This window comes from Phyllostomus discolor, chromosome 1 (genome assembly GCF_004126475.2).
Source record: "Phyllostomus discolor isolate MPI-MPIP mPhyDis1 chromosome 1, mPhyDis1.pri.v3, whole genome shotgun sequence".
NCBI classification, from domain to species: Eukaryota; Metazoa; Chordata; class Mammalia; order Chiroptera; family Phyllostomidae; genus Phyllostomus; species Phyllostomus discolor.
Window position 1 is genome coordinate 210,146,085 of NC_040903.2, and position 283,088 is coordinate 210,429,172.

The window sequence follows — 283,088 nt, forward strand, 5'->3', positions numbered from 1 at the left end:
CTCGCTTCGCCGGGACACAGGCAACCACACTCTTTCACCAGCTTTGGGTCTTTGGTGAAATGTCCCCTCCCAGGCGAGGCCTCTTCAGATCCATCTTATTGAACATATAGCACCACCTCCCCCAGACCACCACTTCCCTGATTTTCATCCACAGCACCCCACACACTGTGCATTTTACCTCTTTACTTATTCGCTGTCTGTCTCACCCTTTAGAATGTAAACTCAAGGACCGGCTTTTTAAAAAAGATTTTATTTATTTAATTTTAGAGAGGGAAGGGAGGGAGAAAGAGAGAGAGAGAGACATCAATGTGCAGTTGCTGGGGGTCATGGCCTGCAACCCAGGCATGTACCCTGACTGGGAATTGAACCTGCGACACTTTGGTTTGCAGCCCGAGCTCAATCCACTGAGCTATGCCAGCCAGGGCAGGACCGGCTTTTTTGTTTGTGTTGTTCACTGCTGTACCCTCAGCACCCAGAACAGGTGAGTGCTTTTCTAAGGGGTTCTAAGCATACAGCAGGCGCCTAACCAAACAGTCGGCGATGACTAAATGCATGAGCAAGACCATTCCATCTCCTCTGGGCTCCTGCCAGCCTCTTTTTTAGGGGCTGAGGGGGCTCAGGTGGGGGGCAGGATATAGGGAACAGCCACAGGAAATGGGGGGGTCCCCGGGAAGGAGGGGCTCTGGACAATGCCAGCCAGTGCCAGACAGCAGCTCAGATACCAGGTTCACTATGACATTGGGGTCAGGTGGCAAAGGATTTCCGATGTGGCCCCCCGGGTTGAAAGTAGCAACGTGGCCAAGTGTGAGAGCCCCAGGGCAGAGAGAAACACGCAGGGAACCAACCAACCGCACACACAAAACACCCGGGTTTTGAGAACACGCAAGGGAATTGTTCTCAAGCACACGAGGAGTTACCAATAGCAAGAAGGTGGTCCTAAGGGGTTGGACTAGGGTTAGTGAGTAGAAGTTACAAGACACCTATTTTGGTTTGATATGAACAGCTGTCCCCCACTGTCCCCTCACCATCCCCCATGACAGCTGTCCAGCAATGGCTGAGCCCAGGATTCACTTAGGCATGGGCTGCGCTTCCCCTGGGGATATTCAACAACCATCTATTAAGTGCATTTACTCCGTGCCAGGTGCTGTGCTGGGCAGTGCGAAAGCCAAGGAGACTACATCTGTATTATTCAAATAAATAAATACATATACGGTGCAGTTACTACTCGCGAAGACGCAAAATTAAGTTGCCAGAGGGAGGGGCTTTACTTCAGACAGGGTTCGTTAGCCTCTCTAGGGCCTCCTGGACAGGTGACAGGTGACAGGGCCTCCTGGACAGGTGAGAGAGCCCTGAATGGCACGCACACTTCAGCGGGTGAGATCAGGGATGCGCGCCCCGGGGCAGAGGAAGAGAGGAGCGGCGTGCTAGGGTGGGCAGGGTCCTCAGCGCGCGCACACTGGAGGAACACGAGGCCGGAGGCCCGGAGACCCGGAGGCCTTGCCCAAGGATGCACAGCAAGTCGGCGGAGCCATCGAGTGGTGGAGGGTCAGCTGGGTCCCCGTGCCACCACCTGGAAGCCGGATGCCTACCTCGTTGCCGGACCCAGGAGCTGTGAGCCGCGGGGAACCAGGGGCAAGTGGGGTGAGGCTGGAAGGTGGAGCGAACTGCGGCCGGACCCCCACTGGGGTGGGGAGAGGAGACAGGGGGAGGCCCGATGACGTCATTTCCGGGGTCGGGGTATATAAGCGGGCGCGCCGCGAGTGCAGCTGCCACTGCTGCCTCTACTGCAGCGTCCCGACCGAGTACAGTGAGGCTGGTGGGCGGACCGACAGACGGACGGACACCGAGACGCTGAGGCCACCCCACCTACCGCCAGTGCCACGGTAGCCCGCTCCGCACCGCCCGCCCAGCCACCCCTCGCTCGGGTGCCCGCCGTGCCCGGGCCCCAGACCTCCGGCTGCTTGGCGCCCCGGGTTCGCCATGCGCTCCGCCGCTGTCCTGGCGCTTCTGCTCTGCGCGGGGCAAGGTGAGCGAGCGCGGGGTCTCGGGGAAGAGTGTCCTGGGCGCCCTGCCTCCTCCCGCCCTGTCCGCTCCGACGCCCAGGCACCGCGCGGCACCACACGACCCTCCATACCTGCCCCACCGTGCGGGGAGTTTTCAGCACCGCGGACAGCGCCTCCGCCTCCCTCCTGGCCCCGCGAAGTGGCCTCGGCCCAGAAGCCCCAGACCGGACGCTTTGGGCGCGACTCCTGACTCGGCCAGGCAGGGCCCCCCGGCGCCTCCACCCGCTGTCTGGGCTGCAGTCCGGGCTGCATCAGGGCCAGCTCCGGCTCCGTGCCTTGGCTGGCCAAGGTCACAGGGGGAGGAGATGGGAGGTCTGAGGCTGGCTCCAACTCTCGCGGCTCTCCCTCTTCATCCTCTCGCTCTCCCCGTGCTCCTGCCCTTGACTTTTACCTCTCAGTATCATGTCGCACAGCCCTCCTTCTCCCTCTCTTCCCCCTCACCCCCGGGTCTCTCTGCCTCTCCCCCCATTCTCCTCCCGCCCCAACCCCATCCAGCCCTTGGCCTTGTTTTCACACTTGCCGTCAGCTCCCACACTCCCTCCAGAGCAGAAGCTGCCCCAAAGGGCAGGGTGTCAGGCTTCAGGGCAGCCTCTGGGAGACTCCCCCTTGGGGCAGCAGCCAGGGAAGGGAAACAAAATCAGCCCCAGCATGTCATTTGGGTAGAGGCCAGTTTTGAGCGGGAGCCCTGAGGTGGATGGGCCCCCAGTGAACCCCGTCAGGAAGGACTGGGCTCTCCCCTCAGAGCGGAGGGGTGACCCCAGCTCTCTCTTTTTGTTCCCAGTCAGCGCCCTCCCTGTGAGCAGCCCTGCGAATATAAGGGACACCGAGGTAAGAAGGGGTGCAGGGGTGCCCAGGAGGGGATAGGAGGGCCCCAGGGGACGCCGAACAGCCAGTCCTTGGGCAGCCGCAGAAGTGAGTCTGGCATAAAGCCAACAGCCGGCACTGCGGCTGCCGAGCCCGGGGACAGCTTGCAAAAGAACACATCAAGGCTGCCCGATTGCCCCGCCATCCTGCTGGGGGGACTTCCCCAGCATCCTCTGAGCGGAGTCTGCAGCCCATGGGGGCCTGCTGTGTCTCTCTCTCCTGCGGGACTGAGGTGCCGGACCCACTGTCTTGAACATGCCGAGTCTGGCAGACCCACTGAGGCCAGTGGGGGTGGCTGCTCCGCTCTGTGGCCATGGCCGTCCACACACTCCAGGACCAGGTCTTCACCTCCCCCTTTACTTTTACCCTCCCCCACCCCCAAGGCTCCTCCAGCAACACGCCCCACCCTCCAGGCACTCAAGCCGGGGTTCTCCCAAAGGGCTGCCATGAAAACCTTTGTCATGGCTTCTGCGCCCAGGGTCCCGGTCATCTAGGGCTGATGGTGGGCGTCACCCAGGAGAGGGACTTAGGAGACACTGGCAGGGGGTTCTGTGGCCAGCAGGAGACACTGCACGTCGGGCGTATACTGGAAATTTGTTCCTGTCTGAGCTGGGGCCATTTTTCCGGTCTCTGGTGTTCACAGACTCTTTCGCTGAGAGTCAGATAAATCTCTGCCCCTACTGTTTCCAGCAGCTGTCTCTTCCATCCCAGAGAGGCTGTGGTTAAAGCCCAAAGCATCAATTTGCTCAATTATGTTTCCTCTCCTTTAGTGGCAGACAAGGCTGTATTTAAAGTTCTACCACTCATTGTAGCTGTGTGGTCTTGGGGAAATCCCTTAACTTCTCTGAGCTTCCCCTTTTCCCATCTGTAATAATATTCTCCTGGAGGAGAGTTGTGAGTAGGAATCAGGTGTGAGGTGCCTGGCACATAGTAGGTCCTCAGTAAATAGGCACTGTTACTCCTAGAGGTTCCCTTCTCAATCTCCACACTGTTCTTGGGGTCCATACCCAGTTTCTCCCTCTCAGAATCTGTCCTCCTGGACTGTTGGTCATCTGCTATCCCCAGTGCAAGGTCTGGGGTTGCAGGGAGAAACGAGGTACAGGCTGAGGGGCCCTCCTCGCCAGGTCCCTTCTGGGAGACATTTAGTCACCACATTGTACTCAGGAGCCTGGGTCAGGGGCACCAGGACGGCTGGGTAAGACCTGAACGTTCCATCCTCGGATGCTATGACAACTGCACAAGCCGTTTGCCAGTTTGCCATCCTGGATCCTTGGATGGGTTGCCTTGGCGCCCGTACACACAGCCTTCCACCCCCTCACTCCCGACCAGCATCGCCTGACGCGCGTCTGACACCTCCTGCCCCTCCGCCTGGCTCTAGACAGCTGAAGCGGGCTGGGGGGGGTGTGGCACTTCCCGCTTTCCAGAGTGCTTGTTCTCCTCAGTCCCGTCTTACAAAGGAAGACACTGAGGCTCAGAGCGGCTGAGTCACACACCCCAGACAACACAGCCGAGATTCCACACCCACTGCAGTTGGCACTGTCTTCGAATGTCCATTTACCAGGTGCCTGATTATCCACAGCACCTTGCTAGGCACCTGGCTAGGCCTGGGTGGGCGCCCAGGTGTAACTGGTGCACGCCCACCTCCAGCAGCGGGCCCATCCCGTGGAGCCAGACGGTGATTCCCTGCGGGTGACGGCGCCATGGCTGTCGGGAGGGAGACAGCGATCCAACAACTGTTTCCAGACAGGGCAGAGCCAGGGAAGGCCTTTGCTCTCCCCTGGGCAGTCGAGGGAGGCTTTCTGGAGATGGCTGACTGTTGTTTTTTTTTTTTTAAGATTTTATGTATTTATTTTTAGAGAGAGGGGAGGGGAGGGAGAGAGGTAGAAAGTTAGAGAAACATCAATATTCGAGAGAAACATCCATCAGCTTCCTCTCACATGCCTCCAACAGGGGACCTGGTCTGCAACCCAAACATGTACCCCGACCTGGAATCAAACTGGTGACCTTTCCATTTGCAGGATGACACAACACCCGCTGAGCCACCCCAGGCAGGGCAGTGGCTGACCTTCCGGGCATCTGCAAGACTAGAGCACTCTGATAAGACGTGTCTGATGCCCAAGGGCAGCGTCCCCATCTTTGGAGAAACCCTTGGGGGTGAGAGGGTACCAGGGAGCCACCCCCACCGGAGAGGGGCACCTGCTGGCCCAAGTGACGGGGTCGCCTGGCACATGATAAGAAGCGTAAAAGGTTTCCCTTGCCATTGCTCTTGTCTGGCTGAGAAGGCAGAGCCGTGCCCCTGAGCTAGACGCGCACGGGCTGCCGAAGACAAAAGCCAGTGCCCTAATGTCAGGGGTGTTAGACTCATTTTCACCGGAGGCCACATCAGCCTCGCAGTTGCCTTCAAAAGGCCAAATGTAATTCTAGGACCGTACAAGTGTAACTACTCCTTAACAGTTCAGTGAGAGCCCGGTGCTGCCGCCGGATAGAAACAAGGTGGAGGGCCGGATTCGGGCCGCTGGCCCTGTGTTTGCCGCCTGTGCCCTATGTCCTCATCTGAAACTTGCCCTGGAGCTCCCAGGGGCTGAGTCCCATGCCCAAACCCACCCCCGCCTGCCCTGCTCTCTCCCCAGGTAATGAAGTGCATCATTGAGGTCATCTCCGACACGCTCTCCAAGCCCAGCCCCGTTCCTGTGAGCCAGGAGTGTTTGGAGACACTCCGAGGAGGTAGGGGCCAGGCCGGTGAGGTGAGGGTGGGGCTGCTGCCTGCCGGGCTGGGGGGCTAGGACATGGGTGGGTGGCTTGTGATGGAATTCAGCGATCTAATGCAACGGGCACTGACCTCGTGCGTGCCTGTCTGAGTGGTGCGGGGAGAGGAAGGTACCCTGGAGCTTACCGGCTAGCAGGGGGGCAAAAATGAGCTCAGATCGTTAGGATTCTGGGCAGAATGCAACCAGGGCTGCCAGGGAGTGTGAGCCCCCTGCGGACAAGGATTCGGGTGCCACAGTCCCAGTGCCGGCCACACCTACGGCTGCGTGATGCATAAAGGACCACCCACGATGGGCATGAGGAGGAAGAGGAAGCTTTGCCAAGCTGGCAGTCACGTTTGGACCCGCCCTTGGTTAGAGCTGTCATTAGCACTGGGGTTGGGGGTAAGAGAAAAGTGGGACACCAACAGGTGGCGAGAGGGAGAAAGGGAATCCCAGAGGATCAGGCGGCCCAAGCGAAGGCACGGAAACGGGCAGACAGGTCGTGCTGGAGGACGCCCCTGCCTCTCCTCAGGTGGGCTGCTGTCCCTCGGCCAAGGTCCGAGTGCTGGGACAGGGGCTGCCCTTGCTGTCACAGTAGAAAACTGCCTCCTGCCGCCTCAGAGACTGGATCATTTCAAAAGTGTTATCTCAAGCCCCGGCCTTGCTGCCACCTCCCAGGCTCTGAACCCCCAGGATCCCGCTCTTGTGCTCAGAGGAAACTGCTGATGGCCGCGTCTTTCTCGACTGTTCTCTGGCCATGGCCCATGACGACTCTCCCTCATTGCAGATGAGCGGATCCTCTCAATCCTGCGACATCAGAATTTGCTGAAAGTGCTCCAAGACTTCGCTCTCCAAGGTATTTGCAGCCACTGCACCTGCATCTGGGTATATTCCAGGGACGGAGAGTCGGGGAATCAAGGTGGAAGGTCCGGCAGGTCCGGATCTTCCTGACCCGCAGTTACCTGCTTTCGACTGGAGAGGGGGACGGCGGGGTCCTCCACGTCCCCGGTCTGGCCTGCCGTCGATGTAGTTCAAGAGATCAAGGCCCAGGGAGGTTGAGGGTCTTGCCCAAGGTCAGGCAGTGAGTCAGGGCCTCGCCAGGGCCTGAGGCAGCTCTCCGATTACCCACAGCCCCAAGTTCAGCTGCTGCAGCAGGGTCGCTTTCTTGACTGGGGGGCAGAAAGGGTCTGTTTCCTCTGGCCATTCCAGAGACTCCCACCGTGGGGGCAAGTCATCGCCAGCTGCAGAGGGCAGGGAGCCCTCATCAGGAACAGGCCCAGGTGGGGACAGTCCCAGGTGGTGGCCGCAGCGGCAGCCTCAGGCTGACGCAGGGGGAGGGGTCTCTGGATCACAGCAGCAGATGACAGCTCGGGGCTTGGACGCAGGCATGGGACTGGCTTTCTCCCAGGGGCCTGCACTTATGGGGTCCAGGGTGAGCGGCATTTGCCTGAATCAAGAGCCCCCAGGAGGTAGTGGCCACTGTCATGTAAACTCCTGCTGCAGGGCCCCGCAGCTACCAGGAGGGTCCTGAGAGGGCCCCAGTCTCCGCTTCCGCCCCGGGACCCTCTGCTCCATCTGAGTCTTTGTCGCTCTGTGGGGCAGCAGGTGGGGCTTGTTCTCATTTCCGAGGTGAGGAACTGAGCCTGGAGGTGACGTGGCCACCGATGGGCTCCAGCTCGGTGGGGGGGAACCGTGGCAGCCAGCCCTTCCCCGCTCCTTGAGCTCTCGCCGGGCACGCCTGGAGCCTGACACATGAGGAAACGGAGGGGGCCTTCCCTTCTGGAGACAAACGTGCCGGCTCAGACCAAAGGGGGCTTTCTCCTCCTTTTCTCACACCAGGTGCCAAGGAGAGGGCGCAGCAGCAGGAGAAAACACAGCAGCTTTGAGGAGGAGCTCTCAGAGGTTCTTGAGCAGCAGAGCGACCAGGACGGCCCGAAGGGTGCGTGCTGGCCCGCCTGGCCAGGGCGGGGGAGAGAGGGAGGGGATGCTAACAGCCGCTGGTGTAGATGGAGGCCTGCTGGGAGGCAGGAGCCCCTCCCTGACAGCCTGTCACGTGGCTGTTACTCCCTCCCATCTACAAGTGAGGCCCAGAGAGGGCAAGCCCCTGGTCCAAGGCATCACTGGAGACACGGCTCTGGGTCTGTCTTGCTCCCAAGCCCTCCTTCTGTCCCATCTGCTCACCCCAGAGCGCAGGGAGTGTCTGGCCTGGCTTTTCCTGTCAGGGCTCCTGCCCCGAGCACCCACCCTCCCCGGGGCTGGGTGGTCCCTCGGCCTAGCCAAGTTGCAGGAGGGTCCCAGAGGAGCAGGCACGAAACACTAGACGAGCTGGATCATCTTTCTCAAAGCCAGAGAGCATTTAGGGGTCGAAGAGATCATGGCTTAGGTCAAGGGGATTCTGTGACTCATCTTTCTACCTGCAAATACCCCCAAAGCACCCCCGCAGGCCCTGCCCTTTGCACTGGAAGGTGGTGAAGAAGGCGAGCCTGCAGGAGCCGGGGTCTTGGTGGTCTTCCGTCCGGAGGCCTGCCTGCTGGTGTGGCCCGGGGGCGCTCACATGGGCCGGGGCCGTCTCCCCAGGGGTGGCTGGGGCAGGGCGTGGGCTCCCACATGCTGGTTCCATGGCAACGAGTGTCTGCCAGGAGCGTGACCGAGGATGTGTGCCAGGGGCTGCGGGAGCGGGTGCAGTGAGTGTGCGTGCGTGTGTACGTGTGCACACCTGGAAGCTTCACCAGGGGAAGTGGCCAGTGTCCATGCAAAGAGCACCCTGTGCTCGGCATTCGGCAGCTTGGGCCCAGGGCTCAGCCCGGCAGCCCACGGGCTTCACAGGCACGGGCAGGCCTCCGCGCCTTCCTCGGGGTCCGTCTGAGCCTCTGGGAGCGGACGGCGGCGGCACTGTCGGCGGGAGCCCTGGGGTCGCGTGGTGGACGCACGCTGCTCTGTGAGACCGTAACCGTTTCTGGCGCTGGGAGGGGCTTCTGCTAGTTCACAGGCTGTCTCCAAACAGCCCCAAGGAGATGCCTTTTAATGAAAACTGCAAATACTGGGGAGCCGAGCACTTTTCCAGGATGCTCGAGACCGAGAACCCCACTCGGAGGGGAGAAGGGAGTCACAGTACTGGCGCCCCTCACACAGGGAGGCTGGGGGCCCCTCCCCCAAGATCACACAGTAGTTCGGCTGATGTCCTAACTTTCTACTCAGGACTCTATCTTCTGGGGACACTTTAAAGGCCTTTTTTTAAAAAAAAAATCGCCCTTCTTCTTTAAGAGGTGGACTTACAAAGAAACTCAACCCATTTGTGCCCAGGTCGAACGGAGACGTGGAGAGGGGAGCTCTGGTCCTTAGGTCTGAACCTGGGCTCTGGGGAGACCGAGTGCAGCCTGGTCCTCAGGGCCTGACTCGGCTCCGTTCTCTCTGCAGACGGGCCGGACGAGATGCCCCCCAACGAGTCCTCGGAGGTAACGTGGGAGTCCACAGAGGAAGCGAGGGACTCGAGCGAGGCGGAGAGGAATGGCGGAGACACGGACGGAGCCGGGCCCCAGGCCTCCTCAGAGCCTGGGCAGGGGTCCACGGTTGAGGAGGACCACCAAACCTCAAGGGAGGAGGAGGCTGCCAACACCCACCCCCCGGCCAGCCTCCCCAGCCAGAAACACCCAGGCCCTGAGGCCGAGGGGGACAGCGAGGGCCCCTCCCAGGGCCCAGTGGACAGAGAAAGGGGCTTGGGTGCAGAGCAAGGGCAGCAGGCAAAGAGAGAGGAGGAGGACCCAGAGGCTGGCGAGAAGGTCGTCTCTGAAGAGGAAGGCCCCACCGCAGCGTCCGACCCCCACCCCAGCCTCGGCTACAAGGCGGCACCTCCAGGTGAGTGTATGTATGCCGTCCCAGACCTCAGTGATGTGTAGGGGAGGGGGCGGGAGGGAGGGGGGCCGCACTCATAATCTCACTCCACCTGCAAGACCACCCTGACAGCAGGTACAATCTCCACTTTCCGGATGGAAACTAAGACTCAGAGAGGTTAAGTAATTTGCCCAAGGTCACGCAGCTAATTTGTTAGTAAAACCGGAGATTCCAACCCAGGTTTGTCTGACTCCAAAAACCGTGCATCTCCACTCTTCCACAGAGATCCCCACCCCCAACCCACCCAGGAGGCCACAGGGGCTCTGCAGGCTGGGTGGGTAGGCTTTGGAACAGAGGGTCAGCATGACAGGGGGGACCAGGCTTCTCTGGGGACTGTTGTTGGCTTCAGCTGGGTTCGGGAAAGACTCCAGCTTCTCCATGGGGCCTCGTCAAGGTCCTTCCTCCCTGAGTAGCCAGGTGCCTCGAGTTGAGGGCTGCTGGACTGAGAGAGCTAAAGAAAGAGGCAGGCTCCCGCCAGCCACCACCCCCCTGGACGCTGAGAGGGTCTTGCAAAGCATGGGGGCAAGATGGCTTTTTCCAAGTAGAATTCCAAGTAGAATCTTGAGGCGAGGCTGAGCCGGCCCTGCCTGTGGGTCCCCCGGGGAGTGGCTGGGCTGGGGAAGGTGGTGACCCCACCCTCATCTCCTGCTCTTGTCCACCAGCTGCTCCAGGTCGATCCGAGGCTCTGGCTGTGGACGGAGGCGGGAAGACTGGGGCTGAGGAAGCTCAGAAGGGGGAGCAGGAACAGTCCTTGCAGGAGGAGGAGGAGGAGATGGCAGGGGCCCTCCTAGGCCCCTTCCGGGGCGGGAAGAGCAGGGAGCAGCAGCAGCAGCAGGAGCAGGAGCAGGAGGAGCAGCTCTCCAAGGAGTGGGAGGAAGCCAAGCGGTGGAGCAAGATGGACCAGCTGGCCAGGGAGCTGACGGCTGAGAAGCGGCTGGCGGGGGAGGCCGTGGAGGACGATGACCCGGACCACTCCATGCAGCTCTCCTACCAGGCCCGGGGCTATGGCTTCAGGGGCCCCAGGCTGCGAGGCTGGAGGCCGGACCCCCAGGAGGACACGGTGGAGGCGGGCCCGCCCCTCCGGGGGCACCGCTACCCGGAGGAGAAAAAGGAGGAGGAAGGCAGTGCCAACCGCAGGCCAGAGGTTGGTATGGGCCGAAGCCAGCCCCAGGCCAGGGCCCTCGGGTGTGGGCCCGGCTGAGGGGCAGGGGCCCCCAGATGTGTGTGTGGCTGACACTCCACGAGGGGACGCGGTCCCCTGGGAGTCTGGGATGGAGAGGGGCTCACACAGGGAGCTCCTGCAGACCCAGCAGAGACCTGGGAAGGGGCAGCAGAGAGGGCGCGTCAGGCGGGAAGGCGGGTGACCCTGGCTCGCAGCGGGCACCGGGTGAGGCCGGTGGGCAGGCAGGCAGCAGAGGGGGAATGTTCGGATCAGCATGTGGAGGCGGGAGAGGCGGTAAGTCGAGCTGGTCTCCGGAGACACTGCGTGGCAACTGTCCTGAGGACAAGGGAGTCAGGGAGTGACGGTGGGTGGAGCCTGGAGCTTCGGACGGAGAGAGATTGGAAACTGGAGGACCTGAGGGGACCGGCCTGAGGAGGGCCATGTGCTGCCCAGGGGATCCAAGGCCAGGGCACGATGGGCCCCCAGAGCTGGGAGGGCATGAGAGGACAGGACACTAAAGGGACAGCTGGCACTCTGGGAAGACCCTGCAGGTGGTCCAGCCAGCCCCCCGCCCCCACCCCCGCAACCCCACATAGCCCAGGCACACCCTTCTCTCCCACCCTGAATAGCAGAGGGGGCGGGGAGGGCCAGTTGACCTTCCGCCTGGTGGTGAGTGGGGGAAGCATGCGGGTGCCCGAAAACCTGGGTTCTGCCTCCTCCTGCTGTGGGACCTGGGGCAGGTCACTCTCCTCCGAACCTCATCGGTCACCACATTGTCATGACCAGGCCACACGTGAGCTTTGGAACCCAGCCGTGCCCAGGGCTGCGTGAGCAGCTCAGTGGGGTAGAAAGATGCAGCCCCACAGGAGGGGGGGCGGGGGAGCCAGGGCCCCTGGCAGGCTGGCCACACAGCCGTGGGGCTGCAGGGGGCGGGGCAGGGGTCAGCGGTTCAAGCCTCAGGGCCCAGGTGGGAATCAGGACCTATCTTATGGGGGCTGAGGCCTGCACACCCAGGGGAGGACTCGGCCCTCCCTCAGGTCTCCGACCCTCTCTCTGGGCCTGGCAGCCCAAGAGGAAGAAGGCACCTGACTGTGTCCCCAGGAGACCAAGAGGATGGGGCTACAGGCAATAGCAGCTTGTCCCCCACTCCTCTTTGGACCCAGGGCAAGGCTGGGCACCTTTGAGCAGCCCCTGCCCCACCCCCACAGGGGCCCCGAGTGCCTGCCAGCTCACGTCTCCATGGGCAGAGCGGGGCCCTGCGCTGCAGGGAGCAGCAGCGGGGACCATGCCGCCCAGGCCAAGGGTCTTCTTAGAAATGGCCCCAGCATGGCAGAGCTCTGGGGCCCCCGTTTCCATAGCAACCGAGTGGGTCCCTGGTAGGGTTGTCTGTGCTGTCCCAGTGCGGGGTGGGGGAGGGTACCCTCTGTAGCCTGGCATCCAGCAGGGGCCCCAAGACCATCCCTCCTGGGTCAAGGCCAGAGGTGGCCTCCCCTGACTCCTGCTCCGAGTTCGAGGGCCTGGAAGCTCCCCAAAGGGGGGGCACCCAGCCAGGCTCACAGAATGTCCCTTGAACCAGCCGGTCAACCAGGGCTCAGGGCACCTCACTGGGGCAGGTTGACCAGGGACAGCTGGCACCTGTGTCTCAGGCCCATGGCCACTTAGGTCAGGAGGCCTGGCCTCACTCCAGGAGCCACCGCCATGGTCTAGGCCTGGCGTGGGGGACCGGAGGCTTTGTTTCCCACGGGCCCCTGGAGCTGTTTGGGAGGCAGCAGGCCTGAATTAAGGGGCCACCAGGACGGGGTGGGGTCAGGGCCCGCTTCCCCGAGTCCTGTGCACAGTACTCCTCAGAGCAGCCCTGTGGGGTGGCATCCCTGTCCCCGTGGTACACAGGCCGCCGAGGCTCAGAGAGGCAAAGCCACGTGGCCAAGGCCACACAGCCAGCCAGCGGCACAGCCTGTCCGGCTGACGGCACACTCCGCCGTGCTGGCTGGCGTACAGTCCCTGTATGACCCCCGGTCTTCTCTCCCAGGACCAGGAGCTGGAGAGCCTGTCGGCCATCGAGGCAGAGCTGGAGAAGGTGGCCCACCAGCTGCAGGCGCTGCGGCGGGGGTGAGGCGCCGGCCGGCCGCCCCGGCCCGGACCCCGAGGCTCCTGCGGTCCTCCTGGCTCTGCTGTCCCCTTTACAGGGCCGGGCCGGCCGCCCTGCGCGCCGCTTCCGGTAGGGAGGTGGCCCCAGCCCGCCCTCGCCCAGGCCACCCCGCTGCCCCCATTGTCCTTTCCTCCCACTCTGGACCCCAGTGCACCCCTCTGCGGGGCGGACCCCTACAACTTTAAACGAGGACCCTCTCTGTGAACACAGGAAGCTTTCTAGAAGTTTCCCTTCCACATCAGAGCCACTGGGCACAACTGCAATAACTCCCGACCTGTGGGTGAAAGCTGAGGACCCCGACTGTAAACCTTCTGTGCACACTTTATCGAAGGAAAAATAAATCTTCTCTGGGCTCTCCTGTTTCTCTGAACGTCCCCCCCTTGACTCAGAGTGTGGTGGGATGGACTGGATTCTGGCAATGGGACAGGAGGAGGCTCGGTGTGCCCGGGGCGACTCTTTCCCGGACAACTTCCCAGCCATGAGGTCGTGGGCAGGGACTTGGCACCTCTGAGCACCAGTTGTCTCGTCTTCTGTGCAAGAGGGGGTTGACATCTGCCTCCAAGTGTGCAGGGATTAATAAGTAACACATGCAAAGGGCCCCTGGTTCCTCCCTGTCCCCGGTGTGCCAGCCACACACGAGCTGGGCCATGCACAGGCAGGTCGGTTTGGGAAACAGCCTCCACTCTCAGTGGTGCTGGGGAGAGGCCCTGGCAGCCCCAGGGGAGTGCCCGCTGCCAAGGCCACAGGGCCCCTGGGCGTGAGTCTGTCACCCCCTCTGACTCGGCACATACACAGGACTCAGGGCATTGGAAGGTCTTGCACATTTGACGGTTCACGGGAGGGTGGCAGGTCTCCGTCTCTGCTTTGCGGGTTTACACGACTGAGGCTGACAAGGAGAAACGACTCACTGACGTCACGGGCAGGGCGACACCCCAAACATGGAGCTGTGGGGACGGCGGGGCTGCACATCAGCGTGGGCTGGGCTTGCATGCCGGACCTGCCGAATACCAGGGCCGCTCAGTCGTTCAGCAGACATTTGTGAGTGGCTGCTTTGGGCCCGGCAGACCTGGGCACACAGGTACACAGGACAAGCCCCGACTTCACGAAGCCACTGCCCAGACATGCGGGGTTTGACGTCAGACGGGAGCTGGGACCCCTTGCCCAGCTGGGGAGCCTGGCAGGTGTTCCTGGCTCTCTCGGAGCCTCTGTTCCCTCCGCTGTGAAGTGGGGTTAACACTCACTGTCTTCTTGCCAGATTGTGGAGGGGGTTCTCGAGGCCCCGACAGGCCAGAGCAGAAAACCATTATGATGACAACGCGAGTCATTTGAGGGGGGTCTCAGCAAGTCACAGGGTGGTGTCTGCTGCTGCTGATGCCCGTCCTCTCCAGCACAGGGGACAGCCTCCGAGGAGCTCATGCTTTAGGTGTTTATTTCTTCACGTTGCAAGGAGACAGGCTTGCCCCGGTCCCTAACAGTGACAGAAACAGGCATGACGCCATTTTCCACTGGTCAGTCAGGTACCAAACGTTCACTGCCAAGTCTAGTGAGCCAGTGGGTCACCTTGTCCTAGAAACAACCCATCCCTCAGATGGCCACCTGTGCCGCCATAGTCCCAACCCCGTGGAAGACATGCAGCCAATTCAAAGGAGCCGGCGCAACTGATGACTCAACAGAAGCATTCCAGGCCAGCAGGGAGTGGCGTGGAATTTTCAAGGTGATAAAAAGCAAGGACCTACAGCCAAGGCTACTTTACCCAGCAGGGCTATCATTGAAAATCAAAGGAGAAATAAGGAGCTTCCCAGACAAGAAAAAGCTAAAGGATTTTGTTAACACCAAAACCGCAGTGCCGTTAACAGCACTGCAACAGATGTTAAAGGGCTTACTTTAAGGAGAAAGAAATTAAAAAAAAAAAGACAGAGGAAAACAGTCTGACAATAAAACGGCACTAAGTACGTATCTGTCAATAATCACCTTCCATGTAAATGGCTTAAATGCTCTAACAGAAAGAGGGTAGCTCAATGGACAAGAAAACAAGACCCATATATATGCTGCCTCCCAGAGACCCATCTCAGATCAGAAGATACACACAGACCAAAAGTAAAGGGTTGGGAAAAGGTATTTCATACAAATGGAAAATGAAAAAAAGCTGGGGTAACAGTACTTATAGCTGACAAAACAGACTTTAAGCCAAGGCCACAGTGAGAGACAAAGAAGGACACTCCCTAACGATAAAGGGAACCATCCAACAGGAGGACACAACCTTAGTAAACGTTTACACACCCAACACAGGGAGCACCCACATATGTAAAGCAAATCTTGAGGGACACAAAGGGAGAGATTGACACAAACACAGTCACAGTTGGGGATGTTAACACCCCACTGACTTCCATGGACAGATCTTCCAGGCAGAAAATCAACAAGGAGATAGTGGCCTTAAACGGCACACTAGATCAAATGGATTTAGTTGATATCTGCAGAGCATTTCACGTCAAACCTGCAGAATATACATACTTTTCAGGTGCATGTAGAATGTTGTCCAGCATAGACCACATGTTGGGACACGAAACAAGGCTCAGTAAATTTAAGAAGACAGAAATCACATCAAGCGTCTTCTCTGACCACAACACCATGAAACTAGAAATCAATCACAAGAAGAACAATGGAAAATATGCAAAGATGTGGAAGCTAAATAACATATTAAACAATGATTGGGTCAACGAGATCAAGGAAGAAATCAAAAGATACCTTGAAACAAATGGAAATGAGGACACGACAATCCCAAATCTGTGGGACACGAGCAAAGCAGTCCGAAGAGGGAAATTCGTAGCATTCCAGGCCTATCTCAATAAACAAGAAAAAGCTCAAATGAACAATCTAACTTCACACTTAAAGAGCTTGAAAAAGAATAACAAAGTCCAAAGTGAGTGGAAGGAAGGAAATAAAGATCACAGCAGATACAAATGAAATAGAACCTTAAAAAATGATATAAAAGATCAACGAATCCAAGAGCTGGTTCTTTGAGAAGATAAACAAGATTGACCAGACTCATCAGGAGAAGAGAAAGAGCCCAAATAAATAAAATATGAGAGGAAAGAGGAGAAATAACAACTGACACCAAAGAAATACAAAGGACTGTAAGAAAATATTATGAACAACTCTATGTCAACAAACCGGACAACCTGGATGAAATGAATAAACTCCTAGAAACATAAAATCTTCCAAAAATAAATCAGGAAGAATCAGAGAATCTGAATAGACAGATTACACATAATGACACTGAAGCAGTGATCAAAAACCTCCCAACTAACAAAGGCCCTGGACCAGGTGGCTTCACAGGTGAGTTTTACCAAACATTCTGAGAAATAACACCCCCTCCTTCTCAAACTGTTTCATTAAACTCAAGAGGAGGGAAGGCTCCCCGACTCATTTGACGAGGCCGGCATTATCCTAATTCCAACACCAGATAAAGACATCACAAAGAAAGAACATTATAGGCCAATATCCCTGATGAGCACAGATGCTAAAATCTTCAACAAAATATTAGCAAACCAAATACAGCAATACATCGAAAAGGTCATATACCATGATCAAGTGAGATTTATTCCAGGAATGCAAGGTTGGTATAACATTTGTAAACCAATAAATGTAATTAGTTCACCACATAAGCAAAATGAAGGACAAAAACCGTATGATTATATCAACAGATACAGAAAAAGCTTTTGATAAAATCTAGCACCCACTTATGATCAACACTCTCAACAAAGCAGAACTAGGAGGAACATACCTGAACATAATAAAGGCCATATATGACAAACCCGCTGGCAGCATCATATTCAACAGGCAAAAAAACAAACAAACAAAAAACACAAAGCTACAAGCATTGCCCTTAAGACCAGGAATAAAACAGGAATGCCCACGTTCACCTCTCCTACTTAACAGACTACTGGAAGTCCCAGCCACAGCAATCAGACAAGAAGAAATAAAAGGCACTCGAATTGGAAAGGAAGAACTAAAACTCTCTTTATTTGCAGATGACATGATGCTGTACGTGAACCCCAAAGATTCCACCAAGAAACTACCAGAACTGATAAATGAATTCAATAAAGTAGTAGGATACTAAATTAATATTCAGAAATCAGTTGCATTTTTGTATGCCTATAATGAACTAACAGGGAAATTAAGAAAAACAATCCCATTCACAATTACTTCAAAAATAATAAAATACCTAGGCATGAACCTAACCAAGGATGTAAAAGACCTGTACTCAGAAAATTACAAGACAATGAAGAAACTGAAGAAGACACAAGTAAGTGGAGGCACACACTGTGTCCATGGATAGGAGTAATTAACAACATTGAAATGTCCACACAGCCCAAAGCAATCTACAGATTCAATGCAATTCCTGTCTAGATTTCAATGATGTATTTCACAGATCTAGAACTAATATTGTAAAAATTCATATGGAACAAAAAGCCCACATAGCAACAGTGACCCTGGGAAAGAAGAACAAAGCTGGAGGAACCACGTTACCTAAAGTCAAACTATCCTACAAGGCCACAGTGACCAACACAGCCGGGTGCTGGCATAAGAATACACGTCAATCAATGGAACAGAACAGAGAGCCCAGAAATCAGCCCCCACATTTATAGTCAATTAATATTCGACAGAGGAAGCAAGTGCATACAATGGGCTACAATTGTTTATTCAGTAAGTGGTGCTGAGAAAATTGGACAGGTACGTGCAGAAAAATGAAACTAGACCACATTCTTACACCACACACGAGAATAAATTCAAAACGGATCAAAGACTTAACTGTTAGACCCGAAACCACAAAAATCCTAGAAGAAAACATAGGCAGATATTGCTCATAGAAATTTTTTATCAGCTGTATCTCCTCAGGCAAGGGAAACAGAAGAAAAAATAAACAAATGGGACTACATCAAACTAACAAGCATTTGCACAGCCAAGGAAAACATCAACGAAATGAAAAGACAACCCACAGAGCGGGAGAACATATTCGCTGATACATCTGATGAGGGGTTAATATCCAAAATGTATAAAGTACTTACAAAACTCAACACCATCAAAACAAACGACACAATTAAAAAATGGGCAAAGGACCTGAACAGATACTTCTCCAAAGAGGACATACAGATGGCCAACAGACATATGAAAAGATGTTCAATGTCACTAATCATCAGAGGAATACAAATTAAAACCACAGTGAGGTACCATCTCACACCCATCAGAATGGCCATCATCAATAAATCAACAAACAACAAGTGCTGGCGAGGATGTGGAGAAAGGGGAACGCTTTTGCTCTGTTGGTGGGAATGCAGACTGGTGCAGCCACTGTGGAAAACAATGTGGAGGTACCTCAAACAATTAAAAATGGGTCTGCCTTTTGACCCAGCGATCCCACTTCCAGGAATATATCCAAAGGAACCCAAAACACGAATTCAGAAGAACATAGTCACCCCTATGTTCATTGCAGTGTTATTTACAGTAGCCAAGATACGGAAGCAGCCCAAGTGTCCATCAGTATATGAGTGGATAAAACCACCATGGTACATTGACACAATGGAATTCTACTCGGCCGTAAAAAAGAAGAAAATTTTACCCTTTGCAACAGCATGGACACACCTGGAGAGCATTATGCTGAGTGAAGTAAGACAGTCAGAGAAAGACAAATACCATAGGATTCCACTCACATTGGAATCTAATGAGCAAACTGAACTAACAAGCAAAAGAGAGAGACTCGTAGACGGAGGACAGATGATGGCTATCGTTGGGGGGAGTTAGGGGTGGACGGACTGAGCAAAAAAAGAAAAAGGACCCGTGGGCACGGACAGCAGCGTGGTGACTACTGGGCAGCAGAGAAGAGAAGGGGACTAAATGGTAATGGACGAAAACACAGTCAGATGAAATTAAAAAAGAGCCAGTGGTCAGAGGTTCTCGGTTTGTACAGGAGCGGTGCTTTCCTAGGTAGTATATTCACATAAGCATGTACACGCATGTACACAGGTCAAGTCTGGTCGGCGCTGCTTGCGAGCGGGGCGGCAGCATCTGTCACGAAGCACAGGCGTCGGCACGACAACCAGGACCACCGAAGGGGAGGGAAAGTGCCATGCACACAGCCTTCTGAGAGGGAGCAAGCTTCAGGGGGCCTGACCCCTGGAAGAGGTCAGGCTGCGGCCGAGGGACAGTCCCTCCAAGCCAGCAGGTCATGGACGACTCTGGAGGAAGAGCAAAAATGCCACCATTCCTGGAAGAAGCCCCCGCTGGTCTGGTGGGGCCCAGCGGTCAGGGCCAGGCCTCAGGTTGTTCTGCGAGTCAGCTCTTGTGTCAACAGCGTGTGTGCTCTCACACACACACACACACACACACACACACACACACACACACAGTGTGTTCAGGGGCGTTCCAGAACCTTAATGGCAATGCTGTGCAGAGAAGGGACACAGGCAGGGGCCTGTAGTCATGGGGGGGAGGACCCACGTGAGAACTGCCTGCCTGAAGGCCCCGCCATCTTAGACTCAGACTCGGGGTGTGGCCACATGACCCGGGAGGGAGAAGCCAAGATCTTCGGTCAAGGACCGATGCCCTTCTCTGCCCGGTGGCGCCGCGGAGCAGGGGCAAGGCTCCCGCAGGGCAGTCCACTCTCAGCCCAAGGCCTCTGCAGCTCCGGGCCCTGGGGCCGTGACCCTGGCTGGGATCTCACCAGGCCGAGGATCAGTTGCTAGGGGACGGAGGAGAGAGCAGACGCAAACCCCAGGGTCACGAGTGAAGCCATGCAGTGGCTCTCGGGGCAGCGGCCAGGGGGCATGCCAGAGCGGAGGAGGGCCAGGCTCCCTGGCTAGGACAAGGACAGGTGACAGCTGCTCTTCCCAGGTGGCCTGAGAACTGCGGCTTGCTGCCAGGGTTCTCCCACCGCCCACAGAGCCCGGTCCTCTGGGGAAAGAGGTTCTCTCCTTCAACGACAGGATCCGAGACGCAGGCAGGTCCACCACAAGGGCCCCCCGCTGACTCCTCAGGGACATGCGCAGGGTCGGCCTTGCGCAGCCCGCCCCACCCCATGCTGCAAACCCAGACACCCCGTGACGCCAACGGCAAGGACCGCCCCCCACCCCCACCCAGGTGCGGATGGCCAGCCAGCGCCTGCACCCGGCGGGGGCTGTCATGGAACCACATCATCCGCAAGCAGAACTTGGCCCGGGGCCTCTGCTCCAGGCAACCCAAGCCAGGGACCCAGCACGTGACCCTCTGAACCTACCCAAGGCCCCAGCCAAAGTGTGGCCCTGCCGATCGCCACCGGATGCTGCAGGGCCAGATGCCAACGTGCCCACCAACTGGTAGAGGCCAGTGACAATGAGGCCTAAGGGGAAGCCACTCTGGATTGTGCCAGCGCGCACCTGGGTGGCATGGGGGTGGGGGAGTGGTTGTCACCACTGCTCAGTCTGGTCCCCAAACCCCTTCAGAGATGGCCACTGTTTGCTGCATGGGGCAGGTGGCGGGGTGGGGGGGGGGGGGGGGACCTGCACACACCTGGCAGCTCCCCTGCCTTTACAAAGCTGAACCACCCCCTCAGTTTCCACTCTCGGAAAAATTGATCACGGTGTTCGGGCTGAGGCGATGTTACGGGAAAAGTGACTTGCTCTCCGGGGCCCGGATGCTAACAAGAGTAACACCGAAGGTGACACAGACTATACAGGAATGTGACACAGCCAGGGGTCCCGGCCTGGCGCCAGGGGGCCCACCGCATTCCCCACCTGCTCGAGGCAAACTGGGATTGGAGTTTTATTCGAAAAGGCAAAGCCACTTTATTAAAAGACTGGGAGAGTGACGAGCTTTCAGAAACGTCGTGTAAACACAGGTGGACCGCAGTTTGATTTCAGTAGTTTATTTCGGAGACAAGCAGTGCAAGAGGCCGGCCACGCATCCCCGCTTCCCCGGGGCTCGGGGTCCGCCGGGGAAAGGTGGCACACAGACATTACAGTCGGGGTTCCACACCGGAGTCGTGCACAAGTGGGCCCTCGGTGTCCGGGTTGGCTGGGCAGTCCTGGTGGCACCCGCCCCTTACCCCAAGCCCAAATGCAGCCCCCCCACCCCCCCGGAGCCCAGCCTGAATGCTCCTCCAGGCGTCTGGCTCAGCAGCCTCTCAGGGCCGGCCTCCCGGGACCACCCTCCCAGGGCCACAAAGCCTTTCCCTCCGTGTGGAAGTGCCCTGGCATCTAAGACACCAGGGCACACTCGGGGCCCTAGACTCGGCCCCCAGCGCTCACACTGTCTGTCCCAGGACGGCAGGGTCCCGCACTGGCCCTTCTAAGGAAGGGCCTCCGGCCTGCCTGGACCATGGCTGCGACAGCCAGCTGGTGCTCTGTCTGCTGCCTCCAGGGGCTGGGGGGATTCTGCGTGGGCGGGGGCACCGTGCTCTCTCACCCCGGGGGCTGCCCTCCATCACCCCTGGCTGGCTCAGTGCTCGGGGCTCGCAGTGAGTACGGGAAAGGATGCTGGGCCCGCTGGGGGGGGGGGGGGGCCCAACAGGCAGGCTGCACAGCAGGGGCGGGGCGTCAGGCCCGCCCTTCGGCGCTCTGGTCTCGACCGAGGACACGGAGGCCTGGCCACTCTCAGAACGGCCTGCCCACAGTCACGGCACAAACCCGGGGCACGGGTGGGATCAGCCCGGGTGCCCCCAGCCAGGCAGCCCTCCCCCCAGGTGCCAACGAGCCGCGGTGTGCTTGGTCACACGAGGAGGCTCGCTCTCTCTCGGGGCTGCGTGGGGTGCGTGGCGAGGGGCTGTGTGGACGCCAGGGAGCTGGGCGGGACGTGGGGAGAGGACTCAGGGAGAGGGCCTGGGCCTCCCGGGGAAGCTTCCTTCCCCTTCCCTTCTTGGGAGGGACCAGGCGGCAGCCGCCCAGACCCCCCACATGGGACCCCCCAAGGAAAGGGCGGCCGGGGCCTCTCCAGCCTGGGCTCCTGCTCCTGGGCAGGGCGGCTGCACACCGGGTGGGGCCTCAGGCCCCGCTCCTCCCACAGCCGGGGAGGAGGCCAGCAGAGGGGGCGTCCTTGCAGGGGCGGCCTGGGGGGCAGCCTGGGACAGAAGACAGGAAAGGGGAACCGTCCATTTGCCCTGCTGAGCGCCAGCAACCTCCCTCCCCAGGTCCCCCGGGCCCGGTCCGCAGCAGCCATCAAGACCGAGACGTGGATGTGCACACACACTCTCACGCACACCGCAACCACACTCGCACACACACCCCTCCTCACACTCAGACCTAGTGTTGAAACACAAGCGTGTGTAAACTCAGTGAGGGATCTGCACAGCAGGAATGAGGCAGGAGCCCCTTCTCCCCGAGGCTGGACCACTGACTGGGGTTCTCCTCCACTGTCCCCCCGATTCCTCATTCAGATAGCGACATCGGAAAATCAGGTTAAAAATTAAAATTAAAAAAAAATCAGACCGTTGGGAATTCCTAGTCAGACGTCACCACTGGGTGCTGCCTGCCCAGTGGCTGTGCTGTGGCCCACGCCGCCCTCCGGGTCCTGGGCTCCGCGGCTACTGGGAGGAGGCCTTGGTGGCCAGGGAGGCCACGCAGTGCTGCTGGAAGCTGGGCGACACGGCGGCCGTGCAGCCGAGTCTCTGGTGCGGCAGCTTGGAGGCGCCGCCCGAGCCCACGCCGCCCGCATCGGCCCCCGCCGTCCAGGGCGGGTCCTGGCCCACCATGCTGCCGCAGCAGCCGGGGCCGGCGCTGCATGTCCGCTCGCCCGCCGGGCTGCCCGCCTGCTCCGCCAGGAGCCTGCTGTGCCTCAGTGGGGCCGCGTCCCCCGCGGCCGCGGTGGCCGCGCTCTGGCCCTGTAGCACGGTGGCGATGTGGTTCAGGAGGTCCGTGAAGAACTCGCTCACGCCCTCGTAGCCTGGGGGTGGGAGAGAGAGACAGCGCTCAGCCACGGGGAATGGGGGACAGGCGGCCGGCGCGTAGGGAGAGGGGGCGCAGCAGGTCGGGGGGCCGACCGGAGCTGCATGGTCTGACTTGGAGCCAGGTGTGCGCGGCCCCAGGGGGCTGGTCCTTGACTCTGCCGCCCCGGAGTGCGAGACCCGGCAGAACCGGAGCCGGCGAGAAAGCGCCTTCCCGGGCACAGCTTCAGAAGCTCACGCAGTCACACGGAACAGCTGGAGGTGGCAGACCGGAGGCCCGCTCCCCCTCGAGTTCTGAGCCACAAACACCCCTTTCCACCACGTGGCCCCTGGCCTCAGCTTCCTCACGTGTGGGCTGAGAACTCTCGGGAGGCTGCTGTGGGCACAGCTGAGGGGGTGGGCGGTGCCTGGCCCAGGGCTGCTGCTCCCGGAATTGAGTCCTCGCCCCCCACGTCTGCGGGCTACTGCGTGTGCCATATGCTCTGGGCCTCCGGGCCCAGGGGCAAAGACTGAGCACCCCAATGGACACCCAACAGAGTGGGGTCCCAGTCACCCCGGAAACAGCTGGAGCCTGCCGTCCCCACGCACATGCGAGTGTGCATGTCAGCACGTGAGTCCTGGAGAGCCACCCGGAGCAGAATGAGGATCTGGGTTGAGGGTCTTGCAGACTCCTAAAAACTGCTTCGCAAGACATACGACGCAGGGTGGGCGCCCCCGCCTCCCTAAGCCCATCTGGCAGGGTGAGAACCAGGCACACGGCTGCAAGCACAAGGGTCAGGACGGGCGGGAGGTGCGTCCCTGAAGGCCAGTGTGCCCGCTTGGAGGGGCCCCGGGCGTGGTCCACACCCCGCCCCACCCGGCTGCGAGCCCTCCACCACGGTGAGCGCTCAAGCGCGGGGACAGGCAGGGTGCGTGGACTTCTGCAGGAGAGCCTGCCCAGCAGCACCCAGAGGGCGGGGTGCTCAGCAGACAGCTGCCGAGGTTTGCGGGGAGCCTGTGCTGTGAGGGGGCAGCAGAGGCACCCGAGGAGAGAGAAAAGTGGGCGAAGGGTTGGCCCACGCAGTGCCTCCATGGGCAGAATGCCCCCGCACTTAACCTTTATAGTTCAGAGAGTTAAGTGACCGGCCCCAAAGGAGGAAAGCACCGGTGAGAGGTGCACTTGCGACAGTTCACCACGAGGGTGAGGCCGGTGAGGGCGTGCTGGGCCGGAGTTCACCCAGGCTCAAAGCGCCACCTGGGCCCAGGGTCACCCTGCTTTACAGAGGGGGACACAGCGCCCCTAAGCGGCAGAGCCAGGATCTGAGCCAGGCCCTTGGTTCCCCTGTGCCCTGAGTACCACGTGGTGCTGGGCGTCCACCCCAGGCCCGGGCTTCTTTCCACCCTGGGGCTCGGGGAGAAGGGGAGGGCGGACCCGGGCCCCTGGGGAGCCACCAGCAGGCACGCTGCTGGGTTTCCAGGGAAGGGACACAGCACGGGAGGTGAGCTGGAGCCACGCCGGGCCCACACCAGGTAACTGAAGCCGTGCCCTCGGCAACCGCTCGGCTGTCCCCAGAAGAGGCCTGGAAGCCCGGGTGGGGTCTGCGCACTTCCTGGCAGGGGACAGGGGCCTCAGGATGGACAGGAGGCCACTCTGGGCCCACAGCTCCTCAGCTGAAAGGCGAACCAGCACCTCGGAGCCCCAGCTCAGGGCCGGGCTGTGCAAACGCCATCTCCTGTTTCTGCCAGATGGGAATGTGGGAGATAGCCCCCCAGGAGCTCAGGGGCAGGAAGCCTTGTGGTCAGGAGTGCGGGGTGACCCTACGGGCTGACCTGGTTGCCAGGTGACTCTGGATGAGTCACCCAGACCCCCCCACCCCACGCCTCCACGCCCCTATCAGTAAACAAAGCTCTCAGGGCAGGCCTGGGGAGGTGAGACCTGACAGGCAGTCAGAGGTCACAGGGCCCAGCCCATGTGGCCCCCTGCCCCCAGGGCTCCTGCCGCCAGCAGGGCCTGCACCCCAGCTGCATGGAGCACTCTCTGCTCTCTGGGGGCTCAGTGCCCCACACGTGACCTGCGAGTCCTGTGCTCCCTCCAGAGTCCCTCCAGCTCTTCACATCCACATGGGCCCACGGCACCGGCTAGGACTTGGCCTCCGGGGCTGACGCCGACGCCCAGCAGAGGAGGGTGGGAACTCGAGTTTGTGCAGGCCCACTATGTGTACCCCCTGGCTGGGTGTGCACGCCTGACCCTGCCGCCCTGTCCGCAGGTGGGGCTGGGGCTCACCGGGGGCCGCCCTGTCGCCCGCCGCGGACACTGGGCCCCGCCGCTCACCTGGGAAGGCGTTGATGTCGATGACGGCGTGCTGCCCCGTCTGGTTGTTGATGATGATGTCGATCCCGAACAGCGACACGCCCAGCGCCTGCCGCAGGGCGCGGGACAGCTTCCGGATGACCTCGTCGCTCGGCCGCTCGAACACGCCCTCGATCTTGTCCAGCTGCCGGCACAGCACACACGGGGGTCAGGACTCGGGTGGGAGGTCACACCGCATCGCGCAGACCTCAGCCGGGGCGGCAGGATGGGTGCCCCCGGCAGGTAGGGCCAGCGTGGCCGCTTCTGAGGTCCTGCCAGCTGGGCAGGCCCCGGGTGCCTGGTGCCCGCGTCACCTGCCTAGCCCTTGGAAGCCCAAGGAGGGGGGTCCTCACCAGCACTTCCCGCGCCGGGGAGCTGACGCGCAGCAAGGGCCCGGGCCACACAGCACGAGCGCCCAGGGCCGGGTTTGTGAGCCCCTGAAACCCAACCGTCTGCGCAGGAAGGAGGAGACGGTCTGCCGTGGACCCAGGCGGCCTGCAGGGCACGCACCCGTGAGCGGGACCCCCACGGTGGGGAGGGTTTGGGGGACGGAGGGAGGCACCAGGTGAGGCCCACTGGGGGCAGAGAAGAACCCCACACTCGGGCAGCGGCTGTGCTTCGGCATGACCCACCCCCCACACTGGCTCCGCACAAAGGCGAGAGGGACCCTTTGTGCCCCGACCCTGCTGCCTCGGCATGTTACGGGGAAACACTCTCTGAGGGGCTGTGACGGCTGCCCATCACTCAGCACCTGCCCACCTCCCGGTCCCTCACACCAGTGAGGAGCCAGAGGCTCAGCCCACGTGGCAGCTTGGCCACTGGTCCTGCCTGTTGCGGGCTCTGAGCCGCCAGGGACCCTCCTGGGTCTCGCTTTCTCACCCCGGTAAGCGGGGTGACACAGACACCTACACGCTGTGGGGCCGCGGGGCTGTGGGACTGTGGGACCATGGGGCCGTGGGGCCATGGCGAGGGTCCAGGAGGCTGAGGTCTAAGGCTCACCGCCCAGGCCCGGCTGCAATGGGGCTCCGGCCGGGGCATCAGTACCGAGTCTCCCGACACACTGTTTACAAAAACACTTTCTCGGCTCAGCTGAGGAATCTCAGAAATCCTTGGGAAGCCCCTCGCTTGTCTGAAATCAGACCCACCCAGGGCAAGATGAAGGCCTGGAAACCCTGCCTGTGGGCAGGATCAGCAAGGAGACGTTCTGGAAAACAGGGCTGTGATGGCGGAAGTGAGTATTGTCAGGTAGCTCGCCCATCCCAGCTACGCCGCCCACCTGGCGCTGTGCCGGGAGCTCCCTGGGCCCACAGCCACCCTGCCGGGCAGGGTGGACACACCGAGGCTCAGAGAGGACACACAGCCAGGGTGCAGTGGAGCTGGGGCCGCATCCCAGCACCCACACTCTTAGCCAACACCCTTCACCAGTGTTTGGGGCCTGCGAGCTGGGCGTGGGAGCGGGGTCCCCCTTTGAGGTACCCAGCTATGGATGGGGGGCAGCTTCCAGGCCAGGGCAGGGCTCCCTGCAGGAGACTGAGAAGGGACACAGGGACCCCCGACCCCCCCAACCCCAGGGGCGGGGGGATAAGGGGTGTGTTGGGAATGGAGCGCTCCGTGCCTGGGCAGCCTGCAAGGAGCCGGAGAGGCTTACATCCTAAACGGAAAGGGGACAGCCGGCTGCATTTCCCTTTTCAGTCCTGGGGGTTCCTGCACAGCAGCCGTGAGCTGGGGCAGGGGAGACAGAGGCAGACAGGCCCCAGAACACCCCCGGGCTGACTCTCCCATCTTACAGATAAACGGGCTGAGTGGGAGACAGGTGACTATTGACGAATGTCGTTTTGGGTGAGTCACTGCTTGTGGCCCTCACAGGGACCTTCTGGCTTCTTGAGAGGTCTGCAGGACACTGACTGCGCTCTGCCCTCCGCCCTGGCCGAGTGATGTCTGACACCCTGGCAGGGAAGAGCCCTGCGGAGCTGGGCTCGCCTCAAGTGTCTGAAGCTTAGGAGACCAAGAAGCCCTTTAAAAAAAAGACAAACGCCTCTCTCTTGCACGGACTAACATCTTGTAATGCGCACACCCAGGCACCGAGGGCAACGTGCTGTGCAACACCTGCTTGTCCCCCAGACCTCCCTGACTGGGACACTCACCGCTGAGAAGTGTCTGGCCCCGCCTCAAGGGACGCTCGTGCTCCCCCCAGGCCCCTGCCCACACCTGCGCTCTGTCAAACCCTCAGTACACAGCTGGCTCCTCCGAGGAGGCAGAAACTCGCGAGAAAGGGACCAGACTCCCTGACATGGAACAGGAGGGTGCGGGGCCCGAGGTCCAGGCTACGCTGGACCTCATTGGTGAGCCAGCCCAGGACAGCGAAGGGGACACAGGTGAGTCCTTCCAGAACAGCTGGGACGGCTGGGCCTCGGGGGAGAAGGAGACCCGGCAGAGGGTGGCCCTGTGGCAGCTTTCCCGTGTCTGCGTCAGAGTCCCCAGGGACATAAACAGTCCTGAACCCCTGGAAGGCCCAGCTGTGGCACGGGACCGACCTGGGTCCGGCCTAGCTCCGCCCGTGGTCAACAGCCCCGTGAGCTTGGGGAGGCCGCTCAGCCTCCACCCTGGGGAAAGGGGCGTCGCCCTGCCCGCCCACCCCTTCGAGGCCAGGTCCGGGCCTGGCTGCGAGGACACAGGGCGTCCGAGCGGGACTGGACACACAGCAACATCCTCTGACCAGCAGCCCCGCGCTCACCACCCCAGGAACCGGCCCGGCACCCACGGAGTAACGGCGGGCTCCTCACACGTGCGGGACTCCCACGGACCAGCAGAAGGAGGTGGCAGCGCCTCCTCCCGCCCCTTTCACCAGATGCCTCCTGACTGGGGGCTCCTCACGCAGGGAGACGGGTTAGAGAGCCTCCCACCCGCAGTAGCCCGGGGGTGTGCAGGCACGGCACGGAAGCCAGCGGTACGGAGGCCGGAAGCGAGCAAGAGGGGCCCTCGCGACCTCCTCGGGTCCCAACCACCCAGCTCCACTGGAGAGCCCCGCCCTGGCACCCACAGCCGGGAACACGCCCACAGCAGGCCCATAGAGCAGGCAGCCACAGCGGGAGGGGCATACCTCGGTCAGGACCGAGGACGACTCTGGCTTGGACACGTTGTGGCTGTTGAAGAAGATGGACTCACGGTCTGGAAAAGCAAACACAGGGGGAAGCCGGTTAGTAGCTGAAAGGGACGGCAGCTGCCCTGCCCGACACCAGGGGGCAGCACCACCCCAGCCACCAGGGCCAGTGGCCACAATGGCCTTCAGCCTGAGTGTCCAGCAGCAGCCACCTGGGGCCCCAGAGAGCCGGACACCCCCACCCCGAGGAGACACCACACCACGGACAGACACGCACCCACCTGGGGTTCCTGTTTACATTTTCTTCCCACACGTACTGGAAATGACTGGCTCGTTAGAGCCCACCAAGGCTACCGCCGTACAAGGTCAGATCTGTTGACCCCAACACCTAAGCCCCTTCCCAAAGAGCCGTGTGTCTTCCGGACATGGCGTCAGGAAGGGGGCCGGGGCGCGTGGCTCTGTGCGTGGGAAACACCGCGTGTATGAACATCGGAGGCCCGGGGTGAGGAGGTCCAGGAACGCTGCTTCGCCCGGGCCCCCCAGCCCCCCCAGCCCCCGCTAGCCCCTGCCGGGGTCTGCCCACGGAGCTCCTTCTCCGGTGGCACCTGAGAAACAGCCAGGCTGCCATCGGCACGGGAATGTCTCAACCACAGAGAATTCTGCTGCTTCCCAACTACTCAGGAGAAAACAGAGACTCGGAACGTGGATTTCCGCAGGAAACGGACCCAAGAAGCACCCTGTTTGGCTTGGGAAGCCGGCACAACCCCCGGCAATGCCCTCCCTGCCCCCCTGGTCTGCGCCCGTCTCCACTGCGCCCCGTCCGTCAGTCCCACGGGGGCGCCGAGACAGGCAGGCTGACCCCGAGGACAGTGGGCGCGGCGAGGCCACTCATCTGTCTGTCCCTCAGCGAGGAAGGGAAGGCTGCTGGCCCGGTGCACGTGTGTCCTCACCCGGAGTACCCAGGGGAGCAGGCACGTGAACGCCAGGACTGCACAACCATGAGCCTCGGGCAGGTCCCGGGAAAGGCTGCCTGTCACCACGCTGCCACCCTCCAAGCATGGCAGGGGCCACGAGCCACCATCTGGCCCCCGTGCCCCAGGACGCCTGGCTTATCTCTGGGACCCAGGCCCCGGACGCGGGACGTAAGGCCGAGCAGCGTCCTCTACCAGGGCCCCAGCTGAAGGGCACCTTCTCTGGCTGCCACCGGCTCCCACGGGCTCCGGCACCACGGCGACCCCACAGTCACACTCGAGGGAGCGATCGGGGCGGAGGCCGAGCAGCAGCAGGCACTGGGCTGTACCTGGCGTCCTTCCCGCTAGCGAGGGACACAGGCCCCTGGCCGCCCCGGCGTGCCCGGCAGTCCTCCCGCTGCTCCGCCCAGAGCTGGTCCAGACCGGGGGCACGAGAGACGGTCCCGGGGAGGAGCCTGGGGAGGATAAACACCCTGCAGGACGCACGTCAAGCAGCTCCCCGACCTCTACTCCCTAAGCACTGACCACCAAGAAGAGCAGACCTTGGGTGGGGAAAGCCGTGAGGGCCAGAGGCCAGAGCTGCTGGGATGGGCGCTCCAGCCTTCTGCAGGCCCTGCCCACCTCCTCGCCCTGCACCCCAGCCTGGCCCAGCCCCATTGAGCTCAGGGCACCTCCCACCCACCCATGGGTGCCCAAGGTCAGTACGCAGGATGGCAGAGCAGGACGAGGAAGGGTAGGAGGGCCACCCAGAGCAGGCAGACACAAGCTCAGGGAGGCTGGAAAGCCCGCCAGAGCCCCAGGGTGCACTGCGGGGGCTAGCCGGGTCCTGGCAGGGAGGAGAGGAGCTCTCGGAGGGCTGTCTGGTGCCCGACAAGCCGGACAGACCACGCCACCCAACAGCTCCCTGTGGCTTGAAGATCAATCCAAAGTGCGGCCCATTTCATGGGGGACCCGTTCCTCTCCTGGCTGACCCTGCCTGGGCCCTGGCCTGAGAACGGCCCTCGGCTGGAGCAGGGGTGGAGGGAGTGCAGACGCTGGAAGCTGCTGATCAATGGGGAGCTGAGACAGGTCGGAAGGGGTCGGAGTGACCCTCAGTGCCACTTCCTCGGGCAGTGGAGGGATGCCCAGTCCCTCCAAAGGTGGCCCAGTCCACTCTGTTCCCGCCACAGAGCCCTATGAGGCACCATCACTGTCTCCCTGCGGGAGGGAGCAATGAAAGGAACATGGGTTGTCTCCAGTTTACAAAATAAGAGGAGTGGATGACAAGATTAGTCTCCAAATGCCCAGTAGCTCAACAGTGTGGCCAGGGGCTACGGCCACGTTTTCTTCAGGGCCTTTTGCTTCATCTTCGTGTCTCTCCCTGGGGGAGAGGGGAGGGGCTTGTCACAGAGCTGCAGATGGTGGACCAGGTCCCGCTCCAGTTCCCGTGTCCTTGTCACCTCTGCAAGGGACCAGCCCTGACTGCCCTGTCCAAGGAGCTCCCCTCATGCAGTGGTGCCCCAGGACCCCCGCATCTGGTGCCAAACGAGTCCGTCTATTGTCTCTCTCCTGGTGTGCAGTCTCTCCACTAAAGCGTCAGCACACGACCACCAGACGTGTCGCTGACCGGTTCCCTGTGGGGCCCCTCGCCCAGGGCTGGGTACACCGCAGGTGCAAGGAAATCGGGCGTTTATCGAACCCGAGGCTCTGGGTGAGAGGCCAGCAAACTGCAGGCTGTGGGCCACATCTGGCCTGCCACCTCTGTGTATAAATAAAGTTTTATTGGAACACAACCACGCCCATTCATTTACATAGCGCCTACAGTGCCTGCACAGTTCAGTGGCAGCATCGGATAACCGCGATGGAGCGGGAAACACTCCCTCTCTGGCCTTCTGCAGAAAAAGGCCTGCTGACCCCTCCATGTGTCAGGTGGTACCGTTCTTTCACAGCGCTGTTTCTGCTATCCTTTTACTACTCTTTCCCCCAACCGAGGGAAAAAGGCCCGAGGGTTGCCAGGGCGCCATGTCCGCAGAGTAAAGGGAACAAGTGCAGGGAGGAGAGCAGAGGAGGGGGAGAGGGGGCGCGGTCTCCCCGAGACTGGGAACCACAGGCAGAGAAGGGAGGAGTCCCTGGTGCCTGGCACTGTCCAGCGCCGCTCCCTGCGTGGGAGCCTGACTTCGGCTCCAGCCGACACAGCCTGCCGGGAGCCACGGGCTGCGGACACGCCGGACCCCGGAGACATTGGGGCGGAAAGTCCGAAGTGCGCCTGAGACTCCCAAGCTCGGGGCGGCTGTGGAGGGTAGGACCTGCCCCCCCCCACCCCGCGTCCTGGAGAACCCTGCTCAACTGCTCTCAGCATCTGGCATCACGGTGGGGCCGGGGGCCACCACGCTGGGCAAAGGGGACCAGAGACTGGGGGTGGGGGCTGGGAAGGGCCCGGACCCCCGGGCCCCCACCAACTGGTCCAGCTCAAAGGGCCGCCGTCGGGCTGCACTGCTCATTCGGAAAGACAGTGCACTTGGGAGACGGACGAAGCCGCGCCGGCCCCTGGGCCACGTCCCGAAGACGGCGGACACGGGGTCGGCTGTGGGGACGGACGGTGGACACGGAGGAGGTTACTCGTCTTGCCTCAGCACAAGCAACGTCTCTCCAGCAGCCCGGGGGTCTATCTGCTCGCTCCTCTGGCCCGGTCTGCATCTTACGGCGAACTGGCCGCTCGGGAACGGCCACGGGAGGGCACCCTGACCTGGAGCCCGCTGCTCACTGGCCCAGGGTCCCCCCTTTGCAACCAGGAGGAAAGGGGGACACTTTTTGTGTGGAAAGGAAGGCAACTGTGGTAAATTTCTTTGAGAGGTGGAGTGATTACGTTTTGAAAAAGGAAAAAGAAAGGACGCTACTTAAGGTACAACTACTCTCAATCTAACGCATTTTGCAAAGATCTAAAGCATGTATTTTTTTAAAAATCTGAAAAATAATAAAGAGGACTTTGAAAAATACCAGCCCCCGGCGGCCCACTATTTACAAGCACGCCCCTTGTTCCTCCGCGGTCACGGAGAAAAGGCCCCCGCAGACAGACGTCTGTGGGCCCGGCTCCAGGTCAGCCCACCCCAGAGGGGGGGCGGGGGGCGGGCTGAGATGGGACGCGGCCTGGGCTGTGCTGAACCCCGACAGTCGCCTCGAACCCCGGAGCCCAGGCCGGGCTGGGAAGCGCCTGCACCGGGACAGACACTCCCCACGTGTCTGCGCTCACGGGAAGAATGACTGAGAGGAAGACAAAACCAGCTGGGCCTCAGTCCAGGGAGCGGCCCGGAGCCACAGGGCTGTGACAGGCAGTCCCGGCAGAGGGACTTCAGGGAGACCTGTCTGTCTGCTGGGGGGCAGGGCGGGGAGCGCAGCCGGGACGCCCCACCGAGTGGTGGCGGGCTCCCCTCGCTGAGGCCGGGCACAGCGTGCCTGAGCCACCAGGCCAGGGCCAGCCGCCGCCCTCTGAGGGGCCTCTGGGGAAGCCAGGCTCACTCCCCGGATGCTGCTCCGTTCCAGAGGTTTCCAGAACTTGCCTTGGAGACGCCTTCAGAACCACTGGGGTGTTCTTTCGAGCAGCCCCAGTACCCGCAAACCTGCACCCTAGTGTCCGTTTTGGAAATGGCCACGGGTCAGTGGGTGTCAGGTGAGCTGCTGAAGAAAGGCTGAGCCCGTGGAGCCCCCGGCCTCCCTGGAAGACCCCTCAGGTGTCCCCAATGGCGGCAGCATCCGCCAACGCCACTGCTGCATGACCTCTGAGGTGCACTCGGCGGGTCGCCAATCGCCCCACCTTCGGATCATTGCTGCCCCTCCAGAGACAGCGCGGGGGCAGGGCGAGTGCCCAGGGCAGCCCGAGAGGGTGGGGTGGGGGTGGGAGTGGGGGGCGGTTACCTGACATGCCCGCGGAGAAGTTCTTGAGTGAGGGCCGCTGCACCACCGTGTAGGACTCGCCGACCACGAACACTTTGTACAGCACGGCGTTGTGGTTGATGAAGTTCTGGACCACGCAGGGCGGCTGGACGGCGCTCAGGCCCTCCCGGTTGAACACGATGGCCATCTGGGGGGACAGGGCTCTGTCGGCGCACCACCCAGCGCGCCACCCCGCGGCCTCGCACCCAGCGGCGCGTCCACCCCCGCCGCCACCTCGGGGCCGTCCCTGTCCTGCGGCGGGAGGACTCGGGAAGTGCGGGGAGACTGTGGGAACCCCACACCATCCGACTCGCCATGTCAGCCGAGCTGGCTGCACTGGGCAGCACTCCGCTGTCCACACCACAGTCCAGGGACGGGACCCCCGGGCGTGTGCCACTCAACCCTCAGGGCACCCTGCGAGGACCCTCCTCGAAGGCCCAGGAAACGGAAGGCTGGGGAACAGGGGCCGGGAGGCCCGGGGTCGGAGCCCGCGGGGCGACCAGGGCTGCCTCTCACTGGGCGCCCACGACACGCCCGTTCTCCCTGCTGCGTGAGTCACCGGGCGGTGTCCCCCGAAGGCACCTCCGAGGCGGGCAGCGTCGCCGTGCCCCGCAGTGACCGTCTCCTCGGCCTTCGGGTGCGAGCAGAGGCAGCAGGAGGGCCGGGCGCGGGTCCCGCCGCAGCTCCCGCACCCGCCGCGCAGGTGCAGGCAGGGGCCTGCCCTGTTTCGCTCCAGTCCTGTCACCTGTCCGGCAGCACCAGCCACCACAGGACGGGCTCGGGTGGGGCACTCCGGGCTTTGGCTGGCTCGGGGGGTTAAAAACCAGTGGGGGGACGCCCCACTGTGGAGCACACCCGTGTGCTTGCCTTGGCTTGAAGACGAAGCACGGAGCCGAACCGCCCTGTGAACACACCAGGCATGCACGCAGCACGCAGCCGGGGGTCCTCCCCACTGCCCTCAGCGTGCCCGGCACCCCTGCTTAGGTGGGCTGTGGAGACCCACGAGAGGGGGTGCCCGTCTCAGGCTAAGAACTGCCCAGGAGGCAGGGAGCCCACAGCGCCAAGGCCCTGGGAGTCTGCACACTCCAGGCCATCCGCCTGGGGGGAAACAGCACACTGTGGGTTGGAGCGGGGGCGGGGGGGGGGGGGGGGGGTGGGTGCGTGTATGGGTTGCAGCCAGACTGAGAGGCTGAGAGGTGAAACGGCCTCCCCTGCGGGCACTGGCCCCGGGCCTGAGGGCCGACCCAGCACCACGGCCCCTCCGGCAATGACCCGGCAGGTGCAGGGAGCACTTCTTGGGCTGGGCCGGGCCCCACAGCAGCTCATGCAGCCGCTCCCCGATGCTTCACAGCCGCCATCAGGGCCCCGGTTGCAAGCCTGGGCCAGACGCTCAGGGAGCCGGCCGAGCACAGGGCCGGGCCTGGCCCAGGTCCATGTGGCGGCCTGCCTGCCTCCCTCCCCGCAGGCCGGGCTGTGCTGACTGGGCCGGTCCAATCACATCACCCTGGGACTGTGGGCGCCCTTCCATCCCGACACCCCCGACGCACAGAGGAGCTGCTTGGGGGAACAGGGCAGGCAAGAGGCTGGCAGGCAGGGGCTGTTGCATGTGAGGACAGTGTGGGCTCTGGGGACACAGTCTGGCTACTCTGAGCCTCCTTCCTGCCCCCTCCTGGGGCCTGGCACAGAGTCCGGGCAGGCCAGGACAGGAGGGGGCGAGGCCGGGACGGGAAAGGCTCCGCAAGGGCTCCCCATCTCCAGGGACGGCTGACCTCTGCAGCAGGCCACGGCCCCACCCCCACGTTCCTTCCCACAAGCAGAGGTGCCCGTGGCCTCGTGGCCCCCACCACGGCATGTGCCACATCACGGCATGTACCGCAGCATGCTGCCGAGGTCAGTTCGGAGACACTTCCCCACAAGTGCAGGCCAGGGGCACCGCTGCCAGGGTCACCACTGCCGGGGTCACCCGTGGTCAGTCGTTGGGTCTCGGGGAACATCTCCACGGTGGGCTCCCAGGGCCAGACTCTCCCAGGGGGTCTGCTCTGTGGCTCAAATGTCTGCTTCCTGGCGCGCCCGCCCCTGCACCTAACAGGGAGGCCCCCAGCCCGGGCCGTGTGGGCGCCAGATGCAAGGGGGCGTGGGGGGCTGGAGGCTACACCCCAGGTGTGGCTCCCGAGGGAGGTGAGGGCAATGAAGATCCATTGGAGTCCTCGCTCCTCTGGCCCCCAAAAGGCCTCCTCATGTGACATGGGCACCGCAGCTCCGGGTGCCGTCTGTCTCCCACCGGGGTCGGGACGCACATCTTCAGCACCCGCCCCTGGCCCCTGAGGTGGGGTCGGAACGGCCGCTGGGGGAATGAAGACGGGACGAGAGGGTGCAGGGAGGACGCCCCGCCCTCCTCCAGGAGCAGGACGGGGGTGGGACGCAGCCTCCAGCGGGGCCCGGGGAGGCCGTGTCAGTCCCTGGACCCCCACTCACCTCGTGCGAGTTGGTGCCGTGGGCCACTCTGGTCTTGCAAACTGTGTGGGTGGGGAGAGAGAAGCGGAGAGGAATCAGCGAGGTCACTCATCCACGAAGTCCGGCCTGGCAGGGCCAGTGGGAAACGCAGACCTCTCGGGGCCCCTGGGGGGGGGGGGTAGGTGGGGTGGGGAGACATGGGCGGGACAGCGGCCGGCACCTGCACTCAGGGTGAGCTGGGCCGCAGAGCACCTTCCATCCACACCACCCAAGGACCCATTTCCACAGTGTGTGTGTGTGGGGGGGGGGTTGGGGTATGGCGGGGGAGACCCAAGGCCAGGCCCTCCCTGGCAGAGAAGTCCTTTATCCACCCTCCAAAAGTTTAAAGCCAGGGGCCACAACAGCCCCCCGGGCCATGGCCCGCCCGCCCGCCCACCCAGTGGGACCCCGGGCGGCACGCACTGAACGGGAAGGCCAGGCCGTTCTTCTCCAGGAGCTGCATGGTGTCGTCCCCGCACAGGCTCGTGAGCTCCATGAAGGGCGGCGAGCAGATCCGGTCGTCTGCGGACAGAGGAGACTCGAGTCAGCATGCCTGCCTGCCGGCCACCCAGGGCCCGCTTCCTGGGACAGACCCACCCCTCGGGGGCCACCCTCAATGCCCCTGCTCCCCCAGTCTGGTGCCCCAAACTCCACCGTTGTGTGGGAACACACACACAACAGCATATTTTAAAATGACACCGTCTGCCCTGGCCGGTGCCGCTCAGGGGGCTGAGTGCTGCTGGCCTACGAACCAAAGGATCACGGGTTCGATTCCCAGTCAGGGCACATGCCTGGGTTGTGGGCCAGGTCCCCAGTAGGGGGCGTGTGAGAGGCAACCACACACTGATGTTTCTCTCCCTCTCTTCCTCCTTCCCCTCTCTCTAAAAATAATCTTTAAAAAAATCACACCGCCTAATAACATTTCTGTAATTATAAAACCAACGTATAATTATATAACCAGAGATCAAAGAAAAGTGAAAACCACACACATCCCCACCACCTCCTTCGCCTTAATTGAGGCGCACGCGCATTAATACACACAGAGCTTTACAACTGAATACTGTTGCATAACCCGAATTTTCACTCAATAAACTGAGAACATTTTCTGGCTCGTTAAAGACCGCCCCCCCCGCCACACGCTGTGTCGGCTTAACAACAAGCACAGGACCCAGCCTGCACCCTGAGCCCTCGGCGCCGTCCAGCTCTGTGCCGAGGCTTTGCCCGAGTCCTGTCTGCAGTCTGCAAAACCACCCCTGGAGGAAACTGGGGCCGGGAGAGATTACGGGGCGCGCCAGCGGTGGCTGCACGGTCACGCCTGCCCTTGGCAGGGCCAGCGGGGCTCCCGCCCGTCGGATCAGCCAGGGCCTGCTGCTCTGTGCCGCTGGCTAACTCCTCCAAGCACGCCCCCCACCCCCCTCCAGCCCCCGCCCAGTGCTGCCCCTTCCGTGCCTTCCTCCTCATCACCTGGGCCACCTGGGTCACCTGGGCCTCCTGGGCCGGACGCCCACCCAGGGGATTCTAGGTATGTGGTTTTTGGAAAAGCTCTAGGAGCTGAGCCCGCCCTGTTCACTGGACACCTCCGGCCAGTGCCAGGCCCTGAGCGAGGGCAAATTCGTGGCATAACAAGTGCATTCCGACGCTGCCTACTGAGTGTTAAGTTACACGACTGGTTTATTATTCCTGCTTCTTGTCTAGTGCCCTTCCCTCATCAGACCACCGGCTCCTCGGGGGGCAGGACCACCCTGTATTTCTGGGCACAGGGTCCGGGAAGGCTGAGCATTAGTGGGGTGGGGGTACCCCCCCCCACACACAAACTTGGAAACTGAACCAAAGCAAACAAGCAAAACGGCTGGTCTCCCATGGCTTTCAGCCACTCGGCTGGCTGGGAGGCCAGTGTGTTGGCCCAAGCTGAGGCCCAGCCTCACATACCTCACAGAGACGGAGGCCAAGAACCACACAGCGTGCATTAAAGGTGCTTCAACGTCCCTCCTTGTCCCCTCACCCCAGAAAGTCCGAACTCCAAGTGGGCGAGAGTGTGTGCCAGTTTTGGGGTTGCAGAGCTCCCGAGGGACCCGGGAGGGTGGTCTGGAGCCAGAGCTGGCCAGGCCCTGGCAGACAGCGCCGCAGCCCCCCACGGAGCGTTTACCACGCCGTGATAGTGCGCCCGTGCCGAAACAGAGGCCCAGGAGGCAGTCTTTGCCAAGGTCATGTGAAGGTCAGCGCCAGAGCCAGGATGAAGGGCCAGGCTCCCCTGGCAGGCCAGGCAAAGGTAAGCCAGGGCAATCAGGGCGGGGATATGCCCTGGCTCTTCGCTGGAGGCCATTACGCAGACCAGCCCATTTCTGCACCCTAGCCTGGATTCGAGGTGGGGTGCGGGCTCTGGGGAGGGGCTGGCAGATCTTCTACCACTGCGGAGGGGCAGGGAGCAGGGTGCAAAGGCTCAGCGCTGCAGACACACGCCCTGCAGTCCAGCCCCCACGGATGGACGGACGGGCATGGCTCAGGCCCAAACAGGCGAGGGTGCTGCAGGGCGGGCTTAGCACAGGCGCTCACCCGGGCTGGCAGCGCCCCGCCTCGGCCCACCCTCTCCTCTGGGGGGAGACTCAGGGACCGTCCTGGGCCGACAGGTTGCCTCCTGTCAGAGTTCCCAGGCTCCCCGCCACCCGACTTTTCGGAGCAGGTGACTCAGCCTGGCTTTTAGGTTTGCCTGGCAATGACCTCCTCGACTTCTCCCACCCCAGCCCATGTGAACTTTCACACAGTGCGAGTGCTAATGGCCCGCACCTCGGTGAGCCGCACTTGCACTTGCCATGTGCCAGACGCCGCCCCACCCAGTCTGGGAAGCACCTTGGGTGCTCCCACAAGAACCCCGTGCAGAAGCAGTCACCCCGGGTGACACAGGGGCACAGAGAGGTGGCGTCCCTCACACGGCCAGTGCTGTAGCCACGTGGCTCACACTGGGGCAGCTGGCTCCCGAGTCCGTGCCACTGACCATGGCCTCCCCAGCAGAAAAAGCACCGTCTGCACGTGGACAGAAGGGAAGAAACCCCCACAATCCTGCCAATACAATAGATGCAGAAAAAGCACCTGACAAAGTCTAACACCCCCCGCCCCCCCACCACCATGATACAAACATTCAACAAACTGTGAACTGAAGGGAACGTTCTGGACCTGGCCGAAGGGCATCGACAAAAACCCACAGAAACACCCTCCTCGTGGTGAAAGACGGGACCCTGCCCAAGACCAGGAGCGAGACGAGGACTCCACTCCCGGCGTGTTCGACGCTGCACCAGAGGCGGCGGCCGGGCAATTAGGTAAGTAAAGGAAGTAAGAGGCACCCAAGCTGGAAAGGAAGGAGCGAAACCACCTCATTTGCAGACAACACGATCTTGCGTAAGTAAAATCCCAAGGAACCCACACACAAAACCCCAAAAATGGTAAGAATTAGTGAATAAGTTCAGCAGAACTGCAGGACATAAGATCAATATTCAAAAAAGCCATTGTATTTCTATAACCTAGCAATAAACGATTCAAATGTGAAATTAAGAAAAAAAATTACACTTTAGTTGTATCCAAAGATACTGAGAAATAAACTTAACAAAGATTTAAACATTAAAACCACCAAACTGTTGAAAGAAATTAAAGAAAATAACGAAACAACAAAACAAACTATGTTCATGGACAGAAAAATTTAAGATCACGAAGCTGGCATTTTGCACAGGGCCACCGGCACCAGAATCCCAGCTTTCTTTGAGTGGGAACTGACAAGGTGACCCTAAAATCCACGTGAAATGCAGTGAACCCCGACAGCCACAATAACCCTGAGGAAGAGGAGCGAAGGTGGAGGAGGACTCACACATGCCAATTCCAATGCTCTTTGTACTGCAAAGCCGTGCAGCCCAGAGAGTGTGACGGCGGTGTGACGACAGACAGTTCATCAGGACCGGCTTGCGAGTGCAAACCCAGACCGCACAGCCCCAGACGGCACAGCTGCCGTTGCATGGGGCGCCAAGACAAGGGGACAAATTCTCAGCTGACGGTGCTGGGACGAGTGGGCATCCGCGTGTAGAAAACACAGTAACGGTCGGTAAAGAAGAGTGGGGGCCCCCGCCTCCCACCAGACACACTGACCGGTCCGCCGGGACCGGGCTCAGTACCTGCTCCACGACCGGATGCTCTCCGCGAAAACGCCGGTCTGATCATCACAGCCATGGGGCAGGTGGGGGTTCTTTAGACACGGAGGGCACAAGCAGCCAAAGTAAAAACAGGTAAGTTTGACACTCTCAAAATCAAAAACTTCTGTGCTTCGCAGCACACTGTCAAGAAAACGAAGAGAGAACCCACGGAATGGGGGGAGTATCTGCAAGTTGCTTGTCTGTTCAGTGTCCAGAACATAGAAAGAACTATTAATACACCAGTAACGAGAAGACAACCCAAACTGAAAGTGGGCAAAGGACTTCAATAGTTCTCAAAAGCAGGACCTGTGAAAGGCCAAGAAAAACACGTGAGAAGACGCGCAGAACCACTCGCCACCCGGGAATCCGGGAATCCGGGAGGGGCACGGGAAACGCACAGCGAGACGCTGCCCTGTGCCCGCAGGGACAGCTCCGGTCGGAAAGACGGAAAGACGGACGGCAGACCCATGTGCCGGTGCTGCCGGCACGGGTGGAGAGCGGTGCGGCTGCCTGGGGACCAGGCTGGCAGCTCCTCAGTCAAACACGGTGACACCGTGACCCGCCCTTTCCCCTTCTAGACACGGACCCCAGAGAACGGGAACAGGTGTCCACACGAACACCTGTCCAGGGGCTGGACAGGCGTAACCGTGGCTCGCAGCTGTCAGACAGTGGCGGCGGCCCGAACGTTGGCCAGCCGATGAGTGGACACACGATGCGTGGTGTGTGCGCACAGGGGTGCTGGGAGGAAGTCAGGCACAAAGGCCCCGTGCTGTGACCTCGACGACCCGCAGCGTCCAGAAGGGGCAAATCCCTGGAGACTGCTGGCCGCCAGGGCCTGGGGGCGTGGGGGTGGGGAGGGGAGTGACTGCTGATGGGTGCGTGTCTTTTTGGGCTGATGAAAATGTTCGCAACGAGACACTGGCTGTACCACTTTGCAAATATATTGAACGCTAACGCATCGTATGTACGCTTTTAAAAGGTGGGTTTTATGGTAAGTGAGTTACGTCAATAATAAAAAGGAAGAAGAAACGTTCCGTGGGACACCGGGCTGAGCGAATGCTTTACACGAAGTGCCCCCTTAAATCCACCGGCAGACCCGCAGGACCCCGCCCCCGCGCCCACCATCCCGCCAGATCTGGGGTGAGGTCAGAGAAGGACAGGGGAGTGTGCCCCTAGAGGTGCCGGGGGTCAGATGAAATGCAGAGATAAGACACGGCCAATGAGTGAGCCACGTCCAGCATTAGGTCGGACGCTCCCACCGTCCGGAAATTCCAGGTTCTGATCCACGAGGTTGCAGCCCGGGAGGTGCAGGGCCCAGGAGAGGTGGCAAAGGACCGAGGGCACCGAGGGCGAGGGGCACACGCACACCACCACGGTCTTCTGTCATCCTCAATGTGGAGCCTGCTGCAGACCCCACTGCCGCTCCAGGGGTGGGCCTGAGACTGAGACCACCGCCCACTCACACCGCCGGGAAGGGCCCGCAGCCCGAGCTCAGCCAACCACCCTTGGGTGAAGGCGTCCCGAACCTTCACTCAGTCCTACCCCCCCCCCCCCCCCCCCCCGCAAACCATGACGGGTCCACCGTTTGCGCCGCCTTCTGGTGACCTGCAGCCCAAACCACCTGACCTGCCTGTGAGGCCACGGTCCATCAGAAATGTCGATGGCTCCGACTGTGGTTCCAGCAACCGCCCAACAAAGGAGTGTGTCGGGACTCAACGGACCCTGGGAGCTGGAGACACGGTCATGGTCATGGTCACGACCGAGCACAGGCGCCCCTGCCCTCGAGGTGTCTGCCTTCTGGTGAGGGGGCCAGACGACAAACCAGACTGATCTCCTGACAGGTAAGACGGACGGCCAGGCAGGGTGGCCAGTGAGCGCAAAGCACCAGGGGTGCAGGGGAAGTGGGGGCATGATGGGGAAGCCCCTCGCTGAGCAAGGACATGGAGCACGAGGACATGGGCCATGCACCTGGGCCGACGAGAGCACCGGGCCCTGCAGCGCCCTGGGGGCAGCAGACGCGCCAGCCCACCCCGTGGGGCACACTGTGGCAGCAGAGGTCCCCCCCCCCCCGCGCCACCATGGGGAACGCGCCATGCCGCCGGCAGCCCCTGGCCCCAGAGACGGAACAGAGCCCCTTCCGCAGGCAGCGCTGGGAGCCCGGGAGGCTATTTCTGGCTGCCCGAGAAGGGCTGCCGTTGCTTGTTTACGCACCGTCTTTATTTCTGGATGGGATCTGGGAAGAGGCTTTTTTTGGTGAGATGGTGGGTCGTGTTCTGTCAAGAGCCGAAACAGAAGCCCCTGGGAACGGAACCACCCCCGCCTCCCTTCTCTACCCCATTGGCCGAGTGCAAAGCTGGAGGACCCTGGAGATGGGACGTGGTGGACCCACGGCCACAAGTCCGGGGGAGGACAGTTTAGGGCCACACGCCAGTGACGGGCAGGCCCCAGGTGAGACACACCACCGCCCTGCACACTCTGCCAGTGGCCACACTCTCATCCAACTGGTGGCACCTGCCACAGGGCCAGCAAGAATGCAAATGACCGATGACAAACAGGGCTGCCAGAGGGACAGCTGGGGTGGCTGCGTGGGCAGGCGGCACTGTGAGGGAGCCGCCCGACTCTGCGTCCGGGCCAGCTGCTCACTGGCCACCAGCTTTGGAAATGACTGGACGCTGCTGGGCCTTACTCCCCCGTCTGTGAAGCGGGAGCCCGGCCTCCCTAGGGGCCGCTGGGAGGCCTGGCACCCAACAGGCACCCAGCAGCGGCACCAGGTCTAGGCCACCTGGGGACACCCACAGGAGAGCAGGGGGTTCTGAGTCGGGGCCGTGGTCCCCCTCGCTGGCAGGGCTGGCCCTGGGCCTGGGGACAGCTGTGATGAGGCTCTCAGTCCCTTCTCTTGGACAGGTTGAGCTTCTCCGCCCAGACAGCACCTGGTGCCAACCAGACCCAGGTCGGGGACAGCCCCCGAGGGCTGGGATCCTCTGAGGCGTCTGTGACGGGCAGGGCCGCAGCAGCGAGGATGACAGCCTGAGTCAGGGCTGTGCTGAGCGGCGAGGAGCTGGATGACGGCCCAGGCGGCCAGGGGCGGGCCGCGTGGTCCTGGCAGCCGGGCGATATCAGCTCACCCGGAACGTGCCTCGGGGAGGACTGAGTACACGGTGGGCTGTCTACCTCGCTAGGACGTTCCTTCCACGAGGGCAAGGCCCTGTGGGTTCAGCCTCCACTACAGGCCCAGTGCCCACAACCCTGCCTGGCCCGGGGCAGGGGCCGACCTGCTGAGCAAAGGGGTGGGCAGCGCCCTACAGCACAGGGCCGGCTCCTCTGGCACTCGGGCCCCGTCGGAACAGACGCAGGGCCTGTGGTCGGCCTGCCTCGAGGCCCGCAAAGCACCGTCTGTCCTCTCCCCCCTCCCCCGAGGCCTGCCCCGGCCTGCCCCGGCCAGGGTTTGCTCCATTTCAAAGCGGCACAGCAGCCGCAGCCACTGCCCACCTGGCCCGTCCCGGCTCCTGCCCTCCTGGGCACAAGCAGCCTGTTTCTCTTCCCCGCTGCCACTGCAACGGAACTTCGCTCTTGAACTGTTTGGACTGAGCGCTGCCACCAGTGTTTTCCCAGGACTTTGCATGTCCGAGTCACCCGACCGGTGACATTTCCCCCGGAGTCCAACATTCACGTCCGTGCCCGCCTCCCGCCCCCACGGGCAGGGCCGCGGTGACCGCCTGTCGCGCCGAGTCCGGTGCTTGAGCCGGGTCACTCCCAGGACCGGGCTCCCAGAGGCGGGTTCCCGAGTCCGTGGGAACCGACGTTTCTACGGTTCTCGCCACGCTGTGCCGTGACGTGCCCCAGAGGGACCGCGGGACTTTGCCGGGCACCAGCCGTGGAGGGTGCTCACCCCCCCCACCCCCACAGCCCAGGGGCAGTGTCGTGGGGGAGGATGACAGCTGGCGTGGCAAGTGAGCCCACTCAGCGCGTGAGGCCGCTCTGCCGCCAGCGGCCCCCCGACGGAGCGAGCCGAGGCCTTGCGGCCCCCGGCCCCTGTGACATGGTTGGCTGAAGGCCTGGACTCGGGCCCGAGGCCGCCGTGCACTCCCAGCAGCCCCCCAGGCCGTCCGGGCGGCCTTTCGGGTCTTGGGCTCCTGACCAGCAGAACGGGGTCCTGTTATGCCCAGCCTGTCTGCTTGCTGGAGGCGCAGTAAGAATCACAGACGAGAAAGAAGTGCTGCAGAACCTGCAGAATGCCAGATAAAGAAGCCGGCTCCTCCCGGGGGTGCAGGCAAGGGCCTGGTGCTGCCATCTGCACGCACACACTGTCCTCCCAAGGTGAGGGCGGCTCTGGGGCCAGTGCCACCACGAGCCGGGCAGTGGCGAGGGGCGCTCTGCCATCCCCAGCTCCTAGCAGGGGCAGAAGCAGAGACAAGGGGAGCACCCCGGCCCCGGGCGTGCTGGAGGAGGGCCAGGAGAGAGCGGGCGACCGTGGGAGGGCCCACAGATGGGGGCTCGAGACCCCAGGAGAGCTGGGGCACGGGTGGCAGCAGCCCCAGCCTGGCACTAGGGAGCGTGTGCCTAGGGGGACAGCCTTCTCGCTGCGTCCCGGAAAGGCCAGGGAGGGCTCCTCGGAGGAGGCGACATCCCAGTGGGCGTTGGTGGGGGTGGGAAATTCAATCCATTCCAACCCACAGAGCTGCTGCGCCAACCGGGGTCCCCTCCTTCCGGGCAGGCTGTGGGCCCCGTGAGGCAGGGGCCTCGCCCACCACGTTCACAGCCAGACCCCCGCCGCGCCAGCGAGTGAAACAAACACTGGGGCTCCCGCCTCTCCTGGCCCCAGGCACCCAGATGCTGCCTCCCAGAGCTGGCCTGGGCCTGTTTTCCTGGGCTCCTCCCGGTTCCCAAGGTCCACGGTTGTATGGCAGGAAACAGCCTTATGCAGGAGGGGCGAGGAGATCCATTGTGTCACTGAATGGGGGGCGGGGGGAAGAATGGGACTCAGGGAAAAACAAATGCCCTGATTCGCAAGACCTGAGCCTCTGCACGAGCTGGTCCCCCGGGCCAGCAAGCCCTTTCTTCCAGCCCTGTCTTGGCCTGGGAAACCCCTGCTTCCCTCCACACCTTGGGTCAGGCCGCTCCTTCCCCTACACACCCCCTTCCTGCACGTCTAGGAGGAGGCCCCTTCTGCTGGGCTCGCTCCGGGCCCTATGTGCTCCGGGCCCTACGTGCTAACGAGGACGGGCCCCTCTGTGCACGCTGGGCACCCTGGAGGGTCTGCAGGGGCCTCGGGCTGCCTGGGTTTGAGTCCCAGCTCCACCTCGTATAAGCTGCGTGACCCTGGCCAAGTAGCTTCGCCTGCCTCCGTGTCCTCGCCAGAAAAGGAGGGCAACAGTAGCTGCTTCACAGGGTCGTCCCCTCCCCCACATTTGAAACAGTTCCTATACACAGCCCCACCCCAGGGTCTGGGCAGCTGCCGTAGGCCCAGCCTGGCCCGGCCCGTCCTCCTGGGAGGTGGACGGGACAGGCACGTGGCCAGGCACCAGGTGGGGCTTCCTCCCAGCGGCCTTACTCCGTGTTCCTGGAGTTGGAGCAAACATGCCCCTCTGGAACCAGCACCCCATAATTGTCATCTCCCCACTAGCCACCAGGGCCCTGGTGTCCTGCCCACCTCGCCCACCACCTGACCCTGACCACGCGCAGCTGCAGGACCCAGACCACCTGTACGGTGAGTCCGCTCCGTTCAAGACCTGCCCACGGACACTCGGGTGAAAGCTTTTCCAGGCCTCTGTGGCCCGACTGGATTGCCTTCCTGTTACGAGCTGCGCTTTGTCCCCCCCAATTCATGCGCTGAAGCCCCAAGCCCCGGCCCCCTCACGATGTGACTGTGGTTGGAGGCAGGGCCCTTTAAAGTGGTGACTACATTGCGTGCTTTAGAGTGGACCCGAATGCCTAGGTCCCAGTCCGAGCAGGGTCCTCATGAGAAGAGACGAGACCACCGATATATATGAACATAGGAGCAACCATGAGAAGACGCAGGGAGGGGACAACCACTTACCAGCCAGGCAGAGAGGCCTTGGAAGAAACAAGCCCTGCCTTGACCTTGGACTGCCAGCCTCCACAAGTGCGAGAACATGGGCATCTGTCGTTCAAGCCACCAGTCTGTGGCACTCTGTCACGGCGGCCCGAGCAGACTCACACACTTCCCAGCTCCACTCGGACTGCAGAGCCCAAGGAAGCGCCCAGCCTCACCCGGGCTCCACGTGGAGGGGTCTCCTCCCCAATCGCCACTTGCACCTCTGGGACTCGCCTCCCCCACGGCGACATCCCACTCGTCCCTGCATCCCCGAGCTCCCTGGAGTCTCCGAGGACAGCTGTCTCACGGCACTGCCCCTCCCAACGGCGCCGGGCCAGGCCCCTGCTACCAGCAGCCGCCGTCGGTCCCAGCACCCCCTTTCTCGCTCGCTGCTGCCTTATTTGGCGTCCCAGCTCCTGTACCCTATTAAATTTCCTTGACCTTATTAAATTGACTTGGGTCCCGAGTCAGTAACCAGACAGTCCATTCCTTGGGGTCAGGGCTGCCTGGCCCCTGGTGCCACACTGCTCAGAGGAGGCAGGCCTCAGCGAGAACTGTCACATGTGGGATGAAACGGAAGTGAGCCGTGAGCACCGGAAGCAAGAGGAGAGGGGGAAGCATGGAGCTGTGCAACCAACCAGCACAGGAAACGAAAGGGGGCCCGCAACTTCCCGGCTGGCCACTGTGGGGCGCTGTTGGCCTGGCACAGCCCTGTGCCTGGCTGTAAGCTTGAGGGAACAAAGCTGGGAGAGCCCAGCCCACCAATCGCAGGTTCCAGTGACTCAGCATCTGACTGTCCAAAGTCACCTTCCCTCCTCTGTTACACTGTTGGAGGCAGGAGCCCTGTGCTCTTGAGTCCTAGACAGGAGAAGACCTCCTGCGTGCTCTGGGTGAACCAAGTTTCAGCAGCTTTGAAGACAACCCCAGCAGCTCTCTGGCTCACATGATACGGCAGCCGCCCAGTCGGCTGGAATTATTGAGGCCGGGTGGGAACACAGGCACCGGCCTGGGCCAGGAGGACGAGGCCAGGAAGGACCCGGGCGGCAGGCCCATGGAGGAGAGGAAATGGAGCTGGTCTCCAACCTACGGCCGGGCCTGAGACTGCAGGGGGCAGCCCCTGTCCTCCTGGAGACTCCCTGTGCCCACTGCCCGGTCCACTCCCCGGCCGCTGACCTGGCCAGGGAGGGGCCCCACATCCCATCCCAGCACACCGCACGCCAGCCCCACGCGGTGCTCCACCCTCACCTTCTCTCTCGGGGGTGGCGAGGGGCTCTCCTGGGAGACCCTCCCTGCCCAGGTCTCCCTCCACCCTTCCTCGGCCTCCTTCAGATATGTGGGAATAGCTGACCTTAGTTGCTAACTCCCCCAGTTACACTGAAAATTGCCCCCTGCTCTGTCCCCACCTGTCTCCTAATACCTCCTTCCAGTCATGCTGCATTCCCTTCAGAGCAGGTGACACACGTCTCCCTGGAGCCCGAGGGCCCCTGGAGGCTGGGTGGGTGGATTGGCGTGGGGGGGGGGGGGTAGTCGGGCTTCAGAAGGTGAAATCGACGGAATGACGGGTCGCAGGGACCTTCACGCCCATACCCAGCCCCGGTGGGATCTGACTGAAACAGCAAGTTCCGTTGTGTTTAGGACGTGAAGCTTCGTGGCTGGCGCCCGCAAGCCGGCACACCCTGGGGAGGTGGGGCCGGGGGAGCTGGGCTCACGGAAACCACGCGGAAACCTGCCAGGGTTCTGTGTCCGTCCCAGGAGAAGCAGGTCCTCCCCCTCCCCCTCCCAGCCCCTGGTAGGCCACTATGGACGGCCTGGGCGTGTGTGACCTTGAGAGTCACTTCACCTCTCCGTGCGTGCCTTAGTCCGCTGGTCTGTAAGACGGGAGAAGAGCAGGCCTGCCGGGCGGGAGGGTCAAACGCGTTGATACAGGAACCGGCCGGAGCAGGTACCAGGCGCAGGTCCCGCCGCCCCCTCCGTATCATTACTCGAAGCCCCACTGTTTCAAGAAGTCCAGGGCCATCTCCGAGAGCCCAGCGGCTCTGCGTGGAGACGGGAGGGGGGAAGAGTGCTGCTTCCTGCCCAGACACTGCTGAGTTATACAAGGCTGATCAACCCAGGGAGAGGCACTCGATTCTGCCAGTAAGGGGAGAAAAGCACATGGGGTGGGTGCCGATTCCCTGGCCTGGTCAGACCTTGCGGAGAACCACGGAGTACAGCCTGCCAACTCGAGAAGTGTTTGCAATGACCTCTGACCCAGAAATTCCACTTCTCGGGATTCATCTTGCAGAAACACGCAGAGAGCTATGTTTATGGCAGCCGGTTTATGTTTTTTCAAAAACCCCAGTCAAACCGGAGCGACCCCACAAGCCCAGTGTAAGCGAGCGAGGGGCGAGGCCGCAGTTCACACACTGAGCTGTGTCGCCTCGGAGGGGACAGGCACCCCCGGCCTCCGGCGGCGTCCCCACGTGAGAAAAGACTACTGTGAGAACGCCCGTGACGTGGCCCTGTTTCTGCTTATTTCCACGGCACCAGCGTGCGTGTCTGTGCACGAGACGGGTCCAGAGGTCGGATCCCACGCTGTGAGGGGTGGCTGCCTCGGGGAGGTTAGCCCGTCTGAGGTTAGCCCATCTGAGTCGCCGGCGATTGGGGCGCTGTGGGTGCTGTGGGCACTGTGGGCGCTGTGGGTGCTGTGGGTGCTGTGGGCACTGTGGGTGCTGTGAGCCCCGGAGGTGAGCGGCCCGCGGGAGGCCTGCAGCCCAGGGATTCCCCAAGTGTGCTGGGTGGGGGCGGCCTCTCCCAGGAGCCCTGAGAGGGGGGGAGGGAGGGGACCCAAAACCAGCGCCGTGGGAGCGGCTACATGCCCCGCCACCCCCACGGACTCTTGCACGCGGGCGTTCTTCACTGTCCGTCGCCGAGGCCGAGAGGCTCCATCCAGCCGGCGCCCCACCTGCTCCGGGGTGGGGGCGGTTCACCGTGGAGCCCGGCACGGTCCTCCACTGCGGACCCTCCACCTGCCCCGAACATGGGGTCTGGGTGGCTGCAAGCGGCTGACGTGAAACTGAGGACAGGGTTTCTCCCGCACGCCCCAAAGTCTGGCAGAGAGACCGGGAGCCAAGCACCCACCCCCCACTCCAGGTCACCTCACGGGCCCTGCACCCCCTCCAGGGCCACCTGCTCCAGGAGCCTGACCTGGCCTGGAGCCCTGTCCTCCCTCCCACCAGGCCCCCGGATGGGGCACGAACCCCTCAGCCTCGCCTCATAGGCAGGGCAGGCAGGCATCACCGGGGCCAGCTCCCCAGCTGACCCGCTGGGCTTCTGACCCGCAGCTCCAGCCTCCTTCGCAAAACCAAGGCCAGACGCTGGCCCGGACTGGGGAGAGGCGGTCCTCAGGGACGCACAGCCCACCGTCTCCGTCCTTCTGGACTCTGCCCACCAGCTCCTGCCACACGCCTCCCACCCAACACCAGGCTCCCAGCAGGACCACGGAGAGGGAGCCGACAGCACCCCACTGGGGGCCGCATGCGCTGCAGGGGATGGGACCCGGCCTTCCGCACACCTTCCCCCCGGAGGCAGGCAGTGACCTCCTCGTCCCGCAGCGAGCAGACAATTGGGGGGGGGGGGGCGGTGGCGGCCCAGGCCCCAACAGGGGCTGGGATTCAAGCCCAGGCCTGCAGGCACCAAAGCCCTGTCCTCCCCCCCATGTGTGTTGCTGCCCTCAAAAAGAACAGGCAGGATCCCTGCTTCCTCCGTAACCATGCAGGGCAGAGACACGGTGACCGAGGCGGAGCTGCCAAGTGTCCAGTGGACACCAGGGACCTCCTCTGGTCAGTGCCACTGTCTGGACACCAGAGGGCGCCCAGGAGCGGTGCCAGGTGCCAGTGTGGAAGGCTCCAGGAGGCTCCGGGGATCCCTCGCCCCAGGCAGAAGGGCCCACAACTGTACCCACCGTATCCCTCAAGGCCTCGGGTCCCCCCACACCCCGCCTGGGAGCCGCATTCAGGCAGGCGCACAGCCAGCGGTGTGGCATTAAATCCCAGCTCGGCACCCCCAACAGCTCTGTGGCCTCGGCCAACCTAAGCTCAGTGCACTTGAGTGTCCTCCCGGCCACGGGGTGACAGCAGAGCCTTTCCCACAGGGTCACCGTGAGAGTGAAGTCAGCTGATATGCAGAAAGGGGCTCTAACAATGCCCCCACCTGCACGCGCTGACGAAGCAGACTCAGAGAGGAGCGGTGACCAGCCCGGGCCACACCACGCAGAGGACACGGGTGGGTGTGCGCCCAGGCCTCGACTCGGAGCCCCCCATCCCTGCCCTCACCTCCCCCCACCCAGAGCCCCCTGCAGCTCACCAAGGGTGGGCAGGAGTGCCGACCCCCACCTCTGAGTGGGAAGGCCCCCAACTCACCACACCCTGCACCCCAGCAGCCCTCCCCACCCCCACGGCAGATGCTCCATGGGGAATTGTTTCTCCCAGGCCGAAAGGAATGTTATTTTCTCTCCACCTGGTGCCTAGATTGCTCCACTGCAGTCCAGCCCCCAAGATGAGCCCTGATTAAATTCCTGTGAAACCACAGGCAGCTCCGCTCAGTCTGTGCCGTGCACAGCCCTCCCCGGAGAGGCCTGGCGCCTGATGCCCATCTGTCACCCCCAGAGCCCGTGCGTGGGAGGCTCCAGGGAAAGGGGGCCGGGAAAGCCAGCCCTCACCCACAGCTGTCATCGGCTGTGTCACCCACAGCTCGAAAGGGCCTCTTGAGCCCTGTGCCCTGTGGTCTGAGACACTTCCCCCAGCCGCCGCCCCCAGGTCCCAGGGGACAACCGTGTCATCCAATCACAGCCCAAGTGCTTTCTCACAAGTCGGCTCAGCAGCTGGCTACAGCCGGGCTGGGAATTGCTTGGTTTGAGGTGGCAGAGCCATGCTTTGGTCTTGGGGATTCCATCTCGAAGTCCCAGGCCCACGTGGCAAAGCGGGGGCCACTTGGGGAAAAACCCTGCAAAGGTATGCACCCGGCAATCCTGCCTTGATGGCGAGGCTCCCCCCCTCCACCCTCAGGCCCGCCCCCGCCAGTGTCTGACTTCCCCTAGGCCCTGCCCGTGATCGGACAGCAGGCCAGGTTTGGTGCGCCCAGGCCTCTGGCTGGGGGTGCGGGTGGGGTCTGTCACAGAAACCTGGGCAGCACTCTGCGGGGAGCCCCTCTGCAAGCCTGTGGCCTCGTGCTGTTTCCAGCTGCTTTGTGGAAGGGCTCAGTGCTGAGGCCAGAGGCGGGGCCACACCCCCCCAAGCCAGCAGGAGGGGAAAGGTCATTCTGAGCGAGCACCCACGGATCCCTCAGAAGGCGGCACACACACTGCCGGTTGACCCCAACGCTCGCTCTCCCCCTTCCTCCAGGTGGCAAAACTAAACGTCAGCTGGGCACACTGCTGCCCGGAATCAAGGCCACACTCCCCCCCACCACTGCCTTGCAGCCCAGCACCTAATTCAGGCTCTGGCCAGTGATGTGGCTCTGGCCAGCGATGTGTGAGCAGAGCATCATGCAGCTTCCAGACCTTCCCTGGGGAGAACCAGGGCTGCTTCCCACCGCTCCCCTTTTCCTAGTTCCTGTCCCCACCCTGACGTCCGGCCCGCGGGTGGGATGGCAGGAGTCTGAGCACCGCCTTGGACGAGCAGGGCCGCCCCGCCACACAGGGGCCCGGAGAAGCCCCGTCGCTGCTGCCCTGCACGGCCCCAGGCGACCTTCCTCTGGGCTTGTCCGGGGGAGGGGAGGAAGCTCCATCTCGCTGAAGTCACCCCGACGGCAGGGCTGCAGCACCCTGAGCATTACCCGGACGGGCGGGCCCGAGGCCGGCAGGCCTGGGGCGGAGGAAGGACCTGCTTCCCCGGCAGACTGGGAGCCAGGAAACGTGCAATGAGATGGCACCGGCCACCCCGAGGCCTCGGGGCCTCTGACAGGTACGGCTGGGAGCTCCAGGCAGCAGGCCCACCTGCCTGCCAGCGCCGATGCTCTGCAGGAAGAAAGCTGGCCGCTGAGCGTGGACCCCGCCCAAGCGCTCTGCTGCTCTGTGAGGAAGGGCTGCCCCCCAGGCCTCGGCCCCCGCCCACCCCATTCAGAGCAGCCTCCTCCCTGCCCCGTCTGCTCTGCAGCCGCCTGAGCTCCCGAGGACAGAGCCAGCTGCCTCAGCATGGGGGGCTGGTGGGCTCTGCGAGGCCCCTGCTCCCGGCACCAAGGCGGCACCAAGGCGGGCCACTCGGAGCCTGGGGAACCTGAAGGGGTGGCTGTGGCCATCGGCAGCACCCCTAACGGGCCACGCCCCTCCAGGAGCAGGGGGAGCGGGGTGGAGGGGCGCCAGGGGTGCGCTTCCCACGGAGGGTTCTCGCCTGCACAGAGGAGGAGCCGGCCTCTCTGGGGTGGGGGCGGGCAGGCCTCCCGTGAACGGCCCCAGGAAAAGGCTCTGGGAAGTCCCAGCCTCTGACTGCCCTCCTGGAAGAATACCGGCCCCGCGTGGCGCGCGCGATAAGGAAAACCCAGGGTGCAGCGGTCACGGCCCACCCACCCACACAGTTCCTGCTGGCCTCAGACCAAGCCGGTCTTTCGGGTTCCGTCCACAAGCTCCTGCTGGGCCAGGGGTGGAGTCCCCCTGCAGGCAGCTCCAAGGCTGAGGACGCCTGAGTTTGAGGTTGCAGGGACCCGGCAGAGCGGGGCCTGATTCTCGGCCCACTGGGAGCCGGTCACCAGTGACTCAGGCCTGTGGCCAGGTGTGTGGCGCCCCCACAACAGGACACAGGTTGTGGGCATTCGACCTGTCTCCAGGCCCTGCCTGTACGTGTCTGAGACGCCCTCTCATCTGCTCGCTCACCAGCTTGCATGCCTTCAACAGCTGCCTGCAAATAAAGTCCCCCACAACCGCGTGAGGTGTTCCGAGCCCCCCACCCTGACTCAATGTTCTGCAAGTCCCTCGCCAGCACCCCACACTTCAGCTCTTCCCCTGCTTTGACCGCACCCCTGCCCCGTCGGGGAGGTGCAAGCTGTCACTCCCTCACCACGGTCCACCAGGGACGGTCCCACATCCCGTGCACGCTGTAGTCCAGCCCACCAAGGCCCCGCTCCCCCGACGGCGCACACCTGTACTCCAAGCCCAGGCTCGCCCTTGATCCCCGGCCCTGACTGCCCCTAAAACCAAGACGGACTCCAAGACCCAGTCCAGCTAGTTGTCTCACCCCTCCCGTTGTGAGGGAGCGGCAACAGCAGCTGCCATTCCTGGGTGACTCCAGTGGGCCGGGACCCGTCTGAGTGTCTGTCAGACATGAACCCAGTTACTCCAACCCCCGAGGCCATGGACTAACCCCTTACCGCCTACATCTTACGGAAAACCGGCCAGGACCTGGCCTGGGGCACAGAGCGGCAAAGACCCAGCCTCGGGAACAGCCTTGGTCCATCCCCTGCAGAACCCCGTGCCCCCGGCTCTGGGAAAGCCTGCCTCAGGGTGCCTGCCGCCCTTGCCCCATCGCACCGGCACTCTGCCCACGGGCGCGCCGAGGACATGGGCCACAGCCATGACCTGCACCTCCTCACTCATCGGGACTACAGCCCTTTAACACCATCTCCCGTCCATCTACACGGTCAGTGCCCGACACCCACGTCCCGGGAAGAGACAGGGTTCCGCCCCAGAACCCGCACACAGCCAGAGCATCGCTCCAGAGCTTCCTCGTCACCTGGGGACCCCAGACGGACCCAGGAGGGGAACACAGAGGGGAGAGGGCAGTTGACCTCGTCGCCGCCGACCACCCCAGGGAGGAAGGGACGCTGGTGTGCTCGAGAAGCCCGCCCACTTGCCCCCCACCCTCTGGTGGTCGGGTCCGTGCTCTGCCCCACCTGACCAATGCCAGGCACCCAGGGAACAAGCCTCGAGACGCCCTGTGGGACAGCCAGGTCAAGCACCCAGGTCTTCCTCAGGGCGCGCTCCTTGAAGAGACGAGAACCCACCAACCCTCTTCGCCTGGGCCCGTGGCTGCACCTACGCCAGGTGCTCGCTGGACCCGGGGCGCTTTGGCCCTGGGCGTGCAAGTCAAGCTCAGGGGTTAGGAGGCTGGAGACCTGGCCGAGCACTGGCTGACACTCACAGGCTGTGGGACGTCGCTGTGCCCGCTAACCTCACCGGGCCTCCAGCGCCCGTCCACAAAGTTAGAGAGGGGACGGGGCCCCCTTTACGAGCACAGGAAGACAGAACAGGAGGAGGAGGCCTCACCCAACACCAGGCGCTTGGCGCACCCCCAGTAGATGCCGCTCTCAGTATTCCAGGACGGTCCTGCGAGCCCAGCCGCCCACCGGTCCCGCCATCACACGGAACAACGCCAGGGCCAAGTTGTCACCCAGGTCAGGGTTGCAGGCAGCATGCGCGGCCACACTCACGGTCTGGATGGCAGGCCAGGGGCTGCCGCTCCCAGCCCTGAGATGAACCTCCACGAGGCCCCAGCGCTCGGGCAAAGCCTCTCCCCCTAACACTAGACAAGGGCTCTCGGCGGGGAGTGCTTGACCGGGCAAAGGGAACCAGGGTTACTGTTAACGTGAATCTCTCCAAAACTCATAAGCAGACACCGTGGAAAGGCAGCTGAGCTGCCCTGCCCCAGAGGTGGGGAGGGTGAGCCCCCGCGGACAGAGGCTGCAGCTGGAGCAGAAGCTCCTGCAGCGAAGAGGGGGCTCCTGCCATGAGAACACGGTATGTGCCCCATGAGCTCCAGCCGCCACGCTACACGTCTCCATGCATTTGAGTAAAGGCCCTGTAACTTCTGCTTGTCTCCTTCACCCGGCTACACAGCGGCGCCCGCCCTCCCGCCCGCCCGCCCACCGCTGAGCTCCTCTGCACACTCCTGCTCTCCAGCCGCCGTGTTGCCGAGACGCTCCGACGCCACTCCGGGGCCTCACGACAACAGAACAGAACCGTCCTGAGGTGGCGGGGACACTCTCCCTAAGAGCACCCTGGGGCTTTTATTTCCCAGCCCTGCTGGTCACAGAGGGAGAAGGAAGGGCCCTCCCCAGAACGTGTGGCCCCTGGAGGTCAACTGCTTCCTGTCCGATGTGCTTAAAACGACCAGCGCCCCCTCCTCCTGCCCCAGGCGATGACTGCCCGCTGGCCCCCGCGGCGGGCCACCTGCCACGGGCGCAGAGCCGCCTGCGTCCATACCTTGCATGTAGGCCTCGATCTTCCGGATGAGCTCGTAGGACTTGGAGCGGTCGAGCAGGGTCCTGATGGCAGGCAGGGGGTCCAGGACAATGGTCTCAGGGTGGGCGTCGATGTACTCCTGGAAGGAAAACACACCCCTTCTGGTCAGAGAGGGGGCTGCCACTGGAAGGTGGTGACAGGCAGGACCCCACCACGCGTGCCCCACCACCCCTGACCCTCTTCTCCCTAGCCTTCCCTCCTGCCCCGCCCCCCACCCCAGCCCTCACTCCTGTCTGGGGCCCCCAACCACTCAGCCCCACAGATCACATGACTTTGGTTAGACCAATCGGGGCATTCTGCCACCCAGGGCCATTGGCTCAGGACAGGACCTGTGACCCGAGTCGGCCCAATCAGAGGCAGGTGGTTCAGAGCTCTTGCTGCGACTCCTGGGAAAAGAGCTGTCCTCACTGAGAAGAGGATGCGCAGCAGCGGGCGGCCGGGGGCAGTTACCTTTGGGTCAGAGGGAGAGGCGTGATGGGGCCCAGAGTGAGGAAACAGAGCCAAGAGAGGCAGAGCAACCAGGTTCCGGTCGGCTCGCGTGACCCCTGGGTAAAGCCGCGCCTGAAACCAGCCCTGCTCCCCGTGGGACTGCACCCTGCCCAGGAAGGACTCGGCAGCAGGGCCAGCGGGGACTAAATGCCAGGATTCGTGGGAAGGTCTGCGGGAAGGCCTGGCAACGAGACCCCTGCCCCGAGCCACCGCCTGGCCCTCGAGTGCCCACGCCAGTAAGTGCTTCATTATCACCTGCTGGCTCTGTGGTAGACTTGTGGGGGAAAATGGAGGAACCAGCACAAAGCTGGTCCTTAATGAAGCGGCATGCTTCCTGGGGAAGAACGCTCGTGCACAAGGGGAACCAGAAACTACTACCTGCAGCAGAATCCAAAAAAGGAAGCACAAAATGTTTCCAGGGAAAGAACCCGGGGGCCCTGGCTCTGCCGCCCGTCACCTCCGGACGGCAGGAGCCCCAGGCCGCATCGGGGGGCGGGAGCAGGCCTGGCAGGCAGACTCAGGGAATGCAACCACCTCTCTGGCTCTAAAGCCGTGCAGTTCTAAGGATGAAGACGTGGAACGCCGGAGAAACCAGAGAGAAGACTGGGCGTGAGGCGGGCCGTCCGGCAGCTGCTGTGCCTGTGGGCTGAAGTGTGTCCATGCCCCCAAACCCCCAACAGATCTGTTCTGCCCTAAACCCGGTCCCTGTGAACGTGACCTTATTTGGAAACAGCGTCTTCAGATGTGCAATCAGGCTCAGATGACTCCCTACTGGACTAGGACGGGTGCTAATCCGCTGACTGGTGGCTCTGAGACCAGGGGAACTGGGGCACAGACACGCAGGGAGACGGCCGCGGGAAGACGGCAAGGGAAGCCGTGCAGCTGCGAGGCGGGGACAGGCGGGGACAGGCGGGGACCGCCGGCTGCCACTGGACGCTGGCAGAGGCACAGACGTGTCTGAGGGCCTCTGAAGGGCCCCCACCCTGCAAGCAGCTTGGTTTCAGATGTCTAGCCCCCTTAACTGAGGGAGGAGACATTCCCACCCCTTAAAGACCCCCCAGTCCATGCTACTGTGTAAGGGCCACCCCGAGGAATGGACATCCCGGCTTAGTGCGCCTGCCCGCCGCCCCGCCTACACGGTCAGCCTGGGAGGTCGGCAAAGGCAAGGAGGAAAAGCCACACGGCTTCTTCTCTGGTAACCTTAGCAGCAAAACAAAGCTCCGTGTACAATTGCTCTTCTTTTCAGAGAACCTATTTTGGTTCCCAGTAATCATTTTTAAGAGCTCTCAGACCTAAAAGCCAGAGATTCCTATCTCTTCCTCTGAAATCTGCTCCCCGGTGCATCATACTAGAGGATCTGGTTATGGGTTCATGGGTGACTTTTTCTCTTGAGTGTTTCAAAAAAGTCTCCGTCCCCAGAGGGTGGCCAGTGTGCACACGTGGGGAGGCCTGCGCCCCATCCCGACCCCGGAACTCCACGGGGAGACACGCTCCTTCAGGGAGGGTCCAGGGACCTTTAGGAGGCCCTCTCCCCGAAGGCCTTCTGGAGGTCTGAGTGCAGGGCAGAAGCCACCTTCACAGCTCCCTCCACCCCCTCCCTGGGGGACGTGACCGAAGGCAAGTCAGCTCAGCGCTGGCCCGCTGCCCTGATCTGACCGAACGAGCCGGCGGCTGATGCAAGCTAGCCCACATCTGCCGCCCATGGGGCCTCGAGGACAAGCCGTGCGTGAGGTGTCCTCAAGGAAGGTTTATTTCTCAGGTCAGGGGGCCGTGCCTGGTTCCTCCAGCCCGCACCGCAGCCTCACCTGAGCGCCTGCCTGCACCGCCCTGCTGCGGGCGCCCCGTCGGGAGCTGCCCTGGGCACCGTCCCTGCACCAGACCCCGCTCCTGCGAACCAGGCCTACGCTGCCGCAGGAGCACGTCCTTCTGGAGACACCAGGTCACACGTACGCATGGAATCCCATTAACGTCATCAGGTTGCGAGGCCGTCCTCTGGACCAACGTCACAGCGGCGCCAGTGCGTCTCGTATGGCACAGCAGACTCGTGGCTGAGCACAGCCTCCGTGGCTTAGCTCTGATGACCCGTAATCCTGGCCAGCGAGCTCACGTTCCAGGGTACGCACCAAGAGCACTGAGCCACCCCCGCCCCCAACACACAGGAAGCAGCTGGTGCAGAGGGACGAGGAAGGCACCAGGCGTGGCAAGACCAGCCTCCTCCCACTGCTGTCACCTCCTGGTGGCACCCTGGGCGAGCCCTGGGTGCATCTGGGCCTCGGGTTCTCACCCCGGACTGGAGTCCGAGCTGGAGGAAGAGCGAGGACCGTGTCTGTGGGCAGACCGCGAGGCCGCGCGCGGGGGCTGCTCCGGACAGGACGGGCGGTCGCCCGTAGAGGCGCCCCCGTGCGGGTGTAGATGCCCAGTGTCCTTACGGCCCTCCTCGAACAGGAGGTGGCATCGGACGCTCATTCCAATGGGCTGGCCAGGTCTCCCCCAGCCCTCCCACTGCCTCCCCTCCAACCCCCCCACCCCCAACAGGGCATCTGTGCAGTTGCCGGTCTGGTTCCGCTTTCGGGCGTCGGGACAGCGACCTTTAAAGAGGGAGCTCGGAGTCATGGAGACAGGAACTTCAGCCAAACTCACCAGGGGAGGAAGCGAGAAGGAAAGGGAAAATCTCTGACAGGCAGGCGGCAACAAGCTTTTGACCCGGGATGAAAGCATCAACATTCATAGGGGAATTATTCCCGAACTTGATCCCTTGTGGGACAAGGACAGGGAGGACAAAGAACGAGTTTTCCCAACCGACCCGCAATCCACAAGTGGGTTTTTTCCAAGCCTTGCAGCTTCTCTATTGTACCCCGGCCTCATGCATTTTTTCACAAGTCTCTCAGGATCACCAAACAAACCGGGGGGGGGGGGGGGGGGGCGCCCCGCACCATGTCAGCACCACTCAGGAAAAAGGCCCACACGGCAGCCAGCCGGGCGGCAGGCAGACCAGAAAGAGTTTGGAAAGGCAGAGGTGCACAGCCCTGGGTCGGCAGGGCCGGGGGAGAGCCCCGACTGGCTGCGGAGGGGGCAGAGGGGTGGCGGCCGGCCAGATGCCCGCCCAGCCCCCCCTCCGAGCCCTCAGGACACTGCAGGAGGACGGGGCCGGGAGGCAGACCGGGCCCTCTGCGGGATGAGGGGGAGTCCAGGCTTCCCCGCCGAGAACCGGAGCCAGACGAGAGGGCTGGGATGGACATCGGAGACACTCCCTCCTCTGCAGTTCCATTTATGGACAGGAAACGCGAGGGGCTGGGACGCGAGGATTCGCTCTCATCTAACAGAAAATGCAAGCAGAGGGCGGCACGAGTTCAAATCCTCTTCTGCCACTTACTCTTTGTCCGCGGAACAGAAACTGCTGTGAATCTCTGAGAATGTTCCCTTGTGTATAAAACGTGCGAATCTCAGGGAGGTGCTGTGGGTGGCGAGGAGATCTCAGGTATGGAAGGGTTCTCGTGATCCTGAGACACACGGCTCTCGGGGCCAAGCCCACCCCGAGGGCTCTGAGCGCGTCCTGCCCAGGCCCACGCAGCAGACAGCGAGGGGCGGGCCAGCTCGGCACCTGGGACGAGCAGCTGGGCCGTCCTGGCCGGGCCAACCCTCCTGCGGACGCCTGGAGCAGGGCACAGCCCCCCACCCCGCAGCAGCACAGGCTCCAGGCAGCGCCCCTCTGCAGACAGCTCAGGTCCTGACAGCGCCCCCACGCCAGCTGCAGCCTGCCAACCGGCTCCTCACACAGAAAGGGAGGTGCCCACTCACAGCTCCTGCCCCCTGTTCTCAGGAGGTAACAGAGGCTCTGGCCCACTCCCCCAGAACAGACGGACGGACAGCCAGTGGGCCCCAGTCAGGGACAGACACCTGCTCGCCAGCAAAGCCACACTGCCTTCCCGCGCAGGCACGGAGGTGGCCCTGGCTGTCCCGCAGACTGAGCCCTGGCCCGGAGAGGGCGCGTCCCCGCCGCCGCTTCTCTGACTTCCCTAAAAACCGCTCCTGGGAGAGCAGGCTTCCCCACCGCGCACACCTTGGCCTCAGCCGGCCCATCTGTCTTCCAGAGAGAGCTCCAGCGGCCGAGCCCGCAGCCCGAGGCCTCCAGCCCGAGGCCTCCAGCCCGAGGGCAGGACGAGCGAGAGAGCTCCAAGAAGTGTGCATGCGTGGGCGCCGCAGCCCCACCTGCAGAGCAGCCCCCCTCTGCCCCCCGCTCCCTGGGGGCTCCTGGGCAGGGAGAGACGGGGGAGGGGCGAAAGAGTGGGGAGTGTGGCCACAGGGGAACGCGCAGAGGGCTTCGGGGGACCAGTGCCACTGAGCCACCAAGGGTCACAGGCGCAGGCCAAGGGGGAAGGCATTCTACCGAGGGGACAGCAGAAGCAAAGGCGGGGGAGGGAGCCCAGGGTGGCTGGGTGGACACGGGTCTCACAGGAAGTTTACCTCCAGGCAGAGGGCAGAGAGACAGCTGGAGACAGACCAGCCACGGCGTTTGGGTTTGACCCTAAGGCAACAGGGTCCTGAGCCGGGGAGTGACAGGGTCAGCTCTGAGCTCTGCAGGGGCCCGTCCAGCTGTGGGCAGGGCCCAGGGGCTGAGCGTGGAAGGGCCCCGGCCTGAGCAGCGTGTTGGACGCAGGGCTGGCCTCGGAGGCTCGCGCGCAGGACTCCCCCGGTTGGGAAGGACCGAGACGCTGACAGACTTCGGCAGGACACCGTCTCCCTGGCTTCGCAGGGCCCGTGTGAGGGGACTCACACACTCTCTCCGACCCCACAAGCCCCAGCTGGGGGTCAGGGCCTCACGGCACAGGGCCCAGAAAAGGTAAAGGGGAGCACGGGCACTCGGGCGCCGGGCAGAAGCGGGGGTGCAGGCCCAAGGTCCGGAGAGGCCGTGTGCACCGGGCACGGACCGCCCCTCCCAGGACGAAGGGGCGATCGCTGGGGCCGCGGCACTGCCCCACACCCGGCGGCTGGTGCAGAAGGCAACCAGCGGGAAACACCTCCCGAAGCGGCGGGACGAGGACCGGCACCTGGTCGGTGGTCTTCTCCTCTCTGGTAGCACTTCCACACAGAGGAACCGGGCAACGGCCGGAATTAATGTGCACGAACTCGGCGTGTCTCTTTCTGGGTGTTCATGTCACTGAGTTCCCCGTGTGCGCACACAGAGACACACATGCCAGGGCCTTCCGTCACCAGCAAGTCTGTAAGAGGCGTGATGAGCAATGCCCCGCGTGTCTGGCTGCGGGGAAGCCCGGCCAATGTGGAGTCTGTGCCAGGAGGCAGCACGCGGGGCCACGGCTCTGTGCGGGGACTCCCGGGAGGCCATCTCTGCGCGCACACGGGGCCCTCCGAAAAGGTTCAAGGCCACGGGAACCCACGGCCGGCCCAAGGGGGGACCGTTCTTGAGTTTGTTCTACACGCACATGTTACCTGTGACCAAAACAGGCCACTTGGGACGGCCGGGCGCCACAGAGACCACACAGGGAGAGCCACGCCGGAGGCACAGGCCACAGGCAGACGGGTAAAATGCACCCCGGCTGCCAGAGGTGGGGGAGGGCAGAGGAAGCTTCCTCGGGGCAGGCCCCAGCGGTGACCCTGCCACCCATCGCCGCTGGTGAGCAGGAGGGTCACAGAAGAGGGGCTCTGAAAGGACGAAGCGAGGTCGCAGCACCCTGGCCCCAGCCTCCGGAGTGAACTGCATGGGACACGTACCACCAGTGGCACAACGGCGACCCCTTTCCAGATGCGGGGAGGTGCGGAGAGCAAGCCGGGGTGGGGCAGGGCTGGGCCTGGGCACCCGGGAGGACCACAGGCTCTCCAGGGTGTGTGACTCTGCACGCACGCCCCAGGGTGCCTTTGGCGGCCTCTGGGTCAGAGGCACCCCTACCTGAAGATGGACACCGCCCCCAACTATCCCTCTCCCTGGATCATCCTCTGAGACCACCTGCGGTGTCCCCTGCCTTGCTCAGCCATCTGGCAAGGAGCACGAGCAGGACTGGGAGAAACCCCAGTCCTGAGAGGGGAGGTGCTCTCGCTCACAGAGGTGACAGGCAAGTCCAGGGGAAAATGATGCAGCTTCTGCAGAACACGACCCAGAACGCTGCAGAAGAGAGGGCGGGAAGGAGGCTGAGCACTCTGTTACTTGAGACAGCAAATGCTTTCTCCCTCCCCTGTGCCAGGGCCCCCACCGACAACAATGCCTCCCTTTGACTCCAGCAGCAAACTGACCAGCGTGTCTACCCCCCATGAACAGGAGGCTGGCGAGGTGCCCATCAGGCTGTTCATCTGACACATGTCACATGCCCTGTTACAATACCACACCGCCATTCAGGTCCCCGGGCAGACAGAGAGAGACCAAGGCCACACACACACAGCCTCCTGAGCTGGGGAAGGGACGTGCGGGGCCAGGGGCCGGCCGAGAGAAGGTGTCTCCTCCCAGGCTGCCGCCAAACCAGGCCAGCCTGGCATTTCCACCCAGGGGTCACTGGCGGGGCTGCGGGGGTCTCGGTGGTCAGCTGGGCAAAGTGGGCACCAGAAAGGGGCTGCCTGGTCCCAGGTCCCAAAGCCCAGTTCGACTCCAGCTCAGCAGCAGCGCCCTCACTCCTAAAGCACCGTCTTAACCCTGACGCACCCCACACACCTGCTCGGGTGGGCCCGTGGAGCAGCCCCCGCCTCGGATCGCTTCCCAGTATCCAGGCAACAGGCCTGCTCTGCCTGCTCCGGCCCCACCCTGCAGCCAGAGACCCACTCTGGGTCCCCAGAGCCAGCTGCGACCCCCCCCCCGAAGGCGCACAGGCCCCCCGCCTGCTTCAAGGGGGTGCAAGCGCCACAGCCAGAGCTCAGGGAGCCTGCCCTGAGAGGCGCTGCCTGGAAGCACAGCTGACCTCTGCAACAGCCAAGGGTCGCTCTGGTCAGAGGCCGCCTGGGCCCCTCACCCCCGCACTCAGCCACCCCGGCCTCCGGCTGCACGAGAACAGAGGGAGCTGCCACTGTCGGAGGCGACCCTGGCGGTGACTCCCAGCACCGCAGACCACTGTCGCCCCCCTTCCCGGAGGCCACGGGGCACGCTCGTTCACAGACGCCCGCCGGCCGCTGTCCTCCAGCCACACCAGTGTCCTCCGGGCCCTCAGGCCTCTGTGCCCACCCTGCCCAGCAGCCTGGACAGATGCTGTCCCCTCAGCCAGCACCACAGTCCCCCTGGCTCACCGGGACTTTTAGTCTCTGAGGTCAAGAGCCAACTTCTCGGGGAGCGGCTGCAGGACAAGGGGACAAGAACCTCCCAGCTGGCTCACAACCACAGACGGCAACCTCCTCCTCAGGTGAACCTGAGCCCCCGGCCCTCACCCCTCAGGGGTCCACCCGCTGCCGGCCAAAGCCCCTCTGAGGCAGAGTTGAAAAAAGCAGGGGTGGAGTACTAACTGAGCGAACCCAAGCAAGTGGCTTAACACCCTTGGGCCTCGGTTTCCTCGCCTGAAAAATGGGGAAGTAACCCCCCTCTCCCAAGCCTGGGTTTTCCCCCTTCCTAGAGCTCACCGTAACTGGAGACCGTGGCCCCTCTTGCTCCGTTTACTCGGGTTCCGTGAGCATCGCCCCGCCCCTCCCCCTCAAGTCAGGCGGTCTCGGGCCCCCGGGCAGGGTGACCGCTCTGCCGCACGCAGGTGTGACTGAAGCGAAGGCCCCTCAAGAACACGGGCCTCTCGGCCGGCGCACCAATCCCCAGACCCCAAACCCCAGGCGCCGCGCTGCCCAGGGAGGCCTCGCTGTCCACAGGCTGAAATGGCAAGGCAGACCCTGAAGCTCGCAGAGCTGCTGTGCTCGGAGAAATCTGGGGGGGTCTCAACGAGAAGCGAGCTGCCCCCCCACCCCGGGGCCATCCGGCAACAGGACAGGGCTTGGTTGTCCCAGTGGGGGCGGAGCTACTGGCATCAAGCGCGTGGAGGCCGGGTTGTGGCTAAACATCCCACTACCCACAGGGTGGCCCCCCCGCACTACGGACTGATCCGGCCCACGTGTCAACAGCGCCAGGGACAAGGAACCGTAAAATAAGGTGTACACACATTCTTCCTACAACTCCGGACAACTGTTTGGTTAATAAACATGAGTGTTTCTGAAACCCAGCATGCTCACGCCCTGCGCTGTAAAACCTGGACCGTCTACACACACACTGAGGGACCAGCCGGTGGGCTGGGTCAGCGCTCGGGCTTCCCCGGCGGCTGTGCACCCCGCTGCCCCCCACCCCCGCACCCAGTGCTGTACAAAGTCCAGCTCCGCTCCAGGCTGGTGACAGGGCCATAAAGTCGTGGGTCTACCTGGGGCGAGGCGGGCAGGGCGGCCTCCCATGCACATGGGAAAGGCCCTGTGGACGGCTCGTTGCCCAGTGGCACCCACCTCCCGAGGCAGAAAGGAGGGTTCACGGCCGCCGCCCGGCCATGGGTGCACAACGCACAGACTGTGCACTGCCCCCTCCGAGGGAGGAGTGGCCTTGCGACCCCGGGCAGCGTCACGGGATCTGTCCCCGGGGGCCAGGACCACCAGACGTGCCACCTCTGCCTCCCGGCATCTGCCAGCCAGTGCTTCGTCCTGGGGCGCCAGCCAGTGCTTTGTGTTGGAGGCTGTGCCAGACAGTGACCTCCTCCTCAGGTGACCCCGAGTCACCGGCCCGCAGCCCCCAGGGGTCCGTCAGCTGCCGGCCGAAGCCCCTGAGGCGTGTTTGGCAGACGCACCAGCAGGCCTCGGTTTCCTCCCCTGGAAAACAGGGAAGAGACTCGGTCTTCCCAGAGGCTGGTCTGCTCGCACCACACGGGGTACGGACTCGAGTGCCCAGAGCAGAGAGGGCCTGCGGGGCACGCTCGGGAAGCAGCGGCCTCTCCGCGGCTCCGTGGGGACCTGTGTTCTTTGCTGGCACCCCAGGGCCTTACTCTGGCCACACCGACCAGGAGGCCCCCATGCCACCAGGCCCTGCCCCCACACGGGACAGAAAGTCACAGCTTTTGCCAGGCTCAGACGTCACCTTCCTAATCAGAAGACCTGCCACAAGAAAAGCTGCTGTTTTTCCTGCTTCTCCACCCCGACAGCATCCGCTCGGGCTGGCGCCCGCTCAGTGGACCTCTGAGGATGGCCGGGGTCGATTCGGCACAGCGGTGAGGCCACCTCTGAGCCCCAGAGGTCAGGAGCAAAGCGGGGCTGGGACCCTGAGGGCGCTCACCGCAGCACCCGGCGGCTGCCGCTGGCGTCGAACGCCACAGCTCCCGACACCACGGCCCTACAGGGCCACCTGTAGGGCGAGCTCCTGTAGGGTGTGGTAGGGTGTGGCAGGCGGGGCAGGCCAGGCCTGTGGAGGGGTGCCTGGGGACCCCGACACCTGCCATGTCCTGCCTCTTCAGCTAAAGCCAGTCCCCACTTCCTCTCCCCTGTCACAGAGGACAGCTCCCACTTGGGGACACTTCTATGATCACTGCCTCACTGACTCCAGTGACCACTGAGAACCTCTCGTGCCCGGGGGCGGGGAGGCCTGCGACCCCTGGCCCTGCCTCTCCCCTGGCCCCGCCTCTCCCCTAGCCCCTCCCCCGGCGCCCCTGGGCCCTTCCCCGCACCGTCCTCCACCTGCCTCCTCGCTTCCTGGGTCCTCTGGGAAGTGCCTGTCACCCTTTTCCCCAAAGGACTGTTCTCTCCACAAAGCAGGACACATCCTGGCCTTATCAGATGTCCGGCTTCATGCAGCAGAACAGACTGCGTGAAAGCTTACCCCAGGACTCCCGGGGCTGGCGGCTGTCCTGAGGTCACCTCAGTCACCGGAGGGCGGGCTGGGTGTGTGTGCCCGGGGAGGGGTGGCGGGGCGGACCCCAGGGACCCAACAAGACCTCCCCAGGAAACCACGCGGTGCTGAAACCCTTAGGCTGCACTTCCCCACGTCCCCCTGCCGTGCTCTCCCTGTGACCTTCTCTCTGTCAAGACTAGGGACACAAGGCAGCCTGTGCTCCTGTCGGTGAGCGCCTGCCCTGGGCCACGGGGTGCACGTGTGTGGGGAGCAGGGGGTGAGGCCCCGGGGCAGGGGGCTGTCCTCCAAAGCCCAGGGCAGGGGGCAGGCTGCAGGTCGCAGTCCTTTACCTCGGGGGACAGCAGGGACACGAGCAACAGTGGATGCACTCAGCCAACATTAGGAACTTTAACGTCCATGGACATAACTCCTCGCAGCGACCCGCCCACCTGGGGGAGCAGGGATGCCCCGCATCCCTGTTCACATAAGAGGAACCTACAGCTCGGGGTGGTCACGTGATCAACATGAGGCCGAGCTGCACGCGCTGGGGCCTGAGCCCTGTGTGAAGCTCCTCTTGTGCGCTGTGCCACTTACTCGTACCAACACCACGTGACACGTCCTGGTACTGACACCCTTTCGAGAGAAGGAAGCAGGCTCAGCGAGGGCGTGGAGGAGCCCGGACACGCCTTTCCCACGGCCTCCCGCCCTGGGGACACATTTCAGACCCCAGGCGAGGCAACGGCCCTGGAGAGCACCACACTGGGGACAGCACAGCGCCACCTCCCCCAGGCAGGGGGCCACCGGCAGGGTCACAACCGGGCCATGACTGCATCTGGGGCCACTTGCAGAGGAAGCAGGAATCTGTGGCTGAGTCAGCCAGGGAGGGGGTGAGAGCCTCGGGGAGGGGAGGGGCGGGGGAGGCTGAGTTCACAGACCCTGAACCCTGGGGAGGGAGAACATGCTATCAGCAGGGGGTGGGGGGCCGGCTACTGGGTGGCAGTGAGAGTCCCCTTTGTCCTGATAAAGACAGACAGGAGGCTGGGGCTCTGACGGTCACGCACTGGAAAGTGCTAGCTCAGGCGTCCCTCCCACCCCCGGGGGAGGCCCTCTGTTTCAGCTGCGCTTTCGCTGATAATATGACCTTGTTTTCCACGGCCCCCAGGGCCGCTCTCCAGAGGAATGAGTCACGTTCTTGTCTGCCACAGAAAATGGGGGGACAAGCCCGTGGGGGTGCAGGCAGCACCTCCCCAGGTGGTGGGCAGATCACGGTGGGGCCAGGCCCCAGGCTGCTGGGGAAATGGGGCAGGGCGGCGGGGGCGGCCGGGAGAAGGTATGGTCCACGTTCGGGGACCAGCGCTCGGGGTCGAGGCACCGAGCACGGAGAGGGGGTTTCCACCAGGGCAGGACCCAGGGCCAAGTGTGACTGCTTCAGTCCTGAGGCCCCCGGGGCCCCTTTCTTCAAGCAGGGGGAGAGGTTCCACACCGCGTGCCGACTCGGGCCCCAGCCCGTGGCTGTGTGTGCGCGTGAGGGCGTGTGCTCGAGGGCGTGTGCTCGAGGGCGTGTGTTCGAGGGCGTGTGCGGGCGTGCCTGGATGCTGTGGGGGACTCTGATCGGTAAACCAGGTCTGTGAAGGCCGAGGGCGGAGGGGCTGCCAGCCACGTCCGGTTCAACCCCATTTCACACCCAGCCAGATGGAGGCCCCGGCGGGGAGGTGCCAGACCACAAGCCTAAGTCCTGGCAGCGGCAAAGCCGCCTCTGGGGAGCGCGCAGCCAGAGAGCTGCGGGAGCTCTCCGAGCGCCCAGCCCTTCCCTCCGCACCACCCTCTCTCACCTGGAACCTGTGCACCAGCTCCAGGGACTGGCTGTCATTCTGGTCGGCTTCGATGATGACGTCCGTCAGCTTGTGGATGATGACATCCAGGGGGCCCTGCTCCTCGATCGGCCGGCTGAGGTTCAGCTGTGAGGGAGGACACAGAGAAGAACTTCAGCCCTGGAGCCCTCTGCACGTCCCCGCCCTCTGCACGTCCCCGCCCTCTGCACGTCCCCGCGGCACTGAGCACGTGCGGGGGCTGGGGGGCCGGCACTCCTGGGAAACGGGACCAACGGGACAACCCCGCTTAAGATCCTAGAACTCCCTGGCTGGCATAGCTCAGTGGATTGAGCTCGGGCTGTGAACCAAAGTGTTGCAGGTTCGATTCCCAGTCAGGGCACATGCCTGGGTTGCAGGCCACGGCCCCCAGCAACCGCACATTGATGTTTCTCTCTCTCTTTCTCCCTCCCTTCCCTCTCTGAAAATAAATAAATAAAATCTTTAAAAAAAAAAAAAGATCCCTAGAACTCCCCCAGGTCAGGCCCCGCATGTGTCCTGTCCCCGAGCCCCACAGTACCCAGGTACCCAGGGCATAGAAACACACACGCGTGGAATCCGGGTGACGAGGAATCCACAGGTCAAGCGGGCACCTCTGTGGAACCCCTTCACTGACAGGGAGTGCTCTGAGCACGTCCCACCTGCCCAGCAACCTGGTGTTTCGGGAAGAGCTCAGTGAGGTGAAGCCGCACGGCTGAAGTCACCGGGCGGGATGTGTGCTGAGGTCCAAGAGGACACTGCACGCATCGACACGCAGTCTCAGCAAAGCCGTGATCTTCGCACACCCAAGAGGCCCGCCACGGACACGCCACACCGGCGCCGGGGCCGATCACGACACGTGGACGCCGTGAAGAAGCGCGGGCTGCCTGTGACCCTCGGGGCCCCGTGTGCCCTGACCCACTGGCGACACATTTACTTTTCCAAGAGCATGAGGTTACGAAGACGGGCCCCCGGGGAGCACAGACGCCGGCGGACAGAGCGTCGGCATCACCCGACCCCAGGCCGGCGCACCTGCCAACAGCCAGGCAGCCCGACACCATGCTACCTGACCCGCCAGATGTCTGCTGCCCGGCACTCGGGCACCACCGCCTGCAGCCGGCCCGGCACCTGGCTGGCCCCTGGGTGGCCTCAGGAGAAGCCAGGTGAGGCCACCGGCCCCAGCCCCGACCTCAGCCCCACCCCCAGGGGCCCCTCTGGGATTCCAAGCCGACCGTTTCACAGTCCCTGGTAAAGAAACCACAACGACAGCAACAAATGACAGCTCCAGGAGGCGCCGTGCTGGAAACTTCACGTGCGTTCATCCTTTTCCAACCACGTGAGGAGGGGCGATGTCACAGACGGGTGGGGAGCATGGCCTTCTTACACCTGCCCGGGGTCTCGGTGGGAAGGGACGGGGCTGCCGTGCAGACCTGTGCTCGTTGTGCGGGGCCCCCAACCTGCACCCACATAGCACCCTGGGAAGCGGTCCTCCAGAGCCACAACCACCTGGCTCCCTTGTCCTCCGGCTCTGGCCAAGTCTGGCCGATCGGAGGCACCAACAGGAGACGGGAAGGAGAAAGGGAGAGAGATCTGGGTGTTTGGTAACCGTCCTCCCAGCCCCGGTCCCTGTGGGCTGGGCAGCCCCTCCCCAAGACCACTGCTGTTGCTACCAGGGCTCCCACACCACCCTCCCCGCACAGTCCCCGCAGGCCTGGGGTGCTGCCAGCCCACTGCTCCAGGAGCCTCAGCACCTCCGGGTGGTCCCCGAGACCCTGCCCGGACCTGGCCGTCCCCCCTTGTGGAAACTCCTTTCTGGTCAAAGCTCCAGGCCGCGCCAGCTCTTCCCTGCCGACAGCCCCGCTCCTCTTTCTCACTGTCTGCCAGGGAAGCTGGTGAGGGACTTCCCCTATTTAAAAAAAAAAAAAAAAAAAAGCCATGCGGCTGCAGCTGACGTAGCTCAGTAGATTAAGCACAGGCCTGCGAATCAGAGGGTTGCAGGTTTGATTCCCAGTCAGGGCACAGGACTGGGTTGCTGGCCAGGTCCCCAGCAGGGGGTGTGCAAGAGGCAACCACACATTGATGTCTCTCTCCTTCTTTCTCCCTCCCTCCCCCTCTCTCTAAAATAAATAAAATATTAAAAAAAGAAAAGCCCACGGACCTCGCAATAAGAAAATAGCGAAGGCTCTCCTCCCCACGGTGAGGAGCACGCGTGCAAAACAAAACAAAACGCAGACCAGCTGAGAAGCCGGCCCCCTCGTCGGGGCTCTGGGGTGGGGGGAGGCGCTCATCCTCACGGCAAGCCCAGACACGGGGGTTGGGGGGGGTGGCTTTCCCCCTTCACGTCCCCGGACACCACGGGCCCAGAAGGAGGAACGGCCGGGCAAGGCCGCACAGTTGGGAAGTGGCCCAGTTGGGGCCTGGACAAGAGCCAGAGAGCGACACCCATGGGCTCCGGCCCCAGCCGGGCTGCCAGGCCACCATGGGCCTCAGTTTCCCCCCAACCACAACAGGAAACGGCCAGGAAACTGCCCCTCTTTGGTACTGCGGCAGGTTCGAGCCTCCACTCCCGCTCGGCCCCACTTCCCAGAGAAGCAGCAGCGGACTTGGGAGGGAGACGGAGAAGGCGGGGGAAGTGGTAACAAGGGTGGAGACAGCAACTTCTCCAACGGCGCCGCGGACACGAGCCCACTGTTGCTGCGCCCCGTGGCCCCACCGAGATAGGCCCCCCAGAACTGGGTCTGTCCCCACACGGAACAGACCCGGGTCCCCGGAGGGGTGCTGGGCAGTGCTCCCTGGGGCCAGTCGGAAACCCCATCCCCACGAGGCCCTCCCAGGTCTCCGTGCAGCAGCACGAGGGGCAGCAAGCAGCCCGGGGGGAGCCGTGGGTCCCTGTGGGGTCCCCGTGGGGTGTGGGGAAGGAGGTGGCGGGCGAGATGCCCCTGGCTCGTCCTCGCCTGGCAGCGGCCAGGCCCGCAGGCAGGCCTGACAACCACGGCTGTTTGGGAAACAAGCTCTCCGCGTTCCCGGCCACTCCGCGGAAGGTAAACAGTTGAGCTCTGGACGCCGGCCACCTTCCTTTGTGTATTTTCTGAGCATTTTTATGCCAGTTTTTATGCCTTTCACGATAACGGCAACTTGGGACGCGCATCAGGCCTGCTCCGGCCCCTGCTCGGCCGCCTCTGGCCGCAGCGTCTCTGCTGAGGCCGCAGCGAAGCTGCCGGGGTTTCTTAGCAACTCTCTCTCCGGCCCCGCGTCAGTCACTCAGGTGGCTGGGCAAGCCTCGGTCCCCCTGCACACACCTCCAGGGGGCTGTGGTCTCCCCACTGGCTGGGAAGGGGGAGACAAGGCTGCCCCCTCAGGAGGGGGACCCTCAGAGGACAGGACGCATCTGAGGAGGGCACCCTCGGGGGAAGGGAGGTGCCACAGGAGAGGGGGACACACCTCAGAGGCTCTGCCCGTTCCCCAGACGGGGTGGTGTAGGGGCTCGGGCGGAAGCCAGCTCGTCCCAGTTGTGTCGTTCTGTCTCTGGGACCCCAGCCTGCCCCCAGAGGAGGGGGCTGTCCCAGGGGTGTGTTGTTCTGCGCAGGGGAAGGGGTCTGCCTGGTGCCCCTCAGCCAGTAACGAGGCATCTCAATGGCAGGGCCGCCCGCGTGGCCAGAGGAGGTCCGCAGGCACCGCGCTTCCCCGTCACGCCACCCGGGAGGCCAATGGCGGGCGCTGTCTGCGCAGCGCTCAGCATCCGGGGAAACAAGGGCCCAGTGTTCCCTCCGGGGGACGGGGCGGCCTGCAGCGGGGGAGGGCCGGCGGCGTGAAACAAAGGCCTGCAAACCCCCGTGGCTGGGAAGGCCCCCTGACTTCACACAGGCAGCCCAATCACGCCCAGCGCAGCAGCCACGGCAGCCGGGCTCTGGCTCCCCACCGTCCCCCCACTGCACGCCCCCCCACTGTACGCCCCCCTGGGACCTGGCCGGGGGGGGGGGGGGGGGGCGGGGACGGTGGGCACAGCAGGTGCCAGGAAACCCATCTCGGCTCAGCTGCGCCCAGGCTGGAGCACGCCACTTAACTGCCCTGTGCCTCGGTTTCCCCACTGAAAAAACGAGGATGCTGTTATGTTTTCCCTAGGACCACACAGGGCGGCTCCGGTGCATTAGAATAGCCTGTTTATGTATGCGGCACTGGGTGGTGGGCGGCCCATGCAGGGCGTGACCGCCGCTCGGGGCTCAGGACAACACTCCTGCTCGCTCACTCACTGCTCTGACAGGCATTTCCTGGGCGCCTCCTGCGTGCCGGGCCCCTGCCCTCTCCTCTCAGGGCTCCCAGGCAGCCGCAGGGGCGTGCGGGTTCACGCTGGAAGCAGACTCAGGGGAAGGACACGGCCACACGCTGCTCCACTGCCTGCGATGCCCAGCCCCCGCCCCGCCGAGCCCTCTGCCCACATGGTGAGTGCTGACTTGTTTTCCAAGTCCCAGCTCAAAAGTTCAATGCTTGTCCAGACTTTTCAACTCACCCCGCCCCAAGCAGGAAGAACCAGTGAGTGGCTCCCTGGTTTCTCCCACGTCCCCCCGGGACTGTGCCATTACTTCCAATTATAAAGTCACTTCTGTAACACTGACTCCTCTACCAGACGCTGAGATCCCCGGTGACCTTAGCTGCGATCTGTCTTACACAGCCCCCAAGGGGAGACCATGGGGGGAGGTCAAAATGAGATCAAAGGCAAGGGGTTCTCCAGGCTGTATGCCCAGCTCCCCCCTCCTCCCACACTTCCCCACGTGCTTCTCTGACCTGATCGATAACCAGCTAGACATGAAAGAAACAGACAACCAGGCCCGGGTGCATCGGGGATGCTGAGGACTCAGGAACCTGGCTGCGGCCCCCGTGCCCGGGCTGCGCATCCTCTCGGGATGTGAAGCTCAATGCGGTGTATGACCTGAAGACACTCTACACTCCTCTGAGCAGCCCCAGCCAGCTCCCACTGACGGCCCAGCTCAGGCGGCCGCAAGGGAAGCCAGGGCGGGCGTCGGGCAGGTGTGAGGCCAGGCCCGTGGGGTCTCTCTCAGAGCCTCGATTTTAACCCCAGCCCTACTGCTCCGCTCTCACGCACTCGCACGGAGCTGGGCTCTGCTCTGAACACCTTTACACGCATCAGCTTGCTGCCGTCTCACAGCGGCCTGAGCTGGGGACCCACGAGAGGGGTACAGAGGTTCAATGACCTGCCAAGGTCTCCCTGCTCACGTCCACTCTCAGTGGGAACAGCTGTGAAATAACCGCCCCTTGGAGTTTCCTGGTGACGGGAGACAGGGGAGTCTTCTGTTCTGATGAAGCAGAGCTGGATGGGCCCCTGGGTGAAGGCTGGACTCCAGAAAGAACAGGCCATGATGAGAAGCTTTCTGCCCCATCCCCCATTCTCCAGGAAGGGGAAAGGGGCCAGAAATTAAGATAACTGATGGATCATGGCCATGTGATGAAACTTCCTTAAAAATCCCAAGGGTAAGGCGGGTAGTTGGGGGGAACTTCTGGGCTACTGAACACATGGGGGTGCTGGTAAGTGGCTGCGCCCCCAGAGAGCATGGAGGCCACGCCCCCTTCCCTCACCCCTCACCCCACACACCGCTGCCATCTGGATGTTCAGCTGTGTCCTTCCCCACGTCCCTCTGCAACAGGCCGGTGAACACTACGTGAACTGGTTCCTGAGTTCCTCGTGCCGCTCTGGCAAATCAATCAAACCAGGGGTGGGGCTGTGGGAACCTCCACTTTTTAGCCAACTGATCAGGAGCACAGATAACATAACCTGAACTTGAGGCCGGCATCTGAGGGAGGCGGGTGGGGCCGGGGGGGGGAGCAGTGTCGCGGGACTGAGCCTTCTAACCTCGGCGACCGGATGCTGGCTCCAGGGGGGCGGTGTCACCACTGAGTCACGCTGCAGGACACCCAGCTGGCCCGGCAGAATGGCCTGGCACGGAGAAAACCCCCACCGGCTGGCGTCAGAGGCACTGACGGCGCAGAAGAGCGGGGAGGGGGGGCGCACAGGCGGTGTGCGTTGCTCCCTCAGTGTGTTCAGCGAGCCCTCAACAAACGCCGGCTCCCGTGTTTCGCCTGTCGAGCCGCTCACGTTTTACTGCCCGGTGGGCCTTTTCCCGACTCTGTCGAGAGCTCGAGCACAGGCCAGACTCTGACCTTCGCAAAGCTAGGTCACTTGAACTACCTCACGCGAGACTCCTCAGAAGTGTCTGTTGCCACAATAAAATTTATCATCATTGTTAATGGTGTCTGACATCTTAAAACTCTTAGCTCGGGCTGCCTTCGACTCTACCAAGCACCTGAGGCGCAGATGGGGACACTGAGTCACAGGGAGGCTCAGTGGCTTGCCCAGGGCCACAGAGAGTCCCGCTTGGGAACCCAGGCCCCTCTCCTGCCAAAGCCATAAAATTAACCTCTAAACCAAAAGGGGTCCCCGGTGCCTGGGGCTTTCTTTCCATCCCCTTCTCGCTCAATTCGCACCCGCAGAGTGGCGTGTTTTCAGCTGTGACTTCAAGTGGAAGTCGCTAGATCAGAAGTTCTGTCTCAGCCAAGGTCCAGACAAAACAGCCCGGATGAAAGGCGAGTGGCGTGGGTCTGATTTATTCCCCTGCACTCTCTGAGGATCTGAGGATCGGGGACAGAACTGACACCTCCAATGTTTAAAGGCCTCCCCAAGCAGAAGCAGGTCTCTTTGGAAAAGTGGGGGCTGGTGCCTCAGGGGCAGACTTCAAAGGGGAGCTTGGCCTCGCAGGGGGCAGCAGGCAGTGTGTGCTGGGGGCAGTTTTGCCCTGGGCAAGAGTGACACTCACCCTGGAAGGACTTTAAAGTGGCCAGGAGCTGAGGGTCCCATGCGGCTGTCCACCAGCAGCCTCTGCCCCAGGCCGGGGAGGGGAACTGTGGCCAGTGCTCCCTCACCCAGTTCCCCAATTTCTCAGTAACCCGTGTGTAATAACCAGGGTAACACGAGTCAACAGCAATCGGGGGTAGGCAGAAGAGTGAGTGACCTTTGTCCCCCAGAAGATCGGAGCCAAGTGGACTAGACGGTCGGTCTCATGATGAAGGTACCCAAGTTCTGACAGTTTGCAAGCCGACTTGGTTTCAAAGACTCAAAATAGTTACGCCCGCTCCACAAGCACAGCTCCTGAAGAACAGGGTACACCCTCAATCTCGAGGAGCTAAGCAACCCTGGGCTGCACCCAGTGCTCCAGAGCCAGGTTCAAGAGCAGATTAAAAGGAGAAACAGTCCACGCGCTTTGACCCAGTAAGCCCCCTCCTGGGATACCGGCCTGAGAAAACGGTCAACAGGCGAAAGCCATTCCCAGCCCAGCAGGTTCATGGAAGCCCATCACCAAGAGGAAAGTCACAGAGCACATGTCCCACAGCAGCGCTGGCCACGCAATGATGGGTACGCCCCCAACGGAGGACCGTAGGGAGCTGCTGGGACGTCGGCAGGGAGTCCCGCGGAGACGAGCGTGGGCGCGTGCCCCGCAGCCCCGTGAAACCGCATCGGCTGCGGACAGCACTGCAAAGGGGCCGCAGACCTGAGGACAGGCGGGTGCTGGGCACCGCAGTCATTAGCGGGGCCGGGGGGCCTTTCGGGACACATGGCAGGACTCTCTTCCCGACTCCCCCGTAACTGGGCGCCATCACGTGACTAGCTCCGGCCAATGAGCTGTGAGGAACAGCGGGACACCTCACTTCCTGGGCGGAGCACCTAGCTGCCAGCGCCAGGACCCCGGAGACCGCGCCGCGCAGCGCCATGCCACCGTGCTGCGCCTGGCCCGCTGGTGGGGACCTGCCAACACCTGGACAGGCCGCTGAGCAACTGCGAGGGACTGGGGCCCCAGCGGGCCCACGATGGACACGCGGCACCAGTGAGACGTTAACAACGCGGTTTCGATCTGCTCCGATTTGGGGCTGTGAACCCAGCACCGCCTAGCCCGGCCTAACAGGGTCCGGTAGGTCCCCCTTTTCCCATGCTCAAACACGGGAAGTAAAGCCGGGATGGCGGTGGGGGGTGGGTAGTAAACGGGCCTCATCAGGTAACTGACCAGGTTACGGCTAGACTTCCGTTGGGATTATGTTTTAAAGCTGAAATTTAGTATTTGGGTGATGACAGGGGTTTACCCTGTAAGGGAAAGATTGTCCAGTCCCTTAAGATCAGAAGACAGAAACCTTGAACAGAAAGCCACACCGTCCACGTGGCTGCTCCCCAGCACCCCAGAAAAGACCACCCCTAAACCTGTCAGATGAGTCCCCCAACCCCGTGCAGCTCAGCTGCTGGGCTACTTCCGCAGTTCAGAGCGGAGTCCCAGCTGGAGCCAGGTGCTGGGCCCCAGAGCCTCCTGCTACGTGCCAGGCACCGGCTGGGCCGTGTCCTGAGGGGAAAGGACCAATCACAGACTTGGAAAAAAGAAAAAGAAAAAGAGAACGCCCCGAGTTCCGCTGGGACGCGGAAAGGGCCTGTGAACCCAGACCACGTGGAGGGGAGCCCAAGACCGCGGAAGGGAGGGTGGCGCGTCCTCCCCGTGCTGTCACTGTCCTGTCTCCAGCCTGCAGGCAGGAAAACCCGTGAGTCCCCCTGCCCAGTGCCCCCCCCCCTTTCCCCGAGCTACCCCAGACACAGCGCGCTACCCTAGGCAGAAGGTCAAAGGGCAGGGCGCCTCCCTCACCTCCCCCAGCCTGTGTCCTCGCCTGCAGTAAGGGCAGTGGGACAGCCTCCCTACAGCCGTGCCTGGCCCACAGGCAGGGACAGCACCAGGCGCCCCGAGGGCGCAGCTGTGCACACTGCACAGACGTCAGCCATGTGGGTTTTCTTCCTTTGGGTTTGGGAGAGGCTGGTCGTCTCCGAACACAAGCCTCTCTGCCCTGTCCGGCTCCTCGCCAGCATGATCCTAACCACCATCTCCACCCGGACAACCAAGATGGGTAGGGCGTCCCCAGGCACGGTGCTGGGCACATTACATAACTTGTTTCATCTAATCCGCATAATGCCCCTGGGAGGCAAAACAACAGGGGAGCAGCAGGGGGCGGGGCAGGGAGGGGGTGGCAACAGTAAGCTAGAGTGGAAACAGTAAGCTGGAGAGGCCAGCAGGCTCCATCAGAACGTGGCAGGAACAAGAAATACAGCCTCTGAGGTATCAGGGTTGTTTGCTCCAGAGGCTTAGCTTAGCGTGTGCTGACGAACACCCCAGCCGGGAGACTCTGCCCAGGGCCTCTGTCCCTGCGTGCCCAACGCCAGGCCCCCAGGACTGGCACAGAGGGAGGAAGGCGGCGCTGAGGGCAGAGCCTGGGCCCGCAGGCAGAGGCCTCTGTCCTTGTCTGTAAAACGGGGGAGCCAAGGATGCGGCCTCCACACTTGACGAGATGGTGCGGGTAGAGCTCCAGCTCCAGCGGGACCCCCAGCAGGGGCCAGTCTGAGGGGCGGGGCGTCAGCCCTCTGTTCCTGGAGGCTGCTCTGCTCTTGGTCCCCCCAGATCCTCCTCACCCATCCCGTTCTTGCTGGACCCCCCACCTCCCCTGGCCACCTAGTTACTGCCGTCTGGGTTCAGACTGGGTCCTAGGCATGATGCATGCACCGTGAGGGAGTCGCAGGAGAGTTCTCCTTGGCCTGTGCACCCCCACCGAGACTGGTGACTGTGCCCTGTCCCTCCCTGTGACCAACGCAGGCCTGGCGCGGTGCCAGCTGTGCCAGGGAGCGGCAAACGTGCGCTGAATTCATTCCCCAAAGCTGGATGGAGACTCATACATACCATCCAGCCACCCACTCGCACACACAGTACTTACCGCGCACTCACACCCCCCCCCCCCACCTTCCACCAAGTGTTACCCACATCCTCCATTAAGAAAACAAAGACAGATTCGGTAACTCAGCCAAGGTCATTGCCAGTAGGGGGCAGGCCCAAGGAATTTCTGACCAAACTCTCACCCGGTCCTTTCCCCGCCACCTCATTCATCCTCAGCAAACTGCCCCACTCACCCACCCGGGGGCTCAGCTGTACCCCCAAGCAAGCTTAGCGCGCTGACGTTCAGCTCGGAGTGGGAGTACTCCACAGGGCCCGCCGGAGAAGCCCCAGCCAAAGACTTCAGCACAAGTTCCCACTGGCCCTGGGAGGAAGCTGCAGACACTCTGAGCCCGACAGGGTGAGAAAGTTGAGGGGCCGCGGAGCCACAAGGACACGCACGCCCACAGGCAGGGCGAGGCGGTGTGGCTGCCCTTGCTCCCACCCAGGACAGGCCCCGTGAGAGGGGCCTGGAGGCTTCTGCGTGCGCAGCCAGCCGGGCAGGCTCCATCAGAATGCAACAGGAACGAGAAACACAGCCTCCTGGGGAGAGGGGCCGGGTTCTCCCTCACAGCCACGGAAGGAGCCGGCCCTGCTGACACCTTCACCCTGGACTTCGGCCCCCACAGCAGCGAGGGAAGGAATCTCCGAAGGCCCCGGTCTGCGGAGACGTGCCACGGCAGCCCAGGGAACTCGCGCAAGGCCTCCCTAAGGAAGCACTGCCCCAACTGACACCTGAGGAAGGGGCCCCGAGATGAGGTGGCACTTAGTGGGTGCCAGGGCGAGGGGGACACGGCGCACGACGGGGGTGCAGAGCCTCCAAGGGCCGGGTCAGGAGCTAGGAACGCACCCCCGGCCACAGGAGGGTGCCGGGCAGGGCATTAGGCTTCGGTCCCTTTGAAGAGGTCACTTGGGACGGGACACGGGTGAGGCAGCCACCCCCTGCCTAGTTCATGCTGCAAACACTTAACGCCTGGCAGCTGCCATGTTTGCAGCCCCCAAAACGGGGCTTAGGCAAGGACTTTGAAACAATGGTGCTCTGAAGAGAGCAAAGGGCAGTGGGTCAGGGGCCTGGCGCTGCCACCCTGTGACTCGGGGCCATCCTCCTCGTGTGCAGCCTGGGGGTCTATCCCATCTGTCACGTGAGGACTACAGACCGCCAAGGTCCCGGGGTCTGGCACGGAGAGCACCTGGTATTTGACTAGAGCCCACCCCCCGCTGAGATGCCCACTTCAGGTCCGGAGCCAGGCTCCCCCCATACCCCCCTGCCCTGGCTCCCGGCCCAGGATGGCTCTTCTCCGCTGACAACGGAAAACACATCTCGCATCTCCGTGTTAATCCTTTATCTCCGCATTGCTGCCAGAAAGGCAACTGGCAGCCCGGGCCACAAGTGGCTAAGAATTCTCCAAGCCAAAAATACACACCCCCTGTGCATCCTCCTTAACAATAAGGAAGGGAAACTTCTGAGTCAAACGTTCACAGAGCCTGCACAGATTATTTTTTAAGCCCCAGAGCCGCACTCAAAGCGGTATTCATTTCTTTCCAGTCCAGAGACAGCCTTCCTTGGGGCGGTTTCCAAAGTGGGATTGGATCTGAAGGAGGTAGGTTTGTTTTTAATCAAATACATTCCAGGAAAAAGAGAACTTTGGTACTCAAAATCCCCTGAAAAAGCCGTGGGTTGTGTGAAATGGAGTAGGCGTCTTCAGGGTAGGGCCTCTCGGGTACTTTACAATGCACGTGTGCGGTGGAGACGGACCAAGTCATTAGAAGTTGTTTTATTTAATTATATATTGGGTGCCCGCCACCCCAAGTCAGGTCTCCTTCCATCACCATTCATCCTCCCTTCACCCTCCTCTCCCTCCCCCAAAGGTGCCAGGACTTGGACATTGAAACCCTTCCCAGCTGGACTGGGAGGATCGAGAGACTAATGCCAGGCCCCAGAAATGTGGGGACTTGACAGAATCAGCATGGGTGACCCTAGAAAGCATGTGTGACCCACCTCTGCCTGCGGCAGGAGGAAGTCCCCAGGGATCACGCACACAGAGCACCGGGAAGGGGCCTGCTGAGGCCCCTGGACACCTGCAGGTCGGCAAGGCCCCGGGGCAGCACACGGTGACCCTGGCGACGGGGAGACTGGATGCTGCCAACTGCGGTGTGCCCTGCGCCTCCGAGCAGCTGCCTTTAGGCCCAGCTTCTCGGTCGCGTCAGTGGGCGGCGGCGTCCGAGGCAGCTCACGGGCCCGGGCAGGCCAGCCCCTGGCAGCGCTGGGCCTTCTGCGGAACCCTGGTCCGTCTCAGGGTCACGGGGGCAGCAGCTGCTCGGACTCGGAAGCCGCCTGGAAGCCTGGACACAGAGACGCCCCGGAGACTCAGAGCGAAAGCAGACACGTGAAACCCCGCCCGGCACGTGTGGGGGCCGCATGGGAAAGCAGGGTTGGGGCCAAAACCGGTGCCGGGTTTTCCCAGCTCTGCAGATGACACCCCCAAGTTCAAATTCGTGACCGGGCTTAATTGGGGCTTCGCTGCAGCCTGACAGGCGAGAGGAGGGCCGGGGTCTCGGACAGTCCCCGGAGTGGGTGCTGTCGAGTGTAACCCCACTGGGCCTGCAGTGCCCTTGCAGGACTGAGGAACTCAAAAGAACAGCCACTGTGTCCACTGGCAGGGGCGGCCTGGCCTGACACAGTCCCTTTCTGTCATCTCCGCAGGAGCCTTTCCCCATGGCTGTGGCCCGTCCTACTCTGCCCCATCAAATGCCCCCAGGCCCTGGGCTGGACACAGAGAGAAGCCGGCCAGTCATCAGCAAACAGTGACCACTGGGGTGGCCAGGGCAGGAGGGGGAGGGGTCCACATGTGAAGAGGTCCCGAGTCGGGTCGGACCAGAGGCAGCAGTCCGCCTGGAAGGGGTGGGGGGCGGGGTGTGAGGGGGAGAAGAGGAGCTGGGAGCAGGGTCTCCGGGGTCCGCAGGGGCCTCCAGAGCCAGCAGGGAGCTCGTGACGCGGGAGTGAACAGCCTGGACTGTGTGGTGGGGTGGGCCCGGGGCTCAGGAGGGCTCCTACACAACACAGGGATAAGCGGTACACAGACAAGTCTAAAGCTAGGGCAGGAGGGCAGGGAGGGAAAGAGGCAGGGACCACAGATGGGGTGGGCCATGCACACAGGACAGAATCCCGTCATGGGTGGGGTAAGGGTGCTGGCTGGTCTCCTTCCCCGAAGCCAGGAGTGGGGAGCAAGGAGCGCCAGGAACTGTCCCCTGTTCTCCAGACAGGGCTCTCCTGACCCTGTCTCAGCAGAGTCCCCACAGGCTGGCTGATTTAAGAGGTAGCTTCCCACACAAGGGCACAAGCAACAGCCAGTGGTTCCCATGGCAACCACCCAGCCCTCTCTCTGCGGGAGAGGGAAGCCGGGAAAACCCACACCAACCCCAGGCAAAACCACTGGGTGTATTATTGGTATGCAAAGAGGCGCTTGAGTTCCCCGATTCTGACCCAGAAAACTCTCCTTCCCTCTTGGGATCCTATAGGCCTCCTCAGAAGGTGATTCCAGACCCTCTGCCCAGTTATGCCTTGACTCATTTATTTGTGTGCCTTTCTAGAACCTTCCACAAGGAATGGAAATGGGAGGGGGGTTCTGCCACAGCTCTGACCAGCAGTGGTTGAGACGGTCTGTCTGCTGTGCTCCCCCTGGCAGAGGGCAGGGAGCATCCTGGTGACCTTGAGACCTTGAGCCAGTGTGAGGTGGGGACTCGGCCAACATGTGTGGCCGGGGGGGGAGGCCTCCCTGAGGGCAGGGAGGAGGCTGGCATGGCTCCCACGCACGGGGCAGCGCCCGCACCCAAGGGTCCGAGACCTGCACACCTTCTTCACCTTGGGCCCGGTCATCAGTGTTTGTACCTCCCTGTCCTGGCCCTCCTGCGGTCCCCCTGGGCTCTCCAGCCTGGCGGCCCCTGGGCGGCCCTCTCCCCCTGCCCGGCTCCAGGCGGCATGGACACTCATGCTCCGGGCACCCACAGCCTACAAGCCCGCCCCTGGGCGAGCACAGTCCTCTCTCCTGGGTCCTCCTCTCTCCACGGGGCTCTGCAGCCTCCCAGGACAGTGCCTGTCCTCCCCAATCACCGCCCCTTTCACACACACACCTTGGCTCTGCGGCTGACGGTCCCTGGGGCCCCGGTCACCCCACTTCACAGTCCTTCATTCAACACACAACCCCCGCCGGTGGGGCCCCCTGGAGGCAGACACGACCACCACCACCTGAGGCAAAGGACAACAGGGGCTCTTCTAGAATGGCCAAAAAACGTGCGGTGGGGGCACAAAGGAGCCCCGGAGTCGTGGGACCAGGCCGACATGGGGTCAGGAGGTGGGCTGACACAGAGGCGGGGCCGGTGAGCCGAGCCGTAAAGACGGCGGCGGGTGTGCCTTCCTGCAAAATGTACACCAGGACGTCCCAGGTCAACCTCGCAGACCACAGCGCTGCGGAGGTTCTGCCCCTCAAGTCCGGGGGACAGACGGCCTAGGAGGCAGCGCTGCCTCGGAAACAAGGTTTGGAGGCAGGACTCTTGGAAGAGGGGGGCGACTCGGGGCAGCAGAAACCTACTGGCAGATGGGGAGCGGTGGTCTCCAGGGACTGCAGACCGCCCACGGGGACCAGGGACTGGTGCTCTAGAGGCGCCTCCCTACACCTCAGCTGGAGGGGAGAGCAGAGCCGGCATTCAACCAACTGCGGGTCGGCCCGGGGCCGGAAAGCCCGGGGTCCGTGTGCGGCTTGGCCAGGGTTCCGCAAAAGGGTCTGAGGCCCAGGGCTTTGGACCTCAGGCCTAGATGATCCAGACGAGACTCGGTGGGAGGGGTGCCCCACCCCAGCCGTGATGTGAGCACTCACGGCTAATGCCTGGCTTTCTTACTCTTAAGGGGTGTCCTCAGAGAGGAAGGGGACAGGTGGGAGGGGTGCTCATCAAGGCCACGCCCTCCCAAGGGACAGGCGTGGCCAAAAGTGGCAATTAGTGAGATCAGCGAAACCTGCCCCCTCCTGCAGGAGCCCACCATCGACAACACGGAGGGCCAAGGAGAGCGGGGACAGGCGGATGCACGCCGCTACTGCCACCATCCTGCTGGGAGCGCTCCTTGTAGCTGGAGCCAGCCCCAGGGCCCCGCAGAGGCGCAGGGGACTGACATGTCCAAAGGGCACACGGTCAAGGCCACAGTGGTGAGCTTCTGTGTCAATATGAGAAACCCCGCAAACGCCCCGGGGAGGGTTAAGGCAAAACCAGGCACCGAGAGAACAAAGGGAACTGTGACTTAAGCCTCCCGACACGCACAGCTGACCTTCACATCCTGCTGGCACCGACGACAAACAGCGTAGCTCCCTCTGAGTGGCAGGGGGACATGTGGCCCGTGGGACCCTCCAGGGTTCTGTGTGCTGGCAGCACCCTCCCCACCGCTCCCCAACGAGCCTGGCAGCCTTCTGAGCCCCCACCCACCGGGAGGGGGAGAAGTGTGACCGACTCCTGGTTTCGGCCCCCAGGCCGGGCTGCCCCATCCAGCTCTGGTAATTACGTCCAGGGGTGCAGCCCAGGGCCCGGGAACACTGACCCTATTCTCTCAGCGCCGGGATCAGGACCAAATCCACGCGCTGCCTCCTCTCCCACTCATCTCGATACCTGGGGCAGGGGGAGGCCGCAGCTCCAAGAACCGGGGAACTCGAAGACAAATCTCTCAGAAGCAGAGCGAGGAGGAGCTAGGGGAGGCTGGCAGCCGCCCCTGAAAGGTGACCGTGAGGGAAGAACAGGGACCTACCTGCCTGGCGGGGGCAGGGTGCAGCCCCGGATCACAGTGTCCCACAGTCACTGGGGAGCTGGGAAAGCCACAGGACAGGGGCTCCCTGCCAGCGTGGCCCCCTCTGCTCTCCCCACCCCCACCCACTGGACAATGCCCCTTTTCTCTTGGACACTGACCCCACTTGTCAGGGCTGTTTTGAGACAAGGCCGGCCCTGAGGGCTGTTCCCCGCTCCCTGGCTGAACTCCTGCTCGGGGGCACAGCCCAGCGGGGACAGTGCCAATCCCTGGGAGCCCCCTGACCTGAGCAAACCTCCCCGCCTTTCCCCTGACCCCAGGGCAAGGCCACCTCTGGGTCCCTCGCATGGTCAGCAGGAAGGGGCCTCTGCCTGCATTTCAGACGTGGCCATGGGTCACGTTCACGCTGACCTCAAACAGGAATTCAAGCTCTAGTAAGGACTACCAGGCGTCTCAGGGAAGGGGGGGGGGCGTGTCTCCTGCTGCAGTGAGGGGGCACTGCTGGTGAGGCCCGCCAGGTTGGGACCTTCACCCAGGTCAGGGCGGCCAATCCCACAGCCAGCTGCAGGCCCCACTTCACAGAGGGGGACCCGGCGGGGGCTCAAGAACATCCAGCTCACGACCGCCGGCTGGGACAGGCACCTGCTTCCGCGCGTGCTGTCTGAAGGCCCCCGACAGCGGGGCTCTACTTGACGCCCCGTGACGCCCCGACGCACACAGCTGCCTCCGCTCACCAGGAGCTCACCCACGGTGCGGACACTGGACGTCAGGCCACACAGAACGATGCCAGATGTAGCTGTGAAGTAACGCAGCCTAAAACAAAATCCCAGTCAAACCAGTATCGGCTCATTCACTGTGAGAGCTGTCCACACCCCTGTTACTTATGCACAGCGCGAATGCTCCTCTGACCCCGGAGAGAACAGTGCCCTTTTGCCACACGCCTCTCCAGTGTCCAGGTATATTGCTCCCAAAACCGAAACCACACCGAGCAGATTTGGATCCTACTTTCTAACCAAACGCGCCACAACAAAAACGTTTTCCTGCAGCGTTGTCCACTCTTCCAGACCACCGCCACTGGCAGATCGATAAGGCATAATTCATCTCACCAGCTTCCTGGCATTTAATGCCTGGTTGCTTCCAATGGTTCAACGACACACAGAAAGGGGTTAAATTGCATCCCATCTACTCTGTTTTAAAGGGGAAGGAAGGGGGGGATAAACGGTGACGGAAGGAGACTTGACTTTGGTCGTGAACACGCAATGTAACATACAGGTGACGTGTTGCAGAGTGTACTCTTGAAACCCATGTCATTTTAGTGACCGATGTAACCCCAATGAATTCAATGAAGTTTTTTAAAAAATAAAAGAGAAAAGGGAAAGAAGAGGAGATATATGGTTATTCTGAACACAAAGAAGGTCCGAACAACTCCCCAGACATGCATTTAGCGGAGAACTTTTCTGGTCCTGCCAGGAAAGAAGATGCTCAGTAACTATTCCCAAACCTGTGACCTGTTTCTTGCTCAATTCCTCTCTGAGCTGAGCCCCCAAAGATGATGCCCCCAAGGTCAGGGGTACGTTCCCTGTGCTACCGCCACTGCTCTGCAGGCGCCCGCTGTGCCCAGCGACCGTGGGGCACCGCCATAGCGGAGCTCGACCCCGGCCCCCCCATTCTAGCAAAGGAAGCCCAGAGTTCCTGGGGGCCACCTCTCAGGGGGGTCTTAGAAACGTCTGAGCGGTGGCACAAAACACCGACCGGGGTCGGTCCCTGGGCCCCAGGTGGGTTCACCGCACACACAGAGATGTGACGCTGGCGGCTTGGACAGGTAAAGCAACCTGCTGGGGATCGCACAGCTGAGGGACGCCAGGTGGACTCGCGTCCACCCTGTGTGTGTGGGAGAGAGAGGCAAGAGTTCCCCGGGGGGGGCAGGTGAACCGGCGAGTTGGGGGGGCTTCCTGCAGCAGGAAGAGAGTGAAGAGAAATGCGGATGGAACCACAAAAACCCACGTGCCCTCCAGGGTCACTGCAGTAGTGCGGGCACGGGCCAACCCACTAACCATTACTTCCTTCGGGGCTGTTACCAACAGGAAATTCCGTGCAGGGAAATGCCAGGCTGGGTCGAGACGAGCAGGGCACCCCGCCCCACCCAGCCCCGCCGGCTCCCGAGAACAAAGTGCGCCCGTCAGGAATGTGTGCCTGGGCCTCAGCCGGCCCAGCCTTGCTGGGGGGGGGGGGGGGGGGGGGTCGAGTGCTTATCTGGGGCCTGATTAGAGCCAGGCTCGATTACCAAGGCTGGGCCCGTGGTGACCGGACACCTGTCCCCGGAGCACATCAGGGTTCTAGAAGCCACACTCCAACCACACTCTCTTCTTGATCTGTCAGCAGGCTCCAGCCCGCCCCACCCCATGCGCCCCAACACCTGACGGCCACCCACACCTTTCTGCAGCTCTGGTTTCAACTTGGTCCCCAAGACATTTATAGCCTCAAAGTCCACTAGTTGAGCACCATCCCCACCCTGACTTCTGAGCACAAGGAAAAGCTTCTCCCTGCCCCAAACCCTCAATTCCTGTCATTCTAGAATCCAGCCCGTGCAATGACCAGCCCCTGGCCTCGCTCCTCTTCCACCAGTCACCCAGGGGGGCCAGAGACAGTGGCTGCTGGGGAGCTCCTGTGGGGAGGGGCTAGGGACAACTGGAAAGCACAGAAGCAATGCCCACGGAGGAAATGTAACATTGAGGAGGCCAGTGTGGGGCAATAGGGCATGGTGGGGACTGTGGCAACTGGTTTAAAGATCAGCAACAACTCAAAGGGAAGAATGCAGAAGCCCTGTGTGGGCCAAGCGAGGCACTTGCAGGCCAGCTCTGGTCCAAGTCACCAGTCTGTGATGGGGTCCACGCCCCTCCGCACAGGGGGGCAGCAGAGGCCCAGCCAGGAGGAAGAGGAACGTGACGCAGGTCTCACTGGGAACTACTGAGGGAGTCCAGGACACAATTCAGCCCGTGCTAATTAATCCCTTTCCAGCACCTACCGAGCTGAGGCCCTGGCGAGTGCCACGGCATGAGGCTACCAGCAGATGGACACTTGGACGTGAACTCGGGACATGGATGACCCACTGGGCCCTCCAAATGAAGGGCTGAGAGCTGTCCACGCACGAGCCGGGGCCTGGTTCAGGGGCAGTAACTGAACCAAGCCCACTGCCCCCCCAACTCCTGGGGCGGGGACACATTCTCAGACCCTGGAGGCGGGGGTCCACAACACTGGTAGGGGAGTGGTCTCTAGGTACACGCCCAGTGGGAGGGGCCGCCTCAAGCACCCACATTGGTTATGGAGGAAGAAGCAAGAAAATGCAATGACGTTGTGACCGACCAGGGACCATGGTCGGGGTGGGCTCCAGGACCAGGACCAGTCTGGCTCTGGAGCCAGGGCACTGGCGGGGAAGAGGAGCAGGTAAGGCCCTCCACCCCATAAGATGTAAACTAAGGAACCAGAACCAGAACCCCGACTTCAGCCCTTCCAGCCTGAAATGAAAGCCTGTGTCTCAGGCTCCAGGTCTGATGATCATTCACCAGCCACCACTGTCCTCGCCGGTACATGATGTACGGCGTTTCAAGATCAAATGAAGCCTCCGAGCCTCACCTCTCAGAAACGAGCAGAGGCCAGCACCCTTGGGGCAAATAACCAGGCTGCCGTGCCGGTCCGGGCTGTGCCCTCGGCCAGCAGGAAACTACAGGGGAGCGGGTCAGTGCGACCTTTCCATTCAACCCCCGTAATGGCCCCAAAGGGCACGGCTGAGGACCAGGAGGCCTGGAGGGCGCCTGCCTCCCCCACAGCCACGGCTCCCAAAGGGGGGGAGGGCAGAGGGAAGAGACGGTGCGCCTGCCGGGGAGACATGACGGCACCCAGAAGCCAGCTAGAGACCTCGGTCTGCATGCGAATCAGAGAGCCGACTGCAAGGACCAGTAATGGAAGTTAATCTGTATTGTCGCTGCTTCAAACTTCTCATTCAGACTCCTCACCGCTCCAGCACTAACTTCCGAGTCCCGTCCCCAGCCATCCCGAGCCGGAACTGCCAGAGGACTGTCCTCAAAACGCGCTCTCACCCACTCAAAAGCCTCGGGGGGCTCCCCACTGCCCCTCGACAAGGACACTCGCTGTTCACTGCCTCCCACAGCAGCCCCCTGCTCTGGCTGAACGGCCCCCTCCTGGTCGGGGGAAGGGGGCCTGGCCCTTGGCCCCACCCCCACTGGGCCCCTGCGTGCTGCAGACGCCCCGTGTGTGGCCTGAAGCTGCCACTCTCCTCTATCTTAACTCTCAGAGCATCTTCATCTCGCCACCCCACCCCCCGCCCCCCGCAGCCGACTGTAAGCTCAGCTGAAGACAGCTCTGTGGGCTGTGCTCAGGGCCTCAGACACACACACGAAGTCGCTCATAGGAACTCATGGACAGGAAAGCCACGCCGGGTCCCAGGCTGGTTCCACTTTCTATCTCACAAAGGAGGGAACCACAGCCCCAGGAACCAGTGCTGCCCCGGGGCCCCGGGGACCCGTGCGGCGTCTGTCTGGCCAAATCTCCTCTCCCGCGTGTCCCCCACGAGCTCCAGATAAACGGAAGCCGTGAACCGTGTCCCCGCCGTAGCAGAGATAAGACGGACACACAGGAAATGGTGGAGCAGCAGCTGTGCCAACTCAGCGCCCGGGGGCCCCCCGAGTGCTCGGGGCTTCAGGACACACGGGGACACTCGGGGACGGCCCGGGGAAGGGCCCGGCGGGGGAGACAGCACAGACAAAAGTCTCCAAATGAGTGGTCACCTGGAAGGCAAGGGGAGGCACCAGGGAACTGGTATTTTTCCACTTCTCTAAGGACTGAAAACTCCACAACAAGCTCCCGCCACCCTGACGATGACCACGGCTTCCCAGAGCAGCGGGGACACCCTCCAAGGAACGAGACAGCCAAGCTCGGCTACTGAATAACCTCTTGTCAGTGGAACCACCTGCAGGATGACCAGGCCAGGGCGGTACACGCAACCTGGTGTCAAGGCCACTGTCAGCCTCGGCCCAGGTGAGGGGTGGGCAGGTGAATCACAAAGGCCTCCATGCTCAGCCTGCTCCCCACCCACCCCCCAGCTGGACTAACAGCGCCTCCCCGACGCTGAAGAATGGAAGGGGGGAAGTGGGGAAGGGGGGCTAAGCTGGGAGGGAAGAGTCAGGCAGACGGACCCCTCAAAAAGCCGGGGCCTCACAGCAACTTTGGGCTGCTGGCGGCCACCACTGCCTGCCCGTCCCAGCTCTGCAGCCAGGGCCTGCACTTCTAAGGCACATCGGTCCAGAGGACTGACCCCCTGCTGACTTCTGGGGCGGGCAAGTGACTCAGGCCTGGCCAGCTACACCGTCTCGTCCTCCAGACCCTAGGGACCGGTGCGAGAACAGTTGTTACGGGTTGAACTGCGACCTCCAACACGACAGGCTGGAGTCCCAACGCCCCTCCCTGTGGACGCAGCCTCATCTGTCGGGGAGCTGTGAGGTGAGGTCGTCGGGGCGGCCCTGGTCCGATAGGACCGGTGCTCTCCCGGGAGGAGGGGCACGCCCTACAAACCGGCAGGCGCAGAGCACGGCCCCGGGGAGATGCAGGCAGAGACTGGCACCCGCTGCCACCGACAGGGAACACCGGGGCCGCCGGACGCCGGAAGAAGGATCGGGGAGAGCGTGGCCCTGCCGACACCCTGCTTTCCGACTCCACCTCCAGGGCTGAGCACGCGTGTCTGCTGGCCCACGTTGTGGGGCAGCCTCGAAAACCCCTGCACCGGGCCCACGGCCCAAGCCAGGCCGACCGGAGCCAGCGAGCACCAGCCGGGACTTCTGCTGCCTGGTGGAGCTCGGGGCAAACGGAGAGCCACGGGGGCTTCCTGTGAGACACTCAGGCTGGCGGGAGGGGGGTGCTGGCGGCGTGCCGACCCGTGCCGACATGAGCCGCGCCGACGTGACCTGCACCTGGGTGCCTGGAAAGCGAAGTGGTTCCGACGACAGGAAGTGGAGGCCTTGACGGCCTGACGCTGTCCCACCTTGGACTCTTTGAGACATGCAGACTCGTGAATTCGGTTTATTCTTACCTCCTTAAGTCTTCTTTCCCCACGTGGAAAATCTGTTGCTTACAACCTGAAGAGCCTTTAGGCTTTATCGTACACAGGCACAATTTGGTATTTTAACCTAACACACGTCCAAATGAGCACGATCCCCAGCAGCACCCCCGCCCCGCCATCATCTAACCTTTCAGCACCGACGACAACGACCCCAGAGCACGGGCACTCGCCTCCCGGGCACACGCCTGCAGCCTCCAGAGTGAGGGCTCCATGGTGGCCGGGCGGCCGTGTCCCAAAGGCGCACTTGATCTTGAATAACACAAACAGGTCGGCCAAGCTCACAGTAGCAGCGGAGATGTGTCTGATTATAAGAAACCCTGACTACAACGGCTCCAATCGATCAGGTGGGGAGGAGGTGGGCCCCTGGGGAGTTCCAGCAGCCCCGAGTCCGCAAGAGCCCAGGGGCTCTCAGGTTGTCCTTCTTCTGTGCGTATTGCGACAGGTGTCTGTCCTCGTCCTGGTCACGACGCGGCTGCCACGGGCCCAGGTGCCACGCCCTCAGAGGGCAGAGGCGGACGGCTGCCCCTTCGCAGGAGAGGAAATGCTGGCTCCGTGCAGGTTACTGATCGGCGCTGCACGACGCAGGCGCCACAGCCACGAGGGAGCCTGGGGACGCCAGCCTCGGCCCAGGGCACGGCTTTCAGGGCGGGCCTGGGGCCACCAGCAACGCCACTCAGAGCAAAATGCAGACTGTCTGCTGAGAGGCGGCTCTCCAGGTGTTAAAGAATTAGGGAGCCCCCCGCCCCCACAAGCCCTAAAAAACCACTCCTGTGGCTTACACTGCTGACCTGCAGGGTAAAGTCAGCAAATACAGAAGAACCATTTACCAAGGGCCTCTCTTGTGCCAAGTTCTTTGCTCGGCACTGATATGGGGGCCCTGGAGGACCCCAGAGGTAACGGTGAGGGAGAAGGGTCCGCCCAAGACAGCCAAGGACCATAAGGGAGAGCCAGGGGCCCGCGCACAGCCTGGAGGCAGCGGCGAGGCCGGAGCCTTTCCTCAAAGAGGACGGGGCAGGAGGGGAGCAGGGAATGCTCCCCGGGGGAAGCTGGTGTCTGCAGGACGAAGGCAGCTGTGCCAGGGCGGGTCACAAAGGGCGTGTGCAAAAGCACAGGGATGGGGCAGCTGGGAGTCTGCTGGTGCTTGGCTTGGGGCGGGGCAGCGACCAGATAGGCAGGTTGGCAGGACCAAACTGGGAAGAGCATGGCAAACCGCTCAGAAGGGCTAAGACTTTCACCCACAGACAACGGAAAGCAAGGGAGGGACTCACGGGGCAGGGGTGCCAGCCCAAGGACTGGCAACACTAGGGAAGGCAGGACAGGGGACCTAAGACAAAGGATGCAGGTGGGAACTGTCAGGGCCACATCCACAGGGACAGCCAGCAGGACCCAGACACCGATGACAAATGGGTGTGGAGGGACAGGGGCACCGAGCTGGTTGCCGGGGTAGAGATGGGGGCAGGACCTTCATTCTGACCCAGGAAACCAGGAACAGAAGCGGTCTGCAAGGGAGGGTGGTGAGGCAAGTTACAGAACACAGGGAGCCATCGTAGGCCTGTGGCGGGTGGGGGGTGCAAGCAAACCCTCCCACTGGGGAGTGCACCTCCAGTTCTGTGCCGCCGGGCTGCAGAAGGCCACGTGCGGAACGGTCTTGCTGGGGCAAACCCAGGGTTCAGGGCAGGGGGCTGGGGGAGACCGTGTCACTCGTCGCCTTAAACAGAAGTGCACCACTCCGGTGGTCTGCAGGAGTTTACACAGGGGGGACGCACCGCCCGGCCGGCTACCGGAGGCCCAGCGGTCATGCTCATGCTCCCACCCGTGCTGGCAGCCTGCAAAACCAGAACTCCCTCCTACTCGTCCCACTCTCGTCTTCCCGGAGCCTCAGGTGGGCAGGACACGGCCCCTCTGAGCTCAACCACCTCCGCGCAGGGGGTGGGAGGCGGGGCACGCCTGCGCCCCGTGAGCCATCAGGACTCCCTGTCCTGCACGTGGACGCCTTGGCTTTGGAGCTCCGAGCACTCCAGACGGTCAGCGGCAACTTCGGCCCTGTGAGCCCAATGGGAGAGGAACAAAGGCGGACGCCGGAGGTCGGGGGTGCATGCAAGGGGGCAGTGCCCTGCACCTGGCCTTGAGAGCGCCCCAGCCACGCTGGGGGGTCCCACCTGGCTCCTGCGCCTCTCCTCGCATGAGTGACACTTCGACCTTCATTCCCCTCGCCCACTCAGAGAGGTGGTCAATTAAAGACCCGGAGGGCGAGAGGTTCGGCAAGCATAATTCTTGAAAGATGGAGTCAGATGGGGACAGGTCAGAGACCCGGGGAGCCACAGGGCCCTGCTGCAGAGCCTGCCATGACTGGCACTGTCCAGCAGGGGGCACACTCTCCAGGTCTTGGGAGGGATTGAAAGACGCTGACGGGTCAGCAGAAATAAGACCTGGGGAAGCGCCTGTGCAGACGGGTGTGCTGGGTGGGCTCACTGACAATGGGGCCCACTGGGGACTGGGGCAGTTTTGCCCTCGGCACAGGACCCGGCTGGCCCAGCACACAGCCCAGTGCCTGATGAGCAAACAGCCTGTGAATCTAGCGAGCCCATGGTGGCCGGATGCCGCTCCCCGGGGCTACCCAGCTCACCCGGAGCTCCCCAGCACTCTGCACACACAGCACCTCAAGGCCAGAGGCCCAGGGGTGGGGGCGGCCCAGGCTCCGGGCCCCGGCTCTGCCCCCCACACCAGTGGTTTTCAAACACGCTCTGGCCTCTGATGTCGCGCTTAGAAGGAAATCTTACAGGGAGACGCCCAAAATCAACAACAGATAAAGCTGCTGCTATAGCCCATTGTGTGGAGGGCTCAGCAGCCACCCCCGAAACACCAGAACCCCCCCCCCACAAACAAAGACCCCTAGCTCCCTCACAGAGCCCCGTCTGCACACCGTGCTAGAGCTTCTGGCCAGCGCCCATCCAGTGAGCCTGGAGGGCAGCCTGAGCCTTAGCGTGGGGGAGGGGAAACCCCAGATGGGGAGTCTTTTGCTCTGAAAGCAGAGCGACCCGCCAGTCCCCATCGCTGCCACGGACATGCTGCGCTCACTCCCCACCTCTGGCTGAGGAGTGGCAGAAACTACCACCTGTTTCAGGAACGGCTCTGTTAGGAGAAATTCCAGCACATTCCACCCCGGAGGGCACCGGCTGGAGCTTGCCTGGGAGGAGCCACCGTCTCTGCCTAGGGGTTGACTGAGCAGAAGCGCCTGGGTTCGAATCCCAGCCTTGCTCATGAGTGGCCCCGTGCTGCTAACATTCCTGCAGCTGAGAGGCAGAAAAATCAGTCACCCCCACAGCCCACAGCATTGTCTGGGGGTTTATCCGAGGGATCTTTTCACGGCTTGGTAAACCACTCCCAAGTGTTGGCTGTGTGTACACTGATTGTATTACTGGGTTTCTAGAAGGCCAAACACAGCACGCTTAGTGTCCACCGAAGGTCCTTTATTACAGGTGCCAGGACTTGCAGGGCCACTGCTCCTCCCACCAGGGCCCCAGGATTCTGGGCTCTACACAGGGTCCTAGTCCCCACCTTCCAGCAGGTGAGCCTGAGCAAGTCACTGCGTGGACCTGTTTCGACCTCCGTTCCCCCACCTGTGACCGGAGGGCACTGAGCGTCTTGGCTGGGACACAGGCCCTGGCGTGGGGTGAGCCCGTGGCAAACGCGGGCCGCTGTGAGCTGGCCAGCGCAGCCTGGAGCCCACGCCTGTCTGCTGCGTGGAGGGCGGCCCCCAGACAGGGGGCGCTCACGCATCCTGCGGGCCCCGCGTCTGCAGCTGGGAGGTCAGAGCTGGAGAACAGAGCACCAGAGGGGACCCTCCGTGCCCCCCATTCCCACAGGCAGGCTGGGGCCGCCACACGGAAGCCCCCTTCGTCCCACGAATGTCGACCGAGTGCTGTCCCAGGCCAGGGCCCGGGGGTGCAGAGCTCGCACACAGTGGGTTACGGGAGGCCGCAGCCCCATGAGGGGTAAGGAGGACGTCCGTGGGCGCGGGCTTCCTGCCGGGGTGGCCCCTCCAAGCAGCCTGAGTCGCCCACAGCGAGGGGGGCCTCACCCCAGGGGAGCCGCACGTGGGAGTGCAGGAGGGGACACTGTGTCCCGGCAGGGGCTGCTGCTCGAGCACCAGCGTTCTGGCGAGAACCCAAACACACACACACCACAGGAAACAGCACCCCCTCCGCCTCCCACGGCTTTTTTTTTTTTTGCCTTTTGTTTTTGTTTTACAAGCCTTTGCCTGGAGCAGAATGCACAACAAGAGAAAAAGCACAAGTCCTGAGCGAGCAGCTCGGTGAATGTGCACAAACTGACACCCGAGAGCAAGACTGAGAGCGCACCCCGCAGGACCCCCCAGGACCCCCCAGGACCCCGCAGGCGGCAGCAGGCCTGCCCGGCACCCGCTCCCCGGGGACAAGCCACTGGCCTCCTGAGCCACCGCGTCTTCAAGGGCTCCCCGAGGCCCGACCTCAGTGCAGCCACCGCAGCTCTGCCTCACACCAGCAGCCGTTCCAGAACCTTCCACAGCGCCTCGGACAAGGGCCTCTCCTCCAGAGCCCCAGCCGCCTGCGTCGCTGCGGCAACAGCCCACAAACACGGGGGCCAGGCCTCCGTGCCATAAACAGCCCTGACAGGTTCAACAAATACAAATGTACGACAGCAATTTGTGGGGAATTTATGAGAAATTAAAATTTCAACTTGGACGGTAAACAAACACATTTCAGGATCTGCCCCACTTAAAGTTAAATAAACCATATGCGAGCATTTTTCCAGCGTGATGCCGCAAGGCTGCAACCCGGGGCTCGTGGGGACTTGGGCTGAGGCTCTGAGGCCGGGGCCGCTGGGGCACGCACCCCTGCACGTCTGCCCGCCTCACAGCGTGCACCCGGTTTACGAAGCACCCGCACCTGCGTTCACCCACCCGGTCCCCCCAAATGCCGCTGGGGAGAGAGCGTGGTTAGCCCGCTGTGACGGCCAGCCTTGATGCAAAGCGAAGCCGCCAGGAGACAGTGACGGCGAGAAGGCTGGGGGATCCCCCTCCGCTTGCTGACGAGTCCGTGATTCGCAGGAAGGGAGGTGGGACGGGACCCCAGAGACCCCAGCAGGGCCGTCAGCCCACCTCACAGAGAGGGAGCCAGGACCGGGCCCAGAGGCCCCCAGGGCCAGCGGCCTTGACGGAGGCCACCCCCTCCCGGGGGAGCCCCCCACTAGGGAACGCCGCCAGTGCCCACAGGCTCCCCGACCAGAATGTCCCGCTGAGCAGCAAGCAGACAGTCTCTCACACGGCGACGAGCAGGCGGGAGAGCGGCCCCAGCTCTGGGCACATTGTGCCAGCCGGGGCCCCACCCAGTTTCCCGGTGGGCAGCCCCCTGCCCCCAGCTCTTCCGAGGCGGACCTAGGGTGGTCTGTTGGCCTGGACAGGGCACCAAGGTGGTTGGCAGCCCGGTCGCCTCAGTGTCCCCAGAGGGCAGGGGAGGGCCTGCTGCCGGGGTCCTGGACGAACACCAGTGATGGAAGGAATGGAGGAGCCAGCCTCCAGCGGGCCCCGGTCCTGCGAGCATTGCAGCCCCTCCAAGAATCAGTGACACCCGGAAAGCGGGCCCGGGCAATGATGCCCAAGGGGGCAGGGCACCTGGGAGGGCCACTCGGGAGAGGCGGAGCGGGCTGCGGTGGGCTGGAGTCTGCGTGGGGACAGAGAACCGTGGGTCTCCCTCCCAGCTGCCCAAGGATGGCACCTCGGGGCGCACAGGACCCAAGGCTGCTCTGCCCTGAGGTCCAGAGTCACAAAGCAGAGGGGAGAGGGGTGCCGGTCACTGTCTGCTGACCTCCACCCCTGCCCCACTGTGCCCTGTGTCTGTGAGGCTGACCTCTGGGGACTGGGTCACTCGGGATCCGACACTTCCAGCTCCATTCAGCCAACGGGGCCCCCCTGGATGAGATCAGACGGCAGTAGGATGGGGGGGGGGCTGGTATATTTATTCCCCCTCCCCCGCTTCAGTAAGACACCTCTGGCAGGGGCTGGGAGCAGCCCGGGCCGGCCCCTGCCCCACTCACCCCCCGGGGCGGGAACAGCCGCTCACAGCTCGGCTCTCCGGCCCCACCCGGTCCTTTCCCGCCTGCCCACACCTGCGGGAGCAGCGCCACATTCAAGTCACTTCACCCGCGCCACCTGGGGGGGGGGGGTCCTGCCTGCCGCCAGGCCCCTGGCTGAGGGGGCCGGGGCGGGTCCAGCCCTGCCCCGTGACGGGCAGAGCACCTGGAAGGAGCCTGAGCGGGGCGGCAGGGGCAGAGCGCTGCGCGGCACGGGCCGGGGGCGGGCCTCCTCACCCGCGGGGAGGGTCACTGGGCTGAAGTGGGGGAGCAGCAGCTCGGGGGGGAGCAGCGGACTGAGCTTGGGAGCAGGGGGTGGCCCTGCTGTGCTGCAAAGGCCCACACAGAACAGCGGGGCGAGCTGCTGTGGGGACCTCAGAGAACTCAGGAGGGGACAGCGGGCTTTCAGGGGAGGCCAGCGAGGCCCGGTCAGCGCCAGTAGAGAGGGCCCTCCCACCACCCCCACCGTCTGGGTTCGAAGACCACAGCGGCTGCCGCTGGCTAGCTCTGTGCCCTTATGGATGTTGCTTAGCCAAGTGATATAGGGGAGCCTCAGCTTCCCCATCTGCAAAATGGGAAAAACAAGAAAGAGTTCTCACACAGAACTAGCAAGATAAACGTAAAAACGGCCAAGAAGGATGGGGACACAGGTTCAGCAATGACACGAGTTGGCCATGTGGTCAGAGTTCACTGGGACAGGGACGCATGTCCACCCGGGAGACTCTCCCCCACGGCCGGGCGGTGCCCAGCACCCCTACCCACAGCCGGTGTCTGGTGCCAGAACCGAACTCTCCAGCCCCCGGCTCCCTGAGTACAAACCGGCGACCAGAGGGCAGCGGTGACCCTCCCACACCACTGAGCCCCGGTTCTGGGACGGGCTCAGCAGGAGTGCCCTGATGCCCTATCCCGGCGGTCGTCCCGGCCTCCGAGGTCGGGGCCCTGACAAGCTCCCTCCAGGGGAGGGGGCTGCAGCCCGGGGGGCAAGTCCCTGGCCCGGCTTGTGAACAGGCCACCGACACTCTCGGGCAGATGAGGCTGGCCCCATGGCCACCACGTGATGGCTGCCGCCTCGGAGGGAGACACGGTCGGGTGGCACCTCCCCAGCCCCTCCGGCGGCTCATGAAGCCTGAGTTTCCCCTCGGCTCGCCGAGCACAGCGGGGACCCGCACAGAGCGGACGCAGGGCCGCTGCGCAGACGGCTAGGCCCAGGTGGCCACCCACGCCCGCCCAGCGGTGCCGGGAAGCAGCCGGACTGGGGAGCCCCGGGGGCCAGCCCGTCCACACTCCCAACCCTTCCCCAGGGTCAGGCACACACCCAGGGCCAGCGCCCACGGGTGGGCGGGGTGGCAGGCAGGCCCCGGCGCCTGGCCACAAAGAGCAGAGAGAGGGGCCCCGGGGCAAGAGTCGGACGGAACAGAGGGGCGACGGGGCACGGGAGGGAGAAACGATGCCGCTCGTGTCCGGGGACACGGTCAAGACCAGAAGGCAAAACTCCACAGCGACGGCCCCGTCCCACAGTTCCCTGTAACATGTGGGGTTCTCCCCCACAAAAGCACATACTCCTTTTGTAAACTGCAAAAACGATAAATAGGCCTCATCATTTACACAACTCAACGACGTGATGGCGGGCTTGCCCCAGGGGCAGCGGAGCCGACGGTCATCACAACACCGCCTCCAGCCGTGACACACCAGAGCTGCCGCCAGCGTCCTCCGAGGGGACGCACCGACTCCGGCTGCCGGGGGGCTGCCCACTCCACAGCCACACAGAACACCAGCCCAACAGGGTGTCTCCCCAAAGGGTGTTTGTGCGGAATGGGCTACAAAGGGATAACAATTCTGTTTAAAAACCCATAACCCGTGTTGTATTTCTACAAACAGAGGGAAACCCAAGGGACACGGCGAGGCGTGCCTGCCGGTTCCCCTGGGCTGCGGGCAATAGGCCCGGCCCCCACCAGCGGCACCGTCTGGGAAGACGTCTTTAACACCCCCCGGGAGGGCCAGAGAGTCGCACGGCCCGAGGTCTGGCTGCTGGCTGCTGGGCAGCTCCATGCTGTCTGCCGCAGTGCGCGGCCCCTGCTGGCCCCGCTGGAGGGTCCCTGGGCCATGTTGGGAACGGACTGGCTCACGGTCAAGGCCGAGGCCACACTGCCGTCACACCTCAGGGATCTTCATCCCCTCCCCGGGGGCCACTGTCCCCATCAGACAAGTGGGGGCACTGAGACCGGGGACAACAGGGTAGGGAGACAGGAGAGGCCCAGGCTGGCCTAGGGACGGCCATGCTCCTAACGCGGTGAGAGCCAGAAACAGTGGCCCTGGAACATTCCGTCAGCATGGACTCTCGTCAGGCCCTGCGCTTAGGGGAGGGCCGGGCCTCCCTCTGTGAAGCTCAGTAAACGCGCCCCAGCCCCCGCCTGTTAGGTCCCCCCTCTCTCCCGTGCCAGGCTCCCCTGCCCCCGGCCTAGGCCATCAGCTGAGACCCGAAGACATCCTTTCCCATCTAGGCTTTTGAAGATCCTGTCAAAACACTGCGGATAACTTACATCCACTTGGCAGGGCCTGCAGCGAAAATACTGCCCAGGCAGGAGAAGGGAGTGAGCCAGGCAGGAGAAGGGAGTGAGCCAAGCGAGGGCTGCTCCATGCCAGGAAACCCACCTCCTGCCCAGGGGCCAGGGGCCCTGCCCACCAGGGATGGGAGGGGCTCGGGGGCCAGATTTCTGCCAAATTAGTCAAAGGGGTGGGCTTCCCGAGACCCCTCAGGAGATCTCAGGAGCTGCTGGGAGGGCCTTCCCATCCATACTCGGCCTCCAGGGCAGCCTCCTCTCCTACTCACACAGCACCTCATCTCACCCCACCTCACTCCCCAGTCCCACCCCTTTCGGGTGCAGGAGCCCGGGGGAGGTTTTGCTGTGTGCCCAGGGTTGCACAGCGACAAAGGGGCCGGGTCACCAGACTCAGTCCAGGAAGGCAGCCTCCGGAGCGGGGAAGGCCCTGGCTTCGCCACTGCACACCCTGGAGCCAGCCCTGGCTCTGCAGCTGCTGGCTGGGCGGCGCGGGGCAAAGACGCCCACCTGCATGAACCTCGGTGACCCCGGCCGACAGAGCGGTGCAGGTGAGGCCCACACAGAGTCACCCGGGCCGGTTCACAGAGGCCCAGCCCAGACACCACAGCGTGCCGGACGGTCACCTGGGCATTTCGGGGCTCTGCCGCAGTCTCACTAGGTGATCAGAGCCCAGACAGTATTCTTGAGAACCCGGGAGCCCTAAGGATCCCCCGGGACACCTAACCAAAGCCCCCCCCCACCCCCGCTCCCGTCCACCACCGAGCACCTCTCAAGTGGCTTTTGTACAAGCAATGGCTAAGCCCTGCTCCACGGCCAAGTTCCCGGACGTGGGGCGAGCCGGGATCTCCTTATAGGGCGTGCTCTGAGGCTGCCGGAGACAGTTGGGAAAGGGAACACTCAGGCGGACAGTTGTGCTGGGAGACGGGCCTGCGTGGGTGCGGAGCCTCGGGGCCCCTGAGAGGCTGCCCCCGCCTGCCACGCGTACAGGCCATCAGAGAGCTTGGAGAAAGGTGGGGCCACGGTGGCTTCTCAAGGTCAGGGTTGCTAAACGGGGAGAAAGACGGAGCCAAGTTACAGTTCTGGTTTCACAAACTTCTGGAAAAGCCAAGACACCGCAGCTGCGCACAGGCCTCCCGGGGGCCCCCCAACCCCCAGCCAATGGTGAGCCAGCAGAGCCTTCTGCGCCTGGGGTCGGGAGTCGGCACCCCTCAGAGGTGATGCCCTGACCCAATCCTGCCCGGACCCAGGGAGACCCAGAAAGAGGGGAGGATGTCGACCAGCCTGTGGCCTCAAATGCACCCAGCCAGGGCCAACTCTGTTCCAGTCCCAGCGGGCACGGCCTTGGGGCGCCAAGTTCAGGAGGGGACACCCGGGGACACCGGAGCTGGGACCTCACTGCGCCAGTGGGAAAGGCGGCCCTGCCCTCAGCAAACCGGGCGGGTGGAGTCTGCCCGGGGGTGGCCTGGCTCCTGGACTCTCTCTCTACTCGTGACAACCAGTCAAACAAGACAGACCCTTCCTTCTGGCTCAGCTCCCTGCCCAATCACTTGGCTGCACGGCACCCCATTTAGACTCATGCAATTGGTCCAAATCCAAGTCCAGGGCCCAAGTGTGCTGGACACGGCTGGCCAAGGCCCAGAACCCACTCCCCATCCTCTCCTTCCGTACAGAACCCCAGGTTCGTGTGAGGTGACAGTGTGTCCAGCAAAGAGACCACATGTGCCAGCTTGCTGGCCACCAGATGTCAGAACGCTCGGTTCCGACTGAGGCGAAGCAGGCAGCAGTGCAAGCTGGGACATCCCGGGAGGCCGCCCAATGAGAGGGGGCGTGGGGGTGCCCTCCTCCCTCGCCGCCTCCCTCCCACCTAGAATGTAAACACGATGGCTGACGCCTCAGCAGCCACCTCGGCACGGAGGTGGCCTTGAGCCCAGCCGCCGCGTGGAGGACAGAGCGGCACAAGCATGGAGAAGAGGTGCGGCACCATGTCCCAGAGCCCCCGCACCGGCCCCAGGCTGCCTGCGCTGGCTTCTCGAACACAGTCAGACACACGCGTACTGTCTCATTCAGGCTGCTGGCAGCTGAACGCAGGTCCTGATGGCCCCAGAGCAAAGGCTACGGGTGTCCCACGGGGTGCTGCAGTCTAGGAGCTGGCCAGGCAGAGGGGGCTGGGGTGGGGGTCCAGGAGCGGCCCCTGCAAAGTACAATGTCCTCGCATAAGAGACTCGTGGCCGCCATGGCTCTGCTTCTTATCATTCGCCCTCCTCGTTCAGGTCAAGACAAAGATCTCCTGTCTGTGACACCGACAAGGTTCTTCAACATTTTCGGAAAAAAGGTTCAATCCCCTTCACATTTTTACTCCCCTTCCTGAGAGCTTGAGAGTTCTCCTCTGTGGCAGCCAGTCTCATTTCCCCTTAGGCACTGGCTACCGGGAAGCTCAGAAGCACCCGGGGTTCCGTCGCAGTGGCAGGCCTGTCGGTCAGTTTTACATCCTCCTCTGCGGCTCGGCCTGGGCGTATTTTTACTTTTTGGTTCTATTTTACGAACCTTTCCTTTGGGGAAGGAGAGTATAAAAAAGCACGGACAAATCTAAAAGCCAGGAACATGTCTAGACTATAAAGTTAATGAAAGCAAGTCGTTTATCTCTTTGGAGAATAGTCACAATGGCAAATTATCTAACAACTTCGCACTTGATAAGAACAAGGAAAACTCTCCGGTTCGTGTGTTCTCTCTGATCTTTCCAAGTGGTGCCGAAAACACCGCCGAGACCCCCCCTCGCCCAGCCCCCACCTGCAGCCACCATCAAGGGCGGGTTAGGAACCTTCCCCAATATTCAAATGTGTTACTCTATTCCCTAAGTTCAAAGGCACCACCCGTCAGAACTATCACATTAAGTGTTCACATTTCAATCTCAAAAGGATTAAAAGGTTTTTAAAAAGGTGTTAGAGCACAGGCCAGAGGGGAGGGGAGGGGAGGAAAGGGGAGGGGAGGGGAGGGGAGGGGAGGGGAGGGGGAGGGGAGGGGAACTACAGGTGATGGGGGGGGGGAACAATGGAGAAATTAACCGCAGTCACTTCTGAAGAAGGAGATGACTGGGAACTTTTCCAATTCACACGTGTCTGTAACGTTTCCTTATTTCCCACTATTTCCAGGGATCTCTCGGCCAGACACACCTGTGGGGCAGAATGCACCCGTGGTGGGCACAGCCCCCAGAAGAGCGAAACGTGGCCCTAAGGAGCTTGGGCGGGAGCGGGGGAACGGGGGGGGGGGGGGGTGGGGGGGGGGGCACCACAGGACATGTAACTGCAGCAGGAACTGGCAACCCCTGTGCCCACAAGGTGGGGGCCCAGACAAGGGAGGGGCCCTCTGGGGCAGGAGGTCCAGGCCTTGAGGGGTCACGAGCCTGGTTAGACAGGCCGCTGGGCATCCAGACGGACAGGAAGTGGGGCAGGCTGTGCAGCGGGGCAGGCCGGGGCTCTCTCTTTGCAGGGGGCTCTGAGGGTGTGGCCGGGCTGGGGTCTCCACAGCAGGAGCCCCGTTTCACAGGGGCTTTGCCCTGCACCCCGACACTGCGGCCAAACTGAGACAAGAGGAGGCTCACTTGAGAAAGAGCACTCAGCAGCTGGGCCACCCACGGGCCCGGTCGAGGACACGCGCCGAGACCCCCAGCACGGGACGCACTGGCTTCAGAAACGACGCAGCATCAGGAGTGGGTGAGGGGTCGAGAGAGGGACCCCGGAGGAGCCAGCACACTGGGCTCGCACACCAGCTCTGCCCCCCACTGCCAACTGCCAAACCACAGTGAGCCCCTTCTGACTCAGTGTCCTCATCTGTAAAGTGGGGAGAATAAAAGTTTGTCTATTAACTAGAGCTATTGAGAGTGCTGATAATAGTACTTCCCTGGATTGTGCTGAGGAATAAATTAGTTAACACATGGGAGGTGCTTAGAAATATCCCCCAACACAGAAAGGCTGAACTCGAACCCCTCTGACCACCTCCCACCCCGACACCGTGACGCTGGCCACTCCTGCGGGGGCTCCAACACGAACCTCAGCCCCAGCCAATGCACGCACGCCTCGGCTTCTGACCAGCCACCCCGAGACCCTGAGGCTGACAGGATGACAGACGCCCCCCCCTCCAGCAGTGCCCCGTCCGCCCCACAAACGGCCCCCCTGGAGGTCAGGAACGGGGGCCAGCGCTCACTTTGCAGAGGCGCATGCTGGGGTGTGCACGGACGACATGGGAGGTCGGGGGCCTGCCCGGAAGCCCTCCAGGACAGGGACAGGGCCTCCGGGACACGGGAATGACCGCGAGCTACTGGGCATCGTATCGTGCTGAGGGAGGGGCGCACGGGGACGCATCACGCTGCGTCCTCTAGTTCGGTGTGCCCTGAGATTTCTTCCGCACCAGAAAGTAAAAATAGCCGCCATAAATAATAAATAAGCCTTCTGGAGCCGAGCCGCCTCCATCCACCCCCAGCCCCTCCTCTCGGGAACTGCGTGCCTCTGGGCAAACCACCGAGCTTTCTCTGTTTCGGGGTCCTTGTTCCCAGTACGGGGGCACCCACACTGCCCCCGTCACAGGCTGCCGTTGGGGGCAAGCGACTTGATCCACATACGTCCTGTGACCTTGGCTGGCACAAAGCGAGTGTCGATCCATGTCCAAATCAGTCAAGTTATTGGTGAAAATGAAAAATGTCTTTTATTTCACGGAAAAAACTAAACGAGCTTTTTGGCCAACCTAGTGACTATGAGCCAAATGGCAGAGTGGTGGCCGCCCCATCACCTCTACGGGTGACAGGTGTCAGCGGAGCCACCGCTGCTTGGACATCCTAGCCCCCACATCTAGCACAGGACCAGGTCCGGGGACACCGCAGTAAGCAGCCACCGAGAACCCGGCCCGGGACAGGTCTGTGCACTTACAGCAGGTGGCAGGTGGGAGAGAGACAGCCTTCCAGCCGGGGGCACCACCACCGCGCTGCGAGACCCTGGTGCCTCGGGCTCGGTGACGTCACTTCCGCAGGTCACCCCAGAGAGGGAGCCGAGGCGCGACCCGACCCTGACGCCCGGAGTCACCCGGGGCAGCGCCGTGCGGAACGGGAGACCAGAAACCTCCCAGAGCTCGAGGTGCCGGAGCAGACACGGTCCGGACCCTGAGACGCGTGGACGGCGGGAACGCAGCCGTTTCAGAGGCGACGGCACAGCGCGAGCAAAGGGCCGCCCTAAATGCAGGCCGCAGAGCTGTGGACACAGAGCAGCCCGCCCTGGGTTCCGCACAGTACGTGACAAACAGTAGCCTGCTTTTGGTCAACTTGTGAGAGAAAAACTGAGAAAAATATACCACGGTAATTGTTCTTAATGATTACCTCCGGGTTTTCATTTTCAGTCCTGTCTCTATCCCCAAGATTCCAGCCAGGAGCACATCTCATTCAGCGAGGAAAGGGTAATCACGGTTTCAACGCAAGCAGGCCCTCCGCGCCCGCCCCGCCCTGCCCTGCCCTGCCCTGCGTGGAACAGCTCAGCGCTGGGTGCGCTCACCCGGCAGACCCGGAGCACGCACCAGAGCCGGGCCCTGCCCCCTCCGACAGAAGAGAAGCTTAGGGGGCGGGGGCTGCTGGGGGAGCAGGGACGCCTGAGCAGGTCCAGCAGCCCACACGGGAACATGACAACGAAGAGGGGCTGGGGAGAGGGCTGCCAGCTTCTCCACCAACGGAACGATGCAAGGAGGCTTCCCGGTCCGCGACACTGAGCTGGAGGCAGCGCCTGTCCCCACCTGCGTCCCGCAGTGCCACCCGTGCGCCCAGCAGGGCTGGGAATATGGCCCTCAGCCTTCCCATCCATTTGCCATCTCGCTCCAGAGCCTCCGTCCCTGGGCCTGAGCAGGCCCCCCCCCACTGTGTGGCCTCCAACTCAAATGAGCACCCGCTCTGCACCAGAGCCTCTGCTACTGTAACGTGCACCCATAACGTGCACCCAGCTTAACTGGGGGTCTGGATGCAGTGGCTGGGGGCCGGCCCTTCACCGGGCACGCGGCTGAGGGCTCTGGCCCTGCCGACGCCTGCGGGCCACTCTGAGCAGCTCCGCGCAATCCTGCAGGCCCACGTTCCTCCTCCCGTTCCTCGGCACTGACGTGAGCGCTCACTGGCTTTGCTCCAGAGAGGCCGCTGACATCAGGGAGTCACGGCCCCAACTCCCAGCACGGTCTGAACAGGCTGGGTCTGAACAGGCTGGGGTCGGGCGCCCGGAGTCCTGGGGCAGGAGCGCTCTTTCCTTTGTAAGGATTTGCTCAAGGTGACTCAGCCCGTCAGAGCCAGGGAAAGAACTCCCAGAACGGGGCACCGAGGGCCCCCAGGGCACTGGGGGGGCTGGCGCTGACACCAGGGACAGCGTGTGTCTGCAGCAGCCAGCCCGCAGGGCTCGGGGACAAAAATAAAACTGACGGAGCGGGAACCGCTCCATGACGTCGACAGCGCTCACCCTCTCACGGGCACGTCCCCGTGTGTATCCCCACGTGCGTCCCCCGAAACACCATCCGTGTCCACAGCTGCCACAAACGCGTCAGTGAGCAGACCCCAGTGCACGCGGCTCCTCCTGCCACTCCACGCGGCACTGTAAACACTGCCACACGCACACACAAATTTCTGTTTGCCAAACGTGCACATATCCTAAGGAAGTGAGGATAAAAATAGCTTCCAATTTTTAAAAAAAAAAATCTGTGCTTCAAATTTTAAACAAAATAAACCCTCCCTAAAAAAAGGAATGAGCTAAAACCCACAGCAGAAGCCCACCGTGGTGCTGGGAGGGGGGACCACGGTCTGCACACCGGTGGTGATTCTCCCCACGGCACAGGTTCACCTGCAGCTGCATCTGCCCCGCTCCCCGCCCCGCTCCCCGCCCCCGCTCGTGAGCCAGGCCGTTCGTAACGAGAGATGCAGAAAAACAAACGCGTTCCTTCAGCTTCCAGCAGGTGTCTCGGGTCCTGCGTGGTGAGCGTCACCCCATTTTAAAGGCGAGGAAAGTGAGGTCTCCCACAGCCAGTGGCCCGGACCTCGCCCATGGCCCCAAATAACCCCGTGGGGAAGTGGTGTGCACAGTCAACTTCTCCGCCCTGAGGTTGCCCTGCCGGACGGGCTGGGTCTGCTGTCAGGGGTCAGGGTCACAGTCACACTTGGGTGCCCAAGAGAAGGGGCCACTGGCTCTCTCAGCGGCAAGGATGCCAGACCACCCCCCCCCCCCCGGCCCCGATGAACACCAAAGCAACTAATATTCCCAAAGCCCCTCCACCTGGCTCTGGAGCAGCCGACAGAGGCAGCAGGTGGAGGTGAGACGTGCTCACCGGCGCCCAGCTCCACCTGGACCTCATGACCTGGAAGTAGTCACATCCAGTGAGGACGCTGAGGCCGGTCAGCTGGACGCCCTGAAGGGCGTGGGGGGGACAGAGGGCAGCCAGCTGGAGATAATCACTTCTCGCCTTTAGCTGCATAACTTAGAAAACAACTTTTGAACCATGTGAAATATTACCTAAGTAACAAATTCCTTTCTCGAAGCCTAACAGAGAAAACAGCCTCTACCATCAATCCCTGGAAAGACGCGCACGTGTTGGCCCCGTGACTCGCCCTCTGGCCCCAAGGATGGAGGCAGCTGCCGAAGCTGCCTGGCCTGAACCAGCCCTCTCCCCCACCCCGCTCCTCCTCCTCCCGCACCCCGAGTCTGGGAGCTGACCCCTCGCCCTCTCACCCCCACATCCAACCAGGCACCGCGCCCGCCGCCCGTCTCCTCGGCTGCCCACTGCGGCGTGAGTTCCTGCCGGGCCGGGCCCCACCACCCCACTGGGCTGTGGCCCCAGCCTCCTGCAGGAAAACCCAGCTCCCCGGCCCCCACTCCAGCCGCGTCCACTCACCCCTCCGTCACCTCCCAGCGGGGCCTTGCCCCACGGCCTCTAACCAGGGCAGGCACCTCTCCCGCACAAGGGCCCCTCAATGCCCCCAACCCAGGGCCCCGGGAGCCACTTGCCCCGGACACTCCTGTGGTCGGCCCTGATGCCCGCTCTGGCCTGGTTGCTTGCTAACTCCCCCGTGGCCAAGGCCACTGAGCCGCCAAGCCACTCAGAGTCAACAGACGCCCCCACCCCAGCCTCGGGGTCCCTGTGTGCAAGGCACTCCCTGCCGGAAATGGTGTTCACATGCTGGGTCCGGCGGGAGCGATGCCTACTTGAGTGTGGTTGGGAGGGTAATAACACTGGTGAAATAATTTGTAACTTTAATTTGAACGTTTCACCTAAAATGCCATACGGTGTGCTTGAATGTGATGTCGTCATGTTACAGAATTACGTGCTTGTGAGTTTGTAATAAAAAAGGGGTGCTCTTTGTGCCGAACCCTGTACCTCACTTCCCCACCCGCAACTGCACCCAGTTTATTCCCTAGCAAGAGGCACTAATCTCCCTCTGCGGCCTCCCTACCCTCAGCCCACTCCCCCCTTTAAGTGCTGGCCCCCACGTCCTCATCCTCGCAGGCCCCCAGCCCTCTGGGCATGCCCGTGCGCCGGGCACCCAGCCACCCTGCCTCTGCGACCCCAGCCGCCCGGCACCCAGTCCTGCTCTCAGCACCTCGGTCTCTTTCTCGGTGTTTCCTCTCCCGCGTAACTGTCCCCAACCCAACTCCCTTCCCTGAGCAGTGTGCTCTGCAAGGACCCCGAGCAAGGCCCACCCTGACGGGGGTGCTCCGGCAGGCTGGGGACATGGGCTCCCTCGCCAGCCTGGGAAGCAGCGGCTGCTCCAGGACCGGGTCTCCTCGTGTCTCAGTCCTCAAGGAATGTGGAAGGAGGACACCGAATGTCTAATCAGTCTCTAACCAGCGACTGCTTCTCACACTACAGCTTGCTCATCTGCATTTTAAAATAAAAGGTCAACCCTTCACAGGCTGAGAGTCACCTCCCCTCCCCTGCTCTGTGAAAGCACCTGGGAAAGGCCGTACGAACGGGGGATGGGGCAGGCAGGGCAGGGCACCCTTTTTCTTTCAGGGTCTCCGTCCACCCAGCGCTGGGCTGCTCCAGAAAGGCGCGACAGAGACCAGAGATGAGGACACGTCACAGGCTTCCCTTGCGAGCCTTCCCCACAGGTCACAAGGTCAGAGCAGAACAGCAGGCGGCATGCCAAGCAGGCGGTAACAGCCAAGCATCGCCCGGCCTAACAGACCCGGGTCGGGGAGGCCGGCCAGACGCCAGCCAGACCAGCGCGCTGCCCGCAGACACCCAGGCCCCCGAGTCTGAGCACCCCCACCCCACGGGGCCTCTGCCCGATGGGCTGGGGCCAGCGCTGTCCCCCTCGGAGGCGGCACCTGCCTCGGGGCCCGGCTTTGAGAGGTACATGGGGGTGATGGCCTTCAAGCTAAACCCCCAACATAAACGTTTAAGGCTGCGTTTCTATTTGCACATTTTCAAGCTGACATCCAAAATGTCTCATCGCCAGTTTAAATACTTGGAGAGGATGTAATTTCCAACGTATTGTAAATATTAACATTTCAAAAAAAACTGTTACCGTTTCTCTTTTAAATGGATCCAGTGGAATCTAAATATCATAGCAATCTGAGGTCCCCTGTCATCCATCTCACAATTAGAGGGTCAGACGCTCCTTAGAGACACCTGGCGCGTCAGGGCGCCCCTCCTGCCGCCCCAGCCTCCAGCCCACGTCCACATCGCGGGGTTCACGTCCGAGGGCCTTCTATTGAGTAATCTACTACGCTACTGGGCAATAATAATAATAATAATAATAAAGGACATCAATGTTTTAGTTTTTTTAATTTCATGCGTAAAACTGTCGAAAGTTTTCTTCTGGACAGATTTATTATCACAATTACTAGTAGTACATAGCTGATCAATAGGACAGAAGTATAAGTGTGTATAAGTAATAAGCACGGAAAATTAGGCATCATTAGAAGTACATCTCGGAAGAGATGAGTGGAAAGTTTCCCAGCTGCTTCATGCCTCCACAGAAGGATGTTATGACCTGTTGTTAGAATAAGGCCTAGTGTATCATCAATTCTATCTCTACTTTTCCATTTCTACGGGTGCCAAGTGCCACGACCGTGCGCATGAATAGAGAGGAGGACGTGACGAAACAGAGGCACACCACAGCACACTCTCCAAATGCCCTCAGGATTATATGCCAAGAATCACAGTAATTTACTGCCAAAAGTCCTACTGTGATGTCCTATCAGCTGACAATTCAGCCGTGTCCTCTTCTGGTTTCATCTCAGGCAAAGGCCTGCAAGTCCCTCACTGCCCCAGGTCACGGCCACCAGCTGCATGACGCCCGGGGCCGTGTGCCCCACGTCACCCCCAGATTCACACCTGGTAACGACGGCGCCCGGCACGGTACCCACTGTTTTACCCGGATTAACTGCATTTGTCCCAACAACAAGCCCAGGGCACAGGTACCGTTCTCATTCCCGTTTTACAGGCGGGGAGACTGAGGCACCGAGGGGTTAGACAACGGGCCAAGGTCGCAGAGCCAGAACTGTGAACCCAGGCGTCTGGCGCCTCGCCACACGGTGCACAGTGCTCCGTGGACGTGGGAGGGGGCGGCTGGGCAGGACTGTGCACCGGCTCCCTCCTCGGCGGGTCGGCTGTGAGAGGGAGCACGAGGCGGCCGAGGAGACGCACAGCGGACTCATTAAATGTGCTCCCACCACCACCGAGGACAGGTTACACTCGCGCTTCTTTGAGGTCACCGCCATCCATGCCTGGTTCCCCAAGGTACCTAATAAATGTGAAGCCCTCACACTGTCATAGCTGCCATTGCACAACTCTCGGGAGGAGGAGCAATGCCCATGACAGGGCCGACCCCGAGGGTTTAACCCCCTGCAGGTCTAACCGGTGCTCGCTTCCCTCCGGCCGGCACACAGTGAGCGGTCGGCACGCGGTGAACGGCGCGTCTGCTACCCCGCAGGCTTTGGAGACCCACAGACCCGCAGGCAAACCCCAACGCTGACCACTTCCCGGCTGAGCTCCCCAAGAGAAGCCGCAACATCTGAACCTGTTCCCTCGTCTCTCGAGCAGACGGGGAAACGCCACCACGTGGCTCGGCGGCTGCACAGAACGGGAGAATCCCGTCAGGGCACCCGGCACAGGGAACAACGGGTGGGGGCGGGTGGCTGCGGGTGGCTGCGTGCTTCCCCCTCTTCCATCACTGACACCTAGTGACCGGCCCAGCGCTCCTCTGGCTCCAGCACCCGGCGGCCCCCCGGCCCAGGGATCGGGCGCACAGGAGCCTGGCTGATTTTGAAAAACCAACTAAGTGGATTCGCTTCCGATTTTTGCAAAGAGGCTTTCTCTCTGTCTTGAAATTTCAAGTTCTCCAAACACTCGGGGATGCCAGCAAGAGTGAACAGAGGGGCACCGTGGTGGGTTTTATTTTTAGATGCCAGTGTGGAAAGCATCCATTTGGCTTCACTGTGGTCCCCAGCCACCACTTCCTCCCCCAAGGCGTCACCAAAATGAACAGCAGATACATCAGGAGAGGTTTCGTAACTCTCTGGCGGGTGCATTCTGAAACAAAGGCTCCAGTCTCCAGCGCCCCCGCCCCCGCTGACTAAGTGGATTAAAGGCTTTAGTCTAAATCTCCCTGGGGAAGCTGCATAAATCAAACACGCTGACCCCTGGAGTCCTCCCTCACGCCCTGAAGCACACCGAGGCCCCCTCCCCTCCCCTCCCATGGTGGGATCTTCCAGGAACAGGAATCAGGTACTGGGGAAGGGGCACATTTCTTCCCCTTTTAAGCTGTGTGTGCTGGTGAGCAAGTAAAGTCACTTCCTCTAGCCCTGACCGGTGTGTCTTGGCCAGACCTCGTTCCGCAAAGCCAAGGGCCGCCAGTGAGGTTCCAGATCAGGGTACGCGCCTGGGTTGGGGGCCTAGTCCCCGTTTGGGGCATGTGCCGGAGGCAACTGGTCGATGTTTCTCTCCCTCTCTCTCTCCCTGCCTTCCCCCTCTCCCTAAAAATAAATGAAGTCACTTCCCCTGAACACGGCTCCCAGCAGAAATTCCCGTGTGGACCCTGACACGAAGCTGGAGCCGACCTCAGGGAAGCCCTGTGCCCTCGGCAGACTAAGCTCCAACTACGGGCCCAGGCCGTGGGGGTGGGCGCAGCGCACCCGCAAAGGGTCCGGGGACTCCAAGGAAACCGCTGGAAAGGACTGAGAGACAAAACCAAGCCAAAGGACCCTGGGGCAGGAGCGACCTGAGACGCCCAGCCCGAGTGACCAACACGCAGCCCATCCCCTCTGCCCACTGCAGGCATCATCAATCGATCCCTGCCCTCGGCCGTCCACAGATCCAGAATCCTCCATGGCAACCGCTACCCATCAGTCAGAAGTGCCCCTGAAGGCAAACTTCTCAGCCAAGCCGGCACTCTGGCTTCCTCCTTTAGACGTCCAGAGAAGTCAACGGACGCACTCAGGGCAGACCGTGTACCTTTGCAGAGACAAGAGCAGCCTGGATGGAAAGGCTCGAGCTGACGGCACAGCTTCCAGGAACTGCCTCCTCCCCCAAAACAAACCTCAGCCGCTGGGTGACAAGTTCAACCCACAAGCTGCAGAAGGGGAAGACCAGACGGAAGAATCCAGAAGTCCGACACCAGGGCTGCTGGAGGGTTAGCGCACCCCACTTCGCCAACCGCCCACACAGGTGCTGTCAGGTCTGCACACTTCTTTCAGGGCCAGGGGACCAGCTCCAGGCCCTGGGAGATCTTTTCTCCCTCCCTCCTTCCTTCCTCCCTCCTTCCTTCCTTCCCTCCTTCCTTTCCTCCCTCCTTCCTTCCTTTCCTCCCTCCTTCCTTTCCTCCCTCCTTCCTTCCTTTCCTCCCTCCTTCCTTCCTTTCCTCCTTCCATTCCTCCCTCCTTCCATTCCTCCCTCCTTCCTTTCCTCCCTCCTTCCTTCCTTTCCTCTTTCCTTTCCTCCCTCCTTCCTTCCTTCCTTCCTTCCTTCTCTAGCCAGTGAGCACCTGACCCAAGCCCACCCCTGGGTGACGCAACACAGGGGGCAGGAGACCCCACTGACACAGTCCACCAGGGAGCCAGGGGCCCACAGGAAAGATCAGATGCGGCCTGACATCAAGAGGGGGTGTCCGGGGGAAGGTGCACACCCTGACTTGGGGCAAAGGGAACAGGAGTGGTCCTGGAGCTGACACCACTCACAGGAAGGCCGGACATGGAGACAAGGGCTCGTCCCCAGAGGGCTGAACAAACAAACAAGGCAGGGACTCGACAAACCGTGGGGCATCAGGACCACGGGCATCTGGCTGGGTGGCCATGCAGCCCTCCCCCCGCCCACCCTCCCTCCACCTAGAAGAGCTCCATCTCTCGCCCAGCCAGCTCCTTCCATGGACAAAGCCATAGCAACTCCACAGCCCGAGAGACCACCGGCCCGCCTGCGCTCTGCCCAGCAGGAAACCTCACAGGTTCCGCAGGGGAGGCACTGAAGACGAGAAGTACACGGAGGGAGGCCGGGCGCCCGGGCCCCAGGGAGAGGGGAACGTGAGCACCAAGAGGTCCCGGGCCTGAAAGACGGGGACAGCCAGGTCTGTACTCACCTGCACGACTTCTATCCCTCGCTTCCTGTGGGTGAAAACAGAGAAAACAAAGGTTACTTGGCAGGCAGGGAGCATCCTTCCAGAATGTTCTCGACAGCCAGCTGAAGGCAGGAGGGTGGGGAGAGCCAGCGGCTGCACCTCTCAGGCCATGCTCCCCAGAATGGCCTCATTTTCAAGCAAAAGGTCTGTGAACTACTAGCCGGCCCTCAAAACCACCTTCTGGCAGCAAGAGAGGGTTGGTTCCCCAGAAGGACCTGGCCGGTCCTGCAGAGACACCAACTTGGCTTCCCCACAGCCCCCACCACCCCCGCCCACAGTCCTGGGGCCCGGCCTTTGGCAGTGAAGCTCCAGCCGGGACTACCCACGATCCGCCATCACCACCTCAGCCTGGCCCCCCTGGCCTGCCCCAGCCCAGGACGCTCCAGCCCACCCTATCCCTCATGGAGGAGGCCTCCAAAGCCCTCAGTCCTTCCCCGGCTGCTCGTCCACTCCTGGCCGCCTCTGGCCCCCACAGATGTCCTGCCCACCCTCTGACCCTGGTTCAACTGTCTCGGCATTCACCGATATCCCCCAAGCCTGGGCCTCATCTCCCCCCTCCCCCAGGATCCCATGACCTCTGGTCTCCAACACCAGTGCCCTGACTCGCCCAACCCCAGTACAGACCCTCCGGGATGGGGGTCTCCCCAGGGCACACCAAGGCTCCCTGGCAGCTCACCCACCTCGACCTCCCCACCCCACACTCCTCCTGCGAGTGAGGCCCAGCACACGGGACTTCAGGCCCAGGTCTCATCGCCCGACCTTGGTCCCCACCTTCTGCCCCAGCCTTTCAAATCCAGCACAGAGAGAAATGCCCTGAGAAGCCAGCCCTGACCCACGCCGCCTTCACCCCCTCTGCAGAGCCCAAACACTCCTAAGAACGCGGGTGCCACTCTCCCAGCCACGGGTTCCGGAGCACGAACGGGCCGTCACGAGGGGTGAGGGCTGGAGAAGGCCCGGGGGTCTGTACGGACGGCAGACAGCGTGCCAGCCACCGCGCCCACGTGCGTTTCCCTGGGAAGAGGGCGGGGCCTCCGGCAGACGCTGGGGCGCTGTGACCAGGAAAGGCGAGACACTGAGCGGACCTGCGCCCATCCCGTCTTCGGAGCAGGGACTGCGGCAGAGGGTGCGCACCTGGTAAACTGACGCTCTGGAAGCGTAAGGACGTAAACCGTGGGAAACGTGAGGATGTAAACCTTGGGAAACATACGGACGTAAACCGCAGGAAACGTACAGACGTAAAACGTGGGAAACGTAAGGACGTAAACCGTGGGAAACGTAAGGACGTAAACCGCGGCTCAGTGCCTGCGCACTCCGGGGGCCCTTACGGGGTTCACAGTCGAAGGGAGAGCCGGCCCCACGCTCCCGGGGAACCCTCCCGGCCTCCCCTCACACAGCACCGCGGAGGGGAAACCTGCCGGTCTTACGTTTGCTGGGTAGCTCATGCAACGAGTGTCTCGGGGCGCCTTCCAAGAGCCCGGCAAGGAGGGGAACCTCCCGAGGAAGCCGCAAGTGGGACGGCGAGAACGAGCAAAGATGGCTCACCAGGTCACACCGCCGGATGCGCCCCGCCATCTGCCCCTCGGCCCCCAGCACCTCCACGGAACCCCAACCCGGAGGCACCCGCTAGGAGAATCAGTTGGCCGGTCCAGGGGCCCACAGTCACACCGTTTCCTTGCTGTTCTGGAAGGAGTGGTGGCCAGTGTCCACCCGCCTCCGTGATTCCATGAGGGGACGAACCAGGCTCAACTGTGCACAGCCCGGGGGCACCAGAGCCCACAGCGGGGGACAGGCAGCAGCACCCGGAGCCTGTGCCACAGCCAGCCGCCAGCTGGGCTGGCACACCGTCTCTGAGCCCTGCCTCGTCCCTCGGCTGTCCTGGCCCCCCAGGCACACCTGCGACAGCGCGGCCACAGTCTCGAGGCGTGTGGCTGTAACTAGCCAGGTTGGGCTCGGTGCTCCTCCTCGCCCTGCCCCTGTCCCTGCTTCTGGACAGAAATCAAGTCCCCAGGAAAGCGCCGGTGACGAGACTGGGATCACACAGTGGGAAAGACAAGCACACGCACAGGAGGAGACAGAGGGCCTGTGTACGTGACCCACACCAGGTGCAGAGGGCTCCCGCGGGCCAGAGCCTGCGTCTCCGCCCCCCCCCCCCAGCCAGAGTTAATCCTGGCGGCACCCAGATTATCCCCGCGTGCCCGCCATTCTGTTCATGAAGCCAATGACAGCGGTCATTTCCACCCTGTCCATGTGCAACACCCCCCACCCCACAGCGCTCCCTCCACCGGCCCTGGAACAAACAGGTCTCGGCCTCTGAAAACACGTGGAGCCCGTCACACGGGAGAGACGAACATGGGAACAGACAGTGGAGCTCCCGGGACAAAGCCGAGTCTCTCTGCAGCTCAGAGCACTCAGAACAGGAGAAGCTCCAACTCGGGGAGCAAAGGGCGGGCTTGGCTCCCCTTTCTGTCCACATCGGGCCACAGCACGCGCACTAGACCCCTCGATGGTGCAGGACCTAAGGGGCCCTGAGCACTGACCGCCTCCACAGCATGCAGCCCGAGCAAGCTGACCCCGGCCCCAAAAGGTCAGGCCTGCTGTCCCCGCTCCAGGGCCTGGTGGGGTGGGTGGAGGGAGACTTCCTTTTCACAGCACACTCTCTCGCATCTCTTGACTTTTGCACCCTGGGTCTCTACTACAATCTCAAAAACTAGAGAAATGACTTTTCTGAATTATGGTTCCAATGACAGATAACTCTAGCGGCCAGCACTCCCAGTGCCTGGCGAGAAGGAGGGGCCTGATGAGGACAGAGGCCAACCCCTGTGACTCATAAACATAAACCTGTTTTTCCGAAAACTAGATAACCACTGAAGAGAGGATTTATTTTGCAGAAGGACCACTGCCCCCCCCATCCCAAGTCCAAGGAGAGCACAGCCAGAGGAAATACAAGATACTCATTTACGAAACAAACTATTCTTTCAAGACAGCAATCAGAGAAGGCTTCACAGAGGAGGCAGCATTTGCCATTTGAACAAAAACTGAAGGGAAACTACAGGCAGACGCTGGGGAGGAGACGTTAAAGATGAATAACACGAGGAGTGCCCGCTTCCCAGAAGACATCTGTCTGGAGGTGTGGGGGCAGAACTGCCCTCACAGGGCAGGCGGGGTGATGAGAAGTGGGGTAGAAGATGCAGGCTGGGCATGCGCGGAGGCCAGCACAGCCTGGCCTTTAACCGTGGGCCGGTGGCCCCAAAGGCTAGGGCAGGGGACTAAGAGTCACCGCTGGAGCTTGTCAGAATGCTCACTAGAGGTCCAGTCCTGAAGACTCCGACTCGGGAGGTCCGGAAGCAGGGTGGAGGCGGGGGCAGTAAGTACTTTGGGGTTTGTCAGGCACCCAGGTGCTGCTCAGGAGCAGCCAGGGGTGGGATCAGCGGCTGAGCCCACCAAGGGCCGCTCCTCGTACAGCTGGTAACAGGGCCAGACTCGCCCAAGGGAAGGGGGAGGGGACGGGCTTCACGCAGGGGCAGCCCTGCCAGGTCCTGGGGACGGGAGTAAAGGGCCCCGGAGAACCAGGATGCACCGTGACGCTCACACTCTGGGCGCAGGCGGAGGCCGCGTGCCAGCACCAGGAGAGGACGCAGGAAGCCGGTTACTTTTCCGTCTTTTCAACCATAACGGGGCCAGGAGGTGGTTAGAAGCCCAGGACGGAGCTGAGCAGACAATTCAGGAACCGTCCAAGCAACAGGCAGAAATGGGAGACAACAGAGAACATGGAACCAGACCCCACTGCACCTTGTGCCTCAGTTTCTTCATCTGTCAAGTTAGGAGAACCCTGGAGCCCAGCCCACAGAGTGCCGGGCTCACACTGGGACTGCGGGCTCTGCCCTGCCTGCCTGCCTTCTGGAACCGCCTTCCTCTGTCCCACGTGATTCTCCAGGGGTGGGTACGTGGCCTAGAGCACAGGCGGCAAACACAAGGCCCGTGGGCCAAATCCGGCCCTCCACCTTGTTTTATCCAGCCCAGTATCTTGTTTCTACCCGGCAGCAGCACTGAGCTCTAGCTTAACTGTTAAGGAGCAGTTTCATGTATATAGTCCTAAAGTTACATTCGGCCGTTTGAAGGCAATCGCGAGGCTGATGGGTACCCGGTGAAAATGAGTTTGACACCCCTGGCCTATAGCGTCACAGTCGTAGGATGGGGCTGGGACCCAAGCCAGGCGGGCCCCGATCCTTCCCAGGGCAGGTCCTGGGGCCCGTCAGCAGCGGAGAGCTCGGCCGCCGCCGCCTCCGTGTGCCCAGACCCCCGGGGCCGTGCCGGGAGGAAAGGCCGGCGTTCTCCCGCCAGAGACCAAGGCCCTGACCCAGCGCCGGCCTGGAGCCTGTCTGCTCTGGACTTCCAGCTGCGACGTTTTGCTGAAGCCAGCTGACACTGAGTTTCTGTCACTAGCCACTGTCTTGTTCACTACAGCAGGTCCTCAGTAAGTGACAGTAGCTGCCACTTTCTGAAAATGACAGAAATTACCTGGGACGACCTGGCGCAGAGGGAGCGGGAATGATGAAGGAGCCCGGCGAAGAGCACACAAGGTCGGGGAGAAGAGAGCTCCTCAGAGGCCGGGTGGGCAGGGCCGCCAAGAGGGAGACGTGCCCACAAGCCCACACCATGAGGCTACGTGAGGCTACGCAGGCCACTGGGTATGACGTCAGGAAGGTTATCGCTGGACACGCTGGGACTACGACCCCCACCAAGCAGCAGGCCTACAAGGGCCCCCTGAAAACCAGCGGCAGGCACAGGGCATGTTGCTGAGCCAGCCTGGGTCTCAGCCTTCACTTCTGTTAAATGGGTATGAATTTCCCAGCCCAGCGGGACCTTCCCAGGCAGGTACGAGACCTGAGGGCTACAGGCAAGTGAAGCGTGTGAAATGGTGGATCGAACAGAGGTCCCCTCTGACCAAGGAGAACAGTGAGTCCAGTGACAACTGGGAGAATTCCAGGAGCTCAGAGAAGGCAGAACAGCGACGAAAGAACTGGGAAGTTTGTAAAAACCGCATCAAGAACCGCTTATCTTCTGTATGCAAGGCTGCCGCCGCTTGCCTCCCACCCAGGCACAGCCCCCACTGCAGAGGGGGCTCACAGGGTCACCCCGCTGTGGAGGAGGCCAGGCCAGGCCTCCAGGGGCAATGTCACAACGGAGGGAACGGGCCTGGAAACGCAGGCCCCCTCCCACCCCGGGCAGGGAGAAAGGAGCCGCACCTGCCCCCGGAGCAAAGCCCACTGGAGGCGGGAGGGTGTGATCATGCCAGCGGTGAGGCGGGCACATTCCTGCCCAAGCCATTTGAAGCGCACACTGGTAACCCCCGGGTTTCAGAACCCCTGTACAAAGCCCCTTTAGCACCCACAAGGCCTGTGGGCAGTCTCCACCCACCCACTGCCTCTCCCTGCCCTGCAAAGGACTCGGGGTTCCCCGGATAGGCGGCTATGCCTCCTCTGGGACCTGTGTGTGCAGGAGGACAGACTGTTCCCACTGCCTCAGACGCCACCCCAGCATCACCGCCTAGCCCACACCCGAGGGCAGCTCCCTGGGGGCCTTCCTCGGCTCCCCCACGCCACAGCACCCCAGCTCTGAGCCCAGACACGCAGGCTGCCCAGCTGAAGGCTCCGAGGTGGACATCAGTGCTGGCCACGGTGCCGGCAGCTGTCCCCCTCCGGTGCACTCCCCGGGACTCCCGCACCCTGCGGCTGGGCAGACCCGTGCGCCTTGCTCTGGCCCGTGTCACTTCCAAGTAGCAGCACTCGACTGCCAGCGTCCGACTCGCAGCCAGGCCACAGGGATGGCTCCCAGAGCCAGCCCAGACCCATTCCTGGAAAGAAACCTGGCCGGGCGGCCATGCAGCCAGGCTGGGAGGCAGACAGGAGCTACTCAAAGGACCTTCAGCCTTGACGGGAGTGGTTCAGTTGGTTAGGCGCTGTCCCCAAGGTGAAAGGTTGCCAGTTCGAGCCCCGGTCAGGCCACATGCCTGGGTTGCAGGTTCAGTCCCCAGCCAGGGCACATATGAGATGCAACCAATAGGTGTACCTCCCTCACATATCTGCTTCTCTCCCTCTCTTTCTCCCTCCCTTTAAAAACAAACAAAATCTTTAAAAAAGAAATAAAAAAAGAGGACAATCAGTAACAACCGAAGACATTTTTGATCGCCAGAACCAGGAAAAGTTCTACTGGTTTCCAGAAGGCGGAGGCCCTACGGTGCAGGGGACGGCCCCTACACGAAGAACCGTCTGGCCTGAGCTGTCCACGGGGCCGAGGTTGCGAGAGGCAGGACACAGAGGGCACCGCTGCGCCGCCGCAGGGGGGACGCCTGCCTGGAGAGCCGCCCGGCTGCAGTGAGCGCCGAGCGAGCGACAAACCAGCCTTCGTGGCAAACCTCCCGGGGCTGCTCTTCTTGCAGCCCGGCCTGGCCTATCCTGGCTGACAGATGCTCCTTCAGGAAACAGGCCTCGTGCCCCGTCTACACCCCAAGTTCTTTGTGTTGATCCTCACCCAAGGGCACGCTTACTGATTTTAGGGAGAGGAGAAGGAAAGAGAGAGGGGGGGACGAAACATCGATGGGAGAGAGAGACATCGATCAGTAGCCTCTCATACACGCCCAGACCGGGGACCGAACCTGCAACCTAGGCATGTTGAACCCTCAACCGTTCGGTTTATGGGATGCTGCTCCAATCAGCTGAGCCACAAAGGCCAGGGCTACACCCCGAATTCTTGTAATACCTGACACGTGGCGTTTGGAGGTCCAGTATAAGGCATCAGGGGTGGCAGGGGGTAGTACCAATCCCTTCCATGAAACCCTCCCATGGGGAGCCCCACTCTCTAAACACCCCAGGCGGACACAGCTCTGTGCCTTTGCACACGCCGCTCCCTCTGCGAGCTGCCCTCCCTCCCTGGCAGACCCCTGCTCTCCCTCAAGTGCAGCTCACACGCCGTTCTCACAGAGAGGCTGCTGCCTGCCCCCGCCCAGGGCAGCAACAACGGCCCTTCGGCCATCCACCCTCTGACACTTCAGGCTGCTCCGTGGTCCGCTGCCGACCCTGGGGCCCCCGAGGCCGGAGACTGATCCTTACAAAGCACCCCACACCCACCACAGACCCCACACCTGGGGACACCGGAGCTCTGCACCCGCCAGGTGCCCCAGCCTCCCAGGGCTGGGCCGGGGCGCCCGTCCCGAGCCGTCCCTGCGGGTCTGCTTCCAGGGCGGCCTGGTTCCCTTGCTGATGATGAGCTTCAGAATTGGGATTTCCCTCCTAGTAGCAGTGCCAGAAACTGAACTGGCCCGGTATGAAGGCAACGTGTGCGCAGAATTTTGAAGCCAGCACAAACATCTGAATGATCTGGGCAGCTCTGGGAAAGAACCAGCTACACTGGACACTGCGTGTGTTTTCCCTGTTTGGTGGCGGGGCGGGGAGGGGGGGTGACACCCTCTCCCTGATTACAGGCTCACCCAATCCTGTGACTGAAGCCGTTCCCCCACACTAGGTGCCCCACCCTGGAGCGGGCAGGAGGAGGGCGGGCCACCGGCGGCGCCCACGGTGCAGACGCGGCGTGAGTGAGTCAGGGTGCTCCTTCGGACCCGCACCAAGCCCACGGGGTCGGGAAGCGGCTGCTCCGAGGCTCCCAGGGTGTGGGCAAAGTGACTCACCTCCCCAGCACCCCCTGGAGGAAAGCAGAACCTCCGGCGCTGAGAGGCCTTCGCGGCTGCTGAGGCGCCTTTAAACGCCCCTCAACGTGCAGGATGGGGAGTCGGGGGCACGGGTGGGCTGCAGGTCCCCCACGGGCGTGTTCTGCTGCGTCCACCGTGGGGTGTCGCCCCTTCAGACTGGAAACCACCTGGACCTTCGGCTGACGTCAACATTCCCTGAAGGGCACTGGGCACACACACCCCCTTTTAGTATAAAAATTCTCTACTTGGACGTCTTTTTAAGACAGCTACCCCCTGCAGGCACTGTCATTCTTCCTCCTCCTACCGAGGGATGAGCCCTGAATTGCGGGAGGGGGGGGTGTTGCAGGAGCAGCAGAGGCACAGGGGCTGCAGGAAGGGCTGACTCCAGCCTCCCACCACCTCCGGCTGTCCGCCTCCCGCCTTACGGCTCGTGATTCAGCCTGTTCGTGATTCAGTCTGTTTGCCTCCAAGCCGCTTCTCGTTCCCAGGAAGGCAGTTGTGTGCCATCAGCCTGAAAGGCCAGGTGAGCTGGCGCGGGAAGGGGGCCGGCAGGAATCCCTGCGCCGGCGTTTCTCTCCTCGGGACCCGTGGGGGAGGGAGAAGCCTGCCCGGGAAGGTCTGAGTCATTTTCCAGCACCGACCCTCAAGGTGCCACGAGCTCTTAAAACAACCGCACAGGTGAGTGTCCCGGCCTGCCTCTCGGGAGGCTGCGCGCCGCTAACCTCCCCCCATGATTGAGAGACCCCTCCTGGCCTGAGGGTTCTGTGAGCCCCACAGTTTAGGAGGTGGGGGTCTCCCATCACACAAGCACAGAGCTCCCTGGGCTCCAGACTCCAGAGACAGGCAGCGGCTCCACCTGGTGCCCGAGACCCCCGGATTTCAGGGAGGCATCCGAAGGCCCAGGCACAACCCAAACAAGCGAGAGGCGACACCAGAAATTCCTGGGCCCACACTCTGCCCACACGGGCCTGTCCTCCCCAAGCAAGGGGGAGAGGGGCAGAGGGGGAGGGGGTCAGAGGGTCCGTGGGCTGCACTCCAGAGGTCAGCTCAGCATTAATTTCAACAGCCACGTGACAGAGAGGGGCTGTCCTATTTTTTTTCTAGCGAGGAAATTCAGAGAAATTAAGAAACTCGACCAAACCTTATGCTAAGTGAAATAAGCCAGACACAGACACACAAATACTGCATGGTAACGCTTATGTATGTGGAATCTTGAAAAAAAAAAAAAGAGTTGAGCCCTGGCTGGCGTAGCTCAGTGGATTGAGAGCGGGCTGCGAACCAAAGCGTCGCAGTTTCAATTCCCAGTCAGGGCACATGCCTGGGTTGCAGACCACGGGCCCCAGCAACCGCACATTGATGTTTCTCTCTCTCTCTCTCTCTCTCTCTCTCTCCCTCCCTTCCCTCTCTAAATAAATAAATAAACAAATAAAATCTTAAAAAACAAAAGAGTTGAGCTCCGAGAAACAGAGCAGAATGGTGGCTGCAAGGGGGGGGTGGCTAGGGGCTGGGGGCGGGCAGCTGGGAAAGGCTGGTGGCGGTACAGACCTCCAGCGGTGAGCCTCGCAGGGCCTCAGGGCCCAACAAAGAACGTGGTGACCCCAGTGGATGACACCGAATTCTGTCCCTGAAACTGGCTGACAGGGGAGTGTTTCACCAAAAAAACAAAAATAAGGCAGGTAACTATGTGAGGGGACAGGAGATTTGACGCGACGGGGAGAGTCCGTTCGCGACGTGTACACTCGAGGTCTGTCCAGAAGGTGTCCAGCCAGGCACTGTGGAAAAGGGAGCGATTCCCTGAAGGAGACACAGGGTACCAGAAACACCTGTACACGGGACGATGACGCCTCAGTCCCCTTCGAAGTAGGCGCCCTGGGACCTCCTCACCCAGTTCTCCCAGTCGCCATCTGCTGCCCCATCCCATTTTCCTGAATCTCAACAACGGTCTGAAATATCTTCCCTTTCAAAGGTGGTTGTAGTTTTGGGGAAAGCCAGAAGTCACAGGGAGTCAAATCTGGGCTATAGCGGGGCTGAGTCACCTGGTGATTTGATGTTCTGCCAGAAAACTCTGTACGAGATGTGATGCATGAGTGCGTGTGTTGTCATGATGAGGTTGCCAATCACCAACAAGTTGCCCATAGCTGCAGCCTTCTGAATCATCCAAATAGTTTCCATGGAGGAATTTCAAGCTTAACACAAATCTGATGCAGATTCGTTGCTCTACTCACTCAGTCATCTTGAATGAGATGGCCACCCTCTACACATGCTCGCTCACTCAATGGCAACTACCGCCCCCACTGACTAGTACAGTGAAGTCATCCTTGTTCTCACATGCGCACTCCAGTCCACTCTCCCTGGCTGCCAGGTGACATCGATGCTGCGCAAACCGTTCTCATTATATGAACAATGGCTGCACTTTTTCTGGACGGACCTCGTGTATCCGATCATCACACTGTACACTTCCATACTTTACAGTTCTATTTGTCAGTTACACCTCCATAAAGCTGGAAATACGTATACACACACACACACACACACACACACATAAGTAAAAGAAAAAAAAGTCAAAGACTCACAGCAAGTAAGTCCCAGCAACGCCACAATCTAAAGTCAGGTCTGCCATCAGGAGACACCACCCTCATCGCATGACCCCAGGGCACCACCCCACCTGTGAGAATGGGGGGTTCGGCCATGTCTGCGGCGGGGGTGGGGTGGGGAGGAGGCTTCTGGGGAGACACTGTTCTGGGCAGGGCTGCAACTCCCCGCCCACCCACAGCCCCAGTGCGGGCTGAACTCTCACCCCAGACCTTGACCCCAGGAGGCTGGGGGAGGGGAGCCACGGCCCCCGGAGGCCTGGGAAGAAGGGCCCTGAGGACACTTCCTGAGGATCTGTGACTGGCCTCAGATTTCGGGAGGGACTGTGCACACCCTGGGGCACTTAAGGCCCAGAGGCAGGGTTGCTGGTGTGCCTGCTTCTCCTCCCCACACGGTCCTTCTGAGGACAGTGTCACCTCCAACGCCCACTCTCCAAGCAGAAAGCACCCGTCCCACAAAGCAGAAGGGCAAGGACGCTGATTTCGGCTCAACCGCAGGAAGAGAATGCCAGCAGGTAGTGACCACCCCGTGGAGGGACGGCTTCAGGCTGGGGCAGGGTGCCCACCCTCAGGGAGGTAGCTGGGCTCCCATCCGAGGAGCCCCTCCCTCCCCATCTCCAAAGCTCCCTGAGCCCACCAGTGAGAGAGCAAGCAGCCAGGCCTGCGAAGTGCCGGCCAGCTGACTCCCCAAGGAGGAAAGAAGGAGCCCCAGGCCTCAGAGGGCCCCGGGCCTCGGCAGGCGGGCACACGCCTCCACCTCCTTCCGGCCCAGCCGCTGCAGCTGGGAGCCATGGCGACAGGCCCCACGCGGCTCCAGAAACCTCTCGGAGAGCCCCAAGCAGGGCGTCGCAGCCGCAGCCGACCCACAGCCAGGAGCCAGGCCCTGGGCAGAGGAGAGGAAGACCAGAGAGAGGAGGAAGCCCCGATTCCAGCCAGAAGAGAACGCTTGAGTGCAGCAAAGGGCAGCCCCCCTGCCCCCACGAGACTCGAACCTGTGTCCTGAAGGCCAGCAGGCCACCGTCCCGCTGTCCCTGCATACCCCCTCCAGCCTGTGACATTCTGCATCCGAGACATGATTCACTCACAACCCCACCGCCTCCCTGCCGTTCCCCCGTCCACCCGGCCGTCCAGGCCACTGCGACAGCGCGCCCACCTCCTGGTGCAGCGAGCGGCTTCAGCCCGTCCGGCTGCCCACGGGCCGGTCCCTTCACACTCCCAAACACCTGCCCACCTCCTCCGGACCACCCCACGCCTCGCCCACCACCCACGACACCGGCCTCTTCCTCGCAGGACCCTGCCAGAGGGCAGCCCTAGGGTAAGGCCACTGGGGAGCCCCTGGGCCAGAGCGAAGGCGGGAAGGGCTGGCGGACGATGCCTTCTCCCGAATTGACTCCTCTCCGCTCTGGGCCAGCCCGTGTGCTGGGGGAGGGGGTCTCTGAACATCCGTGCCCACCTCCCCAACTCAGGGTATTCATCGACCGGACGCCTCTCCGGGGATGCTCGTAACTGCCATGAGGTGGGCGTGGGCGGGAAGCCCTCCGTTCTGTTTCGTCTCGCCAGGTTTGCTTGAAATAAACTCGTCCCGATGACTTACTTTCCCGGGAACCACCTTCCCATCCACGGTGTTCTGTTCACTCCTCTATCACGTGCGTCCTTTCTGAGCACCTACAACATGCTCGGCACAGTCTCCCTGCCGGTGACACGACAGTGAGGACGACAGAAAGGGTGCCTGCCCACGAGGCGCCGACCGCGTGCACAGCGGGGTGAACGAGCCAACAACCTCAGTAAGTGCGTGGCGTGCACTGAAAGGAATACTCGAGAGGCTGGGGCAGAGGAGGAGGTGGGGCACTGCTGAGACCCAAAGTTATGAGGGGCCCCGGCCGGTGTGGCTCTGGGGGTTGGGCACAGTCCTGCAAAGCGCAAGGTCGCCGGTTCCATTCCCAGTCGGGGCACATGTCCGCGCTGCGGGTTCTGCGTACAGAAGGCAGCCCGTTGACGTTTCTCTCCCTCTCTCCCTCTCTTTCCCTTTCTCTAATATAAAAATAAAAATAAAAATAAAAAAAACTTTAAAAATAAAATAAAGTTAGAGGGGGAAAGCCTGCTAGGCAGCAGCAGCGGCACCTGCAAAGGTCCTGGGGTAGGAAGGGGGAGCCGTCGCAGAGCTGAGAAGCGATGGTGGTGGCGGAGCCCCGGGGCGGTGCCAGGGGCAGGGGTCCTGTCTCCGGGACCCAAGGGGCCGTCTGTAATCCGGGCCAAGAAATTCTCTTCTTGCTTAAGCCCTTCTGATTTGGATCTTCTCTTACCTGCATCCACAAGAACCCTGGCTACTGCGACATCCAAACCAAAACCTCGCGCTCCACCCACCACCTTCTCCACCAACCTGCGCCTCAGTCTTGAGAGCAGCTGCCACCACCCACCCAGGCGCCCAGCCCGGCGTCACCCCCCACTGTTCTCCCTCGGCCCTGTCCCATCAGTCACCAACGTAAAGGTTTCGTCTGGGCCTCCGGGCAACCAAGGGCTGGTGGCCCCTCCGCCAGGGAGGTGGCCCACGGCACGCCGCACAGAGACACAGGAAGAGAGAAGCAGATGGCCACGCAGCTGAGGGAGAGAGAGAACCCCCCTTCACAAGGGCTGGCTGATTGCATGTAATTACGAAGAGGGAAACATTCTTTAAAATTAGCTTCCCAAACACCGATATAATTTCAAGTGTCCCTTGCAGCGTGATTACCGCGTCCGCCCCACGGTGTTTTGTCACTCAGATCGCTGTGGGGGGTGGGGCCGGGAACAAAGGCTTCCAGCCCCCCAGGGAAGGCACCTGCCCAGGAAACCCGGCTCAGAACTGGCCTCGCTCCCCCGACACACACACATCCAGCTCCGGATCCTTCCCAAGGAGGCCAGGAGGCCAGGAGGCACGTCTTTCTTCTCGCTTCTCTTTATCTTTCGGGTTTTTGATGTTCAAACTCAAATCCCAAGGGCAGCCGGTTCATAACAACAAGGACACCAGGACAGCTTCACCTACTGCATGCCTCCCGTGGCCAGGCGCCGTAGCCGTGCCTCAGCTTTCCCATCTGTGAAATGGGCATGGCAAAGCCATGTGACTCGTGACACACTGGGGGACAGGATGATGCCTGGCACACGGTGAGCCTCCAGCCAATGTCAGTCAGCACAGTCCTCGGGACAGCCCAGGCCCCGCTGTACAGGTGTGGAGCCTGAAGCTCAGAGAGCGACACAGCCATTCAGCTAGAGGGGGAAGAACAGGGTGCAAGCCCAGCTCTGCCCGAGTCCAAACCCCACGCTCCTGCCACAGTGGGTCCTGGCTGGGCTCGGGGTGGTGGAAAAGGTGCTGCTCCAAGCGCCTCGGTGCGGCTCTCCTGGTAGAGCCGTGTGCGCCCTGACCGCGGCTGGCAACCCGGCCCTCCCAGCCTCGGCACACGCCCCTCTTCAGCTCTCTGGGGTTGCAACGTCGCAAGCTCGAGCTGGGTGGCTGGGCTCCACCGCTTCACTCCACACCCAGCAGGTGCCTTCTGGTTCTGGGGCCCTCACCTCCCAGGGCCCCCACACTTTATACGCAGCAGAGCCAAGGCCCAGACCGAGAGGGACGTGAGGGCCCGAGGAAGGGCCGCTCTGCCATCGACGAGGCGGCGCCCAGGGAACACACCGGCAGCCCTCACAAGCGCATCCGCGGGGTGGGTCTCGGGGAGTGGGCCCCTTGGCACCCCCAGAGACTTGGATCTCTGCCACAAAGGACATGGGAATCCAGGGGTGCGTGTGGACGCCAGGCTCAAAGGCTGTCCGGGCCAAAGGCATAAGGAAAGTCCCTACAGGACCCAGGTGCCCTGGTCCAGAGACCGAATGGGGGTGAAGGTTCACCCAACAAGCTCTGTGCATTGCTCACCGGCGTGTCTGTCACCACTTTCAGAATCTACAAACGGTTCATGTAATGAGAACGGCCGATTGTCGAATAAAGTTACAAAGCGGAAAAAACACATTCATATAGACAGGCACGTGCGGGTGCACATGCGTGTTTATGCAGACACGGCTGTGCACACGCAGCGGGAACAGACTTCAGGGGACCGCTTCCCAGGGACCCTGCCCTGTACGTTCTGTCCTGTCTTTTGCGTTGAAGCTCGCGGCTGTGCTGTCCACGTCACCACATCACACTCTCTCCAGAATCACAACATGGCAGTCCCCGGGGCGCACCGGCTCCCTCGGCCGCCCAGCCCCCACGGTGAACGCACGCCTCCAGGGCGGGCCGACCCAAGGTCGGCCTTCTCCAGCGGCCTCCTGACAACTCCGATTAGAACTGTGATTCAGATGTCCCAAAAGACACAAGGCCAAGGCCAGGGAGTGTGGCGATTCCTGTCATGGCAGCCCAGGCAGACAGGGGGAGCAGATGAACCATGGGCCCCGGGGCAAGCCTAGAATCCCCACAGGGACCCACCAGGGGTCTTTTCCCAGCCTGCGGCTGAGCTGTGGTTATAGATTACCTCCCAGACGGTGACGGCTCGACGTCAGTGCAGACACAGAGTCACCCGTCAGCTCCACGGAGCGACAAAAGGGGAAGAGCAGGAGAGCACGCGTGATGGGCCGCGTGTGCCCGTGTGTGTCGCACACTCGGCCTTCTACAGACGCGGCACATGCCACAGCCATGGCAGCACGGCTGTCTCGGGGGACCAGGGGCAGGGGGAGACCGTGGGGGAGACGACCTTTTCCTTGCACGCTCTTCGGCACGGCGTGATGTTTGACCGTGGACATCATTGTTTCTTCACAAAAGTCTTCAGCAGAATTTCCACAGGCAGCTGCGAGCCTGCCCGAGAGAGACGGCAGGGCCGCGTGCAGGCGAGTCGCTGGCCTGCGTGCACTCAGCCGTGTGTCCAGGCACTCGGTGCTCCTCGGTGCATGGACTGAAACGACCCACCCTGCAGCCCCGAGGAGCAGACCCCGCCACACACCCCCCCAGGGCTACCAGCCGTCCCGCCAGCTCCACCCCAAGCACCGGGTCACAAACCCACTCCCCAGGGCCTCGGAGCGGCGGGCTCCGACGAAGACCACACAGCTAAACCGCAGAGGGAGGCCTGAGCTCCCCGACCCCGGCTCTCACCACCTCCAACGTGCGGCCTCCAGAGGCCCCAGGAAGCTATTACATTTTGGGGCAATGGGGGTCAGGCGGGCCCTGCTGGCTGTCCGTGGCGGCCACAGCACAGGGGAGGGGCCCAGGACAGCCCTCCCTTCCTCTGCTTTCCCACCAGCACTGCCTCTGCCTGCCACCCCAGACCATGCCACTAAAAAGCGCCACCGACCCATGAGAATTCTGGGACACACACTCGGAGGCACCGGGCAGCTCGGGCTGGGGCTCCGGGCAGGGCGAGGGGTCCTCGCTTCCCCGCTGGCTCCACAGAGGGGCTGCTGACTGACTGGGCCCCAGCCCCTGAGCCCCCTCCCAGCCTCCAGCCCACCCCTTCGCCCGCAGCCCTCAGGCGTGTGTGCGGGGCCTGGGTGTGGGGGCACCGGCCCCTCACCAGTCACTTCCCCCGCTCCAGGTGGGACTACTCCCCACCGCGTCCTCCAGCGTGTCCTGACCAGGCCGGCTCGGAGGGGGGTGCCCAGGACAAGCGCGCTGAGCGTCATCACAAACGCTCCCCTCCAGCTCGATGACCCCAAGCAAGCAGCCCACAGCTGCCCCTGACGGGTCTGACTCAGAGGGTCGGACATTGCCCTGCAAACCGAAAGGCGACCAGTTTAATTCCTGGTCAGGGCACATGCCTGGGTGGAGGGCCAGGCCCCCAGTTAGGAGTGTGCAAGGAGCAACCCATCGATGTTTCTCTCTGTTGCTCTTGCACGTGGATGGTCTTCTCTCCTCTTCCGTCCCCCCTTCTCCTCTCTCTAAAAATCAACAACATCGTTCCCAGCAGCGAACCCCTCCAGGCTCCCTGGGAAGACACCTTCCAAAGGCTCCCCACGTGGCACGGGGACAGACAGCAGGGGGCGATGATAACGCAGGGTCCTTTTGCCCACAGTGCCCAGTTTCAAAACACGGAGGTTCCACACAGCACCCCGGATGGGGAGCCACAGCCTGCCCCTGGGACTCCAGGCAGCTTTCCCCACACTCACCCCACCCCACCCCTCGGGCAGCATTACCGGAGCCCCTTTCTCCAGGACACCGGGGCCCAGGCCCTCAAATCTGCCTGCGGCCGAGGGAATGAGGGGAAAGAGGTTCCAGGGGCCCGGCCCTGGGCTCTACCTTGCCGGGACAGGTGGGGGTGGGGGGAGCACCATTCACTCCCTTCTGGAAATGGCGCCCTGTTTCTGGGGACTGTGGACAAACCCTCAGGCTGGCAGAAGACACCCCACCTCCCCCCGGCCGCCCAACAACCATCACTGTCTGCAGGGAACGGCCCCAGATTCCTGCACAGGGTCCCCCGTGTCCACGCCCAGACCACGTGGTAGGGAATGGGGCACGTCCGGCCCCAGCCACTGGCTCAGGGACAGGTGTGGGGCTCAGGCTGACCAATCAGGCAACTAGAATGAATCCAGGTCCCCGAGGCCTGAGCCTGAGGAGGAGCCGCCCTGCCCGGCTCTGACCCCCAGCTCGGCCGCCCACTACCTGAGTGACCCCAGGCAAGTGACTCAACCCTCTGCGCCTCCATCGGTTAGAAAACGGGCACTGAACGCCCTGTCCTGACGGGTGTAACGAAACTCCAGTGAGACGACCACAGGGGACTCATCAGCGCGACTGGCTCAGAAGAAAGGTCGCTTGTGAGGACTCACCTTGCAGCACCACGTGCGCCCGAAAGTGAAGCCAACTCCCAGCAGCCAGGAGGGCAGGGTGCCCAGGTCCCGAGGGCGTCAGCTGAGCCCCTGAATCTATCCACACCTGACGCCTGGACTCCCCATCGGCAAGAGCCCCTTCGTGGCTGCAGCCGGCTGGCCCTGACCTTCTATTGGAGCCGACGCACCCCCGAGACCGGCAGGAAGCAGCCGCAAACTGCTTCCCTGCTCCGATCTCGAACCTCACCCTGGCAGCTCCCCGCGTCTGCCGGCTGCATGCCAGAGAGAACCAGAGGACGTGGCGGCCCCGCGGCGGCCTCTGGCAATGGGGCAGGTTGGCAGGCCCAGGGCCCGGGCCACAGGCCTCCCTCCCAGGGGAGCCCCAGTTCGCCGCCGGTGCAGAGGCACCCACGGAACTGCCCACGTCCCAGGCACTGCCCACACTCCCCAGGGGAGCACCTCAAATCCAAAGAGCCCGTCCTTCAGTGCTCCCAGCCACGCGGGAGAGACAACAGGAGAGACCACTGGGATGGGGTTTGGGGTTCCTTGGCCCCCCGAGCCCAGGGGCCCAAATCATGCATGCTGGCCAGCCAGGTGCAGGGTCTGCCGACAGGGTCCCAGAACAGGTCAGACCCTGGTTCCATACTTAATCTGAGGTTCCCTGGAGGCCGGAGGAGGAGTGCCTGTGGGCACGGGGGCCAAGGCCCAGCCCGTCGGGCACAGCCACTGGGTGCGTGACCCCCGCAAGGCCGACCGCTCCAATCGGCGAATCCTCATCTGCAAAGACCCCTTCCAGCTCCAAGGTGGTGGGCCTGTGCCCCTCACCAGCAGAGAGGGTCACTCTGCCACCATCACCTGTGGACAGGGCAGCGCGACTGCAGGGCAGGGGCCCCCAGGGCCGAGAGGGCATCTGGCCCCCACAAGGAGGGAGGCTCATGCGTGCGGAGCCCCTCCGATGCCCAGGCGCGGGCCTGACTCTTCCCAAGGAGGAAATCAAGGCTCAGAGCAAGGAGCCAGAACACACCCGAAGCCGCCCATCCAGTAAGAGACTGGGTCGGGGCTCAAATCCCACCTCCAGCCAAGTCACATGCTGCCCCATCAGACGTCCCACAGAGCCCGGTGCTGCTGCCCTACCGGAGTGGCTTCTGGGACGACACGCCTCCTCGCTGGCCCATCTTCTTCCCAGATGGGAGGGACGCTCACACACACACGCTCCTGGTCAACAGCTCCATGAGCCATTCATGGCCAATTCCAGACACGAATCACTGAGTCCCCACTTACTGGGCACTCACCACAGGGCAGCTCGGGGCTACGGACTCAGGCTGCCACAGCGCCACCGGCCAGCCAAACCCCCCCCCCCCCCCCACCGCTGCCGGCCGGCCTGAGAACTCCCACTGCGGGGACACAAACTAGAGGCTCGGACAGGTGACCTCACCTGGCCCAAAGTCACACAAGCACCCCCAACTTCTGAAACTAAGGACCCACCCCTGGGCTTTTTGGGGTCTTTCCAAGAGCTTCCAAGACCCCTAGGCCTCTAGCTTCAGTAAATGAAGCTCCAAGGTCCCCAAGGTGACCCCCGGGAAGGGACACAAGTGGCAGTTTAGGCAGAAGAGTGGGCCACACAGCCTGGTCCACACCAGCCCAAAACATCCCCAGGGAGGAGCAGGGCGAGGTGAGAACAGCAGGATCCTGGGAATCCGGCAGGCGTCTGGGACACGGTGCTTCGCAAACTGGGCGGCCCCAACTCGGCACCCACAGGACGGGCACCGCCACCGCTGCCGCCAGCGCCGGGGAGCTAAGGGCCAGGCAGAGACGTGGCCAGCCGCCGTGGCCTGAGTGGGTGTCCGCTGAGTCAGCGCTGACACTTCCTGACTCCAGGCAAGCGAGGCATCGGATGGAAAAGGAAAAGGAGAAAAATCAGTAGCTAACACTGAGCACGGGTTGTCGGAGAAGCGCTCAGAAGAAAGGAGCTTCGTTCACAAAGGAAAAGACACTGTGCAGCAGTCGAGGGTCTGGGCTCAGGATCTGCCCCAGCGGCTGTTCAGATCCCACTCCCCCACCCCCCGGTGACCAGCCCCAAAACCTCGGTAAGGTCACCTCCGCTCGCTGAGCCTCAGTCTCCACACACCGCCTGGGGACCGTCCAGCACGGCCTGTGGCTGGGGCTCCAGAACTGGCAGCTACTGCCCCGTGTGGGGCTGAACAGTTCTCGTACCACTGAACATGCCACCACGCAGGGACGCCTTTGCCATCCCCGAGCAAAGGCTGGTGTGCGCTGTGGGAGGCGGACCCTGCCGATCCCGGCCACACCACGGCAGCCACATCAGCATGCCCTCCAAGGAAACGAAGCGCATCCCTCACCAGCAGAGGAGCCTCCGTGAGGCCCAGAGGGTCCAGCCTGGACCTCCCTCCCCCAGCAGCGAGGAACCCAGCGCCCAGACCCCCTTCAGCACAGGCCCCAGCACGGCTGAGCCCAGGCCAAGGGGAGGGCCGGGGGGCTTGGGGGCCAATCCCAACAGGACCCTGAAGCTCCTACCCAGACACGCCCCCAGGGGGCTGGAAACATCTGACGAATGGCCAGAGTTCCTTTTCCTTCCCAGGATCCCACGATGAAGCCCACGGTGAACGTGAGGCCTTGAAGAATTGAATCTTAAAGAAAAGAAGCTGTAGCGTCAGGCAAACCAGGTTCAAATCCAAGCTGCCCCACCTACTAGCTCTACCTACAACACGGGGCTAACTCTGCATCTTTTTTCTGGGCCTTCGTTTTCCCACCTGTGACACCGGCTGGGTGTGTGAAAAGGAAGAAAGTCCGTCCCGAGAGAAACCAACAGTCCCGCAGCACTGCCCAGCCCTCGGAGAGATGCCCATGAGCCCAGGGTCCTAAGGGGCAGGGACCGCCTTTCCAGAGCCAGCGTCCAGGAACTCACCAGCACCCCCATGTGTGCCATTGTGCCCCCCTCCCTCCTCTCCCAGAGTCCCCCCACCCCCCACCCCGGAGGACAGAAGAGCACGCCACACAACCTGTACCCTCGTGCACTGCAGGCTGAACCTTCGTGGCCTCGGGCTGCTCCTGGGCCAGTGCGGACTCCGCAGTGCTCACTGGAGCCCCAGAACCCAAGGGGGACTGGCACATCATCAGCCTGCAGGAAGGAACACGAGGGTGCTCCTTACAGGGATGGCTGGGCCCCGCCCCCACCCCCGGACATTGCAGGGTGGGGGGGCCCAGGAACCTGCACTAGGACGAGCTCCCCAGGGTGGGGACCGGATGTTTCCTCGCCTCCGCACCCCGGCCCTCAACCACGGGATGGAAACAGGGTGAAGCAGAAATGAAAGCGAAACTCCCACAAGGCATCCTCCCCGTCGGCACCTGCCTCCCCCAGGCCACCCCAGGACGCAGTGAGCGGGGATGCTGGGCCGTGACCGGGCACCCACGCTGCTGGAGAAGCCCCTCCCAGGAGACGACAGGGAAAGGAGGTGGGGAGGCTACCAGACGGTGTGGTGGCCTGGGGGCTCCCACCAAAATCACGTCCAAGGTCCCAGGCCCCAGCGTGGTGGGTCAGAGGCGGCCGCCTGGGGCGAGGAGGAAATCTGATCATTTATTAAGCACCTGCCGCCCTCAGCCACTACACAGATGGAGGAGCAGAGGCTCGGGGAGACGGCATGGTTCGCCCAGTCATCCATAGACAGCTGGGCGAGGCCTGTGCTCCAAGTTCACTGCCAAGTCACCACCCACCTCCCCTCAGGGCCCAACAACTGCCTGCAGAGGCGGCTCAGAAAAAAAAAAAAACGCCTTGATTTGCTTCTGAAACCGGTTATCAAGACAACAGTGCCCGGGTGTTAAGTTCAAGACCGTGGCAGCTTGGCAGGGTGGGGAGGGGGAGTCCCAGCTCTGCCACTCACGCTGTGTGACCTGCAAGTCATCTCGCCCCTCCCCGAGCCTCAGTGATCTCACCCAGCAAATGGAGACGAACCACCCGGCTCGGAGGGCTGATTTCCGTCTGCAGCAGGGCCTGGCTGGCCCCCACTATGCTCTGAGACCTGGTGCGAGCCGCTGATGGAGGAGAACGCAGAGGGGGACCTCAGCAGAGCCCTTCGGGGGTGCAGAGGCCGCCTGGACGTGCCCGAGTCCTGCTTTCCTGGTTTGGGCTCCAAGACCCGAGCACATGGGGGCTGACAGGAGCCGCCGAGTTTGCAGAGCACACTGCAGAGGATAGCGCCTCGGGCTGTGCTAGCTCCCTGCTCCCAGCCGGGCCGGACCCTCTGCACGCGCCCAGCCAGTCCCCAGGAAGGTCTCCTGCGCAAGACCCAGCTCCTGTCCCGACTCGGGACCCACCTTTACACACATTCCAGTGCAAACCAGCAGCCAAAGGCAGTCCGTTTTCTAAAGGGCAAAGGGGACTGAGCACAAGGTAGCAAGCCCGGGAGGGAGTAGGGAGGGGGTAGGGAGGGGCTGGGTGGAGCTGAGCAGACCCCCTGGGGCTCCCGCCCTGCCTCCCTCCTGGGACAAGCCTCAGAGGAGGCAGCAGCTGGCCAGTGCTCCCGGAAACTCCAGGAATCAAGGCCGCCCAAGGGGTCCTGGAACAGGCCAGCCTGGGACCACCCGGCCTGGGGCTGCTTACCCGCCAGACGCCCTACCGGAGAGCCCCTGTCCCCCAGAGGCCCCCCGGTGAAGAGCCCACTTCAGCCTGTTCCCCACGGTGTCACGCAGGCCTGACAGCCTGGGGTGAGGCCTAGCGATGATGGTTCCAGTTCCCCAGAGGAACCACGAGGCACTCACCAAAAAGAGACCCCCAGACCCGGCCCTGGAGAGATTTACGGGGGAGGAGTAGACTCGGGGGTGCGTTTTCCACGGGCACCCCCAGGGGTTTCTTTCCTTGAGCAAGTGTGGCAAATGCTGGCCTAGAAAAGGTGCCGTGAATGACTACGAAAGGGAACCTACGAAAGGGAAAAGCATCCGGGGTGGCTACTCCCCAGGGCCCTCGGGCACCTGAGGCCCAACCTGAGCTTTGAGAAAGTTCATGGCCCAGGGCCTCTGACTCATGGCCATAAAATCCCCATCCATTCCCCAGGCCCTTGAGGCCCAGGACTGCTCATCCCGGAACACAGAGGCTGGGCAGAGCCACCCCGGAGGGCCTGGCCCCTGCCGGGCCCCAGAGCACAGCTGCAGCCTCAGGCAGCAGCCGGTCCCGGACCACCCTCCTGGCCCCCTCCCACTGTCAGGGAACAAGGTGACCACCTGTCTAACGTGGAAACTGCCCTACCCTTCCCTGCACGGCAGCCCTGGACCCACAGAACCCGGGGCTGCGGCAGAGGCGGGCCGGCGCGTGTGGCCTCCGGGCGGCTGAGACCTCCCGCCCTGTTGCTCTTTAGCCTCTGGAGGAAAGGGCTCTCGGACCGTCTCGCTACACGTCCCCCCACCTCAGAGAGGCCTTCTCTGACCACAGCGCTAGAGCGGCTGCAGCCGCCCCTGCCACAGCTCTCTCTCCGGTTCGCAGGCTTTCCAGCTCTAATTAATCACACCTCGCAGCACATTAAATGTGTCTGTGTGCGGGTTTGCCTTCATCGCCTTACCACGCACCCAGTGCACCGAGGCAGGGACCAGCACAGGCCGGCGGGCTGGATGCTTAGGGATTGCTGAATGAATAAACAAACGACTAAAGGCATGAGCCCTGCCTGGTGTGGCTCAGTGGATTGAGTACCAGCCCTCGAACCAAAGGGTCGCAGGTTCGATTCCCAGTCAGGGCACATGCCTGGGTTGCAGGCCATGACCCCCAGCAGCCGCACATTGATGTTTCTCTCTCTCTTTCTCCCTCCCTTCCCTCTCTAAACATAAATAAATAAAATATTTTATTTTTTAAAAAAAGGAATGAAGCCACCGAGCGACTCCCCAACCTGGGACCCTCTACCTGACCCATCCACCGCCCCTCTCCCCTGGGGTTTCCTCCCTGGCCCCGAGCACCCCAGAGTTGCAAGTGGCTTTTTGCTGAGCCACAGGGACATGGAAAAGGCTTCCAAACCCCTCGTCAGTGCCTTCACCCACTAATGGGTACTCTCGTGAGTCCTACTATGTGCACTGGTCCACACGCTAGTGTTTCAGCAGCAAATAAAACTGCCAGAGTCTCTGCTTCCATGGGACCAACTTGTCAAAGGAGAGGCAGACAAGGCACACGCCACGAGCAAGTCCACAGAGGAAAAACCAGCCAGCCACTGGGGTCACCCCGGCGGGAGATTCCGAGTGGAGGGGGGGGGAGGCGTCTCCTGGAGGCCATCTTTGGGAGGGATTCGCCCCGTGCGTCCTGATTCTCCCTCTAGGGCAGCTGGTGCCCTAGAAGAATCTAGCTGGTTGGGCTCTGGCAGCAGGGCTTCCCGGGAACGGACTGGGACCGTTTCTGCACCGAGGGTGGGCACCCAGCACCCGGGGACGGCGGGGAGGGGGGGAGACAGGAGCCTGGGAGGGGGCGTCCCTCATGGGAGTGTTTCTCAAATCTCCACACCCCCTGGGCCCTAAGAGTGGGGGCGGGGGCACCCCCAGGAGCTGACATAATCCTCAGGCGGACAGCACCAAGGGCCTGCAGAACCCACCCAGCCCACGAGGCCCAGCTCCAGAGGTGCAGGCCTCAGGGCAGCTGCTTTCTGAGGGCAGCCTGGCGCAGGCAAGGCAAAGCAGCGGGCGGAATCCGAACAGCCCCGAGGGAGCGGCCCAGCCTGGCTGCTCCACAGGCTCAAGGCTCACAAGCCCCGAGGGAGCGCTGCTGGAAAGGAGGCTCAGCGGGCGGCGGGAGGGGAGGGGAGGGGAGGGGAGGGGACAGATGCAGGTCTTGTGGTCTTGGAGCTGGCAAACCTCCGGCCACACCCCACTGTGCGACCCTGTGGCGACCCTGGACAAGCCACCCACCCCTGCTGAGTCCGGGTTTCCCTCTGGGGAATCCAACCCAACGCTGTATCCAGAGCAAGGCCACACACACCCGGACAGGCTTTCCGAGGACCCGCGGAAGGGGAGAGGCCGGGGCAGGCGTAGGTACACGGCTCCAGAATGATTTGCTTTCTAAAGTGAATCTTAACTTTTAAAAGGAGGTACCAGAACATCCCTTAAAAAAAAAAACAACTAGTGTACCAGCTGAATTCAAAACACGGGCAGGAACAAAAACCCTATTGACACCCAACTGCTCAGGAACTGCACTCGTGAGGCACCTCACTGAGCACTTACTGAATGCCCCAAACCTGCTAAATCATGTGGGAGAAGGAACCAGTGGGGCCAGGACGGTGCAGTGGTTAGGACTGGGCCCCAGCCTGCCTGCAGAGGAGCCCAGCTGGGCCTGCCTAATGCGTTCAGCCCCGACAGTGTGACCTCAAGCTCACCGTCGTTGTTAAGAGAAATGCAAACCGAAAGTATCCTTTCTCACCTGTGCATGTGACCAAGCTCAAAACTGTTTGCCCACCGCGCTGGGGAGGGCGTGGGAACAGACCCGCCCCCGTTCATTGCACTGTCACTCGTGAGCAGCGCTGTGTCATGGTGAGAAGTTCTGGAACCACCAGGGAGAAGTAAGCTGCCTTCGCCCGTCCCCTCGGCGCTCCCTCCCACCTCTGGCAGAGAGCAGCCGGAGCACCCCGGCAATGGGACGCGGCACACCCCGCCCCACCGTCTACCCTGGCTGGGGCCATCACGGGGCAAGAGGAGGGTCCATCATTCCATGAGCTGGACCCCACGGCCGTGAAAGAAAGAAATGATACAAAACGGTCTCCAAGTGAAGCAGCAACGTGCAACTTCTGCAAGCGGTGGTGCCCCGTGAAACAGACAACAGCGTGTACCCACAGACCTGCACTCGCGCGTGCCCCTGCCTTTGTACAAAACACCTACGGAGAGAGCCTGCCAAGAGCCGCTGTCCCGGAGTGACCGGAACTGAGAACAAGGAAACTGACTCTTCATTGCGTACTTTGAGTCCTCTGATTTCTCTTAAACGTGTACATGTATTAAGTATTTTAAAAGATAGAAAAAAAAAATTACTGTTAGCTAATAACAGGAACATGATCACTCATGGAGACTCGTGGCATTTACAGGAAACCCAATGCAAACTCTTCTTGAATCATCATGCTTAAAAATGAAAGTAGCCTCTTGCATTGACATCTAATTTTCTCTGGTTCCCTATTGATTAAATAGGTGAGAACACCCCCCCTTGGCCCTGGGGGCTGGAAGATTCAGACCTCGCGTGAAAGGAGAAGACACAGGAGCTGCCCCTCCTTAGCCCTGCACCTGCCAGCCCCCCCACATCCAGCAGGGTGATCGGTGAGCACCCACAATGGGCTTCAGGGGCTCTCACAAAGCGCCCAAGCCAAAACACCGCATCTACAAATGCCAGTGATTCCGGAAGAGAGCCGTCTGTCCATGGGCAGAAGACCCCTCCCCCACTCCGCAGGGCAGCAACGACAGGAAAAAAAAAAATAGCAGCAACCACCATTCAGAGTTCCAGGCACTTCCCAGGCCCTCACTGACTCCTTTCCCGTGCACGGGACCCCCATCCCCACACTGGGCACCGGGTTCCTCACATGGGGTTCCTCACATGCGGATGACGTGCAGAGAGGTTAAGGCACCAGGGTCACAGGTGGAGCCAGGCCTGGGTCCTCGTCAACAGACAGCAGTGTCCCGGCGGCCAATGCCCCGCGGTGAGTCCAGTTTACCCCGGGCTGGTGGAAAGTGTTTATTTTCAAGGCTGCATTAAAATTGCCCCTGGGCACTGCTGCAAAGGAAACCTAAGCCCTCCTCCCTCTCCCACCCCCCCCCACCCCCCACGCCCCCACAATGGTGCCAGGTCAGACAGTAAAACAAACAGACCCGCATCACTGAATCCGGGAAAAGATCCTCCTTCCTCCTCCCTAACAATTCCCTGAAAGAAGTCCGGCTTAGAATATCAGCCACCCCAGCAGAAAGCGACCTCTCCACAGCCCCTTTTGAAGAAATGTAGGCCCTGAGGGGAAGGGACAGGGGCACCCCCCCCCCCACTCCCTGACACGGCTTCAAGGCCAGGGCACTTGAACACCACACTCACGGCTCCGGGAGGGCAGGGGCTCCGCCACGCCGTCCCCCACCCGCTGCCCCACGCCAGGCCTGGACTCCAGAAGGCACTCGGTGAACTAGGGCCACGGCGGGCTCCCAGCCTCGCTCCTTCGGGGGGGACCGTACAAAGGGTCCCCTGTGGGAAAGCCAGCATCAGTAACGTGGACTGAGACTGCACCATAAACACATTATTTCCTGCAAACCAGTCGGCCCAGCTGGCCTCCAAGTTTCTCAAGGACAAGGACCTCACAGACATGCTTCTGCTTTTGGAGCCTCCGGGCAGCCCCAGGCTAACCGGGGCAAAGAAGAGTCGTTTGTGCAAGGACACCTCGGTCTCAGATGCAGAGGCCTCAGGACCAGGCTCGGAGAAGCCCGACCGGCTGTGCAAGTCCCTTACGCTCCCCAAGCCTCAGTTTCCCTACCCCTCTCCTGGGGGGCTGGGGAGACCAACTAAGACAAGGTAGCTGGAAGGACCACATTAAAAAGTCAGTGAATATTACGGCAAAGATGGGCAGAGGTTCAGCCACATCTTATACCAAGAATGCTCCGCAAAGTTGCCCTGGCCGTTGTGGTTCAGCTGGTTGGGCAACGTCCTGCAAGTCAAGGGGTCGCCAGTTCGGTTCCCAGGCCAGGGCACACGCCTGGGTGGCTGCGGGCCTGGTCCCCGGGGGGGGGGGTCCCCGATGGGGGCACATGCGGAAGACAAGTGATGTTTCTCCAGCACATCAGTGTTTCTCTCCCTCTCTTTCTCCCCTGCATCCCCTCTAAAAACAAATAAATAAACTCTTGAAAAACAAAATAAACACTCTTAAAAAAAGAATGCTTCATAAAGTCCTGTGCCGTTTCACTACCCCTGGCAACACAGTTCCCGCCACCAAAAGAGCAAAGTGGGGAGGAGAAAAGGAGTCGGAGGGGAGACCCGGAGGACGCCTGGGAACCGGTGTCGGCCAGCGCTCCCCAGAGGTCACCCTGCATTTCTGACCCACAGCTGTATGTCTTTGCTGCCCTTCCGAATTCCCTCTGGGCATGCTGAAAAAGCCACAAGATGAGTATGAGGAAGCAGCAAGGCCGCTCCAGGGGAAGGGGAAGGGGAAGGGGAAACGGGGCTAGAAGAGACCAAGCCAGGCCCCCGGGCAGAGGGAAGAACAGGAGAGTCGCAGGAACACACAGCATCGGTAAAAAACAAGCGGAGTCAAGAGTCTGTCTGTTGACTAGTCAGAGGGGCAACATCGAGGGGCACCAAATGTCGGAGGGGTGGCCCATCTGTCTACGGAAGGCATCCTGGCAGGACCAGGCTCCTAACGCCTCAGCTTTGCAAGGACAAGTGTCCCCCAGGGCCAGCCGCTGGACTCCTGTGAAAATAAGGAGGGGGCCCGCCTTCTGGTCAGAGGTATTCAAAGGGAAAGGGCTGGCTTTCTGTGTGGGTCTCAAGGTCACCCGACTGGATCCATTGCAGAAGTTCAAGGAAAGGAAGAAACGTGTGGGGCTGCCCTCTCCCCAGCCTGCTTCCCCATCTGTAAAACAAAGGGCTGGATGAGATGATCTTCAACATCCCTTCCGTCTCGGAGATTTTACAAAGCCTGACATTCAACTAAACAACTCCTCCCGGTCCGTTCGGGTCAGCCTCTCTGGCGCTGACACGGCCCCAAACATTCAGAGCGGGGCCTGGAGTCGATTCCAAACATCTCTGGACTTTCTCATTGGGAAATTCACAGACAACTCACCATCCGTCAAAACAGGAGCACTGTACCCCCAGATCGCAATTGTCGAAAACCTAACACTGTCCGGCCACATCACCTCTTGGGGCCACTGAAATCCCACCAGCATTCCCAACACAACACAACAGCAGCAAAGGGCTCTGGCCACCCTCTTCAGGGTGCCCGCATTTTGCACCCAGTAGAGAAATGTGGCCACCAGGGGGCGCGGCTCCAAAAATAATAAAGGAGAGAAGAAACAAAAAAAATTTTTTTGGTGTTTTCCTTCTTAAGCTTCAGTAACAAAATATCTAAAGCGTCCCTAATGAAAACACAAAATGGGCTTCCTGAGATCCTAGAATGACTTGGACACTTTCTTTCTTCTCCTCAAGGCCATTATTTTGGCCAGAAGGCAACTCAACTTTGAGGGCAACAACCCTTTCAGAGAAATTAACACTCCAGGCTGGATTTCCCCCAGAAGGGTTGATAGCATAGCTTCCCACGAACCCCGTTAAGAGCAGAGGGTCCACGAGGAGGGAAAGCCCCTGTGCAAGTCTAGAAGGAGGACCTAGCTGCCTCGGCTAGGGCTGTTTTCACAAGAGCCTCCTCCAAATTACGAGCAAAACATACCAACCAGATGACAAGCCTCCTGGTTTAGCTGCAGGCACGGGATGACACAAATACAGCCAGACCTCAGGCAAAAGGGTGCAAGGTCTTAAATGGAATTTCCCAAGTCTCAGATGACTGCAGGGGGAGCTCCCGCACCTTGCACCAGAACTAGACTTCAAGAACGGATCCAAGGGGCTTCTCCACATTTCTCCAGTGGCGAGGGCACATTTTCCCTGAGTGTACATGCAGTGTAATGTTCAAGTGCCTTTTATTAAGGTTCCAAAAGTCCTCAAACCCATTTTCCAAGCTCTGGCTACGAGTTCCTCCTGATTTCCTTCATGTATTCATCTTGCCCCACTGACTGTGGAAAGCTTGCTTTCTCCTGGGGCAGAGGGCCTGAGAGGAGGCAGCCAGCTCCAGCCCCTGAGCAAGGATGCAGACCCAGGACCGGTTCTGTGCAAAGTGCGCCCCCCTGGCTGCTGGGAGAAGAAAGCCTTGCAGGGCTGGCACAGGGCAAAGGAGCATCAGGCCCTTGGGACAGGCAGGAGGGGCCCAGAGGTGCTGTGAGCACAGAGGCTACTGCTCCCCACACCAGGAGATAAGGAAACACCATCGTCTGATTCTTTGTGATGGCTGGGGACCCAGCGGGGGTGAAAATGCAAGGGGGGCCCATGTTCAAGAATCAGATCTACCAAAGTGGAGACACTGCCTAACAAAAGGTTTCCACCTAGAGTTTGCAAAAGGCTCGTGGAGCCCTGAATTCTCCTAGGCTTTCCCTGAGAATCGGATTTGAGCTCACAGCTTCTCAAAGGCAAAGTCACAGTTGTGGGGCAAGGTGGGGCACCCCCGACCCAACACTGGATGCTTCTCTAATGGATTAAGAATGTGATCTTATTAAAACGCTTAAGTCTCCACCATTGAGCACCAGCACTGGGGGGGGGGGGAGAAGACAAGTAGAGGAAGGCTATCCCATGCCACATGCATTCACCCAGCACCTCCTCCGCACCTGCCACTCCCCACCCCTGGGTGGTACCCCACCTCTTTGCAGATCGATGCCCCTTCTCAGACACGTGTCCCGAAATCATCACCCTGGGCCAATTCTCAAGGCTGGCGCGAGGCTCTAATGAGACAGCAAATCACCACATACACGCCAAGGGCTGCTACTCGCTTCATACGGGTGTAAACCAGTCACATGCAGTGACAGCCTCAAGAGCTGCACTCGCTGAGCACGTAGTAGGTGGTCTGCAAAAATGGAACACTGGTGCCCTTCTGAGAGAAGGGAACGGAACAACGGAAGAAAAATACTCCAGCCCAAAAGTAATCTCCAGCCACAGGCAGAGAGCTTGGATCCCCGGATTTCCCAGGTCCCTCCGCCACCTTCAGCAGCGCTCCCACCGCGCCCAGGGCAGCTGGAGGATTCCCCACCCGGGTCACAGTGCACCTGAGAGCCCTGCTCTGTGCCACACCGCCCTTACTGTCCACCGCTTCCCTCGAACACAGCCGGCGGCCAGCGCAGCCACCTGGCTCCTCGGACTCGTGTCCTCGCTCACTGCTCCTTCCCGTTTTGTTCCAACCTCCCAAAAGAGCCACTGGGGCTGAGCGGGGATCAGGCTAGGGTCCCCGAGTGCCGGAGCCCTGTCCCTCCTTACCTGCACAGCTCGGCGAAGGCCTGGAAATTGAGCTTCTTGATTTTCTTCTCGCTCAGCCAGTAGCCAACTCTCTTCCCTTTCAGAAAGGTCTGCATCTTCCTCCTCGGGCGGGGAGCTCGGGTCCGGAGGAAATCGCCCACAGGCCGACTCTGGCGGCCCGGCGCGCGCCGCGAGTGTGCGGGAACCTCCTCCCGGCGGCGGGGACGCGGAACGGGGCTCCGGGCGCAGTCCTGCCGGGAGGGGCGGGCCGGGGCGGGCCGGGGCGGGGCGGACGCCCGGGCGGGGGAGCGGTGCTCAGCGCGGCTTGCTACTGGCTGCCGCCGCTCCGGGGCCGCCCCTGCCTCCCGCCCGCGGGGCTCGCCGGCGAGCAAGTTCGCGAGCGCCGCACCGGGGCCGGGCCGGGAGCAGAGAAGGGAGGCCCTGGCTCACCAGAGTCGCTCAGCCCGTCTCCCTCCGGCCGCCAGGAGCCGAGCAACCTGCCCTCCGGCAGCGGCGGCGGAGGATCGGCCCGGGGCTCTGGCTGCTCGCCGCCCCAAGTCCCTCCTCCCTCGCAGCCCCTCCAGCTGGCCCACCCTCCCAGCCCCAGGCGGCGCAGACGGCCGTTCCGAGCCGAGCGCGTGCCCTTCCCGGCACGCTCGGACCCCGGCGGGGCGCACGCGGCCCCCGCCCCGCCCGCGGTCCTCACCCGCCGCGGCCACTTCCTCCTCGTCCTTGTCCTCGTCTTCGCGCACACTCGCCGGCTCCGGCCCCACCGCCACCGTGCTGACCCGGCCGGCAGGCCCGCTGGACCCGCCGGGGCAGAGGAAGCGGGGCCGCGTCCACCGCCAGGGGGCAGTGCAGCCCGCCGCCTCTTAAAGGCGCCGCGCCTTCCCCCCCCCCCCCCCCGCCTAGTAATGTGGTGCTTATTTGTGTCGGGGCTCAGGCTGTTGAGCTTGGGGCAAGAGGACGGAGGACTAGATTTAGGGTGTCCCTCTTTCCAAGTGGCTTTACTTTTAAAAGCGGCGGTGTGGGCATTTTTCCGCCTGCCCTTTGGGAGTGATCAAGCCACTGAGTTTTCATTCATCAGAGGCATTTCTGAATCCTCAGCAGTACTTAGCCCCTCCCCCAAGGTAATTCATCTGGGGCTGCAGCGGGCTGTGGGGGATCCAGACAACCAGTGAGATCATCTCTTCCCGCGAGGACAGACAGACCCAGGCCCAGGATACTGATCCCCGGGGCGGGAACTGGAACACCCAGGGGCCTTCTCAGGCTTAGGACGTTGACTCACACTCGGGGTTCCCTTCCGCCGAGGGGGAAAGGGGTGGGACTAGAAACATCAAGGATAAAGGTAGTACCCTTTCAGGAGGCCCCTTCCTGTTGGGGTACGAGGTCAAGGGCAGCCTCAGCGCCCTCCATTCACACAGCCCCAGCCTACCCTGCCTAAGCCCTAGGGGCCTGCCTTCTTCCCCTAATTACCCCCACCCCACCCCACCAGTCCTTTCCCCTAGTTTTCCAAGTTGCAATTAGGTGAGGCTTTTCCACTCTGGGACTTAAGGAGTAGTCATGCCTGTCTTCCCTCTCCACCTCTCAGCTAGACTGCACACCCTCCAAGCCTCAGGTCCTGCACCTCACCTCCAAGTAAGCCCTGCCTCGTGACAGCCTTTCCAGCTGCCCTGGAGCTCTGGCCGTGGGTCTAAACTGTAGGGTGTTACGGGGCTGTGGCGGGGGATGGGGATAGGAGAGTAGAGATGTCTCTCATTGTAATGGGAAGAATAGTCTTTGGCTTCAGAAAGACCTGGCCTGAGGGGCCCCAGTTCAGCTTCTCCCAGCTTAAGCTCTGTCTCCCGGTGGGGAAAGGAATGATTGCCTTGGAGGACCGTGCTGCGGGTTAGAACAGGGCAGTACACTGGCCCTCATGCAGGCCTTCAGAAATGGAGGTGTTCTGCCTCATCCCAGTATCCTCACCTTGTGGCCCAGGTAACTCACCACCTCGCCCCGCCCCGCCCCAGGGCTTCAGAACCTCTGCCGCTTCCAGGAAGTACGTGCATAAGGGTCACAGCTCTCCACAAAAGCTCTGTGATCTGCTCCAAAAGTTAAGAGTCACTCATTACTCCGACTTCCTGTCTTACCAGGAAGAAGTGGGCCCGGAGAGGAAAGATTTGCCCCAAGTCCCAGAGCAAGCATGCAGGAAAGCTAGGGACAGCATCCCGAGGCCAAGAGGTTCCCCCCACTCCCAGCCACTCCCCCTCCTCCTATGGAGTTGAGGGAGGGATGGGAGGAGAGGAGCAGGTTCTGAGCACTGGGACCCCCTGCCCAGGGTAGAGCGGGGTCCTCCCCAGGCACCGTTGGGGCCAGGGGACCCACCTACACTTCTTGGGAGCCCTGGGCAAGTCCTGCCCTCAAGCTTCCTCTCCACTGAGAACGGGAATTTGTGAATTTGTATGTCTTTTAAGATCGTGGTCATCCCACAGAAAGCTCCAGGGCTAGAAGCACCCTTTGGAGCAATCCACCTTGACCAGCGGAGCGAGCCTTCTTGCCTACCCCGCCCTTTCCCATCAACCAATCTTTGAACGTGGACTGACCATAGAGAGGGCATCACCTCGGGCCCAGTATTTCTCAGATTTACTACTTCCTCCGTGTCTTCGGTGCCAGCAAGCCCATAGACCCTTCCCTGCTTGTGTGTCCCCGTGAGTCCCTGCTAGCCTATCCCCTGCTGTTCAGCCAGAACCGCCTTCAGAATGCAAATCGGACTCCATCAGGCCCATCAGGCGCCATTACCATCCCCCACCCCGCCCCAGTTTACACAGAGCCCCACTGTACTTGAGATACAGCCAGCACTCCTTGGCAAGGCCAAGACCTCCCAGCCTCATCTCCCACTGGGTCGCCCTCGCTCTGCCCCAGCCCTCTCGGCTTCTTCTTATGGTCCCTGCTGTCCCTAGGGTCTTTAGCTATGCAGTCCCTTCTCCTAAAAAGCTCTTTTCTCTCTTTGCTTCTTCGCACATCCACCCACGCTCGGCCCGGAGGCCCCTTCCTGGCATCTCAGCCATCTAGCGCTCTGCACCTTCAACCACCGGGGCAGCCACACGTGGACTCTCGCGTAGGCTGAGTACTTGGCAGTGTTTGCCCTGCCACCAGACTGTCAGCCCTTCAGGGCCAGGGGCTGCGTTTTTCTCCGCCCACCATTGTGTCCGCCAGGACCGGAGTAGATATACTGGGGGCCAGTCTGGGTTCTGTCTGGATTCAGATGCAGCCAAATGCCCTCTCATAGTGCCAGCCGGTGGACGTGCCCCATAAAAGTGACTGAATAAATGAATGTCAGGTAAGTCCCCCAGGGGACCTTGACCTCCCTGACACAAGAGGTGCAAAGGTGGGCAACTCCAGGACAGGAACCTGAAGACATCTACATCCGCTCCGGGAGGCAGGTGAGCCATTAGTGGAGATAAGGAGGGCGTGGCTGGGGGCACTTGGGAGAGGAACTCTGGCAGAGGGAGGGCCTTGGGGAGCAAGGATGTTGCCCAGGGGCAGAAGTGGGCCACCCGGAAGGCCCACCCAGAAAGCCCACCTAACCCTAGTCCTCCTGGGAGAGAAGGAGGCTTTGGCAGGTGAGCCGATGCAGTGATCGAGAATGCAGACCTCAGATTCGGCTTGAATCCTAGCTGTGTGGCTTTGAACGAGTGTCTTAACCTCTCTGAGCCTTACTTGCCTTGTCTGAGGACCACAAGATGATGTCTATTAGTAGCAGACCGATGAAGTAAATCGTGATGTGCCCATCCGGCACCAGTTTAGCACAAGTAGTTAAGTGTGCTCGTTCAAGATGCAGCCAGACAGGCATAACCCCATCATCATCGTCATCATCGGTGTGACTGCAGGAGAGTTAACAACCCATCGGAACCTTGGCTTTATAATCTATTCAATGGGAGTGGCTCCCAAACCCGGCTCATACAATTGCTGAGCAGTTTAAACAAGTGCAAATTCATGTGGGACTTTACATTTGTAAAGGACTGGGCATTTGTGAAGGAACTGAATTCACAAAGGGCTGTACCAGACACGCCTTAGGGGTGTTAACCACCGCTGTTCTCACATCATCCATACAACAGACCCCTGCCCGCCTTTAAAATAATCAATGAGATGATATCTGTCCACTCATTCATTCACTGCATATTTACTAAGTGCTGCTATGTGCCAGGCAATACTCTGGGAACGAGGTGTACCTCAGTGAAGAAAACTGCATAATTCCTGTCCTCTTGGAATTCACATTCCCACGGGGCCACAGAGGGAAAAAAGCTCTGTGGAAAGTAACCTCACAGGCTGATCTGATCATAAATCCCTCACTGGGCAGGTCACAGTGGGTAGTCCTACCCCGGGCCTGTGACTTCTTTAGTGAAAGGTTAACCTTTGCCTTGAGTAAGCCCCGTCCATTGTGTCTGTGCGTCCATTGTGTCTGTGCATCCAGGTGACCACACCCTGGAAACCAGTCTCCTCAGACCCCTCCTCCCAGAGCCGGACCCCTGCCAGGGAGCCGTAATCTCGTTAACTGCCCTGTGATCCGACCCCGCCCAGCCTCCTGCCTCCTGCCTCCTCCCTGTCTCCCACCTTCCTTGCCTCCCCTCTTAATCTCCAGTGCGTGAAGGGAGCGGCGGACTCATTTCTCGAAAGCATCTTCCCCAGTCTGTTGAGGCCTTGCTCCCAGAAGTATCCTCCGTTTGATGCAAATAGACTCAAAAATTCTCTCTGGGTTTGGGTGTTTCTTCCATTGGCAAGGTAGACAAAAACATACAAAAGAAGTAAATGAATTATATAGCATATTTAGTGATACATGCTCAAAAAAAAAATCAAGCGTGCTAAAGGAGACATGCAGTGGGTCGCCATCTTTTTTTCTTTTAGTGTAACTTCTTAACCACGTTATTAAATGTATTGGGGTGACACTGGCTAATGAGATATGTGTCAAGTGTACAACTCCATAATACATCATTGGTATAGTGCATCGTGTTTTCACCACCCAAAGTCAAGGCACCTCCATCTCCATAGATTTTACCCGAGGGCTGTGATCTTAATCCAGTGCTCAGAGGAGATCCTACTGGAAGGTGGCATTTGAGCAAAAAGGTGACAAAGAGGAGCAAGCAAGTCCTGCAAATGGATAGGTACCTGGTTTAAGAGCTCTGGGGCAGAGGAACAGTAAAGGCACGAAGGTGGGTTCTGGCCTCGAGCTGACAAGGAAACGGACTGGCTGGAGCAGGAGGAGCTGAGAGGGAAGCAAGGGCAGGAGAGGAGGCGAGCCCGGAGCCACAGCAGTGGAGGCGGCACAAAGTGGGCAGATTCCGGGGGCAGCCCGAAGGGGAAGAGTCCATGGGATTTGCCGTTGGGTGGGATGTGGGGTTTGAGAGCCAGAGAGCGGTCGTGGCTGGCTGAGGGACTGGAAAAACGGGGAGGCAGCAGGGGGTGAAACATTGATGTTTCTCCCTCTCTCTCTCTCTCTCTCTCTCTCTTTCTCCTTCCCTTCCCTCTCTAAAAATAAATAAATAAAATCTTTTTAAAAAGTCAGGAGTTCTCACCACAGAGATAGAACCTAACACTACAAGACCAGATGATACTGGCGAGGCTGCAGTGTAGACAGAAAAGCTCAAGGATGGGTCCCAGGGGCACGGCAAGGTTCCGAGGTGAGCGAGGGGCGGAGGACCCACCAAGAGAGCTGCAGAGGTTGGGGAGAACCGGGTGAGTCCTAGCCCGAGAAGCCACACCGGGGAAGGCTCCAGGGGGAGGAGCAATCAGCCGATTGAGTAAGGAGAGGGCTGACAGGTGGCCTTGGATCTGACAACCAGGAAGGTCATAGGTGGCCTTCATCAGCGCAAATGTGGAAGAGTCAGGTATAGCAAGTCAAAACACTCAAGTGCAGTACAGTATGAATGGGGGGAAGGGGGTGTGAGGGGCTAAACGGAAAAAATACAGTAAAGATTAAATAAATAACTTACAAAAAAATACAGTATGAATGGCAGGCTATGTCAACATAAGAATATCCAAACCTATAGAGAAGGTTTTTTTTAGATGATTTTCACAGAGTGTTTACATTTCTTTTTTTTTTACGATTTTATTTATTTATTTTTAGAGAGGGAAGGGAAGGAGAAAGAGAGAGAAACATCAATGTGCGGTTGCTGGGGGCTGTGGCCTGCATCCTAGGCGTGTGCCCTGACTGAGAATTGAACCTGCAATGCCTGGTTCGCAGCCTGAGCTCAATCCACTGAGCTACGCCAGTCAGGGTGAGAAGTTTTTTTAATACTCACTTTAGGATATATTTATTGATTTTTTTAGAGAAAGAAGAAGAGAAAGAAGGAGACATTGATTTGTTGCTTTACTTATTTACGCGTTCATTGGTTGATTGTTGTCTGTGCCCAGACCGGGGATCGAACCTGCAACCTTGGAGTATCTGGACAACACTCTAACCAACTGAGCTACCCAGCCAGGGCTAGCTGGAATTTTAAAAGAACTCTTGCACTCAGTACTACCAGTGATGCAAACGTACTGTTGTATGTATCAAGGTTTCCCCCCATTATTGTCTTATTTCATTAGATGACTACGCTAATAGACCTACCTCCTTTGGTTTTAACGCCAGTTGACAATCTGGCCTGAATTCATGATTCCTCTGGAGGGTGTGAAACTGATCAGACTCTAAAGTCAGCTGTCATCCCCAGAGAAGGTGGGACAGAAGAGATTTAAATGGACATTGCAGATTTACTGGGAGAAAGAGGATTCAATTCAATGAATGAACGAATCTCTCACACAGTGACTGAGCCCCTGAACATGGTTTTCAAAGAACCCCTTAATACTCTGCTGTAAGGATTTCTGCAGCCACCCTGCAAAGAAGGGTGTGCGCTCCCCTCCTTTTGCCAGCTGAGGACCCCGGTGGGGGACATGCCCAGCTGAGGATCACATGCGGATGGCCGGGCGGGGCCTGGCCCCTCGTGCTGGGCTCTCCCACCATGCTCTGTTGCTGCGGGAAGAAACAAAGACAGGCAGGGACAGGAATGTTCTTTTCACGACCTCCAGGGGAAAGAAGGAAGGAAATGCGCAGAGAAACGAGGCAGCGCAATCGAGTTTCGAAATGCAGCTGCTTGCAGCGACGTGCCCTTTGTAGAGGCCAGCAAACCGAGGCGGCAGGCACAAGCCAGCAGCAGCGAGCTCCGCCTGCGGCCAGGAGAGCGAGCCCAGGTTCCTCAGACAGCAAGACCAGAGCCTCTCTCCTTGGGCAACGCCAGCTCTCTGCTCACACCGTTACACTCATGCCCAAGGCCAAAGCGGTGCAAAAGCCTCGACCGGGCCTGTGCACGGGGACATGTCTCCACGTTAGCCCCCTTCTGTGATATCTGTTCTCCTTCCCAGGCCTGGGAAACGTCCTTCTCAAAGCCATCAGTGCCCTCCATTCCAAACATGTGGTGACATTCCTTCAGTCCTCTGTGGCACTTGGAAAACAAAGCTGTTGACTAACTATATTAAGAAATGCCATCCACAGCCTGCCCCTGGCAGCCCCTGGAGGCCCAGTGACGTCCACCCCTCGGGGGTCATGGGGAAAGAGGCCCGGGTGGCCTCTTAGCTCCTAAATTGCTTTTCCTGGCTCTGGACTGTGCCAGACAGAGAGCTGCAGGGCGACCTCGCTTTATGAGAACTCCAGATTTAAAAAGAAAGGGAAAAGCAAACTCACAGTACATGTGCCTCAGCGGTTGATTTTTTAAAAGATTCTGTTTATTTTTAGAGAGAGGGGAACGGAGGGAGAAAAAGAGGGAGAGAAACACTGATGTGAGAAACACCGCCCTGCCTGGGAAGTGAACCCACAACCCAGGCGTGTGCCCTGACTGGGAATCGAACTGGCGACCTTTGGCTCTGTGGAATGATACCTAAGCAACTGAGCCACAGCAGTCAAGGTCTCAGCAGTTGATTCTTTATCAACCCCCACCCCCACCTCCTTGGGTCTAAAACAAGATTCCATCAACAGCAGCGGGTCTCGAGCGTCACTTCCTGCACGCCTGCCAGCGCCAGAGCTGTGCGCCTCTGCAGCTCACACGAGCGCACGGGTCGCTGGGACTCTGCGAAACTGTATGTTCTGACTTGAGGGTCCTGGGGTGGGGCCTGAGACCCTGCATTCCTAGCAGGCAGTGCCATGCTGCTAGCCCATGGGCCACGCTGAGCCAAAAGATCCTAGAACTCTAATAAGACGCTAGTTCAGTGGTTCCCGGGCTGCACATTAGAATCGCCGAAGAGCTTTTGAAAATAAATACCTCTGTCGGTGCCCCCAGCGCAGACCAATGGGTCAGAGTTCCTGGGGGGACTCCAAAAATAAACAAGGGTGGCACCTTGCATGCACCAGTGATGGAAATGTGCAGTGAGAGGGAGGACAATTTTTAAATTCCTCTGCCTCTAAGATCAACATAAAGAAATGCAAGACATAGGCCCCAGCCAGTAGCTCAGTTGGTCAGGGCGTCGTCTCCATACGCCAAGGTTGCAGGGTCAATCCCCAATCGGGGCACAGACAAGAAGCAAACAATGAATGCATAAAATGTGGAATAACAAATTGATGTTTCTCTCTCCCTCCCTTCTTCTCTCTCTCTCAAATTAAAAAAAAAAAATCCATTAAAAAATACAAGAAATACAAACAGTCTTCCCCAAGATATTGGGTGCATGTGGGAATTGAGAGCTATTGCACTATACAATACATGGGGAGAAATAAATCACAAAGTTATCATCATCATTTATAATCAGGTATTCAATATTCTTTTTTAAAATATTTTGTTTCTTTTTTAGAGAGGGGGAGGGAAGGAGAGAGGGAGAGAAACATTGATGTCCGAGAGATCCATCCATCAGTTGCCTCTCACACACCCCCAGCTGGGGACCTGGCTTGCAACCCAGGCATGTACCCCGACTGGGAATTGAACCTGTGACCTTTTGGTGCACAAGCCGACACTCAATCCCCTGAATAATCATGATCATGCATGCATTTGTAAAGCTCCTACCATGTGCACACAGCAGCATATTCAATTCTCCGACACCCTATGCTGGGGCCACAGCCCTTTCCTCCCGTTTTACACCTGAGGAAACCGGAGGGCTGACCGGTTGGGGTGCTCCCCCCAGGTCCCAGTGAGTGGCTGGTGAGGCTGGAGCTGAACCCAGGCAGGGGACCCCCACCCCCAGGCCATGCTGGAAATGGGGAGTCAGCACACTACAGCCAGTCCAAACCCAAACGCTGCATGCCACTGGTTTTCAAGCAGCCAGTGAGCTAAGAATGGTTCTTCCATTTTTAAATGATTGGGGAGGAAATCCAAAGAACCATAATTCATGTCATGTGAACGTTACATGAAATTCAGATTCGGGCATCCACAAACCAAGTGTCATTGGCACACGGCCACACCCGCCTGCTCCCATCTTGTCTGGGGCTGCCCCCTGCTCTGGGGCAGACTCGTAGGGCCGGCAAAGCCCCCAACGTCTGCATCTGGCCCTCTCCAGAAACGGTCTGCTGACCCCTGCTTGAAACAGTTACGCTGTTTATAAATTCTCCACTTTCCTTTTTTAAACACTTAGAGGAGTCCTGTGTTTGCCCCCAGACTGCTAAAGTCCAGCATGTATAAAGTTGCCTTTATTGGGCCATTTAACTGAACCAGCGGTTGCTTGTCCCAGACTTCCAGTGGGTCAGCTCAAGTCCCCGGATGCAAACATGCTGAGAGGTCAGCGTCTTTCACGTGTGTGTGGGGAGGGGTAAGGGGGGGCAACTGCCAGTCTCCAGAGGCTGGCCAGACCGGGAAAAGACAAGAAAGAAAGGAAAGAAAATCAAAATGACAAACTAAAGAAAATGAGGGACACCCCCCCCACCAAGTTATCCCCACTCGTTTGTAGAAAGCATTCATGTAGCAAATATCTCTTTAAAAAAAGATTTTATGTATTTATTTTTAGAGAGGGGGCATGTGGGTGGGAAGAGAGGGAGAGGAACATCCACGAGAAACATCAGTCAGTTGCCTCTGGTACCCGCCTTGACCGGGGACTGAACCCGCAGCCTAGGTACGCGCCCTTGTCAGGAATGTAACTGTTGACCTTTAGCTTTGCGGAAAAATGCCCAACCAGCAGAGCCACACCAGTCAGGCTGGAAAATATCTCTTGAGGCCAATTATACACTCTGGGGAGTCAGAGGAAAGAGCACAATTTTTGTCCTTAAAGAGCACATGGTCTAGTGGGAAAATGAGGTAAGTGGGTATAGCGCTGTATAGGACCCTAAAGAGAAGTTATCCTGGAAGGCGTCCTGGAGGAGGTGAGCCTAGAAGGGCTGATTAGCTGGTGCTACCTAAAAGCGTTGTGGCTCTAGACCCTGGAGGACAGCAAGCTTGTGTGTGTTTCTCAACTCCATATCCCAGCTGCTCTGTTGTAGGCCTGTGCCTAGCACTCAAGAGACATTTATTAAATATTATTTTTATCCCTGGGAAGAAAGGGAAGATTCTAGGTAACTTGTCAATTTTTTTTAATGATAAAACTAATATATACTCATTAAATTTTTTTAGAAAAGCTCTGGCTGGCGTAGCTCAGTGGATTGAGCTCGGGCTGCGAACCAAAACATTGCAGGTTCGATTCCCAGTCAGGGCACATGCCTGGGTTGCAGGCCACAACCCCTAGCAACCGCACATTGATGTTTCTCTCCCTCTCTCTATCTCTCTCTTTCTCCCTCCATTCCCTCTCTCAAAATAAATAAAAACTTTAAAAAATATTTTTAGAAAAAAGCAACTTTGCAATGAAAAAAATTACCTAACAATCACAACATTCATTCAGTGTGTTTTCTATAAATAGGTAAGATATTTTAGTTTAATGTTACATCCTGCTTCTCCCCATCTCATCGTCATACCATAAGTACCTCTCTGCTCTAAGAGCCTTAGCAGCCATTGGCTTTAATGACAGCCTAATGTCTTGCCTGGTGATAGGCCGTCAACTCACTTAACTAGTCCCCTGCTACCGGACAGAGTTATTCTCTGGCTTTCGGTCTTCTCGTGAGGACTCGGCGATTTGCTCACAGCGCTGCATGTGGGTGCTAGCAGTTACTGCAGATACAGCTCCCTCCATCTCTATCTGGGGAGATAGCAGCTACTATAGGACTTGCCGAACCAACGTCTTCATCCCTCAAGTTTCCCTGCAGGTTTGTCCTTGCAAAGGACCCCTCGGAGGGGAATCCCGGGCCCCAGCTCCCTCCAGGACAAAACGTCAGAGGTGCTTCCCAAAGGCTGAAACTCACGTCACCCTCCAGATAGGAAGCTTTTTTTTTAATTTTTAATATTTTATTTATTTATTTTTAGAGAGGGAAGGGAGGGAGGGAGAGAGAGAAACATTAATGTGTGGTTGCTGGGGGTCATGGCCTGCAACCCAGGCATGTGCCCTGACTGGGAATCGAACCTGGGACCCTTTGGTTCACAGCCTGAGCTCAATCCACTGAGCTACACCAGCCAGGGCTAGGAAGCTTTTTAAATGGTGATGCCTACTTGGCTGCAGCCACTCCAGTTTCTCTGGGTGTTAGTACAAATGGGGCTGAGTTTTCGCATGCAAATGGCATCGTGCTGAAGCCCTGAGTGGCCAGCACTGCCCTCCCCTGACAGGTGCTCACTGCCTTTAAGGACACAGGGGAGCAGCACCCCACCCAACAGCTGTTTTTTTACCGCCTTTATAGGCAGCCCTCAATGTTGCCAGGCTGAGCAAATAAAAATACAGGGGGCCAGTTCAATGTGACTCTCCAACAAACAATGAATAATTTTTTTAGTATAAGTGTATCCCTAATGGGCCGTGGGGTACACTTAAGCTTTTAAAAAAGTGCTCGTGGTCTGTGGGAGACTCCAAATGAACTGGGCCCCCTGCATTTCCTCTGGCAACCCTACCCCTGAAGAGCCCCATCCAACACTGGTTTTGGTTTTTGTTTCCAAATTATAAGAGAAAGGTTATTTACAAAGTCACGGAGGTGATGGAGGCGAGCCAGCCGGGCTGCGGGGGCCGGGGAGGCAAGCTGCAGAGGCAGAAGGAGGCCCTGGAGCCCTGGAGAGAGTAAGGCAAAGGTAAGGCGCCTGGGGGAGGAAGAGGGGAGGGGAAAGGTGCAGGTGTGCTCCCGAGAGGAAGAGCGCACCCCCTGTCCAGCATGTGAAGTCACCTCACTGTGAATGTGACCTTCATCTGCCACCCGGGATCGGTCCCCCCACCCCACTCCTGGGAGTGGGACTGGTGTGTTGGTTGGATGCCAAGGGAATAATCCATGATGCCGTATTAGGAAAGCTGGGTTTGTCCTGGAGGAGCTAGGTTGGTTTGTTTTGTTGGGTAAAAGATCTTGCCTGCTTACATTAGTGGGAAAAGGTTTGTTTTCTTTTAGGAGAGCCAGAAATATCCGGGCAGCCCTGGGCCCAGAAGGGCTGGTAGAATAGGTCAGAGCAGCTTCCTCCACGTCATCGCTGATGAAAGACCTTCAAGGGTTCTCAGTGGGAAGAGAAAAGAGCATCGTAGCCTGAAGAAGCAGTTGCCCTGGCTGGGTAGGTCAGTTGGTTACAGCGTCGTCCTAATACGCCGAGGTTTCGGGTTGTATCCCGGGTCAGGGCACTTATGTGAAGCAGCCAATGAATGCATCAGTAAGTAAAACAACTAGTGTTTCTCTCTCTTTCTCTCTCCCTTCCTCTCTCCAATCAACTAGAAAGAAAAGGAGTGGACAGTTGGGGGCCATGGGTGGGGGCGGGCCAAGCTGAAAGTGACCTCAGGGACCATCTGCCCAGCATCTTGGTGGGGAAGGGCTGACTCAGGACCGGCTGGGAGCTCAATGGACCACTTTTACTGACTGGCCCCTGCTTATCCAGGGCAGCCCATCTTGCATCCACACCCTGACTTCCAGAAAGTTCTGTCTCTTGTGCACCCAGTCTCTCAATCCCTCAGGGTGGAATCTAACTGAAGACTGGGGTCATCCCGAGGAGCCCTCCCCTCTGACCTCCCTCCTGGACCCTCGCCACGGGGCAGGAGCACCAGGAGTCTCCGGCACGTGGAAACCCAGCAAAATCCTTCTCTCCTCCGATGGCCCTCGAGAGGAGAAAGTAGCCGCCCCGCCCTCACCCGCCTGCTGGTGTTCTGTCTCCAGGCCAGAGTGGCCCCCCGTCTTCCAGTGGGGGGCCCTCCTCTCTGAGCCCGCTCCAGGCCCCCCGGGGCCCACCTGGCTGCTTCAAGGCAGAGTCGAATCTCTTCTCTTGAAGCAGACAGCAGTATGTATCTTTACGGGGCCTCTGGTCAAATTAGCTTGTTTTGGCTAGTTCGAATCCTTCATGTCATAGATAAGGAGGCAGAAGCTAAGTGGCCCGCCCGATGTCACGCTGCAAGGTGGTGGCCGAGTGATACCGTGAACCCAGGTCCAGGGCTCCAGAGGGTTATCAAGAGGGCTGCATAGGCCGTGGCTCTGCACGTGGACCGTGAGTGCCTGGGATTCAAAACCCCGACCTTGTACTTGCTGTGCGTGTGACACTGAGAATGTGTCTTAGCCTCTCTCCCGAGCCTCAGTTTCCACATCTGTAAAATGGGGTTTATGATAGCACTTCACTCGAGGGGTTTGCCGGAGGATCAAAAGATCCTAAAACACTCCTTGTCCCAGTGCTGCACACGTGGCATTTAGTGAATGCCACTGCCTGCTGTTATTGTAAAGGTCGCTTAAAATGTGATTTGAGCAGAAGGAAAAAACAAAACAAAGCAAAACGGATCGTGTTGGTCACCCTGGTCAAAAATATCACAGCTGTATAAAGCTGGGAGCTGGATGTGAGTCAGCTCCCAACCTTGCATCCTCTCCGCGAGGATTCTGCAGGCGCCGTAATGTCGGGTTCCAGGGCTGTAAAGTAAGCCGTCCCGCGCACCCCTCATTCCTCCGCTCGCCCTCTGCGGCCCGCGCGTTCTGGGCATAGAGGGTACATCGTGGAAGGAACGAAGCCCTGCCCTCCTGCGGCTCACATTCCCCCGAACACTAGCCACACACAACAAAAAAACGTATGTACCACGGTGTCTGGGAGTGCTGGGCCCTAAGCAGGAAACGAAACCGAGGGCCCTGCTCAAGTTCTCGCCCTGGACGGTAGCGCCACCTAGAGGACATCTTTAAAATTTTGGTGTTTTTTTGTTTTTTGTTTTTTGTTTTCTGGCTGTCACATTGATTGGGGGGCACGTCAAGCGTCCAGTTGGCCGGTGTCAGGGACACCAGATATCCTGCCACTCACAAGACGGATGAAGGGATGACGGGCTGAAGACTGGCACCCTTCGTGCGACTCTGAAATGTCCCAGAAGACATCCATGTAGGTGAAAAATCCGCTTCTATTTCTAACTTTGTTTGTTAATCAAACACGAGGTATTTGGTACACAGATTTATCTCTCATCAGTCACCACATTTTCAGGAATTCAAGAGCTATGTACACAGAGAGTTATACTTGGCTCGGTGTGGGGTTCCACCAAGAGCTGTTTACTGTTTGGGGAAATCACACAGGAGTGGAGCCTGAGTCGACACATCGCGTCTTTGTTACTGTCTAACTCTAGGTGTAAGTGCAGGCGGCTGCCGGAGCATTTACGTGTGAAAATACGTACTAAATTACTTACCATTCATGTCCTTCGTATTTCTTTTTTAAATTTAGAACATCCTATTGGTTTTTTGAAATGGGAACTTAGGTAGGTTTTATTATCTGTGAATTCATTTCGTGCTTGTAAAATGTTGTCCTAGGGTCACTTGGGCAACATGCTAATGCACAGAGACCCCGCCGGAGGGAGGAGGGGGGAGGGAGCCAGAGCACGTGGGGAGCGTGTTCCAGGCAGAAGGAGCCGGAGCGTGCAGACGTCGGAGTGCGGAGGGAGACTCAGGGAAAGAGGCCCACGGTGTGGGCCCTGGGGGCCCTGGCCCTCGGTCAGAGCTGAGGATTCAGGGCGGAGGCGGAAGGACAAACGGTCCCTGGGGCCCAGACCACGCAGGGCGGGAACATAATCTGCTAGTCCGACCCCTCGCCCCCGCTTTTAAAGCTCACCGTGGTTTCCTCCTGGAGAGGAACAGGGAAGTTACTGCAGTAGCCCCGCCGTGGCGGTGGCTCAAACGAACCGAGGGGGCAGGTAGGAGACCAGATGTGAGATGCATTTTGAGGGTGAAACCCACAGGATGGCTGACGTAAGTGTGATTAAAAAAAATAAAACCGCACAGAGTGGCCAAGGCCTCGACCTTCAGAGGAAGGGTGACAGAGGGAGACAGCTGGCTAACCCGCGGGGGTATTCGGGTTTCTGGTGAGAAGGTGAGACTGGGAAAGGTTTGCATTTTGAAAACACAACAAATCTCCACAACTATAAAAGACTAAGCCTAATTTTTAAAATGTGTTAGTGTATTTTAAAGTTGGAAGGTATGGACGTTGTTTTATTATTTATTATATTGCATTGGCCAAAAAGTTTGTTTAGTTTTTCCATGAGATGGCTCTAGTAGCCCTGAGTCGTCTTTAACTTCATTCGAAACACTTTTGGTATATTGCATTGTGACAGTTGTCATATCAGCACGCATTAAAAAAAACTTATCAAAATTGATGAATTCTTGTACAGCCATTTTAATATTAAAGATGGAAGAAGATATGCATCATTTTTGAGCCCTGGCTGGCGTAGCTCAGTGGATTGAGCGCGGGCTGTGAACCAAAGTGTCGCAGGTTTGATTCCCAGCCAGGGCACATGCCTGGGTTGCAGGCCACGGCCCCCAGCAACCACACATTGATGTTTCTCTCTCTCTCTCTTTCTCCCTCCCTTCCCTCTCTAAAAATAAATAAATAAAATCTTTAAAATATATATTAAAAAAAGATATGCATCATTTTTGGCATAGTATACCTTACTATTTCAAGAAAGGTAAAAATGCAACTGAAATGCAAAAAGAGATTTGTGTAGTGTATGGAGAAGGTGCTGTGACCTATTGAACATGTCAAAAGTGGTTTGCAAAGTTTCTTGATACTATTGACATTTTGGCCAAATAGTTCTTTGCTGTGGGACCGTCGGATGCACTGGAAGATGTTTAGCAGCACCCCTGGGCTCTGCCCACTAGAAGCCAATAGCGGGAGATAGCAACATACTCAAAATATCCAAATCAATCAAGCTATTGGTGAAGATGAAAAATGTACCTTTTATTTTACAGGAAAAAAAAAAAAGACAGATAGAACGGACTTTTTGGCCAACCCAATACTTTGTAACTTGCATGTGTATGCTACATATTTTCCTCTGTATGTGTTAAATATCACGTAATAGCAATTTTTAAAGAGCTTGTCAGTGACGTCTCTTGGGAGCCCAGCACTCTATTTCCTGGACACAGCCAGAACCAGCCAGGATGCACGTGGCAGCCTCAGGCTGACAGGCGAAGGTCAAGAGAACACTAATGCGGGTGGTCAAGGGCTCGGGGCAGGACAGTGTGGCTGGTGGACCAAGGTCAAAGGTCTGGCCTCGGTGCTTGTCATGTGACCTCAGGCAGCCTCGGTCACTTCCCTGAGCTTCGTTTCCTCATCTGTAAAACGGGGACCACGACGCTGCCTGGCTCACACGGCCGTGAAGACGACGGAGAGACAATACACGCAGGGCCTCCGGCTCAGCGCCCTGCACAGAGGCGGCTTTCGCTGCGGCAGCTCGGTTGTGCTTGAGGATGGACCAGAGTTTGGGAAGGGGGTTAGTTAGCGCTCCTGAAGAGCAGCTACCCCAGGTCGGGCTCCGCAGCAGAGGCAGGACCCCTCCCCCAGAGCTGGTGCTGAACGAGCCCCAGGACCGTGCCTCCAGCGTCCTCCTTCGACAGCGTCCTGCAGTCCAACCCCTTTAACCAGCACCTTCTCTCCTCAAGCAGAAGGCAAGCCCACCCCGGCCTCCCTGTGGCCCAGGGATGACGAGGAAATATCTTCTCTAGGAGGTCAGTGCGTCTGGCGTCTGTCAGCAAGATAAATGCAAAGCCAAATTGTAAGGAGGGGCTGCATGGTGAGAAGAGCAAAGTAAAGGAGTGGATATCGTCTTAAAATGTGCCTCTGGTCTCCCACTTCCCTTGGTCAGGCTGAGGACATGGCAGGGCCAGCCCCGAGGGGGAACCTGGGGCTGAACAAGCGTGAAGACAGCAGGACAAGGGGGTGTGGCTTCTCAGCAGCAGAGGAGGGAGGAACTTCCTATGCAAACGGGGAACGCCTGGAGGAAAGCCTGTGTGTTGAATTAGAATTAGAGATGTCAGTATGAACTGCTGGTTTTATACACATAGAGGGTCAGAAGCTGATACTACATGTAGAGCTTAGCTATACACACAAACTCACATGTGCATGTACATACACATGTATGTCCTGGTTCTGTCAGCTGGGAAGCCTACATGCCGTGGCAGCCCAGTGAGCGCACCCAGCACACAGATCGTGGTTTCTAACTACCCTGCTCCACTAAAAAAACTAGAACTTATTCTTGAAACGGCTGATTCCAAGGCTGGGCCATGGAAATGACCAGAGGAGCCTGGGACATTTGTGCCAAATGTAAGGAAATAATCAAAAAACAAAATGATGGCCCTGGCCAGGTAGCTCGGTTAGTTAGAGCGTCATCCTGATACACCAGGGTTGGAGGGTTGATCCCCGGTCAGGGGCATCCATGAATCAGCCAATGAATGCATGAAATGGGACACCGAATCGATGTTTCTTTCTCTCTCTCTCCTCTCTTTCTCTTCCCTCTCTCTCCCCCATCCTCTTTCTCTCTCTCTAAAATCAATGTAAAAAAGATAAAAAACAAAGCAAAAGGATGCGTGGATATCAAAGCAACACAAGAGGCGACTCAACGATCTCTGGATTGTCAAGGCCAAAACAATCTAAACATTCGTTTGGCTCTTTTTTGGATGCTGTGAGCTCCTTCATGGTTTACTAAGTGTCTTAGTCTGTTTGGCGTGATAACGAAAACACCACGGAATGGGTGTCTCATGAGCAACAGAAATATAAAAAAGATGTATAGTAAAAGGACAGCAAACCCACAATTATTAACAACCACACCTAAAGCAAAACCAAAAGAAACTAAGCAAACAACTAGAACAGGAACAGAACCACAGAAATGGAGATCACATGGAGGGTTAGCAACAGGGGAGTGGGAGGAGCGGGGGGAAGGTACAGAGAATAAGTAGCATAGATGGTAGGTTGAAAATAGACAGGGGGAGGTTAAGAATAGTATGAGAAATGTAGAAGCTAAAGAACTTATGACACATGGACATGAACTAAAGGGGGGGATGTGGGTGGGAGAGGGTGTACAGGGTGGAGGGGAGAGAAGGGGGGAAATGGGACAACTGTAATAGCATAATCAATAAAATATATTTAAAAAAGAAACATATTCTCACATTTCTGGAGTTCCGGAGGTCGGGAAGCATAAGGGGAAGGTGCCAGCCGATTCCGTTCCTGGCCAGTGCCCCCTTGCCATGCCCCACGGGGCCCTCACATGGTGGAAGGGGCAAGGGGGCTCTCCTGGGTCTCAGTTGTCAGAGCACCAATCCCATCTGTGAACACTCATGACCTAATCACCTCCCAAAGGCCCCACCCCTATTGCCACCTGTTGGAGTTAGGAGTGAACGCAGGAATTTTAGGGGGACACACACATTCCGTCTGTGGCCTGGAGCATCAGAGGACAGGTGTGGCTGCCACAAAAAAAACCCCAAATACTAGCCCTGGCTGGCGTAGCTCAGTGGATTGAGCGCGGGCTGTGAATCAAAGTGTTGCAGGTTCGATCCCTAGTCAGGGCACATGCCTGGGTTGCAGGCCATGGCCCCCAGCAGCCACACATTGATGTTTCTCTCTCTCTCTTTCTCCCTCCCTTCCCTCTCTAAAAATGAATAAATAAAATCTTTTTAAAAAAGAAAACCCAAATACTGACAGCGACTAAACAAATATAAGTCTAATTCTCTTGCGCTTCAAAGTCTGAGCTTTTAAAAGGCTGGTGTGGTACCTCTGCTCTGCTAAGTCATTAGCGACCCAAACTTTCTCTCTCTCTTTTTAAGATTTTATTTATTTATTTTCAGAGAGGGGAGGGGAGGGAGAAAGAGAAACATCAGTCGGTTGCCTCTCACATGCCCCCACCTGGGGACCTGGCCTGCAACTCAGGCCTGTGCCCTGACAGGGAATCGAACCCTTTGGCTCATAGGCTGGCACTCTGTCCACTGAACCACACCAGCCAGAGCCGGACTTTCTCTATCTCGTTTCTCTACAGCATCAACATTCTTTACCTCATAGACCAATACGGCTGCTCTGCCTCCTGCCTGCACATCGCTGTCCCAGCTGGCACAGGAGAAAAGAAGGAAGTGGTGAGTATGTGCCTTCCCCTTAGGACATGGCCTAGAAGGTGTGCGTATCACCTCTGGTCACGCCCTCGGCCTCTAGAACGTAGTCACCGGGCTGTGCCCATCTGCGAGGGAGGCGGGGGAGAAAAACGTAGTATTAGCTGAGCAACTATGCACCCAGCTACACGTTACTTTACCGTGTCAGAAAGTGACTAATGGAAACTGGGGGGCTGTCTCGGCCACTCTTAGGAATAAATTGCTCGTTTTGCTTTGGTAGAACAGGGAGTCGAGTTCTGTTGTGTGTGACCAGCAGGAAGGGGGGAAATGAAGTTTTATCAACCGTCTCTTTTGTCCCGGCACTGTCTCTGTTACTCTTTCTTTCTTCCTTCCCTCCTCCTCTCTTTCTCTTTCTCTCGTTTCTTTCTCTCTTCTGCTTTCTCTCCTTTCTTTGCTCGCTTTCTCTCTCTCTTTCTCCTCTTTCTTTCTTTCTTTCTTGTTTCTTCTTTCTTTCTCTCTCATCTTTCCCTTCCTTCCTTCCTTCCTTCCTTCCTTTCTCTCTCTCTCTCTCAACCTTAACAGTGACTCAGTAAATCAGTTTCAGCAGGTGTGAAAACCGAGCTCAGAAAGGCAAAGCAACCTGTCTCTGGTCACAGGCCATCAGGGACAGAGCTACACTCTGAACCTAGGCTCCTGGGGCCCCAAAGTGCCACATCTGTCTGTGGGGCCACACCCGAGGCGCCTTCCCCCTCTGCTAGCCACGGCTCACCTCTGGGTGCTGGGAACAGACAGTGATCCCTGCGCTGCATTTCCTGTGTGTGGTGGCCCAGCCTCGGGTGGCATCTGCTCCCCGCAGCAGGGCTGATGTCATCCCCAGGGACGCTCCTGTGCTTAGACAGGCGGCGTCTGCAGCTACACCCTGATCTCACAGTTAGAGCCTGGGTGTCAGACACACCCTGCCAGTTCTCTGTCACCCATGCGCTCAGGGATAGGACCACGCCAGGTGCTTCCCTAGAGGACCCCCCAGTGGAGCAAAAGACTCAAAAATAGTCCACGGCCCTACCACCCCAAACGCGTCCAATCCCGTCTGATCTCGGAAGCTAAGTGGGGTCGGGCCTGGCGGGTACTTGGATGGAAGGCAGCCTGGGAATACTGGGTGCTGTCGGCTTGAAAAAAAAAAAGACTCAGTTTGAAAGTGCTGAAGGTACTGAGATAGAGGATGTCTGGGGGCAAGCAGGGGTGCACGGGATGTGGGGATCAGAAAGTCTTCAGAGAAGCTATTTGGTCCATGAACCCCACACCGGTGTTTCCGTGTCTGGGTGCGGCTCCTCTCGGGCAGTCTGTACGGATTCCCCAGCCGACTGACAGCCTGTAAGGCAGACAGAGCCTCTGGGCTGGAGGTTGAGGAGGTCAGGGGTGGGGGTGGGGTGGGAGGAGAGCTGAGGGCAGGAGCTGACAGGAAGGGGGCCCAGAGAGGCGAGGGGGTCCGCCTGCCATACCAGTCAGCCCGGACTTCACCCCAGGGCCATCTGCAGTTATTTTGTCTAGTTGGGGTGTCTGGTTCACCCTTCACTTATGTCCCGTAGACCCCCAGAGTTCTGGACTGTCACATGGGGTCTCCTGGGCACCTTGAGCACACAGAAAACCAGCTTCCCGCAAACACCAGCGGAGGCTCCTCACAAGGGAGGCCCTGGGCCGTGGAGCACGAGTGGGCGCTGGCCCAGCAGATGTTTCGGTCTTGCAGACCTTTAATCACCGGCTCTCGGTGGGGGTCCCTGGTTTGTCGCTTCGGCCAGTTTCTGTGGTGTAAGTACGGCCACCATGGCTTATTTCAAGCTGCTAATGTGATGTCGTTGACGAAATATATATAATTGGTTTTCGTGAGCCAGGGTAGGCCAGCTCCCATACACAGTGGTGTAAACCCCAGCTGTCATAAGCGCATAAAGGTGCTTCACAGGGACCCAGCTGGAGGTGCAGCGGGCTCTGGGATCATGCTTTTGCAACCTGCCCTTCCTCTCCCTCCTCATTCATTCCTCTGCATTCTTTTCTCCGTTGTGGCAGATGGACTTCCTCTGCTCCCCAGGCTAAGAATTGCTATTGCCAACAGCTCCCGGTCACTCGTCTCTCTCTTGACAAGAAAGCAGCCAGACTGCAGCTTGGCCTCTCTTAGTTCCAATTTCTGACTCCCTTGGAGAAGAAGTCCATTGGCCCAGCTCGGGTCAGGTGCCTAGCCCTGGCCCAATCAGCTGTGACAAGGGAATAGGATTTCGTTACACTGAGATAGCAACCAAGTTCCCTGATGCTGTGACCGCAGGGTAGTGGGGAAGGGGAAGGAGAAATAGCCAGAGAAAAAGGAAGCAAGGTCTGAGTGACCAACTCCTTAGGTATCTTAGCCAGCAGGAAATCGGGGGAATTAATCATAGAATAGTCCACGTTATCTTGTCTTGCCTTTTGAACTATCCACTGACCCGCTGAATCAGTCGCTAATTCATTGAAGTATTTATTCATTCAATCATGCACTCAGTATTTTTTTTTTATTGAATTGATTGGGGTGATGCTGGTTAATAAAATTATACAGGTTTCAGGGGTACGATTCTACAATACATCATCTGTGTGTTGTATTGTGTGCCTACTACCCCAAGTTTTAATCTGACATTTATGGAGTACAGTGTCTGTATTAGACACCACGCAGGGCTAAACACGAAGGGAAAGGTGAATAAGATTCAGTTAGTGCCCTCAGAGTGTTTGTAATCCAGGATTGAGACAAGGCATCCGTAATGCAAATGGAAAAAGCCTTGCAAGGAGTGTGTACAGAACACCGATCCCCCAGGACCACCTTGGGGACATGTCACAGCCTCCCAGGTGGCCCCAGTGCCCCTTACCTGCCGGCACTCACACCCCCATGCCATCCCTCCCACAATGCACCGGGGTTGCTCTGTGTGCGTAACAAAGAAGTGATGGTCTGAAAGTTCTGAGATTAGGATGTAAAAGACTGAAGCTTCCATCTTGAGGAGACTCATTCTCTCTCTTTTTTTCTTCTTTTTTTTCATGGCGGTGGTAATGAGGGGTGGGGTTCGATCTCGTGAACCACACACTCTGGAGGAAGCCAGCTGCCACATCACGAGCGGCCCCATGAAAAGGCCCACAGGGCAGAGAACCGAAGGCTTCTGCCGACAGCCACGTGCGTGAGCTTGGAAATGGACCCTCCGGCCCCGGTCCAGCCTTCCGGTGAGCCAGACCGCAGGCCTGCAGTCGCTCGAGGGCAGCCTCCTGGGAGACCCTGAGTGGGAGCCAGCCATCGAGGCTCCACGCAGGGCGCGGACCCTCACACACGTGGGCGGTGATAAATATATGCTGATTTAAGCCACAACGTTTGGGGGTGACTGGTTTCACAGCCAGAGATGACGAGCACAGGTGATGTTCAAGGCGCATCTCGGGAGATGAGTTCACCAAGCGGAGACGAGGAAAGGCGAACAAAGCAGGTCCTTCTAGCAGGGTCACACGCAGAGCCGCAGACCAGAAAGGGCGGGACGCGAGTGGGGACCGGGAGCCCCATGTGGCCAGGACTTGAGCTGGCTGGGAGGGGGCAGCATAGGGCCGTACAGACAGGCCAGGTGGGAGAAGGGCTGAGGACACGGTTAGTTTTGTTGAGGCAGGACAGAGGGAAGCCGGGAAAACTCCTTGGCAAGTGGGATAGGGAAGCCGAGACAAATAGCTGAACACAGTGGCAGAGTGATTCCCAGCAGGGGCAGAGGGTGACCGGGGTGGCTGGCAGGCCTGAGCGCCCGGCAAGGGGGCAAACAAGGGGGGGAAACAAGGACCTCACCCCCAGGGCACCCGCTTCTCCCCTGGCCTTTCCTCCCTGGAGATGACTCTAGGCCTCAGTTGCATTTCGGCTCCAGGCCCAGAAAAGCAGCAAATCCAGGTGGGTGAGGCGGGGACCCACTGCAGTGACTGCAGTGACCCCCTGCCCTGGCGCCGACCAATCAGAGCAGGCCATGACCCTGGAAGGGCTCACCTGGGGAGCTGATGAGTCTTCTCCTGAGATCCGCCCCCTCTCCCTGCCACCTCCCCTGAGAGTCCCTTCAGCAAGAGAGAGAGAAAAGCCTCCAGACAAGGACCCAGGGCAGGTGCTCTCCCTCTGGGGAGTAGCCAGAACATTCCCTTTCTGTTCTTCTCCCCGCACCCCACCCCACTTCTTTCTTCACAGGCGCGTGTCTCCTAGACTCTGAGGCGATGCGCAGCTGGCAGTGTGTCCCGGGCGGACCCCCTGAACCCGTCCCCAAGGCACCCCTTTCCTCCGACTTCCCAGGGAGCTCAGGCGGCCCGGCCCAGGCTCTCCTGCTGCTGCTTCTGTGCGGAGCCCTTCCTTGTGTCACTGTCCCCAGCTTTAGTAAATGGGTCCTCATGGTCCCCTGGACTTGTGTTGTGAAGCATGTCCTGCACGAAGTCAAGGACCCACACACGACAGCTGGACTTCGGCTGAGACCGCCCAGAGAGGGGTGTTCTGGAGCCGCTGGGGGCACCTTGCCTCCGCTCAGGGAAAGCCTGCGTGAGGACGAAGGCGGAGTGGAGGGAAGCGGAGCCCGGCGTCGGAGGTGGGAGGGATTTCTGACCTTGTTCACATGCTGCGATTCCACGAAAGCCCACACACTTCATGTTGATGTTTGCCAGCTAGTTGCTCCCTTAGCTGGGGTCTGCTGGAAAGGGGGGGCCTGGGGCGAAGGCCTGTTTGCTACGACTTTATAAGGGAGTGCGATCCCCAAGGACAGAAACGAGAGACAGGGGAGAGGAGGGGGAGGAGCCACTATCAACACGAGGACGCTCCACCTGGCAGGGCCCTCCTCACAAAAGCCACCCTGAGTTCATCTCGGGACAGTCTGAGGGGGGAAGAAGGGTGAGAAGTGATCACTTGCCACATCTCCCAGAGCTTAAAGTTTTGCCTAACGGGGATAAACTCCCCAAGTTGTCCACGTTGCTTATGGAGACCTTGGGAAGACTAGAACTTACAGTATTCGGGGAAGACGGCCAGAATGAAACAAATAACTACCCGGCGGTGACTCTTTTGAAGAAGCAGAGCGAGATGTTGTGGAAGGCGGTCAGGAAAGGCCATCTGAAAAGGGGGTGAATGCAAACGTAGACCTGAAGGAGCAGGAGTTTGCCAGGCCAAGGGGGTGCAGGTGGGGAAGAGCCCCCGGGAAGAGAAGACAGTAGGTGGGAGTGTGTTTGGGGAACTACAAGAAGACCGGCATTCCGCAGCGTTTAGAGAAAGGCAGATCAGTAAGCATTTATGGAGCGCCAAGTATATACAAGGACACAGCCCCAACTGCATTGGTTGCCCCGCCCCTTGCCCCCTTTCTCCGGGAACTGAGCCTTCTTCCTTCCAGCCAGCACCTTGCAGTTACCATAGGAACAACCTCCATCTACCGTTGGAGAACAACTCTCTGGCCACAGTTGATTGGACTAGAGGTGAACACCTCAGCAAGGCTGGACCAATCAGAGTCCTGATCCCTGGAGACTGGGCAGATGGGGACCAAGAGCATGATAAAGCTTTCAGCACAGGGCCGGACAACTTGCACATCCATTAGAAGATGCTGACAGCCAGGGTTTTAGGCTAGAGGACCAGGGAGCAATGGAAGACACTGCAGACAGGAGGTGTTGATGGGACAGATGCAAGAGATGCGGAGCCATGAGAGAACTTGATTTCTGTTCCTCCAAGACGGAGCTGCACCCCTGCCCTGGGGCTCCACGAAATAAAGCCCCCTTTTTGCTTAAAGAGCATCTAGTGGGTTTCTATCTTTCTCAAGGAAACAAGCCCTGGGCAATACCTTGTTAAGTGCTAGGGTATTATAGATGCTTAAAATGTGGCAGGGTCTCTTCCCCGAAGAAAGTCATAAACCAGCGGGAGAGGCAGACACACACACTAAACATTAACCACAGGGCGTAAGTGCTATGATAAACATTTGTTCAAGACAGGGAGTTGTTGTGCACAGAGAAATTACTGTAACAGATGTAAAAACATTTTGAAAAGAAAAACATGGTATGCATGTCCTCCAAAATCATGCAGAGGAAATTGAATTGCATTTCTATTTTCATTTTAGTCAAGAACACAGCCGCTCTACTTGCAGGATGACACTGTTTTTACAAGGCAGGTGCTGGCCTGTCAGGTGGCAATGGGTAAATTATCCGGCATCTCACGCTCTTGGCTCCTCGTCTGTGTTTGGAGATCGGGTGAAGAAATGGCATTCCCATCTCCCAGACAACGGGGAGGCACCTGCCCTTGCCGTCCCGGCTGCATCAGCCTCTCCTGGACTCCACGAAATGGAGAGGCTGCAGACTCAGCTAAAATGCCATCTCACGAGTGAATCACCGGTGGAGGTGTTCACTGCCGGGCATGCCTCGGCTGCGAGAACCACGGGCGGTGACATTATGTCTGGACAGAAGGTGTGACTGCATCCACCTAAACAGCCTTCAAACTCACCCAGTCCAAAAATGGAAGCAGTTTATGAAAGAGCAACGGCACCTCGTTGAGAAATACCTTCCCTCCACCCTCATCGCAGACAGACATCTGCTTACTCCTGCCGAACTCCTGATGGCAGCAATGACAGCAGGAGCATAGATAGCTTCGGGGCACCCTGGGGCACGGGAACTGAGCAGCTTTTGGTGTCAAGCTGACCCAGGTTCAAATCCCAGCTCTACAGACGGCCAGCTGAGGGGTCTTGGGCAAATTACTTAAGCTCTCTGAGGCTCCGTTTCCTCATCTGCCGAAGGAAGTAAAAGACACTGATAAAAGACCAGCTGTGGGAGTGGATGGCCAAAAAACAGAACCCAGTGGAGCTATGGGGGTTAAATGAGAGAAAGCTGGTAAGCACAACCTAGCAGGAAGGGGAGCTAAACTGTTTGTTTCCTTCCACACCTGACCCGTGGACATGAACAATGGGGGGAGGATTGCCTGTGGGAATAGGGGGTGCAGGGTGGAGGGGGACTAGGGGGTAAAAATCAGGACCACTGTAATAGCATAATTAATAAAATATAACTTTAAAAGCAACCGTTCGTTTCTTCTCTTGTATCCCGGAGCGAACCGGTTTTCTGGGACAGGCGGGGAGGGCCGGGCTTGCTTTCCTGCAGAGCTGATGGACGGAGGGGGCGTCTGAGTCCCACCGCTCACACTCAGTGAGGATGATGGGTTTCCAGAGACTGGCATCGTTTAAAATGTGATAACTCAAGAATGATTTACCCAGAAGAAAAGCTCTAAAGCTGGAGGGGCGCTTCTCAGAGCACAGCACCCAGCCACTGTGGCGCGGCGCTACCACGCAGCTGTCACTCCGTCACCCCGTGGAAGGCTCACACGGGAACTCACATCCCCGCCATCCCAGCGACCCGCTTCCTTCCAGCGCTTCCTCTCAGCTGCCCTCCCCCCCGTCGTGACAAGACCGCATCGCAGCGTTTTCCAGCCCCTGCGCTTCCGAGGCCGCGGGAACTCAGACGTCCCCACGCACCCACTGAACGACCAGTGGTCCCGCGGGGCCTGCTCAGGGTATGTCTTCGTTTACCCGAGACCCTGGCGCCACCCTGTGGCAATGCTAGGAACGGTGTACAATCCTCAGTCCCACCCGTCGTGACATTGAGGGATTCTTGACTAGTGTTTTAATTGGGTGGGGTTCTCTATTTCAACCATGGGGCATCCCATGAGGCCTTATTCAGGAAATTTCAGATTCCCACAGCTCAAATGGACACAGAATGTAATTGCACTATTCTTGATTAACTTCAGTCTTCGAACTCCAGATCCAGAGGTTTCTATTCCTTTTCCCAACCAGAACATTTTTTGGAGAGCTACTAAAGGTTGGGGTTAAAATAATGCGTGTGTGTGCGTGCATGTGTGCGTGTGTGTAAAATGAACTCTTCTTGCTGTGGGCACTGTGTCTGTATTACAAATAGCCTTGGCTAGGGTCGTGGGGGGCTGTGTGGGTCACCCCACTTTTATGAATAGGACTCTGAAGCCGGTAGAAACTTAACGGTTTGCCCAACCTCCCACCGTCAGCGTCAGGACTAGGTGTGGCCCTCCTGGTTACCAAAACCAATCCTCCGGCAATGTTGCAGTTTAAATGTTCCATGTTTTGGTCGCCTTTTCTTACTTTCTGTGTCCCGCTGCTCCGTCCACCCCTCGGAGACAGAGAAAAGTGCGGGCTTCTGGACAGACAGGCCTGGGCTTTTAACCAGCTTCGCCAGGCGTGCAGCTTGGGTCAACTCGGAACCAACCGGAACCTTACGTTTCTCTACCTTTACCGATAAAATTGAGGTTGTCACACACACCAGTGCAGGAAAAAACTGGTGAAATCCGAATAAGGTCGGTAGACTGTCCCCAAGTCGGTTTCCTGGCTGCGATATTGTCCTTCGTGAGGTCAGACGTCACCATTAGGGGACGCTGGGTAAGAGTACATGGGACTCTCTGTGCTGTGTTTGCAACTTCCTGTGAGACTGAAGATTTTCAAACAAAAAGACTTTTCAAAATTCAGGTGATGTATTGATAAAGACAATCTCCAAAATAGATTTCCTTTATTTGAAAAAGATCTATTCTCCTAATTAAATGAGGTGCTTATTCACGGAACACCCTCCCAGAGATAACTAGGTCATTAAAATGTGTTTACATTTACTGCAAATTCAGTGTCTCTTCCTTCTGAAAAGTTAATGGTGGTAGGTAAACAAGGCTCGCCTCTCTGCACAACCATATCAAAATTACAACCAAAATATAAAACAACCATCACTTAGCACCATTAGAAAATGAGTTGAATGGAAGTCGGACAACTATGGAATTAAAGAATGGTAGGGCCCCTTAAAGAATGGAATGCGCCCCTCCATCCAGACTGGTAGGAGGGGTGCAGACTCGGAACAGGCTGGTCGCATATTCACATGCGGTGGATAAAAATTCGGGAGGGATATCTCAGGAGCCAGGAGTCCAAGCCCCACAGCAGGCCCCCCAGCCCAGGGTGCCGGTGCCAGGAAGATAAGTCCCCACAACTTCTGGCTGCAAAAACCAGTGGGGGTTGAGTCAGTGGAAGAAGCTGCTTGAGTCCCAAGCAGTTCCCCTTAAAGAACCCACACATGGAAGGAAATAGACGTGCAAGTCCAAGAAGCACAGAGAATCCCAATTATGAGGGGTGTAAAGAGGCCCACTCCAAGACACATCATTATTAAAAGGCCAAAGGATAAAGATAAAAAGAAAAGCAAGAGAAAAGAAGTTAGTTACTGGAAGGTTGCCAGATGCAAGGGGGTAGGGAGAGAATGGGTGAAGAGGTGAGGGGATTAAGAAGTACAAATAAGTAGTTACAGAGTAGCCATGAGGATGTAAAGTACAGTATGGGAAATGGAGTAGCCAAAGAACTTCTACGCATGACCCATGGACGTGAACAATGGTGGGGGGGGGCGTTGCCTGAGGAGTAGAGGACCCTGGGTGGAGAGAGACAAAGGGGGGAAAATAAGGACAACTTTAATACCACAATCAATAAAATATAATTTAAAACATTTTTTTAAAAAAGAGCCCACACATGCACCAACCTACTCAGACACCCTCCCTCTGAGCTCCAGCACCAGGGTAGCAGCTAGAAAGGCACCTGTGGTACACAGGGAGGAACTGAAGTGTCTGGCATCAAGGTGAGCAGAGGCCGTTGTCCCTTTGCTAAACCCTCCTCCCACAGAGCCGTCAAGCTGGTGCCATATATGAGACTCCATCAATCAGGCTTGTACTTTTTGACCCATCTTGGAGATTCCCAGAGACTCTGCCCCACCCAACTTATGGGCCCACCCACGCTTCTTTTCCATATGAATGGCTGGTCTTAGTTCATGATTCACAACTTCCTAAATCCTCTCAAACAAGCAACAGCTGGCCTCAGTGAGCCCCAGGCCTGGCACTAGCAGCAGCCAGCCAAGATTCACAGTTTGGCTTCCACAGAGAATCTCCTAGCCCAGGAGAAGTAGCAGCCACCTCAGATTGCCTTATAGCTCAGGCAGGGTGGCCCTGGGCAGAACACAGGTGGGAGCTGACCTTGGCCTGCACCATTCAGGAAACTTCAGGGCCTGCACACCCAGTGGACGGCTATAGATCACGTCAGAGCACCACCACCCCGCCCCTGCACAGCTGATCCTCCATGGAGGGTGGAGGGTGGTGCTCAGTGGTCACAACCAGTCCTTGCAGCTGACTGGCCTGGGTAAATCCTCCCATTGACCTGCTAACAGCAACCAAATCTTAACTACAAGAGGAGGGTGTACTCAGCCCACACAAAGGGCGCACCTCGAGTACCCAGCTTGGGTGATAGGGGAGGCTGTGCCACTGGAGCCCACAAGACACCTACTATTTTAGGCCATGTTACCAAGACAGGGAGTCATAGCAGACCTACCTAATATACAGAAACAAACACGGGGAGGCTGCCAAAATGAGGAGGCAAAGAAACATGGCCTGAATGAAAAAACAGATCAAAACTCCTCAAAAACTCCAGAAAAAGAGCTAAACAAAATGGAGATAAGCAATCCATCAGATGCAGAGTTGAAAACACTGGTTATAAGTTTGCTCAAGGAACTTAGTGAGGACCTCAAGAGCATAAAAAAGATCCAGTGAGAAATGAAGGATTCACTAATTAAAATAAAGAACAATTTATAGGGAAACAACAGTAGAGCAGATGAAGTCAAGAATTAAATCAATGATTTGGAGCATAAGGAAGCAAAAAACAGCCACACAGAACAATAAGAAGAAGGAAGAATCAAAAAAAAAAAAAAAAAGAGGACAGTATAAGCAGCCTCTGGGACAACTTCAAGAAGTCCAACAGTCACATCATAGGGGTGCTAGAAGGAGAAGACAAAGAGCAAGAAATTTGAAATCTATCTGAAAAAATAATGAAAAAAACTTTTCCTGATTTGGTGAAGGAAATAGACATGCAGGCCCAGGGAGCACTGAGAGTCCTAAAGAAGATGGATGCAAAGAAGACCACTCCAGGACACACCGTAATTAAAATGCCAAAGGTTGAAGATAAAGAGAGAATCTTAAAAGCAACAAGAGAAAAGCAGTTAGTTACCTACAGGGAAGTTCCCATAAGACTGTCAGATGATTTCTCAAAAGAAACTCTGCAGGCCAGAAGGGATTGGCAAGAAATATTCAAAGTCATGAAAAGCAGGGACCTACAAACAAGATTGCTCTACCCAGCAAAGCTCTCATTTAGAATGAAAGGGCAGATAAAGAGCTTTGCAGACAAGAAAAAAATAAAGGAATTCATCATCACCAAACTATGCAATGTTTTAGGGACTATAACCATTATATGAAAAGTTAGAGGGACTTATTTAAGAAAAAGATCAAAACTATGAACAATAAAAGTGGCAATAAATACATATCTATCAACAGTTGAACCTAAAAAATGAACTAAACAAACAAGAAGAATGGAGACAGAATCATGGATACGGAGAGTGTTTTGATGGTTTTCAGGTAGCAGCGGGGTGTGGGAGGAAATGGGTGAAGAGGGGAGGGGACTAAGAAGTACAAATAGGCAGTTACAGAATAGCCATGGGGATGTAAAGTACAGATAGGAAATGGAGCAGCCAAAGAACTTACACACATGAACCATGGACATGAACAATGGTGGGGGGGTGTAGCTGAGAGAGTGGGGGACTCTAGGTGGAGGGGAGCAAAGGGGAAAAATAAGGATAGCTTTAAAAGCATAATCAATAAAATAGAATTTTCAAATATTATGTTAAAAAAGCTAATGGCATAAAGGTTACATTATTTTTTTGCAATTTATTCTTAAATTTTATTAAATTTACCTGGACGACATTGGTTGTGAAGCGTATACAGGTTTCAAGTGTACAACTCTATAACACATCATCTGTATATTGCAGCGGGTGCTCACCACCTAAAGTCACCCAAAGTCTCCTCCTTTCACAATATAATTGACCCCCTTTACCCTCTTTTACTTCCCCTCAAAATATATTTTCCAATGTTAGCACTCATCTGGTCTCTCCTGGATGACAGGGAAATGCTTATGTCCTAATGTCACTTGAAGAAAAAAGAGAACCACTGAATCTCACTCAAAGTGTGCTTATGACAGTCTTCCACGGGGGAAATTCACGTGTCAGAGAAGTGCGGAGAAATCCCAAAGTTAACGGTCAAAGGACATGATTCTCTAACCGCTATGCTGTGCCTCTGAAACTAATACAGGGTAATATTGAATATAAGCTGCAATTGAAACAACTAAACAAATAAAAAGATATTAAGCAGTGAAAGACCCACAAAAATTAAGAATTTTGCATCATTCCTGCGAAAAACACTTTAAGTGCTAATGTTATTCTGTCTTAAAGATTTTAGGTTTTTATTTCTAGAGAGAGGGGAAGGGAGGGAGAAAGAGAGGGAGAGAAACATCAATGTGAGAGAGAAACATTGAGTGGTTGCCTCTCGTATGTGTCCCTCCTGGGGTCTGATCTGCAACCCGGACATGTGCCCTGACCGGGAATCAAACCTTTCACTTTGCAGAACGATGCCCAACCCACTGAGCCACACTGGTCAGGGCTATTCTATTTTATTCCGTGTCATTTATTGTGACAGCGAATCAACTAGTTCTAAAAATTAGAATTGAAATAGTTCTTTTAAAAAGGCTAATGGTGATTACGTCTGAGTGGTGGGAATTTCTTTGGTTCCTACCCACTCAACTGTGTTTTCTGAATTTTCTGTGACAAATCTGACGCATCATCAGGGGAGACGACACTTCACCAAAGGAACAGACTTCGATGCCGAGCCAGAAAATCCACGATGTGTAGCTGCCGTCCGTTCTGCAGAGTGCAAAGGAAGTCCCCTGACTGCTTCCTTTCTACTTTCCTGTCGGGGAGCTTGGGCCGCAGAGCCCTCCCCCCGCCCCCACCATCCACTGTGGATGAGAATAAGTCTACCAAGACATGCTCTGCTTGAGGAGGAAAGGTGGCCGATCTCTCAAAGGAGAAGGACCAAGAGCCTTTTCCTCAATGGGCTTTTCTTAGGTTCATTTTGCGCAGGAACACAGATAAAGCTCATCATTGTCAGGCAGTAAGGATCAAACAATAGATAACATACAAAGAACTCTGAGGGCTTATTCTGAGTCAGAGTCTGTTAGCTAAACGGCTACAAAACTTTGGGAAACAAACTCATTTCCTGCTTGGACCTTTATCATTTAATTGAGAGCGTTCTCAGAAGAGCAGGTTTTACAGGATTTTACACATTCTTTCTTAGGCATGATCGCCTGGGGAACCCGCCCTTTCCAGCACAGGGCTGCACCGCCCTCTGTCATTGTTTCAGGCTTAAGTCAGGTGGGGGAAGTAAGGCAGCCAAGAGATTAGAAGACTTCTCACAGACAGAATGAGGACTCAGGCTATGTCAAAGATGAGGGGTGAGGGTCCATCACCCCCTTTTGCAACAGCCCCTCAAGTCCTTCCCTGGGGCCTCCCTGTGATTGTGCCTGTCTTAAGTCATTTTCCGCTTAGGGAATCTTATCCATCATTGGCTAACCGATCAAGTATTGGGGACCAGGCAGGGTGAAGTAAAAGGAGCAGAAACGGTGCTCCTGACAGGGAGATAAGTTTTGTCTCCTTAGTGGCTTGTGGTCCGAAGGTCACTCACTCAGCCTTAGCCACGGGGGAGTTACAGCTTCTGAAACCAGGCAGGGTGGCTCCCAAGACTTTCCCAAGGAAAGCATTGTTCATTGTTTTGTTTTGTTTTTCACATTGCACTCATTTTTAACCTTTTTTGAGAAGTTTGCACCTCAAGTTTCAAGGGAACCTTGTGGAGAAGCAATCTTATGTTGTTTATTTCCAGGAGTCCCACTCCGGCCAGGATTGTATCAGGCTTCTTGGAGGAGGTGTCTACACTTGGGCTTGGAAATTCACTCCTCCTTCCTTCCATCTATTGGAGTCCTCCCGCACTATTTCTGCAGGTCAGCTTGGATACTTCCAGGCCCCGCACATGTGGCCACTGAGCAATCTTTTTTTGCTTTCTAATCCTTTCCCCACGTAACTCAGGAGGGGTGATTTGTTTTGGGTCAGGTATGTAGGCAGATTTCTGAGGGTCTATGAGTTCTATCATAAGTTTTAAATGTTGTGTTTTCATTTTTGGATCATCTGGGTGATCATCCCAGAACCCAGTGCTGTTTCACCATTTTTTTTTTAAAGATTTTATTTATTTATTTTTAGAGAGGGAAGGGAGGGAGATAGAGATAGAGGCAGAGAGATAGAGAGAAACATCAATGTGCAGTTGCTGGGGGTTATGGCCTGCAACCCAGGAATGTACCCTGGCTGGGAATCGAACCTGGGACACTTTGGTTCCCAGCCCGCGCTCAATCCACTGAGCTACGCCAGCCAGGGCTGTTTCACCATTTTAAAACCTGCTTTCGCATTTGGATTAAGGTCACGCTCATGGCAGACAAATCAGTGCCCAGTATCAGGCAAGGCAAGGGCTCTCCCAGACTTCAGACGGAGGAGGAAGGCGAGGGAACTGTGCGGTTCTGCGAGACGATGGATGTCACATCTCCCGCCTCCTTCCCATCCAACTCGATACAACAGGCATTGGCAGGAAGTGCGGTATAAATAAACAGCAAAGAAGTTTCACTAAATATGACTTAAATGTTTTGTGTATTATCTTTGGGGGGGTGCATGATTAAACTATTTGGCTTGTTAGAAAATGGACAGGTACTTAAAGAGGAGTTTATTATTCAAAATAAAAATTAACAATGATAATATCTGTGGCTCAAATAATGGCCCATTATCGCCCCCCCCACAAACAAAAATGTTGAGACGACATCCTTCTCTTATGAAACCACACACCAGTGATTCCCAGTGGTTCCGTGTCAGTCAAGTATCGTCCATGAGGTTGACTGAAGGTGAGAGTTTGAAGTTCATCACTTTCTGTTTGCGGTTTTCAGTTTATTTTTAGTTTAAAAGCAGAGGCAGCATGCGAGCTTTTTAAATACGGAAATTTAACAGCTTTGTTTTTCTCCCTTTTTTCTCTGCCTTGGAAGGATTCAGCCCCAACCAGCAAGGGAACACATACCCCTGTGCAAATATTCCCAAATGTTTTTGTCCTCTTTCCCGTAGCAGATGGGGCAGCGAGTCCCTCCGGCCCTCGGAGCCAGAGAAACCGGTTGTTGGGTGGGCAGTGATTTCGTGTCCGGTTGGATGGGCCCACAGGGTCCACCAGGAAGAAAACAGAGCAGGGCTTCTGTGCAGAGGGGTTGGGGTGGGGGGACTGCTGGGAGACAGAGGGGCCCTGGCTGTGCTGGAACCTCCCCAGCTTCTGCCCAGAAACTCTAAGTACAGATACCTCTGTCCTCTGCACCCAGGATGGAGTCGGGGACTCACCAGGGACTGCCCAGCGGGGACAGCACTCAGCGATGCTACAGGCTGTTCTGTCCTGCTGTGACTGTTCAGTGTGAGGATGCCTCTCTGAACTGCTCCGGGACCCCTGAGGGCCGAAGGGCACGCCTGGCCACCCAGCAGCCAGGGTGGGAGCAGGTCTCTCAGCTGGAGGCCCCCAACCTGCACAGTCACTGGAGACAGCCCAGTCACCGGTCACCCTGTTGCGGAGACACCACTGTGCAGTGGTCCGTGTGAGAGGGCACAACGGAGCGCGTTGCAGGCGCTGAAGGAATCTGGAGGCTGGCGCTGACCGCCGTTGCTGAGACACGCGGACAGGAGCGCCCAGCAGCAGGGAAGGCGTCCCTTCCCGCTCCCTCCCTGTCCTTCTCCAGGCGGGCTGGCCCAGGAATCTGGGGTGCGGTTTTCAGAGTCCCAGTTCCAGCGCAGGTAGGGGGGCAGTCCACCATCCCCCCACCCCCAAATGAGCTGCCTGGCTAGTGTAGAACGGGGGGCTATTTTTAAGAGGTAGGTACTGAAGTGTGTAGACACAAATGCCATAATGTTTGGGATATGCTTTAAAGATACTATAAGGGTGCCCTGGCCCATGCGGCTCAGTTGGTTGGGTGTCCTCCTGCAAACCAGAAGGTTACCAGTTCGATTCCCCATCAGGACACATGCCTGGGCTGTGGGTCTGGTTCTTGGCTGGGATGTGTGCAAGAGGCAACCGATTAATGTTTCACTCCCTCTCCTTCTCCCTCCTTTCTCCTCAGTCTAGAATCATTAAAAGGAAACAAAAATATGTGCACACATTTAAAGAATATATTATAATGGTAGACTCAAATTTTGACCATTGCCTTTAGGTAAGCAGTGTGATTTCTAGCGGCCTGTCTGCTTGCTTTTAGTACAGAACTATTTTTAAAACATGCATATAATATTGTAATAAGTGAAAGAAGCAATAAAACTATTTGTAAAAATATTTAAAACCCATGGAGAGATAGTTGGTTAAACACTGTCTGCTAAACACACATGTTTATCTCTGTTTCCACCTGAAACTCATCCAAAACGACAGTCAAGGACGGAAGCAGATGGGAGCGAGCTGGGAGGAGCAGGGGCTGCCCCGACTGGCGAAGAGAGACGTGCCTCGGTGTGCTCGGGCAGCCCGGCAAAACGCCACCGCTGGGGGGTGAGCAACAGGAAGCTCGTTCTCATTGTTCCGGAGGCCGGAAGCCCAGGATCAGGGTGTCCGTGGGATTGGGCGAGGAACCTCTTCTGGGGCAAAGACTTCCTATGTCCCCACGTGGTGGAGAGGGCTGGGGGTCTCTCTGGGGTCCCTTTCACGAGGGCACTCATCCCATTCATGGGGGCCTTTTCACTGTCTCCCAACGGCCCCGCCTCCTAATGCCACCACCTTTGGGGGCTAGGACATTCATATATAAATTTTTGGTTGGGGGAGATAAATATTTAGACCAACACATTTTTGGAACATGGAGAAACTTTGAGGGACTGGTACTGACCCTAGGAGAGCAGAGGAAGCAACACTGAAAATCCCTGAAGACCTGGGGGGGGGGGGGCGGCAACTGAAAGCAAGTCGGCACCCTTCACAGAGCTTCCAAACGGTGTGCCGGGCACCGGAGACCGGGCAGGCACGGCCAGGACCGGGATTGAAGAGGGGAGGTGTGATAGGATGCACAAGGATAGCCCAAGGATACCAGGTGCTAATCCCTAGAAAGTTTGAATGCAACCTCACTTGCAAAAAGGGACTTTGCAGATGTGACCACGCATCTTGAGGAGGAGAGATTGTCCCGGATTACCCGGATGGGTCTGAAATGCAATCACGTGCCCTTAGAAAGGAAGGCGGAGGGGCACTGGACTCAGGTGCAGAGGAAAAGGCGTGTGAAACTTGGGGCAGCGGGAGATCTGCAGACGGTGACTGGACTGATGAGACCGCAAGCCGAGGAATGCCGGCAGCCACCACAGCTGCGGAGGCGAGGGACGGATTTTCCCTCCGAGCCCCCAGAGGGGGTGTGGGCAGGGCCAGCGGAAGTGGTTTTGGGCTTTGGGTCCTGAGACTTGTGAGAAAATAAATTTTTATTGTTTTAAGCCGCCATGTCTGCGATCCTTTGTTATGGTGGCCCCAGGGGACATGTGGGGAGTTAGACTGGAAGTCAAATGTAAGGAGCTGTAGGACGGATGCCCGGGGCCCCACCCCAGCCCCAGCTGACCACCTTGGCAGGAGATAGCAGGTTTAGGCTCTGGGCGAGTTGAACTTGAACCAGAGGTGCTCCTGACGCAGGGAGGTGAGACACAGTGTGGGGTGCAGGCGAGGCTCCTGACCAGTAAGGAGAGCCTGCATTCCAAGGGCCACCCAGGGCCTGTCTCCCATCTGGCTCCTAAGATGGCTGTAGTCGGGCTCAGCCCCGGGGCAGGGGACGACAGGGTCATTCCCCAGGGAAAACGAACCATGTGAGAAAGACCTTAGCTACTGACAACAGGGGTCTCCCATCCGAAAAGCTGACCCGCTGTTCTGTTGTCCTGTGGGGAGGCCTCCAGCCCCACCCGCGACAACCCGAGTTCCGTCAGCTATTTCACGCCCTGCGTTAACATGAGAACTGGGCCCTGACCGGCGCGGCTCCGTGAGTTGGGCATTGTCTCACCAACCACGGCCAGTTCGATTCCTGGTCAGGGCACGTGACTGGGCTGCGGGATCGGCCCCTGGTCACATGTGCAAGAGGCAACAGACTGATGTTCACATCGATGTTTCTCTTCTTCTTTCTCCCCTTCCCTTTCCCTCTCTAGTTAAAAAAAAAAAAGAGAGAGAGAGAGAGAAAGATGATAACTGACAGCTAAGGAGCCTCACACTTCTGAGAATCCACAACACATTTTTTCAGACTCACTTGAAAAAAGTTCCCAACAGGAAAGAGAGGACAAATGAAAAGGTAAAGAAAAAAAAAGAGAGAACAAAACAAACAGAGAAAAGGAAACTTGGACATGGGGCTACATGTCGATGGGACAGGAGCATCCTGAGAGACAGACCCCATGGCTTCCCCGCAGGTGAGGGGCTCGGGCAGCCACGCGGGCGCCTCACCCAAGGGATGGGTGGGGCTGGAGGGAAGAGCAACAGGCAGGGAGGAAACAACAGAAAACTGAAACAGCGAAGTGAAATCAAGCAGACGGAAAAGCTGGAATCGATCCTGAGAGCGGTTGGTCATAAAGGAAAAGGAGCCACTGAGACAGGCTGCCTTTTCCAATTACACGTGTGTCCCAGTCCACGCGCTCTTCTCACAGCGGGCTGCCTGCCCTGGTGCCTGCGCTCTTTCCTTAAGTGGGGTGGGGGCGGGGCGGTGCCTGCCTGGCCGTTGCCTGGTGAGCCACGCTGGAGCGAGGTCATAAAAGACGACCCAGCGTCTGCCTGACTCTCGGCACGATTGCCCTTGGAGCCCCGCCGCTGTGTCGCGAGGAAGTCCGGGCCACACGAGAGGCCTGGCAGACAGCACGCCCCCAGCTGGGCCCTGAGCTGACCCCAGCACCGATGGCAAACGAGTGCGCGGCCAGGCTTCCGGCGGTTCCAGCCCCGCTGCCCTCGAGTCTCCTGGCGGAGGCCCCGGGCGGCATGTCGCAGGCAAGCTGTCCCCGCTAAGCCCCGCCTGCATTCCTGACCCACAGACATCGTGGGAGGTAACCAACGATTACTGTTGTTTTAAACCACGACGTTGTGGGGTCATCAGTTAGGCAGTAACAGTTAATGGGTGGTAACAGTCATACAGCCAAGAGTGAGAACTAATAAAAACAGAACAATCACACAACACGAACGAGTGTTCGGAACTCATGTAACAATTTAAAATTCAACAGGGGATCTGGTCAGGTAACTCAGTTGGATAGAGTGTCCTCCTGATATGCCAGGGTTGTGGGTTCGATCCCCAGTCAGGGCACATACAAGAATCAACCAATGAATGCATAAGTGGAAAAAAAATGGATGTTTTTTCCTCTTTCTCTCTCTCTCTAAAAAAATCAATAAAGAAAGAAATAAAATCCAACAGAAAGCCTGGAAGAGGGAGCCTAGGGATGGGGCTCCTGCTTCTGCAGCTTCGGTCCTGTGTCATGCCCACCTGGTGACTCACTGGTTTCTCTAGGCCTGGGTCATTGATGCAGCCCAAAATGGCTAAGCTAGAGGGGAGAGAAGCCCCAGATGAGGGCCGGGTACTGCGAGAAGCAGGCAGAATGAGCACAGGAGAGAAAAGCGGGTGTCTACTCAGACATCCTGGGGAGCATGCACGGGTCTTCACTTGCTCTGGTCTCAGCCCGTCTCCGGTGGGGATTGGTCACTCAGAGAGAAAGTCTGTCCTTTGAGCGTCCCAGGCAGGGCCGGTCTCCTGGCCCAGGATGGATCCCCTCCCACAAGCTCCACTGGGGACACGTACTCTCTTTGGACAGGCTGCTTAGCCCCTGCTTTGCTTAGCGAGTTATAAATTACTAATAAAAAAAATAAGAGACTAGGGTTTGCCTGTTGGAATTTATCTCTTACGGTTTGTTTTATTTTTATTTAAGAATCTGTAAACATTATACCACTAGGATGTATTCACTGGAGAAGAGAAACTTCTTTAAAAAGAAAAAAGGATAAAATCGCTCATAATTCTCCCACCCAAAGATAGCTGCTGTTAACATTTGGTGTATGTTTTTCCAGACTTTTTCTTTACAAATACATTTATGGGCATTAGTAAACACATAAATGAGGTCGTTCCATAAACACCGTCATGCTCTGCTTTTTTCTCTCAGTAGTCGGTTGTAAACCTGTTTCTATGCCAAAAGACATCCTTCTGCTGGGTTGAACCATATGCAATCACCCAAACGCACCATTGAGTTTGACCGACCAAAATGGCAAGCGCGTATTGGTTCACCCAATACAGTTTTGCTTTAATGACTACAAAGATGATATAGCCCTTCGGGCATGGCACAGTTTACCAATCCATCACTTATTGGTAGTCATTTATAAAGTTACCATTTTTTTCCACAATGATGAAAAGTATTGCAAGGCAACCTCTTTTAACCCATTCTTTGTGAACATCCTTACTTAGTTCTTAGAATACATTTCTATAAATGGCATACATGAGATAAAAGAAAGGCACATTTTAAAAGCTTGTGTTGCACATCGAAGGTATAGTTTCTGAGAAGCCAGAGCTGGTTGGAAGGAGGTAAGTCTTCTCCCCTCCCCCCCCTCCCCCAGGAGGATGGGTGTGTCAGGGGCTGTGGGTTATTGCTTCTCCTTAAAGGGCACTCAGAGGGGAGGGAGGCGAGATCAGAAGGGAACTGGAAACGGAGAAGCAGATGAGCATTTACTGCTTGGAGTAGAGGGGCTGGGAGATAACTATGCCTGCAGCCTAAAAAGCTGGACGTAAGCTGGTGGTAGAATCTACAAGGGCCCACGGCAGCCTGTGGGGTGGACAAAACAGCCCTGTGATAACATGGAGAGGTTTTTTTCTTTTAACCTGGACCTAATAGAGGAACTAAAAAAATATTTACTTTTTTTTAAAAAAAGGTTTTATTTATTTTAAGACAGAAGGGAAGGCAGGGAGAAAGAGAGGGGGAGAAACATCAGTGTGCGGTTGCCTTTTGAACACCCGCTACTGGGGACCTGGCCCGCAACCCAGGCATGTGCCCTGACTGGGAATTGAAACTGTGACCCTTTTGTTCCTAGGCCAGTGCTCAATCCACTGAGCCACACCCGCCAGGGCTAATAAAGGAAATTTATTACTTAAATGTCAAGTAGAAGTAACAAAACTACAGACTCGTTTTAGCTGTGTATCAAACAGCTGGCTGGCGTGGCAGCCTCCCAGATGGCCTGCAAAGACTCTCATGCTTCCAGAGATTCTCACCTGGAATTCACACCCTGGTGCAATCTCCTTTTCTTGGGCCCCATTTATTGACTTGCTTCTAATGAGTAGAATGGGACAGAAGTAATGGGACGTCACCTTTGAGATAAGATTATAAAAAGACCGTGTGGCTTCCGGCTTGGGTGTTCTCTCACTTTCTCCTGGATTGCTTGTTTCCGATGGAAATCAGCTCCCTGTCACGAGGCAGCTGGTGCCGGTGCCGACGCCTCGTGGGTGAGCTTGGAACAATTCCAAGAGCAGCCACGGCCCTGGCTGACACCTCTGCTGCAGTCCATCAGAAAACCAGAGCCTCCCAGTTCAGCTGATCTCCGGTTTTTGATTCAAAGGGACTGAGGGATAATGACTATTTGTTTTCAGCCACCAAGTGTCGCGGTAATTTGCTGTGCAGCAATAGAGATCAAATACATCAGCTGTTTGTTGAGTACTTAGTAGGTAGCAGGTACAGTTCTCTGAACTTGACATTACTCATTCATTTGATTCTCACAATGCCCCTACTAGGAAGTGCCATTAGTATCCCCATTTCCAGTTGAAGAAACTGAAGCCCAGGAAGGGTTAATAAACTTGGGGGAAGACGGAGGTAGAAAACGGTGAGGCTGGAATCTGAACTGAGGCATTCTAGCAGCAGAACCTGCTCGCATAAACAGAGATTAAAAAAAAATAGCTGCTTATATTTCACTGGCTAGAACTGCATAACTTGCCCATGCTTCAAACAAGTGATTTGGGCAGGGTACAGATCACCTTAAGCTAATGGAGATTTACAACCCTCGCTTCCAGCGGGGGCTGGGTTTCCCGTGAAATCCACCGTTCTGTAAGGCGGGTGAACAAATCTGGCTTTGACACCGAGGAGGAAGAGGGCCGCTGTTGTTGGGCGGGGGCCGACAGCGTGGGCAGCGCAGTCCGGGTTGCGTTATTTGTTCTTGGAGGGAGGCAGCAGGGAGTGGTGACAGACAGGGCTTCAGGTGGTGCGGTCAGACGCTGGCTCAGCCCTGACTGCACTCGCGTCCTCAGACCCGCCCTCGGAGCAGTCCGTTCGGAGGCTGTCGGCACCGGCTGCGGTGCCGGCTCTGGGACCACACAGCCCTTCGTCGCCTCTAGCTGCGACACTCTGGGCAAGCCACTCTCCTGCCCGAAGGTCTGCTTCCTTACTTGAAATTAGGAATAGTGATACACCCACAAGGCTCGCAGTTCAAATTAAATGAAGTAATATAGGTAAAGCATTTAGCAACATGCTTGACACGTAGGAAGAGCTTCACAAATGATAGCCATGATGATTATTACATATAATAAGGCACACCAGAGTACTACTAATTCATTAAGAAATATCTATTACCTTTCAAGTGTAGAACACCAGGATGGGCTTGTAGGGGGATATAATATACCTCGTTATCACAGGGAACAGGATCTAGTTAGAAGGCACACTCATCCGAAGAGATCCTGATAATATTTGGGAACACGTGTTAAGTGACAAATATTAGGCATATTAAGAACTTAGAGTCCATTTTCAAATTAAGGATATTCAAGTAAAGACAGATTTTTGAGTCACACAGTTTTAAAGCTAAAGGGGACCACAGATTTTGTAGATAAGTACACTGAAGTCCAAGAGGAGTAAGTGCCTTTACTTCATGTCACAGAGCAAGCAGCAGGCAGGCTCCGCTCTGGGTTCAAGTTTGGCTCTGCCACTCACTGGTGGTGTGTCCTGAGCAAGCCACTCGCTTCCTCTGGGCCTCACTCGGCTCCCCTACTAACTTAGACCACCCTTCTGACGCCCAGCTCACCTCTCAGGGTCCTGACAGAGAAACCCTACTTTACATTGAATTAAATGACTTAACAAACAGGTGCAGTTTACATGGTAATCCACAAGTGCATACGAAAATGAACACCTCAGCCCTGGCCGGTGTGGCTCAGCGGGCGGGGCGCCGTCCCGCAAACCGAAAGGTGCTGGTTCGAGTCCAGTGAGGGCACGTGCCTGGGTTTCGGGTCAGGTCCAGGGTTGGGGATATGCAAATGGCAAACCGATCGTTCACTATTTCTCTTGAATATCAATGTTTCTCTCCCTCTCTTTCTCCCTCCCTCCCCCTCTCTCTAAAAATAAATACATAAAATCTTTTCTTAAAAAAGAAAGAAAAGTAAACAAACGCCTCTAAAAGCAGAGTTAGGCTTGCTGGTAGCAGAGGCGGGAGGGCGTGTGGGAAGCTCAAGATGGCTGAGCAGGACTTTCGACCTAAATGTCCTTCTCCCTGAAACAACAGGCTTTCAGAAGTTAATCTCTAAAACCATCTAGTCTGCAGTGTTAGGAAATGCTCTGGCGGGGCGTGAAGCAGCAGTGCTAAGAGCCTTCTCGCTTGTGTAGACAGATCAGTCCACTTGCCAAGGCCAGGCCTCTCTGACAAGCTAATTACACGATTTCAGGAGTGTCGCCGACCGAGAGAGGAAGTCACTGCCCTTCACTGAGCGAGTACTTAAAGGTTTTTCCACATAAAGGCTTAGGAAAATTTTCCAGCCTTTGAGGGGGGGCAGGTATGATACCACTTACGTAAGAAATAATCCTTTTCCCTGCTTTGGCCTGGCCAAGGCCTGCCTTGAGTGCTTACCGCCACCTAGTGGTGTGCAGACGAAGAACCACGTTTAGGAAAGCCGGCCCTCCAGTTACTCACTCCCTTACTCACTTCACTGGCCGGCATCCCGCAGGTAGTACGTGAGTATCTACGTATGATTCTCAGTGGATATTTCATTTTAGGATAGTTTTAGATGTACAGGAAAGTTACAGAGATGGTAGAGTTGTTGTATACTCACCTAATTGCCCCATAGCATCTTAGATTACCATGGTACCTTTGTCACCTCCAAGAAACCAACAACTGAAGTCCAGACTATATTCAGATCCCACTTTTTCATTGATATCCTTTATCTGCTCCAAACCTTTCGGGCTGGTTCCTGTGTGCTTTTGAAATGCCAACTTCCTTTTGCTTTTGGGGCACTTCCAGAACGCCACGTCACATTGAGTCACCTTCTGTCCTCCGTCTGCTCCGGTCTGCACTGGGCTCCCAGCTTCTCTCGTTTTTCAGGGTCTTCAGGAGTGCCGGTCAGAGGTCCTGTGGGACGTTCCTCAGGCTGGGTTTGCCTGGTGTTTTTCCCAGGATGAGACTGGGCTATGGGTTTTGAGGAAGAACTCCAAAGGTGAAGCGCCCTTGCCATCCTACAGTACGAGGGAGAGATGCCGTCCACACGGCTGATCACTGATGTTAAACCAACCCTGGCCACCTAGCCACGCTAGCCCTGGCTGGGCTTCTCCATGGAAAAGTGGCTACTTTTCCTTCCCACATGCTATTCCATTCACACCCATTCTTTTTATTTTTTTTCTTGACTCGGGCCGGTATGATAACACCCACTTCACTCCAGTCACAGACTAACCACTGGTTCGGCCTACTTGCCTCCCCCGCAGCTCCCAGGACAGGGAACTCGGGCCAGGAGCCCCTCCACTCCCCAGGCTGTGCAGAAGGTCTTGGCCGGGCCCTCCTGTACGCCCTGCCGAGGCCCAACTGCCAGAAGGTCCTCAAAGGGTCAAGTGAGTGCACTGGGTGCCCAGCAGCTCTTCCTCCATGACTTCCAGTTCCCAGCCGCCAGTGCCAAACCCATGCATCATTCTTAAATTCAGCCCACACTGAAGGGTGAAAGGGAATAAACTCCACCTTCCAAAGGGGGCAGTATCCACATACATGATTTGAAACTCTCCTGTGAGTAAAATTTGACTCTTCTCCCATATTTATTTATTTGTTTATTTTTATCTGCATGAACTTGTAGACATTTATATTTTAGATTATAATCCAATTTTGTTGCTAATTGTAGTTTTCACCAGTGGGAGCTTTCAGGCTGGTTCCTGTGTGCTTTTGAAATGCCAACTTCTTTTTGCTTTTTGAGCACTTCCCTTGCATATTTATTTTTTAAAACACATTTAGGGCCCTGGATGGTATGGCTCAGTGGATTGAGTGCTGATCTGCAAACCAGGGGGTCACTGGTTCGATTCCCAGTCAGGGCACATGCCTGGGTTGTGGGCTGGGTCTCCAGTTGGGGGAACGTGGGGGGCAACCACACACTGATGATTCTCCCCCTCTCTTTCTCCTTTCCGTCCCCTCTCTCTAAAAAATAAAAACAAAAACAAAAAGAAACCCTAAAGCATCCTTGTAATCCCATCACTCCAACACAACTTAGTTATAGTATTTTTGGGTTTTGTTGGTGGTGCTGAAACATAGCTTTTAAACAACATAAATTATTACTTCACAGGACTTTGTAAACACGACCGCCGTTTTGACAATGATGCCGTGGTTATCAGACACACGTCAGAACACCTTGAGAAAAGCTCCTGTGAGTCAGACCGTGTGCCCTTGCACTTGGCTCAGGCTCCCTGAGCCTCAAGTCTTCATCTGTGAAACAGGAGCTGCGATGGCGTTTCTCACAGGTTTCTGCGAGAAGTTCTCCAGGCATCACAGGAGGGATTAAGGGCGAGGACTTTGGAAACAGGCCGCCTGAGTGCAAGTCCAGCCCCTGCACTTACTAGCTGGGAAACCCCTCTCATCAGTATGCTGATGCGTCAGTGTCCTCACCGACTGTGGCATGAATCCGTGTACGGCCTTGGCCTTGTTTCATTCTGCGTGCTTCAGTAGCTCCCTCCAGCAATCTCGCTCAGGGACTAAGATTGCGTAAATTCAGTGCTTATCAGACTCAAGTGTTTGGAACCCTTTGTTCCAATAAAATCTCTTTGGAAATCTGATATAAACCAAAAGGATAAAAGAGTTCATTTTATCAGCATTCCTTTACTCCTAAGTCCATACCTGTAATTTTATACCACCCAGTACAATGATGCTCAGAACTAAATGTTTTGATGACACACACCAGGAATCTGGGGTTAGAGGTGGCAGCAGCAAAGTTAACCTCGGCATGTGGCTCTGCCTCCTGTACGACTGCACAACATCAATAAAATTCTGGTTCACACAGAAACTATCTTAACCACTGCTCCCAATCTTCCCGATAAATCGAGGGCAACACACCCCTAAAAACCACAATACACACATCTGACAGGCTGCACCTGCACCTGTCACCACACAGGCTGACATCTCCGTACGGTCAGATCGGCAGGGGCGCCGGAGCCCGCACCCTTCTCAGAGCACTACACAGGTGGCGACAGAGCACCCGCACAACTCTGGATGATGAAAGGTCCACAGGAGTGCGTTTAACTATACACACACCAGTGCGGAACTGCGGCCTTCCTAGTGCATGACCCACACAGAAGCGACAATGGATTTTTACTGAGAACTGTACAGAAATGAGCTGCCTGCTTAGCATCACCTGCTAGGGCTTGGGATGTCTGGCCCCAAAGTATATGGGTTGCTCTGCCTCCACGCTCTGCTTATTGTCACCGTCCCCTTCTGCATTCCTAACGTTCAGGTGAGGTGCCACTCCAGTCCTGCCTGGAGAAGGGCCTCATTCTCAGCCGTGTCATCTTCATCCCTTATCAGCGCCAGCAACTCCGACAAGCCAGGGGCCAGCCCACCCTCTGGCTGCTCCAGCAATGATTCGGTCCAGGCGGCCTGACTCACAGCTTCTCTCAACTGCTCCTCTCTCTACCAGCCTCCGTGTGGACACAGTTTTTCTTCATCCTTCTGGTAAGTGGTCAGATATTTGACCTGCACATCCCTAGGATTATCAGTAACCCCCCAAAGCTGCTCAAGAGCCTGCAGGCATTCAGGGACTGAAAATAAAGGATTGATTAACATGAGGACACAGATGACATCATATGCTGGGCCTCTAAGGCTCTCTGGCAACTGCCTTCTTTTCTCTGCATCCGACACCTGCCGCGTCTTCATCACTAGAGTAGTATGAAACAGCCAGGATTTAAATTCTTCTTCTTCAGGTTCTGGAGGATCACTGCCAGAGAATCCCCTCAGTTTCTCGTACTTCAGGTATCGCAGGGCAAGCTGAAGAGCCTCATCTAATGCCTGTGCCAACACGTGGGCCCTCATTTCTGGTGTCATGTCCTGGTCTGGGTCAAAAGGGTCGTTTCCATACCCCAAAGCTCAGGTCAACTCAACCAATCGTACGCCCTCTTCTAAAAATTCAGTTCATCTGCTTAAAAACTCATTATCTGGGTCAGGGGCTTCGAGATCACTGTCCTGACACCCCCTTTTCCAGGTTACCTCCTTCGGCACCAGAGCAAAGCTGGTTTCTTCAGCAGCCCTATTAAGGCCACATTCCCATTCCCGTCCCTCAGGAACCTCCCGGCCAATCTGCCCTCACCTAAGGGAGCTAAACTGGCCCGCACGGCCTCCTTACAGGTCTGGGGGACACCAGCAATCTACAGCGCTTTCCGAGGGTTCATATCCATCTCCCTACACAGTCTTCCAAGGGCCTCAGCGTCATGGTGCCCAAAACGACATATTTAAATTCTAATTTGTTGGGGGCATCCGCCGCAATCCACAGTATTCCTTCGAAGTATCCCTGATAAGTCCCGCCGACGTCCCGAGTTCCAGGTCCTGTGAGGACAACGCTGTCGGGTCACTTGAAGGTGCCAAGGGCCCAGCCAGGGCTTGGGAAGCCCCGCACACCCTAAGTGGCTGGCGACCCCAGGGCGTCCCCACGGCGGCAAGCAGCCGTCCTAACCCCCTCCTCGGCCTCGGGCGCCCCTCCGTTATCTAGCTGCCCAGGGCTGCGTCCACCGCCAGCGGCTGAGGCGCCAGCCAGGGCCAGCTCCCGACGCCTCCCCAGGACGCCGGGCCTGAGGAGCGGGAGGGCGGCCACTCCCCGACTCGGACGGGGACAGGAGGGGGCTCCTGGGGGCTGTGCAGGGGCGCGAGGAGGGGCTGGCGGACCGCCTCTTCGGCGCGGCTCTCTCCGCGGCGAGGGGCGATGGGGTCATCGGAGTCCCGAGCCAGGGACCCGCGGCAAGGCCGAGGAGCCCACCGGCGGCCCGGCGCCGACGGCAGCCCACCTGAACGGGCGCCCCACCCCAAACCACGCCGCAGCTAGCGCCCCACCTGGCGCTGTGGGTGGAGTTCTCGGGAGGGCGGTGCCGCGGGGGCTGACACGCCCTGACGTCACGGGGGGCGGGCTCCTCGGGGCGGGGCGAGCGTGCTTCCGGGCCGAGCCGGAAGCCCCGACTGTGGCAGCATCCGGCACGGCGAGCGGGCTGGCCAACCCGGACAGGAAGGTGAGATCCCGGGCCTGCCCAGTTTTGCAGGCTCGGCCAGTGGCCGCTGCCCGGCACTGGGATCCCGGTGCTGCAAGGCGAGAGGCCGGGGCCTGACGCCGCCTGCGCAGCCCTGGTCGCGGCCCTCGGGTGCTGCAGCGTGACAGGGGGCGGGGTCGGCTTGGGAATCTCCCGGCTGGGCCGGGTGACAGAGGCTGGGGGCTCCGGGAGCAGCGACAGGGGCCGATCCGCCGCGAGACCCGCCGCAGTCGCGCCGTGCTTAATCACAATTAGCTTGTGCTCCAGGCTGGTCGCGTGCACCGTTCTCCCAGCCGGTGACCCCGGGGATTTCTTTTATGGTGGCTTTCTCTGACATGCCAAAGCTACCCGAGTATTCTGAACTGAGTGACTCTTTAACGCTTGCCGTGGGAACAGGAAGATTCTCGGGACCATTGTAAGTGTTTAAGAGTTACTGTCTTGACTTGGGGGCCCCGACATTGCTTTGACTTGTAGAACCGAGTGTTCACGTCTGAAGCAATACTATTAAGTCAGAAAGCATTTGAACTGTAAAAGTGAAATGTTCCGTAGGAAACCACTTTAGGTCCCGTCTCTTAATGGAAGGCGTACTGGACCTTTGTAAGCCAGATTGTAGTGATTTATTCTGTGGGATTCACGTAAAGGCAGAGTCAGTATATACTGAAACTTTTTATAATTCCTCATAACTATTACATAAAACAACAACCTGTACTTTGTTTACATGTGTTAATGAGATTTTTGTCTTAAACTGTAAAAGCGGCAGTACAGTATTTAGAACTCATTAGAAATAAAGGAAGTACATTTGGAATGGTTGCCTGTCGCAGCATGACTAGACCCTAACTGTATCTTCTAATCTTTTTAACTTCGAAGGCACAGAGCATGGAGAATGATGAATTTCCGTCAGCGGATGGGATGGATTGGAGTGGGATTGTACCTGTTAGCAAGTGCAGCGGCATTTTACTACGTGTTTGAAATCAATGAGACTTACAACAGACTGGCCTTGGAACACATTCAACAGCACCCAGATGAGCCCCTTGAAGGGACCACGTGGACGCACTCCTTGAAAGCTCGGTTACTCTCCCTACCGTTTTGGTTTTGGACAGTCATTTTCCTGATCCCTTACTTACAGATGTTTTTGTTCCTCTATTCTTGTACAAGAGCTGACCCCAAAACGGTGGGCTACTGTATTATCCCCATATGCTTGGCAGTTATTTGCAATCGCCACCAGGCATTTGTCAAGGCTTCTAATCAGATCAGCAGACTACAACTGATCGACACGTAAAATCAGTCACCGTTTTTTCCTCTTGATTACCCAACTGCCAGCACTGAAAGGAACCCGATCACAAGACTGCAGTTTTTCCACAGATCTCAGGAAGTTGTGGTGGGGCAGAGGCTTTTTAAAAAAATGTGACTACGGGGGCTATCTTTAACTGAATAATAAGGAAATTTTAGGTAAAGCCTGAGATACAATACTACAAAATCATGTTGATGTCTTCAGATTTTGGAAGTAAAATCGTGTCTGTTATTTTTATTCTACTGTGAAACATAGTGATGGGTCAGAAATTTTTTCTTTTGGGGGAAAAATGAGTATGGACATTTTTTATTGTGTTTAACACGTAAGAAGGTCCAAATATGGTCATAAAATTTAAATTTCACAGTTACTTCGCTTGCTTTAAAATTCTTCAAACGAAAATACCAGTTCATCTTTCTGAAGGCCAGCTATTTATGCTTGTGAGAAAGTGGTATAAATTATTGAGGTGATCGCTCTCCTGATATGCAGGATTTGTTCCTCCTTCTGGTAATGCTACTGGCATTATTAATTAACTACCATTATTAATGGTACTGATTTTTTAAAAAATCTTGGGAAGAGTCTAAATATTTGAATGTTGAGAAATCTAACTTACACATAGAATATGGAAACAAGGTGTGCAATGAAAATATTTGGTCCAGTGCCTGTCAGCTGTGTGATGGATGGCTCTCTAAAGGATGCTATCAAGTCATCATCCAGATATTCTTTTATAGCCTAAGGGCTGGCCCTCAGGCGATAGGTTAGTTGCATGAAGATGTGATCCTTGTACTTCCTCCTGTGCATCTGTACTTACTACCTCATGTCTGGTACCAATACAAATAACTAAAAATGGAAATACTAGATTTTAGGAGTTTTTCTTTTCTTCTGGGTGAGATCAAGATATATTTTTATACAGTCATGTCATTAATACCAGGGAAATGTTTCACACTGACAGATCTTAATAATCAACATTTTTTGGTGCTTGACTCTGTTGGGCCCTGTTCTAAGAACTTCACATGAATGAAGCCACTTAATGCAACAACCCTATGAGCTAACAATTATCTAGGTTTTACCAATGAGAACACCGAGGTGGGAAAGTTAGTTGCCAAAGGTCACAGCTGGTAGGTGGCACAGCCAGAGGTATAACCAGGCATGTGATGCCTTTTTTTTTTTAAAGGATTTTATTTTTTTATTTTTAGAGAGAGGGGAAGGGAGGGAGAAAGAGGGATAGAGAGGAGCATCGGATGTGTGGTTACCACTAGCAGGCCCCCAACTGCCTGCAACCCAGGCATGTGCCCTGACTGGGAATTGAACCACTGACCCTGCTGTTTGGAGGCCAGCACTCAACCAACTGAGCCACACTGCTCAGGCTGAGAAAGGTTTTTCTCAGTTTGTATGAGCTACTGGAAATCTACAAGTTTCTAGCAACCTCAAACTTCAACAAGACTGATTGGATCACAATGGAAGGCTGCACACTGCACAGCAATCTTTTACTGGAAAGATAAAGCAGGTACGTTTGCAACTCAAAAGCAGCAAGATCAGATTCTTTAATTAGTCTCATTTCTGTCCTTTACTACCTCCATAGGTCTGGTTCCTGAAATGACTTACCTTCTGCTACAGTACTTGGAATCTTCCAAGTAAGCTGTGGTTTGAAATACCTGTTTCTGTGAGGGTCAGATAGCCCAATCACTCACATCTTTTGAGCGTTAGCTAATTACAGACATTCCCTGACTTACCATGGTTCGACAAGATTTTTCCACATCGTGCTTGTGTGAAAGCAGTGTGATCAGTAGAAACTGTACTTTGAGTTTTCACCCTTTTCTGGCCTAGCATTCTGCAGTACAATTCTTGTGATGCTGGGCAGCGGGCAGCAAGGTGGTTTTGCCCAGCTGTAGGCTGCTGTGTGCTGAGCACGTTTAAGGTAGGCTAGGCTAAACTCTGTAGGAGGTTCAGTAGGTTAGGTGTGTTTTTAGGCTAAACTCTGAGGTTCAGTAGGTTAGGTGTGTTAAATGCATTTTGACTTATTTTCTTTAAAAAGATTTTTATTTATGTTTAGAGAGGGGGAGGGAAGGAGAGAAGCATGGTTGCCTCCTGCACACCCCAACTCTGGGGGACCTGGTCTGCAACCCAGGCATGTGCCCTGACTGGGAGCTAAATGTCAACCTTTCAGTTTGCAGGGGGGCATGGAATCCACTGAGCCACACTGGCCAGGGGTCGACTTACATTTCCAAGATGGGTTTGAGCTGTAACCATTGTAAGTCAGAGGAGCACGGTAGTGTGCATGCTGCAGGCACTGCTTTGAGTGATTTACATTCATTCTCCACAATAGCCCTACGAGGCAGGTATGTACTGGTACTAGTGCCATTTTGCAGAAGAGGAAAATGAGAAAACGAGCACGTAGGAATTAAAAACTTGCTGGTGGTCACACAGCAAGTAAGTGGAAGAACCAAGATTTGAACCCAGGATGTCTGGCTTCAGATCTCTAGTTCTATCATTCTACTACACTGCTTCCCAAAAAAAGGATAATTTGAGGAAAATTACTGAGCAGTTTCTTGTTTTATTTGGTTAGTCTTGAAACAGTGAGAGTTTGGAAATGATTTAAGAAAATTATGTTACTTTTTTAAAGGTTTATTTATTTAGTTTTAGAGAGAGGGAAAGGAAGGGAGAAAGAGAGGGAAAGAAACGTCAATGTGTGGGTGCCACTCACATGGCCCCTACCGGGGACCTGGCCCACAACCCAGGCATGTGCCCTGACTGGGAATCGAACTGGTGACCCTTTGGTTTACAGCTCACACTCAATTCACTGAGCTACACCAATCAGGGCAAATTATGTTACTTTTTGTTTTACAAATGTCTGATATAATGCAGGGTTTCTGAATTTGTCACTTGTCTCGTGAAGTAATAATTCCTTTTTGTTGAAGTAGACTATCTCTTATGCTTCAGATTCTAGTATTTTTTAAGATTTTATTTATTTATTTTTAGAGAGAGGGGAAGGGAGGGAGAGGGAGAGAAACATCAATGTGTGGTTGCTTCTCATGCGCCCCCTACTGGGGATCTGGCCCACAACTCTGGCATGTGCCCTGACTGGGAATTGAACCAGTGACTCTTTGCTTTGCAGTACAGCGCTCAATTCACTGAGCCATGCCAGCCAGGGCCAGATTCTAGTATTTAGAGGTTTGGTAAATAAATGCTTAGTTCATCCCTGTCTTTCAAGATACTATTGCCTTGGTAGTATAAATATCAAAGTAATTACAGTAGGAGTAATACACTATTTCCAAATGTAATGATTGCTAAGTTAATGGGGTTTTTTTATTATTTAGAAATTAATTATCCAAGTTTGATTATTATTTTGTCTATGACTACTTAATAGTTAAAAGCACTCTTTTGGTAAAGAGGGAAAGGTGCGATTTATCTCCTAGCTCTATTAAACCGAGGTGTCTATATTTTCTGATTCCAATTCCTCTTCTCCAGTTTACCCTGAATACAATTTGATCAGGTGTTTGCTGCCCGCCCCCCAAAACTGCTTTCATGTCAAGTGGTGGCCAGTAAGTTACACATAACTAAACCTACTAGTCAGGCCTCAGTCCTCACATTACTTGTCAGCAGTTTTTGACATATTCCCTCCCCTTGAGATATGTCTTCTGTTGGCCTCTGGAGCAGTACCACTGAAGAGAACCTTAGTGAAGGTGGAAATGTCCTTTGTCCGTGCGGCCCAAATCGGTAGCCACTAGCCACATGAAATGAGCCTTGAGATATGGCTGTGACTGAGGAACTGGATTTAAAATTTCAATTATAACTGAAATAGCCACGAGTGACTGGTAGCTGCTGGGTGTTAGCCCAGTTTTAGATACTTTCCTGGCTTTCCCCCTTCCCCACCAGCTTCTCCTGTCTCCCTCGCTGGTTCTCCCCTGGGGGTCTGCCCCAGTTCCCTCTTCCCCACTTACTCCTTCGGTCATCTCTTCCAGGCTCATGGCTTTACATGCTCACATACCACCACCTTGTATCTCCTGAGCTCCAGACTTGAATATCCAGCTGCCGACTTGATACTATGACGTCCAACCAAGCTGCAGCTCTCTCCACCCACCAGAACCTGCTCCCTAAGTCTACTGCACGACTCCCTCCACACAACAACTGGTGAGGGATCCTTTCAAAATGCTACCCCTCTCGAAAATCCTGCTCAGCATAAAAGCCGAAGTCCTTAACATGGCATAGTCGAGTGAGTGGCCCTTGACCCAATTTGGTTCACTTCCTAATGCTCTCATGACCCGACTCCATTTCAGCCACACTGGTTTTGTTGATTCTAGCACACACCAGAAAAACCTGTTTCAGGGCCTTTGCACTCAGGTCCTTTTTGCCTGGGTGCTTGGGCCTGGCCCGCTCCAGCACTCTCTCCAGACCCCCGCCCCACTGTCGGCCGAGTGAGGCTGCCTCCGACCTCCCCACTGAATGCAGCATCCCCCTCCCCACTTTTCTCCACAGCGCTCATCACACGGCACCACGAGACACAGGTTTTTGTCAGGATCTGAACTCTGGCAGGGGAGGGATTTTGTGTATTTGTGCACTGCTATATGCCCCATGCCTGGAACAGTGCCTGCAACGTGGAAGGTCCAGGTTGACATTTACCCAGTGCAGAGCATACACTGTCACACATACTGGGTAGGTTTGGTTATTAAACTCTTTGAGGTTTCAGCATGTACCGATAGATTCATTTCAAGGCCAAGATTTAAAATGAGTCTCCCAGTGTATTATTGCCAACAATTCTTGTCATGTTGGCTGTCTTGGGATGTTCTTTGCTGATACAGAGAAAAACGACCCATTCCCAAACAAGCGGTGTGTGTTAGGTGGCGGTCAGAGCCTGGAGAGGTTCTCGTTACAACAGTGACGACGGCTCCCTGACTGCCCAGCACGCGCACCAAGCGTCACGACACCGCCCAGAGCGCCAGGATGCCGGACAGAGCGCTGGGGTTCTAGGCCATTCCTCGGCCTCGTAACACATTTCAACTAGCAATGTTTTTCTAGAAGTGGCTTCTATCTCCAGCAGAATTTTGGCACCAGAGTAAATTTCCATTTAAAACTGGACCCCAGTGGCTCCAATGTCAACTGCTACTTCTAAAAGATTTCCACAGACGCTTACTGGCTGGCACTCACTGTTTCCTCAGCCACGTCGTTAAACTGAGCAATTCTGACCCCAAAGTTCACCTGAGAATGGAATACTTGCAGCGACACTGAAATCTGTTTAACAGTTTGAGAATACTGCACTGGCTGGAAGGCAATTTTTCCAAGGTTAACACTAGGCAGGTCAGTTTTAGAAACATCTCTTTCTTTCTGGTACCCTACCTCACATTTAGTCCCATCTTCCTCGCCTCTTTACAAGTCACACTCTACTCTCTATTCTATTCTGGCAAAGTAGTCGTCAGCTGGGAAATGTGGGTTGTTGTTTTTTTAAGTCTGAATTGGTTTATTTTTGCCCTGAATTACTTAGTGACACTTTAAACTGTTAATATGGCTTTTGGGTGGCTCAGTTGACTGGAGTGTCATCACCCCATATACCAAAAGGTTGTGGGTTCCATTCCTGGTCAGGGCACATACTTAAGTTGTTGCATTTGATCCCTGACTGGGGAGTGTATGGGAGGCAACTGATCCATGTTTCTCTCGCACACCGATGTCCCTTGCTCTCTTAAAATCAATGAAAATATTCTTGGATAAGGATAAGTAAATAATAAATAAAGCACAACTTTTAAAACGTAAAAATTTAAAGTTTCACAGAATTTTTTCTTTATATGCCGCTTCGTTTGTGTGAGGATGCACGGAAACATTAAATGATCACAGCTAACGACAAAATGCAGGAGGCGGGCACTGGCTTCTGTGACCGCTGCTGAGAGTGTCAGTAACATGCATCGTCATTACACGTTCACCGTGAGATCGTCCCGTTCTCCTGTGCAATGTAACAGTGCCGCCGGAACACGGCGGGCAGGTGCGCCACTCTCGGGCAAGCACTGCGTGGAAGTGTGCCTGTGAGGACGGCAACCTCCCACTCCCCGGGAGGTGCAGCTCCGCTCCTGAGGAACTGCAATCACGAGAGAAGGGATGCTGGACGGCCTCTTTAACACAGGGACAGAGGGCTGACGACACCGGTGTTACACGGGAGTCAACTCGCCGCATCCCTGCCGGGACAGTCCTGGCACCTGCTCGGTTGCCCCTCTGGAGTTGTATGGCTCCTGCTGTGGGATGACTTCAACACTGTAGAGCATGTGGGGGTCCTAATATACCTCCACGCAAGTCTCCAAACCTAACTATGCTGCTGTTAATTAAAACAAAAATATTAGTTAAAAAAAGGGGGGGGGGGACAGCTGGGTTAGTTTTGTTCGGTTTCCAGAAGTATTCGCTGGGACCATGTTCTCAAACAGCCTTGTCCTCTCAGATCTGTTTACACGTCCCAAATGGCCTGCACATTCCGTGCTCGAAAGTTAGGAACGTTCAGAAAAGAGGGCACGTGGGGAACTCAAACGTTAGCACAGGGAAAATCTTGGCTTCAAGTCTCGGCGAAGGCCCTGGCCAGTGTGGCTCCATCGGCTGGCTGTCATCCCGGCAATGTGAAGGTCACTCAGTGCACGTGCCTGGGTTGCAGGTTTGGTCCCTAGTTGGTGTGCGTATGAGAGGCAGCCGATCGATGGATCTCTCTCACATCAGTGTTTGTCTCCCTCTTTTTCTCCCTCCCTCCCAAAAAAATAAAATAAAAAATAAAATATCAGAATTACAGCTAAGTTCAAATGTTACTTTTCTGGAAATTCGTACTAGGGAATCAAAAGCACGAAAGAACAGAAAAGAGGTTTTGATGCGGGAGTTAACCTGTGCATGTGGGTAGGTTTTCTGTCTACTCCCAGCACACGCTTAGCGGTGAGCTGGAGCGGCCGCTGCGGCCGTTCGGTGCTGCATGAAGATGCGGTGGCCCCGCTGGGCCAGGAAGGGCATCTCTGGGAACTCGGTCTCTAAGGCTTTCGCTTACATCGCTAAACAGCTAAGTGGTTAGCACTCTTCTGCTCTATGTTAAACGTGCAGAGGAGTCGATCTAAGAGTTCATGTTTTGATTGCAGCCATCATGAAATTAACTTTGCTGCAGAGTTGCTTTTTGCTAAATTCTAATGACTGATCACCATGTGCCCTTATTTAATACTATACAATGGGAGAAGAGACAGAAGGGACACCTTTGAAGAGGTCAAAGGCTGCTCTTTTCCTATGGGTGGTGCAGGGCAGAGGGTGAGGACACAAGGAACGAGACTCGATTCCATTCCACAGGACAGGAGATCCTGTCACTTTACAACTTTTCTGGCACAGTCGGGGCAATACACTTGCTCCTGGTAGAAAACAAAGCGCTTGTTGGCCAGATTCTCGGAGCAATTCTTGCAGTGGAAGCAGTAGTCGTGCCAGGATTGTCCTTCATAGGCCACCACGCTGGAGCCTTTGCCAAACCCAGTGATGGGGTTCTTGCACCCAGCGCATTTCTTGGCCACAAAGTTCTTGTAGCAGTCCACACAGTAATACTGGTCCTCCACAGTGGTGAAACGCTGCCCGGCCAGCTTCTTAGAGCAGTTGGCACACACAAAGCACTCGGAATGCCAGGGCTTATCCTGGTACATGACTCCCCCCGACGTGATGGCCTTGTTGCACTTCACGCACTGCTTGGCAAATTTGGTCTCGTGGCAAGTCACGCAGTAGAAGTCCTCGCCTTTAGGGAAGAAGCTTCCGGTCCCGATGACTTGGTTGCAGCTGCTGCAGGTGAAGCAGTCTTGGTGCCAGACAGTCCCCTTGTACTCCACGTTCTGATCGCCGGCCACGATGGGCTTAGAGCAGCCCTTGCACGTAGGAGACTCCTCCATCATGCTGCACTTGCTGCACAGGATCTCGTCGTCTTTGGCCACAAAGGTCTCGTTGACCAAGGGGTGCAGGCACTTGGCACAGTAGAAGCAGGAGCTGTGCCAGTAGTGGTTCTTATAGCACACCTCCTTGGCGTTCGCGCCGATGCGCTTGTGGCATTCCACACAGGTGTTGGCACAGAACTTGTCAAAGCAGGTCAAGCAGCAGCGGTGGCCGTCCTTCTCCACGTAGTTCTTCCCCTGCAGGGGGTCACTGCAGTGGTGGCAGTTCAAGTTCTCAGCCATGGCGCCCACCGTGTGCCTGCAGGGACCCCGCGCTGGCGGTGTGGAGAATGAGACGTGCTCGGCGAGGGCTGGGGAGGGGTCAGCGGCTTTCGATGTGATGCCTAGGGGTGCTCGGCCGCAGCGCTGTCCTGGCAGGTCACGGCAGCTGTGGTGGCAGCGGCGGATTCCACAATAACTTCTTCTGTATTTGTGTATAAAAACATGCAACGTGATTTTTTTTTAAATGAAAAGAGAACTAAAAGACTATATGATGAAAAATCTCCCTTTCACTCATGACCCCTATTCTCTCTACAAGCAGTCTGATTATCCTTTCAGAGAAATTATAAGTATATCCAGCCAATAGTCTTTAACAGTAGCATTCTACACACTGCTTCTATAGTTTGCTAGTTTTCATTTAACACCATACCCTAGAGATTGATCTTTAACAACACATAGAGCTATACTTTGGTCATTTTAATGCCCGCACAAATGTTCTAATGTAACAAACACACTATTCTTATTTAACAGGGTCCTCTGATGGATATTCAGGTTGTGTTACTGCCTTTTGTTACTAAGAATAAGGCTGCAGTAAATAGTTTTGTAACAGACTTGTGCACATGTTGCTATCATCTATAGGATTTCTATAAGTGAAACTGCTGAATCTAAGAGCGCATATATTTAACATTTGAACAGAATTATCAACTTAACTTTCAAAGAGCTTATACCAATTTACACTCAACATCAATATATTACAGACCTTCACATCCCTTCCAGCTCAATACTGCGTCAAAACTTTTGATCTTTCAGTCCGAAAGGTGAAAAATGGTACTGCATTGTATTTTAATTTTCATTTCCTGGAAGTGGCACATTTTTTTCATTTAAAAGCCATGTATACTTCTTGTGACCTTCTTCTTGTGACCTTGCTGTTCCTTTCCTTTGCCCATTTCTATACTTTCTGACTGGTACATGTGAGATTCATAAAAGGAATTAATTCTTAGTCATCTGTGCTGAAAATATGAAATACTTTTCCCTTTGTTTTTTAACCTTACAGAATGTTCAGAAACATTATATAATCATATTTACTAATATTTTTAATTGTGGCTTTTAGATTTTCAAAAACCCTGGTTAGGAAAACTTTCTCACTCTGGAATTATAAAAACTATTATTCCATTTTCTTTTAGTACTTTTATGGCTTTGTTCTTTACACTAAAATTCTTCAATCTACCTGATGTTTATTGGCTTGGCCAAAAAGTCACTGTTTTTTCCACAGGATGGCTCTAGTAGCCCTCAGTTGTCTTTAACTTCATTCAAAACAATTTGGTATATTGTATTGTGACAGCTGTCATATCAGCATGCACTTAAAAAAACTTACCAAAATTGGTGAATTCTTGTGCAGCCATTTTAATATTGAAGATGGAAGAAGATATGCAACATTTTTGGTGTGTTGTGCTTTATTATTTCAAGAAAGGTACAAATGCAACTGAAATGCCAAAAAAGATTTGTGCAGTGTATGGAGAAGGTGCTCTGACTGATTGAACATGTCAAGAGTGGTTTGCAGTTTCTTGGCACTACTGACATTTTGGCCAAACAACTCTTTGCTGTGGGGCTGTCTTATGCACTGGAAGATGTATAGCAGCACCCCTGGGCTCTCCCTACTGGAAGCCAATAGTGGGAGAGAGCCAACGGACTCAAAATGTCCAAATCAATGAAGTTATTGGTGGAAATGAAAAAATGTAATGGACATTTTGGCCAGCCCAATATTACATTCTAAGTAGTGAGAAAAGACCCAGCTTCATCACAAAAACAATTTGTTTCTCATTTGTTAAAATAAAACTGAGTGCTATTTTACAAATACAGGGGTGGGCAAAAGTAGGTTTCCAGTTATATAAATAATACAGTAATAAATAATACAAAAATAAATTATTTCGCATATGCAACTGTAAACCTACTTAAAAAAAAAGATTTTATTTTTAGGGAGGGGGAAGAGAGAGGGAAGATAGGTTGCCTCTTGTATACCCGCATGCCCCCAACCAGGAACCTGGCCTGCAACCCAGGAGTGACCTGACCAGGAATCAAACTGGTGACCTATTGGTCTGCCAGGTGATACCCAACTCCCTGAGCTACACCAGTCAGGGCTCAACTGTAAACCTACTTTTGCCTATCCCCATATTCTTCAATTTTGATTAAGAATTTTATACTCTGCCTACTATATACTTAGATATCCAGGAAAAAAATGATCACAAGAATGATTGTAGTATAATTTAATTAATGTTGGTTTTATTTGAAACTATCACTAGCTGCATTCATGGTAATATAGCTTTGCAGTGCTCAACCACAACTCAAACAGGAATTTTTCTTTTTTTAAAAGACTATTTTTAGAGAGATGGGAAGGGTGGGAGAAGGAAAGGGAGAGAAACAATGATGTATGTGAGAGATACATTGACTGGTTGCCTCTCCCATGCCTCCAACCCAGAAACTCGGCCTGAACCCCAGGCGTATGCTGACCGGGAATCGAACCAGCGGCCCTTTGGCTCACAGGTCAGCACTCACTCCACTGAGCCATTCCAGCCAGGGCAAACAGGAATTTCTTGTAAACATTTTATTACCACATGGTGGCTGACAACTGAGTTAAAAAACCTAGGTTTTTAGGATGTCTTAGGTATGACTCTCACTGTTATATCAGAAATGACATTCTGGAGCATTTAAGACCGTGTTTCCTGGCATGTCATCAGTTTGGCTCAAATAAACTCTCATAAAAGTTTAGCACCGACTGGGTGCTCAGTTGGTTAGAGTGTCATCTCCATACACCAAGGTTGCAGGTTCAATCCCTGGTTAGGACACCTGCAAGAATCAACCAATGAATGTATAAATAAGTGGAACAACAAATTGATGTTTTCTCTCTCTTAAATCAATAAAAATTAAAACAAAAAACAAAGAACAAGGAATAGTCTATACTTATACAGATGGAACAATTCCACTGACAGGTGTATCTTTAACAAGCTTAATAGGAACTAGGTAAAAGGAGCATCATAAACTGAGGGCCACGGATGTCTAACTGATTTTTTCATTTGGAAGAATCCATAAACTTTATTTCCTTTAAAAGTCCAGGCCTCTGAGTAGCTGAAGCAATAACGCTTTTACAGTACATTCCGTATCATCGGGGGAAATACAGGGTGCTAGGCGCACAGACCCGCGCGGCACGAGGACCTAACGTCGTCCAGGGAGCCAGGAAATGTCTACTGGAGGAAATATTTATGTCGAAACCTAGAGGATGGGAAGAGTAGACAGGCAGAAGAAGTCACTTGGCCCAGGGTTTGAAAGGCAACTAGGCCATGTTCTGCTTGCTTGCGGCTAACATTTGTACCCTTACAAGGCAGACTGGAAAACCAGGCAAGGCATGTCTTCTAGACTGGTCCTTCCAACTGACTTTTTTTGCCACATATATGGCTCACTTATGAAGTATTAGAATTAAAATCAGTACTAAAGGAAAAGCTCAATAAAGCCTATAACCCAGGCCATAAAACACTGAATTCCAAGTGTGCATATCTTGAAATTTCTTCTTTATAAACATATTTACTAAACAAAGAAGGAAACAAAATATTCAAGAGTGAAGTTTAGCTATTAATTAAAAAATACGAACCATTTTAATTACACAAGTATGCTATTTTTACAGGTTATATCTATGAAAGACAAAAGGTCATTTTAAGTCATTAAGGTGAGGTACCAATATTAGATATAACTAACCAAATAAGATAATTTCTGATCACTTACAGTCTCTGATTTACAATGGTGGAACTTACGGTTTTTTTTGACTTTATGATTGTGTGAAAGCAAAACGCGCTCAGTGGAAACCTCACTTGATCTTCAACTCTGAGCTTTCCCCAGGCCAGCAGTGTGTGGCGCGCTCCTCCTTCGTGCTGGGCAGTGGGAGGGGGACGGTTTCGCCCCACCACAGGCTGATGTGAGTGCTCTGAGCGTGTTCAAGGCAGACCAGGCTAAGCTGTTTGGTAAGGGTGTTAAGTACATTTCCAACTTGTATTTTCAAATTATAGTGAGTTTACTGGGATATAAACCCCATCATAAGTCAAAGAGCATCTGTATACAACTTTCTAGTTGGTAATGTTTTGATTACATAAGAGTACTTAGGGGAAGGTTGATGTCCCAAGTAAAACAATACCTTAAAGACATGGAAAGCTATGTAAATCCGTTTCCTTTATAGCATGTACTTTGTAAGCTATAGATTTCAGAATCTGTAACTAGGATAGTACCATGGTCATCTTTTTAAGGCTGTGTGTACGACTCAGTTCTGCCAACAGTTCTGTAACTCAGGGCAAACACAGATTCTAAGACTCCATTTATCTCTGAAATAATCATATAAGTTCAATCATATAAACATGTATATAAGATTACTTCCACTCTAAAAATCAATGACTATTTGTATCTCATTAGGTACAGTTACTTGATTTCTCTGCATTTTAGTTATCTAAATGAATCAGGAAACATGCACAGTAAATAAAAAATGCCTCAGTCCCACCAACAAGAACGGACAACACCTCGAGGCTTTACGGCAGCCCTTGGTTAAGCAAAATCAATATGGCCACAGGCTGACAGGAAGTATCTAAGTTACAGTGCACACAGACTGACTTAAAGGTTGTGTGTGTGTGTGTGTGTGACATACCACGGCATAAAAGAAAACCCATTTGGCGTTCTTAAGGCAGAAGTTAAACATACAGGGTGGGGCAGAAGTAGGTTTAATGTGGTACATGTGGAAAATACAATGGACAAATAGTAATACAAGAATAAACTCTGCTTTGTGTACTTGGAACTGTGCACAGACTGCCAGCTCACCTGTGTGTTCACAGTCGCGTCATCTCTGGATGTCTGTATATTGGGTGTGAGCATGAACTCGAGGTATCCTTGGGTTTCTTTCACCAGCTCTTTGTCTTCCTTCAGTTCTTCTCTCTATTCCTGGTTTCCTTCTACTTAAACTGCCATTTTTAAAAAAATTAAATTCACTGAGGTGACACTGGTTACTTATATAGGTTTCAAGAATACAATCCTATGATACAGACTGCCATTCTTATACTCACTACCCAGTGTCATCCCTTGCTCATGTCAGTTCTTTGAAATATTTTTGACCACGAATCACATTACTTTTTATAACAGAAACTGAACTTAAAAGATGTAGACATCACACAAATTAATTCAATGGTTATTTTAAAAGTAGAAAATAACACAAAGTCAGTTGCCAACTTAGAGGATTTTATACATTAGAAAGTGTTCTCTATTATTTCCATGGTCTGAAATTTATTCAAGAAAACAGATTGATTTCTAAACATTTATTGTATCTTTCTTGGCTGGAAACAGAATAAAGTTTGCTTTTCTTTAACAAAAGTGTCCCAGGGAAACAAAACAAATTAAAACAGAAGTCTTCCTTAAATGTCAGTGATAACTAAGATAGAGTTGCAGTCTTTTTTTTTTGGAATGCTCCGTGCATTTGTGTGCACAGGGGCCATGCTAATCCTCTTCATACTGTTCCAATTCAGTGTATGTGCTGCCGAAGCGAGCGTGGGAGCAGTCTGTTAAAACTCATAAAAAGCTATTGTTAAGATGGTGGTTTTGGCCGTTTTGCAGATGGTCCTTCTGAGTTAGTTCTGTTATCAATGTTATTTTCATCTTCTGCATCATCTTCATCATCACCTTTTAAAATAAACATTTGTTGTATGATAATATGTTCAGTGGTTGAAAGAAATATAATTAAAATGGTTGAAAACGAGACCATTTTACTTTAGGATTAATAAAACCAGGCATATGCCAGATTTGAAATGTGGTATCAATAAAGAGATTTCAGTCATTTTGGTGTTTAAAACCTTTTCTTTCTATCACTTTGTTAAAAGCTTCACGTAATCATAAAATTCACTCTTTTAAAGTACACAGCTCACTGATTTTTAGTGTGTTCACAAGGTTGTGCAGTTGCCACCACTATTTAATGCTAGAACACTCGCGTCACTCCAGAAAGAACTCCCATACCACAAGCAGTCACTGCCTATTCCCTTCAGTCCTTGACAACCCCTTGTCTACTTGCTGTCTCTACAGATTTCCCCATCCTGGACATGTCACAGAGATGGAATCACTCAATAGGTGGCCTTCTGAATCTGGCTTCTTTCACTCAGCACGTTTGCAAGGTTCATTCATGTTGTAGCATGCACCTGCACTTCATTCCCTTTTATTGCTGAACCATATTCCACTACATGGATACACCACAGTTTGTTTATCCACTCATCAGTCGATGAGCATTTGTGCCGTTTCCACTGTTCAGCTATTATGGACATTGCTGTTATGGACATTGCTGTATACCTTTTTGTGTGGACGTTTCCTGTTCTCTTGGTTGAACTAGGAGTGGAACTGCTGGGTCAGACGGTAACTTTGTATTTACCTTTTTGAGGAACTGCCAAGCTCTCTTCCAAAGAAGTAGGCCATTTTACATTTTCACCAGCAACGTATGAGGGCTCCAATTTCTTCATATCCTAGACAACACTTGCTATTGTTCTCTTTTGATTATAGCCATTCTAGTGGGTACATCGTGGCATCTCACTGTGGTTTTGATTTGCATTACCCTGATGGCCAATGATGCTGAACATCTTTCCATGTGCTTACTGGCCTCACATATTGGAAGGACTGTCTACTCAAATCCTTTGTATATTTGGTAATTGGATTATTTGTACTTTTAGTGTTAAGTTCTATCACTCTTCCTTAATACTTACAGTTTTTTATTTTGTATGTTACTTGATGAGATATAATTCATGTAATATAAAATTCCCCATTTCATCTCTATCACTTTATTTAACGGAGGCAATTCAAACCTAAGCTTTATGGGGGTTTCATTAAGCAAATCATAGAAAAACATGTTCACATATTACTGACTCACCATTAGTAGAACAGTAGCAGTTATTTTTCCAATAGTAATAACAGATTTTAAAAAATGACTCCAGCTACACTCTTGTCCTTATGCCAACAACATTTTCAACAGAAATAGAGCAGGGGGCAGTTATTTTTCCAATAGGAGAATATAGAACCATTAACAGAATGGGTGGCAGTTATTTTTCCAATTTTTTTCCAATAGTAATGACAAATTTTGAAAAACGACTCTAGCTATGCTCTTGTCCTTATGTCAACGACATTTTCAACAGAGAGGTACTCCTGGAGCCACCAGACAGGACTTCATTCTAGATATATGTGACTCGGAAACAATCTATTATCTGAACTCAGTGTAATGTTCCAAACCGTCTCCTTCACATTATTTGGAACTATTAAGAAGTAATCAAGATGGAAAAGGAAAGCACAAAGTTTTCACTATTCTACAGAGGAGTTAAGCCCTGACCCTAATATTTAGTTCTTGGGTTCTTCAGGGTAGTCAAAATGTACCTACTTATTTCTGCATTCAAGACAAGATTTTTAAAAAATATTAAAGCAGTTAAATTTCACGTTTCTACTTCCAGACTGCACCTACAAAACTGGGATATGGGAGAGCAGTGCCTGGGAGCCTTAAAACTTGTTAATTAAACTGAAATCTATCTCAACCTTCAAAACCTGTTCCTATTCTTTGACAGATTGCTATCTTCCACGCGTTTGTGATTTCACACCTTGTAAAACTCCCTTTCTTCCTTCAACGCCCAGCTCAAGTCATGCCCCCTCTGAAACCTTCCCGGGTTCTCCCGATTTGCAGATATAAGATATAGATGGTCCTGGGGTCGTACTTCCACTGTTTATTACCTAACCCCGCACCACTCGGGTCCACAGGGAGAGTAACTCAGTCGCATTCTTTCTCCAAAACTCAGCCCAGTGCCTGGCACAAAGTAGGCAGTTCAGCGCGCGCGCCCGCGTGCGTGCGTGTGTGTGTGTGTTTTATAAATGAAGAGAAATAGAGTCGTGAAAACGTTTAGGTAGAAGCAGCCCAGATAAATCAGCCCAGATTCCGCCCAGATGCGGCGGAAGGTGTCAACAATTTTTAGGTGGCATTTTTACCCTCTCGGGGCTCACTTTCTTCAAGTACGATACTTTACACGGGATCCCCAAACAGATTTTCCCGAGCTCCCCTTCCCCGCCCTCCACCCTCTCAGAACTCACCGTCCAAGGCCTCGTCTGGAGCCACCGCCACCCTGCTCCGCGCTTCCCGCTGTTCCAGGGGGCCCAAGAGCTCGGCCACCAGCTCTCTCATCTGGGCCACGCCGGACAATAGGCCCCGGAAAGGGTCGGCGTCGTCGCCCGGCGCCTCACAAGGCACCCGTAGCTGCCGCCGCTGCCCGTCCAAGCCTACGTACTCGCCCAGTACCTCCATGGCAACCACTGTGCTTCCAGAACGCGCCAGGAGAGTACCACCCGGAAGCGGAAACCAGCTCGCCGCGGAATCAGGCGGGAGCAAGGAGAGGAGCGACTTCCGTTTGTTGGAAGTCGCTCCTCCCCTTCCTTGGCTTCCTTTCTTTAGGATTGGTTCCTGGGGCTCAGGACCCGCCTCCTCCGGCCACGCCTCTCGTGGTCGCTTTTTCCCGCCTCCGCCGGTGCAAAGCTGTGGTCCTGTGACAGTTGAGGATGGCGGGAGCTGACGGTCCCGGTGGGCGGCAGTCGGAACTGGAGCCCGTGGTATCGCTGGTCGACGTCCTTGAGGAGGACGAGGAGTTGGAGAACGAGGCGTGCGCCGTGCTGGGCGGCAGCGACTCCGAGAAGTGCTCCTATTCGCAGGTGGGCGCGCGGCGGGGGCCTTGCCTCCCTCGGGCTCCCGCGGAACCTTCTCTTCCCCGCAGGACTTGTCCGGTTCCCGCCAGCCGCGGCTGTCTCCCCCGCGGTGGACTGGAGCCGCCGTTCGTCGTAGGCTTCCCCATCCCAGGCCCAGCTGCCCTTTTACCTTCAGCCCGAGTCCAAGATGGACCCCCTCCGCCTTCGGCCCTCCTCCGGCCGCTCAGGATTCTCCAGGCTTTGGCCCCGGGGCAGCTGCTCTTGTCTTCCTCTCTGTGTCTCTTCGGTGCCCGGCTGGTTTTCACGCAGCCATTCCCGTGACTCTCAGAGCTTCGTCCCTACTTTTCCCTCTCTTGAGTATTTATTGTGAACCGAATGGGGGAGTCAAAGCAGGATTAAAGGAGAGAGCCCTGGCTTTGAAAATCTCCCGGATGGGCTGGGCTCCTTGACAGTCGGTTCCTTTGCAATTTAGTTTAGCTAGTCGTCTTTGGGGGAGACGAAACAAGTATTGTGTCGTTCTGCAGTCTACCCCCTTGGGGACAGGAATCAGAAGCGCAGATGGCACTGACAAGGGGGTGGGAGGGAGAGAAAGATCTGCTTGAAGAGGAAATTCGGCGTTGGGAAGACGCGAACAGGGATTTGAGGGGGTGTGATGTGGCGTGGTGTGACTCAGCCTGTGTGTTTCTAGGTGCAAAAACGGATTGAGGTGGGTAGAAGGAAACTAACGAAGGGTGAGCGTTGGGAGGATGAAGAAGTGGTCTTCCACGGCAGTGGGAGGGAACCCTGGGGAGTGAGGACAGTCGTGGGGTCTTTCCGCGGTGTGGGCCGAGGTCACAATACCCCTTGTTGTCACTGACCAGTTGAGTTGACACTGCAAAGAGGTTAGACTGTGAAATACGCCAGGCATCCAGAGACTGCCCCGGGTGTTGGCTGGTGTTGAGAGCCTTTGGTCACCTGACACTAACACACCTTTTCCTCTGCTTGTCTTTAAAAAAAAAAAGTCTGTACATAAGCTATTTTTGGAATGTAGTGAGCTTTATAAAAAGGAACTTAAACTTTCTATTGTAGTAAAATATGTGGGAGATTGTACACATCATGTGTAGGGCTTGAAAACAAACCCGCGGAGGTGGGAGCCTGCCCCCCCAGAGCGGGAAGTGGAAGGCTCCCTGTGTGCCCTCCTTCCTGCAGGAGGGGGTCAGCAAGATCTGTGAGGGTTTTGCCTGTTGTTCTCTTCAGCTGTTTATTTTAAAACATCTTTAATCTACAAATAAGTTGAAAGAATACTAGGAATACTTGGGTTTCTCTAACATATATTCATCTTTTAACATTTTACATTTACCTTTCTCTTTTTCTTTATAACAAACTTTCTTTTTTGTTTTGTGATGAACCATTTGAAAATAAGCTGCAGATGTCACCACACTGCACCTCTAAGTGTTTCACCATGCATCTCCTTTTTAAAAAAGGGGGAGTTTTTTTTAACGTGTTGGTTTTCTCTTTGGTGGAATCCCAAGCATTTTGCACAGTTGAAGGGTGATACTACATAAGCCTACACGCATTCTCCTCCATTTCCACGTGTTAAAATGATGAAGCAGACCAGCTTATTCATAGCTAATTGAAGATATTAAACTTTCTATTATTGTATTTATTTATTTATTTATTTATTTACTTGTAAAAGTTATTTATTTTTAGAGAGAGGGAGAAAGAGAGGAGGAGAAGCATCAGAGGGACCTGACCTGCAACCCAGGCATGCGCTCTGACTCAGAATCAAACCAGTGAGTTTTTGGTTCACAGGCCCGTGTTCAATCTACTGAGCCACACAGGCAGGGCAGAACTTCCCATCGTTTTAAGAAAAATTGTGTGAAAACAAGCACTAGGAAGGTCCTGGCCGGGCAGCTCAGTTGGTTAGAGCGCTGTCCCCATACACTGTTGCGTTGGGACCCCAGTCAGGGCGCACACCAGAATCAACCAGTGAGTGGAACCACAGATCAATGTTTCTCTTTCCTCCCTCCCTCCCCGCCTTCCTCTCTCTGTAAAGTCAATAAATAAAAAAGAGAGAGAAAGAAAACACATTGGTGATAAAAAAAACATCCAACAGTGTTTGAGTACTCTTGTATATGCTTTTTTATTAGTGTTTGTGGTTTTGCAGGAAGACCCTGAGCACAGATGATCTGATTTCAGTTATTTCTCAGGTCTCAGTAGGGCATTAGGGAGCTGTGCCGTATCTCATTAATTCTCTTTTCCAATCTCGGGGCTGTCTTCCAGGGCTTTGTGAAGAGACAAGCGCTGTATGCTTGTAGCACCTGTACCCCCGAGGGAGAAGAACCAGCAGGCATTTGCCTCGCTTGCAGTTACGAATGTCACGGAAGTCACAAACTCTTCGAGCTGTACACTAAAAGGTAAAGACAGTCAGGTTGGTGCTGAATGCCTTTGAAATGTGTAGATTCCTTCCCAGCTATGTTCTTTTCTTAATCTTGCTTTTCCGGTCAAACTGGCTGTGCACTGGTGAAATTTATTATAGTTGTTTTATATAATACTATTCGAGAAATAGCTTTTCTAGAGGGCCTTTTAAAATATAATTTTGGTACTAACTCAAACTACTCATCATTCTCTGCCGTTAATTTACTTGTGTCTCTGGATGTTGTATCGATCATTATCTCTGCATGTTAGCTTCTAGAATTGTTAAATCTGAAGAAATTCCGTGTTGGAGAAATTCTGAATTGGGACACATGAGTAGCAACCAAAGCCACTTTTTAGATCCTAGAATCGATTGGAAAGGGATGAGGCTATGATATGAACTTTAAAAAGTCATTAGCTTTAAAAGGAAGATTAAAATGGGCTCTTCTTCCTTTGTTTCAGAAATTTTCGTTGTGATTGTGGAAACAGCAAGTTTAAAAATTTGGAATGCAAATTATTTCCTGTAAGTAAGAGCACTATAACTGTAAATGCACTGAAAATAGCTGAAATTGACATTTGACAGAGGGGATAAAAACCAAACATTTTCCAAAAAGGAAGTTCTTGTGCTTATTCTTTGCAAACGGGCAAATCAATATTAGGCTCCATTTTTTATTCTATTGGAGAACGAGGTAAGCTGTTCAGAGCCTACAGTATAGGTTGTAATTAAGATGAAATGTTTGGGGGAACGTTCTGTGCAGTGATTCAGGTTTAACTATGTTGCTTGTGCTCATGCGCTAATGCTGTCACAGCAAAAGCTATGACTCTAGAAACAAGGACAGACCTTGGTGATAATGAGCGTGGGCTAGATGCGCACGGGAGGTATTCACTGCTCTTTGGCTAATAAAAACTATGCTCATACAACAACTTAGTGAAATGACAAATGAAAGAAAGGGATTTTATATTATTCAGTCATAATTGTTAAAACTATAATGCTTTCCTCTCCTTTAAAGGTTACTTTTAGACAATTTTCTTGTCTGTTTTTATTTTTACCTCCTAGTGACCTGGGGACTTTAGCTATTATAGCCAGCTGTTAAGAAGTACTTAGAAATTCTAGGCCAATGTCAGTTTACATAGATTGATAATTAATATTTATGATTAACTTTTATTACGATTTTATTAAATGATTTTATTAAAAAGTATATTACTTTTCCCCCAGTTACTACAAAGAAGGTACAAAAATGAATATTCTTTGTTTCCTGTGTCCTGGAAAAAGTGTCCCTTTAATAGAAGTGAATGGTTTTACTTTGTATATTTAATGCAGAAATTTGTTGAATGCAAGAATGTCATGATGTATGAAATTACAGTTATATTAGAACCTATTTATCGAAATTAATATTTTTCAGGACAAAGCAAAGATAAATTCTGGCAATAAGTACAATGACAACTTCTTTGGATTGTATTGCACTTGCAAGAGACCCTATCCTGACCCTGAAGACGAGGTAGGAGAACGGGGGTTAACGTTGGGGCTGTATCGTCTCCACCTTCACTCCTCAGCCTCCTGGCGTGTCTGGGCCTCTGTAGCTGTTCAGGGGGAATTGGGCGATGGTGAAGGATTCTGGATTTGTCCCTTTTGATGAGTCCGGGCTGGATTTATGACTGGTACAGACCTCAGCTGTTCTCACTCTTGTATCACGGGAATGCAGTGCTGAGCAGGACTTTCCCAAAGCTGGGACCTGACTCCTTCCTCTGCCTGCCTGCTTGCTCTGCTCCCCGGAACACTTCCCAAAAAAGGACCTTCAACTTCTTGCCTCCCTGGAAGGGAAGAGTGTATTTAAATGATCCTTTAAAATTTTTCAGTTTGCAATATACACAGAATTTCCCCTGGCTGGGTAGCTCAGTTGGTTAGAGCAGCGTTCCAATACGCCAGGGTTGCGGGTTCGATCATCATTCAGGGCACGTGCAAAAAGCAAGCAGTGAATGTGTAAATAAGTGGAGTAACAAATCGATATTTCTCTCCCTCCCTGCCTGTCTCTCTCCATAATAAATATATATATACACACACAAAATTTAAAATGTTCTTCCTCATGCCTATACCTTCTTTCTCCCAGATACAACCACTGGGAGCATATATTTTAGACCTCTTTCTGTGCACATATAAGTGAGTGAATGTGTGTTTCAGTTTATTGTTTCTTTTCTCTTAACAAAAGTGAAATTTTATACATTCACTTCTGCAACTTTTCTCACTTATCAGTGTATCTTTAACAAGCCATAAGTTAGTTACCTAAGTATTCTTTTTTTTTTTTTTTTTTTTTTTTAAGGAAATCGTTTCTTTTTTTTTTTTTTAAGATTTTATTTATTTATATTTCGAGAGGGAAGGGAGGGAGGGAGAGAGAGAAACATCAATGCGGCCTGCAACCCAGGCCTGTGCCCTGACTGGGAATCAAACCTGCGATGCTTTGGTTCGCAGCCCGTGCTCAATCCACTGAGCTATGCCAGCCAGGGCACTTATCTAAGTATCCTATAGCAGAACAGCATTTTCTATTTTTTCAGTATTATAAAGAAGGCTACTGTGGTGAATACACTTACTTATACAATAATATAAATGGGTGAACTCCAGCAGGATTTATGTAGAATGGATACCTAGAGGTAGAATTGATGGGTCAAAGGATATCTGTGTTTAAAATTGTGATCAGCCCTGGCTGGTGTGGCCAGTGGATCAAGTGTCAGCCTGAGAACCAAAGGGCCACTGGTTCGATTCCCAGTCAGGGCACATGCCTAGGTTGCAGCCTAGGTCCCTAGTTGGGGGTGTGTGAGAGGCAACTACACATTGGTGTTTCCCTCTCTTTCTCCCTCCCTTTCTCTAAAAATAAATACATAAAATCTTGAAAATATATATATATATATATATAATTGTGATCATGTCCGTGAAAAGGGTTTAAACACCAATAGAGTGTGCTAGTTTTTTCACCAAAAGTCTTGTCATCCTTACATATTACCAGTTTTTTAGAATTTTGCCATTCTCATAGATGAACATCATCTTTAAAAAATTTTCTTTCCTTGATCATGAGTGAGATCATGCATCTTTTCATGAGTTTATTGGAAGTTTGTAGTAACCTTCTATCTGAACTGTTCTTTTACATCTGGCCCATTGTGTCATTGGGTTGGATTTTGTTTATGTATTTACTGATTTGAAAAGAGTCTTTTTGTTTAGATAAATTAGTTTTTTGCCATCTTCCTTTTGTCTTAGAATTTTAATTTAAATTATTTAGAGGAAAAACTTAAAGATCTGTAAGTTAGCAAAGATAAAACCTTAAAATTGAATATTTTAGGGTATGGCATAAAGTTTTATAATACTTTTTTTGAGTCAATAAATTGATCAGGTCAGTGAAAGACAAATACCACATGATCTCACTTATATGTGGAATCTAACGAGCTAAATAACTGATGAACAAAACAAGAACAGAGGCCTGGACACGTGGAACAGACTGACATCTGTCAGACAGGAGGCGGGAGGAGGGGCCTGGATGAAAGAAGGTGAAGGGATTGGCCGAAGAACATATGCATGACCCATGGACATGGACAGGAGCCTGGTGTTGGGTTGGGAGGAGGAGAGGGCAGGGCTGGGAGGAGGAGAGGGGAAGGGAGGGTGGAATGGGGCATCTGTGATAGTGCAAACAGTAAAAATTCAGGCAGCCCTGGCCACCTGGCTCAGTCGGTTGGAGCATTGTCTCATACACCAAAAGGCTGCAGGTTTGATTCCCAGTCAGGGCACAAATTTAGGCTTCAGGTTCACTCTCCAGGTGGGGCGCGTGCAGGAGGCAGCCTGTTGATGTTTCTCTCTCACGTCAGCGTCTGTCTGTCTCTCATCAATAAACATATCCTCAGTTGAGAATTTAAAAACCAGATAAATAAATTGATCAAGGCAGAAGAAAGAATAAAGCTGTTTTTTTTATATATACGTATATATACACACATATATATATATATGTGGAGTTTTTTTCCTGTAAGATACCAGTAATAGAGAACAGACCGAATAACATTGGAATGTTAATCAATAGCTATGAAAGCCTGGGGATAAAAGGAAAATCATTCTAAAAATATTTGCCCCATGGTATATAATTTTTAGGCCAGAATTTATTTATTTAATTAAGTTAGGGAAGTTGTTGCTGTCTATATTATCAAGAGATTGTAACATTTATTTTTCAGTATTTGGCAGCATGATGTGGTAAAAAGTCCCAGTTGTCATAGTCCATATTGGTTAATTCATATTGTCTCCCCGGGCCTGGGTTTCCATAAAGTGAGGATGCGTTACTTACTTACAAAGTTTTGTGAGAATCAGGTATTAAGCAACTCGTGAAAGAGCTTCGACATCTGTTTGCAAACTGCCTACCACACTGGAACCTTCCATAGCCCCAGTTCATCTAGAATGGCCTCTCTCCATCCCTTGGTCTGCTGCCTTTCCTGTCTCCTCGGGTGCCCCCCGGGTAGCGGTCTCACAGATTGAGTGGAGAAGTAGTTAGTATCGAATTTTGTGTGCCAGATTGACTTCCGTGGCCCGGAATTCAGTGGGATCGCTAACATTCAAACTGCTTTTCACGTCAGGTTCCAGACGAAATGATCCAGTGCGTGGTCTGTGAAGACTGGTTCCACGGAAGGGTAAGGAGAGTGCTTGCCTTTTAAGGCCATTGTCTTCACAAAAGCAGAAAAGCTCTTCTCTTTTTGAATTGTTACCACCAACAGTATGTGATACATTATAGTTACTCTTCCAAAAATATACAATAAAGATATGATCAGTGTCCTTTTGCAATACTTGTTTGTAAAACAGTGAGCATTTTGGACAGCTTGGAGGGAGGTCACAAGGAAAATAACTCAGTTTCCTGTATCCGTAGCATCTTGGCGCCCTCCCCCCGGAGAGCGGGGACTTCCAGGAGATGGTGTGCCAGGCCTGCATGCAGCGCTGCTCTTTCCTGTGGGCCTATGCCGCTCAGCTGGCAGGTGGGTGTCTCCGTGGGGTCGGTGTGCCCCAGACTTGTTCTTGTCAGATTAATATGTTCACTCCAGAATTGTGTTTAAAGATTTTATTTATTTTAGGGAAGGGAGGGAGAGAGGGAGAGAAACATTGATGTGTGAGAGAGATATCAATCAGTTGCCTCACACACGCCCCCCAACTGGGGACTGGCCCGCAACCCAGGCATGTGCCCTGACTGGGAATCAAACCAGCGACCCTTCGGTTTACAGCTGGCGCTCAGTCCCCTGAGCCACACCAGCCAGGGCTGAGATGTCTTTTAATCAGGTGAAGTGGTTTCGTTGACTAATAGGTCTGTGGATATGTGTGTGTGGTGTTTTTTTATTGACCCGGCAGTAACCAAACTGTCTGCTGAGGATGATGGGCTGGCTCTGAATGTCGATGGAGTAGGTGATCAGGACGCGATCAAGCCTGAAAACGGAGGTCATCAAGACAGCGTCCTTGAAGAGGATGCTCCAGGACGTGCAAAGGACGCTGCCAAGGAAGTTAAAGCAGAGCAGACAAATGAACCATGTACCAGCTCTAGTGCTGAACCTGACCTCCAGGTAATGAAGTAGGAGCCACAAAAAAAATTAAACTTAACCAAAATTAGTTCTGGAAGCTGTATAGCTTTGGATTTCAATGATATACTTTGCCTAAAGAAGTCTCCTTCCAAATATAAACTAGGATAGGTTTAAAAACATACCTCAGAACTGAATTTTATTTCAGACAGTGTTGAAGAACCAGTGTCTCACCCCCGAGCCACAGCCTGGCTGCAGACTGCAGGCGCTCGCAGCCAAGCACTGCGTGAGGAAGGACTCTGCCACCTACTGGCCCCTGAACTGGCGCAGGAAGCTGTGCGCCTGCGCAGCCTGCATGGTGAGTGGGCCCTGATCCAGCGCGGTGTTGGCGTGTTTCGAGGACGAGTGTCTAAAATAAGAGCTCCTGAAAAGTGTGTTTGTGAAATTGATGTTAGAAGTATAAAGAATAACAATTTTGTATTAAGCAAATTTATGAAATAGTATTTGCAGTGTAAATGCTTGTGGAAGAAATGAAGAACTATGCATTATTTTTATTTATCTTCATTTCAGTGGAAAAAGAGCAATTTTTAGCTTTTTTTATATTGTAGAATTGCTTGAAAACAAATTGTTTGAGAGTTATAGTAAGTCATTAGTTTTTAAGTAAAGATCTCTTAGACTATACAGTATCTGCTAGGAAGTTAGATTTCTAAAAGATTTGGGCAAAAAGAGTAAATCACTCAAGCAATTCTGGTAAAAGGCTGAGGTTTTTCTGCAGTTAATCTAAAAAAGTCTAAATTTTTAGTGATTGTCATGAGGTTGACTTTCTGAGAATAACATGCTCTCTAATGGGGAAACCGTGGTTTTATTTTTTTAAAGAAAATGTATGGCGATCTCGATGTCCTGTTCCTGACAGATGAATGTGACACAGTTCTGGCTTATGAAAACAAGGGCAAGGTTGACCAGGCGGCCGACAGGACAGACCCTTTAATGGACACCCTCAACAGCATGAACCGAGTCCAACAAGTGGAGCTCATTTGTGGTAAATTCTGTTTGAGTGTGAAAATTCATGAAGTTCCAAAGTGTCCTTGACTAGTGAAAAGTATATGTATAAGGAGGACATCTATAATACCTATTAACTTAATACAAAGAAAGTTTACATTTGGAGTTTTATAGCAGATTTCAGCTGTCCTCGCGTAAGGGACGTGTCGCTGGGTGTTCGGTTGCTGTTACCATCGAGTCAGTTGCCTGCTGGAATAATGACGTGCCGGAGAAACCACAGCATGTGCTGCTTTTTGATTAAGGGTAGACGTGTGAGTCAAGAGTATTAGAGAAGGAATTTCTTTTTTCATCCGATGAAAACTAGTTTTCATTTGAGTGTTACGTGCCACCTTTCCGACGGTTCTGGGGGTGGCCGCAGTGGCGCGCGGCAGGCCCCTGGGGGAAGGTGCCCCGCACTCGCACTGCGAGGTTTTGCACCCCTGCGCCCGCCTCTCATCTCAGGGGCTCCTCTCCCTGCTGGCATGTGCGGGGCTGCCGCCGCCTTTGTGCCCCTTCTGTGGCATCGATCTTTTCTGTCTTTCATTTGTGACCATTTGGTGAGTTTCCTGTGGCTTTTATGAGACTAAAAGCTTTGCGAGGATGGGGGTTCCATATAAATGGTTTTCGTGGCCCTGGAGGCGCTGCAGACATAATACAGGTTGTCTCGGGACTGAACAAGTTTTGAAGCTTATTGTTTGCCAGATCTGAGGTGACTTCAAATATTGGGATTCCAGAGGGATAGGAAATCCTTAGCTAATCTCTTTTGAAGTGAGGTTTTCTCTGGTTTTTGAATTTTTCAATAAGAAAAGTGAAAGTATCATTTTTGATACCAAAATGAAGGAATTTGGGAGAAACTGGGAAAAAGGTTCCTTTGCAGGTTTCACTTAAAGAAAAATTGGAACTATTAACTAAGAAATTTAAATTAACTACAATTTAAACTGTATACTTAAGTGTCGGTGGTAAAGAAATATTTTGTTCCTAAAAGCAAATGGCTTATCTATTTCATTGTCTCGATTTAGAATATAACGACTTGAAGACTGAACTGAAAGACTATCTCAAGAGATTTGCCGATGAAGGAACAGTAAGTTGAGTTAAAAGAATTTTAATTGTAGCCTTGCCTATTTTGAATAAACTTTATTTTCTTTGTTGAAAAAAAATGTGCATCTTAGCGCTGGCTGGTGTGGCTCAGTGGACTGAACGCCGGCCCGCGAACCAAAGGGCTGCCGGTTCGATTCCCCGCCAGGGCACACGCCTGGGTTGTGGGCCAGGTTCCCAGTGAGGGGGCTCGAGAGAGGCAGCCAGTTGATATATCTCCCTTCCTTTTTCTCTCTCTCTAAATATAAATAAAAGCTTTAAAAAACACAGAAGAAAAGTGCCCCTTAAACCGGATGCTTGAGAGTTTAATGCAGGCAGAGCTAGCGGACATCAGTGAGAGGCGGTGAACTCCCGCAGACCTGCCGCAGTCCCCGTCCTTCCCAGCCCGGGCCAGGAGGGATGCGGGGCGGAGCGGTCTCCCACGATCTGAGCTGCAGCTTAGGAGGAGGCCGCTGGGTCGGCCACGTGGATTCTGCTGACCTGACCTTCGTTCGAGGAAGGACCCTTGGAAGAGGAAAGAAAACTGACCAATTTAAAGCCAGGCCCCATTTTGGGGGTTCCAGGTTCTATAAAGTAAAAGAGCGTTATGATCAGAGGCCGAAACATTTCTCTCTCCAGCAAGAAAATCTGCGCACGCGTGAGGGGGTCGCTGACTCTGCCGGGTGAAATGCTTTAAACAGTGATCCAGGGAATGTACAAGTGCGTCCTGGCCCTTTGCTGTGCGTGTGTCTGTGATGAGTTTTCCCTTAACTGCTTTTCTGTCTTCCTAAGGCTGCTATAACACAAGTTACCTTTTCTTTTCACGGCCGAAGGTTTATCCTCAGGGACAGTGCGTGTCTCCTCTGTTCCCGCCAGGCGAGCAAGCCCGGTCAGACGAGGGTCTCCTGGGGGAAGTCTCCGCCGGGCCACGTGAGGTCCTTCTGCTCTTTTTCACAAACATGGGAAGGACTTGCAGCTGCCTGCATTCCTGGACAGGGTCGCAGTGCTGCCTTCCTGCAAAACGAGTAGTAAACTCGGGAGTTAGAAGAGCCTTCTCTTAAACAGTTTTCTCACTTTTCAGAGTGTGTTCTTCACCGCCACTGAAAGCACCTTCCTGCTTCCCAACAGTTCTTAAACTAGAGTCGTTCTTTTTTTTTTGCTTGTTTAGTTTCATTTATTCCTTTTTCACATACTGAGTTTCAGTAACAACCATTCATGCTGATCTTACAGTAAGTGAAATTGGGAAGAATTGGAGAACCAACTTTGCATGTAGCATTAAAAATGGTGTCTGTGTCGTAACAGTTTTACAGAGTTATTCTGTTGCAGAGGCTCTCCTCTGGTTAGTGTAGGCTCACGCTACTCTCGCGGGAACTAAGGCCAAGCATGTCCGACGGGTTTAAGGTCTGCACCGTCCGTGGACACTGGCGGCCAGTGGTTCGGGTGTGTCCAGCCGTGGGCGCTTGTGCAGTTTGTGGTGGCAGTACTCTTTGTTCATTCTACTTTACACGTGCACACTTCAAATCACATGAAAAAGACATGTCTTTTCCCATTCACATTTGTAACAGTTTTATTCACAGTTTTCACATGCGTCCTTAACATAGAGATCTTTGTTATCACTAGAGTCACTCTATGAGTCTCTTACGAAGGTAAGAGAGAATTTTTAGTCTGACTGATGATTTGACAGGACAGGAAATACTATTTTTGTTATTTGTTCCATGACATTACTAACTGGATCTTTACCAAACAGAATCCTTAAGTTGATGTAAGGGTTATCTTGTTGGTTTCATTTGTCCACAGAAGATAATGCTAGAGGACTTCTAGACTGCCTCTATTTAATGTTTGTGGCTATTATAAAAACCACTTAGAACCCACAGATTTTCTGAGACAAATCAGTCATTTATTGTTTAACCCAAGAATTTTTCTTTAATGTTTCTACTTTGCATGTTAGCTGTGACCATTTGAGGATGTCTAGAAACTAAAAATTGCATGTTCTTTTAAAAAAAAAATTAAAAAAAAGATTTTATTTGTTAGTAGAGAGAGGGTAAGGAAAGGAAAAAGAGATGGAGAGAAACATTGATGTGTGGTTGCATCTTGCACTCCCCCAACTGGGGACCTGGCCCACAACCCAGGCATTGCCTGACTGGGAATCAAACCAGTGACCCTTTGGTTCACAGGCTGGCACTCAGTCCACTGAGCCACACCGGCCAGGTAAAAATTGGACACTTAATTTGTGTGCTTTTAGGTCTCCCGCAATATCCTTGCAGGAGAACTGTTTTCCTTTTATTGCCCTTCAGTGTAGAATGTTTGTGATCCAGGGTAAGGATAAGTCCTTCCTGTTGGAACTCCCAGGGATCCTGTTTACTAGCATTTTATAAGTGTAAACTTCCAAGCCATTTAGCCAAGTACTTCAGAGCTTTGGCCTTGGTTCTTTCAGAATGTTAGCCATCCGGATCTGGAGTCTGTCAGGGTTCTAATTCCTCAGTGGCTGACCAGCAGTGTTACGCTTAGAGCTTGTGAGACTGGCGTATCGCCCGCTGCTCTGCGGTGGAGTGCTGGCAGAATGTTAGGCTCTCCCATGAGAGGGTTAGTGAGTGTCCTGTCCTAACCCCAGAAAGGCCTCCAAGTGGGCGTGCTGTTTGCGTAGGTCAGCGGCGCCGACCCCTGGGGAGTGGGAGCCGGAGCTTTCACTTTGTTCCCACGTAATTGTCCTCCTGCCTCTCTCCCTCTTGCTCACGAGATTTACTACTTCCTCTCCCTTTCCTGCCCCGCCTTAACTTCTTCATAACGGTAAGCACGTATGACCTGCATAGTTAAAAAGTGATTAAACCTGTCTCGTGATGGCCGTTGGAGAGCTTTAGATCGGATCACTGGCAAGACTGGCTCTCGGGGTGAGCGGGGACTCCTGGGCTGTCCTCGTTTAATTTTCATGCATGTTTTCCCGTTGTCTTTCTTTTTTTAATATTTTGTTTTGATTATATCGTGAACACCTTTGTATCATGCTCCACTCCTTTTTCCAATACAGTGGAAGATAAATTTCTCATTTTTATTGCATAAAATGGATATCCATTTACTAAGAGTAGTGCTTCTATAGTTTTTGCCTATTATTATTGTTGTTGTTTATATACAAGCATCTTTAATTTTGGACTTTTGGAGAGAGAAAAGTTTTTAGGTTCCTTTTATTCAGGAAAGAAGAAAGCACAACTATCAAAACAAAACACTTCTATTGTTTGTTTGTTGTGAGTGCTCACGTGGAGCCGAGGCACATTCCCAGAACACAGCTGTGGGATGAGACAGCCATTGTCTAGGAGACCTTTGAGTTCTCAAGTTTTTGTGCCGGCTCTGACACTTTTTTTTTTTTAAAGATTTTATTTATTTATTTTTAGAGAGGGGAAGGGAGGGAGAAGGAGAGGCAGAGAAACATCGATCAGTTGCCTCTCACACCCCCCAACCGGGGACCTGGCCTGCAACCCAGCCGCGTGCCCTGACCGGGACACCTTTCTGGTCGCAGGACAACGCCCAGCCTGCTGAGCCACACCGGCCGGGGATCTCTTCGAGTTACTATTTATTGAGAACTTACTATGTGCCGAGAGTGTTCTGCAGGCATTGTTTCTCGTCTCTTCAAATGACCATGGCGCAGAGGTGCCGCCTCTATCGTACTGTGCGTACTGTGCATGGTGAAACCAAGTGCGGGGGTGGGGCTCCGAACAGGTTGCTCTCCCCGAGCCTGGGTGAACGCTGTAAAATGGAGATAGCCTAATTAATTACCCATTAAAATAATTACCAGCAGTATTGTTTGGGTCGTTCGTGAATGTTATGACCGGTTATTGCTATTGTGATACAGTTCCCTTTCCTAATCTTTGCCTTTCATCAACAGGTTGTAAAGAGAGAGGACATCCAGCAGTTCTTTGAAGAATTTCAGTCAAAAAAGAGAAGAAGAGTGGACGGGATGCAGTACTATTGCAGCTAGAGTGGGGTGTGGCGCCCTCTCATCCAGGCCGGTGACAATGCCACTTGCTGTCGCAGGAATAAAAGAGGCCTATTTCACATTCGCTCCTCTTCCCGTCCTCTTTGGAGAGGCCTCCTGCCCCGACCCTGAGCTCCCCTCACCCCCCGGCTGCAGTGGCCACAGCATCTGTGCTGAGTTCACAACCAGCCTCTTCCCACTCGGCCAATAGCAGCTCCTTCCACGGACTTCAGCCCCCGCCACTCCCCGTGTCTACCCAGGGTTATTTGCTTTTAACTTTTAAGGAGTTCCATTTGGTTTTGAGAAAGTAAACTAGTTTCTTTTCTACATTTTTGGTGTTTAACTCCCGAATGTATCTACTCTGCCGCAGAGCTGTCGTCTTCCAGGACCTGCTCTGGGGGCCTCTTCCTGCCGGCGAGGACCTGTCTGGGTCCCCTCACCCCTGGGATCGTGGTGCCTTGGGTCACAGCTTCCTCAAGCCTGGTCTGCTCCTTTTCTCACGTGCCTCCTCTCTGAGGCTTGGTCACTGCTTAGAAGGATCTCGAAACTCGTCTCCTCTGGGCCCATCCTCTCGAGTAGCCAGGACTGCTGGTTTTGTGGCCTGGATGTCTGTCACAGGCCAGGAGATTGACTGACGGCAGGATTGAGGAAGCTAACCTTTGATACGAATTTTACTAATAACTTTAAAGTGACCGTCTCATTCGCAGTTCTGCCGGCACTGGCGTATTCGAACTCAGTACTGTCGAGCTCACGGGGCTTCCCGAGAACACTGCCAGCACGGCGTCCCCCTGCTCTGCCTAGAAACTAGACCGGCACTCCCCTGGGGAGCCATGGTGGTTTCCGGAGGCCTCTGGATTTCTTTATATTATCAGGGATACTCTAAGCATATATTAAAAACAAACCTATTTTGATATTCTGTTATGAAAATGTTATTAGAACCCCGATAAATTATTTCTCCCTTTAAATTGTGCTGAAGAGAAAGATACTGGCTTAGCTCACCTGTGGGGGGCAGGGCAGTGCACGCCCCGTTCTGGGAGAGAGGCAGGGTGTGTGGGAGATGCCAGACAAGACCCCGGGCTGCGCGGATGGAGAGCTTTATGTACATAAGTGTTCATGCCCATAGCTGGTTCCCTAACGACTATGAGATCTTTCGAAGAGCCTCATGGAATGTTTAAAACCCCCTATTTGAAGGGAAGTCCTTTCAGCTGGTTTGAAATTTCCTTAGTCCCTCAGTCAGTGTGGAAAACACCTTTTGATACAGTTGTGCTCTCCCTCTGGAGGGAGGAGGCCTTTCCTGGCAGTAGATGATGCTTGGAGGTGTGTGACTGCAAGTATCCGAGCCTCTGGGGCCACGAGTGTTTACAATACTCCTCGGCTCAGCAGTCACTTAGACGAGGGCCCGCCGATCCCTGAAGGAGCTGAGCGAGAACCGCAAGGCCTCCCACCCCTTTCTGCGTCACACCCCCTACTCCCAGGTCCTCGGGAAGAGCCGCGTGCGGAGCTGTAAGGTCCTGCAGCCACGGGAGATGCCTGCGCGCCCTGGGCCGGCCTTGCAGAGAAAGGGTCAACAGGCTGGGGGGGAGAGGTCAGGGCGTCTTTGCCGTGGAGTCTCCAGCTGGGGGGACTCTAACCAAGTCAGGATTTCTGCACCCCCCTCTGCAAGGTTTCCCAGGTGGATCGCTGTGGCCTGAAAGTGTGTGTATCTTCTCAATCGTCTGACTACCAGAAGGTCCTCCTTCGGACAGGCCAGGACCAGGTCTCAGAGGTGACGCGCTGCCGTACCACAGTTCCAGTCGCCTGGTGCCGAAGGGCTTGTTTTATGAAGGGTACTGCTCCTCCTTTTACATTAACCAGAAAACCTCTTTTTTTACCTTTTCTTCACAACTAGTTTTCTTACTGACTGTATGGGACCGTCTCTTCTTGTAGAGACTGATTCTGGCCAACATGTGGCAGTTGATGCATGTTTTATGCACAGAAGAATATGGTATTAGTTGCTTTTAAGGAATTCTGGCATTGTATGTCCATTTTTGTAGGATTGTTACTGGACTTATAATTGCATACTAAACTTCAATCAGGTTTCTGTAAAATTAAATAAAGCCAATTCAAAATAGTGGCTTTTGATTGCTTGTAGTCATTCAAACGTACGCAAGCCTCCCGTTGCCGTCTGTCTGAAAAGGAGTATGCGTCCTGTCCGGGTAGGGGGCTGCTCCGTCCCTCCTGCTGCTTCCTAAGTCAGGGCCTGAGCGGGTCCCTGGGTTCACAGCACCTGGGAGGGAGCCCCGCAGTCCTTTCGGGGTGTAGATGAGCAGAACAAAGACATGGGCTTGGTTGTGAGCATCTCCATCTGTTCAGGTGGTTGCGGGGCTAGCCAGGAGCCCACCTCTAAGGAAAAGACGTGTCCACGTCTCAAAAGGAAATGGAAAGCAAACGGGAGAGCCAAGGCAGAGGCCCGTCCTTGGCCCTCCCCAGCCCTCGCTCCCTTGGACACTGCTCAGACTCGTGCGCATGCCCCTGTGAGTTCGCTCCGGTGAGCGAAGTGCTTGCTCACCTGTGTGAAAACGCAGGCTCCTGCAATCATCAGCGCCAGGAAAGCTGCAGTTCCCCCAGCTGCCCCCAGAGGTCCCTTGTGCAACGTAAGGAAATTGAAAGCAACCCAAGTGACTGTTGGACCTTGGCAGTGGCCTGGTTCGGCTCCCTGTGGAAGGAGAGAGTGTTCTGGGGAGCGTGGGAAGGGCAGGAAACCAACCAGCACAGCTCCCAGGAGCCAGTGGGGCCGCCTCCCAGCTAGGTCACCCCCAAGCAGCTGCCAGACACAAGCCTTGGCCTGAGTGGGCACCCAGCCTTTGGCACTGGGCCAAAGCTGGACCGGTTCTGCATTTGTCCCCCTGCAGCTCTGGGCGTTACCTCTGTAATTAATTATCCGGTTGCTTTTCCTCCCGGAGACCCTAAAATTGTTACGGGTGGGACTGTGACTGTCTTGTTGGTTACTGTCACCTGAGGCCCTGGCAGTGTCTGGCAGGTAGAGGCTGCTTACCTGATGAATGAACGTTGGCTGAATGAATGCAGGCCACGGTTGCACCTCCCCCACCCCCGCACGATGTGTTCCCTCCGCCTGGGCCGCCACACTTCAGGGCTGCAGCCCATGCTCGGCCCGCTTACCCGCCGCATGGCCTTGGACAAGTGACTCCGCATCTCCATGCTGCAGTTTCCTCATTTGGAAAATGGCACTGAAAGTACTATGTCATTAACGAGGGATTCAAGAACACGGTACTCAAACCAGCACATTTCTCCTCGCATTCCTTCCTGGGCCACGTCAAACCGGCCTTCTGCGCAGCCATGAGCCTCCTGCTGCTGCATGACTGTTCCTAGGACAAAAGTCACTTCCAGCTACACTGGAAAGTTTCTGAGAAGTATGTTTTTGGTCAGCTGCTCCGTATTCCCATTCCCCGGGAAAAATGGGCTCCAATATTCCCCAGTGCCCTGAGGGGAAACCAGGCTGCAGGTGGCGAGGGAAACCAGCGGAGCGCCCTTTTCCAGGGTGTCCCTCAAGGAAAGCCAGGACAGTGGACTGGACTTCCCTTCCAGATTTTCAGTGCGCTCGCTCACAAAAACCTTGTATTTTAGCTTGATACTCCAGTTAAACCTAAGATGGTTACTAAATAGAAAGAATTGCCTTAGCGAGGCATGCAAGATGGAACTACTTAGTAAAATGGTTAAATTTAAACACCTATTTTATAGCAATTAAAAATGGAAATTAGAGAACTTTGTTTTTGCATGTTTCTTTCAGAAATGTGGACTCTAGATCAAGACTTGACTTCCCTTTCAAGTTGGGAAATACTAGTAAACCTGAGTGTGAAAAAAAAACAGCTCAGCATTTAAGCCAGGCCTCTGGCACCTGGAGGCCTGTGACTCTCGGGGTTCGCCTGGGTCTCTGGCCACAGCACCTGGCACGTTGCAGGTGTGGGGTCCACAGCATGGAATGTTGAGCTTCCTCTGGAGATCCCCGTGCAAGTGACTTTTTGCTCAAATTTATGAAATAAAACCACTCACAAATGCCCCAATGAAAAAGTAGAAAATAAAATGACCTTGATTTAGATGAAAATGTATTTCCAAGAAAACCACAATAGGTTAAAAAAGTCTCTGGAAAATGGAAATCCTAGACACAGGAAGTTGATGTAGAAGACCTCACGATTCTACCCTAGAGGGGCACAATGGCTTCCGGAATTGAGGACTGCAGGCTACCCCGCTATAACAGACTGTATCCGACTCAGCAGGTTCTATACAAGCCATTTATTTGAAATGCCAACTATATGTAGGATAAAGTCAGTGTTACATGCGTATCAGTAACAGTAGAAAAATAGAACCAGTGAAAACCTTTGTACAACTGTAATGATGCTCAAAAGAGAAATGTATCGTTTTACAATGCTTCACACAGACAAATTCAAGTTTGAAGGTACCTAAATAAAAATACTATATATTTCCTTAAAAAACACTATGTACAGTCGAAGCGTAAACAAGTTTTACAAAGTACTGGTTATGCAGGTTGTAGAAAACACTTGCATAGGACATGAAATCAGTTTAAGAAAAATTTCTGAGCCTTGAGCATTGAAGGCACTTGACTTCATACTGGTAACAGCACAACCACGAGAAACGCAGGGTTGGGGAATGCCGCCTCTGCGAAGTCTAGGTGTGGCGCACGATCAGCGAGTGGAGTCGGGGAATCTCTCCCTCCCCTCTGGCCACCCAGCCCCCGAGGGCAGGATTCCGGACCGCCTGCCCCTGCAGCACAGTCGCGGGCGGGTACACGGCGACGCTTCCAGAGCTCACCTCGTCTCTTGGAATCCACGTAAACACACAGACACCAGAGGTTATGTTCAAGACACACTTGTAAGTAATCTTTCTATAGAAACGGCCACAGCACGACAGTATTCAGAATATGGAAGATTGATACACGGTCTGAGAGTTTTCTAAAGAAAAAAAAAGACTTGCCAATACAATTACATAACAGCTATTGCAATTCATCAGACAAAAAGACAACTGAATATTCATACTATGTTGATACAAGAGTGTTAACAGGAAATAGTAAACTAAAATACCTTTTAGTGTGTGATGGTAACTCTTCAGTACGGATCTGTAATGAGGTTTGCAAGTAAATTACTTAGCAGGCAAAGTAAACCGTTGCAGAGCCGGGAATAGCACCCATCACTGCTGCTTTAATAGTAACTTGCAACAGCAAGTTGAAAATCAACTAGTTTTTAAAAAGTCTACTAACCATCCCTTTGAGTTCGGTCTGAAGACAAAAACGAGAGTGCCTTAAAATTGCTAAACCAGTATCTTACAAGTGTTTGGTGAAAAGCATTTTCCCCTAAAGGTGGATTAAACCTTACGAGAACACGTCTTTTGCTGAGTCGCTGAGGAACGTTAGCTCCTCCCCGGAGACCGGCACGTGGGTGGCGCCGCACACGCCGGACCCCGCCCACTGCGGGTCACCGCGCGGTTCGAAGGGACGCGCACTGCCTGCCGCTAGGACTTGAACAAGAGAAAACCTAGTAAAGGATTGCAACTGTAATAAAAAGAGATTTTGAGGAAGCAAAAAACAAGAATTAGGTCACGTGCCAGAGAGTTCCACAAAGAGACTAGAATAAAAGGACCTCGTTAAAAACCCTTAAAAGCGAACTGCTCTGCGGACTGTCGGGAGCGCTCACGCGCGAGGCCTAGGGACGCGCGCCTGGAAACAGCTGCCAGGGCGCGTGAGAAAGGGTGCAGTGCGCTGCGGAAAACGCGCACAGCCATTCTGCAGGAGTAATTTTTGCCTTTCATGCTGCTTTTTTCCCTTAGGAGTCACAGCTGACTTTGAACTGAAATTAGTCACCCAAACCTCAAAACTGAAAGAAGTATAACAGACCGACAGCATCTTGAAGAAACGTCGATCTCGCCGTGACCCAGGATCTAAGTGGCAGTCCTCTAACCTCAACAAGGCGGGCCCCCGGGGTGGCGATTGTCTGCGGCCTGATTGTCCAGGGCCTCGAGCCAAGAGCCGGCATTCTGAGATGCGGTTCTACGGAACCTCTACACCGAGCACCATGCCAGGTCCTGTGGCCAAACTTGATTATACACACTTTTTTTTTTTTTTCTGAGAGCAATCCGACTCGGACTTCACATTTATCTTAGTACAGCATTCAAAGGTTTTAACGCTTAAGTACGCATTCAAAAGGAGTGAACAGATGGGCTCAAAAACCAGAGGCACAGAGCTATCCAACCTACCCGAGGCACCACACGTCACAAGACACCGAACGCCCACGGACACCGACCCGAACACACACGGCCGCCACCTGCCGACCTTCTGCAAGCCGCAGCGGTCCACAGCCCCTCAGGTTAAAGCAAGCTTCTCTTTATACACAGAGTTCCGCTAGGTAAGCTACTAAAGTAGTAAAGGCAAATTTCATAAATTAAACACAATTATGAACAGTGGCTATTTTTATAATTACACTTTGGAGATATGAAAGGGTATTTAATACATTTTCAGAAAAACGAATGTATGGCATAAATAGCTCTTGTCTAATATATGTTGTAAAAGGTCCCGAACGAGAGTTTTTTCCCCACCCTAACTTGCAGTACCGGCACGGCACCGAATCAGAACAGACATTTAAAACTCCACCAAAACAATGAAACACACATGGAGGAATATAATGGACTTAACAAATTTGTTTCTGAGGGACAGACGGAGACTGGTTTCAAAAGACACCATCGTGCAAGGGTCAAACCTCATGGAAAGGAGAACAGAGTCCTACGTTTTCTATCTTTAAAAAGGGAGCCTCGAAGGCGCCGAGCGGCCAGCCTTCCTGCGGGTCCACGGCACCACCGCCGGGCCGGGGATGGGCGCGCTCGCCGGGGCTCACGCACCGGGCAGCAGGCCGCCAGGCAGCAGCGTGCCCACGCACGGATACACTGATGTGTTTCCCATCTCTGAGACGATCTACCGTTAGGAATTTTTAAAATGTCAGAGTATTCCTGAGTGTATATCCACAGGGTAAAGTACGAAAAGACTGTAAGAGGATCTACAGTTTCAGGAGAAATCAGAGTTGTTGATACCCAAGAGACACCTACCGACTTAAAAGTGCATGTAATTAATTTATATGGTAGCTTGTAAAGGCTCCCTAGCCCTGCATAGTTTTAAGAGTGTCAGTGATTCATAGTTTATCTATGTATCTATATACACACACACACACACACAGGGAGGAGGCTCCCAAGCACCCCTCCCGCGAGGGAGCGTGCAGAGAGTCTCTTTCCCTCTAAGTGCTACGGCTGTGTGTCATGTGTCTGTACAAATACAAAGTGAGAGCTCACACAATGCTGAAGTGATTCAAAAACTCAAATGCTAATATATTTACACCGGAGAGTAAGAAAAGAAGTCCTTAGCTCACACATTGCCCTTCCAAGGGAGAGGACCTTAAAAGATCCCATGTGCTCAGTGGTTCAGAAAAACCCCAAACCAGCGTCCCGAGTGGAGTTCAAGTAGGACGTGTAGTGTTCCACTGGAAAACAATGGGTTTTCTCTTTTGGTGACAAAGCGTTATGCATTACACGACTTTTTATAGGACGCCAAAATTCAGACACACTTTAGAAAACATTCGTAAGAAAACGTGCGCTTACAAACACCGAACGACATCCGTAAGACTGAAGCCCTTTAGTTTGTGTTTTGTTTCCCCCGCCCCGAGAGCAGGCGGCTGAAGGCGGTGAGGGTCCCTCCCCACGGCAGCTGGACGGCAGCTGGACGCCGGCGACGCTCAGAACCGGAAACCCCACGGTGGTGGGGACCGCGAGTCACTCCGCCACCTCCAGCTCCGTGATTCTGGCCACAAAGAAATCCGAGCCCGTTAGACTCCCGTCGGCTGACGCCCCAGCCCACACGGCCGGAACCTGCAGCGGGTCTGACAGCGTCCACGCCGTGAACTCAGCGACAGCTCCCTGGCCCGGGAACCGAAGGCTCGTCTCCTTCCTGTTGTCCGCGGAACCGGGGACTCCAGGACGCTGGCGGGCTCCCGCCGGAGGAAGGAAGACCGGCTCCCGAGGCTTCCTCAGAAAGGATGGCAACATTACACAGAGACAGAGCGGGAAGGTTCTGAACCGAAACAATTACTGAGAAGAGAGGAGCATTTTGATGTGCTGTTCTTTGGAATTTCTATAATTAAAAAATAAACAGAACTATTTCGTAAGAAAATACATCTTAGTGTGCACTCCAGTGCACGTGGAAATTGGTAGATGAGCAGTAAAATGCAAAAAGTATGAAAATACAGTCCTTTAAATGTGGCAATAAAGTTTAACATACTGATACAAAATCAATACAGATAAAATAAATGTACAAGTGCAAAAAAACTCCATTGTCTGTAAAGAAGAAAAGAAAGTGCCAGCTTGCTTGCTCTTAAAAATGCTTCCCCACACAATTACTCAAACACAAAACGGACAAATGCAGCATTCAAAACAACCCTCTCGGCATGCCGTGTCTAATAAACATGTATGTACAAAACCCAGAATAAAATAATGTGAAACTGAGTTATCAGCTGGCATCAATAAACCGGTCTCTTAAGTTACTGGGTTACACCAGAAAGGGGGATGTTTCACATCTCAGGCACAGACGACGTGGAGGTTGCGCTCAGAGGGCAGACTTTTTGTAGAGGAAGTCTGGTTTGCTCGGTGACCTCCTTCCTCTGTTTACTGAATCTTCCCTTTCCAAATCTGGGTTTCGCTGGGCTCCAAGGCCCAGGGGCTCGCTGTCTGCTAGTCTTCTACCGGATCTCTCTTCTGGAGCTTCAGAGTTACCTGCAGAATGTGAAGGTCTGTTAGGAGTGAGCCCAAAAGTCAAGTCAGTTTCTACTGCTGTTCGCCCCCTGACATGCGCTGGGCCGCTGCCAGCGTTTTCTGGGGCCGCCAGAGGCAAGTCTGGCCGCTGGGGAGGTTGCTCAACAATGTCGAGGTGTATTGGCTCGTTCTTTTGCTTGTGTGGATGCCCATCGGGAGAAAGTGGATATTCTCTCCTAGCTTCTTCCTGCTTCTTAGGAGAGGTCTGGCCAGGTAGGTAGGCTGACTTCAAGCCACTCGGTGATGCCTTATTGTGGCTATACAAATCAGGACCAAAATATCCACCGTGCGAGGGGGAGGGGGTGCGTCTGCCGGGAGCGGGAGGAGAAGGTCTGCAAGCGGCACTGGAGAAGTCATAGAAATCGGGGTATTCCTGCGGATTTTCTCGAGCATCTGGTTTTTGCTCTAGTGTGTGTTTCTTCCGAGACGTGTGTGTGTGCCTCTGTGGGATACATGACAGATGCTGGGGAGGCCCTGGTCCTGCTTCAGAGACTGACTGGCTTAGTTCTGTGTCTACGGCAAGTTCTGGAAGCCTCCTGTCCTTGAGTGACAGTGTGGACACACCCATGGCAATGTCTGGCATTAGGTCATTTAGTACAGGCTGTGCACACTGCGAACAGAAGCGAGAAGGGGGGAAGGGTTAAAAGAGAACAGCCCAGGACGCCTTTGCACAACTGATGTTCGTGGATTTTGTTTTCCTGTCATAAAATACGTGCTTATTTTTAAGAAAGAGAAAAATACAGAAAACTAAAGGCAAAAAATAATAATAATCTTAACCTTCCCTGAAATACTGTATTTTGCCATGTATAATGCATATAAATGCACAGTTCTTGCCCAAATTTGACAGAACGGTAAGGGTGTGCATTACATGTGGGTATAACGATTACACACCACAGGGTAACAATCCCGTATATGATGCACACACAGATGTGGGTGTGCATTATGCACGCACAGGAGCACATTATACACAGTAAAATATGGTAACCACTTGTTAGCATTCTGAGGTGTTTCTCTCACCTTTTTCTCTTTGCACATGCATTAATTATCATGAAACTTAGTGTATATATAAATTCTGTCACCGAATTTTGAGATTACTATTTAAATTACTGTGTAATAGTGCATTGTGTCAATGACTGACTTAACCATTCCCCCACTGTAGAACATTAAGATTGTTTCCAATTCTTTTTTTCTTTCCAGATATATTTTTTTAAATCCTTGCTTGAGGATATGCTTTATTGATTTGGCGGGGGGGAGGTGAGGAGGGAGGAAGGGAAAGACAGAAAGAGAGAAAGCGGGGAGAGAGAGGGAGAGAGAGACATTGATGTGAGAGAGCAACGTCAATCAACTGGCTGCCTCCCACACGCGCGCTGACTGGGCATCAAACCTGCAACCCAGGAATGTGCCCTGACCGGGAATCGATCCCGCCACCTTTCGGTGTACGGGACAATGCTCCAGCCAAGTGAGCCACCCGAGAAACCCCGCCAGGGCCAATTCTTAATTATGATCATTAAAACTACAATGAACATACAATAAATTACCTTTAAAGGGAGTTCTATTTAAAATATAAAGTAGTAGCTATACTGAACAACAATGAAAAAGAAAAAGAAATAACAGTAAAATATAAAGCAGCAGAAGTTTCGCCATTGAAGAAGTGAGCGCCCGGCCAGGCCAACAGGATGGGGTTTGGCTTACGAACACCACCGCCCTGTGTCGTTTCCTCTGTTTCTGGGAGGGGTTCGGAGGCGCGGCCGGGGTGGGCCGAAGGGCTACGAGGTGAGGGTCACAACAAACCCAAGGTGCACGCTAGTCCTTAGATTTGGAAAAATCCCGTTTTCACGAAGATTTTCTGAACTAAAACATGCAGCTTTTGTTTCTCTCTGCACTGAATGCTACCGCCAAGGTATGTGAGCAGGAAGACTTTAAAGCATTACTGTTTTTTTCTAAACGTATTATGTAAAACAAATTCAACCTCTAAAGCAGTGTAAAATCGAGCAAAGAACTCTGGCTTAATTTCCTAGCTACCGCGGTTCCCAAATGCGTGCTCTGCCGAACAGCCTGCCGGAGGCAGACAGGCGCGAGGCTGCGCTTCCCAGTGGGGGTCGCCTGCCACACGGGCACTGACGGGACACTCCCAGACCCATCAAAGCGCGTGGCAGAATGCTCGATTCTACAGAACAGGAAAGCCAGTGACAGAGGCTGACAGACGCAGCTTGCAGAGAGCACTCGCAACAGGTAACAGCCATCTGTGCTGCCCCTGACCACACACGCTCCCACAGGAAAATAAAGGCAAGGCGGGCACTTGACTGCGCCCACCACGTGCGCCCCCCCCCCGCCTCTGGCTCCGTCCTGCCCATTCCCACCCACCCACACTCTCCCTCTCGCGCTCCCCCACCACTCAAGTCTGTGCTTTCAGCTCGCCAGTGCTAGTTCCAGGCACTGCTGAGCTCCAGTAGGGCCAGGGGAATTGCTTCTAATATTCCACCAACTTTTTAATTAGGTGAGTTCCTGAAGTGCTGACTTACCGCTTGTTTCTCAGATGCTGTCGCTGCGGAGGCTGAGGCGGTGGCGGCAGCGGCCACCGTCGGTCTCCCCAGTCCGGCGGCGCTGGTACAGTCGGGGGCAGCAGCTTTAACACCTGGCAGATAGACTGGAGGGGGGCCAGCTTTGGAAGCCGTCCTCGAGTGAAACAGGGAATGATTGCAGGGATAGGAAAGTGAGCGTGAAGGATGCTGAGTGGGAGGTCTTGGCTTCCAGCCCGCTCTGAGTTGGTTATGGATGGGGGTGGCTGGGGGCTGGTATGGGGGCGGCGGAGGGGGCAGGGGTGGGTGGAAGGCCACGAAAGAGTCCAGATCTGTAAACATGGTTTCTGCAGCGGGGGTACTGTTAACGCGACATCTCCCAGACTGTCTCATTGTCAAGAGCGGACTTTCATCCCCAAAACGTTCATCGGGAAAGAACTTGTGAGGATTCTAAGAAAGATTAAAAAGAAAAATAGGGTTTAGATTTCATAGATGAAAACTCACAGGCTGAGAGTTAAGTGAATCACATTCAGCAAGAATAAAAGGAGTAAATATTTTCTAGGCCAGAAGCTTCCAAGAAAAAATTACCTGAATAGTACAGAGAGAGGGTAGCCTCTGGGGCCTACATACAGCTGTCAAAAAGAGCTGTTTAAACATTACAAGGGAATGCTTAATAAAACTTTTATATAATTTAGGACATAAAATTAACATACAATCTGGAATGGCAAAGGAAGGGAAATGGACTAAAACGAGACTCCTGCAGGGACAGAAACCCCGCAAACAAAAGTCCGGAGCCGCGGGCGGCCCACTGTCCTGCCCAAGCCCGACCGCCACACTGCGGGGCTCCCCGGGAGGCTCGGGCCACTGACGGGGTTTGGAGCCTGTGGCAAGAAGTCAATCCAATCACTTGATCAGATGAAATTAGATTTTATTTTAGGTTCTGATTTAGTGGCCGTGGGTAAACTACAGTAGCATCCCCTTGACAGAGGTTTCATTTTCTGTGATTTCAATTACCCATGGTCAACCAAGGCCCAAAAATACTACACGGGAAATTCCAGAAATAAACGGATTGTAAGTTGTAAATCGTGAGCCATGCTGAGCAGAAACCTCACGGCACCCCGCCCGGTCCCACCTGGGACCTGAATCACCCCTCTCTCCAGCCGCTCCACGCGGCGACCACTGCCCAGTGAGACACTCTGGGAGATCACTGTCCCATAACTCGGATCGCAGTCCTGTGTACTGCTGTGCTTGTTCTATTTATCGTTATTGTTCTAACCTCTTACTGTGCCTAATGTATAAATTAAAACTTTATCGTAGCGCTGTACGCACAGGAGAAAACACAGAGTGTAAAGGACTCCTTCGGCACCGCCTGCAGTTTCACGAACCCACCGAGGGTCTCGGACTGCGCCCCCTGTGGAAGGGAAGCGAACTACTGCACTGTACAAACTCGAGCTTCACTGCAAAACCAATGCCATTGCTTTGGACCCTAATAGTAACTAGAAATGAGTTTTTTCCTGCTAGTTAAAAAAAACTCATTTATTGACTCCAGAGCTTTTAGGGTTAAACCATCATGGAAAAGATTTCCTGCAATCGGGGGAGGACAGGAAAAAAGGGGCGTCTGGAAGAAGTGTGAGTGTGACAGTGGCGGCAACCTGAACTCCAGTGATCACACCGGGGAGCGGGAGTAGGGGAGGGCCAGGCTTGTCCACTTCGTCTTTCCGTTCCGCTGGGCACCGACACCACGAACCGTCAGCAGTCACATCTCTAGGCTCGTTCACACAGGAGACACAGCTGCCTCCCCGCCCCACACCTCCTACCTTCACAACAGCCCATGACACATGAGGAAACCGACGCTCAGAGTGGCTAAGGAACTCCTCCACTGACCCGGCTGGTGAGCAGCAGAGCCGGGATATGAGCCAGTTCTCACTCCAGAGCCTGTGCCGCATCCCCTCCCCCACGCTGCCTCTCGCGGTTAGCCAAGACACCGGAGGCAGCGAGACGGCATGGACTAGGGGAACACCCGTGCGGTGAGAGCTCCTGCGATGTGCACACTCCTCCCTGAGTGGTGGCCCGGGCCCCCCGTCTTCAACAGTGCAACCCAGGGCCCCACCTGCAGGAGCTCTGCAGCAGCATCGGCGAGACCGAACTCCCTCAGCACTCGAATCTGGATTTCGTAGCTGACCGTGGCGCCTTCTCCGCAGTTCAGTGCGTAGGCTCTCTGCACCTGCTCAGTGTGCCGGAGCTCCTGCAGGCGTCGGACCATGTCTTTCAGAGTGAGGAGACCAGGAACTGGAAGAGGGAAAACTGTTTGTGGGCAAATACCTGAGCTACACAAAAGACACTCACTACGCACAAGAAAAAAAGGCACGTGTTTTATATCAGAACCTTCTAATAGATTTTTGATAATATTTTAATTTCCTGGCAACTTAGTACTGAATATACTTCCAATTATTTTTCAGGGTTTTAAAATTTCACTGTGCCCAAAAGGCTCTTGATAATAGCACACAGCTCCTGGGCTGTATTATTAGTTCCCCGACTAAATAAAATTTTACTTTCATACGTTCTCTTCTGAATCTCAGGATATTTCCTAAGTTTTTAAAATGTATTCATTCTATACACCAGGGATTGGACTCAAGTATTAATTAGGATGTGCAGAATAAAGACACATTCCCTGTCTTCAAGTAGCTCTGGTTTTAGTGAAGTAAACCAAATAAACTGGTAGAGGACAGGGCCACAAACAGTCAGGGAGAGAAACACGCAAAAGTTATGGGGGGATGTGGAGGAAGGGGCCCCCAACCGGGACTGGAGGCAGGCAGGAAAGGCCTCCCGGACAAGGTGAACCCTGAGAGCAATCTTGAAGAATGGGAGAACCCCAGGCAGGCAAAGAATGTGAGCAGAAGGAGCAGGCGTGTGTAAAAAACATGCAGGAGAGAGTGTGGCACAAGGACCTGGCACGGCTGGAACGAAGGGTCCAAAAGTACAGCAAGGAGAGAGAAGGCCGGAAGGACGGGTGGGACAGATCACGAATGGCCCTGTGGGTCAGAGTAAGGGAACCGAACTGTATCTTGAGTGCAACAGGCGGCCACCTGTCCAGTGGAACGGCAGGATCAGAGCTGGGATGCAGTCGGGTGCGCTCTGAGGGCAGTGTCAAGCAAGGGCTGGCAAACTATGGCCTGTAGGCTACGTCAGGCCAGTTGCTTGTTTTTGTACATAAGTTTTTCCTGGCACACAGCCACACCCATCCGTTTAGGTCCTGTCTCTGGCTGCTTTTGGCCTACAACAGAGTTGAACAAAGTTGAGTAGCTGTAACAGAAACTACATAACCCATGAGCCTAAAATGTTTACTACCTAGCACGTTCCAGAAAAACTGTGCCGAGTCTTAGTGTAAAATCCTTAAGGGGAGTGAGTGAGGTCAGAGCAGGAACATGGGTTAGGAACCTGGGGAAGGATGTGGCAGAGGGCTGGGCAAGAAGGGACGGGGTCTCTAAACGTTATGAGCCAAACTATTTTTTGGTGCGAAAAGGGAGCTATTACTGAGCTCTTGCCCTGTGCCAGGCAAACTCCTAAGGTTATTATTACTCGTGGTGCTTCCTTAAGTCTTCACAACAATGTCGAGATGCGATATCCCCATTCTGCAGACAAGGAAATCAATGTGCAGGGAAGTAGACAGCTCTTCCAAAGCCGCGCACGTGAAGTGGCAGAGCCAGGACATGAGCCCCCAAGTCTCCTCCAACAAGCTAGGGAGCCTTTCATTGGAGTATGGTGAGCAAGTCAGAATTAGGGTGACACCGGAATAGGGTTAAACGACAAAAAGACAAGTCTTACTTTTCTAACTAAACATACTTAATTGTAAACATTTGGGCTTTTGACAGTCAGTTCTAAACTTAAATTATGTTGCTATTCAAGTATTAACTCAAAATGATAAAAAACAGTGCTAATTATGAAAGCTTCAAGATCTGCACAAATCAGCTACAGAAATATTTTTCTTCATACGGTTATCCAATGTTACTTTAAATAACATGTGGCAGACAAATCTGATAAGGCGACAACTGATCATATATCAGTCCCAGAACATAATGTATATGTTCAATTAAAGGTTGTCATTATGTCTTTTTTAGCCTTACCTGAAACAGACATTTATAAGCAGAAAATGAATGGTGCCATTTCCAATAATGCTATAGTTTGCTAAATTTAAAAAAGTTTGTGACCCCATCTGCACTGCTGATTTCCCTACCTTAGAAAATGACATTGGCGCCCCCCGGTTAAAGTAAACATTAAAGGCTGTTCAGTTTTTGGACACTGACAGCTAAAGCTGTGGCCACTCTCCTGAATCGAAAGACTAAGGCTGCGCTACGATCAAGTTCATGGCCCAGATCTTCAGAAACTGGATCCCCAGAAAACCAATGGTGATCACGTTTTTGGGGGGTGTACGTAGACTCAACGTGATAAATCTATAATACTCTTCCCAACAGGTCTTATGAGAAATACCCCAATGACAAAACATCCGAACTCCTCTAACCCAGCGGTTCTCAAAAGGAGGCAATCTGACCCTGCCACGTGCACTCGGCAACGTCTGGAAACGTGAAAATGTTTCCAAAAGGTGATAAACGGGAGTGTGTGCATGCACACTCCTGCATCCCGTGAGTCAGGCCAGCATGCTGCTGAACATCCTACAATGCACAGGGCAGTCCCCACAACAAAGAAGCACCCAGCCCTAACCGTCAAGAGGGTCAAGGTTCAAAAACCTTGGGCAAAACCAAACCCTGTATATCCCTGTTGCTATAAAATAAAATTTGAAACAAAAAACCTAGTTTATAAGTATTTGTTCTTTGAGGAGAACAAGGCATACTGGGTACTGAAACATGGAGATAATCAGCATATATAAAGGAATTACAAAAAGATCAGACTACTTACTTAAATACAAATGCCTCACGCAAGGCTGCTACTGCCTTACCTGGAATTTCATTGGCTACCACCGAAGGGGGGCTCGACTGGTTACTGCTGATCTGCTGGTGGCTGATCATGTGGCAGCACTGTGGCACGGCATTACTGACCATGTAAAGTGTGTCTGGCACGTTGGACATCCTAACCATCCTCAAGCGCACGAGATCTGTTTGTTCCACCATCATCTCGTCTAGCACTGACTGAAATAACAATTCAGCATTAACAGGCTAAGTCAATCTTTCATTTCTGTTAAATCGCATTTGGAAAAAAAATGATTACCTTCATCATATAAAAACGGAATTACCTAGTTTTCAGTGTACGAAGTTTACAATTAGTGGCGAAAGGAGGAAGTGCCCCTACCTCTTTAATTTTAAAGGATCTTTTGGAGTGTCTTTGGAAAAAAAATCATCTGAAAAGTTTCCCTTTAACTGAAGTATTTGAAATTTGAAGGGAAGATATAAAATTAATCAGAAGTAAATTACACATAAAGTTACTATAAAGAAAACATGTATACATGGGCTAAATATCAGATCCGAAAAGAAATGCTGAAAAGACAAAACAATACAGACTGGTGAGAAACCCAGCAGGCCCACAGACAAACCCAACCACTAATATTAGCTTCAGATGACCGTTTCACTGCGCCGCAGAGCGGTCAGAACGACGTGCTCGCGGACATTTCCCGCATTCCCTGGGGCGACCCCGCTCCGTGCGGGCGCGGCCCTCTGCGAAGCAGGGGGGGCTGCGGCGGAGCCCAGCGCCTGGGACAGTGCAGAGGGGGGGGGTGCAGGCCCGGGTCACTACAGACCTTTTGCAGCTACACTCAACCTTTCGTATGGGCCTCAGCTACCTTAGTGAGCTGAAGTATTGAATTCCGTTCAGACGAGGCACAACCACTCTGCTTTGGCCCATTTTAGAACTATTTAAAATGCCAGCGAGTCGAAAAGAGGTAGACTGTCAACCTAGTCAACAAAATAAACTTCTCAGAAATCCTTTCATGTATCTTAAACTAGAAACCCCTATAATAAAAGCAAGAAAATTTTTAAGATAAATCTATTCTATACCAAAACACACATTATTTTGCTTGTTAATTTATTTCATAAGGCTTAACGGTGATTTCTGACTTTCAAAGACTGCCCATTCCTCAATAAGCCACCCCACAGTTCTTATGGCCGAAATACATCTGAAAAAAATGATTGCATTTCATTTTTACATTACCATAGTTTCTAGAATTGTTACAATATACATAATGCCAACTACTTACTTAATACCCCTGAAATTCTTTCTTTGTATGTATACTTATTCGAAGACTAAACACAATTTCCAACAGTTAGCCATCACAGAAATAGCCATTACAAAAAGTCATGGAATTTCTTTAGTTTATGGAGGAAGACAAAATGTGTGCAATCTGCTTTCAGGACACTTTTCCCATCCTGAAGATCACAAAATACTGACAACCATTTCAAGAAAATAAAGCTTCCTTTTCAAGTTAACATTTTTCAAGACAACTAAGATGAAAAACATGTAAAATGCAATTTAACATGGCCTAAGTTCTAAAAAGACATGCTTGATACTGAAGCATTTCAGAAGAGTATTCTGCAGAGGAGTCACACTAGACTTTATGTTCACTGTCTTGACTACTGAACCCTTAGGCCATTTCCAGATATTTATATAATGCCACAGTAAATACCTTTGTGCTTATATTTTGTAATGAGGTGTTCTAGTATCTGAAATGTTTTTCGTTACCTTTGCTTCCTCAACATAGGGAGAAAACAGGCGAGGGCGGACATATATTCCAGCGTTTTTTTGCCGCAACCAGGCGTTCGACTTTCCACCTTCTGACGCAGGAAGCATATCTGATGGAGGGGTACTGATCAAGCCTCTTTTTGTCTTGAACAAAAAAAAATTATTTTTAACATAAAGTTTGAGTATCACTATAAGATAAAAATAATTATACCTATAAATCAAAATGTTCAAACTTAATTTTAAGTAAAAAAATTTAGGAATCTATGTGAGATTTAAAAATACTCAAATGTTTAACAATATTTAAAGAACTTGGCAATAAAAGGTCATACAATTTCCCATGTTTCTCTACACAGAGGAATGGTGTTTTAAAAATGAGCTATCTTAATCAAAAATGTAACAAATTAGACTTACTTTCAGAATTCTTAATGAAAACCAATTTTTATTTTTTTCCTTACTCAGCTAGGAACTGCTTCCACCCCCAACCCGACCTCCTCCCGCCCAAGACAAAGCAGGAACTAGAGGGCCCTGCATCCACAGCACAAGGGTGCAGGCGGTGGGCACGGGGCACGGTGCTCACAGGCAGGGGCTCTAGGCGCAGGCAGGCTTGGCTCAGACCTTAACCCTGTTAAACAGCCTGGTGACCACGGCCACCTCCTTTTACCAGGGCCTCACCGGAAGGGCTCCTAACTGCCCTGCAGACGGGGCGCCGCACTGCTGTGTGCGCGGCCCCGTTGCCCCCCCATTGTGCTAGGAGAATACAAACCAAGCACCCGAGGATCACAGGGTGGCTGTGAGGGTTAAATGAGGCCTGGCACAGTGCTTCGCACTTCCAATTAACAGCCATGATTAGCGAACTTTTACTGGGGACTTATTATGCGGTATCCATGGAGTTAAGAGCAGCGATATATTTTTTTCTAAGTCTACTAAATCAAAGTTCTAAAACAAAAACAGTCTAAAATTCAAGGTTCAACTTGGTTTGAATCCTAGATTTTAAACAAAACCAAACACTGCTTCTCCAATATTCTTGTTAAACATAATAAGTGTGTAATTGCTGCATTAAAGTGATTTTTAATAATATGTAGAATTGGTATTTAAAAAAGAAAGAAAACTCAACTCAATTAAAACCGTAACAATGTCACTATATTTCCTTCCTATTTTCAAATGAATTTTAACATAACTGTACTCTAGAATACATAAAATTCTATACCCTTCTTTCTAAAATTATATTCTATTATCAGCAATTTCCATGTTGCTATATTAGTAATTATAAGCACTGTTTAGGGTAGCAAAATATTCTGTTGAGTAGTTACAGTATAATTTATTTATTTTTCCTGTTCTCAGATTTTTAGGCTATTTCTAGCTATACTTCTCCTATAGGGTAGTAATATTATTTCAAAAATTACTGACCTAACAGGTGAAAAAAATGATAACATTGCTTTATTTTGCTTTCTTTGGGGTATGTGATTACTAGTGAGACTGAATATTTTATCTAATCAGATTCCAGAAATACGTAATTTTTTTCTAGTGTTCTATGTTTTAATTTAATATTTAATTTTTCAGTCTAAGAGGGATCAATTTTGTGTGCAAAGGAAATGAGGATTTAATTTTAGACACATTTCCTTCCTCTCCCCCATTCATCAGTTAGTCTAATACCCTACTGATTTGTGATAGCTCGTTTATGCTTAATTCTTTTATTAATTAGGATCTTTTTCCAGACTATTTTGTCTTGCCTGCTATGCTAGCATCACAGATTAAATATTAAACGAGAGTTTAAACATGTATTTTACATTGGGGACGAGTTATCCCTATGTTCTTTTTAGAGAACTTTTAAAAACTATTATGTTTACAGCATTACATTAAAGTTATAAGCCAATGCATGAGGAACTACTATTTATATTTATTTTCCCATTCATTAATTTGAACACTTCTATTAGTTTAAAAATTCACTTAAAACTTATAAAATTAGCATGATCAGTTCCATTAATTTTTAACTGAAATACCACTAAAAGATTTATTCATCCTTTTTACACTGAACCATTCATTCCCTTTTCTTCTTGTCTGCTAATTTATTGCTGCTCTTGAAGGGTCTCCAAAGGTAATTTCTACCCTTTTTCAGTGCCAGACACAGGGCATACAACACAGCACAAAACAGACATCTGTCTCTGACCTCACGGAATTTAGACTTTCACAACACTTCATTAGTAGCAGAAATTATTTACAATGATAAACAAAGATAAGTCCGTACATTTCTAGTGCATTTTCTTTTCATGAAAGGGGTCAATGAGGACAGACTTACTGCATCACCTAGGACTTCACTGTTTATAGGTAAAATGTGTTCAGTTCGCACAAAAGGCAGGAGAGGAGAAAGGATCTCTCGAAGCTCTTCAATGTCCAGGTCTCGTCTTTTCACGCCTCGTTTGTTCATGCTGTGAGCAGTGCCGCTCAGCAAGTTTGGCTCTGTGAGACAGAAAACGAGAGAGTCTCCAGCCGATCCCAGACTCCCAGAGAAAGGCTTTCCTTCTTCTCTAGTGCACTTTCAGTACCCTCCTTTGTACCTGAGTACATCTGCTTTAAAAAGGGTTATGAATTATGTCTGTGTTTTATGCAGGCTAGTTACAGAGATGTTCTTGGACAGAGAAAAACCATGGAGTCATAAATGCAGCAATATTTCTTTATGATTGCCCTGCACTAAAGGATAAAGACTTCTTTTCCATATACTAACTCAAAGGAAAGAAGGTGACAATCTATTAAAATCTAGTTTGACCCAGGGCTTTTTCTTACGCTTTTGTGCTTTTGTGACCAGTTTTTAGGACATGGCAGGGAAGTGCTATTTCTGGTCACTGTAGTTTAAAGGTATGCTCATTAGGCTACCACTTGTTTAACAGCAACTTAACAAGATACTGACCTCCTGCTATCTAAAGCAGCAAAATAAAGGGCATTCTAAGGTTTGTATGATAGTCTCCTAAATTTCCACAATGTGGGAACGTTAGTGCATAAAGGTCTGTCCTGAAAAAGTCCAGTCATCGTTAAAATAGCGAGAATGGCTGCGTGACATCAGTATAACCCAGAAGCCAAGGAGAGAGGACTGGAACGCACATGTGGGAACAACAACGACTTCACTGTGCTCGTCAGTGGGGGCGGTAGACGCCACTGAGTGAGCATGTGCACTGTGCGGACGTCACGTTCGAGATGACTGAGCAAGTAGACCAACAGATCTGCATGAAATGTTAAGTTTGAACATTCCTCCATGGAAACCATTGGGACAATTCAGAAGGCCACAGCTATGGGCAACTGGTGAGTGGCAGCTTCATCGCGATAATGTGCCCGCTCATGCATTACGTCTTGTGCAGAGTTTTTTGGTGAAATATCATCTCACCCAGGCGACTCTGCCCTCCTAGAGCCCAGATTTGGTGCCCTAAAACTTCAAAACTAAAACCACCTTTGAAAGGGAAGTGATTTCAGACTGTTGATGAGATTCAGGAAACTATGACGGGGCAGCTGATGGCAACTAGGAGAACTGTGTGAGGACCCAAGGTGCCAATGTTTCTTGTATCTTCTTCGATAAATGTCTTTTTCTTATTACATGGCTGGAGACTTTCTGGACAGACCTTTAAAAGTGAAGCCTCTGATCTCTGACATGTAATGTATTTCCACTGTCCAGAGCAGAGAACAAAGGTTTTCCTTATTGGTATTAGTGAAAGGGGAAGATTTGAAGTATTTATATGCTTATTATATTGAAGTAGGAAAAATTTACATAAATTTTGGGAATCTTTATCATGTCTTTAATCTACAGGGCTGTATTTAAAAAATATATACTATTCCTGTATATAAATCCTAAATGTTTTGCAAAGTCTGTAGGCAAACTGGTATTTCCCTTAAATGGATTAAGTGATGGAAAGGTAAAAAGACTGTTTTTGAGAAGCTAAGCTTTTACTGGAGTGGTAAAAAATGAAATGGCCACAAGTATATGAAAAACAAAGTTTTTGTCCTCAACTTGCTATGATTTGGCTTCATACGTATACAATGCATTGTTTCTCAAAAAAAATTTTATTAGTGGCCCCTGTTTTCAAATGCCGTCTTATATTAAACTCCCAAATACGTAACAAGTAAGGGCAGAGCCCTCATCTACGAAGGTGACTGAAACAAGTGTGCAGCCTAGTTCGCCTGGCTTCCTTCTCATCCCTGTGAACGAGCCTGACATTCTAACCCAGGGAAATGTTATCAAGGATGCTCATCATCTGCCCAAAATAAATACATTACCAACCTTATGTCAATGAAAAAAACCTATGGCCTATGATGATTATGTAACATTACACACACCCAATTCTTGCTGTGTGGGGTAGTTCTGTACTGCAGAGCCACCCAAGAACAGCTAGTTAGCAAATATTGAACCACTGCTCCCAAAGGAAACAAGGGGTAGATTGCTTGAGCCTCTGGTCACAACATTTTGACAACTGGTCAAGATATAATTCTGTTTTAGGCGTGCTGCTGTTTAGAGGCACCTTTTAAATACACACATTGATTTACTAGCTCTGTAACTCATACCTGAACAAAGCTCACCTAACACACCTTTTCTCCGTGGGACACATCCCAGTCTTCCTGTGCTTAGGACTGCGGAACGGCACTGGGCATCACACCCGGAGGCCACATTAAACGAGGAGATCACCTCCCCAAGCCCCACAAGAGAGTGAAAACTTAGCACTGGACACACTGGGAGAGGACACATTTACAGTGTGAGAGCGGAAACAGGAAGGCAGAGCATCACCCTAAGCTGGAACATGTGCATCAAGGGAATCAAATCTTTTGTCTCTGCGCGTGTCGGCAAATGCCCACGGAAGTGCCAAGAGGACTGCTTTGGGGACTGAAAATAAACTTGAGCAAGTAGGCGAATGTGCAAATACACAGTCTGGGGGTAAGGAGGACAGGCTGTGTACTGACTGCCATTTCAAAAATGTCCCAAATTAATGGTGGCTATTATATTTAAAAATTCAAATCTAAGAATTGCTAAAGGCTTCTGAGGCCACAGAGAAATAAACTGGGAGAAATCAAATAGGAAAACTGCTTTTGTTCCCCAGTACTTGCATAGTAGCATATTAATGGGATGTATTAAAAGGGTTAAAGGCAGTTTAGCTTGGCATTTTTATGTATTTAAAAACGTGGCAGAACAACTCTATACACTCACTACTAACAACGAGTGACTTGGACCCCGCAGGAGTCGAACTCTGTGATCTGTGAATTGCACCCAGAGCGGTTGAGCTGCTCTGCCTGTGACCGGTCCCTCTCTGTGTCACTGCTTCGCTAATAAAACTCTCACTTTAAACTCTAAAAAATTAAAAATAAATAAAGCTGTTGAAAAATAACAGGAAGGAAAATCTGTTATTTAAATTTTCTAATTAAAGTTTTTTGTTTTCGGTTCATTATACAGGCGTAAAATATTCCATGAGGAAATCTCCCATGAGTATAGGCAAGCAGACCAACTCTAGTTATTTATACATAAAAGAATCACGAGCTTCCAAAGTTGAAAGCCCACCTCCTACGGATGATGCTTCCATCCTTTCCAGAGCACCCCCAGTTGGAGACCACTCAAAATCATTTCTCTTTGACCTTCACAAAATTTAAAAATAAACAGCAATATGCTTTTTGGGGATAGTTGCATATTTTTTTAAAGATTTTATTTATTCATTTTTAGAGAAGGGGAAGAGAAGGAGAAAGAAAGGGAAAGATGCATTTTTTTTATTCAGGTAAAATCCACGTAACATAAAACTCACCGTCTGAAAGTGCAGAAGAAGCCGGTGGCTTTTAGTACATTTACTACGTTGTGCAACCATCACCGCTATCTAATTCCAGGACATTTTCATCAACAAAATGCACTGTAATACTTTAATCATTAAATGAAAAATTTCCTTCTACTACTTCTGTAAATCAGTCAACATTTAATATTAAGTACATAGACAAGTAACATTAAAAGTATCCTTTTAAAACTGCAAAATATAATTTTTTGGTATATTTATTTCCAACAAGGCATTCCCTTTCCACTTATAAAAATTTTTATTTTCACCAGGCAACAGTGGATACTGTTAAGACTGACATGTTCATGTCAGGGGGCTTTTGGGAAAAACAGTGCAAGCTAACTTTCTGAGCTTACCTCTGTCTGCTATTCTTTTCATCAGCTGGTGCTCACCCCATTTAATCAGATATTTAAGGATATCTTGTTCACTTGCCTATAATAAAAAAATGATTTATATTTATTTTGTTGAAATTAGGTAAATGGTTAATTTCATTAATGACTTCTACTAAGTTGTCAAGTAAACACAGCGTGCAACTTCCCTACCACATTTCACTCTTCCCACGGGCCGTCTGACATGTTTAAGTGAAAACTTGTGGTCCATCCATGAACAGCAAACACACAAGCCTGTACTACATGGGTTTTGTCCAGTTACTTCACTCTTGGCTTTAATTAAATTTTTTATTCTTATTTCCATCTTTATTTTTTCCTTTATCTTGTTCTCTTCACCTATTTTATTTTATCTTACTATATGGTCTTCATACAGCTGCCTTGAATTCTTTTTGGGACAAGATGAGGTAAATAAATAAAATTCAAAGCACAAGGATACACGGTGGCCACTCTCTCCTGCAAGAGCAACCCCACAAGGTACTCTACTGATGGGCGGAAGACCCGTTGGGCACCATCTGTGAAATGGCACGTGCCCCTCATTTCTTCGTATTTCATCTAAAATTGTAAAGCAAATCTAGGCTGCTTTCCAAGGTTTTTACTTTCTAAGAAGAAACACAAAGCTCCTAAAGACAATAATCTGAGAAAACTGACAAACCCTAACTCCCATAATGCTCAGGGTCTGGATCAGGACAAACGAGGCTAACAGACACAGATCCCAATAAACCAAACCCAAGACAACAACGTTTGTACTGCAATCAAAGCACGGACACGAAGTGGGGTATTTGACTCTTTACTGCATTTCTGACAGAGATGGAAGCATTTTGTAACTTCTCTAGTACAACTAAAAAAATAAGAAATGGATCACTGGGTTTTTGTGTCTTCCTAACACTAAAACTATTGTACAATTTTCAGCCTAAAATTCATAAAACTGATGCAAAAGAAAATTAAGCTCGAACATACCTTACCTGAAAATTTTTGCAATATTTTAAATCTACTGTTAGTTTTAATTACCAAATTAGACGGATATATAAATCAAGAACACAGAATTTGCTAAAGACCGCTTCTGATTAAAAATAAGTAGTTGAAACCATTAAGTAGTATAAACATTATATTGGCAGGACACATACACAGAGTTTTAATGAGCATTTGAGTAGACCAGAAATTATTATTCTTATGTGTGCTGCTTAAGCTACTGCCTACAGCCTCAGTATCTAACACTCCACCAAAAGAAAGACACTGGTATAGTGAATTTACTGTCAGTGGAAGCCAGGAAATCACTGTTGGGATGTGCTCCTGACCCTGCCTACCGTCTCAACCCCTCTGGTGTGGTCAGTCAGGACCCGGGCGGTTCACAATGTCGAGTCACAGCAGCAGGGTACACGAAGACCAGAGCTAGATGGCTTTGCTGTACAAATGTAAAGAGGCCATCCTAGGGGGCGCCGATCTCCCTCGAGGTGAGAATATGCAGATGGGTTTCTTGGTGCACGTACGAATGACAATGAATCTGACAGGTGCACAAATGATTACCTGCAGGTAGTCAGACTGGATAGCAGTAAGCAGATGGTCTTTGCTGAGTTCATAAAAAACATCCGAAGTCATGATCTGGGAGAACTCCTCACAAAGGAAATGCAAAGCTTGCCGGTGCACCCATTTAGAGCCGTACGGATGAGAGCTCCACTTGAGGATGGCAATTAGGGTATCTAGCGAGATGCTCTCAGCAATGATGTCCTCACAGCCTGGAAGAGAGGGCAAACACTTCGTGAGGTCAATCATAAATATTACTTATTGAACATCAGCGTGTCAGACACGACACTTAAAAGCAGCAATAGTACAAAGGAACGAGGAGATAAATAAAATCTCATGGGAATCACCAAGGCTTGGTGGGACGGGCAGTAACAATGGACTAACCGCTGCAGGAGCTCTGCTGTTCCACAGAGACAGATGCACAGAACAAGGCAGAAGATCCTTACAATCATTTAAGAAAATATCTGTCTGTGAAAATCCCACAATCCGAGTATCTCCTACCATAGTGGAAGAGAGCAGACCGAAGGGGAAAGAGTGGGTAAATGACACGAGGTGGGCACTGGCCGGAAGGAGGACACGGACTGCGCTTGAACGATGGTGAAAATCCGTGCTTGCGAAGAGAACGGGTGGGCTGCCTTCTACAAACTAGGAGGACATCTGCTCTCTGTATCATTCTAATAAAAAAAACTTGCACTTTGGTAGTTTAATCCCTTGGAATACAGATAAAACTTTGCAGTTTTAAGCCCATTTGGGATTAATTCTGGTGCATTAAAAAGAAATAAGAAGGTTAAGTGAAAAGGATCAGGATCCTGGAGAAAGTGGCTATGGCACTTTCTATGGCTCAAAGAAAAAAAAAAAGAAAATTTGAGGCTACTCAGTTAATCTCCTTAGGAAAAATCATTTCGAAATCTAAAGAAAAATATAAAATCTAAGTGACAAAGACTGTGGAAGAAAAAATGACTCAAGTTGAACAGAAATTCATAACTGAGTTTACTAAAAATTAAAATGGACCCTGATAATACGGGGCGAAAAAAATGAAATGCTCATATAACCAACAACAGAAATGTGGCTAAACAGGCTGCTCTCTACTGAGCCCAGGGCTTGCAAAGATCCAGCCAAACTCCAAAGACTTCCAGAGCTCAAAACTGCTGTGAAACCATGGAAGGTGAAAAGAGAAAGGAAATGAATCCCAGTTTCAAGTGACAGATCCTCAGTAGTTAACAACATAAAGTCTACAAAAAGTAATGATTCCTATTTCCTTTTCTGATATGGTACCAAATAAAGAGAATACTTTAGGGAACTGTGTAGACCAGATTCTGCAGAACATTTAACAAAATACTTCCTGCTCTCTCTAGATCGCTAGCTCCACGAGACAGGGCTGCCGGCTTCACTCTGTCTCTAGCACCTCTGTCACATGGTGGGCACCAAATGAAGCTCGGTTGAATTTACAAGTGAGGCCTTCGCAGAGATGACGAAGAGGTGAAGGTGGATGACAGCAAAGTGGTTAACAGGACCCTTCTAAGTAGCACTGATCAACTTGGCAGATGAGCCAGAGAGTCTCGGTTTTTGCGATATTTATTAAGAACTTGAAAGAAGACGTGAAAAGCATGCTTTGAAATCTCCAGATGCCCTAAAACTGGGAAACATGGTTAACAACACACTGGGTAACATGACCACACTTGGCTGAAACGATGGGACAAAATGAAGATGAAATGTATAACTAGGAAGGTGGGCAAGTTCTCAAGATGAAAGAAAATCAGCTGCACAGCAGTAGATGAGGGGGGAACTGGCGTAACCACCGCCTATGTAAAAACCCTATCCGGGTAGTTTAGGTGAGTGAATGTACAGTGTACCGTGGCTGCTATAAAGCTGCAGAAATCTCAGGCTGTTAAGACGCAAGCAAGGGCCCTGATCAAAGGAAGAACACTGTCCTGCTCTCCCGTGGGGCGCAGTGTCCGGGACCCGCGTTTTAAGATGGGGCACCGACAAAACTCCAGAGTCCTCAGGAGGAAATTTAAGACCTGTCATAGGAGAAAAGGTCCAAGCAAACACGAGTATTTGGCTTACGTCTCTAAGGAGAGAAGGAGAACTATCCTGAGATGGCTGAGGACACTGCGGGAGGCAAAGGAGAAAGGACCAACTTCAGGGCCGCTCCTGGGGCAGGTCCTGGAAACAAACGTGTTAAAGGAGGGTATTGACTCCATATTGAGCATATTTCTAATTTTAAGCTTCTAATGATTAGAATTGCTCTCCTCTCCTCCTCTCAAAAAAAGAAAAAAAAAAGGATCCTTCTAGAAAAATGTAGATGCAAAGACTGGCTTATCACATTAGAAATGAGCGGACAAAAAGCCCCTGCAATGACATGGAACTCATGTCACATGACATTTAAGCTGCTTCCACCACAAAGAGTCATTTCAAGAAAAACGATAACAGAGTAAACGTAAGAGCAATATAAAGGTTAAAATTTAATTTAAACATTAAAATGAAATCCTTATAAAGAACACTGAGATCATCGCAATGAAATCTACATGTAGACGACATCCAGATACGTGAATAAGCACCGATGAGATGCGGGAAATGTGGAAACGTTCTGAACGGCTCTTGTGATTTTACGGTGAGCCTTGCATGCCAGGCGGACAGGCCTCTCTTGGGAGCCAGTGGAGGGCTGCTGTCGAGTCTGTGGTTTTAAAGCAGACACTGGACTAGAGGGTGAGTACCAGGAGTCAGCCTCACGGAAAAGGTAATCTGACAAATGTGTTCAGGGATGGAGCAGGGGGATTCAGAGAAAAAAAAGGTTATTTAAAAGGATGTACCACAATCTTACTAAACCAGAATACTGGCAGAGGTAAAGAAAAAAATAATGGTAACACCATTTTATTTAAACTTGAGGTGTACAAAGAAGTAAGACACGTAAGAAAACGATGGGCTTTGAAATCACACAGATGGGACTTGAAATCCCACTCCGACCACTTAGCGCAGAGTCACTCTCAGTAAAATCACTGAACTACTCTGAGCTCGAATGCTCTCATTTGTAAAAGTGGGATTAGACTCCTACCTCAGGGCTGTTGGGAGGTTAAATGAGACTGCATGTACTCTTGAAACCCTTCATCCGTTCCAGCACCCTGCTGCTGGCCAGGTGCTGTGAATACCCGGCTCCAGCTCCTGCACCCTTTCCTGGGTGACGTCATCGCCCCCGTGCTCTTGCACTGCGCCCTCATGGCTTCCAGGCCTACACCTGCAGCCCGCAGCTGCAGCCGACCCCCAGGCTCACTTGGTCAGCCTCCCACTGGAGGTTCCACACGGGTGCCTACACGGGTATCTGCAGACATCTTAACCTCAACGGTCACTCATTTCCTCTGAGAAACCTATTACCCCATTTTAATCTCTGCTTTAAAGAAGAATATCTCATCTCCTCAGTCACCAAAGCCAGAAACCTGAGTACTATTATTGATTCCTTTTCCCAAAGCCCAAATCCAAGATACCATTAATAGCTGATCATTCTGTTTTTATTTTAAATCTGTCCCCTACACTGAAATTGGGCCGCTATCTTAAACCACTCATAAAAATTAACTCAAAATGGAGTAAGAACTTAAATGCGCCCGAAACTATAAAACTCTTAGAAGAAAGCTTCAGAAAAAAGCTTTTTGACATTGGTCTTGGTGATGACTTTTTGGATATGAGACTAAAAAGCAAAAATCAACCAGTGGGACCACATCAAACTAAAAAAGCTTCTGTATACAAAAAGAAACAATCAGCAAGATGAAAGGCAACTTATAGAATTGGGAGAAAATATTTGCAAATCATGTATCTGATAAAGGGTTATTGTAAAAAAAAAAGGAACTGATACAACTCAATAGCAAACAATGTGATTAAAACATGGACAAAAGACTTGAAAAGACATTTTTCCAAAGGCATACAAATGACCAACAAATACGTGAAAAGGCGCTCAACACCACTAATCATTAGGGGAATGTAAATCAAAACTACGACGAGATACAATCTCACCTGTTAGAATGGCTATTACCAAACAGGTGAAAGGCAGTGTTGGCGAGGATGTGGAGGAAAGGGGACCCCGGTGCACTGTTGGTGAAAATATAAATTGACACAGCCACTGCAGAAAACTGCGAAGGTGCCTCAAAAAATTAAAAATGAAACTACCATGTGATGTGGCGGCCCCTTTACCAGGTACACATGTCTGAAGACGAGGAAATCACTGTCTCAAAGGGACCCCCGCACCCCCATGTTCACAGCAGCCGATTCGTGGAAATGATGCAAGTGCCACCAACAGATGACTGGATAAAGAAAAATGTGTTACACAGGAAGGAGCAAATGTAGGCTTACAGTTGTGAGTACACAAAACACAGTTTATTTCTATATTATTATTATTTTATTATTTTCCATACAAACAACTGTAAACCTACTTTGGCCTCACCCTGCATATACAAAATGGAGTATTACTTAGCCACAAAAAGAAATTCCTGACATTTGTGACAATGTGGATGAACCCTGGCTGCATTATTTTAAGTCAGACCAAGACAAATACTGCAGGATCTCATGAATATGTGAAATCCAAAGCAACAAACTCAGAACAGAGCAGAAGGGTAGTTTACTGGAGCTGAGGAGTGGAAGAAAGGGAGACACTGTTCAAAGGCTGCAAACTTTCAGTTACGGGTTGGATGAAGTCCAGGGATCTAATGTACGGCATGGTGATTACAGGTAACAACACTGCGTTGTATATTTGAGAGCTGCTAGGAGCAGACAGCTTTAATGTTCTCACCGTGACAACAAAACGTTAATTATGTGAGGTAAAGGTTGTGTTAACTTATGGGAAACATTCTGTAATCCATACATGTATCAAATCAATACACTGTACACTATAAACTTACACAATATTATATTAATTATATCTCAATAGAGCTGGAAAAAAGAAATCTAAATTAAATCTATTTTCACTACAAAAGAACAGTAGGCTGAGTTTCTCTGGGTTTCATTTCTCACACCCTTTCGGCTAACGCTCACAATGTGGTTGTCCCTGGTGGGTAGAGAGGTGTAACACAGAAGCAGAGTCAGAGTGTAGCACCGTTACCCACATGGAAGTATATCTTTCTAAAGTTTCTGCCCCTTTTAATAGTCACAATATTCCCTTGCAGCAGCTAGGTGCCAGAAAGCATTACCAACATTACAGATCTATTCTAAATATCTTTCTATGCCCCTCTCAATATATTGTAAAAGCTATGTTCTGAGACATTCTCTGGATGGAAGAAAACACAAGAAACTGGCATCACTGTTTACCTCTGTGAAGGGAAGCTGAGTGCTTGGGAGACAAAAAGTTGGAAGGACAGGAGACTCTTCAATGAGTTGCCTTTTCTTACCTTTTGAATACTGTTTCATGTGAATGTACCTGTTCAAAAAGTCAAATTACTGCCCCGGCTGGCGTAGCTCAGTGGATTGAGCTCGGGCTGCGAACCAAAGTGTCGCAGGTTCGATTCCCAGTCAGGGTACATGCCTGGGTTGCAGGCCATGACCCCCAGCAACCACACATTGATGTTTCTCTCTCTCTCTATTCCCATCCCTTCCCCCTCTAAAAATAAATAAAATCTTAAAAAAAGGTCAAATTACTAAAACACAAAACAAAAAACAAAGCCCCACCAGACTATGAAAGTTGTCGGATATTCCTCTCCTCAGGGCTCAGTATGATATTAACCACCGACCACAAAATCCAGCAAACAGCGTAAAGGAAACGAGAACCTTCTCTTCTTTGAGAACATCACTCCCTACTGAAGGGAAAGCGGCAGTGAGATTTGTGCTGCTTGTGTGTGCAAATGTGCGCCAAGTGCTTGTACTCTTCACTCTCAGAGCTTTGGCCAGGCTGTGCGAGAGGGAAATGCAGACAAAGATGGGAAAGAAGCTGAAAACTTCTAGGGAATCACCTTTAACTTAGTAAATAGAGGCAGAGGCCAAACCACACAGACAGCCATTGATAAAGATTGAAGATTTCTCTTTAAGCCATAAAAAGAAACAAACAAAAAGACTAAGTTTAAGAACCCTTAAGATTCTTAATTGAATAGATTTATGTATTTTTAATGTTTACTTTATAATGTTCCCTAACACGACATTTTAAAAAAAGGATTTGATTTATTGATTTTTAGAGGAGACGGGAGAAGGAGAGGGAAACATCACTGTGTAGTTTCCTCTTCTGCGCCCCCTAATGGGGACCTGGCTCACAACTGAGGCTTGTGCCCTGATTGGGAATCAAACTGGTGACCTTTTGGTTTGCCAGCCAGCGCTCAATCCACTGAGCCACAGCAGCCAGAGCCCTAATGCGACACTTTTAACATTTCTATTTAAGTGTCTGGGGAGGTAAGTGAGAACGGCATAAGGAAAAGGAAAGGTATTCATGGGACGTCATTCCTCTGGCAAAGGCATCGCGAATAAGCCTCTGCTACAGCGCAGTGCAGGGGCTCTGCCCAGACCTGCGGGGTGCCTGAACGCCCGGAACACGAGCACAGGCTCTCGCGTGCAGGTGCCCTGCCAGAAGAGGGGTGCAGAACACACACCTGCAGTCGGACTGCGCAGGCCCGGTCCCTGCTCCCTGGAGCTGTGTGATGTGTAAAATTTTCCCCGTTTCCTCATCTGAAAAATGTTTCCCGATCCTCAAAATTTACTTCATCAGATTATTTTTAGGGTCAAATAAAATAATATAACATAGTACACTGTTTCAACTTACAGTACCAGCTACCACTATAACTATTTCCTCAGGGAGGCCCCACTGCAGCACCGAAGCATCCAGACCCCAAAGCCAGCCCCGGGGTTTGTGAGGGATGGGGGTAGTTAAGGAGGGAATATAGTCTAAAGAGGGTAGAGCAAGTCAAAGATCATAAAGCTATGACAACCTAAATGTACCATGCAATTTCCTCTCAAAGATCATTTATTACATTGTTAAATGAAAACAATCCTAGCACTCAGCATGTGAAAAACTCAGAGGTTCACAGCTCTTTATCTAAGACCAAAAAATACCCATTTACACCTCTACCTGTTTACTACCCTAAAACCACTGTCTCACTAGTGACAAAATATAAGCTAGCATCCTTAATTCCATTATAATAAAAGAGCAATCTAAAGCTTTTGTGTGTAGAAACATGTTACTATTTTCAGAAAATAAAATCAGTGATTTTTTTGCTATATACTGGTCAGTTATCTCTTACAGATGATCGTGTGCTCCCTTAGAACAACGCATCTCACATCAAAATGTAGTTTAGGAGAGCAGCTCATACCGCGGAAGACTTTAAACACAGTCTTTTTATTGTTTCACTTTAATAACTATCAATCTGGAATTGAAGATGAGCTGTAAGGATAACAAAGAAACTATTAAGTACAAAATTTAGCTTAGAACATTTTCTGAACCTTAGCTACAAGCTCCGATATCAGCGGGTTTAGAAAAACCATGTATTTTCTGGAAATATTTTCATGAATCAGTGTCAAAATTCCACAATGTCCTTGAATGAAAATTTCAATTAGGAAGAACACTGACAGTGGAAATGTAAATTTAAAACCAATCCACTTTGAAACAGGCCGACTCTATTGTGGTTGCAGAGGAATATGGTTAGAAACAGACATTTAAGCACACAAACTGTTTTCCATTTTCTGGCACTATTTTCACATGCGTGGATATTCTGCCTTCAAGTGACATGGCATACAAAGCATTTATCAGAAGTTTTATAGACATGTCAATGCTAATATGAGGTATACAAAAATGTTCTAGCGGAAATGCCAAAACAGAGCTCAAAATCATTTAGTGCATCAGTCACCCCCTTCACGGAGACATAGTGAGGTTAGCCCATGTTAATTTATAACAGAAACTGATATTCCTTTCCATCAAAATACATGAAAAAAATAGCTGGAAGCAAGGAACTTTCAGAACAGCTTGTATTCACTGTTTCAGTGATTCCATATAAACACACTCCAAATTATGATCCAGTCTTTAGGAGGTATTTATAAAGGCAAAAGCAACAAATAATACAGCATACAGTGTGATGCTCTTTGTACTGGGTTGGCCAAAAAGTTTGGTTTTTTTTCCAGAGGATGGCTCTAGTATTCAGTGCTTAGTTGTCTTTAACCTTATTCGAAACAATTTTGTTAGATTGTATTGTGACAGCTGTCACACCAATGTGCGTTAAGAAAAAAATTAACAAAACTGGTAAATTTTTGTGTACCCATTTTAATGGGAGAAATTTTCTTCTGAAGATGGAAGAAAATACGCAACAGTTTTAGCATATTAAACTTTATTTTTCAAGAAAGGTAAAAATGCAACTGAAACACAAAAAATGATTTGTGCCATGTACGGAGAAGGTGCTGTGACTGATTGAATGTGTCAAAAGTGGTTTGCGAAGTTTTGTGCTGGAGACTTCTCTCTGGGTGAGTGAGGCTCCATGGCTGGGCAGACCAGCTGAAGTGATAGTGATCAAATCAAGCCATTAATTGAGAACAATCAGCGCTATACCATGAGGGAGATAGTGGGAGACACACTTAAAATATCCAAATCAATAATGTTGCTAGTGAAAATGAAAAATATGTGTCTTTTTATGGAAAAAAAAACATACAGATGTTTTGGCCAACCCAATACAACAGAATAAGATATGCATGTGAAATACACACACACCATTCCTGCACATATAAAGGTTTGTAAGAAAACTCCTAACTGTTCAAAGTTAAGAGTTTGGGGAAAGAAGTGGTAGTGGGTGAAAATGTACCTTAGGCCGTGTTTCTGTATCACACCCTTTCTTCAGTGATACACATGAACTGCTTTTGAAATAAATCATACAAATTTAAAGTTGCTATGGGAGATGGCTTATTTATGAATACAAAGTATATAGGAAACTTAGCTACTGAGTGTAAGTTCTTGTTTTGAAGTCCATCTTTTGATCACTAGAAGACACCTTGGGGAAGTAACAACTTAAGGATTTTGTTTCCTCATCTCCAAAATGGGAAAAATGATAGTAGCTACCAAGTAGGTTATTGTAAAGATTAAGTGAGGTGTTCCACAGAAAGAGCTTAGCCCGGTGTCTTGCACACAGCAATAGCTAAATAATAGCATTACTAATCTATCTAAATTCTTAGAATACTTTATTCTAGCCTCATCCAAAGCCAAAAGTAGACAGAATACTTCTGTCTGCTCAGAATCCTTCTATTTTGAAATTTTAGGAGCTAAGTACAGTATCTGTTTTTAAGGCAGAAACTTAACTCTATGTATCTCAATACTGAGTTTGAAGAGCCCAGGTATTTCCCTCCTCAGTCACTCATGACCTCCCCCGATCCTATTTTCCTTATACCAAACAACCTGCTTCTTGGATTGCATAGTTTTTATACTTCTTGGCAATGAAAGGTATACGAATATTCAAAGTTTCACTATGGTAGAGTCAGAAAAATAAAAATAAGTTGGGGCTTTAGGCAAAGGCAGCAATTAAGCCACCTGTCAGTGTTTCTAGGAGGACAGGACAACTGTAACTGAATCAAAGTGGCACTTCAGAGCAAAGAGCCCACCGCCACAGGAAAGCTCTATGGACCATTTCTTACGGCCCTGTTTTCCATCTAAGGTTGAAAGTTCTCTGAAATTATAATCACATGTATTGTTTTTTTAAAATCTGAATCTGGGGTTTTTTGACTTTGGAAACTTGGAAACCATGCTTTCAAATGATGCGTAAGGGAAATAACTTATTGCTATAGATACATTTTCTAAGGAGTTATTGCATTCAGTTTTGAAACATTTACTAAGGCACCGACAACTATGGGCCAGGCGTCGGTGCTGCCTGCATTTCCACGAAGAAGAAGCGGGCTCAGGCAGAGGAACCCAGGCAGAATTCACACAGTCAGTACGTGGCAGAACCAGGACTAGAACACAGACGTGACCTCAAAGTCCAGGTTTACAAAACACCGTAAAATCTGCGCACTGTTATTTAGCCCTGAGCTTCTCCGTACAGATCAGAAACCCATTCTCCAAGCTTCACAGGGCGATGGGGATGAAGTGCAACAACATGCGTCAAGCGCCTGTCATCAAGTCTGGGCACACAGCGAAATTAAAAAAACTTTAATTCTCATCTTGCATAGAAACATAGGCTAGCCCCAAATTTTATTATTTAATCCTCACCAGAGGGCTCCAACTAAGACACTCCAGCCACAGCTAATCTGAAATTTAAAAAATTAGCTTTTAAGGTCTTAAAAGAACCATGTGCCCTTTTTTAAGCTTATCGCCATTACAAGTTTTGATCAATTCATATAATTAACTATTCTGTTTTACTGTGAAAGTCATATATAAATATCGATACATGCAAAGTATAGCAAAAACAGGTATCTCAGTAACTCAAGACGAAGTGTGATGCCCTACGTGCACGAGCCTGTCTCTACTTCAGAACACGTGGCACCGGGCAGCACCATGGGAGATGTCATCTGCTCTCTTCGCGGTGACTCGGGTTTCCTGTGCTCTGAATAGCGGGACTCTGCTGCTCAAAGTTTTGTGTTCATATCCATACCACCTCGGTATAGCACTTCATCTTTTACTGGTTATACTAATGTCTGTCACGTTCAAATGAAATCCAGTTTCTCAGACCTTGACCACAATAAATACACAATTTGGGATGGGTGGGAACAGAATAAAACAGAACAAACCTCCTCCTGTTTCATCGTTTCCCTCTACTGTGGCATCCTCAGAATTTTAGTATCACAGAGAAAAAGTTTTGCTTATTGCTGAGAAAAGGTTTCTAGTTAAATAAAAACAAATAGAAAAAATTTCATAGATTTTACTGTAGATGAACTGTACCTAGAAATAACACTTCTTGGTTATGGCTACAAAGTGCCTAATAAACACTGACATTTACAAAGTCATATAACAAGCCGTAATATTAATTTACACTCACCGTCTTTTAAATTTTCAAATAAGGGTGAATACATACTCTACTTTCAACAGACAAGAACCAATGACAACCCTTTACAATTCTATATTTCCTTAATAAATTAAACATGGCAAAAAAGTAAAAAAAATGCCTAATTTAGAATAATAATTTCCAAGTTACTTTAACATTCTAAATTATATTTATTTTATTACTGTAAACACATTTTTATTACTGAAATTTTAGATACATAATTAGTTTTTAAATCTAAATTATAAATTACAAAAGGATTGACCTGGGATTAAACTTTTTTGTTAGCTAACTCTTACTTATTTTGATTGTATTACATGTTTTCCATTACCATTTATTTCCCCTGTACCCTCTTCCAACCTCCACAACCCCGCACCCCCACAATCACAACACTGTTGTCCGTACCTGTGAATTCTTTCTCTTTATTATTTTTTGCTCGATTAATCCTTGGCTATCATCAATGAATATTTTAAATCCAACTGATATTCTATTTCATATCAATGGACCAAAAAAGTAAAGACTCGATGACATAATTTTACTTGAAATTTAACTTAAAACCAAGTTTAATGGTAGAGAGTTGTATGCCATTTAGACCACATTTAAACTTACTTTCATAAGTAATACTTCGTATTTTATCCCCTAGATTGAGGTTTAGTGTTTGTAAACCTCATATAAACAATGATTACATTCCTCCATTTTTTCAAAGAAGAAAAGTTACATGTTTTTCACAGGTTTTAAAGATAATTCAAAATATGTAACTTAAAAAGCAGAACACTTGTATTAGGTTCTCAGGGTGATTCGAATATGACAAAAACTCTGATCTTGTCTTTAGAGTATGTAATACACTAATTGAGAGAGGAAATAAGACAGGTAACACAGGTTAGAAGATGTGAAAGTCTAAAAATAAGTCTCAGAAATTTGCAGGAAGTGAAAAATACTTTAATTTGGAATGCCTAAAACAATACAAGGAAAGTCGTAAGTTTGGTTTTAAAGGGTGGGGTAGAATTTGGACACTTAGAGATCAAAGGCAAAAATATTTCAAGACGAAGAAAAGTATGAGCAGAGAGGGTCAGAGGTGGAGCATTTGCCATCCATATGAAAAATGGTTCAGGTTCTAAAATAAAACATGTAATTAAACATTACACTTTACAACCCAAGTCATAATTTTGTGTAAAAAACATTAAGTGCTAAGTTTCATGATCTGAGATGGATAACTTGAAGAGTCATCTGAACTGCCATTCCTGAAACATTAATTCTCCATCTAAATAAAGTGCGTGTTTAACTGAAACTTACACTTACTACTCTGCTCTGTTGATAATGGTCTCTAACTTAGCCCCATTATTCTCTAGGAAGTGCAGTCGGGACAATTTGCTGAAGAGGAAACCATCACAGGCAGAAGTAAAACAGACTGCCAGCACAAATGGACTAAGACAGAAGGAAGAGTGTCACCACGGGAACAATGGAGTGGAGGGTTAAGCCGGAGGAGCTGAGCAGTGAGTGAGGACAGCTAGTCTTTGCTCTTTGTTTCAAGTCACTCATTCTTGGAATCTAGCCAAATTGCTAGGGAAAAAAATCAGGTCACTGCTTTCAGTTGTTTGTTAGAGTTTTAACTCAATACAATATAATCATATGTATTATGACTAAAAATATGGGCAATGCATTACAGAGTTCATTTTGGAACTAAAATTATAAATTTCATATTCCAAAGATTGAAAACTATACTTTTGCTTTCCTTTTTAAAATTAGTTTTTCCAATGATTAAAATAAAATTTAAAAAAAAATTAGTTTTTCCATCACCATTTATCCCCCTTATAACCTCTTCCACCTTCACCCCCTGACTTCCTGCAAGAAAACTACTTTTGATTAACACGAAAAAATAAAGTCTGCAGTTTAAAGAGTACTACTGTAAAGTGTCCTATAATGGGATACGCATGTAGATGTTGGTGCTATTTCTGGGCTATTTTGTTTTGAGGTCAATAGTATTTTGTGACAAGAAAACAAATTCTTACAGCAGGCCCATCAGGCTGTTAAAGTTCATGAGAAAACTATAGTTCTCTTAAAGAGTGGATTTTTACTCAAAAAATTATAAAACCATGGTATATTCTCACATTATCAGAGCTGTTTACTCAGTGTATGCCCCCAAAATAATAATAATAATAACATTTCTAGCTGAGTGATTATGAAAATTATCTCACTTATTATAAAAGAACTCTAGATCAACCATTACCTAAAATCCGGGAGCTGGCTCACAATTTTATTTTTCATTCAAAACTTAACAACAAAAACATCTATATGAAAAAATGCTTTCTCACTTTTAAAATAGTAAAATATACAAAATACCATTTAGTTTCTTATTTTTTAAGCATCTCAAAAATAAAACCATATTATTTATACCTTTTTGGTAATGTTGCAACCATCAAATTTTTCTGTAAAAGCAATTTTTGGTTTTACAGAATAAAAAATAAAAGGTCAAGCTCCTAGGTTATTTTTTAAAAACTCTGCTTCTAATGTTTAATTTTTTTAATTTATTGATTCTTTTAGAGAGAAAGGAAGGGAGAGAGAGAAAAACATCAATATGTTTTTCTACTTATTAATGCCTTCATTGGTTGATTGTTGTATGTGCCCTCACCAGGGATCAAACCCACAACCTGGGCATATTGGGAAGATTCTCCAACCAACTGAGCTACCCAGCCACAGCTGCTGATAGGTTATTTTTGGTAACACATTTTCCTATAGTCTGACATCTAAATGGTCTACTATTATTAATATAATGATTAATAGGAAAATCTTTTAATGACATTTTTTACTGTACTATACAAACAAGATTAGTACCATTACTAAAAAGACAATGGTGAAATAAGATTTTTAAAAATTCTTCATGTAGTAGAAATCTCAATGTTTTCACTCATGTTTATCAATGTCTTCTACATAATTCTTCTCATTTTATTTGTGACATGTGCTTTAACTGGGGCTTCATTTTATTTTTTTCTTTCTCAAAGTCCTATTAATTTGTTAATTTTGCCATACAATACACATTATTTTCCAGTTAGAAACATGTGCTTAGCTTTCCTTATTAAATTTATGTCTTTTACTGAAACCATTAACATTCTCTTCTAATTGGCAACTTCTAATGTTCTTTTAGCAATACTCATTAGCTAAACTTCTCAAGTAATTTCATGCCATATAACCTGTTTTCTTTTAATATATGGCCACAGAAAGCTAAGAATGCTCTCTGTCAAGACAGCAATTACCCTCTGCTCTCCCATGGAAGGTCTCCTTTCAGCTCTGAAATGTTAAGATTCTAATGTTTACCAACAGATTCATTTATTTTAATGTAATGCCCATATATGAATTTGGCTACACTAAAAAATGTGCTGCCCTAACTTAGAAATTTTAGCTTAAATTAAATGAAGGCACGAGTCTAGCACTAACTGTACCTTCCATGTCATACAGGCTGTAGGTTGCTGCTTTATGTACAAGCTGAGCTTGAAAAGATACAGAATATTTTAAAATTGAAATCAGAAACCCTGACTAATTCTTTGAGTCAATAAATTTGAATATACCCAATTGTGACTATATTCATTGTTGTTAAGAACTTTCGTTCTTATTCTAAACACTTCAGCATCCATAAGACACCAAATGTAAATAAGGCAATGTAAGTTATCCAAGTCCTAGATCAAGTATAACCTTGAAATCCAGAAACACGGCTTGTTCAAAACTTGGGTGCAGACAGGGTGTAGGTGGGTGGTAGCTGGGTGATTATATATCCCCACACCTATCGTCTTACATTAGGAAAGAAAGAGCCTTAAGTCTCATGTACTGCTCTTAGTCACTAGTTCTGAATGCTTGTTTTTAATACGAAATGAAGCGACACATTAATACTAGCCCTTAATTCTGTCTTAGATGTCATAACTATACATTTGAAATAAACTGGCCCTTTCACACCCCAAACACTGAAATCAGGGAACGTACTGGCTATGTTTTCATTCTGGAAGACAAATGGGCACCTTTTGAAAGCAAAACTAAAAATCAGGACTTCCTACCTTGTGCCAGCATGTTAAATTCCAGGAACAGTGCTATGTGGTAAAGCTCCATGGCTTCTTCCGCCCTGGTCATGTTCGGTTTGCCCGCGACGAGAGCCTGAACTTCACTGAGACTCCCCACGGAAGGGCTGCAGTGCAAAACGGAGAGGTCCACCACGTCGGTATACATACAGTGTAATATAACTTTTGCATATTTTTTTGGTATAATGGACTCATCTAATATAATTCTCGTGGGAGTCCTCAAAGTTCGGTCTGTGATTTCTTCACCAGTCCGTATCCTCCTTTGTAATAAATTTCGAAAAAATGGGGACCGTGCTGAAATAACAGCCTTGTGAGCTTTGAGCTCTTCATCCAAACAGTTCTGATTTCCACCAAAAGCTTCAACCAGTTCAGAGTCTGAAGAAAAACTAAGGACAACATCATAATAACACATGTAATCAAAAAGTCCACGCATATCTACATCAAGGGAATTTGGTGTTCCAAATTCTTCACTAAGCTGAACCAGGATATCGACATTTTGAAACCTCGAGTCCTCCATCCCAAACTCTCCAGTATAAAGGTAGTGTAACAAAGCAGAAAACATGGGCATGTCTATACCGGCTGTGTTGATGTCCATTACGATCTCTGCCCCATACTCGGGTGAGGAAGAAAGCAGTGTTTTAAAAAACGGACACCTTGCTGCCAGAATGGCACGATGAACAGGAAAACAAGTTTCTTGAAATATTAAGTCTACATCAGTACAATACTTATACTCATAAAGATCGGCCATATCTTTCTGCAATGTCCGAGCTTCTGGTCTAGCCAAACTGGCTTGTAGAGAAAGCTCCTTTAAGGCTGAAGTTCCCTCATATTCTTCCACTAATGCATTGACATCTCTCACGTCCCACCCAGACAGGAGTTCTCGCATCTGCTTGGCGTGATCAGCAGACCTATTAGATTTTCGACGCTTAATAAACTTCTTTTTGAGGGTGGCAAGGCCAGAGGTTCTCTTTTTTTTGTCTTGTGGTTTCTCATGGCCATGGTCAAGGCTATATAATTTGGATTCACAACCATAGCCTTGCTGAGAATAGGATGATGTCCCTAAGAAGGAAATTATAAACAAATGAAAATGTTTCTTTTTTTAACATTCATTTTCAACATTCATCTTAACATGCTAAAAATTTTTATAGTCATTTCTGAACCATTTTTTAAAAACCCTGATTTTGTTTTTATAAAAACACAAGTTCAAATAACTCATTTTTATATTATATAAGGAACAGGACAAACAGAACAAATTTACATTTGTTGGAAAAAAATCCTGGATGCTATAGAATTATTATCTGTAATAACTTTTTCACAGCTTAATCTTCTTTACATTCAAAAAGACCACTGAAAACACAATTCTATTTATATCCACTAAAGAAATAAAGTTAGAAAAACCCAAAACAGTTACCTATAAAAGTCTGTTGGGCTTGAGAATTCCCCCCGACCCTTGGGGAACATGAATGAGGATAGTTAGATGCATTAGCACCCATTTTCTTCAGTCACTCAGGCATTCCATCTGCTGATTCTTCAGAGTGTAATCCCAGAGGCCTTTGCGAACTTTCAACCCTGGATCCAGCAGCCTCTTTTCATCCATTTCTTGACATGAAACAAAAATAATTTTATTCATATTTTCATTTAATTGTTGTTCAAGTAGTTTTCTTTTACTTCCATCCCAGCCCCACCCCCTCAGGGCTCCCCAGCTCCCTCCCATTTCCACCCCCCAGTTTATATTTTCAAATGTATCTCAAATTGCACAGTAAAAAAAAAGTAAGCTACTGAAAACTGCTTTTATTTGCAAATAATGACATGCTGTCAAATTCACATGTAAAAATTTTAGAAAATGTAAACAAGTAGTTAAACATCAATTATGAATCAGTGTTAGGTGCAATTTTGAGCCATAAAATATACCAATTATATACTTTCTGACAGTAAAAAGCAACATATCAGACTAATGTAAATATAGTTACAGAAAGTAATTCAAATTACAGGGGAAAGAATCACAAGGAAAAGTATTTAGACTAGAAATTTTTTTAAAGATTTTATTTATTCATTTTTAGAGAGGGAAGGGAGGGAGAAAGAGAGAGAGAGAGAAACATCAATGTGTGGTTGCTGGGGGTCATGGCCTACAACCCAGGCATGTGCCCTGACTGGGAATTGAACCTGTGATACTTTGGTTCGCAGCCCATGCTCAATCCACTGAGCTATGCCAGCCAGGCAGACAAGAAAAAATTTTTTATTTTTTTTTAATCCTTAGAAGCAGCTGCCAGTTATTATAATCTAATATTCAAAACAATTTTCAAACACTTAGGAGGCTGATATTGGTACATTATACAAAAGCAGATTTAATTAAATGATAGGTTTATTGTTTTTCTATCTTAGATAAAACGCTTAAGTTGATTTTTAATCTGTAAAATTGGGCATTTTGCTGAAAGAGGGGGGAGGAATGACGAACAGCTGAAACTAGTAGTCATACCTCGGTACTCATCAGCTTTAGAACTCATAAGACCCTGTACTGGTCCCATTTTGACAAGAAAAAATGTTTCAGCACTCGGCACTTGCTCGGGCCTCAGGACTCGTTGCACTTGCTAGAACATGCGTGAGCCGCAACACCGCCCCGCAGGAGAAAACGCCTCAACGTTTGGTTCTCCTTGGTTCTGGCACTCGTCACGAATTCTGGAATGACGTAGGCACCGCTATATCTTTAGGTTACTTGTTCCATGGCCTTTAAGGAAGTTAAACACTGCTTTCTATTACCTGATCTTTTGACTTAACATGGGCAGAGGAGCGCCAGTAAGAGATAATTTAACAATTACAGAATAAATCCCGAACTCTGAAACCCTGACTGTCAGAACTGCTAGCTAGAGGTCCACATACGCAGAGTAGGAACAGAGACTCTAAGAGAGAACAGCGTTAACAGAAATACTTCTAACTCTTTACAGCATCTGGATATATAAAATTTATCTGACTTTAAAATTTAAAAATGGTAATAGTTTCAGAGAAAACACAATTTAAAATCTATCATTAAAACTGTTGGGAAACCCACAGGGAGGCAGTGAATCTAGCTTCATAGGGCAGGATGAAGTGCTTTAACAAATAGAGGAAAACACAAACACATGATCACAAAAAATCCTGCTGGAAACAGAACTGTGCCAAGATCTTGGAACTTGGTTTCCACTGTTACTGACTGACAAAGCATAACCTTCGGAATTCAAGTTTAAGAAAATCAATATTAACAATGTGCTTTCCTTCCATCCTTTTCCACTGTGTATATGAAAATTTATTTATTTAAGCATAGACTTATCTACCTATAGTGTCCAAGAAAAGGCTGGCAAACTTTCCACTAATTAGATATTATGCAAAGTAACTTCAATCAAATTGCATACTCATACAAGCAAATTTCCTAGTTGAAATGTACCTGCCCACCTAGGAAAACAGAGCACATCAGACTTTTTACTTTAGCGCACGCTACTGAAGTCGGAAAGGCTACGGCCGCCAGAGACGTGACAGTGCGTGCTGTAAGAACTACCCAGCAAGTTTATTAATCTGGGAGTTTAACATACTGACTATTTGGTAAATGTTAACATTTGTAAATGTTAAATGGTCTAAGAAAATTACTTCTTCCAGCAAAATCAGTTTTCTTAAAGTGTGGCACTTAGTGTAAATAAATTCAGTCTTCTAATCTTAAATATTAGAAATATATAAAAGGCTGCCTTCTTTTTAATTCATTTTTATTACCAAGTCTTATAACACAGAAACTAAATCTGCATGGGTTAATTTCAGTTCAAACTTGTTAAAAAAGTTAGTCTAATAAATCTTTATTTTCAAATTGAGCTCCTTAAAAGTTTCAAGGTTCTTTCAGGCATTTTTCCATGATTCTTTTACAGAAATTACGGTCCTGGGAAGCCCAGTCTCTGGCCTCCTTTACAAGTCAAATCCTATTTTCAGTCACTAAAGATTGGCATTTAAACCATAAAAATGGCAGAGACGATCCCTTCTCAGATTTGAAATATCTTAAAAATGATCCAGAATAAAAACATTACACAAAACAAAACTCTATACCAAGAATGAGAAGAAAATATTTAAAAGATGAGCTCTGAGTCTGGAAGTAACGGTGGACATGCAGAGTGCTGGTCAAGTGTTTCCTGGGTCACTCCTATGGCCGTCCTCTTCTCCTTTTCTTCTTTCCTCATTCTTGAAGTTCCATACTACTTCCTTGTTTCCTTTGTTATTTCTACTGAGTGCAGAAAAAACTCACTAACACAGCACAAAGTGTGCTGTTGAAACAAAAGGAGGAAGAATGGAGCCCTGCTTCCCGATGAGGGAAAACCAGAGTGTCCACGGCAGTGAACTGAGTCCTCACTCTTACTTCCCTTCACCACATTATGTGGGCACGTGCACACACACACACGAGAATCATTTTCACCTGAGAATTTTGTAAGACTTGTAGGAACACAAAGCACTTACATTGGTCCATTAGAGATTTAAATCTCATCAAAAATACCTTAAAAGAAAAAAAAAAAAAAGAAAGCTCAATTTTATGAGGGGCACAATTAGATAATTTAAAGCAGTCACAAGGGTTACAAGACATCCTTAGTCCTACTGGAGACACAGAAGAGCTAGCAAGCACTAGGAAAGTCACAGGCTGAGGTAAGGATGCTTTGGCCATTTGCCACCATAATGAGTAACACAGGGACAGCCAGCGTCTCGTCATGGAGGGGTGGCTTGAAATAAAAGTGTCTTTGGGACTTAGGGATAGTGTCTCTTCCTGGTAGCTTCTAGTCCCTGGGAATCCCCTTCAAGATGGCCTGATCTGGGTGACATTCACATCTCCTACTGGGGCTCTACCACCAAAAGAAACGAAGGCCTTGGAAAGAGTTGGCGGGAGGGATTTTTCTGAATCAGATATGACCATTAAGTGTACCCTGTGTCCCTAATTCCAAATCCTGGGGGTAACCTTGACTGTGTAGTTCTAGCACTAAAGCTGTATTTCTCAAAAACTTCAGGGAATGAGTTCATTTATTTCTTAGGCAAACAAAACCCTGTATTATGTTATTTATTTATTAACCTAATCTGCTGCCTTTACATGCTGGAAATGAGAGTTAATCATGGTCTAATCTCTCCAGGGATGTTTTCATTACAGGCAAGCTTTGCCTGTCTCCTAAGTGAAACAGTAAGAAATCCAATTTTTGGGTGACAAGGAAGGAAGGGGAAAGGGGCCTATGGGACTAGAAAAGGCCCACAGGGTGCAATGGCCCTAGAAGGCTGGTAAGTTCTTTTTCTAGTTTCACCATTCTCAACCCGATGACATACTGTAACTGGCTTAACATAAATGACTGCAGCAGGCCTCACTGGGGTTGGGGTGGGGGTCATGTTGAATGAAACACAGAGGATTAACAACCCTATGACAATTTTTTAAAAAACAAAAACAAACTCTCCCCTCAGAAAACCCTGGGCCAGCATTTCCAGAATCTTCCCAAAATTTTGAAAAATGTAGGATTAAATACAGCCTAACAGGTTTCTTTACTTCAGGACTGCTTAGCATCATCTTTTTCAAATCATCACATTTCTGATTTTAAAATGTATCATAAAAATGTTCAAAAATACACAAAAGAGAATAACAGTATACTGAGCTACCAAACTTCCATTACCCAGATTCCAGAATTATCAAACTGTTTTGGCTTATATTTAAATGCTTAAATTTGATGTGTAAAACTTACAGCTAGCATTTAAATGTTTGTTATCACCTTCTCATAGGAATAAAAATCTAGAGAGACATATATGCTGTGATTACAATACTGTAATTATCATAACACCCATCAGTTGAGTACTATGAGCCAGCCATTCTTCAGCCATTTACATGGATTAACTCCTTTAATTTTCTCCATAATATAAGTCAGTCTATTAGTATCCCCTCTTTCCCACCTAATTTTTTTTAAAGAAAGTCATTTTTTAAGCAATTTTACTTTTACGAGACAGACAGACACAGAGAGAGAAACATAAATTTGCTGTTCCACTTAGTTATGCATTCACTGGTTGCTTCTTGTATGTGCCCTGACTGGGCACTGAACCTGCAACCTTGGCATTTCGGGATAACACTCTAACCAACTGGGCTACCTGGCCAGGGTTTTTCCGCATTTTACACAAGAGACTGGGAAGTTAGGAAAATGAGGCATGGAAGGCTTACTTTACTTAACCAAGGTCACAGAGCTGGTAAATTGCAAAACCACTCTTGGCATGCAGGCTCTTATAAACAATGTTATCTTTGCAATTTTTTTCCTCCTAAATGTTTGAGGAAAAAATTTCCGGAGCAGACAAATATAGTTCCATTCCAGAATTGGGAAGTGAGTACACACCTAACAGTGTGACTTTTGTTACTTAAAAGGATCTTTCATGTTAAGTACAAAATGACTTAACTGAAAGGATAGCTCATGAAATCAGAGCAAAAGTGCTTTCTGAATATTTATAGCTAGACTACATGTTCCTTGATGGCAGGATGACACTTTTTTATGCTTCACCATCCACCCAGTCACACACTCACTCATCCATCCAATTCTGAGCATCTACCATGTGCTAGGCAGTGAGGCCCTGGGAATACAGCAGTCAGTGACTGCGTCCTGAATGAGATCTCTTAGGAAATTTTTTTTTAAAGACTGCTGTTTTAGCTTCCTAGTTTAGATCCAGATCTTCAAGAATAAGAGCGCACTGAGTAGAAATGAAAAGGTCATTTAAGGTATTAGATACACAGTGAATAAATAAATAGGAACAACTCCCATTCCAGTCAATGCCCCACTCCCAGTTCTCATAACCCTATACCTCTATTGCCTACTAATGTCGCAGTACAATTGTGTATACACTGTACTGTTAAGTTTCCTGAGGGTAGGTACTCAGTCTCTTTATCTTAGAATCCTTACCATCCACCACAGAACACAAAGTAGATACACAATTATTTGAGGAACATGAATATTGATCAATAATGTGTCTAAGGCCTAAAGAGTACATACGTTGGAATGTGTGGGTAGGAGGTGGATCAAAAAACCTCAAATCCCATACTAAGGCATTGGGCCTCTATTCAGAACACAATGGAGTGCACACACAATACAATATATGGATGATGTATTACAGAACTGGACACTTGAAACCTATATAATTTTATTGACCAATGTCACCCCAATAAATTCAATAAAAACTTAAAAAAAAAGGACACGTGGAAGAACTACTGGATCAAAGCATAGAACAGGAAAAAACCACCATTATATTTGTGCTTGAGAAAGATTATTAAATGGCTTCAAGGCAGAGAATACTTGATGCAAGAAGACCTATTCGAGGATTTTTACCACAGTCCACGAACGAGTTAATAAGGACCAGATTCTCCTTATCTCTAAAATGAGAGGGTGATACTCATATCACCTATTTACGAGGTTGTTTTAAGAGTTAAATAAGATGATAAATATAGACCAACACTGGAAAGCAGAAGTGGTTCATCACAAGAGAAGGGATGTCATGAGGAACCCAGTCTTGTGCCAGGTCTGACCTGGCCTGGGTGAAATATATTAGAGATGTACAAATATTCTGAAAAACTCAGTTTCTAAACACTTAAAGCTGAGAACCAATTACTGGAAAGTAGCAGGTAAAGGACCTATGCAGCTACATTATAAAGACACGCACAGACCTCTTACTCTGACACTTTTACCACACAGCTCACTACAAATGCTTCACCAGACTTAAAACCTCAGAATAAGATCGTCCCCAAGTGAGAGGTAAGAAAAAATGGGACCAGAGAGCTGGAAAGGTTCAAAGCCTGACTCTCACAACCCCTGGGCCTTGCTAACCAACCCCCCACCCCCAAGTCTGGGCCTCTGGCCGTGCTGAGACTGCTGGGAAAGCCTGGGCCAGCCCCGGGATGAACACTGCAGTCAGACCAGGAGCTGCCTGGCCCTGCCTTTCCCAGCCCTAAAGCGGCTGCTGTCTTCTCCTAGCAGCAGCCAGATCCCCCAAAACCAAGACAGCGCTGAGAGGATCAAAACAATTTTCTCCAACAGCTAAGAAGAAGGGCCTACAATAAGAGGGCGGAAATGATTCTGAGGCCCTCCAAGATCAACTGTCTTACAAGGGAATGGTGCCATGTGGTTCATGAAGACGACGACTTCCAAGCCAGGCACACGGTATTTGAGTGAATAAATGAAATCATTGTTCTAACTGGGACAACTGTTTCTACTGTTGGCTTAGTGGTGCACAGGAGAGTGACTCTGGGTGTTTTAGAGAAGGCCACGAGAAACCTGAGTCTAGAGCTGCATTTACAGAGGATCGGAAGAGAGAAAGCTAAAACCAGAGAATACACGAACAGAAATTGATCTTAAAAGAAAAAAACCGAAATTTCTCATAAATTCATTCAAAACAAAAAAAAATCACATTTTCTGACACGAACATACTTAGCAAATGTTAAAAAATATACAAGGGCAGCCCTGACAGGTGTGGCTCAGTTGGCTGGGAGCCAGTCCACAAAGCAGAAGGTCATTGGTTCCATCCCTGGTCAGGGCACACGTCTGGGTTGCAATAAAGCGATTATTTAAAAAAAAAAAAATAAGCCCTGGCTGGCATAGCTCAGTGGATTGAGCGCGGGCTGTAAACCAAAGTGTTGCAGGTTCGATTCCCAGTCAGGGTACATGCCTGGGTTGCAGGCCATGACCCCCAGCAACCGCACATGGATGCCTCTCTCTCTCTCTCTCTCTCTCTCCCTTCCCTCTCTAAAAATAAATAAATAAAATCTTTAAAATATACATATAAGCTAATTTTAAACAATAAATAAAAATAAAAAAATATGAATTCTTCAAAAAATTAAACACAACACACAATCCAGAAATTCTAACTCTGGCTATTTACCCTCCAAAAATAAAAACAACACTCAGAGATCTGAACACACATGGTCATGGCAACGTCATTCACGACAGCCTAAAGGCGGAAACAAACTCGGGTCCTTCAACAGGAAGACTAACAAACAAAATGTGAAATATACAAAGGCGTATTTTCAGGCCTTAAAAAAGGAAGGAAATTCTGATACATGCTAAACATGGATAAGTCTTAAGGACATTGTATTAAGTGAAAAAAGCAAATCACAGAAAGACAAATATCATATGCATTTATTTATATGAGGCACCCAGCGTAGTCAGAATCAGACACAGAAAGTAGTGTGACAGTTGCTAGGTGGTAGGCGGTTAGTACTTAATGGACACGAAGCTTCAGATGGGAAAGAAAGTTCTGGGGATAGATGGTGGTGATGGTTGCACAATGAAATTAAAGCCATAGGACTATACACTTAAAACTGGTTAAAATTTATATGTTTTGAACTGTAACTTTAAAACCTCACTAAAGCAGGCAGAAAAGCAATGACATGTCTTCCCTTTTTTATGGTCTCTTAACGATTGTTGGGTACGTATCTTACAAAGGGATACATAGTTTACAAGTGCTTTCTCACACGCTGTCATTTTATTCTCACGTTAAATCTTCAATGTAAGCAGGACAGGCTTCATTCTCATCTCTCTGAGTGAGGCAGGTAAGGTAGAAGGTGAAGTGACTTATCCAAAGTAAAATATATATGGTAAAGTGACAAAACTTCAAAACTAGATCCCAGGTATTTTGATTCCCTAATTTAGTGTTTTCTGTCCTAAACAAGAAAGCATCTCAAGAGTATCCAGTCTTATACCAACTTTCTAAAGAGAATGGCCATGCCTTCCTTCGCCTACGCTGTATGCCCACAGCACTGCCGATTTTGTTACTCAGGTCTTCAGCTGCAACTTCCACTGTGTCCTCCCCATCGAACATTAAAGGACGGATCTCAAAGCAATCCCTAGTGCTCCGCATCACCAGTGAACGGTTGCGAATGATATTCAGCCTCCCAGCATCTAAACGGCAAAGACGATTATGACTATGCTTCTCTATGTTCACTCCTTCCTATTACTTGTTTTCCGCCCTTCGCGGAAGACACATTTGTAATTTCTGTAATAAAGAAAAAATACATACAAATGTAAAGAGAATGGTAAAACCAACCCCTACCCATCACCAAATTTCAACAATTACCAATTTGTGGCAGTTTTGTATCACTATAGCCCAGTCTACTCTCTATCTGATTCCTCTGGATTATTTTGTTTTTATCTTTTTTTAGAGAGAGGGGAAGGGAGAGTGAAAAAGAAGAGAAACATCAATGTGAGAAAGAAACACTGATCCATCATCTCTTGCACACACCCCAACTGGGGACTGAACCCACAGCCTAGGCACGTGCCCTCCCCGGGATTCAAACTGGCACTTTTTATTTTGCAGGAGGACATCCAACCAATTGAGTCACAACAACCAGGGCCCGTTTAAATGATTCTGAAGCAAGTCCTAGATAACATATTATTCCATCTGTCAATAGCTACTTATGCATCTCTGCAAAAAAGTATGTAAAAAGCCCTGGCTGGCGTAGCTTAGTGGATTGAGTGCGGGCTGCAAACCAAAATGTTGCAGGTTCGATTCCCGGCCAGGGCACATGCCTGGGTTGCAGGCCATAACCCCCAGCAACCGCACATTGATATTTCTCTCTCTATCTCCCTCCCTTTCCTCTCTAAAAATAAATAAATAAAATCTTTAAAAAAAGTATGTAAAAAAAAACAACTACAATACCATTATCACATCTAAAATAATAAACAATACTATCCTTTTTAAATTCTTTTTTTAAAGATTTTATGTATTTATTTTTAGACAGAGGGGAAGGGAGGGAGAGAGGAAGAGAAAAATCCATGTGTGGTTGCCTCTCACACACACCCTACTGGGGACCTGGCCTGCAACCCAGGCATGTGTCCTAGACTGGGAATCAAACCAGCGATCCTTTGGTTCACAGGTCAGCGCTCAATCCACTGAGCCATACCAGTCAGGGCCAGTACTATCTCAAGAAGTTCCCAGACAGGGTTCACACACACTTCCCCAATTGTTTCATTTTTTTCTTAGGGTTTTTTTTTTTTTTTTAATCAGAACCCAAATAAGGTTCATACATTGCAGCTGGGTGACTATGTCTCTTAAAGCTTCTTTAACAGGTTCCTCTCATGTCCCCCCTTTTCCCGCTTGTAATTTTGTTGAAGAAGTCAGGTTATCTGTAGTTTTTTCATAGTCTGGATTTTGGCAAATGCATAACCATGATGTCGTTTAGTGTGTTCCTCTGACTCCTGTTATTTCCTCTAATTGATAATTAGACCCAGTGACTTTATTCGATTCAGGATCATTATTGTATTTTTAAAGTTTATTTTGCCAAGACTGCTTCACAGGTAGGGGGGTGTGCACTCCCAACAGGTGCAAAATGTCTACTTCTCGGTCTGTGACATTAGCAATTATCAACAATCACCAACTAGAGTCATTAATTCATTAAGGGTTGTAACATGGAGATAGTCTATTATTTCTTCTTTATTCATTAGCTGGAACACTTCTGTAAGAGAAACTCAACTATTCAATTGTTTGTTGTACAGTTTGTACAGAAAAGGCAGAATAAATGAATGATTCTTTACTTTTATTTACTGATCTTCAAAACAAATAACTTCCCAGCATCCTCTAAAGATGGTCAGCAAGTAAGTACGTATGTATGTGTGTATTTCCTCACCCGAGGACACTTTTTCATCGCTTTTAGAGAGAGGGGAAGAGGGGGAGAGAGAGAGAAATACTGATTGGTTGCTTCCCTTACATGCCCTGACCGGGGATTGAACCCGCAACCTAGGAATTTGCCCTGTTGGGAATCAAATCCAGGACCTTTCTGTCTACAGGAAGACACACCAACCACCTGAGCCACACAGGCCAGAGCGATCAAACTTTTTAAAAACAATTTTAGGTATTCATAATTTTACCAGTTAATGGGTTTCAATCTCTCGAATTGGGGATTTTAACTTTCCTTTGTCAGGCTTTATTGCTGAAGCATGTGTTGGAGCTCTGACTTAGTAAATAAGATTTAAAAGAGATATCTTTGTCATAAACTATTACTAACATTTGCTACAAACTCATCCATCTTGTTTTGCCACAAAGTTTTTTTGCTTACCAGAAAATTCTCATGTCTAGTCTCAAGCAAGCAAAAAATATTTTGGGAAAGTCTGAAGACAAGAATAACTAAGTCTTATGAAGCAAATGAAAGAATTTTCCTCTAAAAAACAATTCACAAATAAATCCCAGATAAAACAGGCTTAATATAATTTCAAAATATAGGGGAGAAAAGCACACATTATACTTGAAGTTAGTCCTGGCATTCATTCAAGTCTCCTTCTAAAGAAGGAAGGAAGGAAGAGAGGGTGGGAATTACACAGTTAACAACACAGTTCACGTACTGCTCCTTCCAGGATTCCTCTTTAGTAGGTAAGATTTTTTTCACAACATTTAAGGGACTGTCAAACTTTTGATCAAAGGGAACACATTTAGAAAATAATTAAGGACAAGCAAAACCACCTTACATGTCTGGTCTAACTGACTTTAGTGTAAAGACAACACCATACCTCATGTTTATTAAAAAATTGCATACAAAGCACTTTTTCATGTTATTATTTCAGCCCAATGACTCATTCACTGAGCATCTATAATGTACCAGACACTGCTATATACTGTAGGCTTTGGCTCAAAGTACACGAAGCTATGTGGAGAAGTCAGACATATAAGCAAATGATTACAGTATACAGTGCAATGGGGATGGAAGACTGGTCCAAAGTACCAAGGGAGTGAGTGTATAACTACTGGTAAAAGTAGTGTTTGAATTGGGTCTAGAAGAATAAAGAGGACTGTATTAATTAGGAATTTTTTTGATGGCAAGTAACTCCAAAGAATTGACTTAAACAATAAGAAAATTATCTGTCATGAGATGTCCCATGGTAGGAAAAGCCCCAGGCCCAGCTCAATACATGTCTAAAATAATGTTGTCATGGACCCAAGTTCCTTCTACCTTGCTGATCTGCCATCCTTAGGGCATGCTTCATCATGCCGGTAACAGTTGGGGTCACATGGGAAAAATCCTCTCCCCAGAAACATAATGTCTCCTTCCTTTCAATCTCACTGGGACAAGTACCAGTTTGCAGGGAAATGCCTTAAGCTGACTGGCTTGGAGTAATCGAAATCTAGCCCTGGGGTGGGTGATGAATCATCTCAGTCTCTTGGATGATAAACACTGGGATAAACATGAAAAACAAGCACAGAAAGCAGCCAGCAGCTTGCTATAGCTGGAGTGCCGGGAAATCTAAGGTTGGACACCATCGCAAACTCATGAGTTTGTTCTTTGTCCTACAGACAATAGAAAGTTAACACAGGTTTAAGTAAGGAAGCAACATACTCCAATTCGTTTTTTTAGAAATGTCACGTATGGTAGCAACATAGAGAATAGCCAGAGAAAAAGAGGGAGAGTAGAACAATTAGCAGCGACTCGGTTGGAAGGCTGGTCAATAAACAGTCCAGACTAGTAAGGAAGTGGTAACAGAGAGGAAAGGAATAGAACACTTACAAGGTGGCAAAGCTGCGATGTAAGACACAGCTTACACATACATAATACATACATGTTTTATTTATTTAGTTAGTTCTACAGATCAGGAAAATTAAGCCTCACACAGATTAAATGGCCTCCTTAAATTCACAGAAACAGTAGTCAGAGTATGAATGGAGGTTCGAATCCCAGTCTAGTGTTCTATTACATTACAACTATAAATACTCCCAATAATGCTCATGAAAGGGGATGTTTTTTGAAGACTGTGATTTAAAGGATGTTGTGTGTACTGGATTAAGGTGATTCCAGTTTATCCCAACCTTAATGTAAGGCTCACTAAATGAACTTAATGCCAATTATAAAACTTTACCTGGTATGTTTTTTTAAGTTTCTGTAGTATTTAAGGTAGTAAGGATGTTATGAAAAGTGGTTTTTAATGTCAATTTTACAGACTGTCAAAAAAATTAAAAACCACAGATCTTATTAAATATTTTTAACTTGTTTTGCAAATATTAATAGGTACTGGATGTCTGAATTACATTATATAAATCTAAAGTAAATTATGCCTCTCCGAAATTTTGGATTCTGATAACTTTTTGCTGGCATCAACTTAAAAAGAACAATGTTACCTCATTTCTTAAAAAGATATCTCTTTTTAAAAAACTCACTTGCCTATTTCTTTTTACAGTGGAGATGTTTGAAAAGTTAGACTTCATTAAAATTAAAAACTTGTGTTCATCAAAGGACACTCAACAGAGTGAAAAGGCAGTGCACAGAATGGCAGAAACTATCTGAAAATCGAGTATCTGATAAGGGACTGATATCCAGGACTACCAACAACAAAATAAACAACTTGACTTAAATAATTTACATAGATATTTCTTCAAAGAAGATATACAAACAGCTGATAAGCATAAGAGATGTGAACATCACTAATCATCAGTGAAATGCACGTCACAACCACAGTGGGTTCTGGGCAGTAGCTCAGCCGGTTAAGAGCATCCTTCCGATATGTCAGGGTTGCAGGTTCAATCCTAGGTCAGGGCACATACAAGAATCAACCAATGAGTGCATAAATAAGTGGAAGAACAAAACAATGTTTTTTTTCCTCTCTCATTCTCTAAAGTCAATTAAACACACACATACTGAGATGCCACCTCATACCCATTAGGATGACTATTATAAACATAAATTAAGTGCTGAGGATGTGTAAAAATTGGAATCCTTATACAGTGCTGGTAGGAATGTAGAATTTTATGGGTGTGTGCCTAAAAGAAATGAAAGCACATACTCAAATATCTGTACACCCTAGCTCAAAGCAACACTATTCCCAACAGCCCAAAACGGAAGCAAACCAAGCATCCATTGGCAGATCAACACATGAACAAAATGCAGTATATACATAGTGTGGAATACTATTCAGCCTTAAAAATGAAGGTGATTCTGACAAATGCTACAAGACAGATGGACCTTGAAGATATTATGCTAAGTGACATAAGCCAGTCACCTAAGGATAAACATTGCATGATTCCCCTTATATGGGGTTCCCAGAGTAGTTTAATTCAGAGGCAGAGAGTAGAATGGTGGTTGTCAGGGGCTGGGGGTAAAGGGAAGTGGCGAGTTAGCGTTTTATGGCTACGGAGTTTCTGCTGGAGAAGATGATGAGAGTTCTGGAGCTGGGCGGTGGTGATGTTGCACAACAGTCTTAGTGCTGCAGAACTACAGCCTTAAAACAGGCTAAAATGGAATTTTGTGTTGTATGTATTACAATAAAAGTAAAAACAGCACCTGCTCCGTCTCCTTCCTATTGACTCTACCCTAGCCCAAGATCTCATCTCTTCATACCAGGCGGCGGTTACAGCTACTGCCCGCCCCGGTTCTTTCATCTCAGCCTCTTCTCCTTCTGACTCAGTCTGCAGATAACTGACAGGTCCATCCTGCTAGTTTACCACACTAATTAATGTCTGGCCTCCAAACTTTCAAAGGCTCCCCGTATCTCATAAAGAGGACCAAAATCTAAATCTAATGAAATAAGCCAGTCAAAGACAAATGCCATGGGACTTCACTTATATGTGGAATCTAATGAACAAAATAAACTAACGAAAGGGAAACAGACTTGAAGGTGTCACAGGGGAGGGGGGTAGGAGGGCTGGGTGAAAAAGGTAGGGGTTAAGGGAAACGAACAAAAAACCACCGCAGACAGACAACAGCGTGGTGATGACCAGAGGGAAGGGGGTGGGGGGGCAGAAGAGGGTAAAGGGGGATAAATGGTGATGGAAGGAGACCTGACTTGGGGTGGTGAACACACAATATACAGATGACGCACTATAGGACTGCACACCTTAAGCCTATATCATTTTATTAACCAATATCACCCCAATACATTCAATTTAGAAAATCTAAATCTCCTCAATCCAGTCCTCAATCTCTTATGCAAACACGTATCTTCCAAATATCTAACGTTTTCCTTTTAGTATCCCCCGAATTGAGTAGCCAGCTCATCCTACTTCCCCCTCCATACCCCTCCCCCAGCGCGAATCTCCACCTTCTACTCCGGCTTGTACCTCACCAAGGGACTGCTCCAATCTCGCTGTAAATCTAAACCCTCAAAGGCTAGCTCCAGTCCCTAGCATTCCAGGAAGTTCTTTAGACTCCTGAGGCCTCATTTATCTCCCTGTAACCAGAACACCCACAGCATTCTTTGCACTGGTAGAGCTTACTGGGCTGTCTTCTAGACTCCAGCGGGTACATCTTATTTCCTGCGGGGAAAGTCCTGGGTCCGCTCTGTTCTTTTTCCTGCAGTGTGACGCGGAACACAACGCAGACCACCTGTTTAACTGAACGCAAGGTACGACTGGGACGCGTGCGTTGCACTGACTAGATTATGAAATCGGAATCATTCAGCGTTATTGTATTTCTAAAGGTTAACCTGTGACACAAGAAAGAAAATTGCTATGACTCAACAAGACACATGGAAACTAGGTGTGATAACTCGGCAAACACAAAACAGGTGTTCTGAACCCTAAAATTAGAATCTGATGCGCAAAAAAAAAAACTTGTTTAAAAGCTGGTGTTGGGACACAGCATAATACACAGTAGTTAGGTTGTGGGGCAGGATGTTGACCTTCTGAGTTTTACTGAATGCATGGAAGAATGAGCCACGCATGCTGTAATCCGGCAAAAATGTAGTCCCAGGCCTGTGAAAACTTTAAGTGTCAGTTTTTATGAAATTCAGGTTAGGGAAAAAAAAATCATCAGTTACTTATGGTAACCGATGGCAGCTGTCAGAATCCGAGCAAGGTTCTTCAACTTGACTACACAAAGCCCCGGGGAGGGTATCACCGCTCAGGATGCGACCCATGAATAAGAATCAGGAGAGCGGGGAAGAGCTCCCGAAACCGAGGCCCCGTTTGGGTCCCATCCCTGACCAGCTGCAGGGCCCGCAGTTAAGTCACTTACCTCCCTGCGCCTAGTTTCCCAGCTCTAAGGCAAGTCCCACCACATCCCTAAAGGTTTTTCTGACTCCAAAATCCAAGACAAGTTCAACCACAGCTGCCATTCACATGCATGATTCTTACAACTTCGAATCTTTCTTCCACATCTCCTGAATGCTAGTCAACGACAAAAGACTTTGTGAGCTGAAAACACTAAGCAATCCTGTGAAAATGCCTCTGTCCTCACTGCAGCAAGACGTATTCGCAGAGGGAACAGTGCCCCAGTGAAGACACCCAAGACCGCTGCTGTAAATTAGGCCTAACCCAGAGAGCACTTCTCATCTGTGCTGGGGTGTGCGGATGCGTTGCTGTAGTTCAAAGCAGAGAAGCAACACTCACAGGTTCTCAAAAAGAAACACACACACACACCACCACCACCAACAACAACGGTGAGAAAGTTCTCATGCCCCGGGTAAGGGCAGTAAACAGTTGTGCAAATGATCACCCAGAAAAAAAAGCACGCTTTTGGCCATTCAAGTACTCCAAGCACAGAGTCCTTCATCAAACACTCGGCATTGTTTCCCTTGCAACCTGTCAAAGCGCAGTGCCACTCCGATCCCGAGACAGAAACTTACCCGCGCCATCCAACTTCTCCCCCGGAGCGGCGTCCCCGGCCTGCTCCCTCTGCAATTCCGGCCCGTCGCTCCCACGTCCACCCCGGGGCGGTCGCAGCCTCGCGGCCCCGCAGCCGGGGAAACGGCGCCCGACTCTCGGCAGCGGAGTCCCGGCGTCCCGGGAGCGGCGGGTCCCGCCCCTCGGAGCCCAGAGCCTGGAGCTGGGAGCCCGCCGGGCAGCCGCCGCGGCCACCTAGGGCTGCTCTCCTGGCCCCGAGCGCCACGCCTCGAGCCTCTGCCCCCGGGACAGCGGCGACCAGCCAAGCCCGCCCTCAAGAGTACACGGGGACCGGCCAGTCCGCCGCCGCCGCCGCCGCCGCCGTCGCCCCACACCCGGACGGACGACTGTCCCTGCCCCGCCGGCCGCCCGGCGCCTTCTGCGGGGGCCCGGCCCCAGAACGGGCGCCTCTCCGTCCGAGCACAGCCCCTTCCTCTCCGGGACGCCCCGCGCCGGGCACAGCCTCGGCTCCCAGTCTCGGAGACACCGAGGGACACTCACCCTGGAGGCTCCTCCTGCCGCCGCCGCTGCCGCTGCCGCTGCTGCTGGGACCCCGGCTGTCGCCCCCGCCGCTGCCACCGCCAGCACCGCCGTCCGCAAGGGCGCCGGCACCCCCCGCCATCCTCCTCCTCCCGCGGCCGCCGTGGCCGCCGCCGCCCTCTCCGCTCCTGTCAGTGGCTCAGGCTCCGGGACTACTCCAGGTTCCCCTCGCCGCCATTTTAACTCCTAGAGGGAGCGGGCGGGGCTCAGGTCGGCGCGGCCCCTGGGCGCCTGCGCAGCGCTGCGGAGCTGGCCCGACCACCCGCCCTCTCCCGCCGCCGTCGACGCGCCCGGGGTCACGTGGGCCGGCGGCAGCGCCGGGGAGGCGCGCTCGCGGCGCCGGGAGCCGTACCGTAATAGCCGAGCGCGCGCGCATTATTCCCCCTCCGCGCCTGGGACTGGGGCTCCGGGCGCTCTGAGTTTCAAGTGCATTGTCCCATCCTGCGTGTTCCCTGAAATGGTGACAAATCACATCAGAATGGAATTACAGTAACTACGTTCCCGGACCACCGGTTCAACCAGTTCGCGTTAGCATTGGGCTGCCGGCATCCTGCTGGATCGCACACAGTGCCTCAACCTTGAAGACGGGACTGTGCTTCCGCTAAGTCCTTTCGGACAAACTTGGTGTTGGGCAGTTTATCTTAAGCACTTTGACAGGCACCGCCTTGCTAGTTAAACAAAATCTTGAAGACACTGAAAAATTTTTCTTAACAAGACAACCTCGTAAAGCGGGGAGGACAAGAGTTGATGAGAGCCCACAGTGGCCAGTGGAAGAGCCAAACTGCTCTAACCTAGATACCTCTTGCTTGGAAGTTTGCGAAAACTTCAGCGATGCAATAACAAAAACATATTTACAGAGCTGAGCTTCTTATAGTTCTCAAAACGCCGGTAAATACAAGGCTTCGTTTGAACATCAAAACGACCCTTAGCCGTAGTCGGGACAGGCTTCGAAATACCCAGTCTTTTGCCCAGGGGCGTACGCGTAGCATTAACAAGCAGGCAAGCCAAGACTAGAATGCAGACGTTCTGACCTTGGTCACGAGGCCGTTACTGCTCACAGTTCTTCAATGGGCGTTAGCAATACAAGATGTATTTGGCCTCTGGGAATTTATTGAAAACCCTTTTTTAAAAGTGTTTACGGTTTCAACTTGACTCTCCCTTTGAGAAACAAGTTTTTTAAGTCACACCCAGTTATTTTTGTTGTTCTCAGACCACCTCTAAACTTCAAAGGATAAGAGCAATTTGAAATTTTGTGCTGTGTTTTTAACCATCTCTGGGTCCCGCATTTTTAATACATTTCTTATCTATTTGGAGGATTTAACTATTTTGACATCCTTCAGTGGAAGGACTTTATCTCTTTGAATATGATCGTTGCTTTTCTCTATACCTTTTTCAGATTTGTTATATCTTTCTCGTGCTCATTCATCATCTCTTTACTTCCTAGGGAAGATACGTCTTTCCAATTTGTATTCATTTTTTTCCCTTTTACCCATGCATTTCCCCCTACAACAATCCTTGAAAATTTGGAGACTATGAGCAGAGACTGTAGTATTCCCTTGCCTGAAAAAAAAAAATCCCCTCTAGCTGATAAGGTTCTCTCCAACTGAGTCCACAGATGTGGACAACAGACAAGAATGCATGGGAAAGTTGATAGGAGAACTCAAGAGTTAGAAAATTTTAATTTTAAGGAATAGTTAATAAGCCTAGTAGTTAGTGCACATAAAAAGCTATTATTTCAGGAATTGCAGGTACAGCCCACCCTAACTGCAGGAGACCGTAAGCAATCCGACCTTTGTGCTTCCGAAGAGACCATAAGCAATCCAGATGGTATCTGAGTCGTTGTGCTCCAGGACACAGGGCCCAAACAGATAAAAGGATGTTAGGGAAACTGCTAGACTGCAGCTTTTATCTGATTAACCTCTTTCCTGACTTCCACATCTCTTACTACACTTTCCCTCCATATAAAAGAGGCTAGTTTGATGCCCTGGCTGGTGTGGCTCAGTGGATTGAGCTCTGGCCTGCAAACCAAAGGGTCACTGGTTTGATGCCCAGTCAGGGTACATGCCTGGGTTGCAGGCCAGGTCCTTAGTGGAGGGGGGTGTACGCAGGAGGCAACCACACATTGATGTTTCCCCCTCTCTTCCTACCCTTCTGTCTAAAAATAAATAAATTTTAAAAAATCTGGCTTGAAAAGAAATGTAAGACGGTATGTTAGAGTACAAACCCACCATCTTCTCAGATTGCTGGCCATCTGAATAAAGCATCCATAAATATTCAATCCCTGTCTCTGTTTATTGGTTACGGTAGAGACAGGCAGCACAAACACTGAATTTTTCAGTTTCAAAGTGAGAAAGCACAAGGGAAATTGGCCCATCTATTTGGAGCAAAGAATTGGCTCTAGATGCCCACCTCCTAATTCCTCTATGTTATTATACTGCCCTTAAATGCATAATTGAATCTTATCTAAATTAAAGCCACATACCATTATTTTCCATTACTTTGTCTTTGTCCTCATCAGCTAAATATTGCATTAGCTGAAAGAGCTGTTATTTGGAAACTAAAAATCCCATTCTCCATACCACCTCTTGATCATTTATTAAAAGTTAAATAGGATCAGTCTCCACTAGTTACACAATCTCACTTATCCCTAACCTTCATTGCTTGACTTCGGTTCTGTTACCTAGAAACAACTTTAAGAACAAAATTAAAACAACACCAACAATGATAGCGTTCTAAGTAATTCCAGGGTAACATCATTTTTCTAAAAGTCTTTGATGTGGAAATCTACCAAAGGCTTTTTGAAAAACTGAATGAGGTCTGCTGGTTACACCTTGTCCTTTCGTCTGTCTGCACAGGAGAACTCTAGTACACCAGTTGGGTATGATTTGCCTTCACAGAAACTGTAAGTGTTCTGTGACTTTTTCTACCAGTTAATTCATCCACCTTGTTTTTTCATATTATACCACTTAGCTGCACCTTTGAGATATTGAATAAACTCAATTTACAAGTCCATCAGAGTTAAGATTTATCAATTCAGTTCAGTTCAACACATATTTTTTAAAGCATCCAGTGCCGTTTGTGAAGTACAATGCTGGAAGTTCAGGGTAAAAAAACAAACAGGAAGATAGACTGAAA

At 53.9% G+C, this 283,088-nt stretch overlaps 7 protein-coding genes and 1 pseudogene across 18 annotated transcripts; 4 read left to right on the forward strand and 4 right to left on the reverse strand.

Moving 5' to 3' along the window:
• Positions 1–1,651: 1,651 nt before the first annotated feature.
• On the forward strand, positions 1,652–13,239 carry CHGA (chromogranin A). Its single transcript, XM_036013423.1, is given in 9 exon segments — positions 1,652–2,026; positions 2,845–2,891; positions 5,558–5,651; positions 6,462–6,530; positions 7,514–7,539; positions 7,541–7,613; positions 9,092–9,535; positions 10,237–10,709; positions 12,757–13,239. Coding segments are annotated over 9 exon segments (1,356 nt in total). The 5' UTR covers positions 1,652–1,980; the 3' UTR covers positions 12,841–13,239.
• Positions 13,240–20,750: 7,511 nt separating this feature from the next.
• On the reverse strand, positions 20,751–142,135 carry ITPK1 (inositol-tetrakisphosphate 1-kinase). 5 transcript variants are annotated; one of them, XM_036013437.1, is made up of 12 exons: positions 141,904–142,043; positions 141,219–141,448; positions 111,113–111,137; positions 67,129–67,254; positions 54,994–55,111; positions 36,015–36,113; positions 35,574–35,614; positions 33,081–33,246; positions 28,219–28,286; positions 25,101–25,263; positions 22,582–22,788; positions 20,751–22,542 (listed from the first exon to the last, which is right to left on the reverse strand). In XM_036013437.1, the coding sequence occupies exons 2-12, from the start codon at positions 141,311–141,313 to the stop codon at positions 22,430–22,432; spliced, it is 1,221 nt and encodes a 406-aa protein (XP_035869330.1). In that variant the 5' UTR covers positions 141,314–141,448; positions 141,904–142,043; the 3' UTR covers positions 20,751–22,429. The 5 variants fall into 5 exon arrangements, with proteins under 5 accessions (XP_035869330.1, XP_028362344.1, XP_035869347.1 ...); XM_028506543.2 differs by having other exon boundaries at positions 20,751–22,788; XM_036013454.1 differs by lacking the exon at positions 141,219–141,448 and having other exon boundaries at positions 20,751–22,788; positions 141,904–142,135.
• Positions 142,136–161,528: 19,393 nt separating this feature from the next.
• LOC114493458 lies at positions 161,529–161,647 on the forward strand (annotated as a pseudogene).
• A 27,176-nt stretch (positions 161,648–188,823) lies between these two features.
• On the forward strand, positions 188,824–191,081 carry TMEM251 (transmembrane protein 251). Of its 2 annotated transcripts, none has more exons than XM_028508020.2 (2): positions 188,824–188,922; positions 189,808–191,081. In XM_028508020.2, exon 2 carries the CDS (start codon positions 189,824–189,826, stop codon positions 190,217–190,219), a length of 396 nt encoding a protein of 131 aa, XP_028363821.1. In that variant the 5' UTR covers positions 188,824–188,922; positions 189,808–189,823; the 3' UTR covers positions 190,220–191,081. The 2 variants fall into 2 exon arrangements, with proteins under 2 accessions (XP_028363821.1, XP_028363820.1); XM_028508019.2 differs by lacking the exon at positions 188,824–188,922 and adding an exon at positions 188,929–189,355.
• Positions 191,082–197,002: 5,921 nt separating this feature from the next.
• LOC114492948 (four and a half LIM domains protein 1-like) lies at positions 197,003–207,876 on the reverse strand. Its single transcript, XM_036013509.1, has 2 exons — positions 206,491–207,876; positions 197,003–198,565 (listed from the first exon to the last, which is right to left on the reverse strand). Exon 2 carries the CDS (start codon positions 198,382–198,384, stop codon positions 197,536–197,538), a length of 849 nt encoding a protein of 282 aa, XP_035869402.1. The 5' UTR covers positions 198,385–198,565; positions 206,491–207,876; the 3' UTR covers positions 197,003–197,535.
• On the reverse strand, positions 203,605–206,730 carry GON7 (GON7 subunit of KEOPS complex). Its single transcript, XM_028507592.2, has 2 exons — positions 206,491–206,730; positions 203,605–204,063 (listed from the first exon to the last, which is right to left on the reverse strand). Exons 1-2 carry the CDS (start codon positions 206,699–206,701, stop codon positions 203,969–203,971), a joined length of 306 nt encoding a protein of 101 aa, XP_028363393.1. The 5' UTR covers positions 206,702–206,730; the 3' UTR covers positions 203,605–203,968.
• On the forward strand, positions 206,730–223,205 carry UBR7 (ubiquitin protein ligase E3 component n-recognin 7). Its single transcript, XM_028507591.2, has 11 exons — positions 206,730–207,102; positions 209,359–209,492; positions 209,953–210,013; positions 210,894–210,989; positions 214,093–214,146; positions 214,380–214,485; positions 214,853–215,061; positions 215,225–215,374; positions 215,893–216,055; positions 217,074–217,135; positions 221,003–223,205. Exons 1-11 carry the CDS (start codon positions 206,953–206,955, stop codon positions 221,093–221,095), a joined length of 1,278 nt encoding a protein of 425 aa, XP_028363392.1. The 5' UTR covers positions 206,730–206,952; the 3' UTR covers positions 221,096–223,205.
• A 4,905-nt stretch (positions 223,206–228,110) lies between these two features.
• Positions 228,111–280,149, reverse strand: BTBD7 (BTB domain containing 7). Of its 7 annotated transcripts, none has more exons than XM_036013494.1 (12): positions 279,915–280,149; positions 266,301–266,337; positions 263,245–263,432; positions 261,813–262,892; positions 246,860–247,068; positions 245,303–245,378; positions 241,403–241,614; positions 239,158–239,301; positions 237,425–237,614; positions 234,581–234,759; positions 232,474–232,920; positions 228,111–230,561 (listed from the first exon to the last, which is right to left on the reverse strand). In XM_036013494.1, the coding sequence occupies exons 3-12, from the start codon at positions 263,324–263,326 to the stop codon at positions 229,746–229,748; spliced, it is 3,435 nt and encodes a 1,144-aa protein (XP_035869387.1). In that variant the 5' UTR covers positions 263,327–263,432; positions 266,301–266,337; positions 279,915–280,149; the 3' UTR covers positions 228,111–229,745. The 7 variants fall into 7 exon arrangements, with proteins under 7 accessions (XP_035869387.1, XP_028362809.1, XP_035869370.1 ...); XM_028507008.2 differs by lacking the exon at positions 279,915–280,149 and adding an exon at positions 278,028–278,915 and having other exon boundaries at positions 241,454–241,614; XM_036013477.1 differs by lacking the exon at positions 279,915–280,149 and adding an exon at positions 278,028–278,915.
• Positions 280,150–283,088: the final 2,939 nt, after the last annotated feature.

Excerpts from the sequence above, each read along its gene's own strand:
- ITPK1 (XM_028506543.2), bottom strand. The coding sequence starts at position 141,313 with ATGCAGACCTTTCTGAAAGGGAAGAGAGTTGGCTACTGGCTGAGCGAG. Across the intron at positions 28,287-33,080 it reads CTTCTCCGCGGGCATGTCAG|ACCGTGAGTCCATCTTCTTC; the intron begins GTAACCGCCCCC and ends TTGCTTTTCCAG. Across the intron at positions 25,264-28,218 it reads CGTCCTCGGTCCTGACCGAG|CTGGACAAGATCGAGGGCGT; the intron begins GTATGCCCCTCC and ends CTGTGCCGGCAG.
- UBR7 (XM_028507591.2), top strand. The coding sequence starts at position 206,953 with ATGGCGGGAGCTGACGGTCCCGGTGGGCGGCAGTCGGAACTGGAGCCC. Across the intron at positions 210,014-210,893 it reads TGGAATGCAAATTATTTCCT|GACAAAGCAAAGATAAATTC; the intron begins GTAAGTAAGAGC and ends AATATTTTTCAG. Across the intron at positions 214,147-214,379 it reads AAGACTGGTTCCACGGAAGG|CATCTTGGCGCCCTCCCCCC; the intron begins GTAAGGAGAGTG and ends CTGTATCCGTAG.
- GON7 (XM_028507592.2), bottom strand. The coding sequence starts at position 206,701 with ATGGAGGTACTGGGCGAGTACGTAGGCTTGGACGGGCAGCGGCGGCAG. Across the intron at positions 204,064-206,490 it reads TCCAGACGAGGCCTTGGACG|GTGATGATGAAGATGATGCA; the intron begins GTGAGTTCTGAG and ends TTATTTTAAAAG.
- TMEM251 (XM_028508019.2), top strand. The coding sequence starts at position 189,258 with ATGGTGGCTTTCTCTGACATGCCAAAGCTACCCGAGTATTCTGAACTG. Across the intron at positions 189,356-189,807 it reads GGAAGATTCTCGGGACCATT|GCACAGAGCATGGAGAATGA; the intron begins GTAAGTGTTTAA and ends TTAACTTCGAAG.
- BTBD7 (XM_036013481.1), bottom strand. The coding sequence starts at position 263,326 with ATGGGTGCTAATGCATCTAACTATCCTCATTCATGTTCCCCAAGGGTC. Across the intron at positions 241,615-245,302 it reads GAAAAGAATAGCAGACAGAG|AGCCAAACTTGCTGAGCGGC; the intron begins GTAAGCTCAGAA and ends TCTGTCTCACAG. Across the intron at positions 237,615-239,157 it reads CCTATGTTGAGGAAGCAAAG|TCAGTGCTAGACGAGATGAT; the intron begins GTAACGAAAAAC and ends TTGTTATTTCAG.
- LOC114492948 (XM_036013509.1), bottom strand. The coding sequence starts at position 198,384 with ATGGCTGAGAACTTGAACTGCCACCACTGCAGTGACCCCCTGCAGGGG.